The sequence below is a fragment of the Schistocerca serialis genome, chromosome 8, assembly GCF_023864345.2.
Source record: "Schistocerca serialis cubense isolate TAMUIC-IGC-003099 chromosome 8, iqSchSeri2.2, whole genome shotgun sequence".
NCBI classification, from domain to species: Eukaryota; Metazoa; Arthropoda; class Insecta; order Orthoptera; family Acrididae; genus Schistocerca; species Schistocerca serialis.
Genome location: NC_064645.1, coordinates 615,971,346 through 616,259,703, shown reverse-complemented (window position 1 = coordinate 616,259,703; position 288,358 = coordinate 615,971,346). Strand labels below are relative to the sequence as shown.

Below are 288,358 nucleotides of genomic sequence, written 5' to 3'. Positions count from 1 at the left end.
ATTATTTGAGATATTTTCACAATGCTTTGCACACACATACAAAAACTCAAAAAGTTTTTTTAGGCATTCAAAAATGTTCGATATGTGCCCCTTTAGTGATTCGGCAGACATCAAGCCGATAATCAAGTTCCTCCCACACTCGGCGCAGCATGTCCCCATCAATGAGTTCGAAAGCATCGTTGATGCGAGCTCGCAATTCTGGCACGTTTCTTGGTAGAGGAGGTTTAAACACTGAATCTTTCACATAACTCCACAGAAAGAAATCGCATGGGGTTAAGTCGGGAGAGCGTGGAGGCCATGACATGAATTGCTGATCATGATCTCCACCACGACCGAGCCATCGGTTTTCCAATCTCCTGTTTAAGAAATCCCGAACATCATGATGGAAGTGCGGTGGAGCACCATCCTGTTGAAAGATGAAGTCGGCGCTGTCGGTCTCCAGTTGTGGCATGAGCCAATTTTCCAGCATGTCCAGATACACGGGTCCTGTAACGTTTTTTTCGCAGAAGAAAAAGGGGCCGTAAACTTTAAACCGTGAGATTGCACAAAACACGTTAACTTTTGGTGAATTGCAAATTTGCTGCACGAATGCGTAAGGATTCTCTACCGCCCAGATTCGCACACAGTGTCTGTTCACTTCACCATTAAGAAAAAATGTTCCTTCATCACTGAAAACAAGTTTCGCACTGAACACATCCTCTTCCATGAGCTGTTGCAACCGCGCCAAAAGTTCAAAGCGTTTGACTTTGTCATCGGGTGTCAGGGCTTGTAGCAATTGTAAACGGTAAGGCTTCTGCTTTAGCCTTTTCCGTAAGATTTTCCAAACCGTCGGCTGTGGTACGTTTAGCTCCCTGCTTGCTTTATTCGTCGACTTCCGCGGGCTACGCGTGAAACTTGCCCGCACGCGTTCAACCGTTTCTTCGCTCACTGCAGGCCGACCCGTTGATTTCTCCTTACAGAGGCATCCAGAAGCTTTAAACTGCGCATACCATCGCCAAATGGAGTTAGCAGTTGGTGGATCTTTGTTGAACTTCGTCCTGAAGTGTCGTTGCACTGTTATGACTGACTGATGTGAGTGCATTTCAAGCACAACATACGCTTTCTCGGCTCCTGTCGCCATTTTGTCTCACTGCGCTCTCGATCGCTCTGGCGGCAGAAACCTGAAGTGCGGCTTCAGCCGAACAAAACTTTATGAGTTTTTCTACGTATCTGTAGTGTGCCGCGACCATATGTCAATGAATGGAGCTACAGTGAATTTGTGAAATCGCTTCAATCATTTGTAATAGCCCTGTACTACTTCTAATTAGCATGTCGCTCGGTCCGCAGCTCGTGGTCGTGCGGTAGCGTTCTCGCTTCCCACGCCCGGGTTCCCGGGTTCGATTCCCGGCGGGGTCAGGAATTTTCTCTACCTCGTGATGACTGGGTGTTGTGTGATGTCCTTAGGTTAGTTAGGTTTAAGTAGTTCTAAGTTCTAGGGGACTGATGACCATAGATGTTAAGTCCCGTAGTGTTCAGAGCCATTTGAACTATGTCGCTCGTTCGGGAAACGTTCTTTGTAAATACGGGCACTACACCCGGCCGAACTATACGCGGAGATAAAAAGTCTTGGGATAACGATATGCACATATAGAGATGGCGGTAGTATCTCTTACACAATGTATAAAGGGGCAGTGAATTGGGGGAGCTGTCATTTGTACCCAGGCGATTCATGTGAGAAGGTTTCCGACGTGATTATGGTCGAAGAACGGGAAGTAACATATTTTGAAGGCGGAATGGTGGCTGCGGAGTTAGATGCATGGGACATTCCATTTCGGGAGTCGTTAGGAAATTTAGTATTCCGAGATCCACAGTGTCAAGTGTGTGCCGAGAATACCAAAGTTCAGCCACTACCCCTCACCACGGGCAGCGCAGTGACCGACGACCTTCACTTAACGACCGAGAGCAGCGGCGTTTGCTTAGAGTTGCCAGTGCCAACAGACGAGAAACACTGCGTGAAGTAATCATAGAAAACGAACGCATCCGATAGGACAGTGCGGCGAAATTTGGCGTTAATGGGTTATGGCAGCAGACGACTGATGCGAGTGCCTTTGCTGACAGCACGACATCGCCTGCAGCTTCTATACTGGGGTCCTGACCATATCGGTTGGACGCTAGACGACGGGGAAACTGTGGCCTCGTCAGATGAGTGCCGACATCAGTTGGTAAGAGCTGATGGTAGGGTTCGAGTGTGGCGCAGACCCCACACAGCCACGGACCGGAGTTGCAAACAGGGCACTGTGCAAACTGATGGTGGGTCGAAACTTCCTCGCAGATTAAAACTGTGTGCCCGACCGAGACTCGAACTCGGGACCTTTGCCTTTCGCGGGCAAGTGCTCTACCATCTGAGCTACCGAAGCACGACTCACGCCCGGTATTCACAGCTTTACTTCTGCCAGTATCTCGTCTCCTACCTTCCAAACTTTACAGAAGCTCTCCTGCGAACCTTGCAGAACTAGCACTCCTGAAAGAAAGGATATTGCGGAGACATGGCTTAGCCACAGCCTGGGGGATGTTTCCAGAATGAGATTTTCACTCTGCAGCGGAGTGTGCGCTGATATGAAACTTCCTGGCAGATTAAAACTGTGTGCCCGACCGAGACTCGAACTCGGGACCTTTGCCTTTCGCGGGCAAGTGCTCTACCATCTGAGCAACCGAAGCACGACTCACGCCCGATACTCACAGCTTTACTTCTGCCAGTACCTCGTCTCCTACCTTCCAAACTTTAACAGAAGCTCTCCTGCGAACCTTGCAGAACTAGCACTCCTGAAAGAAAGGATATTGCGGAGACATGGCTTAGCCACAGCCTGGGGGATGTTTCCAGAATGAGATTTTCACTCTGCAGCGGAGTGTGCGCTGATATGAAACTTCCTGGCAGATTAAAACTGTGTGCCCGACCGAGACTCGAACTCGGGACCTTTGCCTTTCGCGGGCAAGTGCTCTGCCATCTGAGCTACCGAAGCACGACTCACGCCCGGTATTCACAGCTTTACTTTTGCCAGTATCTCGTCTCCTACCTTCCAAACTTTACAGAAGCTCTCCTGCGAACCTTGCAGAACTAGCACTCCTGAAAGAAAGGATATTGCGGAGACATGGCTTAGCCACAGCCTGGGGGATGTTTCCAGAATGAGATTTTCACTCTGCAGCGGAGTGTGCGCTGATATGAAACTTCCTGGCAGATTAAAACTGTGTGCCCGACCGAGACTCGAACTCGGGACCTTTGCCTTTCGCGGGCAAGTGCTCTAACATCTGAGCTACCGAAGCACGACTCACGCCCGGTCGTCACAGCTTTACTTCTGCCAGTATCTCGTCTCCTACCTTCCAAACTTTACAGAAGCTCTCCTGCGAACCTTGCAGAACTAGCACTCCTGAAAGAAAGGATATAGCGGAGACATGGCTTAGCCACAGCCTGGGGGATGTTTCCAGAATGAGATTTTCATATCAGCGCACACTCCGCTGCAGAGTGAAAATCTCATTCTGATGGTGGGTCCATAATGTTGTATGCTGTGGTCACCTGGAATTGACTGAGTCTTCTGGTCCAGCTGAACCGATCATTTACTGGAAAAGGTGATGTACCGCTACATGGAGACCACTTGCAGCCATTCATGGACTTCACGTACTTAAATAACAATGGAGTTGTCATGGATGAGAATGCCCCATGTCACCGGAGCAAAATTGTTTTCGATTCGTTTGAAGAACAGGTTGGAAAATTCGAGTGAATGATTTGGCCAGCCAGATCGCCCGACATAAATCCCATCGAACATTTATGAGACATAATCGAGAGGTCAGTTCGTGCAAAAAATCCTGCACCGGCAACACTTCCACAATTACAGACGGCTATAGAGGCAATTTTATCTCTGATAAGATTCGCTGATGACATTGCTTTTCTGACTGAAAGTGAAGAGGAATTACTGGATTTGCTGAATGGAATGAACGCTCTAATGAGTACAGAATATGGACTGACAGTAAATCGATCACGATGTAGATGAACTTAAGGGGGGACGTTGATAAAATTGACCTAAAATGTCAACTGTCGATTTATTTTTTATATGTTTGTACAACTCATGGACAATAAGTTCCCAAAGTTTCAATGTTAAAATAGCATCCGAAGTGCCTGAATATTAATTAAAAGTGTGACGCGGCCTCCCTGCCACGCGAAGTTCAGAGGGATAACAACCCCTACAATCACAAGGAGCGGGGATAACAACCCCTACATTCACAAGGAGCGGGGATAACAACCCCTACATTCACAAGGAGAAGTTTCCAACTTGTATCCTGCAGCTTGCCTAGCGCACTTGCAGGTTTCTGGACCATCCTGCACTTTTCAAAAAGTGTGTTCACGGCAAAGCCCAAAATCTAAATGAGTCTCTAAATTCACTCATATGGAAACGATGCCCTAAAAACACATTTGCATCTGCTACAGTTGTCACAATTGCAACTTATGATGCAGTTATTGTATTTAATGGTGGGAACGTCAGGAGGATGAAGGTATTACAAAGAATGGCCTTCAAGATAGGAAATTTTACTCAAGACGTCCTGAGAAAAAAAGATTTACAGCGCGTCTCTGCAGCTTAAAAGTCTGGTAAAGGAAAGAAGACAGACAACAAGAAACCAGAAGAGAGGCCTTGAAGGGAAAGACGACCCAGAGTACAAATGTGGTGACTTCTGAAGAAGTGACATAAGGAAAAAAGTCAGGTTGAACTTTAAACTGCGTTTCCCGAAAAGTATGTATCTTAAAGTTTATGTACCTTTTCCTCAGATTCTATGAATGATAGAATTATGAAATTTTGTACACACATTTCTGTAAACCTAATAATCGTTGTCTTAGCAGCACATTTTGAAATTCTGATTGCAAGCTGAGATATGGGGCAAAGTGCTTGGAATTTTCCATTAATTTAAAACTGTAGTTGTGGAATTATAATTTAAAAAATATGAAAATTCTCCTATTTGACCTATTCCAAAAACCTCATGAGAGAAGCTTGCAACATATAAATAGATGAAACAGAGAAAGTTTTGTAGAAATCTCTTGAATACTTTCTGAGAAGAAGAAACATACGCTACGTTTTTAAAATAAAACATCAAATTTCATTAAAAAAAGTTGAATATATATAATCAAAGGATTTTATATGTAAATATGTTACTTTCATGTAAAGCGTGGTACAAAAATCATTGCCATATCTCCAAAACTGTAGATTTGGTGCATTTTTGAAATAGTGTGTGTTTTTCATCAACGTCCGCCCTTAAGGAATTCTGCTACCCAGGCAACAAAATAACCAATGACGGACGGTGCAAGGTGGACATGAAAAGCAGACCAAGCACTGGCAAAAAAGGCATTCCTGGCCAAGCGAAGTATCAAACATAGGACTTAATTTGAGGAAGAAATTTCTGAGAACGTACGTTTGGAGCACAGCACTATATGGTAGTGTAATAGGGACTGTGGGAAAACCGGAACAGAAGAGAATCAAAGCACTTGAGATGTGGTGCCACAGAAGAATGTTGGAAATTAGGTGGACTGATAGGTTATGGAACGAAAGGGTTCTCCGTAGAATCGGAGAGGGAATAAATATACGGAAAACGCTGACAAGAAGAAGGGACAGGATGGTACGGCATCTGCTAAAGTATCGGGGAATAATTTCTAGCCGGCCCGGGTGGCCGAGCGGTTCTAGGCGCTACAGTCTGGAACCGCGCGACCGCAGCGGTCGCAGGTTCGAATCCTGCCTCGGGCATGGGTGTGTGTGATGTCCTTAGGTTAGTTAGGTTTAAGTAGTCCTAAGCTCTAGGGGATTGATGACCTCAAAAGTTAAATCCCATAGGGCTCAGAGGCATTTGAACCATTTGAATATTTTCTAAGAGTACTAGAGGGAGCTGTAGAGGGCAAAAACTGTAGAGGAAGACAGAGATTGGAATAGATCCAGCAAATGATTGAGGACGGAGGTTGCAAGTGCTTACTCTGAGATGAAGAGGTTGGCACAGGAGAGGAATTCGTGGCGGGCCGCATCAAACCAGGCGGAAGACTGATGAGTCAAAACAAAAAAGAGGCAGGCCGGCTCATTATTTCTGCGGGCGACTTCAAACGACTTGTTGAGTCCATGCCACATCCAGCTGCTGCACGATGCAGGGCAAAGGGAGGTCCGACAAGATATGACATGCTATCCCACGACCTCTGTCACGACGGTGAATATTAAATCCATGTCTGCCAATTCTCGCCACGAACATCTCACCATGAACGCGTCAAGAGCTGTCTGATGCAAAGGACAGCTGACATCAGTGATGATGGTGTGCTTGCGGCACAGGTTAATGCGCCGGTGTGATGCATGCGGTCGTCGCGTAACACACGTGCTGTGAGGTACGCTGTACGTACACTACTGGCCATTAAAATTGCTACACCTCGAAGATGACGTGCTACAGACGCGAAATTTAATCGACAGGAAGAAGATGCTGTGATATGCAAATGATTAGCTTTTCAGAGCATTCACACAAGGTTGGCGCCGGTGGCGACACCTACAACGTGCTGACATGAGGAAAGTTTCCAATCGATTTCTCATACACAAACAGCAGTTGACCGGCGTTGCCTGGTCAAACATTGTTGTGATGCCTCGTGTAAAGAGGAGGAATCCGTACCATCACGTTTTCGACTTTGATAAAGGGTGTATTGTAGCCTATCGCGATTGCGGTTCATCGTATCGCGACATCGCTGCTCGCGTTCGTCGACATCCAAAGACTGCCAGCAGAATATGGAATCGGTGGATTCAGTACGGTAATACGGAACGCCGTGCTGGATCCCAACGGCCTCGTATCACTAGCAGTCGAGATGACAGGCATCTTATCTGCATGGCCGTAACGGATCGTGCAGCCACGTCTCGATCCCTGAGTCAACACATGGGGACGTTTGCAGGACAACAATCATCTGCGCGAACAGCTCGACGACGTGTGCAGCAGCATGCAAAAATGGCTCTGAGCACTATGCGACTTAACTTCTGAGGTCATCAGTCCCCTAGAACTTAGAACTACTTAAACCTAACTAACCTAAGGACACCACACACATCCATGCCCGAGGCAGGATGCGAACCTGCGACCGCAGCGGTCGCGCGGTTCCAGACTGTAGTGCCTAGAACCGCTCGGCCACTCCAGCCGGCAAGCGGCATTGTAATACAGGCATTGAGACTAGCGGCCGTTGCTTCTAAGAGTTACTATGAGCTACTTTATTGTCATGCAGTGTACACTGGACATGTTTATAACGGAAAAAGTATGCATTTCCGACCATTGGTTCCCTATCTCAATAAAATAGGTTGTGGACCCACTATCACCTGTTTGAATTTGACCGAAAACGTTTGAGACACCCAGTGGAGACGGCTACGGTCTTCGGAAGACCAGCCAGCGGCCGGGCAGCGCCGGCGTGTTAGTGGTCAGTCCCGCGCCGCCTTGACCTGCAGCCGCTCTTTATTAATTGCGAGCGCCGCCACCGACCGCCGCACGTCAGCTGGTGCGGCGCGGCCCAGTTTCGCGTCCGCCGGCAGGTGGCAGCAGCGGCGCCGCGGCGGCTGAAGTCAGCGCTATTCCGGGAGCCGGCGGGCCGCGCGTGGGAGTTCGCACTGCTGCCACGTCGCGCCGCGGCGCCCGCTCCGCCCTCCGCATACTAAGTGCGAGCTAGCCGGCGGCACCGCTCGCAGCACGCACCCTATAATTTCTCCTGCCTGTCTGCACTCCAATGTACGGCGTCGCTCGATGCTCAGCTTTCGTATTGGCAGTTCGATCCAAACCAGTGTCGCTTGTTTCCGACAATGGTCGAACACAGGGCTTCCCAACCTGTGGTCCGCGGACCCCTTAGGGGTTCGCCGGCTCTTTCTAGGGGGTCCGCAGCCACCTTTCACCAAGTCGTGTAAAATAATGAGTAAAATTATTGAACAAAAATGTGAAAATCAAATTCATCACTTTTTTTTCGTGTGAAAAACATATGTACTATTACTTCAGGCATCTGATGAGCAAGATGTACGAGACAGGCGAAATACCCTCAGACTTCAAGAAGAATATAATAATTCCAATCCCAAAGAAAGCAGGTGTTGACAGATGTAAAAATTATCGAACTATCAGTTTAATAAGTCACAGCTGCAAAATACTAACGCGAATTATTTGCAGACGAATGGAAAAACTGGTAGAAGCCGACCTCGGGGAAGATCAGTTTGGATTCCGTAGAAATATTGGAACACGTGAGGCAATACTGACCTTACGACTTATCTTAGAAGAAAGATTAAGGAAAGGCAAAGCTACGTTTCTAGCATTTGTAGACTTAGAGAAAGCTTTTGACAATGTTGACTGGAATACTCTCTTTCAAATTCTAAAGGTGGCAGGGGTAAAACACAGGGAGCGAAAGGCTATTTACAATTTGTACAGAAACCAGATGGCAGTTATAAGAGTCGAGGGACATGAAAGGGGAAGCAGTGGTTGGGAAGGGAGTGAGACAGGGTTGTAGCCTCTCCCCAATGTTATTCAATCTGTATATTGAGCAAGCAGTAAAGGAAACTAAAGAACAGTTGGGAGTAGGTATTATAATCCATGGAGAAGAAATAAAAACTTTGAGGTTCGCCAATGACATTACGGAGACAACGAGTGAGAAAGGTCACAAGTTGATGATTTTCTTGCATCATCACTTTCGGATGGTATAAATTTTTCATCGAGAAGCAATCACAAATTTAAGGGTCCAGTTCTTATCCCAAGTTTATAGCGTGTCAATAAAATTATCTACATCTATGCTCTGCGATTCACAATGAGCTGCATGGCAGAGCGTATGTATGTACCATTGTACCAGTCATTAGGATTTCTTCCTGTTACATTCATGTATGGAACACGGGAAGAATAATTGTTTGTTCAAATGTGTGTGAAATCTTATGGGACTTAACTGCTAAGGTCGTCATTCCCTAAGCTTACACACTACTTAACCTGAGTTATCCTAAGGACAAACACACACACCTATGCCCGAGGGAAGACTCGAACCTCCGCCGGGACCAGCCGCACAGTCCATGACTGCAGCGCCTGAGACCGCTCCGCTAATCCCGCGCGGCTAATAATTGTTTGAACGCCTCTGTGCGTGCAGTAATTATTCTAATCTTATCCTCACGATCCCTGTATGAACGTTACGTAGGGGGTTGTAGTACATCCCTGGAGTTCATTTAATGCCGGTTCTTGAAATTTCGTTGATAGACTTTCTCGAGATAGACGTAAACTATCATGTCAAGAGTCTTCCTCTTCAATTCCTTTAGCATCAGTGATACTCTCCCACGGATTAAGCAAACCTGTGACTATCGTGCTGCTCTTCTCTATATACGTTCAAACTCCACGATAGTCCTGCCTGGTAGCCGGCCGGGGTGGCCGAGTGGTTCTAGGCGCTACAGTCTGGAACCGCGCGAACGCTACGGTCGCAGGTTCGAATCCTGCCTCGGGCATGGATGTTTGTGATGTCCTTAGGTTAGTTAGGTTTAAGTAGTTCTAAGTTCTAGGGGACTGATGACCTCAGCTGTTTAGTCCCATAGTGCTCAGAGCCATTTGAACAATTTTGAACCTACCTGGTACGGGTCCCACACACTTGAGCAATATTTTAGGATGGGTCGCACGAGTGATTTGTAAGCAGTCTCCTTTGTAGACTGATTGCACTTTCCTAATATTCTACCAAAAAACCGGAGACTACCACCTGCTTTACCCACAACTGAACCTATGTGCTCATTCCATTTCATATTTCTATTTCACACCCAGGTATTGGCCGATTCCAACAGCGACTCATTGATATTATAGACATAGTATACTACAATTTTTTTGTTTCCTGGAATGGACAGCTTTACATTTCTGAACATTTAAAGCAAGTTGCCAATCTTTGTAGCACTTAGAAATCTTACCAAGATCTGACTAAATAGTTATGCAGCTTCTTTCAAAGAGTACTGCATTACAGATAAATGCATCATCTGCAAAAAGTCCGATTTTACTATTAATATTGTCTGCAAGGTCATTAATATTCAACATGAACAGCAAGGGTCCCAACACACTTCCCTGGGCATACCCGAAGTTATTTCTACAACTGACGATGTCTCTCCATAAAAGACAATATGCTGTCCTTTCTACCAAAAAAGTTCTCGTTCCTGTCACAAATTTCACTTGATACCCCATATGAACGTAATTTTGACGAGTTTAGGTGCGGTACCCCACAAATGCTTTCCGGAAATCAAGAAATACGAGTACTGCATCTACATGGTTGCCTTGATACAAAGCTTTCAGTATATCATTTGAGAAAAGTGCGAGTTGGATTCCACGTGATTGATGTTTTCGAAATCCATGCTGGGTGGCACTGAGGTCATTCTTGCCTATTGAAGTTTGTGCTCAGAGTATGTTCAAAGGTTCTAGATATATGAAATTCATCTTCTCATGCAAGTAATATTACGAATGTTTTCTTCTTATATGATATTGCAAATTTTTAAAGCAAATGGAGCATTGTACTTAATAACTATCACACGTAGTAATATACTCCCAGACTTGGAATGGTACCTTCGTGCAATATAACCAGTCTTCGAGGATGACAACGAGAAACTATCGTACAAACTAGGTGTGGTTAAATCTTGCACACCGCACGTGTAATCATTCCGTTTAATAGATCACAACACATAGCAACAGGTACATTATTGTTTAGCGATGCTGTACCGATTCTTATGTCACGTGTTCGCTGCTAAGTTGAACATGTCGGTGTTCTTATAAAAACTGCGCTGATCGCTTTCCCCATTGTCTAAATTAATCCGATATTTCAAAGCAAACGAAACTTTACGAACAAACATTGTCCGCTTATAAAAAAAAGTTTTATTTAAAAATTTAAAAAAATTAACCAATGTTGCAACAGCATATTGATATGGCACACTTTTTAATCAGTTGTTAGTAAAAATGAAAAAAAAAGATACCTATTACAACCGAGACTAAACGAATGCCGAAAAATACAGTCCATTCAGATCTAAAACAGCGGTATTGGTTTCTACTGGTCGATTGTTGCAGCCTTTACCATGTTGACGTTAGGGCTACGTTCACATGAGAGAAATTTGAGGAGAGTTTTCGAACCCTACGTTTAGACATTCAACTTACAACCAATCAAATGAGAGAGCGTAAACGCGGCGTTTACGCACAAAGTCTCTAGACCCAGACAAACGCGCATTGACTTGCTGTTAATAAGACAAATGGCGCTAGTGTGACCGCGCGTTTTCGTCGTGACCAGATGCATTTTCTGGGTATTTATATTATTTTTCCTTTGTTGGACGTTGCGAAAAATGAGTGAAACCGAAAGCTAGGATTTTGGAATAATGCGTCCGAACTGTATAAAACCAAAATTTTGAGCCTGGCGATCTTGGCAAGAATTGGTTCCCGTGTTCTACCAGGGAAATGACTAAGAAACAGGAAAACTATACATAGGAAAAACTTTATCACTAAAATGACATTTTCCTTCGTGTCACATCATTTGCATGTCAAAGTACACTCTCATTAACAAAATAGTTGTCCGCTAATGAACTGAGTTGTCTATTTATACTTGAAAGATATCTTCGTGTTTAAACCCCTCCCTCATTCGAACATAGTTGTAAAGTACTGTAATCGGTTTTACACTGTGTTCGGCTCAATCCACAACTAATGGGCAATGTACACTGAAGTGGCAATAGTAATGGCATACCTTCTAATATCGCGTCGTGCCTGCTATTGTCCGGCATACTGCAACAACTGGACGTGGCATGCACTCAACAAGTCGTTGAAGCACCTGCACAAGTACTGGGCCATACTACCACGATGTACTTGAGGACAATATTATGGAAATGGAGGAGGATGTAGATGAAGATGAAATGGGAGATACGATACTGCGTCAAGAGTTTGACAGAGCACTGAAAGACCTGAGTCGAAACAAGGCCCCGGGAGTAGACAACATTCCATTAGAGCTACTGATGGCCTTGGGAGAGCCAGTCATGACAAAACTCTACCATCTGGTGAGCAAGATGTATGAGACAGGCGAAATACCCACAGACTTCAAGAAGAATATAATAATTCCAATCCCAAAGAAAGCAGGTGTTGACAGATGTGAAAATTACCGAACTATCAGTTTAATAAGTCACAGCTGCAAAATACTAGCGCGAATTCTTTACAGACGAATGGAAAAACTGGTAGAAGCGGACCTCGGGGAACATCAGTTTGGATTCCGTAGAAATGTTGGAACACGTGAGGCAATACTAACCTTACGACTTATCTTAGAAGAAAGATTAAGGAAAGGCAAACCTACGTTTCTAGCATTTGTAGACTTAGAGAAAGCTTTTGACAATGTTAACTGGAATACTCTCTTTCAAATTCTCAAGGTGGCAGGGGTAAAATACAGGGGGCCAAAGGCTATTTACAATTTGTACAGAAAACAGATGGCAGTTATAAGAGTCGAGGGGCATGAAAGGGAAGCAGTGGTTGGGAAAGGAGTGAGACAGGGTTGTAGCCTCTCCCCGATGTTATTCAATCTGTATATTGAGCAAGCAGTAAAGGAAACAAAAGAAAAATTGGGAGTAGGTATTAAAATTCATGGAGAAGAAGTAAAAACTTTGAGGTTTGCCGATGACATTGTAATTCTGTCGGAGACAGCAAAGGACTTGGAAGAGCAGTTGAACGGAATGGACAGTGCCTTGAAAGGAGGATATAAGATGAACATCAACAAAAGCAAAACGAGGATAATGGAATGTAGTCAAATTAAATCGGGTGATGCTGAGGGTATTAGATTAGGAAATGAGACACTTAAAGTAGTAAAGGAGTTTTGCTATTTAGGGAGCAAAATAACTGATGATGGTCGAAGTAGAGAGGATATAAAATGTAGACTGGCAATGGCAAGGAAAGCGTTTCTGAAGAAGAGAAATTTGTTAACATCGAGTATAGATTTAAGTGTCAGGAAGTCGTTTCTGAAAGTATTTGTATGGAGTGTAGCCATGTATGGAAGTGAAACATGGACGATAACCAGTTTGGACAAGAAGAGAATAGAAGCTTTCGAAATGTGGTGCTACAGAAGAATGCTGAAGATAAGGTGGGTAGATCACGTAACTAATGAGGAGGTATTGAATAGGATTGGGGAGAAGAGAAGTTTGTGGCACAACTTGACTAGAAGAAGGGATCGGTTGGTAGGACATGTTTTGAGGCATCAAGGGATCACAAATTTAGCATTGGAGGGCAGCGTGGAGGGTAAAAATCGTAGAGGGAGACCAAGAGATCAATACACTAAGCAGATTCAGAAGGATGTAGGTTGCAGTAGATACTGGGAGATGAAGAAGCTTGCACGGGATAGAGTAGCATGGAGAGCTGCATCAAACCAGTCTCAGGACTGAAGAGCACAACAACAACAACAACTACCACTACACCCGTCCATAACTGCGAAAGTGTTGTGGGTGTAGGGTCTTTTGCACGAACTGACCTCTGGATTCTATCCCATAAATGTTCGAAGGGATTCATGTCGGCCGATCTGGGTGGCTAAATGATTCGCTCGAATTGCTCAGAGTGTTCTTCAAACCAATCGCGAACAATTGTCTCCCAGTCACGTGGCACATTGTCATCCATAAAAATTCGTCGTTGTTTGGGAACAAGTAGGCGAACATTTCCAGTCAGTGATCGATTCAGTTGGACCAGTCGACCTAATCCATTCCATGTAAACACAGCCCACAACATTATGAAGCTACAACCAGTTTGCACATGCCTTGTTGACAACTTGTGCCTATGGCTTCATTGGGTCTTCCCCACACTCGAACCCTACCATCTGCTCTTGCTAACTAAACTCGGGACTCGTCTGCCCAGGCCACGGTTTCCCATTCGTCTAGGATCCAACCGATATTGTCACGAACGCAGCAGATGCGCTACAGGCGATGGCGCCCTGTTAACAAAGGCACTCGCGTCGGTCGCCTGCTGCCATAGCCCATTAACGCCAGATATCGCCGCTGCGACCTGTCGGATACTTTCTTCATACGGCCCACACTGATTTCTGCTATTATTTCATCCGGTGTTGCTTATGTGTTACCACTGACATCTCTACGCAAACGTTGCTGTCTCGGTCGCCCGTGGTGAAAAGTAGTGCCTGAAATTTGGGATTCTCGGCACACTCTTGACTCTCTGGATCTCGGAATACTGAATTCGCTAACAATTTCCGAAATGGAATGTCCCATGCGTCTAATCCAACTACCATTCAAAGTCTGTTCATTTCCGTCACCTGACCACAATCACGGCAGAAACCTTGAAACGTCCCCTTTTTAAAAATTGATATACAACTGTGCTTAAACTGACACAATATTTTTAGCGCAACGCAACCTGACTTTCAAAAATCCCTACAAAAAAATGGCCCTGACTAACATTAACCTATGCGTTCACAAACCGCTTACCTCACAAAAATCTTGGTTACTCGAACTACTGCAATACAGCAAGCGCCACTACTGCCAGCTAAATAAAAGATTCAAACTACGGAAGGTACTAACTACTGATGGGGATAGTTAGCAAATGAAAAATCTTGATAGAGAACAAACAATGTATTTACCTTAATAGTCATCAAAAGTCATAATATATATAGGAGTTCATAACATCCATTCTTACAAATATCAAAACTCCGCCATTTCTCTCTCCACATCCACCGCTGCTGGCGGCTCACCTCCAACTGCGCTGTTAACATCCAGCTGCCCAACACTACAATGGCAGACAACAATGCAAACTAGCCGCAGACCGCACACAGCACAGCCAGTGATTTTCATACAGAGCGCTACGTAACGTTGCCAATAAGAAAACATAAACAGCCTACCTACAACCTTTTCACGTAAATCAAAAAAATGGTTCAAATGGCTCTGAGCACTATGCGACTTAACTTCTGAGGTCATTAGTCGCCTAGAACTTAGAACTAATTAAACCTAACTAACCTAAGGACATCACACGTAAATCATCTCAGTACATATGACAACTCCGCCGAAGTACTATCCTTTTACTACGCGAGACACCATCGCCTCTTGTATACGTGCATATTTCTATCCCATGATTTGTCACGTATTACACGCTGTACCAAAAGTACACTCAACATACCTCTACGTGTTGAAGTTAGCTGACAGTTAAACATCTTTCTTCCGTAAATAAGTAGTATTCCACTGTAGGTTCTCATTAAATTTTTCATTAGCCTAAATGCGTCATCAAGTACGCTCATGTGAGGAAATGTCATCTCGCGGTTTTCTTTTAAAGGTTGTTTTTTCGCGCATCCGAAGATTTTGTAGTGATTTTTTCACGTGGAACGAAATCTCTAAAAATTCCGTAAGCGCGAATGTCCACTCAGAGAAAGCGAAGAGTCGCATAGTGCCGACAGCACTAGAAAACAAGATGTCTATAAGCATAATTAATGTTCTGGATTTTCTATTCTCACATGTTTACCTTTGAGAGCTTCGGTGCAAAGAGAAGACATTGCGCTCTGTTCAAATGTGTGTGAAATCTTAACCTAAATTAGCCTAAGCAGAAACACACACTCCCATGCCCAAGGGAGGACTCGAACCTCCGCCGGGGCCAGCCGCACAGTCTATGACTGTAGCGCCTTTAGACCGCTCGGCTAATCCCGCGCGGCCATTGCGCTCTGCCCAGTCATTAAGATACCGGTATTTCAATCCATTTTTATTCATCTGGTGTTAGCACGACAGTGTCCCAATTTCACCCAGCAAAATTTGTCTAATTATCATAGTCCAGTTGCCAGTTTCATATGAATAGTGTAGCTCCGCCACTTAACATCCGCTTACAAGATTTCTAAAACCGGAAAAGGCTACGCACAAAAGCGGCAATGATTTAACGAGCTTTAGTACTGATCTGAACCTTTCTAAATTTCGACCGCGTGCTTGCACGCGTCAGCTCGCGTTGCTTTGGAGCTTAGCCTAAGCCAGAGGAAATATACCGAAGCATCAGTGCATCAGTCTTACATTTTGCCTTTATATTGTACCATCAAAAGCACACCGCACAAAAGGACTGATCACCACACGCCTCAATTCAGCGCGGAAGAGAGTCGGCAATTTCTTCAAATGTATCCTAAGCTACTTCTTAACGATTGAGTTCCCTGGAGCTACCAAATTGCGGGGATGTTAATGGTTACGTTTCACGCGATGTTACAAGTAGTCGCAGACACGGGCGTCTGCACAAAGTTATTTAAGAGGAGGCATAGTTCTAAAATTGCCATTTTTTTTAACGTAAGTGATCCGTTGAGTTCGAGAACGGCACGAACGTAAATAATTTATAATTATTAGTGGTGAAACAAATTTATTAAAATGGGACCAGAACGACTGTTAGCCATTAAAAATATATATTTACGTTCTTCTATATCCTGACAGAGCACTGCTTACGGCAGCGGGACGAAAAGACTCTCCGTTATCTGTATGCTCTACCTTCTCACTTGCACTTCGTTATACTCACTTTGTTATCTTGACATGCTTTGGGAAATATCTTTTTGGCTATTTGGTACGTTTACCTTGAAACCATACGTTCTGTATTTTTGATGTACCCCTAATAACTCTGTAACACCTTGTATAGATTGTAATTTTGATTTACTGTCCTGTATGATGATATGAAAATGGGTTCCGACCCGAAACCGGTCATCAAGTGAATAAAAGTAAAATTTGCATCTTTGGCTATTTTTCCGTTGTGCTGAACGACAGATTGTTATGACTGGCGCCCAAAAACTCACGTCTCGGAAAACGTCGAAAACTGGTCAGCTGTGGTTGGTTGGTTGGTTGGTTTGGGGAAGACCAGACAGCTTGGTCATCGGTCTCATCGGATTAGGGAAGGATGGGGAAGGAAGTCGGCCGTGCCCTTTCAGAGGAACCATCCCGGCATTTGCCTGGAGTGATTTTAGGGAAATCACGGAAAACCTAAATCAGGATGGCCGGACGCGGGATTGAACCGTCGTCCTTCCGAATGCGAGTCCAGTGGTCAGCTGTGGTCGAACTGCTGTACTGAGGGCCTAGGAAAGTGGTTGAAGGAAGGCGAAAGCACGGAGTTTGAAGGACCTCGGGAGGCCTGTCATGCATGAACGGCATAGACTTAAGCGGTAGCGCCTCTACCACATTGTGCACAGCAAGCCGAGGACGATAGAAAACGTGTCACAGTGCGTGGGGAGGAGCAACAGGGTAGTCAGTATTGCTCAGCAGCAGATTTTTTATTTCACAGGTGTGCAAAAATGTGCAGACTATCCCCATTATTATTATTTTATGTCCATTCGACAGATTTTTTTTGTTTTTAAGTTCCATAATATAAGTATAGACCGAGAATCCGTTTTTGAAGTGCTAGCAGAATTCTGACTAGACCAAAAGACAACAAATATCATAAAAGAAACACTCACGGAGACCAAATCCAAAGTAAAACTTATGGGAGAATTGAACACAGAATTTGAAATAGACACAGGAGTACGACAAGGGGATGGACTGTCCCCAGTGCTCTTCAATTGTGCTCTTGAAAAAATTGTTCGAGAATGGAGAAAAACACGTGCACCAGCACACAGACAGGGGGCAAAACGTAAGGCCAAAGAATTAGACTGTTTAGCATTTTCTGACGACAAGGCACTGATCACCCAAGACATTACCGATGCACAGAAACAGCTAGAATTATTACAAGAGCAGGCAGCAAAAGTAGCATTAGAAATTTCGTTTGAAAACACAAAATATATGACTGACATCAAAGATGCATCTTCTGATCTCCAAATTGGTAATAACTACATCTCTCGAGTAAAAGAATTTAAATATTTAGGAGAATGGACTGCAGAAAATTGTAATGAAAAGAAATCTGTCAGATCAAAAGTCCAGAAAATGGAGACGGCATTTCAGTTACCAAAAAACGTTTACTACAAAATGAGTCTCTCGCGGAACTGCAAAATACGACACTACACAACAGTAAGTAAACCCGAAGCTCTCTACGCATCTGAGACACTATATCTTCAACACAGAATACTAAAAGGAGACTTAGAAGTGAAATAACTTAAATAATGAGGAAAATCATAGGACCAAGAACTAAAGATGGTATGCATTATCCAAAACCAAATGCAGAAATATATAAAAATATCTCCAAAATCACAGACACAATGCGCATGAGAAGAATCCAATTCATGGGGCATTTAGAAAGAATGGACTCAAACAGGTTAACGCACAAAATCCATACATTTTTAAACAACAAAACTAAAAGACCGAATTGGTACAAACAGACGGAAAAAGACCGGAGAGAATTAGGGTCATCAAATCTACATGACAGAAATGAAAGCAGAAAAACCACAAACACACAGGGCTTTGAGGAAGAAGAGAGAAAAACTAACGAACATACGTGGTTCGCGCAACGAAAACCAGACCATTCGTTGCGTATGAAGGAATACTGGGTGAAAAGGAAGGCCAACAAATGTTGATTACGCGTGGTCCTAAGTGATCCATCCGCGAAGAAGAAGAAGAAGAATATAAGTTTTGAAACTAAGTCTTTAATTATATTTTTTATTAAACACTGACCTACAGAATTTTCCCTGACAAAGACAACTCTAACTTAACCTATTCATTTATTACCCACAATATACTAGCACAACGCAATCTGACTGCAATAAATTGACAACATGACTTCGAATAATTAACACACTAGAATGTCCGTGAATTGCAAGAATTCCTAACAATAATACTAATCCAAAAAATAAGAGACTACCTCCAGCTCTGTTAATTGCCTGAACTCATTTCAGTCACGAATCCCGATAGTGGAAACCACATTCATTTTATAAGTCACTTACCTCTCAGAAACTCTTCATAACACGAACTACAGCAATTACAGCAAACACCAACTACAGTCAGTTAAATAAAAAGATTCTTACTACTATAGAGTAACTACTAGGTGGCATATGCTTAGCAAAAGAAAGATTTTGTTGAAGAGCAAACAAAGTATTTAGAAACTTTTACCTTATTCATGTGACATCCAGTTCCAAAAATTATATACGGGGGTAATCCCAAAAATAAGGTCTCCTATTTTTTTATAAGTACAGTACGTAGACCTGTTTATTTCTACAATGGTTTACATCAGTTTACAGCTTGAACATTTAGCTATTTTTCAACATAATCACCATTTCTGTCGATGCGTTTTTGAAGACGCTGTGGCAGTTTTTGTATGCCCATGTCATACCAGCTCGCCGCCATGCTGTTCAGAAAGTTATGAACCTCTTCTTTCACCTCGTCGTCGGAGCTGAATCGCTGGGACCACAATTAACACTGACAGGTACTGTGAGGCTCTTAAAAAACGTAAACCGGCAATTCAGAACCGGAGAAGAGGAATGTGGGGCAAGGGCGTACACATTCTCCATGACAATGCGCACCCACACACCGCTCGGCAAACCGTTGCTCTCCTCCAACAGTTTCAGTGGAAAATAATTACCCATGCACCCTATAGTCCTGACTTGGCGCCCAGTTACTATCACCTGTTCCCTAAGTTAAAAGAACATTTGGGCGGAAAGCGATTTAGCTCCGATGACGAGGTGAAAGAAGGGGTTCATAACTTTCTGAACAGCATGGCGGCGAGCTGGTATGACATGGCCATACAAATACTGCCACAGCGTCTACAAAAATGCATCGACTGAAATGGTGATTATGTCGGAAAATAGCTAAATGTTTAAGCTGTAAACTGATGTAAACCATTGTAGAAATAAACAGGTAAAAATAGGAGACCTTACTTTTGGGATTATCCTCGTAGTTGTCAATAATTCCACTACCCAAACATTATCAACCATACTTTCATTATTATACATTTCCTTGCGTCTCACTTTACAATGCATGTCCTACCAACACAGAGTCTCCACTAAGAAAATGATGTCCATACACTTCCCTACCCTCTCGCTAACTGCTAGTCCGTCCAACCACAGAATCTCTTGCCGAGGACGCAGAGCGCTGTCAGCGAAATTAACACAATCCCTAGCGCTGCCAACATATAAACAGGGCTACTTACAGTTCGTAGACTTCCATGGGCAGTGTCATTTCGAATAAAATTATTTTGGCTCTTAGGCCACATCATTGTAAAACCCCTAAGCAAATAAATCTCCGACGTTTCGACCGATTTGCTGCGGTCCTCTTCGGGACCCGTACAAAGAGAACCGGAGCAAGTCTGCTGAAACGTCAGCAGTACAGTTGCTTTAGTGTTTTACAATGACGCAGGCTAATAGCCAAAACCATTTTATTCAGACGTTCTGGAATGTTTGTTCATTCATTCGCTGCTCCCCTTGGATCTACGTTCACGCTAGTTCCCAGATATGGTGATAAACAAAACTTGAAAAAAGTAGTTTATATTTTAGAGACCATTTCCGACGGAAGCGCCTATTTTCACGTATTCCTTTTGCTAATTTTGAGAAGAGTTCAGCAGTTAGGTTGACCGTCCTCGTATCAAATGGTTCAAATGGCTCTGAGCACTATGCGACTGAACTTCTGATGTCATCAGTCGCCTAGAACTTAGAACTAATTAAACCTAACTAAGCTAAAGACATCACACACATCCATGCCCGAGGCAGGATTCGAACCTGCGACCTAGCGGTCGCTCGGTTCCAGACTGTAGCGCCCAGAACCGCACGGCCACTCCGGCCGTCGTCCTCGTATCCTTACACAACAAATATGGAAGATAATTTCCCTTCAAAACAGTCAAACGTTTTGTTATTTTACAATCATCGTTCTGTCAACACAAATGCATTAACATCTAAAAACCATACAAAGTTATGTCAAATAAACGAGATAAAGGGTTAATTGAAACAACATTCATGAGACCGAATAACGGACGCAGCCAGATATATGAGAGGAACTGATTCAGGCAGGTGCTGGCTGTTCTAATCTTAATGAGATCGTCCCGTCTGCTCTGCAGCTGTTGACCATTGTTCTCTCCTTATATCGTCTGTTCTTCGTTTCATTGTTTTGAAGTAACGATCCTGCAGGCGAAATCTCTGGCAATATCGATGTTTGCAGCATCGTAACACAGAAACACGTTGCAATATATCACGTGAGCAACAAAGTTCGTCTGTTATGGAAATGTGCTCCCTTCGTCTTATTTAATGAAAGTGAAATTGAGGAAGCAAGTCTTCGAATTAACGTACATAAAGCTGTGTCGACTAGCACTGAAACTTCTCGCCGATCGAACAGCAGAAAGCAAGAGTACCTCATCTCAAAGGTTTACACAACTCAGATACTGCCTTTATGCACGCAGAAATTAAAATCTAGCACAATAAATCCTTCAAATCAAAGGTTGCCTTGAACAACGCAATATGTAACTAGGCACCGTGCTGTTGTAGGTGTGTTCTTGGCACCTTTTACCTAAAGAAAGTCTCGGCCATCCAGTTGCGGTGACATTATAGATTAATGTGGTATCCAAGCCATGGGGCAACTGGAAGATTATTGCATCGAGTCCAGGCATTCAGAGCCAAACTTTAGAACATATTTTTCCAAGACGAAAGTTTTACCCTGTCAGATGAAAAATGGCTAATAATTTAAGATTCATATGCTGGTTTCGTGGTTTATTTTATTTATTCGTATAGCTCACTTGCAGTGTACAAATAGAGGTGTATAACATTAGTATATGTATGTAACAAGAATACAGAAAAACAAAAATACATATAAAACTAACTACATGTCAATATCTAAGTTCCTAATCTATAGCCGGCCAGGGTGGCCATGCGGTTCTAGGCGCTACAGTCTGGAACCGCGTAACCGCTACGGTCACAGGTTCGAATCGTGCCTCGGGCATGTATGTGTGTGATGTCCTTAGGTTGGTTAGGTTTAAGTAGTTCTAAGTTCTAGGGGACTGATGACCTTAGAAGTTAACTCCCATAGTGCTCAGAGCCATTTGAACCATTTGAGCCTAATCCATATAAAAACTGTTATCGCTCCAACTCCACTGATAGGAACGCAAGAGGCATTCATCTCGAATGTGCTTGATGGTTTCATGGTAACGCATAAGTAGGCTGATTTCCTGGGTATTGTGCATCAAAAACTAATTGGAGACAATTATGGTTGGTGATGCCGTATATTATTGTATTTTTTGAGTTGTTTTTGAATGTCAATTAAATGAAACATATATCTGTCACCAGCACACGACCTGCTCCCATCTACTTCTGCACCTATAGGCTACAAATCGTCATAAAATGTATGGCAGAGAGCATATATGCCGTAGTAGAGGGTGGTTATGATTAAATCTTCGCTACTTGAGAGGGCCACCGTGAAAAACGAGTGTTGCAGAAAAATGAAACTTTGTGGAAACATTTGTGAGAACAAGCGGAAGTTACATTTTAATTTTCCCATGAGAGGGTAACATTTGCTAATTGCGTGCCATGTTTTCGTTCCAGCTTACAAACTTTGCTCAGTGTGACAACCAACTGCATCCACGACAATCTGGAACCGCGCTAGAGATTGATCTATTGCTGCACGAAACATCTCAGATGGAAGGCTGGCTACGTCCTTCGCTTCACTCATCTTCAACCTCCGGTGTTTGATAATCACTCATTGATAAACCCCGTCCTACAGGTAATCCCACAGCCAGAAATCACGCGGATTCAAATCTGGTGATTTTGGTGGCCACGCCGATTGGAACAATCGGCCAGTGGTTCGGTTTCCTCCAGATATGTTTCGAGCAGTGCGAAGTGGGAATCCATCGTGCATGAAATCTGTTGAGTCCAAAGCATCGCTCGCCTGTAGAGCAGGAGTCACACGTTGTAAGTGGTCTGCTTCTGTGTAGGCAGCGCTGTGTAGCGCTTTGCATTGGAACTCTTGACTGCGCTTTCTTTGTAAAAGACTCTGTGGTTGGTTGGACTCGTTGTTGGAAGTTGATTGCCAGTAGTGTTGGGCAGTTGGAAGTTAGTCGCCAGCAGTGATGGAAGTACTGTTGGGAGAGAATAGCCAGAGGTGATGGAGGTTAGAGGTTTGAAGTGTCAGCTCGAGCGGACGTTCCGGACGTGTGTCCGTCATGGAAATGTAAATTGTCGATGATTATACAATCTTTTGGAACTGGATGTCACGGACGTTTATATGTTATATGATTAATCTTTCCTTTGCTAACCATATCCCCATTAGAAGTTAATGCCTTCAGTAGTTAGAATCGTATATTTAGCTAGCAGTATTGGCGCTCGCTGTATTGCATTAGTTCATGTAATGAAGATTTTTGTAGGGTAGGTGCTTAATGAAATGTATAGCTTATTGTTAAGATTTCTTTTTAGTCAGGGCCATTCCTTTGAATTAATTATTTGAAGTCAGGTTGTAATTTTTTTGAGCAGTCAGATTGCGTTGCGCTAGAATATTGTGGGTCAGTGTTGACATGATAAGAATAAGTAAAGATAAAATAGGCTCAGTACGTTCAGTTTTACTCATCTGTTCCAGAATTAAATAAACTTCCCATTTCAAAAAAATGTGTGTGAAATCTTATGGGACTTAACTGCTAGGGTCATCAGTCCCTAAGCTTACACACTACTTAACCTAAACTATCCTAAGAACAAACACACACACCCAAGCCCGAGGGAGGACTCGAACCTTCCCATTACATTCAGCAATAGAAGCAGAAAAGAATTTTAATACAGAAGTTTCAACGTTGGCGAAGCAGACCACAGCAACGTGGCCCGTTCACGCTGCATGTCCTTGGTTCTCGGGCTCTCAGTTCCTCCTACGTCGCCGTAGCAGTACCGGCGCCTAACCTCAAGTCATGACACTTAACACCACTAACAACCCTGATCTTTCAGCGCACAGTCTGAACAACATTCGTATAAAGTTGTGTACTCCTACGGTGAGTAGTTCTCCTACTGCACTGGCCCAGGTAGCAAAAATTTAATCATAACCACCCTGTACATAATATCAAGCTCTCTTCCTGTCCCATGCAGCAGGAGAAGAATGATTGCTCGTATGCCTCCGTGCGAATTATTATTCCGATAATTTCACCATCATGGTAACAGCTAATAGAAACGAAGAGAGAGTGTAGAACACTCGTTTTTTCCGCCTTGAAAGACGCCTCTTGCAATATCCTGAGCATACTTTCGCGAGGTTAAGTGCCATTTTCCTTCGTACGCCAGCCAATGAACTGTTTCCTGTACTCTTGAACTTTTGTGTCAGTCGAAGGAGTTTGTCAACATTAGGCCCGTGCTCGACGTCTTACGCTAGTGTCTGACGCATATGTATGCCGCACGTTCAAGGAATAGTCACTGAATCCGCCGTAGGAGTGCTTTTTAAAGCCATCTCTTTTTACAGTGTGCTACTATTCCATTGAGCCCTACCATTCGCTTTTGGTACTAATCCACTCGCTTAATAGTTGCGCTTTTGTCTCTACGCAGTGTTATTCGAAAGATTTTTTATTGAATAACTAACTATATCTACGTACTGCTCAGTCTTTACCTTATGGAACGCGCCGTATGACCAGGGAATTATGTCGCAATATCACTTCAGCACAAATTAAGTTTATTTGTATTATTCTTTATTTTCTTTCCCTCTATAGTAAAAAGCGTCGTATGATGTATTTCGATCTATTATCGGCTGCCAAGTGCACTGTACATCCCTACACTTTTTAAGCATTACATAGACTGCGTTTGCGATAAGGTTTTGGCTACATTCTATGTCATCACTTGCCAGTTTTAAAAATCATGCTGTCAGAGCCTGTTGCTTTTTATTTTTCTTAAAATACGTAATTAGTAGTTCTCCTAGAGTAAGAACTAGAATATTACAAATATTTCGAGAGGATGACGTTTCAAAGCCGCGTCCGGCCATCCTGATTTAGGGTTTCCGTGATTTCTCTAAATCACTCCAAGCAAATGTCGGGATGGTTCCTTCGAACCCCTATCCTTCCCTAATCCGATGGGAACGATGACCTCGCTGTTTGGTCCCTCCCTCAAATCAACCAACCATTACCAAATTTACACAGACTCGTATTTTGTCACATTGTAGCTAAGAAAGCAAGGGAGCCGAGCTAAATGCACTATCTAATGAAGTGACCACTGTTAACATAGTTTTGGGCACTATGTTCGACGTGTTTGGGGGAGAGAGAGAGAGAGAGAGAGAGAGAGAGAGAGAGAGAGAGAGAGAGAGAGAGTAGGGGAGGATGAGGAGGTAAATCGGCTGTGGCCTTTCAAAGGAACCATTCCGGCATTTGCCCGAAGCGATTTACGGAAATGACGGAAAATCTGAATCAGGATGGCCGGGCCGGCCGTTGCGGCCGAGCGGTTCTAGGCGCTTCAGTCCGGAACCGCGCTGCTGCTACGGTCGCAGGTTCAAATCCTGCCTCGGGCATGGATGAGTGTGATGTCCTTAGGTTAGTTAGGTTTAAGTAGTTCTAAGTCTAGGGGACTGATGACCTTAGATGTTAAGTCCCATAGTGCTTAGAGCCATTTGAACCAGGATGGCAGGACGCGGGTTTGAACCGTCGTCCTCACGAATACGAGACTAGTGTGCTAACCACAGCTCGGTAAGTGTTTGGACTGTCCATTGGGGCACGAACAGATGGTTAGGGGCTGTTCTCCACCAACTCTCCGACGCATCCTTTCACATTAATTCCACTATGAGGATTCAGACACGTGACTTCTTCGGTAGTACGACACCGCTTTATATCCTTTCAGCGACTCAAAATAATGAATTCCTTTAGTACAAAGTATACAAATGCAAATTACTGCAACTTCAGAAAAAATACAGCACAATCGTCTCGATAATACGGGAAAGTGTTTTGTGAGTGATTGTGTTTGAGCGATTTTGTGTGTGTGTGTGATTGTGTATGTGTGTGTGTGTGTGTACGAGAGGGAGGGAGGGAGAGAGAGAGAGAGAGAGAGAGAGATATGGAGATTGTGGGGGAAGCAGTGGAGAGGGGATGAATTGAAAGGCCAACCTGCTGACAAAAAAAAGTATTCATTTACGACTCCTTGCCTGCCGAGATAGTTCCTAAACACTGTGTACGAATGACGTCACGGAATAATTCAAACGAACTGATTTCACGTGATCATTCTCTCCCGTTGGTATGCGCCTTCTCTTTCTACGCCGTGGGACAATGAACGAGATCTCCAGCCCCCTGTTGCTCTGATATAATATTCGGCATGTCCGTTTGTATCAACTAAATGAGAAATATACTGAAGTTGAAAATGTTGGTATTTCTGTTGAAACCTTCCCGTCTCCTCTATATCTCTTTTGTTAACACAACCTTCCCTTTTACAATAACCTATGAAACCTTCCCTTAGGATTTCTATTTCTTGCTTAATAACAACAAATGAAATCTTCCATTTGAAATTTATTCTCTTTCTCAATCTTCGCATACAAATTTAAATGCTGCTCTTTAAAAGTGATCTTTTGATTATTTCGACGAAACATAGAATGTGTCGTCGTCGTGGCCCTCAGTCGTTATCTGCAACAACCCAAAACTGTTCCTTGCCTTTTTTACTTTACTGGATCGCAATCTGACTGCTACATCGAACTACGACATGAAGATGCTTACTCTGTTTTACTATACTTTATTAGCTACTGGTGGGCTGTCATAATAAGTGGCTGTATTTATTACGTTTTGCAAAGTTTTACGTCGATGGTTTTTGGGTGGAATATAATCAGTAATGCAATATTGCTGGCAAAAATTAATTATATTCTGAAAGAAATGATTTTACAAACGTTCAAATGGGACTTATTTCTACAATAATGTTACAACTAGCATTGCGCAAACATACCTTCAGTAGTCTTGAGTTTCTCAACAACAACAAAAAATTCAATAATATTAGCTCCTCTTATTATAATAGTTGGCTGATGTCTCTGTACATCCGTTTATAATCTCTTGTAAATCATAGCTGGTGGCTGGCAGGCACACCGCTCCTCTCAACCTCTCGCTTCAGACCTGCTACCGACTCGCTTCACATCTCGCTTACTACTGACTTCCTACGAACGCTAAAGTGCGGTCTCTCCCGTCAACAATGCTTTCTGGTGCAGACAATCCCTGCTACCATTACAAAATGTATCAATGCGCCGTCTTTCCCGCTCTTTTCTTAAAATGTATCCATACGCTGTATCTACCGCCCTTTTTAAAATTATATCAATGTGCGGTCTCTCTTGCCAACAATACTTTGGTGCAGATATTCTCTGCTACCACAGTTATTTCCAACATGACAAATATTAATTATTCCTACTTAAACCTATTAATAAAATATAAACATCTTTCGTAAGTTGTGGTTTGACTATAAACAATAGAAATATACACGTCTTACACAAAGAAGCTGACTAAAAAAGAAGCGCGAAAGACGAGTGCAACCGAAGGAGGTCGGCGGCGCAGCACCGCCGCTCCTGCTTTGAGGTCACGGTGGGGTTCTGCGGCGGCGTTGCCGCGTCGGTCCTGAGTTCGAGCACGTAGGCACCCAGACCCGTTACCTTCACAGCTCCTTGGAATTTGCGGCGATGGAACGTCTCGGAAACAGTGACTCTTCCATTCCTCTAAGCTACGCGAAATTCTCTCTTATTGAGGCGAGAAACATGATACGAAATTGGTAGCCAGTTTTAAATTTATTGTATCACAGATGTGTTTTCTGTTTTCCAGGGAGCAAGAAATGGGTCGCGTGGCCGGGGTTGGACCGCCGCGGTCTGCCGTGTTGTTTACGCTATGCGTTCCGCTGCCGTCATCTGGGTCAAACGCGCCGTCCGCGATGGTAATCTGACACTGGATCGACCGCGGCCTTCGTGACCAACTTCTCCAGAATACGTAATACTGCTTGTAAACCTGTCGTGTGTATTTGTGTACTTCCCCTTTAGTGCTATATCATTCGACTACCTTTCCAGGGAGTGTTTGTTCTGCTGCAGACAACTAGTGAAGAAGTACTGAGTCGAAGTGAGAAAATACGTTCGTGACACGACTGAAAGAAGGAGTTGGTATATAGGACACGTCCTGGGGCTTCGACGAATAGTCAGTTTATTGGCGCAAATGGCTCTGAGCACTATGGGACTTAATTTCAGAGGTCATCAGTCCCCTAGAACTTAGAACTACTTAAACCTAACTAACCTAAGGACATCACACACATCCATGCCCGAGGCAGTATTCGAACCTGAGACCGTAGCGGTCGATCGGATCCAGACTGTAGCGCCTAGAACCAGTCGGCCACCTCGGCAGGCAGTTTATTAATGGAATGAACTGTGAAAGGGGGAGCGGGGGCGCCGTAGATGTAGACCAAAGCTTGATTATATAAAGGATCATATGGATATTGTTAGCAGTAACATATGCAGAGAAGAAGAGGCTTATATGAAATAGATTATCCTGATCCACCACACCAGATTTGGCCGCAGCAGTACATAAAAGCGGAAGCCGCTAAACACTGACCAAGCACTCATAACATCATTAGGATGCCAGTTCGTCACGCCCTTTGCAAGAAAATGACTCCTGCATTGTAGCCGCACTGGAAAAACATTGGCTCCCACCACTCCTTCAAACTGAGTGTAAGGCTTGCGTGTAGCAGTGTTAGAGCATACTGTGTTAGCTTACCAGCATATCACCGGTCAGTACTGGGGAGGTCATGGATCCTTCCCCGCCTCTCCCCACAGGACATTTCAGTAAAAATTTAAATTTTTGCATACACGGTGTTTCAAACACTTTGCATCAATCGTCTAGGGGTGATGGACCATGTCACCAAAACACAGTCTAGTGTAACAACCACCATTGAGAAATCGGGTCACTAAAAAAATAAATAAATAAAAACAAAAAACTTCTCCAACAATTTATGATCCAACATGTATTTTGTTGCGATATTAAGCTATAAATAAAACTAAAGGTAACTTTGTTCCTAATTTTCCGTGTGTCCTCAAGATGAGAGTGGGATAGAAATAACCTATCATTCTCTCTGTACAGGAGTAATTTTGGGCCAGGTTAATTTTATTGCAACGCCTTTCAAATTGTAATTACTGGCCGTCACAAATTTGGCGTGACCGTTAGAGAGGCTCCTTAATTTGAAATAGGACGCCAGGAGCATAAGGATACGTTCCTGGGAGATAGCTGGCGGTTAAGACCAGCGAGGTAATGGCATCCTAAAAGATCTGGAGAGCTGCTATAGAACTCGCTCGTCGCACAGCATAGTTCTTTTTAGGAACGGCCGTCTATGGTAGCAGTACAAAACAGTGCCTAATCTGTGTGCTATTTTATTGCTGGATCCGGGCTTTTAAATAAGACTCAGCAGGGTTACTGAGCCTCAGCTCTGAAGGTGTCCTGCAGCAGGCAACACGTAGCGTCCGTGTACATCACCGAGGATCTCATGGTGGGCGCCATGCTGGTGGAAGTGTGACTCTAAAGGCGCACCGCCATAGTGCTGATGAGAGTCCTTGAAAATCGACTATGACGATTGCTATTCACGACAAATAAATGATCTACACGAGTCATGACACTGGAAGACAAACACCAGCGCCGTCTGCATTGATACGGCGAGTTGCTACGGCGTACAGTCTAGACAACACACCAACGTGCCACACCGCAGCTCTACGTTGGTACGATTCCTGTCTCTCGCTTGCCTCAATCCAATAGCGGCTTTCTTAACATATTTTGTAGATTTTACTTTTAATAAGTTATTGACCACCTAGAAAACTGACAATGAAGTGTACTCTTTCCACCCGATTTTAGTTCTTAATATTCATTTTCGTGTATGTTTATCAGTCTTAAATGAAGAATAAATTTCACTCAACGGAAATGTGGACGTCTCTCATCGTTACCACTGTGGTTCTGTCCCTCTTGTGCCTCTATACCTCCAAAAGAAGCTTTGATTAACCGATCTTCAAAGTGCCTGAAAGTAGAGGGGCATTCAGTAAGTAGTGCAGCGCATTTTGGTTGGTGTTATTCAGGATTACAATACATCATATCATTCCCCACTCTTTTGGCTACAGCCGGCCCCTGTGGCCGAGCAGTTCTAGGCGCTTCAGTCCGGAACCGCGCTGCTGCTACGGTCGCAGGTTCGCATCCTGCCTCGGGCATAGATGTGTGTGATGTCCTTAGGTTAGTTAGGTTTAAGTAGTTCTAAGTTCAAGGGGACTGATCATCTCAGAGGTTAAGTCCCATAGCCATCTATAACATCCACAGAAACGAAGCGGAAGGTCAAGAACGACAGATTCGGATTAACAAGAATATAAGGTAGGGTGGCACCTTCTTACTCAATTTGTACGTCAAAGAAGCAATGAAGGATGTGTAAGAAAGTTGTTCAGTGTTTCCGACGTGCCCAGCTGTGAGAAAGATATAGATGACATGTTGAAAGTAATGGCCACATGTGAACAGGACAAAGGTGACCTGTTGAAAGTAATGAACGGCATAATTATCACAGAACGTGGCTGAAGTGTTAATAAAGCAAAGACGAAACCGATGAAGAGTAGCAGAACGGAAAATAAACATTTGCTTAGATCTCCGGATGCAAGATTACACATGATTACCGAAGCTAGGGAGATATCAGGTAGATTGGTACAGGCTTGGAACGCTCTGTTTGTCCGAGACATTAATAAGAAAGTTCCTCAAAGTGGACGTCTGGAGCATAACATTGTACCGGAGTGAAACGCGGACCATGGGAAATCTTGACAAGTTAGAGTTCTTTCCTTACATATTCCTTTCCATAGTTCTTAGTGTCGTATTTTATCTATCAGCTTAATTTGCAACTATTTGATAGCAACATATTTCGAATTTTTCAGTTAGCTATTATTTAAAAACTCGATCCCAGCACGGAAACGGTAGACTGTCGCAGTAGGCACTATTTACTTATCGAGGCCCTAATCGGCCGTTCAAGTTAAAGCAAGTGAAAAGTGGCGCTATCATGAATGTTAAAAACTGAATGGATAGGTATGATATGAAATGAAGTAATACAGGAAAGAATATGCGAGAAACGAAGTCTACGAAATGTTTTATCAGAAAGTGAATGGGGCAATTGCCACGGCCTGCAGGAACAGTTGAAGGAGGACTAGAGGGGAAAGGTGGCAGGAGAAGACAAATAATATAATATGCAAAACAAATTGTAGAGTATGCTGGGTCAAAATGTTACGTAGAAATGAAAGGTTAGTGCAGGACAGGAAAAGATGTAGAGCAGCATAGAAATGGTCGATTGACTGCTGACAAGAAAGCTCTTAAACAGTTTTAGATCACCAAATTGCACCAACGACAGTCTTTCCTCCTGTACCATAAAACGAGGCCGTGAAAGAATGGTAGGTGTTTTTATTTCAGTTGTTGATCTGTTTGGATAAGTAAACTCTCACACATAAATAAACTGTGATACCTCTCGGAAGATGTCTCGTACAATGATATAATTTTGCAGATCAATTCAGTGGTAGTGCATAGACACTGTCTGAAAAGTGTATTGCTAATAAAGTTAGTAACAAAGGAGTAATACATTAAAATGTCATGACTGATACTGAAGTTTTACTACACGAACACTGTAACAAGCAACAAATGTTTTTTTCTTTCATTATTTTGTGTCGATATCGCACCTCCCCGTAATCACACCACACGAGGGCAGCTGAAAAACCATGAACACCATTTGTTGCTTCGGATCACGTTCAAAGTTCGTCGAATGGTTTTGAGCGGTCCCTGGTGGCTCCAATTCTACATCTACATCTACATTTATACTCCGCAAGCCACCCAACGGTGTGTGGCGGAGGGCACTTTACGTGCCACTGTCATTACCTCCCTTTCCTGTTCCAGTCGCGTATGGTTCGCGGGAAGAACGACTGTCTGAAAGCCTCCGTGCGCGCTCTAATATCTCTAATTTTAAATTCTTGATCTCCTCGGGAAGTATAAGTAGGAGGAAGCAATATATTCGATACCTCATCCAGAAACGCACCCTCTCGAAACCTGGCGAGCAAGCTACACCGCGATGCAGAGCGCCTCTCTTGCAGAGTCTGCCACTTGAGTTTGTTAAACATCTCCGTAACGCTATCACGGTTACCAAATAACCCTGTGACGAAGCGCGCCGCTCTTCTTTGGATCTTCTCTATCTCCTCCGTCAACCCGACCTGGTACGGATCCCACACTGATGAGCAATACTCAAGTATAGGTCGAACGAGTGTTTTGTAAGCCACCTCCTTTGATGATGGACTACATTTTCTAAGGACTCTCCCAATGAATCTCAACCTGGTACCCGCCTTACCAACAATTAATTTTATATGATCATTCCACTTCAAATCGTTCCGCACGCATACTCCCAGATATTTTACAGAAGTAACTGCTACCAGTGTTTGTCCCACTATCATATAATCATACAATAAAGGATCCTTCGTACACCACAGGAAAAATTGCCGTCACGCTATGCTCTAAAGGACTGCAATCACATTCAACGTCATTGTAGGCCCAAGATGTTCATATAGAATTGTAAGAAAATGAAACACCTAAAGCCGTCCTTATGACGTCATTTATTGTGTAGCTACCACTTCTGGCGCTTCAGTGCACCATCTTCAGGCCTTATCACAATCCATATATACGGTGCATCAGTGGCCAACATAACTGGTTTACGCACACTACCTGTAACTGTGATGTCTCTCCAAACATTGACTGTCAACTTACAGAATGGTTGAATCGTCCGTCTCGTTGCTCACAACATTGCTAGCTGTCGTTTTTGACCACGAAAAGTGTAGGAATCAACGCACGAATAAAAAGCGATGTTTTCACTGACATCCTTACGCCAACCGCCTGAGGCCTCTTCGTGTCGATTCTGACTGACGGTATGTCTGAAATATTTTCCTCGGCCACCAAAAAGAAAACCGCCTGATTTCACGCTGGGCGTCGTGCGATTCTACCTCCATCGCAGAGGCGTCAAACGGAGGAGTGAAATGTGGGTAAGAGGGGTGAGGTTGTGACGACATGTCCATCGAATGACACTTCCACGGTGGCTTTGGGAACAATTGCGGAGAAATTAGGTGCCAACCTTAGACCTGATATGAATTTCCGAGCTCTGGTCTTCTTCTTGCATGTGTCGGTACCTTGCTGTTTGAACCGTCGCCGAACCAGAGTATAATGTCGCAGGATGCCTCGCTTTTTCGCCGTTACAGAGCAAGGTTGTAGGCGCCTTTGAGCCTAATTTCAAACTTGTGCATCGCAATGGGATACAATTACGGGGTTTCGGAAAAGTGATTGTGTTGCGCAGTTTAGATTGCGAACTGCAGACAGAAACAATAATCAGAAATTCAACACGGCAGTAATTCAGAAGATGGTAGAGATCAATTTGCTGGTAGAAGAAGGAATTACAGAGCCTTCCGTCCGGCCTTATGTTTTCGTCCTTGAACGTAATGGGTTACCCACGCGGAGAGCTGTGATGGTGCGCGAGAATCGCCGCGCCTGCCCCAATGGCTGGCAATTGTGCGTTACACGGGCAGACCAAGTTCCGCCGGCCGACCTTGCCAGTAATAACTGACGCCGGCCACATGCGAACAGGGGCCCGCGGGCCAGACCGAACCAAGTTTCCTTCGTGTCCTCGAAACACGCCGTTCCCTCCAGGGTTGTCGGAAGTGCACCAAGGTACATTTCTTTCCTACCTCCAGCCGTACCTGCGACTAATGCCGTGTTGCTTAACAGGCTGTCCTCAGATTTTCTGCTGTGCAATTTGTGGCCATAATATTTGGTTACCCTAATTTACTTACGTCGCAATATCTCAATGATTACAAAATGGCGGTGTTTACCAATATCGGGGAACACCTCTAGAGAAAGAAATCTTCCAGAAGTTGCTAATAACCATTATCGTTCCATAGTAAATACCATATCGAATCCCTTGTTTCCCACGGTTTATTGCTAACGATTCAGAAGACTGTGATTCAGAAAGATCTCTTATTACCGAAATGAGTATGAAGTCTTATATAAGAACTTCGCGTAAAACAGTAGTGAAAATTGAGACTTCGCTTCAAAAAGCGTAAGAAAGTGCTGCAGATGTCGACAGATGCTCGACCACCGCACCAGTCAGAGGACGCACACGCAGTAAGCCTAAGATATGAAGCTAACGAGGATAAAGAACGATAGCCTAGTTAATAATTTTAGTTACTTAAGTATTAGTTATTTTGTATTCCTTTATGCCTGAAGATGGGCACTTGTAGCTCGAAAGGCGTCCAAAATCAACTGATGTTCATTGGATTCTGCTCGAGTCTTCTGCCTCTGCAAGCACTTTCTTTTTACGTACCTTCTAGCAGAATTCGATAGTATACTAAACAGCCAAAACATTATGGCCACGGCACACCGCGAGCCGGCCGCTGTGGCCGAGCGGTTCTAGGCGCTTCAGTCCGGAACAGCGCGACTGCTACGGTCGCAGGTTCGAATCCTGCCTCGGGCTTGGATGTGTGTGATGTCCTTAGCTTAGTTAGGTTTAAGTAGTTCTGTTATAGATTTGTCAGGAAGTCGTTTCTGAAAGTATTTGTATGGAGTGTAGCCATGTATGGAAGTGAAACATGGACGATAACTAGTTTGGACAAGAAGAGAATAAAAGCTTTCGAAATGTGGTGCTACAGGAGAATGCTGAAGATTAGATGGGTAGATTACATAACTAATGTGGAGGTATTGAATCGAATTGGGGAGAAGAGAAGTTTGTGGCACAACTTGACTAGAAGAAGGGATCGGTTGGTAGCACATGTTCAAGGGATCACCAATTTAGTACTGGGGGGGGGCAGCGTGGAGGATAAAAATCGTAGAGTGAGACCAAGAGATGAATACACTCAGCAGATTCAGAAGGATGTAGGTTGCAGAAGTTGCTGGGAGATGAAGTTTGCACAGGATAGAGTAGCATGGAGAGCTGCATCAAAGCAGTCTCTGGACTCAAGACCACAGCAACAAGAACAACAACAACAACAACAACAACAACAACAACAACTTCTAGGGGACTGATGACCTCAGATGTTAAGTCCAACAGTGCTCAGAGCCAATTGCACTATGTTTTGCTCGCCACGAGGTTGGATGCCGCCTAGTAGCGTTGTGGGCACTTAACGCAGTGGAGGAAGTGTGTAAGCGGAGCAGAGACGGATGAGGGACCATCTTACAAAATACACTCCTGGAAATTGAAATAAGAACACCGTGAATTCATTGTCCCAGGAAGGGGAAACTTTATTGACACATTCCTGGGGTCAGATACATCACATGATCACACTGACAGAACCACAGGCACATAGACACAGGCAACAGAGCATGCACAATGTCGGCACTAGTACAGTGTATATCCACCTTTCGCAGCAATGCAGGCTGCTATTCTCCCATGGAGACGATCGTGGAGATGCTGGATGTAGTCCTGTGGAACGGCTTGCCATGCCATTTCCACCTGGCGCCTCAGTTGGACCAGCGTTCGTGCTGGACGTGCAGACCGCGCGAGACGACGCTTCATCCAGTCCCAAACATGCTCAATGGGGGACAGATCCGGAGATCTTGCTGGCCAGGGTAGTTGACTTACACCTTCTAGAGCACGTTGGGTGGCACGGGATACATGCGGACGTGCATTGTCCTGTTGGAACAGCAAGTTCCCTTGCCGGTCTAGGAATGGTAGAACGATGGGTTCGATGACGGTTTGGATGTACCGTGCACTATTCAGTGTCCCCTCGACGATCACCAGTGGTGTACGGCCAGTGTAGGAGATCGCTCCCCACACCATGATGCCGGGTGTTGGCCCTGTGTGCCTAGGTCGTATGCAGTCCTGATTGTGGCGCTCACCTGCACGGCGCCAAACACGCATACGACCATCATTGGCACCAAGGCAGAAGCGACTCTCATCGCTGAAGACGAGACGTCTCCATTCGTCCCTCCATTCACGCCTGTCGCGACACCACTGGAGGCGGGCTGCACGATGTTGGGGCGTGAGCGGAAGACGGCCTAACGGTGTGCGGGACCGTAGCCCAGCTTCATGGAGACGGTTGCGAATGGTCCTCGCCGATACCCCAGGAGCAACAGTGTCCCTAATTTGCTGGGAAGTGGCGGTGCGGTCCCCTACGGCACTGCGTAGGATCCTACGGTCTTGGCGTGCATCCGTGCGTCGCTGCGGTCCGGTCCCAGGTCGACGTGCACGTGCACCTTCCGCCGACCACTGGCGACAACATCGATGTACTGTGGAGACCTCACGCCCCACGTGTTGAGCAATTCGGCGGTACGTCCACCCGGCCTGCCGCATGCCCACTATACGCCCTCGCTCAAAGTCCGTCAACTGCACATACGGTTCACGTCCACGCTGTCGCGGCATGCTACCAGTGTTAAAGACTGCGATGGAGCTCCGTATGCCACGGCAAACTGGCTGACACTGACGGCGGCGGTGCACAAATGCTGCGCAGCTAGCGCCATTCGACGGCCAACACCGCGGTTCCTGGTGTGTCCGCTGTGCCGTGCGTGTGATCATTGCTTGTACAGCCCTCTCGCAGTGTCCGGAGCAAGTATGGTGGGTCTGACACTCCGGTGTCAATGTGTTCTTTTTTCCATTTCCAGGAGTGTATATGGGCTGCAAATAGGGAAATCCATTGAAATAAATGACTCTGACAAAGGGCGAATTATTATTACGCAGAACGTGTGAACGAGTATCTCGACAACGGCAAAGCTCGTCGCATGTTCACATGCTACTGTCGTGAGCGTCTACGGAAAGTGGTAGAAGAACAGTGGAACTAACACTAGGCGCTAAGTGGTTACACGTCCCGCGCTCTTCGCAAAATGTGCTTCTCTGCTCCGTAAAGTAGGATAGGTGGTGACTTGTGGCACCTTTGCTGAAAGAACAAAATTCTGGGGCACTCACAAATGTTTCGGAGCACACTGTTCACCATACATTGTTGAACTTGGAACTACTCAGCTGACAATCCCTACGTCGACCCAGCGACACACACAGTTGCGAATGCAGCGGGCACGGCACCATCGGGATTCGACCGTGGATCAATGGAAACGTCTCTGCTCTTTGGATGAATCATGTTTCTTGCTACACCAGGTCGATGGTCGTCTCCAGAGAAGCCGTCATCGAGCCAAACGGCGGCTCCAAACATGCACCGCGCAAAGAGCCCCGGCTGGTGGGAGCAGTATTATGCTATGGGAAACATTCTCCGACGCTTGTACGGGACCTGTTTTAGTAATCGAAAACATCGTTTCAGATGTGGACCACCTGCATCCCTTCATGCCTGATGTCTTCCCTGACGGCGATGTCATCTCTCAGCACTATAACTGTCCGTGTCTCGAAGCCAGAGTCATGCTTCAGTAGCTCAAAGCATGATAGTGAAATGACGTTGACGTCTTGGCGACCAAACTCGCCTCATGTGAATCCGATGGAACCCTTCTGGGTCGCTATCGCCACTACACGTCAGCAGCCCGTAATTTTACGACAATTACTTGAGTTGTTGGTTGGGTTGTTTTGGGGAAGGAGACCAGACAGCGAGGTCATCGGTCTGATCAGATTAGGAAAGGGCGGGTAAGGAAGTCGGCCATTCCCTTTCTAAGGAACCACCCCGGCATTTGCCTGGAACGATTTAGGGAAATCGCGGAAAACCCAAATCAGGATGGCCGGACACGGGATTGAACCTTTGTCCTTCCGAATGCTAGTCCAGTGTGGTAGCCACTGCGCCACCTCGCTCGGTACTTGACTTGTGTGTAGACATCTGATGCCACATATCTCCACAAACCTACCAGCAAATTGTAGTATCGGTGGTATGCACAACCAGTGCTGTATTGCCTTCCGTAAATGAACGGACAAGCTATTAAGCAGATGGTCATAAAGTCCTGGCGCGTCAGTGTATTATTCATACCATGTTAACGTTTTCGGTCTTACTGTTTCGTCGACTATTGTCAGTTGGTGTTTGTCTTCTTTCATAATTTCAGACACGTCTCGCTACGTGACAGCATTGATATCTTGTCATTAGGCAACTTACGAACGCTGGCAATTATAAGGAGACGAAAATTTGTTTTCTAAATAGCCTGTTAGTGTAGCCAGTTACTTTGCCTAAAATTCGTAATGATTCTGTAGTCATTATTAGGGAGGATGCATTATCTGATCCCAAGTATCAGGACATCCGTATGCCATGCGGAACTGACCACTAGATGTGACAAGACGCGGACGTGCCAGTATAAAAGGAGGGGTATTGTGTTGTCAATGGAAGGAAGGGAGGAAGAAAGGAAGGAAGGGCGATTAGGGTCTAACGTCCTGTGACAAGCTCGGAATGTTTCCATGGGACCATCCTGCGATTTGCCTGGCGATTAAAGGAAATCACGGAAAACCTAAATCTGGATGGCTGGACGCGGATTTGAACCACCGTCCTTCCGAATACGAGTCCAGTGTGCTAATCACTGCGCCCGTGTTCCCGGGTTCGATTCCCGGCGGGGTCAGGGATTTTCTCTGCCTCGTGATGACTGGGTGTTGTGTGCTGTCCTTAGGTTAGTTAGGTTTAAGTAGTTCTAAGTTCTAGGGGACTGATGACCATAGATGTTAAGTCCCATAGTGGTCAGAGCCATTTGAGCCATTTGCTGATCACTTGTCAGCACAATGGATACGTCAGGAGAGCTGAGTGACTTCGAACGTGGACGAGTCGTTGGGTGTCGCTTGAGAGACATATCCGTCAGGGACACTTCAACTGTTCTAAATGTTATATTGCTAGAGAAGGCCGAAATGCACGCTATAAGCTCACGCAGGATGGCGTGAGGTCTGAAACAGGATACGTAATGAATGCTATAAAGAAAAGTACGTAGCTGCTGGAATACTTAACTTTAATCCATCATTTGTATACATCGTTCTTGATGAGACATGCTTCATACGATAACTATGAATTGCTATGGCACCTTGCTAGGTCGTAGCCATTGACTTAGCTGAAGGCTATTCTAACTATCTTCTCTACAAATAAACGAGGCTTCGTCAGTGTTGCATCGCTAGCTAAGTCGTCCGTACAACTGGGGCGAGTGCTAGTAAGTCTCTCGAGACCTTCCGTGTGGTAGCGCTCGGTCTACAATCACTGACAGTGGCGACACGCGGGTCCGACATGTACTAATGGACCGCGGCCGATTTAAAGCTACCACCTAGCAAGTGTGGTGTCTGGCGGTGACACACACTAAACCTGCCCAAGTCGAATGTTGGTGATGTGATCGTGAACTGGAAACGCGAAAGAAGAACCACAGCTAAATGAAGAACAGGCAGACCTCATGTTACTGATGAACAGAGCCTGTGGATCATTGTGGAGGTGGTTGTAAAAAATCGCACGAAATCAATGCAAGTAGTCAAACGTAACTTCCAGAGTGCTATTAACAGTTCAGTGCTAAGCGACGCTTCAGTTGATGTAATAGCGACGCCACGCGGCTGTGGGTGACTGAAAACGAGCGATTTGGAGTGATGAATCACGCTATACCTTGTGTTAATCCGATAGAAAGGTTTGAGTTTGCGAATGTCTGGAGTGCGTTACCTGATTATGTGCGGTCTAAGAATGGAGGAGGTGGTGTTACGATGCAGGGGTGTTTTCCGTTGTTACGGTGTGCCCCTGTTTGCGCTTAAGCAAACGCAAAATGAAGCAAATGAACATATTTTACAGCGTATTGTACTGCGCACAGTGGAAGACAGTTCGGAGATGACGACTGTATCAGCGTGACAATGCACTTTTTTATAAAGCAGCAATTGTGAGCAAGGGTTTGTGGACGACAACATTCCTGAAATGGACTGGACAGCTCGGGGTCCCGATCTGAATCCACTGGAGCATCTTTGCGATGAGCTAGGACGTCGACTTTGCTCCAGACCTCAGCGTCTGACATCACTATCTTCTCTGTCCGCAGCTCGTGGTCTAGTCGCTAGCTTGCTGCCTCTGGATCACAGGTCCCGGGTTCGATTCCCGGATGGGTTGGATATTTCTCTGCCCAGGGAATGTGTGTTTGTGTTGTCATCATTTCATCATCATCATCATCATCATCATCATCATCATCATCATCATTCGTGTCAGTGGCTCGATTGGATTGCGTGAAAAATTGGACTGTGTAAAAATTGGGACTTTGTACGGGCGCTGATGACCGAGCAGTTGAGCACCCCACAAACCAAACATCATCGTCATCATCATCACTATCCTCTCTGGTATCGGCTCTTGAGGAAATATGGGCTGCCATTCCTCCACATGCACTCAGATAGCTCCAGAATGAATTTTCACTCTGCATCATCCTGACAGATTAAAATTGTGTGCCGGACGAAGACGCGAGACCTTTGCCTTCCATGGGCAAGTGCTCTACCGACTAAGCTACCTCACAGCTTCAGATCTGGCAGCACCTCATCTCCTTTCACAGAAGCTATCCTGCGAACCTTGCAAGACTAGCACTTCTGGAACAAAGGACATTGCGGCGATATGGCTTAGCCACAGCATGGAGGATCGTTTCCAGAATGAATTTTCACTCTGCGGCGGAGTGTTCGCTTATATGAAACGTCCTGGCAGTTTAAAACTGTGTGCCGGACCGAGACTCGAACTCGGACCCGTTGCCTTTCGCACTGGCAGAATTGAAGCTGTGAGGACGGGTCGTGAGTCGTGCTGGGATAGCTCAGTCTGTAGAGCACTTGCCGGCGAAAGGCAAAGGTCCCGAGTTCGGTTCTCGGTCCAGCACACAGTTTTAATCTGCCAGGAAGTTTTACTCAGATACCTCTTTGAAAGTGTACTGAGCATTCAAGCCGTCATGAAGGTGAAGGATGGATACATCCCACGTTAATGTCCGGCACTTTTGATGAGATAGTGTCCTTCAGAGATGGTTTTGATGTACCCTATTGTCAATTTTTCTGAGAACCCATTCGAAAAGATAAATGCTTTCTTAAAATAGTGACCGAAAGCACATCTTCAACGGAGCTTTCCTTGAAATTATCATCAACGAGATTGCTTACAAAATGACATATTCGTTTTTGGTGTTAACATAGATTTAAAAGAACGATAAGGAGGCCATAGAATCTTTTGGCGATTTTTATAAAAACCTGCTGGCAGTTCAGCAATTTTGGCATTCCGTGAGAGCTATACTCTTACACGGGGTAGTGATGCAGACCACGCAGCGCAAATGGTCGACAAGACAACCATCGAAGGTGAAGACCTCAGCTGTCGCCCCGAATCCAACTTTGCGCAACAATATTGTACTTGCAGAATGAGATTTTCACTCTGCAGCGGAGTGTGCGCTGATATGAAACTTCCTGGCAGATTAAAACTGTGTGCCCGACCGAGACTCGAATTCGGGATCTTTGCCTTTCACGGGCTCCGCCATCTGAGGTACCGAAGCACGACTCACGTCCAGTACTCACAGCTTCACTTCTGCCAGTACCTCGTCTCCTACCTTCCAAACTTTACAGAAGCTCTCCTGCGAACCTTGCAGAAATAGCACTCCTGAAAGAAAGGATATTGCGGAGACATGGCTTAGCCACAGCCTGGGGGATGTTTCCAGAATGAGATTTTCACTCGCAGGAGAGCTTCTGTAAAGTTTGGAAGGTAGGAGACGAGGTACTGGCAGAAGTGAAGCTGTGAGTACTGGACGTGAGTCGTGCTTCGGTAGCTCAGATGGTGGAGCACTTGCCCGCGAAAGGCATGGTCCCGAGTTCGAGTCTCGGTCGGGCACACAGTTTTAATCTGCCAGGAAGTTTCAATATTGTACTTCATTCTCAACTTGTTCCGCAGTACATGTACTGAGAGAATCTCTTGGGTCGCAGACAGGCAATATCGATGGCTGCTAAGGCAGCTGCAGACACGCAATACGTCACCTCAGATGCGCGCCAATTGAACTCCACGTCCTATTCCTATCCGCTCGATCGAATAAGCGTATTATTGCTCTGAAACGTCAAGGCGTCCATCTATCACTGTGATGAATGACTTCACGGCGAGCCTGTTCCGTGCATAGAAAGCTGATATGGGTCTGACTGGTGAAGAGGATGGTTCGAAGTAGCTGAAAGAACTGTGGGGGAAAATAGTAAAAATAAATCTTAGATATTTCTTCGCCTTACGAACCTGAAAGAGGACTGACAGCTAAGAATTACACTGACACTTTCTGGCAGAGTATAAATCTTTGCTAGCCTGGGACTCGAACGCGGAATGTCTTCTTATGCCGAAAATTGTCTTACCTACTGAATTACATTTTTAAAATTTTTATTGTGGTGAAATACGAAGAACTACAATGTTGCACAAATGTTGATCTAAATCCTAGATATTATCAACATTTTCTTCGTATATTTACATTAAGCAAGGGTTTCTTTTAAAGGAAGTGACAGTGCGAATGTATACGTTTTTTATCCACATGAATACATAGTTTTTTAACAACATAAATTGACTTTGACTCCCTGGACATTTTATCTGTATTATATTGACGTTTGAACTGATTAACCAACAGACCTGCAACAACTACGACAGAACATATGTTACCCTGAAATCTTAAATTTACATCTACTACAAACAAGTGAGCTAGTGATGTTTGTATTGATTATGCGACTGTTTTGGCCGGTTTGTTACGGATGAAAGCGTTCTCTCCAAATTTGTGTTAACTAAGCTTTGTACAGTACAAAATTAAGACATGAAGGCCATTATTTCGTTCACTTTAATGACAAAAATAAAGAAGCCCGGTTCAGTATTGCATAAAATAATACTTTTGTTTCTGTTGCGTTCTCATAAGCAGTCTCAAAACATTCTGCATTTTTGTCTGTTTTCTTCCTCGTTTTACAATGGGATTTTCTAAAGTGTCTGATGGCGTTATTGGCTTGAATACAAATTGTTTATCATCATTTCAGTTTTCAAACATTCTCAACATGTTTGATAATTGTGCACTAACGGTTTATGTTTGGCTCCACGCATTTTTGTTCTTTGTCTTGTCTTGCTTTGCATACCAAACTAGATATTAAATGGTTTTATCAACAACAAAATAATAATATTTGAATTATCTCATAAACACATACCCAAGGCCATAAGAGAGACTGAAGAACTTATGTCTTCACAACAACTGAACAGTACATGCTACAACATTAAATTTAATTTCAGCGCAGCTGCCTGGGTACGCGATTACTTACACCTTTTATTAATTTTAAACAACTCTTACACTTTTGAAAGGTCGTTCAATAGATAAGAGAATCACTCGTTATACTGGTATTTAAGTACTGCGGCTATAAGGAGGTGCGTATAGTGTGGATGGTTTTGAGGTGTGACGCCGCAGTAACTCACGCGTCTAAGTTCGCACTTACACAGTCTCTCGCTACGATTACGACTGTAGCAGACTAAATTGACTAATAGATTAACTCTCCTTTGAACAGCGTGATACTTACCCCTTCTTTGTTGCAGAAAAGGATGCACCGTCGATCTCCGTGATAAAGAAATCAGAATAATACGATCAAATAATGTTGCGGTGCGTTCCGAAGTTTGCAGGCTACGGTGTACCCAGGTATCATTTTCAGGATGAACCAATTTAGAAACGAAAGAAACTGCCTCCCTTCCCAGAAATATTGTAAAACGTTTACACAAATATGCATTGTTGTCTGCCATACACGCAATACGTCCACCCGGAATCACAGACAGGATGAGGCATATAGTTGAGGTATGAAAAATTTGATATAGATTTCAGGTAACATTAGAATACAGATATATGTTCATTGTTCTTTTCGTACATATCTCATTTCGGAGCGGGAAAATTTATGTTGTATTTTTATCCCACATAGTGTTCCGGTACTTATTTAAGTGACATATACTTTATGGCTCAACCACAATAAAATTTATTACACCGTGAAAGAATAGGTTCTGAGTTCGAGTACTAGTCTGGCACACAATTTTTAACCGCAAGGAAGTTCAAAACAGAGCTCATTTCGCTGAAGAGTTGAAGATTCATTTTGTAAGAATATGAGCAGTCGTAAACATCCAGCGCCCCGTGGTTCTTGGGGGGGGAATTCATCTACAGTAATCATGAAATACAATATGGTTTCTTGATTTTAAACATCTCCAGCTGTTTGAGTTTCAGGCCTGAGTTACCGGGTGGTACATCAGCAGAAATGGAAAAATGATCATACTCGGAAGAAAAGTAGATCACATCTCGTTCCAGTCACTCTAGTTTCAATAAAACTTGTCACAGAAATGCCAGAACGGGTTTGTCGTGAATACCAATGCGATTTTTGTCTGTCATTTCTCTATCTCACTGTCGCATGTTCTAAAAACAAACAAAAAAAATTAAAAGTGGAGGGAGAGAAAGAGGATTACATTACTTACAAACGGAAGAAATCTGATCACGTTCGAGCTACGTGTGCGGTACATTTTCCTTAAGTCGATAGTAGCCTAGCTAAATCCTCCTGAGAAAAATAATTTCCGTTGTCGAATCTAATTGGCATTGAGGGCAAATTCGAGATAAATTTCTGATCACCTGATTGTGCGCCCACGTCCTGATATGAAACACATTGGGTTCGTAAATATTTAAGCTAAGAAAGTAGTAATAGATGAGAAAATTTTCTGAAGGGGAATAACTTACATATACTCTTGTAAATGCATGGCAGAACCAATTCGTACTAAATGATGCAGATACATCAATGCATCTCAAGAACTTACTTTCCTCTCACACTCGAGAAAACATTATCTTTTTCGTTACCGTCTACCTTCTACAGGGTGGGCAGAAAGTACTTCATGCACCTTAGGATAGGCAACCCAACTTACATCATCCTCGTTGGGTGTAGGTGATGTAAACTGGGTTGCCTATCGTAAAGATGCATGTATTTACCGGGCCTGTATTATTCTGGCCGCCATATACATAGCTACCCCTTTGAGCGTCATCATACAGTTCAACAATTTATTCACACTGGACAACCGTTCTGTATACTATCTAAGTACCACCGCCAAACACTCCCAAAACTACGGTAGTTTCCTTTTCTTTTGGTCTCGTCAACCCTTGTAGAAGACATGCTGGTCGACAGACGTATTAAGACTGCCTCCAGTCAATCGACAGCAACAGCAAAAATCTACTTCAACAACAGTGTCACGTCGACACAAGAACGATCAGTTTTGAAGTCATTATCAATACATAAAACTAACACAATTTTACAATCTTTCATTTCTCTTATTATCCATTTTTATATTTGCAAAATAAATTTAGCGGAAGTGCAGACGATTTCCTACTTCCAAACGGAATGACATGTAATAGAGAAAAGGAATCATTAAGACACGTCAGAGTTCCTCTGACAGAAAGTAAGGCCCATAAGAATTTATGGACTGGCACGATTAGCTTACTTGGTACCCAGTTTGGATTAAAGGATGAACAAAGTTGAAACGAAAGTGTCTAAGAATAATAGCAGGAGAATAGCAATCTGTTAAACACCAAAATTTGCGAAAACGCGATAAAAGAAATGAAAGCGTTCTATAAACGAAAAAAAAAATACCACACAGGCTGCCACTGGATGGGCGCCGGCCGGGATGGCCGAGCGGTTCTAGGCGCTACAGTCTGGAACCGCGAGACCGCTACGGTCGCAGGTTCGAATCTTGCCTCGGGCATGGATGTGTGTGATGTCCTTAGGTTAGTTAAGTTTAAGTAGTTCTAAGTCCTAGAGGACTGATTACCTCAGAAGTTAAGACCCATAGTGCTCAGAGCCTTTTGTACTGGATGGGCTGGTAGCGAAATATTGCTGTGTGTATCCCAGAACTTCCGTACAGGCGTAAGTGGTGCGTTGGATCACTACTGTCCTAGATTAGTGCCACGCCTCAAAATATGAAACCTTAAATTACGGACAGTTCCCAACGTTTACAGCGTTGAATGATTCGAGGAGTTCTTTGATTATATTGTAATCCATTTTTATGGATTTTGGTCATGTAAACATTTGAAAATGGTTTCACACCCAAAACTGTAGAGTACTGGAAATAAAATTAAAGATGTTGTAACGTATACAGTGTGGTGAAATGCTAAAATATTATCTTTCAATGTGCATTGGCTGCGGACACTGATGCAGCCAAAATACGGAACAATTCCGATATTTACCACAAAACTTTACAAAGGATGGCGAAGAAAGACTCATCAGAAGCTGGTAAGTCTTTATCGCGAGAAATGTACTGGTATATAATGATACTGGAGTACAGTACTAAGTGAAGCATCGACTATAGGAGTACAGAAGAAGAAACTACGCGCGCTTCAAACGTGTTGTCATAGAATATGTTTGACAGTTAAGGAGGTAGAAGTAATAGAAACAAACAGGCGAGGAAAGCACTTACCACTAGAGGAAGCACTTGACGTGGTACTGCAAGAAGCAGCTATCAGGAAAAACTGTAGGCGCAAAAAAAACACTAATATGCAAACCAGAATACAGAGACGTTGCTTGTATTAGTTATCTAGAGGTGAAAACTGGGGTGCAAGACAGTAAGCGATGGAGGACAGTGTTGAAGCTGTCGACACAGTGACGACTTCAGAAACTTCACCACAGAATAATAGTTTGGGAACAACTACGGTACAAAGCAAGGGGATAGAGGACTCCTTCATTCCACACGATTCGCAGGATTCGATTATATGAGAAAAGTTTGCCTTTGAAAAATGACCGACTCAGAATCTTGATCTGAATCTGAAAGAACATTTGAGGAACGCTTTGAAGCGTCAGCTTTTCGCAGCACTACAAAGAAAAATATTGATTGCTGCCGCCGTGGCAGCTCACTACGAAGAATGGGCTCCCTTCTGCCAGGAAGCCTTTCGCCATCTGACCGTTAGTATGCCTGCCAGACATGCGGCTATATCAATAGGAAAGCAGGAGCCAAACTACTAACAGAGGATTGTCCTGGGGAGAAAGATGAAGCGGTTAGGACACTCGACCAGTATTTGAGAAGAACGAAGTTTTAATTCCATCCTAATAGGATGGGTTAGGTGTTCCGAGAGTGTTCTAAATAACTTGAGACCATTGGTAATTCCCGCTCTTGACTAAAATGAACTTATGTTCTGTCACAAACAACCTTTTGTCGATGAGAGATGGGATATTAAACACTAAATTGTCTACAGTGAACTTTACAGGAGATGAATTCAAGACCGAAATTAGACTGTGGTGTATTCGTTATGGCCGGCTAGCTGGGTTCACACAGTACTCGCGAAAAGAATATGAACCAAAATGCAGGTGCTTCTGCAACTGTTTTCACTAGTATAAATAAAATATAATGGGTAGCATAGACAGATCTCCTATCGCTCAGGTTTTTACGTATTTCTCCAAGTAATTCTAATGCTCGCAATAAATCAGTTTTTCTTGCCTTTCATACAGAAGAACCATCACATATCCACTTCACTTTTAACGACTGTGGGTCTGATCCATGCTAAGGCTTCCATTTATAGGGACATACTTTATGTTTTCGAGGATCCTCCATATGCAAGTGACCCCTTTAATATGATATAAACACTCAGCGCCAGAAATAAATTACAGTCAGCATTGCGGAAAGTAGCTGTAAATATTTGGCTCTACTTACCACTCCCACTCAAATGTGGTGAACTGGAATCTTACCTGAAACAAAAAGAAAAGAAAAGTTAGATTTTCAGACTGGTTATTTCAGCTATGACAATAACATAGTTTTCGCTACAAAACATGCAGGAGCTATTTCCCAGACCCTTTACAACGTTCCGTTACACAGTTCGTCATTAGATGGAACCATCTGCTCAGATTCCCTGCCAATATGAAAAGGTGTCGCCGTACCTTATTTCGAATTAGTTCTCAGATTGTCATTGGTTTGCGACCAAACACTGACACTCCCGCTTAACAGGAATCGAGATACTGAAGCCGCATTCTAATAAAATCGGTTAAATATCTGTCACTCTAGGAAAGAAGCTGTTTACAGTGACAAAGACGAACACAAACTAATAGCATCAGGAGACTCTAAACACAAGATGATAAAGCATCTCCCGAGAAAAGAGTGGGATGAAGAGTGAAAAGCAGTGCAAGCAACAAGGGGAACACACCGACGATACCAGCCAGACGTTGCCAGAGTCGTATCAGCTGCGGAATGGTATTCTTAGCCGTTACATCCTGCATGATGTTTAATAACGGTCGACTCAAGCAAGATCTTCCCCACATCCACATCATACCATCTCCTCTGTACCCATACAGTGAAGGGCAAGACCAAAACCAAATTTCATTTGGCTTCGAACAGGGTTTACCGTAACTCCACCGACAATATTTCAGAGATTGTTCAACGACATTTTCTAGGTATTTTAGTAAAATAGACCTGTGTGCTGGATCGATACAGAGTAATAATGTAATTATGATTTATTCGGTTTGCTGCTCTAATTACTTTTATCTATGTGAAAGTACATCAAGAACAGTGAAAAAGTTTGTAATACCCAATCGTCAAAACATACAACACAAAACTCAGGGTAAAGGTACTGTGACGTGGTTGCCGACGGTGCTGGAATAGCTCAACATATAGTCACAATATCGCTCTTGCAATGCACTGCATTCAGCAAACCCAACTGGCCAATTCTACATCAGTAAACCTATCCACGCTTGTATGTATCACTGTTAACGTACAACTCACACTACTGCAAAAACAAATGCGAAACGGAACAGAACAGTATTGAATGCAATTTTGAGCATGAAAAGTGGGCATTACCATTGTCAACAGCAAGTACCATCAATGAATTGAAGATGGCAAGAACTATGCCCCTTACATGAAGTCATTAACTATCACCTAACTCACGTTGAGCGAACAGTAGGGCTGAACAAAAATGACTGACAAGGCACAATGCATCTTGTAGAGGGTATAGTATGGACCTATTGGAATAATTATGGTTTTAAAGTAATTCACACGACATGAAAACTTTGTGGAAACGCGTCGATTTACTGGAGGCTAGTTTATCCCAGGGAAGTATTCGAGTTGACCGTGGCTGGCTGGGGAGCGGTGAAGGGAAGCGACAATAGGCAGCTTAGGGCGGCTTAAGCTCTGAGAAAGCAGTAATGGGGCGCGGCCTCCAGCTGCCTTAAGATGAGTGACAGTGAGTGAGTGGTTGACCCCACGCTGGTGTACTGGGAAGCAGACGGAGAACTTTTACGCCTGTTGATAAATGTTCGTCGTCCCGTTTTCAGTGAAACATGCGAGAAAGTCGCGCAAAGCTATGGTGGAGCGGTCAACAGAGGCCAAAATATGCATGTTTGTGACTATAGCAACTTCATGCTGAATTCACGGTCTGCAGAGTCTGAAGTAAATCAGGTGAAGAGCGACAGAATGAAATACACCGGCCTCCGATGGGAACGGAGGACCGAGGAATTTGAAGTACTCTCCTGGGAGTCAGAATTCCGGAAAAATTGGTGTTTTGTGCAGATGCTAACCTTGATGGATGGCCTGGGAGGAGCTAAATAGCAGAAGTTGAGAGGAAGGGAAATTTTGTGGGAATTTGTTCACTTCCCAGAGCACGCATTGGTCGGCGCTGGGAAGCGACGCATAATTAACGCGACTTGTACTGCAATTGGCATAAGTGATTTTGGTGGAGGGAAAACCGAGGCGAAGAGCAGACTGGGAGAAGTCTCCGTGGTGGTCTTTCGTTCCCAGCTTGCCTAGAGTGCGGACGTGGCGTTCTTTACTCAGCTTGCCTGAGAAAGAGTGAGCATCTCTGCAGTTTAGGACTTAGCAAATGGAACGATTGAGCTTGGAGATAGGAAGTTTTGGTTCAGCTATGTACTGAGCAAGATAGCTAGGAGTGAATAGACGAGCGCAGCCTTGCAGCACCACGAGGTCGGCCGACGTCCGCACAACGACGCCGTTCCGCCACGCTGTATTCGGTGATATTGCGCCCGCTCTGGCCACTGATTAATTTTTTGGATCCCATCGGCAAAGTTTCCACGAGGGTTTCATGTGCTGTGTATTGTAGAATTCTTCTCGCACTTCGCATTACGCCTGGGTCAGTCGATAGGAATTACTTTTGAGGTATCGCGCTTTACTCCACGCAAACGCAATTTATTACCGCTGCCTGGTAGGAGAATCATGTAACGTGATGATTGAAGGTCGTGAGTTAAAGTAAATCTGTGCTAATCGAGTGCATCTGTTTTCAATCAAGTAGTTGAAATCCCAAGTCACTTTCTTAATTAATTTTATGTTCAACATTTGCATCTGGTGTTCAATAGCTAAATATAACATCAATGTGCACCCCTTTTTAATTAAAAGTGGTCAATTCTGGTTCAATTAATGTCAACGCTGCCACCGCAGTTCAATCAGGAGTCACAGGGCCTTATCACTTTTTTTGCGTTATCCGATATTGCGGCAGTTTTGCACACTCTGTTGATCTGTTAGTCAATTAGCTGGAGCGAACACACGCCAAAACCAGATAAGTGACGGGTGGGGGTTACAATTTTGCTTCCAAATAAGACACACAGAGTTTTCCATCGATATTTCTATTTAAAAAAAAATATTTATTTTAATAATGTGTCAGCTGCAAATTGACACCAATGACTGCTGGAAGATGTTTAAGAATATACTGACACCAATGACTGCTGGAAGATGTTTAAGAATATAACTTATACCGCGAGCCGTGAAAGTCAATAATTTTTTTAAAGAAATCAGCCGTAAGCTGTAAAAAATGGAAATAACTCCATACCAGAATCAATTCGAGGACACACAGTTAAAATTAAATGTGTAGATTACATGCATTCAATAGGAATTATTAGTGCAAATCGTACTGATCAGAAAAAAAACTAGCTGAAACTCCATCAGGTATTATGCCCATTCGACTTCAGACTGGTATGGATGAGTGGAAAATGAGGGGATGAAACTGCGTTGAGTTTTATTGTTTGCATAGAATGTAAATGTGTGCTAGTTCCTCAAGTATAGTGTGAAGGTTAGCTTTGGAAGTTTACGAAAAGATTTGAGGCTTCTTGGGCTTGCGGACTGATGAAGCTGTGGCGCGAAGTAGTACACGGTCTAGTCACATTAATGTAACCACAGCGTATGTTCGATGTGAACGTTCAATAACCACTAACAATCGGTAGGTGCCATCACTAATAGTAGAGGGTATATAACGCGTTTAAGGAGGGGGGGGGGGGATAGTGCAGTCATCTTAATGCGGAAATGAAGCAATTTACCTGACGTCCAAAAGAGTGTGATCATTGGCTTTCGGGCATAGGCTGGAAGCATTTCCGAAACGGGTAAGTTTGTAAACGGTTCGCGTGCCGCCGTCGTTAAAGTATATACCGTCATGGTAAAAGGGCTCTATCCAAAACTTGACAGGAATGAAGGACGGTTGTAGAGATGGGTACTGGGGAAGAGACGTCAACTGTTGAGCAACTGAGCGCCTTTGATGATTCAAGGGGATCCCAGTTATGTTTTCTCAACGGCCGTTCAGCAAATGTTGCTGCTTATGGTACTCCGCAGTAGGCGCCTGGTTCATGCGTCCATGTTGATTGCTGTTCATTGGTGACGAAGGTTGGAATCCACACTCCAGTACGGCAACTTGAAGCCAACTAAGCGGCGACAGGTAGCCTTTTCAGATGTATAATATTCCATCGGAGAGGCGGCGTGAAACGACTGAAAGCACACACAGAGCAACCAGGAGGGAGTGTTATTGTCTGGGGAATGTTTTCGTGGCATTCCCCGTGTCATCTTGTCAGGGAAGGCACAATGGACCAAGAGACGTATGCATCTATCATTGGGGAATGTCCACCCCTACACGCAATTTGTTTGTCCTCGGCTCGATGGCATCTACCAGCAGGACAATGCAACGTGTGACACAGCTCACATTGTACGTGCGTGGTTCGAAGAGCTCCAGGATGACTTTACCGTACTCCCCTGGCTACCAAACTCCCCAGATTTAATCACAATCGATAATCTCTGTTGATTCAATGTGGGCGTGGGACAGCGGCTGGTCAAATATTTAACAAAGAAATTGCCAGACAGCCGTGCAAATTGGGAAGGTATTTTATTTTCGCTACCAGTTTTTGGCAATTCAATATGCCTCACATGCAGCTCTATAAAATTATCGATATTGGCATACTGGAGCCATCTGTTACTGGATGTCTGATTCTGAAGTGCTTCCTTCGAAGACTTTACTACAAAGCATAGGACCTACCCGTCAACATCTACACCCATTCTCTGCAACACGCTGCGAAATATGTGGGACTCAGTGACAAGAAGCCAGACGATTCAAATCAGAAATACGTACACTTTCCGTGGCAAGACATAGTAAAGCTGAATACCAATACAGTCAAAACCTGCTAACAAGCAATTCTCCAATGTAAGAAAGAATGGAAAACAGATGCAAATAAAAATGACAGAGTACGAGCAATATATTTACAATGCATTCAAACTGAGCAGTTCACACTCACTTTCATAACCAATAACAGACAGACATAAGTCCGCATTAACACCATGCAACGAAAGTAGCTTCTGTTTTATATGAAAACAAAAACAAATTTCGAATCATTTACGCTATGCAATATTACGGATGAGAAAATGTTCAAATGTGTGTGAAATCTTATGGGACTTAACTGCTAAGGTCATCAGTGCCTAAGCTTACACACTACTTAACCTAAATTATTCTAAGGACAAACACACACACCCATGCCCGAGGGAGGACTCGAACCTCCGCCGGGACCAGCCGCACAGTCCATGACTGCAGCGCCTCAGACCGCTCGGCTAATCCCGCGCGGCTACGCATGAGAGAAGTACGTAATCAGAATACGAGTAATATATTCGCAAAGCTATTCATAGAATGCAATACACACAAGAAGTCGTGATCAGAAGCAAGCTGTAACGAAACCAACTTCTGTCAATTACGAAACCAAACATGGAAGAATAAAAATCAGCCAATACAAAAGCGATATGGTGGACTGATAAACCTGCAGCGCTCCAAGTGGCGTGGCAGCGAACCAAGAGCATGTTACAACAAGTTAGTGTAAGAGTTTCACTCCCCTGCATTTGCAGCCGCGAGTGGCGCTCCGAAGCGACGCCTATCGGAGGCGCGCAAGTGGCGCGCTGTTGTTCTAATTCTCGGGGGAAATGCGGTGCTGCAGGGTTTCACGGATAAAGATGCGTGACTTAGTGGAAGCTATCGCTTGAGAGAGTTTTGAGATTCAGAACTAGCTGCAATCATACAACAGGTTTATCTGATAAAATCTATTCTTGTCAGAAAAGATTTACTTCAGCGCCTTTAGACAAGTGAGGCATCTAAATCATCCGGAACACACGGCAAATAAAATATTATTCACGTGACTGTTTATTGAATGCAATATCTATTCTGAAATGAAATGAGAGGGTTTTAGGGAGTACGCGGAAAGGCTTTCTTAAACAAAACTTGAAGGTAGTGGCTGTAATTGTAATTAACTGTTTGTTTGATATTATGGCATTGCCACATTGAAGTTTTCAGTATGTCCCGACACAAACCGTACTAACGTTGTGTCACATGTAAATACCTTGAACTATGACATCGGCTTGTTAATAATTCCTGATTCTTTTATGTTAACATGCCAACTGCCCACTGTACTTCTATTGAGTATTTTTCGTTCGTTTGTAACCAGATTCCATGAAACTGATTTCATTACTTTTGTGCGAAGGGGGCAACCCCATATCTGCCACGCAACAGAAAGGAAGCTTCCTCGTTAGGACTGGTAATGCAACTTATTATGGTAAAGTCTTTCAATGCGAATGCACACCAAGCATAATCTCTTGCGGGAATCCGAAACGGCGAGTGAGGGGTTAATGAGTAGGTGACGCTGCGCTAGTAGAATGTGGCAGGCTGGGAATTTGGGGCGGATGGGAAGCTTGCTCAGAGGGCCGAGGCTGTTAAGGCGACCGCTCGCTTAAGCGAGAGGTCCGGGTTCGAGCCGCGGGCGTCACAAGTATTCACCGGTTGCTACTAGTTATTTCAAAGCCCAAATGCGGCTAAGGTCACTGAAAATCTATCAGTAGTATATTAGGTGTTATCGTTGCAAAGCTCTTCCGCAGTTACTGCTATAGAATGCTCGTCTATCGATGATTAACCCTTATTAGCCTCACTGTTAAAGATGTACGATCTTCATCTACGAATGCTAATACCTCAAAAGGTCAGATGTATTTCCGTAAGGCATTCCAGACGTACAGGTGTCATTATGTTTTGTGTGTGTGTGTGTGTCGTCCAATCCACCGCCACAGCTGGACATCTTCCACAATGCGTAGAAACGGCTAAATATTTTATCTCATTGGGCCGCGGTTCGTTGCTTTTATCTGAATGATGTAATTCACTTTGTCTCACACAATATAGAAACCCTTTTCAGACAACCTGTAAATATTTTGGAAACAGATGATTTATTCGTTCACCTTTTTCGGTAACAGTGGAACCATGCAACATATTCGCTTACTCAGGTTTGAAGCTCCTCTTGACTTTTTTCCATTTTTGCGATTTAAAAGTTAGGTTGATTTGTAAGTCCACCTTATTCAATCACTATTTATTTTTGTGTTCGCTCGAACATATTTCAAAACCTGTATGTCATCTTCTGGGGCCACAACTTAAAACTCTCTCTGTCACACACACACACACACACACACACACACACACACAATAGTTCTCACTAAACATCCAAAATTAGCGAAACATTAAACACGAGGCAACAACTACAACAAACCAGCTCTCAATGAATGTGAAGACATAAGTGTCTGCTCAAATGACGTTTTGTGGAAAATACAAGTGGAGTTGCGTGCGAAACTTTACCAACGCGTGTGAAAATAATGTACCCAGTAGCAGTAGAAAGACATATCCACCAGAGGTACACAACAGGACGGAAAATGTAAGTACAGTAACATATATAAACACTACCCACGAAATAGTACTACGGAGATGCACAAAAATTTTCTTCACGACTGCTCTGCAGATGACATTCTACCAAAAACGAAGAAGAAAGGGAACAAAAGCCAAACTATAACAACACAGTTTCGCTAGCAATGTAATTTTCAGGTGAACAGTCAAACAGACGAAACAAAATGCACATCTTATAACTTTTAGGCCTAAAATAGATAAACGATTATAAACTTTACTTTATACTTTACAGAAACAAGATTTGATTCACAGAAGATGAGAGACAGGTGTCGAAACATGCCTGTGTGAAAATTGGAAATTTGTGGTAAGTTCCTCTGGGACCAAACTGCTGGCTTACACACTACTTAATCTAAGTTAAACTAACTTACGCTTAGGACAACACACGCACACACGCACACACACACACACACACACACACACACACACACACACAGACACGTACCCGAGGGAGGACTCGAACCTCCGACGGAGGGAGCCGCGCGAACCATGGCAAGGCGCCGGCCGCTGTGGCCGAGTGGTTCTCGGCGCTTCAAAAAAAAATGGTTCAAATGGCTCTGAGCACTATGGGACTCAACTGCTGTGGTTATCAGTCCCCTAGAACTTAGAACTACTTAAACCTAACTAACCTAAGGACATCACACACATCCATGCCCGAGGCAGGATTCGAACCTGCGGCCGTAGCAGTCGCACGGCTCCGGACTGCGCGCCTAGAACCGCGAGACCACCGCGGCCGGCTCTAGGCGCTTCAGTCCGGAACCGCGCTGCTGCTACGGTCGCAGGTTCGAATCCTGCCTCGGGCATGGATGGGTGTGTGTCCTTCGGTTAGTTAGGTTCAAGTAGTTCTAAGTTTAGAGGACTGATAACCACAGCAGTTGAGTCCCATAGTGCTCAGAGCCATTTGAACCATGGCAAAGCGCGTCGCACTGCAGGGTTGCGCAGCTGTCTGGGTGAATAAAAAGAAATAAATAGTGACTGCACAAGGGGAACTTTCAAAACAACCCAAATTATCTTCGGTGCTGAACTTATACGAGTTGCAGAACACCGAAAGCATCAAATGGTTCAAACGGCTCTGAGCACTATGGGACTTAAATTCTGAGGTCATCAGTCCCCTAGAACGTAGAACTACTTGAACCTAACTAACCTAAGGACAACACACACATCCATGCCCGAGGCAGGATTCGAACCTGCGACCGTATCGGTCGCGCGGTCCCAGACTGTAGCGCCTAGAAACGCTCGGCAACTCTGGCCGGCCCCGAAGGCATCACTCTCTTCGTTTGACTAAATGGGATATTTGGCACTATTCTGTCAGCACGTCAATCTCGCGCGTCCAGCCAGTGCAACTCTAATGTTCTTTGACAAGTTTCCGCCACTCCGCCGTATGACTTAGATGCCACGGATTTTCTGCGTGCACTGCACCTAGGAGTGCCGCGAATTCTTGTTGACAGAATCGTGTTTACATTCTCGGCTGTCTCCCGAGATCTGTTTTACGAAAAATACATGGAGAACTTGAGTGTCTAGAGCAGTGATCGTTAAAAGTGTTTGCTCAGGGGTTGATACTGTGGTGGCACCTCGGATCGCGTTTGTACCGATCCTATTTTTAATTGGTAAGCTACATAAATTTGTACTGTATGTTATGATCTCCCAACAGACTATATGTATAGTAAGGGCGGGGAAAGTTGATCGCCGGCCTCGAAGTACCAATCGTTAACAGTCGGCACCCATCGGAACACTTCGTGCCGTGTCGACTGTTCATTGTTCACATTGCTGCCAACCTCAGAGGCGCCAAACTTGTGACATGGTAATTGCCTGACGAACTGCTGTAACGTTGTCTGTGTTTACAGATGATTGATTAATAACAGTAATTGTACTTATACGGGGTGTTTGGGGAGGAAAGGTCAATATTTTAAACAGTAATAGTATAAGTAATTCTGAACAAAAAATGTATGAACATAGGTCCGCAAATGCTTCGTTAGGGAGGTATGGGTACTGAAAGGAGCTTTAATTCTGAAAAATTGGTGTGCACAACGTGTGCGAATGCGCAGTACAACTGGACTGTAACGTAATTTTCTTGCAAACAATGCACGGATACATGCCATGTTCACGCTATGCAACCTACCACGTATTAAGGTCATGTGACGTACGTAGTACAATCACCCGTTGTTTGCGTAGTTGTGGCGTGTAAGTCGCATTGTGTAGTGTACGGCGACGGATCGGTTAGCTGTGTAGTGTATGGTGTTAACTGTGTTCGTACAAGCGCTGCTAACAATGCCACACGTCTACTGTGGTGTCACCGCCAGACACGACACTTGCTAGGTGGTAGCCTTTAAATCGGCCGCGGTCCGTTAGTATACGTCGGACCCGCGTGTCGCCACTATCAGTGATTGCAGACCGAGCGCCGCCACACGGCAGGTCTGGTCTAGAGAGACTCCCTAGCACTCGCCCCAGTCGTACAGCCGACTTTGCTAGCGATGGTTCACTGACAAATTACGCTCTCATTTGCCGAGACGATAGTTTAACATAGCCTTCAGCTACGTCATTTGCTACGACCTAGCAAGGCGCCATTATCAGTTACTATTGATCTTGTGAATCATGTACCGCCAGACCGACGTTCACCATTAATGGATTAAAGTTAAGTATTCCACCAGCTACGTCCGTTTTTCTAAATTCTAAATTCCTTGTCCTGTTCCAGACCTCACGCCAGCCTGCGTGAGCTAAAACGCGTGCCTTTCGGCCTCCTCCTAGTAACACGGTGTTGGCTCTCCTGCCAACCAAAACATCTACAGCAATGAGGAATACGCAGACAGTGCCCAAAGACTTCAATTCTGTCACTTGTTAAATGAGAATAGTCATTTCCTTCCATGCATACTGTTCACTGACGAAGCCCAGCTTTCACGACGTGGAATAAACAACACACGCAATAATCATCGATGGTCACGGTAAAATACACACGCTTCAGTGGATAGCAATTTCCAAGCTCGTTTTGTAAATGTTTGGTGCGCCATGATCGGTCCATTGACGGGAGAGAGGTATCTGCATTTTTTGGAAAATTCATTTGTGGCCCTATTGGAAGACGATCCTTTAGCCAAGCGAACTGGGATGTACTTTCAACATGACGGTGCCCCTCCACGCGGTACCTTACGTGTGAGGGACCATCTCAGCCACATCAACCCTAATCGTTCGATTGGCCGTAGCGGAGCTATTAACTGGCCTCCGAGATCACCTGACCTTACACCTTTAGATTTCTGTTTATGGTGTTGGATGAAACCAGAGGTGCACAAAGTGAAGGTAAACACACGAGATGAACTGCTTCGTCGCATCATGGATGCTGCTAAATTGATTGGGAACAGGCAACTGAACAAGCAACACAACATGTTATCGCTAGAGCACAGCCGGCCGGTGTGGCCGTGCGGTTTAGGCGCTTCAGTCTGGAACCGCGTGACCGCTACGGTCGCAGGTTCGAATCCTGCCTCGGGCATGGATGTGTGTGATGTCCTTAGGTTAGTTAGGTTTAAGTAGTTCTAAGTTCTAGGCGACTGATGACCACAGATGTTAAGTCCCATAGTGCTCAGAGCCATTTTCAGCTAGAGCACAAAAGTGCATTGACGTTTATGGTAGGATATTCGAACTTGTTCTGTGAACTGTACAACAGCTGTACGGTAAGTGTTAAAGCCGTTTGTAACAGACGTGGTACGTATTTTTCAACTGAATACATGTAACATGCATGTTGTAGTGCATTATGTACTAAATGCAAAGTAAATTAACATTATGTAAAAAAAAAAAGGAACATAACTGTACTTCTCTGTAACATTGTTTTCAAGAAAATCACGTTACGGTCCAGTTGTATTCCGTATACGTGCATCACGTTGTGCACATCAATTTTGCAGAATTGAAGTTCCTTTCAGTACCCATACCACCCTAACGAAGCATTTACGGACCTACGTTAGTATAACATTTTTTGTTCAGAATTACTTATACTATCACTGTGTAAAATACAGATCTTTCCTCCCCAAACATCCTGTATTTAAATGCAATTTGACACACGATCACAAATGTTAACTGAATGTTGTTAATGGAATTCTTTTTCTACTCATGGTGTTATATTAAAAGAGCCTTAAATTAATTTCATATTTCTTGCAACAAATATACCACATTTTAAGATGATCATTTCTATCAAGCATATTCACGAATCCATGTTGCTTCCGCGTCAAAATCTATAAAATAGCAGCTTATCGGTGCAAGTCCCCTCTAACATAATCTAACAAGCAGTGGCCTTGCTCGTTATCCATCTTGCCCTTGTGATAATAGACCAAATCTATTTAGCTCACAGTCGAATCCACCAACGGCATCTAAAATTAAGCACATCTTAAAGTTTCTTGCTGAGTAGGAAAAACAACACTCTTAAGAATCTCTTTACGTTACTTGACATTATTGAATTCTGCTGTTAGTTGCTACGTGTATATTATTATACAGGGTGTTTCAAAAATGACCGGTATATTTGAAACGGCAATAAAAACTAAACGAGCAGCGACAGAAATACACCGTTTGTTGCAATATGCTTGGGACAACAGTACATTTTCAGGCGGACAAACTTTCGAAATTACAGTAGTTACAATTTTCAACAACAGATGGCGCTGCCGTCTGGGAAACTCTATAGTACGATATTTTCCACATATCCACCATGCGTAGCAATAATATGGCGTAGTCTCTGAATGAAATTGCCCGAAACCTTTGACAACGTGTCTGGCGGAATGGCTTCACATGCAGATGAGATGTACTGCTTCAGCTGTTCAATTGTTTCTGGATTCTGGCGGTACACCTGGTCTTTCAAGTGTCCCCACAGAAAGAAGTCACAGGGGTTCATGTCTGGCGAATAGGGAGGCCAATCCACGCCGCCTCCTGTATGTTTCGGATAGCCCAAAGCAATCACATGATCATCGAAATATTCATTCAGGAAATTAAAGACGTCGGCCGTGCGATGTGGCCGGGCACCATCTTGCATAAACCACGAGGTGTTCGCAGTGTCGTCTAAGGCAGTTTGTACCGCCACAAATTCACGAAGAATGTCCAGATAGCGTGATGCAGTAATCGTTTCGGATCTGAAAAATGGGCCAATGATTCCTTTGGAAGAAATGGCGGCCCAGACCAGTACTTTTTGAGGATGCAGGGACGATGGGACTGCAACATGGGGCTTTTCGGTTCCCCATATGCGCCAGTTCTGTTTATTGACGAAGCCGTCCAGGTAAAAATAAGCTTCGTCAGTAAACCAAATGCTGCCCACATGCGTATCGCCGTCATCAATCCTGTGCACTATATCGTTAGCGAATGTCTCTCGTGCAGCAATGGTAGCGGCGCTGAGGGGTTGCCGCGTTTAAATTTTGTACGGATAGAGGTGTAAACTCTGGCGCATGAGGCGATACGTGGACGTTGGCGTCATTTGGACCGCAGCTGCAACACGGCGAACGGAAACCCGAGGCCGCTGTCGGATCACCTGCTGCACTAGCTGCGCGTTGCCCTCTGTGGTTGCCGTACGCGGTCGCCCTACCTTTCCAGCACGTTCATCCGTCACGTTTCCAGTCCGTTGAAATTTTTCAAACAGATCCTTTATTGTATCGCTTTTCGGTCATTTGGTTACATTAAACCTCCGTTAAAACTTCGTCTTGTTGCAACAACACTGTGTTCTAGGCGGTGGAATTCCAACACCAGAAAAATCCTCTGTTCTAAGGAATAAACCATGTTGTCTACATCACACTTGCACGTTGTGAACAGCACACACTTACAGCAGAAAGACGACGTACAGAATGGCGCACCCACAGACTGCGTTGTCTTCTATATCTTTCACATCACTTGCAGCGCCATCTGTTGTTGAAAATTGTAACTACTGTAATTTCGAAAGTTTGTCCGCCGGAAAATGTACTGTTGTCCCAAGCATATTGCAACAAACGGTGTATTTCTATCGCTGCTCGTTTAGTTTTTATTGCCGTTTCAAATATACCGGTCATTTTTTAAACACCCTGTACTTGTAAAATACCGCTGAGGACCACGGACTGCACGAATAATTGATTCGAGCAGCAGTTTGACGACCACTGAAAGACACTTGTTCTCATTTCCACTCCCTAGTATGTCGCCACATAGCTTTTTTTTTTTTTTTTTTTTTTTTGGTACTGCGCATGCGCCACCACAATTTCACAGCCCAATGTAAATTCAGTATTGAGTACGGCCTAGGACGGACTTAGTGAGGCATCCTTGTTTAACTGATTTGACAGAAATAATTTTTGAAGTATCGCTGCGACCCTGAAGTACACATTATGTTGCTGTTCTGCTACTGAGTGTGAAGTGCATTTATGTGAAAGTAGCACGTAGAAATGACATTTTACCAACGAACGATGCTATTAGGGAGGCATCGTTAGAATAATACAGTCGTGAAAGTGATGTAAGTGACTTTCCTGACGAAAAGTGCTGTTAAAGCTGGTGCTCCTTCAGCAGTTATGGACAATGGCGAAACTGAACAGTGTGGCGACTCTTCTGCAAGCGATGAAGAGAATATAGTCGTTCAATATCATTGTTGGTGTGGTGTCAGCGTTAGGCACCACGCTAGAGGTTGCGATAATCGAGGGCGGTCCAGCACTTGCAACTTCTCTGGACTCGGTGCGCTTGCAGCGCCGCCGTACGGCACGGACAGAGACTAGCATATCGCAGCGGCCGAGTCAGCTACACGTCGTGAGCGAAATCAGATTAGAATAGCCTTCACCTCGCTAGGTTCGCAGCCCCTAGTTCGCGCATGTATTACGCACTTAATACCAGAATTGTGTTATCTTGCTTGTTGTATAATCCAGTTAATGTATGTTAATGAGTCATTTGTATTCAAGAAAGATAGTTGTTATTAGTTGTGTTGCTGGCCGGTGTGGCCAAGCGGTTAAAGGCGCTACAGTCTGGAACCGCGTGGCCGCTACGGTCGCAGGTTCGAATCCTGCCTCGGGCATGGATGTGTGTGCTGTCCTTAGGTTAGTTAGGTTTAAGTAGTTCTAAGTTCTCGGGGACTGATGACCTTAGAAGTTAAGTCCCATAGTGCTCAGAGCCATTTGAACCATTAGTTGTGTTCCTGGAGTGCAGTAGCAGGAGAAAGCTAAGTAAAAGTTATTTACTGAAGTATTCCAGTACTAATTATTATACAATGTTCCAGATTCCTACAACTACCCCAGTCGTGCTAGCCTCTATCATCCCACTGCAAATCCCAGGGGTACCGATCGAAAAGCATCCTGCATTTGTGTGATGAGGTCATGACATGCTGCCATCGACCTTCACATCAGTTGGAACACAGCTGACCGCAGTAGATGATGTCAGCCAGTTGTCGATAACATTTTAGTCCATATTCAAAGAGTGTGGAAATGATGAATGAAAGGATTTGTGAATGACTGAGAACATCTCAAAATATTTGTTTAAAATGTGCATTTCAGTAAATGAATAGTATCTTCACGTATTCAAACTGCAAATAAAATCTTTACTCCCAGATCACTTTAAAGTTTCATCTTTGTAAAGCACCCTTGACAGTCTTTTCTTTGTCTAGAATTTTGGATGCACTAATATTACACTACTGGCCATTAAAATTGCTACACCAAGAAGAAATGCAGATGATAAAGGGGTATTCATTGGACAAATATATTATACTAGAACTGACATGTGATTACATTTTCACGCAATTTGGGTGCTTAGATCCTCAGAAATCAGTACCCAGAACAGTACCTCTGGCCGTAATAACGGTCTTGATACGCCTGGACATTGAGTGAAACAGAGGATGGATGGCGTGTACAGGTACAGCTGCCCATGCAGCTTCAACACGATACCACAGTTCATCAAGAGTAGTAGTGACTGGCATATTGTGACTAGCCAGTTGCTCGGCCACCATTGACCAGACGTTTTCAGTTGGTGAGAGATCTGGAGAATGTGCTGGCCAGGGCAGCAGTCGAACATTTTCTGTATCCAGAAAGGCCCGTACAGGACCTGCAAATAGCGGTCGTGCATTATCCTGCTGAAATGTAGGGTTTCGCAGGGATCGAATGAAGAGTAGAGCCACGGGTCGTAACACATCTGAAATGTAACGTCCACTGTTCAAAGTGCCGTCAATGCGAACAAGAGGTGACCGAGAAGTGTAACCAATGGCACCCCATACCATCACGCCGGGTGATACGCCAGTATGGCGATGACAAATACACGCTTCCAATGTGCGTTCACCGCGATGTCGGCGGACACGGATGCGACCATCATGATGCTGTAAACAGAACCTGGACACATCCGAAAAAATGACGTTTTGCGATTCGTGCACCCAGGTTCGTCGTTGAGTACACCATCGCAGGCGTTCCTGTCTGTGAAGCAGCGTCAAGGGTAACCGCACCCACGGTCTCCGAGCTGATAGTCCATGCTGCTGCAAACGTCGTCGAACTGTTCGTGCAGATGGTTGTTGTCTTGCAGACGTCCCCATCTGTTGACTCAGGGATCGAGATGTGGCGGCATGATCCTTTACAGCCATGCGGATAAGATGCCTGTCATCTCGACTGCTAGTGATACGAGGCCGTTGGGATCCAGCAGGGCGTTCCGTATTACCTTCCTGAACCCACCGATTCCATATTTTGCTAACAGTCTTTGGATCTCGACCAACGCGAGCAGCAATGTCGCGATACGATAAACCGTAATCGCGATAGGCTACAATCCGACCTTTATCAAAGTCGGAAACGTGATGGTACGCATTTTTCCTCCTTACACGAGGCATCACAACAACGTTTCACCAGGCAGCGCCGGTCAACTGCTGTTTGTGTATGAGAAATCGGTTGGAAACTTTCTTCGTGTCAGCACGTTGTAGGTGTCGCCACCGGCGCCACCCTTGTGTTAATGCTCTGAAAAGCTAATCATTTGCATACCACAGCATCTTCTTCCTGTCGGTTAAATTTCGCATCTGTATCACGTCATCTTCGTGGTGTAGCAATTTTAATGGCCAGTAGTGTATGTAGGCGTGTGTATCGGATCATCACTCAAACTACAACGTAAGTCGAAGAGACGTTGGGCTTTTCCGGAAATTGAGAAAGTACGTGACAGAGGTGAAGTAAAACGAGTTTAGTATGTGAGAGACAAATTTCATCACAAAATGTTTGTATTCAGGCAGTTTCTTCCGTAAATAATTGAGGGTCACTGTGGCCCTGACGTATGCAGTTCTCGTGACAATTACAGGGGTGTACACTGCCAGGATTAAAACGAAACAACCGAGCGGTAGGTAGGAGAAGGAAGAGGTAGTGGTATCTGAAGTTTCCTGTCGGGCAGCAAGACGCCGTGTCTGGTGCAGTCTCGGCTGCCTCGGCGCGGTGCAGCGCCGCCGCCTCAGTTTGTGTTGCCTTTTCTGCGTTGCCGATGCGGCGGCGGGCACACACACACCGTTTGTATGCAGCCAGGCATGCGCCAGCCACGTTGCCAAGCCCTGGCCTGCGAAAGGCGAATCCGTGGCCGGCAGCTGGCGCGCCCGAAACACCTGTTCACCTCGCTTCTCTTCCTGCTTTCACACCAACTGCGCCATCCTCAGTATCACATTAAAGATACTACTTGCACACGTAAAAAATACGTACTTCTTTTCTTTAAGAGCTACCAACAAAGCTTCCAAATTTTTAACTTTCATCTAAAAAAGTGAACAGGTCTTCTTTCACATAGTAGCACTGGATGGTGTAACACCCCAAGAAGCTCGAAAATCAACATAAAAATGTCATGATAATTTAAAGGGGGGGAACAGTGTTATCCTGACAGGTACGACATCTTTGACAATAATATAACACCTTAAAGTTTTGATGAACGACAATTTCAATAATTACTGCGTATGTTATGATATAAAGCTAGAAAGAAAGTTTATTTTAATTATCTATCAAACATCTGTATTGTAATTCTGTCAGAGACAGCAAAGGACTTGGAAGAGCAGTCGAGCGGAATGGACAGTGTCTTGAAAGCAGGTTATGGAATGTAGTCGAATAAAGTCGGGTGCTGCTGAGGGAATTAGATTAGGAAATGAGACACTTAAAGTAATAAAGGAGTTTTGCTATTTGGGGAGCAAAATAACTGATGATGGTCGAAGTAGAGAGGATATAAAATGTAGACTGGCAATGGCAAGGAAAGCGTTTCTGAAGAAGAGAAATTTGTTAACATCGAGTATAGATTTAAATGTCAGGAAGTCGTTTCTGAAAGTATTTGTATGGAGTGTAGCCATGTATGGAAGTGAAACATGGACAATAAATAGTTTAGACAAGAAGAGAATAGAAGCTTTCGAAATGTGGTGCTACAGAAGAATGCTGAAGATTAGATGGGTGGATCACATAACTAATGAGGAGGTATTGAATAGAATTGGGGAGAAGAGGAGTTTGTGGCACAACTTGACTAGAAGAAGGGATCGGTTGGTAGGACATGTTCTGAGGCATCAAGGGATCACCAATTTAGTACTGAAGGGCAGCGTGGAGGGTAAAAATCGTAGAGGGAGACCAAGAGATGAATACACTAAGCAGATTCAGAAGGATGTAGGTTGCAGTAGGTACTGGGAGATGAAGAGGCTTGCACATGATAGAGTAGCATGGAGAGCTGCATCAAACCAGTCTCAGGACTGAAGACCACAACAACAACATCATCAAACATCTTAGTAATAACTACCAATCAGTACGACGAAAGTTAAGTCCAAAGTAATATGTCGGTCGGAGATAACATTTATTGTGAAAGAGAGCTGTAAACGTGGCGAGAAGGAAATTCAACGCGTCTACAATGCTCGATCATGGAAAAATTAGTCGCTTGCTAGCAAGTCGAGAGAGAGCACTGTTTGTTATAGTACTACAAATGGAACGCTAGGAGATTGTTTCTATTTAAATAAAAAAAAGTAAAGTACTATTGTGTGATAGAGATGCGCGGACTTTGTTCTCAGATATTCTGACTTGAGAACTTGAACTGAAGTGATATTCTGATAGTGTACGACGAGTTAATGAACTTTAATTATTGCAGATAATATTGTTGGACTCAACCTTTATCAAAGTGAACAGTTACAACGAAGAATGGACATAGTATCGAAGACTGCAATACCTGATCAGCCTGGAGTAGGAAAAAGTATTACGACCGCACGAAGATAATACAAATACGCCGATTGTAAAAGTTGTCGTAATTGTCACGATCACCGAACTCAAAAGAAACGTAATTAATCTGATCCATCGGTGTGCGTGTGGTGTGATGATTATAAACTAATTGCTAAGAAGGAACAATAAAATTGTTCGTCAGTAATGGAAATCTCACGTGTTGGCTCCATCATTATTTGAACTGTGTGACAGTTGATGATCAAAATTAATTAACTGTGAACATTTTAATTGAAAGAGTGACTTGATGAACATTGGGCATTGAAAGGAGTGTTTTGCCGAAATAATATCACGACGCACGAAAGCGATATAGCATTATAGATTACCTCTGGATTTGCGTCGTGCCATAGCGAACAATTCTGCCTAGCAACGTAACAACAACGTACTGAACCGCAAATGAATTTTTCCTCGCTTCAGTGGTGTGAAACGACGCCGGTGATGAATGATTCACTCAATACTGCAAGAACTAACTAACCTGGCATAGCAAATCATCATAAAACCATAACAGACAATTAAAATCGGCAGTTCGCATAGCTGAGAAGACTGCGCGGACTCGCAAACGGACTTTCATACATTACGCGAGGAATAATTTTCTTTACAGATTTTCAGGTGCTGTTCCACGTTATCCGACGGGGACAACCATCACTGCGCGTGGCGTCTCCATTCCACCGACCGATCTGTAGCAGTAGCGGCTCAACATCAACAGCGACAACGAAAGGGGAGAGGGGACGCCACAATGGTGAATTTGCAACAGACCACTAGAAAGGCGCAGTCTCCTTCATTGACACGTAACGCTGGTGTTTCGATATAAATGATTGAAGCTGGAGCAAAAGTTATGCAAAAGGAACCTGAAAAATTAAATGTTCAGAACTGTATTTCAAGTGCATTCAGTACGCCACAACCGGGTTCACTGTGAAGCAACATACGTAAGTGAACCGCAGTATCAAGACGATTAGGTTAATTGCTAATATACGACTTAACTTAAGCCGGCCGAAGTGGCCGTGCGGTTAAAGGCGCTGCAGTCTGGAACCGCAAGACCGCTACGGTCGCAGGTTCGAATCCTGCCTCGGGCATGGATGTTTGTGATGTCTTTAGGTTAGTTAGGTTTAACTAGTTCTAGGTTCTAGGGGACTAATGACCTCAACAGTTGAGTCCCATAGTGCTCAGAGCCATTTGAACCATTTTTGACTTAACTTAATGGATGTTATATGTCAGTAACTGTATAATAAATTTATGAAATTATTTTTGTTCCTTCAGTCACTTTTCACTAATATTTATCAGGATGACGCATTTCGGCAGCATGCTGCAATTATCAGATGCATTACAGTTAGATGTACAGTAACGTGAAATGTGATCAGGTTCATTTGCTGGGTGTGCTAGTGAGGTTACGTACCGAACTTCTAACTATTTTTGTTGGCAATTTGTCTGGAACACAGAGCACAGAATAACACATCACCATCACGTAGTTAAAATTTTGCCATTGTTAAATAGGAGGACAGGTGATCTGTGTGGGATCAGTATGAACACTGGATACACAGAGTGATCCAGCTGTAGCTAGCTATGCGTTTTATGCAACCCGCAACGCCTTCAGAAACCACACACGAGATTTTCATTTTCTTTTGCTCGCTGTACGCAATTTTAGTCCTGAATAGAAAATTAATATGACCATTTTGTAGGAAATTTAATGTAGTTAAATTTTTGACTTGGGTTCTTCTTGGGAGGGGGGGGGCAAAAGGCGGGGGAAGTGGGGCTACAGTTTTCTAGTTATTCAAAAGGCCTTTTAATGTCACTTTCGTACGTTTTTCTTGAATAATTCGAAAATGGCCTTTAGCGAAAACGCATCTCAGTACAAAATTTAACTGATTAAATTTCCTACAAAAATGTCCTGTTTGCAGTAGAGGGCGAAAGCGTACGTGCGTGTGTGTGTGTGTTTGATACATTGCTACCGTTGTAAATTACGCAACCATGTTCACCTGCTGTAGCGTGTACAACAAGAGTAAATCGGCTCAACAGATTATGACGATGTGTAATGCCTAGCGCCTGATACAGAAATAACTAATAATTTTTATTGATCTGAAGATAGCTCATCAATGTGCCGAAACTAGTAATGAATGAAGGAATTTTAGCTATCTTGAGCTTGGATGTTTTTTTTCCATTTCAGCACCACCATCACGTAACACTGTCACAGTAATGCATCTGATGATGGCAGAATGCTGCCAAAACGCATCGTGCTAATTAATGTGACTGGAACAGTAAAAATTATTTCATTATACACTACGGTGACAAAAGTCATAGGGTAGTTATATATATGCACGGACACAGATAATGGTAGTAACGCGTCCAAAGGTATAAAAGGCAGGGGCACTGGCGGAGTTGTCATTTGTACTCAGGTGATTAGCGTGGAAAGGTTTCGGACTTGATAATGACCTCACGTCACGTCGGGAATGAGCAGACTTTGAACACGGAATGATAGTTTGAACTAGACGCACGGAACATTCCACTAGAAAGACAAATCATAACATTATAACTCTATCAGCCTCCTACCCGTACCATACAAGATATTAGCAAACATCCTCACCAACTGCACAGGGAAAGAAGAACATATTTTCGTCAACCAAAGGAACAAGATGGTTTCACTGGCATAGATTCTGAGAAACTTTTTGTCTCAGTTCCAACAAGAATTGTACTGCCTGCTATTTGGTAAGATTTCAGACTACTCTCTACATTGATGGAGTGTGATGAAAGTTGTAGCACCGTCGAACGTCCTTCAGCATACTAACGCTAGAAACAGTGAAATGTCATCTGAATGCAGTTAGTTAAGATATAATCCATTATCACATACTCTTTCATTTTCCCATTTAAATGACCGTAAGCTCGCTCTGGTATTACTGAGAACAGTTTTCGTAATGTAGACTTTTTTTCTTTTTACGAGGGTAATCCCAAAAGTAAGGTCTCCTATTTTTTTTATAAGTACATAGACCTGTTTATTTCTACAATGGTTTACATCAGTTTACAGCTTGAACATTTAGCTATTTTTCGACATAATCTCCATTTCTGTCAATGCATTTTTGTAGACGCTGTGGCAGCTTTTGTATGGCCATGTCATACCAGCTCGCCACCATGCTGTTCAGAAAGTTATGAACCTCTTCTTTCACCTCGTCGTCGGAGATGAATCACTTTCCGGCCAAATGTTCTTTTAACCTAGGGAACAAGTGATAGTCACTGGGCGCCAAGTCAGGACTATAGGGAGGGTGGGTGATTATGCTCCACTGAAACTGTTGCAGGAGAGCAACGGTTTGCCGAGCGATGTGTGGGGGAGCTTTGTCATGGAGAATGTGTACGCCCTTGCTCAACATTCGTCTTCTCTGGTTCTGAATTACCGGTTTACGTTTTTTCAGAGTCTCACAGTACCTGTCAGCGTTAATTGTGGTCCCAGCGATTCAGCTCCGACGTCGAGGTGAAAGAAGAGGTTCATAACTTTCTGAACAGCATGGCGGCGAGCTGGTATGACATGGGCAAACAAAAACTGCCACAGCGTCTACAAAAATGCATTGACAGAAATGGTGATTATGTCGAAAAACAGCTAAATGTTCAAGCTGTAAACTGATGTAAACCATTGTAGAAATAAACAGGTGTATGTACTTATAAAAAAAATAGGGGACCTTACTTTTGGGTTGGGATTACCCTCGTAATTTCAAAGTCAGACGAGGACATTCCACACCACCATACTTATTCTCAGTAGTTCTAGATGAAGCTTTGCTATCATTTAAAGAAGAAGAACGAGTTTGTGATAATGGAACATATCTGAACCACCTGCGTTCTACTAATGACACTGCACTGTTTGTCGCTGGTATGGATAAACGATGAATGGAAAAACTTACTGAAACCAGTCTGATAGTGGGGTTGAAAACCGATTACAAGGGCACTAAAATGATGTGTGACCAATATCTACTCGAAAGAAAGAAATTCTGTGAATTTTGTTAGTCATTTGTTGCTCCCGCTAAAAGCACTCCTGAGCAAAGTGGTGTTACATTGCAGGACTTCACAGAAGTTTATTTTCGACAGGTGCTCGAAAACCGCTGCCGTCATGGGAAGCTGCCAACCTTTGCGCCAGCGTAGTAGATCCTGACTGCGATCTTTTTACTGTGGCTGAGCGGTTCTAGGCGCTTCAGTCTGGAACCGCGCCGCTGCTACGGTCGCAGGTTCGAATCCTGCCTCGGGCATGGATGTGTGTGATGTCCTTGGTTAGTTAGGTTTAAGTAGTTCTAAGTCTAGGGGACTGATGACCTCAGATGTCAAGTCCCATAGTGCTTAGAGGCATTTGAACATTTTGCAGTCCATTTATAAAGATTACTGAGAGCAACCCATCACCACCAGGCCGGACACAAACCCTCTGATTGGCTATAACGTCCACAACAGCTCGCTTGCGCAGCCAGGGATCATACAAGTTATGTGCCAAAATGCTGGAGTATTGACTCCAAAATATCTTGTTCTTCTTCAAGATTTCGGCAATAGGTCTGTTGCGACTTCGCATTTTTAAGTCTATCTTTTTCTCGATCTTACAACGTTTCGTTTTCTCGAGGGCTTTCAGTTGTTTACAATGACTGCAATTATGTCTTCTCCCTTACAATTAAAATGACGACTCCATTCCTCCCTATTTTCCTCCACGCTGTCGCTTAAGTTAAATATTTATAAGGTACCTTTTTTAGCAACCTTTGACACATCTTAAACTCTCATTTCAGCCAATGGTATGACGCTTCTGTCTTTCGTTTTTTCAATCCAAGAATCACTGCCGTAGAACAAGATATGTGCAGTCATTATTTTGTAAAACTTTGATCTGTGTGTTTCCTCGTCTTGTTCTTTAAGGTCTTATTGATAGTTTCGTGTATGCCCTGAAATTTATTGATTATTCTCTGCACATATTATCGTCAAATGTTTTTTATTCCAGTCTTTGATCACAATATCATTTCTTTTGACGATGACCGGTTTCAGTCAGAAATGACCATCATCAGATCTTTTCTTCACCATGTCCTAAAGATATCATAACCTAAATACCTTAACGGCGGGCTTTTTCCAGTAACTTGTGTTCAGTAAATATTTGTGATGAGCTGGGTGTTTTCCGTCGTGAGCCATAACTTTAGTTTTGGTGGTGGATATTTTCAAGTCGTAGCATTCTCTAGCTACTCCTAGTTCATACAAAGAAAAATGAAAACCTCAGTGACTGAACGTAGCTTCTACTTCATTCTTACCTAGAGTGCTTGATGAGGCCTTTTGTAGGGCTCTGTGTCTCAATCTGCAAAAGCAGGAGCTTTTAGAATCGCATTGTTGTCCGTTTGCCTGTCTGTCTGTCGGACTGTTAAGAACCTTTTTTCGCAGTAACGGGTGGACGTATCCAGGTCAAATTTATGCCACATATTAAAGTTTACAGTCCCTTGGCTGTGTAAAATTTTAAGCTTTTATGTCAATGTAATCAAAAGTTACGGCCATTTAAGTCCGTTATTTTAATATACGAAACTCATTCATCAAAACTTATAAGGCACTTCCCGTTGACCAAGAATTATGAAATTCAGCAAGAAGCAATGTTTCACTGTCCGAGTAAAGTAAAAAAATCTGAAACTTGTTAAATTGTAATTGTAACAATACCAGAGAAGGAAAGTTGCTACTCACCATATAGTGGAGATGCTGAGTCGCGATAGGCACAACAAAAAGATTCACACACTGATAGCTTTCGGCCATTAAGCCTTTGTCAGCAGGAGACACACATACACACACGCACACACATACTCACGCAAACGCAACTTGCACACACGTCTGCAGTCTCAGAGAGCTGAAACTACATAGTTGCGCAAAAAGATTCACACACTCAAAGCTTTCGGCCATTAAGCCTTTGTCAGCACTAGATACACACACACACACACACACACACACACACACACACACACACTCTCTCTGAGACTGCAGACGTGTGTGCAAGTTGCGTTTGCGTGAGTATGTGTGTGCGTGTGTGTATGTGTGTCTCCTGCTGACAACGCTTAATGGCCGAAAGCTATGAGTGTGTGAATCTTTTTACTGTGCCTATCGCGACTCAGCATCTCCGCTATATGGTGAGTAGCAACTTTCCTTCTCTGGTATTGTTACATTCCATCCTGGATTTTCCATAAATTGTAATTATGTCACATAAAATATATATTTTTGCCATTTGAACATACGTCGCGTTCAGCATCCGTCAAAAGTATGATAGACGAACATTGCCGCATGCAAGTATAGAGTGTGAGGTGTAGTCATGTTTTAGTAAGGAAATGAAAAATATTCCTGGATTTTCCATAAATTGTAATTATGTCACATAAAATATATATTTTTGCGATTTGAACATACGTCGCGTTCAGCATCCGTCAAAAGTATGATAGACGAACATTGCTGCACGCAAGTATAGTGTGTGAGGTGTAGTCATGTTTTAGTAAGGAAATGAAAAATATTTTCTTAAATCTTACCTCTCTACATGTATAAACTGAAGTCACCTGCTCACTTCTTTTTATAGGTTGGGGGGGGGGGGGGGGGCCTAGTCTTGCCATTTGAAGGGCCGCCCCCGGTAGCTGAGTGGTCAGCGCGACAGAATGTCAATCCCAATGGCCCGGGTTCGATTCCCGGCTCGGTCGGAGATTTTCTCCGCTCAGGGACTGGGTGTTGTCCTAATAATCATCATTTAATCCCCGTCGACGCGCAAGTCGCCGAAGTGACGTCAAATCGAAAGACTTGCACCCGGCGAACGGTCTACCCGACAGGAGGCCCTAGTTATACATTTCCATTTCCAGGACTTTGTTCGATATCGGTAACAGGCAAAAATAGTTGAGATTCTAGATTCCCAAGATGGATGCATACACGTAATTAAGTTTGCTCGGAGCCCTCCGTGCGCGAGACCTACTCGCACTTGTCCAGTTTTATTTATCTTAAATTACATCGTTCGATTTCTTGTGGTTATGTCCAGTGTGAAATAAGGGCCTTCTCCGCGCCTCCCCTTCCCTACCTTGCAATCCATCCACGCTCATCTCAACCGCCACCGCCCCCCTCCACCACTACCGCTGCCTGGGGCAATAGCACCATCAACTCCTTCGTTGTGGGAGAAGCACTAGAGACGGCTTGAACACGAGGGATCAGAGTACTCGTGGTCTGTATTTACGCTTCTCCAGAGAGTAGCAGTTTGGTCGCGCAGCAACAGTGTGTTACACGAGAGGGGCAGAGATAGAGAGAGAGAGAGAGAGAGAGAGAGAGAGAGTAGGTGTGTGAAGTGCGGCTAGTGCCCCCGGGCCGAGATGACGTCGCATGAAGGCGCCGCCGTCTCAAAATAGCGGCACCTAGGCAAGCGGCCGACAGGCAGAAAGGCGCGCAGGCTATAATTACGCGAGCGACGCCTCGCGGCCACCAGTTCAAGGCCGGCGGGGCCCATGTGGGGAGGCAGCTTTCTCCCTGCCAACGTGACGATCCGCGTACACTCGGCGCGTCCCTATGGCGCCACCTCTGCTCTAGCTAGAGCGGAATCGAGCACCTATCCTAATGGACTTACGAGGTCTGCATGGATGTGGACTTGTGCAGTTGGTCTGTTTGTTTGCTTTGGGGTGCAAAAACAATTCGCCCAAGTCAAAACTATATAACACGAAGACAGAGAGGAATTAGAAAACGGCTACACTTCAGTCCCAATCGACGTAAGAGAAGGCAGCTAGAGACAGCGACGTGGAGAAAGGGCTATAAGATACACCGTAGAGAAACGGAGGAGACAAAAATGGCTCTGAGCACTACGGGACTTAACATCTATGGTCATCAGTCCCCTAGAACTTAGAACTACTTAAACCTAACTAACCTAAGGACAGCACACAACACCCAGCCATCACGAGGCAGAGAAAATCCCTGACCCCGCCGGGAATCGAACCCGGGAACCCGGGCGTGGGAAGCGAGAACGCTACCGCACGACCACGAGATGCGGGCAGAGGTCCAGAGACATGTGCAGTGTTGGATATCCGAGGATACACTCTCTGACCAAAAGTATCCTGACACCCCAATATAGTGCGGAATTGATCGCCAGAAGCCGCGAGAGATGGACCCGCCAGTATAAAAGGAGGCGGGGAAGTATTGCGAGAAGCAGCCACAGTAGAATGGGTCAGCCTGGAGGGATCAGTGGTTTTGAAAGAGGCCTTGTCACTGGATGTTGCCTGAGTAACGAATCCACCACGGACGCTTCAGTCCTTTACACGCACTCCAGTCGACTGTTGGTGATGTGACTGACTGTAGAGGAAACGCGGGGGAACAACCACAGCTAAAATACAGTCTGTATACGGTCGCGACACGCACTGATGTGAAAATTGTTATCGTTTGAGAGTTGGAACGACACTATCGGCGACAATGCCAACTGTAAGACTGATATTGGTTTTTAATAATTTTTCATATTAAAAAAGGCAAAACCAGGGGCGTTCAATAAGTAAATGAACACAATTTGTGGTGTCACCGCCAGACACCACACTTGCTAGGTGGTAGTCTTTAAATCGGCCGCGGTCCGGTAGTATACGTCGGACCCGCGTGTCGCCACTGTCAGTGATTGCAGACCGAGCGCCACCACACGGCAGGTCTGGAGAGACGTCCTAGCACTCGCCCCAGTTGTACAGCCGACTTTGCTAGCGATGGTTCACTGACAAATTACGCTCTCATTTGCCGAGACGATAGTTAGCATAGCTTTCAGCTACGTCATTTGCTACGACCTAGCAAGGCGCCATTATCATTTGCTATTTATCTTGTGATGCATGTACCGTCAGACCGATGTTTACCAATTATGGATTAAAGTTAAGTATTCCAGCAGCTACGTACTTTTCTAACTAGACTCAACTCCTTTAACTGTTCCAGACATCACGCCAGCCTGCGTGAGCTTGAACGCGTGCCTTTCGGCTATCTCATAGTGGCTTGGCCTTCTTGCCAAGTCACAACACAATTTTTTCCTGCTGGCAGGTTGGTTTTATTCAGGATTCCAATACACCGTATTGTTGCCGTCTCTATCGGCTACAGAGCCGCATTTTTCAACATAATCTCCGTTCAATGCGACGGCCTTACACCACCTTACTGGAAGGGCCAGTACGCCCTCATTGTACCCTTCTACTCGCCGACGTCGGAGCCAACGTCTTGCTGCATGAGTAAGCTCCCCATCATCCACGTATTGCTTCAGGCGGAGTGCATCCTTCTTTCGGAAGGTGCGAGCTGCGAGCTGTACGGTAGATGAGGAAGGACAGTCCAGCGCAGTTCTGTAAACTGTCTCAGGTGTGCAGCTTTGTGTAGGGCTTTGCGTGGTCATGGAGAAGCTCGTTTTCATTTTTGTGGCTACGACACCTCGAATGAGAGTGTCCACACGTTCCAGCATTCCAGGAATCACAGCTGTGTGCGGCCGGCCGGCACGCCGGAGATCGGACGGGTTTGCGAGACCTTGTTGCGATGATGACAGACGCCTCGGCCAACGACTCACCGCGATTTTGTTCACTGCCCGGTCTCCGCAGATAATCTGCAAGCCCCTCTGAATATCTGCGATGCTATGGTATTCCACAAAAAAAAAAACTTCAATGACAGCTCTCTGCTTGGAAAGCACCTCCGTTACAGACACCACTTTGAAGGCTACCTACAGCGCCGCCACCTGTCGAAACTTCATAAAATTATAGGGACTGAAGGCGAATATTCCACGATGTCCCAAAACAAATTCTGTATTTTTTTAATCGAAATTGGCCGAGAAAAAGGTACCTGCTGCACCTACTTACTGAACGCTCCTTGTAATTATTTTTTGCGACCTAAGCATTAGTAAACTATCAAGAGACATCGACGATTGTCAGATAAATGTGAAAAAAGCTTAATCTCACTGATTCAGTGATATAACCTACAACTTATTCATTGTTTCGAATATGTGCTTTACTGCAGCTGATTCCGCTGGAATCAAAGGACTCCAAACACCCGGACGCGCGATATCCGTGTATTTCTGTTGCTTGCCTGTTCTGGTTACGCCAGGCACTTACCTTAATGTGTAACGCTTTTTTGTGCGGTCTAATGATTTGCACGCTCTTACACTTCACTCGTCTTCCTAATAAATGAATCGTTTTGAAGTGAATCTAAGGTTCTTACCGTTTGTAACTCATATGTAGCAACAATCGTGGAATTCATTTCTTCTGTGTTGGGAAACAGTTTTAGTGCCTGTGACGTTTTATTATCACGTCTTCAACTACAGATGTTCTGGCTTATTTGGTACCACGTCCACAGCGAAAGTTCAGATCTTCCACTGTTTACTAGCCACTTTTTGTTCTTAAATGAAAACGACATTCCTCAATAAGGTCTGTAGGTTCCGAAAATCGTAGAGAAGCTGTCCTGTGACGTATTCATACCTCACAGCGTCTATAGAAAGCTAAAGAAAGTCAAATGTTGTGTCAATTTTTAGTTAGTGCCAATTTTAATGCACTACATATGCTCCCTGTTGTGAAACCTGTGTTACAAATAAATATAATCGAGATACTTCATTTTTAGGTGACAAATAGCTGTTTATTTTTATGCTCAATGTTACCTGTTTTGACCAGTAGACCACTATCAAGCCGAAGACAGACAAAAACTTTGAAGTACACAGCTCACAATATGCTGACAAAATAAAAATTATGGAGTTAAATAAAGTAGATTATCACTAAAACATTTGACGTAAACAACTTCCACGTAGGTAGAAAAACATGGCATCTGTTACAATGAATTATCTCCAAAAGACATATGTAGGTGACCCACACAAGACGATCATGCATTTCAAACTGAAGAAAATTGTAGCGATCTTGCGTAAAAAATTAAGCACAAAGATTAAAGGTAAGTAAATTACTATGAATCTTGGGCAAAGATCTTTAGAGAGTATGTGTAACACAGACTTACACTGCTAGACTGGCAATACCGTATATAATATCATTGGTGTCACTAAAGAGTAGCAGTACGGCGGCGAGTGCAAAGCCCGTGTAAACAGCTGTTTAAGCACTGTAAACTGTCGTAAGGAACGGGGACGAACTCGCATAACTAAGTTACCTTTAGAGTTTTGACAAAATAGATGAGTAGTGCTTAGCTGTAATTTCTCGTACAGCGGACGGAAGATACAAGGAAAGAAACATGTCATAATGCAAGAGTAACTAGAAACATCTTACATATTTTTGCTTTGTGCTGAATTTGATACTAAATAATTACATTACAGTTTGTCTTATCTGAAATACCGTCAGTGATTAAATAGTTTATGTACATTTTGAGGTATTTATAAATCTAGTATTAACAGACGTAGCTCAATTATGTGTTGATCAACTTGGCCCTTTCTTCGTATTGTATGCTCGTTACCTAAGTTATGCTATAGGTAGCACGTGCTACTTGTCATTGCTAACATGTGTCTTTATTCATTTGAGTGATCTCACGAAAACTACGGTCTGCTTTAAAGGTGTGTATGTAACTTGATGTTCTTCCCATAATACGATTCTGCAGTGTATGTGTTAACCTCAACTAGTATGCAAATTCTATATTCCGACATAATTGAAGTAAATAAGTGTGACTATAACAGAATTTAAATGTTTATTTGACACTACAATACTGAACGGCTGGGCAAGCATGGGCAAAACTTGTAGTGACTTGGTTGTGCCACCATTGCCTCGGTTGCCTCGTCTCATTATTTTTCGGAATTGTTGTCAGATGTATGGTCACAATTCCCATTACATATTCTCCAACTGATGTTTCACATTTATGACGTAGTTTGTTGAAACCAGTAATGTAACCCCTTTTCTTTTTTTAAAAAAAAAAAAAAAAGAGAAATTTTATGTACTGTACTATGGCTCCACTACTGTAGTGTCAAATAAACATAGTACACAAATATTTGTTGAACTGCAGAACTTGATTACACTACCTCGTAAAGTTTACAACGTCATTTAGTTTCAGAAAATTGTAGTAGTATCACACACAAACTCGCTGACACCACCAACTTACATCATCAAATGTCACGCTTCAGTAAAAGATGTGTCATTCATGAGTGAATATGAGGAAACTAGTGATTTTTAATCATATCAATCAAATGAGCATGTAAATTCCCTGCAAGTAAAAGAACCAATGCAAATGGAGAAAGACTTATTAGTTTATGCAGAGAACATGACATAGTTCTAAAAATCTACATTTTTCAAAAAACTCCCTAGGAAGCAAACTACGTGAGTACCCCCGAATCCAGTCTGCTGGGAGAAACAACTTGACCACGTTGCTATAAGCAGGCAATCTACATCAGAAATACTCAATGTAAAAATTGCTAAGAGTGCAGGTTTAGATTCAGATCACTATCGATCAATCGTTAAATTGAATATTAGGCCAATATATAAAAGAAAGAGCCAATATCAACCTAAAAAGTTTGACACTCAGAAATTAACTAAGGAAGATAATTTCAGGACACTTTTGGAAAAGGAAACACCTAAAACATGGGAAAAACTTCAAAAAGACGTAGTACGGACAGTAGAAGAAACCATTCTCCTTACCAAAAAATGGAAACATGCCTGGTGGAATGATGAATGTGACGAACTAATCCTAACAAGACAACGAGCTTGGAACATATGGAATGCAAATAAAAATGATGAAAATAGGAGCTCCCTAAAAGAAGCCCAGAAGCAAGCATTAAAAGGCCTTAAAAAGATCAAAGTACAATACATGAAAAACCAACTAGCATCAACAGTCTCTAACTTCAAACAGAACAATGCTAGGGATTTTTACAAAACTTTCAAAAGTAGCTTAAAGAAATACACTCCACCTAGTCTATTTTTCACGGACCCAAAAACGCAGAAAACTGCGTACAATAGCACAAAGAACTGTAGAATACTTGCCGAATACTTTGAACAACTACATAACTGTGATCCACCGAAATAAAAATTTAATTTCCATATTGTAAACCCACCACCACCGGACTCAAATCCGCCAACCACAGAAGAAATAAAAGAAATCATAAAAGACCATAAAAATAATAAAGCACCTGGAGAGGATAATATAGTTGCTGAACTATGGAAGTACTCTAGTGACAACATGATACAATGTCTATCAGAAATACTCAAAGAACTCTGGACAACACACAGCTTACCACCAGAATAGACGTCTGAACTAATACATCCACTACATAAAAAAGGGAAGAAAACATACCCTACCAATTATAAGGGAATCTCCCTCTTACCAGTGATCTATAAGATCCTGTCTAAGGCGCTTTTAAAAAGAGCAGAAGAAATACTTGACAAACAACTAGGAGAGTATCAGGCTGGATTTAGGAAGGGTAGGTCATGCGCAGGACAAATACTAAACTTAAAGAACACAATAGTAATGAGGAAAATCATGAACTTAAAATATGTAATTACTTTTGTGGATTTTAAAAAAGCTTATGATTCAACTGACAGAAATACATTGCTTGATGTCTTGAAAGAATTGCAACTCGAGACTAAAACAACTGAAATAATTAAAGCAACTTTGACAAATACAAAATCGAAAGTAAAATTTATGGGAGGCTCTCAGGATCGTTTGAAATAATGTCAGGTGTCCGACAGGGAGATGGTTTGTCTCCTCGGCTTTTAAATTGTGTGTTAGAGAAGGTAGTTCGAGAATGGAGGAAGGCCATCAACTAGGAAGAAAAACCAAACAAGATCACTGTCGACTGTTTCGCCTTCGCAGATGACATGGCATTGATTACAGATTTGCTAGATTTGCTGCTGGTAAACCTTTCGGGATGTGAGGTCGTGGTCCAAGAAACTCTTCCGCTTCTGACGTTTCGTCCAGGACTGCGCTGGACATCTTCAGAGTCGGCAAGACTCAGCGGAAGAGTGCCTCTGAAGATGTCCGGCGCAGTCCTGGACAAAACGTCAGAAACAGAAGAGTTCCGTGGACCACGACCTCACATCACGACAGGTTTACCAGCAGCTATGTCATCCGGTCGTGGAAGCCTTCATTCTATGATCGCCAGATAATGCCCAAGAACAAAGAAGAAAACTGCAAAAACAAGCAGCCAAAGTTGGACAACAAATATCCTTTGAAAAAACAAAGTTCGTGACAAACATCTATGACGCTCCTCAAAACATCGCAGTAGACAGCAATACAACACACAAAACAGATTCTTTTAAATACCTAGGAGAGTGGATTACATACAATGTAAAAGAAAAGACAGCTATAGAAACTAGAGCGCGCAAAATCGAAAGAGTGTTTCAGATGACCAAAAACGCTTATAGCAAAAAACCATTGCCCTGGAACAAGACACTACCAAACAGTGGCCAGACCTGAAGCTGTCCTAACAAGAAATGGAGATCTTGAGAAACTAGAGATGGCCGAAAGAAGAATTTTAAGGATAATACTGGGAGCTAAAAGAAACGATAATGCTGAATATAGGTTAACACCAAACCAAGATTAGCTACATACTGTGTTTATTCGTGTACATAACGTAATAATGCATGTTACAAGAAACAATCTGATATGAATACCACAAGGCAGTGCACTCAACACCAGCACTGCATCTAGCTACACTTGGTCCACCTCCATCTGAAGATGAGCCTACAGGGGCTCGAAAACATGTTCAAGGTTGAATAAATAGTAAAAAAGCGACTGGTTGCATATTCATTACCAGATAAACGCCAGACTAGTTTGTAACTGCTCAAAGGAATGTGCAGATAAAATTCCGCGCTAATGATAATTGGTTTGCAATGGGGAAACAAACCGCATGAAAGACTGTTTGTTTGGGCTGACTCAGCTAGACAATACAAAAAGGAAAGAAAAACTGCGCCTGGCGACTCTTAGGAGAGACACCATAGAATTATATAAAGTGTGTGTGTGTGTGTGTGTGTGTGTGTGTGTGTGTGTGTGTGTGTGCGCGCGCGTGCGGGCAGTCGTGTGTGGAGACATTCGTGTACTGGTCCTGCAAGTTTGATTACGTTTGTCTGTAGTCAGCTAAAGCCTTCAGCAAGGCGATGGTCGGTTTTTACCTATTCTCATGATCATCTCTTATTGATACGTGTGTGACAGACGCCGGAAGCGGTGTCAGAAGTGAAGTGCCGTAATTGATAGAAGCTACGCAAATCTACTTGCCCCTCCTCCCCTCTCCCCTTCACCATCCCCTCACTAGCACCAAATTTTCTGGCTGGGCTGTCACTGCCCGAACCTGTCTTGGCGAAAGGAATTCCTTTCCCGGCCTTGGCCCGCTGCTGCGCTGTGGCCAAGCCAACACAATGGGCTGGCGAGGAAACCCGCAAACCATTGTCCGCCGCCAAGCGTAGTCCACCTCTCATGCGTCAGCCACACAAAAGAATTTTTAATCGTTACTCTCTTCACGACACGCCATGGTGCAACTACAGATGGGACGTGGTGGCTCCGTGAAAAATCGCCTCTGTCTGTCAGCAGAGACACCGAGGCCTGGACTTACCGTTTCTGAAAGCTCTTCGCCAGAATGCCTCTGAGATGCGGTCACGCGAGTTACCCCAAGCAAGACTTCCTCGACTGTCACTTTTGCAATACCTTACCATCGTGGCAGTAGAAGTCACAGCGACACAAATAATGCTACCACAGACTGGTTTTAATACACAAATTTTTTGTTATGGTATACAGTCCGAAAACTGGTCTGATACAGCTCTCCGCGCTACTCTGTACTGTCCAAGCCGCCTCATCTCACCGTAACTACCGCAGTTTGCATCTTCTCGCACTGTAATCAAAACTTGGTCTTCCGCGACAATTCTTACCACCTCGTATCCCTATGTAATCAGGTACACTGTTCCTTGATGTCTCGGGAAGTGTCCTTCAAAGCAATCTCTCTCTTTAGTGTTGTGTCAATAACGTCTTTTCTCCCCTGTCAGATTCTCTACCTTTTCATTTGTTTACCACACATCTAATGTATAGGAACTAACGCAATTAGTCAAAAATGTTGAAATCTTTTTGCCACCCGACAGTTCTGTATCATTTAGAAATAATGTCTCCAATTTTCAGAGTTTAATTAGTGCTACAAATGATGTAGAAGCCATCTTGTTTCATAAAACGCGCAGTGCCACGCCAACGTTTCTACATGAAGCTCTCCTTGTTCGCGATATTTTATTATTTCCTGCTATCAGAGAAGACATCTGTAAAGTATTTTAACGTTCTGATCCATTTGCGATGCGATTAAATACGATTTATTAAAGAAACGCACAAATGGTGGAATCTAATATCCAAACGAAAGCTTTAATAACTTCATCTAGAAGAGATGCCCCGAGACAACATTTTGCTCATCTACTACTGTTAAAGTTTCCTCCTATGATGGTTATCTGGTGTTCAGTCGTGGTGACACGGGAAGAATCAGGACCAACTGAAGCACGCTGCTTCACTGAAAACCTACTGAAGAACAACGATGATGGTGGGCATTGCTAGTCCTGAAGTTTCAGTAAAGGATATTGGCAAAAGGGCGCGTCAGAAGGACAAGACTGGAAGAAAAAAGCTACATGAAAATCAAAAAAGGCAAAATGTATGGTTATGGCCAACATCATGATACTTGTTTTTGGCATAAATGCTAATAAGATCTTATTTCTGTGTTCCCCACAAATTTCATTTTTCAGTGTATAAAGAAAATTTTCTGTTGAATCATTACAGACAAAAAGACAAAATTTGGTACTGACTTTGAATACGCAGCTTCATTTAGTACAAAATTTTTCAGAGTGCATTACTGACAACTTTCTTTAAATTTATGTGAAATAAAAATTGTTATGTATCATACAAATAAAGTTAAAAAACTGTTGCGACAATTTATATGACATTAAAAAACTGGTTCACAGATTTTTTTATCTAATACCTAAGAATAATCTCGAATGAAAAACAGCCCACAGTTGCACTAAAGTATGTTGATTTTAAGCCTTGACCATGGTTTCTGCTGTAATAATATACCCTTCTTCGGAAGTCATACACACTAATAAATGAAAAATTTCTTAGCCCAGCGGCTGCGTCAAGACCAATAAAATAACTTCAACAGACGTAAGCCTGTTTCGAACATTAAGTAAAATTACATTTTGGTCTTGACGCAGCCACTGGGCTAAGACATTTTTCATTTATTAGTGTGTATGACTTCCGAAGAAGGGTATATTATTATAGCAGAAACCATGGTCAAGGCTTAAAATAAACATAATTTAGTGAAACTGTGGGCTGTTTTTCATTCAAGACAATTTGGTAACGGTTTCTGTTGTCGCTGCCATGATGAAAATAATGTACTAAGAATAATCTACAACTTTTTGAAAGTGACAAGTTAAGTAAAGCTTGAGAAAGTATTCGTCAGGTGATAGTATGTGTTCTAAATATATACAGCAACGTCTTCATCAAATCATTTGACAGAGTAAATTGAAAAATAAATAAATAAAGGTCCGGATAACATAATGCTAACATGTACAAAATTTGGTTCAGTTATATTTCAAACATTAAAAGTTACATTAGGCATTTTCTCATATGTCTCCCCTTAAATAAAGAACAACAATTAAAACTCTTAGCAATGCGTCGTAAAGCATTAATAAAACCACTTGTGACTGGTGGGGAATGCCAATTAGTTTTTACACTTACTCTCGCTCTATGCAGCCACAGCAAGTCTTTTAATTTAGATGGTAAGCTGTATCACATGTAAATCAAATTTTGTTACTGTCTGCAGTGTCTGTGTTTAACGGTGTACTATGCAATGCTCATCAGATACGGATGAATATCTGAAGGAACAGTCGCAGCTGCGATATACAGCTGTGTGAAATTTAAGAAATGTGTTTGCAGTTGGAGTCTGGAAGCGTGCTCGGACAGCCAAGTCATTGATGCGACCGCTCGCATAAAACGGGAAATTCAGGTTCGACTCCCGGTCGGGCAAAAATTTTTGTATGACGCCAATAAGTTGTACTGCTGGAATCTTAACGTATTCTTGTTAATTTTATTCTCTGTTTTGCGTTTTCTATTGATATAAAATGACTGTGCTTCGTAATTGAAGCAACTTAGATTAAAATATCCATGTACAAAATCGGTAAAACCACAGTATTACGTACAAGTACACTTCTGGAAATGGAAAAAAGAACACATTGACACCGGTGTGTCAGACCCACCATACTTGCTCCGGACACTGCGAGAGGGCTGTACAAGCAATGATCACACGCACGGCACAGCGGACACACCAGGAACCGCGGTGTTGGCAGTCGAATGGCGCTAGCTGCGCAGCATTTGTGCACCGCCGCCGTCAGTGTCAGCCAGTTTGCCGTGGCATACGGAGCTCCATCGCAGTCTTTAACACTGGTAGCATGCCGCGACAGCGTGGACGTGAACCGTATGTGCAGTTGACGGACTTTGAGCGAGGGCGTATAGTGGGCATGCGGGAGGCCGGGTGGACGTACCGCCGAATTGCTCAACACGTGGGGCGTGAGGTCTCCACAGTACATCGATGTTGTCGCCAGTGGTCGGCGGAAGGTGCACGTGCCCGTCGACCTGGGACCGGACCGCAGCGACGCACGGATGCACGCCAAGACCGTAGGATCCTACGCAGTGCCGTAGGGGACCGCACCGCCACTTCCCAGTAAATTAGGGACACTGTTGCTCCTGGGGTATCGGCGAGGACCATTCGCAACCGTCTCCATGAAGCTGGGCTACGGTCCCGCACACCGTTAGGCCGTCTTCCGCTCACGCCCCAACATCGTGCAGCCCGCCTCCAGTGGTGTCGCGACAGGCGTGAATGGAGGGACGAATGGAGACGTGTCGTCTTCAGCGATGAGAGTCGCTTCTGTCTTGGTGCCAATGATGGTCGTATGCGTGTTTGGCGCCGTGCAGGTGAGCGCCACAATCAGGACTGCATACGACCGAGGCACACAGGGCCAACACCCGGCATCATGGTGTGGGGAGCGATCTCCTACACTGGCCGTACACCACTGGTGATCGTCGAGGGGACACTGAATAGTGCACGGTACATCCAAACCGTCATCGAACCCATCGTTCTACCATTCCTAGACCGGCAAGGGAACTTGCTGTTCCAACAGGACAATGCACCTCCGCATGTATCCCGTGCCACCCAACGTGCTCTAGAAGGTGTAAGTCAACTACCCTGGCCAGCAAGATCTCCGGATCTGTCCCCCATTGAGCATGTTTGGGACTGGATGAAGCGCCGTCTCACGCGGTCTGCACGTCCAGCACGAACGCTGGTCCAACTGAGGCGCCAGGTGGAAATGGCATGGCAAGCCGTTCCACAGGACTACATCCAGCATCTCTACGATCGTCTCCATGGGAGAATAGCAGCCTGCATTGCTGCGAAAGGTGGATATACACTGTACTAGTGCCGACATTGTGCATGCTCTGTTGCCTGTGTCTATGTGCCTGTGGTTCTGTCAGTGTGATCATGTGATGTATCTGACCCCAGGAATGTGTCAATAAAGTTTCCCCTTCCTGGGACAATGAATTCACGGTGTTCTTATTTCAATTTCCAGGAGTGTATTTTGGTGCCTCTGACGAAATTGTGGAATTCTGTGATTTAGGTTAATTAATGTGTCATCTCGATAAACTTCCAGAAAACTGCTAAAACCAGCGGTTAATGTGTACTGATCGTACTCGGGATTGGCCAAGTACAGTGAACGTACAATAGTTATGTTTAAGCGTGCAGCATGTGCAGTGTACGAAGTTCGCCGACGAATTTTGCTTGGCATGTGCAAGACTATGTTAGACAAGAGGGATCTTTGTTATATGCCAAAGTCAAATATATGCCAGAGTCAAATGTTGAGCAACGTTATTAGATACCCAAGTGTAAAGTGGTGACTTCATTGAGATTCTTTTCATGTGAATAAATTAGCGGTGCCGCGAGGCCGCATTCGATATTGTGAAACGTGTCTGAAAGTGTCTTATGTAAAACCTTCCTAGTATATTCTTTCTAAATATAAATGGGGTGCCAAGTTTGAAGATCTTTCATCAACGCAGTAGCTGGTGTAGCCAGCGTGAAAGACAACCAGTGATATCCGATGACAGCGAGAAATTATAGTTAGCTTACAGCGCTACACCCATGCTGTAACGACACAGAACAATTGTTAATCATGACTCTGCACAACACGCCACGGCACAACTGCAGGTGGAACACGAGAGTTGCATAAAATATATTTTCTGTCAGCAACGGCTTTAAGATTTTCGTCAGGACGTTTTAATATTAACATCCTTAAACTAGCGGAGTGTCAACTTGATTAAAATCGAAAAGTTTTGTAATACTAACTTCAGTTGACAGGTAGAACGTAGGTAATTGGTAAGGTGTTAGGAATAATTTTGATCAGCTATTATTAGCTAATTAGCGTAATACTCGACCTAAATTAATAATCATACAATTTCTCAAACAAAAAGTATGCTCAGTTAATCGTATTCAAATTGAACAATATCTGTAAGATAAATAAACAATAAAAGGCTTTTACTAACTGGTTTAATTAAGCAACTTTTACTTCCAAAAATTAATGATACTTTTGATTCACTGGCATTTATATAACCAGACCACTGGAGCCTTGGAACAGCAATAAAAAGTAATCAGGAAAACAGTTAATGCAGAATTTCAGCAGAGAGGAACAAACATAATTAAGAATGAGCATCTAGAAAGTTAAAAGACCAGTTTAGACAACTGGACGGGAGGTGCCAGTTATATACTTTGAAGCATTTAAAGATTACAGCAAATATACACAAAAGAGTTACGGTTCGACGCCGCGGAAACTACGTTATGCATTGGCACTCCCGAAGTCATCGTTTATACTAAGAAAAATAAAGTGTTTATAAAAGGTATGCAGCTGAGAGAATAATTTAAAAGATTTAATTCAGTACTCACCTGTTACCATTTGACCCAGATGGAGACAACGAAAATGTCATCACGATAAATGAAATTGATAAACAAACACACGAAATATTAATCATGGCAAGCAGCATCAAGTGAATGCTGAATGTCAGTTTTCTGGGGAGATCCGCAGAGACAATTTTAGTATAAAATTCCCTCCAAATATTCCCCCCCCCCCCCCCCCCCCCCTCTGTGATCGCCCTGCAGCACCTGTTTCATAGCCCGCGATGTCGTGTGTCCGAAAATTATCCGCTTAGGTTAACATCCTTAAGGCGCTTCTCGAAATTCAGGCCTGCCCTGCCGGAATTGCACCGGAAGTAAAAGCCATGAAGTGGAACTTTCCCACTCGGTCACAATATGGAATCATATAAGAGAGTAAAGCCGCTAGCCCCACCATCGGTGTTATGTCCCTACTCCAGTAAAGTGTATTTAAAGCGTAGACGATAGTTCTGTCAGTTGGGATTACACAACAGTACACGTGCTGAAAATTATTCCCGCAGTCGTTCCATATAATGAGTGCTTTATATAACACAAATAAATTTAAGTATGTTAAATATTCTGATAATTAAGCTAGAAAATGATACTCCAGTTGCTCACCATATACTCGCAACATTACAACTGCATGTTCAACAGCCTGGTGTTCTTATTTTCAAACACAGTAAAACCGGCACAGATCATGTACGTTATCCGGCCAAGACGTCAATGTGAATTCACTATGACGCCCCTCAAACCACTGCAGCACGATTCTGACCCTGCAACACGCACTACATCTCGCTGGAAGATGTCATCGCCGCAGGGGGAGAGTTCAAGCATTAGGCGATGCAAGTGGTTCGCAGTAATGTTCACGTAGTTCAGTGCTGTTATGATGTCTTCGATTACCACCACAGATCCCATGAAGGCCCAACTCAAAGCATCTTATAGCATAATTCTGCCCTCGCCGGCCTGGATCTGTGTCGCTGTGCATGTTTCGTGCAGCCACTCGTCTGGATGACGGCGTGTAAGGACCCAACCATTCGACAGGCGACATGTTTATATTGATGCAGTCACAACTGACGACGTCGTAGGGTCAAACTCGGGAACACCTAGGGGTCGTGTGACGTATAGCTCCAGATTCAACAATGACCTTGTGCCTGTACAAGCGCTGTACTCTGTCGTCGTATCTGCCACAGATCGCTGCCTATCCTGGGTTATGCAGTGGGAGATCCTCCGACCGCTATGTTTTGTGATCAGGCATGGTCATCCAATATATTACGGGCCACTCTTTATTTCACCATCCTTCAGCCACTTTCCATGGGCGCTCACGACGGTAGTGCACCAACAAGCGACCAGCTTTGCCGTTTTAAAGATTCACGTTTCAAGCCGCAGCGCCACAACAATGTACTCTTTGTCAAAACAGCTTATATCAGTGGATTTCCGCATTTGCGGCCCGTATCTTCGCTATAATGAGTGCCCATTCGTCTCTCTTCTGCTTACATTCTTTCTTTACTGCGTCACGTGCTCGCAACATCACCAGAAGGAATTCAGCCTCGCTATGGGCAGAGGGCGTAACGTTTTGGCTAATAAGTGTTGTTGCAGCTGTTGGTAGTTCGGAAACTAGTGTGATGCAACATTCCATGCTACTCATTCCCTATCAAACTTTTCATCTCTGCGTAACTATTAGATCCCATATTAATTTGAACCTGTTTACTGTAATCATACCTTGGTCTTGCTCCACAATAATTTTTACTCCTCCAGTACTAAACTGGTATTGGCCTGGCAAAATGTCTCGCCACCTTGATGACCAGACCAAACTGAATATTCCATCCATGCCCCAAGACGTGTCTTATCAGTTGATCCCTTCTTCCAATCAAGTTGTGCCATAAATTTCTATTTTAGCCAATTCCATATCGAGGAAGAAAGGAGGAGGACCGAACTACAGACGTGGACCATGAGGCAACAGAAGAAACATGCTCACTCGTAACGTGTGAAAGGCAATGAGTTAAAATTTCAATTTGAATCTCCCTAACCGTTCCTGAGAAAAAGCATCCTGAACAGACTGACCAATAATACACTACTGGCCATTAAAATTGCTACACCAAGAAGAAATGCAGATGATAAACGGGTATTCATTGGACAAATATATTATACTAGAACTGACATGTGATTACATTTTCACGCAGTTTGGTTGCATAGATCCTGAGAAATCAGTGCCCAGGACAACCACCTCTGGCCGTAATAACGGCCTTCATACGCCTGGGCATTGAGTCGGAGAGCTTTGATGGCGTATACAGGTACAGCTGCCCATGCAGCTTCAACACCATAGTTCATCAAGTGTAGTGACTGGCGTATTGTGACGAGCCAGTTGCTCGGCCACGATTGAGCAGACGTTTCCAATTGGAGACAGCTGGAGAATGTGCTGGCCAGGGCATCAGCTGAACATTTTCTGTATTCATAAAGGCCCGTACACGACCTGCAACATGCGGTCGTGTATTATCCTGCTGAAATGTAGGGTTTCGCAGGGATCGAATGAAGGGTAGAAAATGGCTCAAATGGCTCTGAGCACTATGGGACTCAACTGCTGTGGTCATCAGTCCCCTAGAACTTAGAACTACTTAAACCTAACTAACCTAAGGACATCACACACATCCATGCCCGAGGCAGGATTCGAACCTGCGACCGTAGCAGTCGCACGGTTCCGGACTGCGCGCCTAGAACCGCGAGACCACCGCGGCCGGCATGAAGGGTAGAGCCACGGGACGTAACACATCTGAAATGTAACGTCCACTGTTCAAAGAGCCTTCAATGCGAACAAGAGGTGACCGAGACGTGGTAACCAATGGTACCCCATACCATCCCACCGGGTGATACGCCAGTATGTCGATGACGAATACACGCTTCCAATGTGCGTTCACCGCGATGTCGTCAAACATGGATGCGACCATCATGATGCTGTAAACAGAACCTGGATTCATCCGAAAAAATGTTTTGCCATTCGTGCACCCAGGTTCGTCGTTGAGTACACCATCGCAGGCGTTCCTGTCTGTGATGCAGCGTCTAGGGCAACCGCAGCCATGGTCTCCGAGCTGATAGTCCATGCTGCTGCAAACGTCGTCGAACTGTTCGTGCCGATGGTTGTTTTCTTGTAAATGTCCCCATCGGTTGACTCAGGGATCGAGACGTGGCTGCACGATCCGTTACAGCCATGCCGATAAGATGCCTGTCATCTCGACTGCTAGTGATACGAGGCCGTTGGGATCCAACGCGGCGTTCCGTATTATCGTCCTGAACCCACCGATTCCATATTCTGCTAACAGTCATTGGATCTCGACCAACGCGAGCAGCAAAGTCGCGATACGATAAACCGCAATCGCGATAGGCTACAATCCGACCTTTATCAAAGTCGGAAACGTGATGGTACGCATTTCTCCTCCTTACAACTTAAAAGCTTATATTTATCACGCCGTAAAGTGACCATAGACCTTAGTATGTGACACAAATTTTAACTTGATACTTCTACCAGTTCCTGAGGAAAAGGGGTTCCAACAGTGCGACACAAAGACTGCCAGACACGTTTAGGCTGTTGCATTAAGATCGTTGCGTTTTTGTTTTGCATTTTGGTATTCCGGTTGCTATAGGTTTATTTACCGACTGTCCTTTTTTATTTGTAGTTCAGTGTTGTTATTTGAGTTTACATATTGTCGTTTGGAGATAGTCAGTGGAGCTATTAACGCCAGAAGTGGAGAAACCTGAACATTTTCTACATATTCTTCTGACTGAGTTCAACAGAGCGACGACAACAGCCAGAACCACTTGCACGGTGTACGGGGGTAATACTACTGGACAGACCACAGCAAGAAAATGGTTCTCCCGTTTTAAGGAGTTCGTTTTGACATTAATGACCCTCCACGTTCTGGTAGACCTTCGGGCTTTGGTGAAGATCGTTTAAATGCATTAGTTCACAAGATCCGTGTCAGTGTACTCGAGAACTGGCAAATGTGATGAACTCTGATTATTCCACCACCGTGCGACATTTTCATGCAATGGGGAAGGTTCAAAAATCGGGCATATGGGTACCGCATGCTCTAAGTCAAAATCACATAAATCAGCGGGTGACCGTAAGTACATCTGAGCTTGCTCGTCATCAGTTGGCTCGCGAACAACACCGACCATTCCTATCCTGTATCGTTTCTGGTGACTTTATGCCTGAGCCGAAACAAAGCAGCAGCTCTCCGTACAAAGAGTTACGCGCGTCCACAAACGACAGTGCTAGGCATCTGGTGGAACAGTGACTGTGTGATGTACTAAAGGGGCTGAGACCACGACTGCTGACATTTATTGTCAACAAGTTAGACGTCTTTCAGACGCATTCTCTGCTGTTGTTGATGTGGTCTTCAGTCCTGAGACTGGTTTGATGCAGCTCTCCATGCTACTCTATCCTGTGCAAGCTTCTTCATCTCCCAGTACCTACTGCAACCTACTTCCTTCTGAATCTGCTTAGTGTATTCATCTCTTGGTCTCCCTCTACGATTTTTACCCTCCACGCTGCCCTCCGATGCTAAATTTGTGATCCCCTGATGCCTCTTGCTCTGCTAGGCTGACAAAAATCACTATAAAGGTGTCTGCTTGGGAAACCGTTCCCCACCCACGTTATTCACCTGAGCTTGGGCCTTAGATTTTTACCTTTACCGCTGTTTATTGAACTACCTTCAAGGAACTTCCTTTGCGGATTCAAATGTGCTCCGACATGGTCGACGAGTTCTTCGCCTCAAAATCACTTGATATCTACAGTCACGGAACCGGAATCTTACCCCAGCGTCGACAGACTGTTGTATAAGTATTGAAGAAGAATATATTATTGTCGACTAAAGTGTCTGTTATGCGTATCTTGCGTTTATTAAACTTATGGGAAAACGCTATGAACTTTGGCACCAACCCAGTGCGTAGATACCAGGTGTACCGGTATGAAATGAGCGTTTTTTTGTGAAAATGAAACACTAATTTTGAATAGAAAAGTAAAAAAATATTTATTCGAAGTACTGACCATTGCTTTCTATACATTTTGACGACCTTTCTGGCAATTTGTGGACACCACACCAATAGAAATGTTCGTCTTTTGAAGCAAACCAATCGGACACCCAATTTCCGACTTCTTCGTAGGAATCGAAGTGTTCCTCAGCCAATGCGTGTCCCATTGACGAAAACAAATGGTAGTCGGAAGGGGCCAAGTCTGGTGAATACGGCGGGTGGGGTAGCAGCTCCCAGCCAAGTGTTTTGATTGCATACTGAACCAATTTTGCTTTGTGTGCAGGTGCATTATCGTGTAAAAAAATTACTGTGCCATGTATTCTGGCCCATTCTGGTCTTTTTTCGATCAATGCATAATTCAAATTGATCATTTGTTGTCTGTAGCGATTAGTAAACTTGACTAGAAGAAGGGATCGGTTGGTAGGACATGTTTTGAGGCATCAAGGGATCACAAATTTAGCATTGGAGGGCAGCGTGGAGGGTAAAAATCGTAGAGGGAGACCAAGAGATGAATACACTAAGCAGATTCAGAAGGGTGTAGGTTGCAGTAGGTGCTGGGAGATGAAGAAGCTTGCACAGGATAGAGTAGCATGGAGAGCTGCATCAAACCAGTCTCAGGACTGAAGACCACAACAACAACAACAACAATAACAACAAGCGATTAGTATTCACAGTTTCACCGGGTTATAGATGCTCTTGATACACCACACCTTTATGATCCCACCAAACACAGAGCACTGTCTTCTTGCCGAATCGATCTGGTTTTGCAGTCGATGTTGATGGTTGTCTCTCAGATTAACCCATGATTTTTCCCGTTTAGGATTCTTAAAATAAATCCATTTTTCATCGCCAGTACCAATGCGATGCAAAATTGATTTTCTTTCATGTCTTTGAAGCAAAATTTGACAAATGGTTTTTCGGTTTTCCATCTGTCTTTCATTCAATACATGTGGTACCAATTTTCCACACTTTTGGATCTTTCTCATAGCTTTCAAATGGTCAGAAATTGTTTGTTGTGCAACATTTAGCATTGCTGCCATTTGGTTCTGACTCAAAGTATCATCTTCATCCAATTCGGCGTCTTCGAACTTTTTTGGTGGTCTTCCACGTTTTTCATTTCGTACATCAAAATCATTATTTGTTGTGCAACATTTAGCATTGCTGCCATTTGGTTCTGACTCAAAGTATCATCTTCATCCAATTCGGCGTCTTCGAACTTTTTTGGTGGTCTTCCACGTTTTTCATTTCGTACATCAAAATCATTATTTCTGAACCGTTGAAACCATCTTTTGCATGTTGCTTCTGATAGAGCATGTTCACCATATGCCTCGACAAGCATTCGATGCGACTCTACAGTACTTTTTTCAAATGAAAAACAAAAAATTAATCCTTTCCGCAAATCATCACTTTCTGGTAGAAAATTCGACATTGTTAACACGATGAAACATATGATGTTTGCTCCATGACTTGATGTATACTAAATATCTTTGACAGATATCATACCAACCAAACAAAATAAAAGTAAGGCTCGTTCACAACAAATGTTCCCTATCGACACATTTGTATCTTAACTCTCATTTCATACCGGTACACCTGGTACATGCATGCATACATACATTCATACATACATATAACAAAGTGATCCCATAAGGGTTCCGTTTTTACCGACTGAGGTACAGAACACTAAAAAGGAGAGAAGGATGAAAAGTAGTTTTCCTGCACCAGAATTCCTAATTTGAACGTTTATCGCCTCGGCTGGTCGATTTACGAGACGAGGCGTGAGAAGAAGCAAATAAAAATTAATTCTGTTGGCAGTGCGATGTCCCTGAGGCGACCCCGGAGCGCTACCAAAACAAAGCAGGGAACCGGTCGTTTTCTCTCGCAGCCGCTGCTGGCTAGGTGCAACGTAGTGCAGCGGCGCCGAAAAGCCCTCCGCAGTTTCAGAGCCAGTCTGCGCGTGACGAACGCGCTCGCACACACAGGCTCAGTCACGCGTGTGGTTTGGGATGGCGCGTGCAAACCTGTGAGGGAGTGGCGGTGAAGGTGGGAGACGGCATAGCAGGGTCGCGAGCTGCACAGCCGTCACGCAAACCACTGACGTAACGCACTTACCACCTCTGGCAGGAAAAAGACGGTTTGGTCGTGCACGGACTGATAAACGTAACGCAGTATCGTGATCCTACAAGGAGATAGCAGTTCTAGCAGACTAACAAGGGAACTCCCAAGTGTCAGTAAAACGATCTTGATCAAACTTGACCGGTGTGTAGAGGGGTCAAAAAAAGTGCAATCCTCTTGTGAATTGTTTTGTTTGTACCCAGTTTTACTTTTAAGGGATAAAACATAATCCGAAAGGTAAATTAGTATTTTAGATTTAGAGACAATTTCTTCGAATCGATAATATACACTGAAGAGCCAAGGAAACTGGTAAACCTACCTAATATCGCATAGGGGCCCCGCGAACACGCAGAAGTCCCTCAACGCGAGGTGGCATGGACTCGACTGATGTCTGGAGTAGTGCTGGAGGGAACTGACACAATGAATCCTGCAGGGCTGTCCATAAATCCGTAAGACGGGGGAGGGGGGGGGGGAGAGGGTTTGGAGATCTCTTCTGAACAGCACGTTGCAAGGCATCCCAGATATTCTCAATAATGTTCATGTATGGGGATTTCGGTGGCCAGCGGAAGTGTTTAAATTCAGAAGAGTTTTCCTGTAGCTACTCTGTAGCAATTCTGGACGTATGGGGAGTCACACCCTAATGCTGGAATTGCCCAAGTCCGTCAGAGTGCACAACTGACGTGAAGGGATGCAGCTGATCAGATTGCTTACTTACGTGCCACCCGTCAGAGTCGTATCTAGACGTATCAGGCAACCCACACCACTGCAAATGCACACGTCCTAAACCATTACAGATCCTCCACAAGCTTGGAAAAAAAAAAAAAAAGATTCAAATGGCTCTGAGCACTATGGGACTTAACTTCTAAGGTCATCAGTCCCCGAGAACTTAGAACTACTTAAACCTATGAAACTTTCTGGTAGATTAAAACTGTGTGCCCGACCGAGACTCGAACTCGGGACCTTTGCCTTTCGCGGGCAAGTGCTCTACCATCTGAGCTACCGAAGCACGACTCACGCCCGGTTCGCAGGAGAGCTTCTGTAAAGTTTGGAAGGTAGGAGACGAGATACTGGCAGAAGTAAAGCTGTGAGTACCGGGCGTGAGTCGTGCTTCGGTAGCTCAGATGGTAGAGCACTTGCCCGCGAGAGGCAAAGGTCCCGAGTTCGAGTCTCGGTCGGGCACACAGTTTTAATCTGCCAGGAAGTTTCGTATCAGCGCACACTCCGCTGCAGAGTGAAAATCTCATTCTGGAAACATCCCCCAGACTGCGGCTAAGCCATGTCTCCGATATATCCTTTCTTTCAGGAGTGCTAGTTCTGCAAGGTTCGCAGGAGAGCTTCTGTAAAGTTTGGAAGGTAGAGACGAGATACTGGCAGAAGTAAAGCTGTGAGTACCGGGCGGGAGTCGTGCTTTGGTAGCTCAGATGGTACACCACTTGCCCGCGAAAGGCAAAGGTCCCGAGTTCGAGTCTCGGTTGGGCACACAGTTTTAATCTGCCAGAAAGTTTCATATCAGCGCACACTCCGCTGCAGAGTGAAAATCTCATTCTGGAAACATCCCCCAGACTGCGGCTAAGCCATGTCTCCGCTATATCCTTTCTTTCAGGAGTGCTAGTTCTGCAAGTTTCGCAGGAGAGCTTCTGTAAAGTTTGGAAGGTAGCAGACGAGATACTGGCAGAAGTAAAGCTGTGAGTACCGGGCGTGAGTCGTGCTTCGGTAGCTCAGATTGTAGAGCACTTGCCCGCGAAAGGCAAAGGTCCCGAGTTCCTGTCTCGGTTGGGCACACAGTTTTAATCTGCCAGAAAGTTTTATATCAGCGCACACTCCGCTGCAGAGTGAAAATCTCATTCTACTTAAACCTAACTAACCTAAGGACATCACAAACATCCACGCCCGAGGCAGGATTCGAACCTGCGACCGTAGCGGTTGCGCGGTTCCAGACTGTTGCGCCTAGAACCGCTCGGCCACCCCGGCCGGCACAAGCTTGAACAATCGTCTGCTGACATGCAGGGTCCATGGATTTACGTGGTTGTCTCCATACCCGTGCGGGTCCATTCCGCTCGATACAATTTGTAACGGGACTTGTCCAAACGGGCAACGTGTTTCCAGTCATCAATAGTCCAGTGTCGGTGTTGACGGGACGAGGCGAGGTATAAAGCTTTGTGTTGTACAGACATCAAGGGCATACGAGTGGTCCTCCGGCTCCGAAAACCTGCATCGATGATGTTTCGTTGAGAGGTTCGCACGCTGACACTTGTTGATGGCTCAGAATTTAAATCTGGAGCAATTTGCGGAAAGGTTGCACATCCGTCACGTTGAACGTTTCTCTTCACTTGTCGTTGGTCCCGTTCTTGCAGGTTCTTTTTCGGCCGCAGCGATATGGGTGATATGATGTTTTACCTGGTTTCTAAGATTCACGGTACCCTCATGAAATGGTCGTACGGGAAAATCCCCACTTCATCGATACCTGTTTCCCATCGCTCGTGCGCCAACTATAACACTAAGTTTAAAGTCACTTAAATCTTGATAACCTGCCGTTGTAGCAGCAGTAACAGATCTAACAACTGCGCCACACGCGTGTTGTCATATAGGTGTTGCCGACCGCAGCGCCGTATTCTGCCTGCTTACATGTCTCTGTCTTTGATTACTCATGCCTATACCAGTTTCTTTGGCGCTTCAGTCTATAAAAATATTTTTCAGTAAATATTGAAATAATTGATGTTATTGAAATCTATGTAATCAGCTTTTTTAATAATTCGAAATTTTCAGAATACCGCACCACCATTAATTAATTTTGAAAAATGAAAAATGTTGCAACATAAATTAAAGAAGCTTTGAAGCCACGTACATCCCTGTGTATAAAGATTTTTTCTGAAATACCATTTTCGAAAAATTTGCTGTGCACAACGCGCTGACAGAGTATTTCAGCATACCTGATTAAAATGTCTATACATTCATTACAGTTCTAATCATTTATTTTACTTGTACTTGTGTTACGTTTTAAATGTTTTACATTCATGTTTTTTAATTTATCGTTTCACATACGAGTGTTTTGCTAACCGAAAATAATGAGTAACTCATTATTATGATAGAAAATAATTACAGTGATGATAATCTGTGGACAAGTGCTTAAAACGTGACTTTTTTTTACGCCATGCACATAAAATGAACGAAATTTGTTCACGTAATATACACGACGGAGAAGACAACATAAAATAACATTCAGCAGGATTGCAAACTGTCAGGGGTGATCCTCTAAATATACAGATTAGTATCAAGCATATTTCAGTACATAGGCAAACCATGGCGAAGGGAATCGGTTATGTACTAATGATTGCAACTTGATCATACTTTTTCTCAAGTAGAGATTGACATCATAATCATTCAACAGAACTAGATTTGAAGGGCTTCTCACAAAGTTCTTCCAACACCGAAAGGCGTCCTATGAATGTATTGGGTGACAGAATAACAGGAATGTTTGAAATGAGCAGTGGCAGCCATGAGCAGGTGGCAGCACTGCGGGTTCGTGACAATCAGCGAGTAAACAGTCCGCCATTTCAGTAATCATGGATCAGTGGAATGGACAACAGCGTGCCATAGCCACAAAAATGTTTTATAAAAACCATGAAACTTTGGTAGCGGTGCAGAGGGAGTTTCGACGTTTTTACAATTTAGGACGTCATGATGCCGTTCCGTCGAAAAGACTGGATCTGCAAGGTCCTGGAATCTATCCTCACCCGACGCATCCACCAGCATCTCCGCCAGCACCGCCTCCTTCCCGTTACCCAGTGTGGCTTTCGGCCGTCCTTCTCTTCCAATGACCTTCTCCTTCACCTCACTCATCTCCTTTCCGAACAGCTTAATTCCCGTCGCTCCGCAATCTTCCTCTCCCTGGACCTCGAACGAGCTTATGACCGCTTATGGCATTCCGGTCTCCTCTTCAAGCTCCAAACCTTCGCCCTTCCCATTAACTACGTCCCGTCTGTTCGACTCCTTTCTCTCCCACCGTCCTTCCTATGTCACCATCCATAACACTGATTCCTACACCTTTTTCCCTCCGCCGGTGTGCCCCAAGGCTTCGTCCTCTCCCCCCTTCTGTACATTTTGTATACGGCGGACATGCCGCCGCCGCCACCCCCCGACCACCTTCTCCAGTTTGCCGATGACACCGCCTTCCTTGCCCTTGCCCTTGCCCCCACCCTGCAACGCTCCCAACACCTTCTCCAGTCCCATCTTGACCGGTTGACCGCTTGGTGCAACCAGTGCTTGCCCCAGGCGATCATTGTAGGCAAAACCACCCCTTCCTTCCGTCTCCTTGATTTCTATCTCACCATTTATGGCCGTCCTATCGCCCTCACCCCCACCCTTAAGTACCTTGGCGTCACCCTCGACCGTCGCCTCTCCTGGACCCCCATCTCCGGACAATCCAAGCAGAGGCACACTCCCAGCTCCCTCAAGCTCCTTTCCGGCCGTACGTGGGGTCTGAACCCCTCCACCATCCTCCACACCCATAAATCCCTCATCTGCCCTATCCTTTGTTACGCCCATCTGGCCTGGATTTCCGCCCCCCTACCTTTTATAAATCCCTTCAAATCCTTGAACGCCATGCTCTCTGCCTTGCCTATCGCATCCGTCTCCCCTCCCCCACGCGGATCCTGTATGATCTCATTCCATTCCCCCACCTCCTCCTTTTCCTTGAAAGGATACGGATCCTGTACACCTCCCGTAAACTCGATCCTCCTTACCCGCTTGTCTCGCCCTTCCTCTCCCATCCCCCGCCCGCTGCCGCGCCTGTATTCCCACGTCCCATCCGGTCTCCATCTCTCCACCCTCCTTACCCTCTCCCAAGGTGGCTTCCGCCAGCTCCCCCTCCCTGATGATGTCCTCCTCCCCTCCATCTACCCCTCCTATCAACTTTGATCCTCACCCCCACTTCCTGTGTCCTTTCCTTTAGGCACCCTCCCTCCCTTCTCTTTCCTTTTCCCCCCAACCCCCATCCTCCTTCCTCCTTCCTCCACCCCTCTTCCCCCAGGCTTCCCCTCCCCCTTCCTCCCTTCCCCCATCTCCCCTGCCCATGGCATCTCTGCTCTCCCCTCTCCCACCCCCCCCCCCCTCCTCCTCTCTTGGCAGGTCCCCGGACTCGCACACGCTCAGCGGACATTCGAGCGCCGGAGATCATCGACATCAGTGTCTCGTGTGCGTGCCTTCGTTTTGTGTTTTGGGTTCTTTCGCCCTCACGCCACCACTATTTACGTGTGCCGTCGCAGTCATCCGTGTTATGTGCGCCGTGTCAACAAGTGTTAGTGTTTTTTCTCGTCCAGCGTGAACGGCTTCATGTTTATCGTTTTCTGTATCGACATTTTTTGCCCGCCGTTTTTATTGTATTATCTGTGTCACCTATATGTCATATTATTGTACCACTTAAGGCTGAAGAGCAGCGTAATATGCTGCTGACAGCCCGCCTGTATGAGTTGATTAAAATTGCAATAAAGAAAAAACTGGATCTGCCCGAGCCCACGGCGTTCAGTTCGTAAGCAAGCAGCAGTGGTAGGAATGTCCCGGGAGAGTGTTTGTAGAATTCGTCATCTTGATTTAAAATTTCATCCATACAAACTACAGATGGTGCAACAATTGAAGGACGATTAGAATTCTGTCAAGAAATGATAACAAAAATAAACAATGACGATGAATTCCTAAACAAGTTGTGGATGTCAGATGAGGCACAATTTCATCTCACAGGTTATGTGAATGAACAGAACTACCGTTACTGGGCAAACATAAATGCTGATGACATTCATGAGCGCCCTTTACGCGTTAGTAAAGTGGCAGTATAGGGTGGTGTTCCATCACATGGGATTGTCGGACCATAGTCTTTCGCAAATGAACAGGGAAACACCATAACTGTCAGTGCCGATCGTTACGTGGAGAAGTTACAAACTTTCGTTACACCTGCATTGAACAACTTTCCAAACGTTCAAGAAGCCTGGTTTCAGCAGGACGGAGCGATATCACACACTTACCTCAAGAGAAAAGTATAGGACTCCACCAAGAACTCTGGATGAGTTAAAAACTGAGAATTCGGGATGCAGTTCACAGTATCGCAGTTGAGCAGTTGCAGCGTTCAATGAGGAATCTCAACAGCAATTTCACGAATGTATTCGTACAGGAGCACGCCATCTAAAGGACGTATTTTTTTTTTAAAATTATAAATGCCATTGATGTTTCGTAAATGGCGAAGTTGTAACGTTTCAATTACTATGACTACAATTTCATTCCTTCAGCACTTCTAGTTTCATTGGATTTTGGAAATGTTCCCGTCTTCTGTGTCACCCCTCACCTGTACCGTTGAACCCCTTGGGATCACCAGGTCAGAAAGTTTCTCGGCATCAGGCTCAATGCTCTACACGGTTCTTTCACACTAAGCACCGCAAGAATCTAACAATAATACGGATATGTCTCCTTCCCTGGAAAAGAAAATATCTTTAAAACATGTTTTGGTGTGGTCAGACGTTTGTTCAGCAGATTTCGATGCTGTCAAGAACATCTACATCTACATTTATACTCCGTAAGCCACCCAACGGTGTGTGGCGGAGGGCACTTAACGTGCCACTGTCATTACCTCCCTTTCCTGTTCCAGTCGCGTATGGTTCGCGGGAAGAACGACTGTCTGAAAGCCTCCGTGCGCGCTCTAATCTCTCTAATTTTACATTCGTGATCTCCTCGGGAGGTATAAGTAGGGGGAAGCAATATATTCGATACCTCATCCAGAAACGCACCCTCTCGAAACCTGGCGAGCAAACTACACCGCGATGCAGAGCACCTCTCCGTAACGCTATCACGGTTACCAAATAACCCTGTGACGAAACGCGCCGCTCTTCTTTGGATCTTCTCTATCTCCTCCGTCAAACCGATCTGGTACGGATCCCACACTGATGAGCAATACTCAAGTATAGGTCGAACGAGTGTTCTGTAAGCCACCTCCTTTGTTGATGGACTACATTTTCTAAGGACTCTCCCAATGAATCTCAACCTGGCACCCGCCTTACCAACAATTAATTTTATATGATCATTCCACTTCAAATCGTTCCGCACGCATACTCCCAGATATTTTACAGAAGTAACTGCTACCAGTGTTTGTTCCGCTATCATATAATCATACAATAAAGGATCCTTCTTTCTATGTATTCGCAATACATTATATTTGTCTATGTTAAGGGACAGTTGCCACTCCCTGCACCAAGTGCCTATCCGCTGCAGATCTTCCTGCATTTCGCTACAATTTTCAGAAAGAAATTCTCGGAATCTCAGTCCAAATGCACCATTCGTTTCTTTTAAAACTGTAAGGGGTGCGTCTGAAAAAACCGTTTTGGGCACCGTACCCGAGGACAAGAAACATACGGTTATCCAAAAGGGCTAGATGACGTAGGTACGGCCGTGGAACGTATACAGCTTTCGATGTTGGAAGAACTTTGTGAGAAGATTTTCAGATATAGTTCTGTTGAATGATTATGATGCCAGTCTCCACTTGAGGAACAATACATTCAAGCTGCAGTCACTAGTATTTAAGAAATTCTCTTCGCCAAGCTTTACCAATGTACCGAATTATGCCTGATACAAATCAGGATATTTAGAGGATCATCCGTCACCATTTGAAATCCTGCTGAATTATGTTTTATATTGTCTTCTCCGTCGCGTATATTACGTGAAGAAATTTCATCCATTTTATGTGCGTAGTGTAAAACTAGAAAGTTATGTTTTAACCGCTTCCTTACAGAGTATCATTATTGTAATTATATTCTATCATAATAATGTGTTACTTGATATTTGGGAACGTTCCCTTTTAAGTAAAGAACTAGCTCGTTATGTCTTCATTGATCGTTATGTCTTTCACTGCAATTTAGGAAGCTATTGCTGCCGTTCCTTACTTTGCAAGTGAGAACCTGCAAACTTCAAAAAATGATTGGGAAATGGATTTGGAAATGATAAGGGAAATATTATTTAAAGGATTACATGATATTTCATGATTATTCTGGAGTACATTATCTGATAAAGAAGGGGTTTCGGCTATCCGAACAGTCACCGTAGCTGCTGAAGAAAAAACTGAACAATAAGATTTCATTATGAATACATTGACACAAAAATTAAGAACGTTCTTATGTCCCTTCTTGAAATGATTTCTAATACCTCTTCAACGCTGCGATGACACGTTGGCGTTTCCCTCTTATTATTACTGGTGTCCTTGCAGGCCCTCACTATGACCAAACATTTAAGACGAGGCACTTCCATGGAATAAGAAGTAAATATTCAAACAACTTTTTACAACTGTCCCGAATATATTTGCACATACAACATTTACGTAAAACATTCGCAAGTTTAACAATACTTGGCGTGCGGCCATTTTTCACACAAATTATCATATGCGTCTGGTCTCTCTCGGGTATTAACACAGACAAACTGCTACTAACTAATTAGTGCCCGCTGTATTGGTCACTAATCAATGGACAGAGACCGAGTATTTTCAACAGCTTAAAAATTACCGCCACAACTAATTGCCGCCACCCACGCGAGTTGTATAGAAAGAAATAGGATCGTCCACTAATAAAATACTGTACGTCCTGTGTGTCCGCCTCGGTAGCTGGGTGGTTAGTGCAGAGGACTTGTACGATATGCACAGCACCTGGGTTTCAAATGGTTCAAATGGCTCTGAGCACTATGGGACTTAACATCTGAGGTCATCAGTCCCCGAGAACTTAGAACTACTTAAACCTAACTAACCTAAGGACATCACACACATCCATGCCCGAGGCAGGATTCGAATCTGCGACCGTAGCGGTCGCGCGGTTCCAGACTGAAGCGCCTAGAACCGCTCGGCCATACCGGCCGGCGCACCTGGGTTGATTCCCGGTACAGCCAGGGAATTTCTCCTTTGTGGGAGGACAGGAACGGGGTGTTCTCAGCGTCCTGATGCCAGCTGAGAAGCCGGCCGCAGTGGCCGAGCAGTTCTAGGCGCTACAGTCTGGAACCGCGCGACCGCTACGGTCGCAGGTTCGAATCCTGCCTGGGGCATAGATGTGTGTGATGTCCTCAGGTTAGTTAGGTTTAAGTGGTTCTAAGTTCTAGGGGACTGATGACCTCAGCTGTTAAGTCCCACAGTGCTCAGAGCCATTTGAACCAGCTGAGGAGGTGCTTGAGCAGGGTGCTAGCGGCCCCGTGGCACGAAAGCTGACAGTGCCAGGAGAGCGGTATGCTCATCCCGTGCCCCTCCACACTTCATTCACAGGCAGAGGATGGCACGACGGTCGGTCGGTTCCGATGTGCCTATCCGGACACCTCTATGTAATGCAGAATTGGGCACTAGATGTCACCATTGGCGAGTTCGACGTATAAAAGGAGGCGGGGATCGCACCAAACAACGCTTCTGTGCCTCAAGACTGGGTGGGTGCGCTGTTTAGGCGGGGCACCGAAAGATACCGAAGTGCTTCGCCTGCCTTTTCGTGCAACTTTTTCCGTTAGTTTTGCTTATTATTATCACTTTGGGGATAAGTGGGCTATAGCCTGCTATTTAGAGATGCCTATATTTGAATGTCAAGAAAATTTAATGTATAGTTTTTATAATATTAACTAAAGAAAATCAACGTTTTGGCACACTGCCTCCGAACACAGCAGCCAATATCAGTGACGGATTATAATTCGGGCGGTCTCACGCACTAGAGGGGTACCGCTCGTACACTACGTCATCTGCTTGCTGCTGCAGTCTCAACTGCTCTGAGGAGAGAATCTTGGAGCTAGATACGATGGATGCTGAATGCAGAAACATTACAACGGAACAAGATGTTTGCACATTCTGACAGGTACCAACAAACATTACTTAGCGTGGAATATTATTGGAAATAAAAGCGCAGGAAGGAGGGTGTTAGGCGGCCGATGTGGCCGAGCGGTTCTAGGCGCTTCAGTCTGGAATTGCGCGACCGCTACGGTCACAGGTTCGAATCCTGTCTCGGGCATGGATGTGTGTGATGTCCTTAGGTTAGTTAGGTTTAAGTAGTTCTAAGTTCTAGGGGACTGATGACCTCAGATGTTAAGTCCCATAGTGCTCAGAAGGAGGGTGTTATACGACAGCAACGAAAGGTGCTAGACGAATTCGAGCAGACCTGCAGAACGCGACGAAGAGAAGATAGTGAGTGATATACCACTGTGAGAGAACAATACGTCGTGACTGATGTGAGGCACTTCGACTTGTCATGGGAGGTCACTGCAGACTGGTTACGGATGTAAGTCATTTCTGTCAGTTCCCGATGTTTGATCCCGCTTGGGCATTAGCTGCAGATACGCAACAGCTTACGCCTACCGACTGATGATCGCAGCCGCTCCAAACTGCCAACAAAGGAATCGCCATTTTGTAACGAAACGCAATTACGCACCCACTTAATAGATTGTGTGCCAATGTTCTGTTTGTCTCAAAGGCATAACTAACACCAAGAGAGGCTATCCCAAGATTATTAGCGGATGATCATATGCTTTTATGTATATAGACTGAAGCGGAGAGTGAAAATTTGTACCAAGACCGGTAATCGAAGCCGGGTCTCCTGCTTACCGGCAGGTGCGCCAGCCACTGAACCACCCTCATACAGTGTTTCACACTGGCATGGCTGCCTCCTCGATCCAAATTCTCACTGCGGCCCCAGTCTACTTTAAATTCCCCCTTACACACGAACATAATTGCTGAGGCTTGCCACTTTCTGGAATACCACCTCAGCTTCGAACGTACATGGGTTCGATTCCAGATCTTGGTATATATATACCGGGTGATCATAAAGTCAGTATAAATTTGAAAACTGACTAAATCACGGAATAATGTAGATAGAGAGGTACAAATTGACACACACGCTTGGAATGCAATGGGGTTTTATTAGAACCAAAAAAAACACAAAAGTTCAAAAAATGTCCGACAGATGGCGCTTCATCTGATCAGAATAGCAATGATTAGCATAACAAAGTAAGACAAAGCAAAGACGATGTTCTTTACAGAAAATGCTCAATATGTGCACCATCATTCCTCAACAATAGCTGTAGTCGAGGAATAATGTTGTGAACAGCACTGTAAAGCATGTCCGGAGTTATGGTGAGGCATTGGCGTCGGATGTTGCTTTTTAGCATCCCTAGAGATGTCGGTCGATCACGATACACTTGCGACTTCAGGCAACCGCAATACCAATAATCGCACGGACTGAGGTCTGGGGACCTGGGAGGCCAAGCATGATGAAAGTGGCGGCAGAGCACACGATCATCACCAAACGACGCGCGCGAGAGAGCTTTCACGCGTCTAGCAATAAGGGGTGGAGCGCCATCCTGCATACACATCGTACGTTCCAGCAGGTGTTTGTCAGCCAGGCTGGGGATGACGCGATTCTGTAACATATCGGCGTACCTCTCACCCGTCACGGTAGCAGTAACTGACGTTTTGTTGTCGGACATTTTGTGAACTTTGTTTTTTTTTTGTTCTAATAAAACCCCACGTCATTCCAAGCATGTGTGTCAATTTTTACCTCTCTATCTACATTACTCCATGGTTTATTAAGGTTTCAAATTTATACTGACTTTTTGATCACGAAAGTCTCTGGAATTGCCTCATTTCATTTGTATAAGTACCTGCACCTGGTTTTCAGGATGGATCCCCATTTACATTTGATGCTAAGGTGCTATTCCAGAACGTGGAGAACATCGGCAATTCTGTTCGTGTGTAACGGGGAATTTAAAGTAGACTCGGGCGGCAGAGAGAATTCGGATCGAGGAGGGAGGTGTGCCAGGGGTAATGCATTCAGTTGCGTGAACCGCTGCGCCAAGGTAGCTTAGTCGCGCCGGCACGGTAGCTCAGCATGTTCGGTCAGAGGGCTGCGTGCTCTCTGTAATAAAAAAACTGAGTCAAGGAATCAACGACACACTTGAATGGATGTCTTGTGACGTCCGCCCAGACCAAACGCAATGAACTATATCGGAAAAAAAGGCGCTAACACCACTGCCTAGTAAGCAGGAGACCCGGGTTCGATTCCTGGCCTTGCTACAAATTTTCGCTCTCCACTTCTGTTTATGTACGTAAAATCATATCTGTATGAACCAGTAAAGTCTCTGAAACTGTATCATTTCATGAGCATATAACTGTTTTTTAATCTTAGCACAGTGGGAAGTCGACCACTTCACGTACTAAAGGAGTCTTTGCAGTAACAAGAATAGAACGGATATATATACAGATGCCCGTCTAGCAGTAGCGAACACAACACTTTTCAGTTTTGTGAAAATCCGTTGTCTCGTAAGGGTAACGTCTTAGACCCCGAGGCAACAATCGAATATGAACTTCCAGAATGAGATTTTCACTCTGCAGCGGAGTGTGCGCTGATATGAAACTTCCTGGCAGATTAAAACTGTGTGCCGGACCGAGACTCGAACTCGGCACCTTTGCCTTTCGCGGGCAAGTGCTCTACCAACTGAGCTACCGAAGCACGACTCACGCCCAGTCCTCACAGCTCCTGCCAGAAGTAAAGCTGTGAGGACAGAGCGTGAGTCGTGCTTGGGTAGCTCAGTTGGTAGAGCACTTGCCCGCGAAAGGCAAAGGTGCCGAGTTCGAGTCTCGGTCCAGCACACAGTTTTTATCTGCCAGGAAGTTTCAGGTATGAACTTATCGAGTCAATTAACGTAGAGAGAGGTATCAGGACTGTGATAGCATCTATGACAATCTGTCTTACAATGAATGTTAAGAAAGGTAGGTTCGAATCCTCCCTCGGGCATGGGTGTGTGTATTGTCCTTAGCGTAAGTTGGTTTGAGGAGGACGATATTGGTGTTTAACGTCCCGTCGACAAGCTCGGATTAGGGAAGGATGGGGAAGGAAGTCGGCCGTGCCCTTTCAAAGGAACCATCCCGGCATTTGCCTGGAGTGATCTAGGGAAATCACAGAAAACCTAAATCAGGATGGCCGGACGCGGGATTGAACTGTCGTCCTCCCAAATGCGAGTCCAGTGTAAGTTATTTTGAGTTAGATTAATTAATGCGTAAGCTTAAGGACCGACAACCTAAGCATTTTTGTCCCATAAGACCTTACCAAAATTTAAATTTAAATTAAGAAAGGTAGGAAGAAATTTTTGCTTATCAAGAGTGACAGGATACAAATTTCAGAGCATCTGAGTAATCAGCTTCAAATATTCAGTGATGAGGACGAAGAGTATGTTCCGAGTAAGGTTTAAGGGATGAGAAAGACCCACCATAGTTTAATAGCCGTGATAGAACGTCATCTCAGAATCAAGAGAAGTAAAAGCCTAACTGACAAACCAAAGCTGTAAGAAGTGAAAATGAGCGTAAGCAGAGCAATGAGAGAAGCGTTCAATGACTTTGGAAGTAAAACTTTGTCGACCGATCTGAGTAAAAATCCTAAGATGCTTTGGTCGTATGTTAAATTGGTAAGTGGGACAAAATCTTCTACTCATTTACTTACTGACTATACTGGCACCGAAACGGAAGATAATAAAGAGAAGGCCAAATACCGAATTCAGTCTTCCGAAATTGTTGCACCACGCAAGACCGTAACACGGTCCCTCCTTTCAGTCGTCGTACCAATGGCGGATATTGGGATAGCCGATTGCGGAATAGAAAAACAACTACAATCGCTTAGTAGTGGAAAGGCGTTAGGACCAGATGAGATACCTACAAGATTCTATAAAGCTTATGCGATAGAACTTGCTCCCCTTCTAGCAGTAATTTATCGTATACCGCTTGAGTAACGAATGGTACCTACTGGAAGAAGGGCCGTAGAACAGATGCACACAATTGTGTATCGTTGAAGTCAATCTATTGTAGAATCATGGAACTTGTTTTATGCTCAAGAATCATGACGTTTTTGGAGAATGGAAATCTCCTCTATAAAAATCAACATGGATTCCGCAAACAGTGATCCTGCGAAACTCTGCTCGCTTCGTTCCTCCAAGAGATCCACAGTGCCGTAGACAACAGGGCTCAGGTTGATGCCGTCTTCACGCAGACATTTGACGCCGCGTCGCATTGCGTTTTAGTGAAGAAAAAAAGAGCTTATCGAGTATCGGAGCAGGTTTGCGACTGGATCCAAGACTTCCTCGCAGATAGAACTCATCACACAGAAATCGACAGACGTAAAGGTATTTTCCGGAGTAGCCCAAGGAAGTGTGATAAGACCGTTACTCTTCATAGTATATGTAAAGGATCTAGTAGAAAGCGTCCGATGCTCTTTGAGCCGGTTCCCAGACGATGGAATCGTCTATAACAAAGTGGCAACGCCAGTAGATAGTAAGGATTTGTGGAATGGCCTCCAGAGAATTGATGAATGGTGCAGGCTCTGGCAGTTGACCGTGAACGTAAATAAATGTAGCATATTGCGCGAACATAGGAAAAGAAATCCACTACAGTACAGCTACACTACTGATGACAAGCCACTGGAAACAGTATCTACCGTAAAATATCTAGGAGTAACTATCTAGAGCGACCTTAAGTGGGATGATCACATAAAGCAAATAGTAGGAAAAGTAGATGCCAGACTCAGATTCATCAGAAGAATCTGAAGGAAATACACAAAGTGGCTTAGGAGGCGCTTGTTCGACCGATTCTTGAGTAATGTTCATCTATCTGGGATCTCTACCATGTAGAACTGAAAGGTAGAGAGAGAGAGAGAGAGAGAGAGAGAGAGAGAGAGAGAGAGAAGATCCAACGAAGAGCGGCGCATTTCCTTACAGGATTGTTTAGTCGTCGTGATAGCGTTACGGAGGTGGCCAACAAACTCCGTAGGCAGAGAGGCGTTGTGCCTCAAGGAGAGATTTCGAGAGAGCACTTTCCGGGAAGAGTCGGACAACATATTACCTCCTCCTACATACGACTCGCGTAATGACCTCGAGGAGAAAATTCGAGAAATTAGAGCCAAAACAGAGACTCACTGACAGCAATTCCTCCCACATGTTATTCGCGAGAGGAACATGGTTGGAGGGCTCAGTTAGTAGTGCAAAAGTACCCTCCGCCACACAATTTTAAGTGGCTTGCGGGATATAAGGTAGATAGATGAAAAGATCAAAGATTAGTACAAGGTCAAAATTCGCTTGTATCAATCGACTATTAGACTGGACACATAGTACGGATGTGAAGCATTAATATAAAGTTAGTGAAAAATTATGTAAAGAAAAATGTCAGGGAAAATTTTTGGACTGGTATACGATGAAAATAACATGGAATGGGGGATAAAAATGTCAAACATTAAAACTGTACAACCACCGTGACACGGTCGAAGTGATGAAGAAGAGGAAGTCGACCTGCGCAGGCCATTTAGCAAGAATGACGGAGAATAGACTACCTAGACCATCATTCTGCGGAACAATAGAAGGAACGAGAGGAAGAAGAATACCGAGAATTAGCTGGCGAGATAGCATCCGGGAGGTCACATCTAGGGTGAACAACACCAAATGAACAAAAAGTGTGCTTCACAGAGTTCTAAATGGAAGAGATTCGTAGAACAGGCTTCAAGTCTATGAGATCGTTGCCACATGTTAAGTAAGTGCACGGAACGTTGTTAATTGTTTCAGGATAATTTTCATATAAGATAACTGTAATCAATCTAGCTGTACTCCAAACATATATTTTGTGGAAGAAAGCCTATTTCATAGGTTACGATCCTCCACCAGTTGAAGTAAGTCCTTTGAAATTGTCATACTCAAGTGGAATTGTTCCGCTTAACGAGTGTAATTTGCAAGTATTTCCTTTTCAAGCCAGATACAGTGTAAATCTATAACAAGTTAAATAACGTCACGAGTGGAGCTGACAAATTCCCTACAACGCTAACTCAACTTTTTAGCTTGGTAAGCCTACCTTCGGCCGCATTCCGGTGAGTACCTTCTACAGAATTCCCTCTTGTTACTTTTTCTTTTGATTCATCAGTCGTCTGACTGGTTTGGTGGGGCTTATCACGATTTTTTTCTTCTGTGCCAACCTTTTCATATCAGAGAGGTACTTGCAACTTACGTCCTCAGTTATTTGCTAGCTGTATTCTATCTCTGCGTTCCTCTGCAGTTTTTATCCTCTACAGCTCCCTCTAGTACCATGGATGTTATTGTTCAAATGGCTCTGAGCGCTATGGGACTTAACATCTGAGGTCATCAGTCCCCCAGAGCTTAGAACTACTTAAACCTAACTAACCTAAGGACATCACACACATCCATGGCCGAGGCAGGATTCGAACTGCGACCGTAGCATGGATGTTATTCCCTGATGTCTTAACAAATGTCCTGTCATGCTATCCCTAGTTCTTGTCAGTGTTTCCCATATATTCCATTCCTCGTCTTTCTCTGGAGTACCTCCTCAATCCTAACCTTATCAGTCCACCTAATTTTTAACATTCGTCTGTAGCATCACATCTCAAATGCTTCGCTTGTCTTCTGTTCTGGCTTCCCCACAGCCAATGCTTCACTACCGTACAATACTCTGCTTCTAACGTACATTCTTAGAAATTTCTTTCCCAAATCGATACTGGTAGCGCTCTCCTGGCGTGATGCCCTCTTTTCCAGTGCTAGTCTGCTTTCTACGTACTGCTTGCTGCGTTCATCCTGAGCTATTTTGCTGCTTAGACAGCAAAATTCCTTAACTCCGTCTACTTTGTGATCCCAAATTCTGATGTTAAGTTTCTTGCTGTTGTCATTTCCGCTGCCTCTCATTACTTTCCTCTTTCTTCGATTATTCTATACTTCTTACACTGCTCATTCCATTCAACACATTATGTAATTATTCTTCACTTTGCTGTTACTTTATTAGCTTAAATGTAATCTTGTATAATGCCAGCTCAGTTATTTTTCACTTACATACATTATCTGATCGAGATGATTATTTCCTATCCCTTCTGTTCGCTTTTGTTCAATATGCAATCGCTACCTGAGTTGTATATCCAACGTTATCTTGGAAAATGTTCTAATTAGTAACAACCTGTTTCTGTCTTGCTACGTTACTTATTTGTTGTCCACTCTACTCGCCATTAAAACTGCTACACCAAGAAGAAATGCAGATGATAAACGAGTATTCATTGGACAAATATATTAGAACTGACATGTGATTACATTTTCACGCAATTTGGGTGCATAGATCCTGAGAAATCAGTACCCAGAACAACCCGCTCTGGCCGTAATAACGGCCTTGATACGCCTGGGCATCGAGTCAAACAGATCTTGGATGGCGTGTACAGGTACAGCTGCCATTAACCAGACGTTTTCACTTGGTGAGAGATCTGGAGAATGTACTGGCCAGGGCAGCAGTCGAACATTTTCTGTAACCAGAAAGGCCCGTACAGGACCTGCAAATGCGGTCGTGCATTATCCTGCTGAAATGTAGGGTTTCGCAGGGATCGAATGAAGGGTAGAGCCACGGGTCGTAACACATCTGAAATTTTACGTCCACTGTTCAAAGTGCCGTCACCGCAAACAAGAGGTGATCGAGACGTGTAACCAATGGCACCCCATACCATCACGCGGGATGATACGCCAGTATGGCGATGACGAATACACGCTTCCAATGTGCGTTCACCGCGATGCCGCCAAACACGAATGCGACCATTATGATGCTGTAAACAGAACCTGGATTCATTGGAAAAAATGACGTTTTGCCATTCGTGCACCCAGGGTCGTCGTTGAGTACACCATCGCAGGCGCTCCTGTCTGTGATACAGCGTCAAGGGTAACCTCAACCATGGTCTCCGAGCTGATAGTCCATGCTGCTGCAAACGTCGTCGAACTGTTCGTGCAGATGGTTGTTGTCTTGCAAACGTCCCCCTCTGTTGACTCAGGGATCGAGACGTGGCTGCACGATCCGTTACGACCATGCGGATAAGATGCCTGTCATCTCGACTGCTAGTGATACGAGGCCGTTGGGATCCAGCACGGCGTTCCGTATTACCCTCCTGAACCCACCGATTCCATATTCTGCTAACAGTCAATGGATCTCGACCAACGCGAGCAGCAATGTCGCGATACGATAAACCGCAATCGCGATAGGCTACAATCCGATCTTTATCAAAGTCGGAAACGTGATGGTACGCATTTCTCCTCTTTACACGAGGCATCACAACAACGTTTCACCAGGCAGCGCCTGTCAACTGCTGTTTGTGTATGAGAAATCGGTTGGAAACGTTCCTCATGTCAGCACGTTGTAGGTGTCGCCCCGGGCGCCAACCTTCTGTGAATGCTCTGAAAAGCTGATCATTTGCATATCACAGCATCTTCTTCCTGTCGGTTTAATTTTGCGTCTGTAGCACGTCATCTTCGAGGTGAAGCAATTTTAATGGCCAGTAGCGTATATTTTTGTCTTCTCTTATTACAGCCATCCTATTTTATGTGAGGCGAACCGCGTAAATTCACGAAAATTTAGTAAACGATTCACGGTATCAAAACAAAGCTTTCCCCTGTCGTAGTACAAGAATAGCCAAGTGATTTGCTGTATTGGTAATATCTGGATCTGGATATTAGAGAGATACTGAAGCATCCAGAGATACTGAAGCAGAACACTAAAGTTGTATCATTTGAAACATTCTGTAAGATGAGTTCAGTTATATAACATATGTTAAGGTTTGTAGATAAGTTCTCGCGAAAATAGTTAGGAAATTTTGTAAATAAAAGTGCCAAGGCAGAAGGTAAGATGCTGTCTCTCCATCAACAAAGATAACATTGCTGACTAACTTTCGACCTGCCGGCCGGAGTGGCCGTGCGGTTCTAGGCGCTACGGTCTGGAGCCGAGCGACCGCTACGGTCGCAGGTTCGAATCCTGCCTCGGGCATGGATGTGTGTGATGTCCTTAGGTTAGTTAGATTTAATTAGTTCTAAGTTCTAGGCGACTGATGACCTCAGACGTTAAGTCGCATAGTGCTCAGAGCCATTTTTAACTTTCGACCAACTGCAGGAAATGGTAGTCGCTGTCGCTTGTGGCAGCAAAGGCTGGATGAAATTCTGTAAAGACAAAAACTCTTTCTTTGTTGGTACAGTTATTTGCAATAATCTGTAAAAGATTTTTGTTACTTGTTAGATCAGGAACAGACTGGTTCATATTAGCAGCGAACAACACGACTGCACATACAAGAGCAACGGGGTTGTCAGATCAAGAACCATCGAGTTGATTGATGATTGCTTTTCTCTATTTTACAGCTGTCGGCTTTGTTAAACTATTTCTGGCAAACGTCAGGTCCGTTTGCGCTCGGTGTGTGTGTGTAAAAAGCGAGACACAGAATTCCTGCGCAATTTTGCCGTTTTACTTGGCTACCTCAGCCGGCCAGAAAGTTAAATTGTGCGCTGATGTAACCCGCTCCTTGATACATTGTAATGGCACCGCGGTAGCTGTACCGCAACCGACTTCTAATTAACAGCTAAGTACCCAGTTGCGTGCTTCACAGGTAACGTGGGTGTGACGGGCATTTATGACATTCAGCGACGTGAGACGTGATTACATATCGCGAGTCTGATTACTGGTCGCAAGTGTTTCACTTGTTTTTGTAACTGAAACATCAGAGGCATTAAATGTAAATTATCAATATTTTAAACGTGAGGGCGTAGAATACTGGCAAGCGCACAATCTGTGGCGGTATGTCGCGATGCAGATGAAAGGCGATATGCAATTTTGTGTCTCCCCCCATCAAAATTCAAATATCCTCTGAAAACATTTACCGTACTGGGAACTAGTCTTTTGACTTCGGGTACAAAAATTATGTAAACCAGTCAGTATTGTGGTGTCACCGGCAGACACCACACTTGCTAGGTGGTAGCCTTTAAATCGGCCGCGGTCCGTTAGTATACGTCGGACCCGCGTGTCGCCACTGTCAGTGATTGCAGACCGAGCGCCACCACACGGCAGGTCTAGAGAGACGTCCTAGCACTCGCCCCAGTTGTACAGCAGAGTTTGTCAGAGATGGATCACTGACAATTACGCTCTCATTTTGCCGAGACGATAGTTAGCATAGCCTTCAGCTACGTCATTTGCTACGACCTAGCAAGGCGCCATTACCAGTTAATATTGAGATTGTAAAACATGTACTGTCAAGAGCGATGTACACCAATTATGGATTAAAATTAAGTATTCCAGCAGCAACGTACCTTATTGGCTACATTAATTACATTGTCCTGTTCCAGACCTCACGCCAGTTGCGTGAGCTTAAATGCGTGCATTTCGGCCTCCTCTAGCACACGGTGTTGGCTCTTCTGCCAACACATCAAATATAATGAAGGTTTTTTCTACCTCCCAATTGAGTGAGTGACATTTAACGGAACGTTTTGAGCTTGGCTTGAAAGTCAAAATGGTTCAAATGGCTCTGAGCACTATGGGACTTAACATCTATGGTCATCAGTCCCCTAGAACTTAGAACTACTTAAACCTAACTAACCTAAGGACATCACACAACACCCAGCCATCACGAGGCAGAGAAAATCCCTGACCCCGCCGGGAATCGAACCCGGGAACCCGGGCGTGGGAAGCGAGAACGCTACCGCACGACCACGAGATGCGGTCGCTTGAAAGTCAGATGCAGTTATAAGTTAACTTAATATTTTCAGCCTTCGTCGATTCACAAGGGACTCACGAGAAATGTGATGGTCACTACGAAGGGTGCACGATGGTGGGCGTAACACATCATGTTGCAGCCGATGTCAGTACTGCCGAAGTGTTGCACGCGCAGCTTGGTGTGTTCCAGGCATACACTTTAAGGAAATTTTCCGTCATGTCCATACCTGATAGATGCACCTATTTTTATTGAAATAAGCTTTCTGACATTCTTTTCTCGGCAACAAGTGTAATCTTGCCTTCTACATACAATCCTATCACTTCCTTGACTACTCTGTCGTTCCCAATCATGACGTGAAGCGAGTCATTATCCTCATCTACCCCATATCACCTTCGCCTTCCTGAAGTCATTTTGTGTACTAAAGATACTTCTTCAACAGGTTGGTCTTCTACGTCAATCTCGCATCCAACAAGAAGGCACATGTCGTCTGCGAACTTCAAAAATGATACCAGTCCCTCTTGCATCTTATTCGTTTCCTTCATTGCTTCTTCTACGTACTAGTTATTTGTGTAAAAAAGTGAAAAAAATGCGACTGCCTCTTTCGACAACATCCTGAATATTCCTTCTTTCCTCTGATATATGTAACACTCAGGTTATCAAGTACACGCCCTTCTTTTTTCCGTGGTATAACTTGTAAGTTGGCACTGAGACCAGCAGTGTTCTTGCCAACAAGTTATTTGCTGCATCGTGTATTTTATATGTGGGGGTACTACGATATAAGGTGGCAGTTGTCTATTAATATTCGAGTGTCGTCCAATCACTTGCGCACTTAGTTGCACACACACACACACACAAAACATTCCCTGCAACACCAAACATCTCGGAATAAATTAACGACTGTTTAGAGAGAGAGAGAGAGAGAGACAGAGACAGGTTTCCATTTGATCGCCTGTCCCCAATGCATGCCTGGTCTCCGAAGGAGCAGTAATTTAAGGATGATGTGTGCACTGGCGAGTCTCCACTGTAACTGAGAAGGCTAATTGCTAATTCCCTATAATAGAGGCTGCAGATGACACTCGTCGAGATGTCGACATAGAAGAGGCCGCAACAACCGCTATTTTCGTCGTTATTTGTTTTGTTTGAGCTTCTGGTTCACGCCGTATCGATAGGGATGTAGTTACAGAGAAGTTGTCGCGACCTTTCTCAAAGGAGCGAACGCTGTTACCGCCATTATTCTAGCAGCACTGCCCTTTTGGAGAACGTGTCGTGTTACGTAAGACCTTCCCTTCTTGGAGTAGTCGCTAGTGAACCAAATATATGGTGAAGGGAGTACCGAAGGGTTACAATGTGTCGATCTTCTGGTAGTTGACAGCAGACGTATATATCATGCTCGAAACTGGGACGACTCTCATCATTGATATAGTAGTTAGTTTTTGACAAAAACAGTTACCCTACATAACTCTGTTACAAAGTATCCGTTCTGCGTCATTGTCTAAATTATCTATACTGTGTGAATACAAAAGCCGAGTGGCGAGAGGATGGAAACTGCAGAATGGCCTCTAGTGGCGAAAGACTGAAATAAGGTTTCTCTTTTAAATTTTCTCGTAAGAATTTCTATAGTTAACTGGCTACAGCTGTGAGATATTTATAGAAATGCATTTTTTTTTTTGACAATCAGCTGTATGCGGTGATCTACTTGTGGACAGCAGATGTCCCATGTCATGCTCGAAACTGGGACGTGTCTCATCGCTACACAGTAATCACTTTTTGACAAAGCCACTTGCTCTACGTAACTCTGTCACAATGTATCCGTTCTGCGTATCCGTAGTGGCACAGGGCGTCGTCCGCCACGAATCGTATGGTGGCTTCCGGAGTTCCGATGTAGATGTAGAAATTATATTTATTCGACCGGTTTCGGTTATTTCAACCGTCATCAACTGGAAGAAAAAGTTATAACATCTGTTAGTGTAAAAATGCCTATTTCTTATAGGAGACACTTTCGTATACCAAATGTGGCAATGGCAAAACGTAAAATGCAATAAAACCAGATTCTGACAAACTCTTAAAAAGCATAGCTAAGTTACACATGCGCTCTGACAGGTCAGTTCTAAAACATTTGACCAGGAGCAGAGCAAGCATGTGCAGTTTTCTACAGTTTGAGTTACGTGCAAATAAAAAAAAAATTTGCTTGGAGAAACCTAGCCGGCCGGAGTGACGGAGCGGTTCTAGGCGCTACAGTCTGGAACCGCGCCACTGCTACAGTCGCAGGTTCGAATCCTGCCTCGGGCATGGATGTGTGTGATGTCCTTAGGTTAGTTAGGTTTAAGTAGTTCTGAGTTCTAGGGGACTGATGACCTCAGAAGTAAAGTCCCATAGTGCCCAGAGCCATTTGAACCATTTGGAGAAACCTATACCTCGCGCATGTAGTATGGCCGCATGAACAGGACACAAAAATGATTGTAAGTACAAAACACACACATGTAATTGTGAATGGAAATAGCTAGATCTAAACAAACTGCAAGAGAATCATTACAAATCTCACATAAAAAATATGAATAATTAAATAATTTTATATGTGTTATAGACGTTTGAAGATTCCTAACATGGATGGTGAAAGATATTGGGAACTCAAGTACAAATGTCAGTTGCAAGAGACGGAAGTTTTCTTATATTTAGGATAAAACATAATTGAATTTAACAACTTTTATTTAGGAAATATGATTGTACAAGTTTGTTTGTCTTAACTTACATAGTTTCAAGCAAATATTTTGCTTTTTGTCAAGTGATAGTTTCTTTACGAGTCTTGTGAATCTGATGATTTTAGCTGTTCCACAGTATTGTTAGTCTATAGATTCTGTAACACTGAAACACTGATGGTACGCAAGTGCAAGGTTACAGATAAATAACTGAGGTGAGTGTAACAACGATCTGCTTATTTTAAAGCCACTGTTATTCAGTTTTAGCCTTTTCGAAGCGGGGTACTTGTCTTTGCAGCGTGGTCCCTACCTTACTTTAAAGATTTGGGCTGCAACGTAATCTGATATTCTGTCAATAGGGAAACGAATTAATGTTTCTGAACTAGTCACTCTCGAAGAAGCAAACTGGCACACTTATCCAGTGAATATTAAGAACTGCAAATATCTAATAATTACAACAGATTAAGCTGATTTTGCAGCACTCTGACTGAAGGCCGAATTCACTGAGCAAATAAACGTCCGTACCAATGCTGAAATTAGAAATCTGGCAACGACAGCCAACGTCAGTATGCGATTAATGTAGCCTGTTTTCTTGCTGTTGGTTTGGTAAGAGCTGTTTTCTTAAGCTAAGGTGCGTGGGAAGTGAGTTCAGAGAGCGCGCTCTAGATAAGTGTGGACGGGATCCCGCTTCGGGGTGATAACCTCTGGCAGAGCTAAGGACACCAGTCGGCCTGCATCTTAAAGCAACCGGCACAGTTGCTGTTGTGAAACGAAGCGCATCCACTACACATGTACTCATTTTTTCTGAGAACACTTTTGTCGCCTTTAGCCACTATTATTATTGTACTCTTGACCGTACATTCATTCATCCACGTTGCTGACAAGAATAATGTACAGAAGAATAGAAAGGAAAACTTAGTATTTGTTACGTAAGTCAGTTCGACTTTAGGAAAGGTAAAAGCACCAGAGAGTCAGTGCTAACGTTGTGATTGATAATGGAAGCAAGACTAAAAAAAATCAAGACACGTTCATAGGATTTGTTGACCTGGTAAAAGCGGTCGACGATGGTGCAAGATTTCCGAAATTCTGAAAAAAAAAGGAATAATCTATAGGGAAAGACGGGTAATATGTACAAGAAGCAAGAGGGAATAAGAGCGGGAGACCAAGAACGAGGTGCTTGGATTCAAAAGGGTGTAAAACAGGAGGGTAGTCTTTCGCTCCAACTGTGCAATCTATACGTCGAGGAAGCAATGAGGACATTAAAAGAATCATGCAAGAGCAGGATTAAAATTCAGCTTGAAAGGACATCAAATGATAAGATTCACTGATGACATTGGTATCCTCAGTGAAAGAAGAATTCAGGATCTGCAGAATGGAATATACATTCTAATGAGTACAGAATGTGGACTGAGAGTAAATCAATGGAAGATGAAAGTAGCAGAAACGGGAAGAGTGAGAACCTTAATATCAGAATTGGGGATCACAAGTAAATGGAGTTAAGGAATTCTGCTACCTAGGCAGCAAAATAACCCGTGACAGAAGGTGCAAGAAGGATATCAAAAGCAGAATTGCACCGACAAAGAGGACATTCCTGGTCAAGACAGTCCTACTAGTATTAATTCGAGGAAGAAACTTCAGAGAATGTACGTTTGGAGCATAGCATTATATGGTAGTGAAACATGGGAAAAATCGGTACAGAAGAATGGTTCAAATGGCTCTAAGCACTATGGGACTTAATATCTGAGGCCATCAGTTCCCTAGACTTAGAACTACTTAAACCTAAGGACATCACACACATCCATGGCCGAGGCAGGAATCGAACCTGCGACGGTAGCAGCAGCACGGTTCCAGACTGAAGCGCCTAAAGCCGCTCGGCCACAGCGGCCGGCGGTACTGAAGAGAATCAAGATATTTGAGATGTGTTGGTACAGAAGAATAATGAAAATAAGGTGGACTGATAAGATAATAACGGGCTCGGAAAGAAGTATATGGAAAACACTAACAAGAAAAAGGAATAGAGTGATAGGACACATGTTAACATATCAGGGAATAACCTTCGTGGTACTAGACGGAGTTGTAGAGGGCAAAAACTGTAGAGGAAGACAGAGACTGTAACACTTTTAGCAAATAGCTGAGGACTTAGAGTGGGACTCTGAGATGAAGAGGTTGGAACAGGAGAGGAACTCGAGGCGGCCCGCGTCAAACCACTCAGAGGACTGATGACTCAAACAAACAAAATTGATGTAAGCTGCTAAACAAAGATCACTCTCCAGAATGAGATTTTCACTCTGCAGCGGAGTCTCGGTCGGGCACACAGTTTTAATCTACCAGGAAGTTTCAAAGATCACTCTATTTGCCGGATTAACACGGGGCGCATGCCCTCCACCAGTGGCATCTTATACCTTTTACTGTTCTCTAATTAATGCCAATGCTGATTACAGCTGTCATACGTGATTAGATAATAATATGGCTATTAAGGGCAGAAGACTTTATTATGCGCTAAGAAAGCAGTACGATTAAACACGCCGGTAATCGTGACCGTGTGCCCGGAACTAGTCCGTCAAAAAATAAATAAAATAATCTCAATTGTGTAGCATACGAAATACACACGGGGTGAATCAGAACTCCAACGATAAACTTCCAGAGATTGTTTAATAGTTTGTTTATCCTGGGTTACGCTTTCGTCTTGTTTACTATTTTCAGTATACTGTAGACGTAAAATTTGTTTTCTTTTGGAGTTCTCCGTTAACCCAAAGTAACTTCGTACTAAGATACGTCTTAAGCTAATGTATACTCATGACTGTCAAAACAAGCTGTAGCATAAAACACACATCAAAAAAAGTTTTTCATCAACCCGGTTCCCAGATCACCTGAAGGTATACGTTAACTGTGGACATTGTATTACAGACACAGACCCCTTGACTGTTCAAACTTGTCACTAAACCTGCCCAAGGATGTAAACAACTATGCATGGGCAGCGCCTATTAGTCAGAGGGGTCCGTCAGTCGATCAGTTCCAACATTCCACCAGGAAGGAGGTACACGGCTCGGGTTGTCTGTAGTTCAACCACGCCTAGACGCTCAATACAGCGGTTTGATCGGGTCCGCATTGTTACTTTGTGCCAGTAAGGACTCTCAACAAGGGAAGTGTCCAGGCGTCTCGGAGTGAACCAGAGCGATGTTGCTCGGACATGGAGGAGAGATAGGAACTGTCGATGACATGCCTCGCTCAGGCCGCTTAAGGGCTACTCCCGACGTCCATGGCGAGGTCCATCTTTGCAACCACGACACCATGCATCGCGGTAAAGATGGGCCCAACAACATGCCAAATGGACCGCTCAGGATTGGCATCACGTTCTCTTCACCGATGAGTGTCGCATATGCTTTCAACCAGACAGTCGTCGGAGACATGTTTGGAGGCAACCCGGTCAGGCCGAACGCTTTAGACACACTGTCCAGCGAGTGCAGCAAGGTGGAGGTTCCTTGCTGTTTTGGGGTGGCATTATGTGGGGCCGACGTACGCCGCTGATGGTCACGGAAGGTGCCGTAACTACTGTACGATACGTGAATGCCATCCTCCAACCGATAGTGCAACCATATCGGCAGCATATTGGCGAGGCATTCGTCTTCATGGACGACAATTCACGCCCCCATCGTGCACATCTTGTGAATGACTTCCTTCAGGATAATCGACACCGCTCAACTAGAGTGGCCAGCTTGTTCTCCAGACATGAACCCTATTGAACATGCCTCGGATAGGTTGAAAAAGGGCTGTTTATGGACGACGTGACCCACCAACCACTCTGTGGGTTCTACGCCGAATCGCCGTTGAGATGTGGGACAATCTGGACCAACAGTGCCTTTATGAACTTGTGGATAGCATGCGACGACGAATACAGGCATACATCAACGCAAGAGGACGTGATACGGGGTATTAGAGGTACCGGTGTGTACAGAAATCTGGACCATCACCTCTGAAGGTTTCGCTGTATGTTGGTACAACATGCAGTGTGTGGTTTTCATGAGCAGTAATAAGGTCGGAAATGATGTTTATGTTGATCTCTATTCCGATTTTCTGTATAGGTTCAGGAACTCTCGGAGCCAAGGTGATGCACGACTTCCTTTGATGTGTGTATTTCCAGTGCTCAGATGTCTGTGCGGGACCATTCAGAAAGCCAATAATTTCAAAAAAGTGATTGTTCAGGGATACCTTCTGACTTGTGGTAGGGTAAAGTTCCTGATCACCAGTCTCTGCGCCAATACCTTGGTTTAAATACTAAAACCCTCCTCTGATGAAGTGAGGGCATGTGACACTTGGTTCAAGTGGCTCTGAGCACTATGGGACTTAACATCTGAGGTCATCAGTCCCCTAGACTTTGAACTACTTAAACCTACCTAACCTAAGGACATCACACAGATCCATGCCCGAGGCAGGATTCGAACCTGAGACCGTAGCAGCAGCGCGGTTCTAGGCTGAAGCGCCTAGAGCCACTCGGCCACAGCGGCCGGCCATGTGACACTGTTGACGGTGATCAGTTGTTCGGATGCGGACGTTGAAGCACGGCGGCCCGCTCTGATGCTATTGGAGTGGAGTAGACCATGTGCGGACACTGGGTTTCTCCCTCTCCCTTCACTTCATCCAAGCGACACACAGCAACGTTAAGCTGTCAAAGCACTCACCGCAATCCTACACACGACTCAAATACGCACTTGACACTTCATGAGAGTCTGAGGAAGGCAACAGCAAACAACCTCCACTATGGTACTTAACAGCTCATTTTTGTTTCGATTTCGAAGCTAATTTGGATCGCATGATTAACAGTTATGTCATTATGTAGGACCTGTATAAGTAATTTCGCCTTTTGGACTATGTAATGTAAATTTCAAGATTTCCATGTCATAGTACTCACGAATCTTACTTCCATCCATTGGTAGAAGCATGTATCGTCAAATCGTTTAACTGTGATTATGGTTTTTGATTTTCGAACAATCGAGCAACAAAGAGATACCAAATATACTGTTCAATGTTTGAAACCTGTAACAACTCTGTTTGTCATGTTGTCAGCTTGCTATGCTATCGGCTGACATGAGAGATCTAATTATCTCATATTTATTTTAATTCATAAAGCCAAACCAGATTAACAATGTAAAGTGTTTATTTGAACTGCTGTAATACATACTGAAAATCAGTTCACATTAAAAAACTATGTACTCTTGTTTGAAACAGGTTGTAAGTCACCTTAGGCTCCCGGTATTTTATCCTTCCTACTTTCAGGACGTCGAAAAGTGTATTCCAGTCAACAGTGTCAGAATCTTTCTCTCAATTTACAAGTACTATAAACGTAGGTTTGCATGCCTTTGACGTATTATCTGAGGTAAATTGCTGGGTCAGTATGGCCTCGCGTGTTCTTGCATTTCTGCGGAACCCAAACTAATCCCCCCCAGTTCTTCTACTACATTTTCCATTCTCTTTGTAAATGATTCCTGCCAGTATTTTGCAACCATAACTTACTAAACTGTTGGTTCAGTAACGTTCGCAATTATTACCACGTCCCTGGTTTGGAAATGGATTTATTGTATTCTTCTTTCAGTCTCACGGTCTTTCGTCTCATATCTTGCACATCGCGTGGAAAGCTTTATCATGGCTGTCTCTTCCAATGATATTGCCGCAAACTCCGGCGCACGCAATGTCGCATAGTGGTTGACATCACTTGACTGGAGTGTTGCCGGTTACCAGTTCAAACCTCCCCGACAGGCAGTTGTTTGTTATTTAGATTCATTGTTTCTGGAGTGTTGCTGAAATATATTGTGTTTGTAAAGTCTGTATAAATACTAGCATTCTGGACTATTTGATGTCTGTATAAATAACTACACTCTCCGTCCAGGAGTTCAGTTCTGTTCTGGCTGAAAGTTGTCAGTAACGAACGTGCTTTTAGTTCTAAGTGTAGCGTGGAACACTCTACAGGCATTCAGTATTTGGATTTCCTCCCAACTGTGTGTCACCAAATAGAAATTCAAACCAGGAAAAAGAGAAGAGGCAGCTGGCGCCTATTAACCAGGCACGTCCGGTGTGATTACGTAACAAACCTGTACCGCAACAACGCAAGGACGTCAATCGATTTTATTTCTTTCTTTCTTTATTTTTAATATTGGCTTTTGGAGTACATAACACACAGCTTACACACCTTTGCGTAAGTCATACATCTGGTGGTTAATAATTATGTAAATACATCTTATTAACAGACAGTTCTCCTGGCAAAAATGTAATTTGTTTTGATTACCTGTATTGTGACGTGATTTCTTATTTATATGGTGACTTTAGTAAGAGCTTAAGAATACGTGGACATAGCAGTAGGATGGCAGAGAAGCTCTCTGAGGGAACACACTCAAATACAGCTGTAGATTACCTGCTGGCGTTTAAATATGCGTTTTGTTTTCTGAATGTGGTGTTATAGGAACAGCTGCATTCGATCCAAAAGTCGAGCAACGCCGTGTCGTTAACAGCCCTGGAGTATCAACGCATATTAACTCCTCACTGGTTCTACTCGGGCACGGTGAACTAACTATAAACTTTCTAGAATGAGAATCACTTCAGTTTGTCTAAATATACAGATGTGACGGTGCATCTTACTGAAAGTCTTGGGTTACACAGCTCCATTTCAATGCCACACTATCTCGTATCGCATAGGCTCTTGGAAAGAAACATACACTGCTTCCCGATATAATTATGCCGTGTAGTATGTCGAGACGTGCTTACACCAGTCACTGTCATAGCATATAGAACGTTTCAACAAACATACTGCAAACCAGATAGACATGCGAATAAAAACTGACCTTGCCTGTAGAAAATTTGATAATATATGATCAAAATTATTGTAAAGATTAATAATCTAGTGGAATAAGAAAAACTAATTCAGCCAAGGCCACGGCAAGGATACACCACATAGATTGCAACAAAAGTGCATGTCTGAAACTTTCAGGGCACTTTCCTTGGCCGGGGATTCGGAAAAATTATTTCTCACTTTAAACTCCTTTGGTAATAAGACTGCAGTATATCAAGACAGGACAATTACTACGCACCAGTTCAAGACAAATCCCTCTCGTCGAATCCTTTAGTCCATGAAACCGATTACAGCACAGCGAAATTTCATTAAAATACTATAAACTGAAAATTCTTCATTTGTGTGGCCATAGTGTCCGTAGTTACTTTATAATTCATGAGAGTATTTTTGATCCATCGTTGCAACTACAAAAATGCGTGATTTTTTCACCAGACGTGTTTCGCTTTATTGAGGTAAAGCATCATGAGTGGTCTGTAATAAAGTTTATTTACATTTTGATTTGCTTTTTAGATCGAAAAGCAGTTCGTCAAGAATAGGTTGGTTTGTACTTATGGTGATTTTTCGTCTGCTTTCTCGCTTACATCGGAAAATGCCGTCTGCTAGCACAACGTTTTTCTGTGTTAGACACTGGTCATTTTCGTCTACTGTTTAGATGTTCTGCAGCACTATACGTTTCTTACAAGACACATTTTTGCTCAACACTGTATTCTGTTTGTTTACGTACTTCAACTATGTGTTGATGTTTGTGTTTTGTAGTGTTGCCAACATAACCATCCCACTACTTTGTTTTTGACCTACAAATATTCTTTTTTAAATTAGATTATTGTATACGTGCAGTTCTATTTAAGTATGTTTCTGTGTGTTTATATATTGTGTAAGAGTAGAGAAGGAATAGCGATGGAGATTTTCTTCTTTTTTTGTTGGGGGGGGGGGGGGGGGCGGCAGGGGGGAGGAGAAACCGTGATGAGTTGACATAAGTTTATACAGGGTGTTTCAAAAATGACCGGTGTATTTGAAACGGCAATACAAACTAAACGAGCAGCGATAGAAATACACCGTTTGTTGCAATATGCTTGGGACAACAGTACATTTGCAGGCAGACAAACTTTCGAAATTACAGTAGTTACAATTTTCAACAACAGATGGCGCTGCGGTCTGGGAAACTCTATAGTACGATATTTTCCACATATCCACCATGCGTAGCAATAATATGGCGTAGTCTATGAATGAAATTACCCGAAACCTTTGACAACGTGTCTGGCGGAATGGCTTCACATGCAGATGAGATGTACTGCTTCAGCTGTTCAATTGTTTCTGGATTCTGGCGGTACACCTGGTCTTTCAAGTGTCCCCACAGAAAGAAGTCACAGGGGTTCATGTCTGGCGAATAGGGAGGCCAATCCACGCCGCCTCCTGTATGTTTCGGATAGCCCAAAGCAATCACACGATCATCGAAATATTCATTCAGGAAATTAAAGACGTCGGCCGTGCGATGTGGCCGGGCACCATCTTGCATAAACCACGAGGTGTTCGCAGTGTCGTCTAAGGCAGTTTGTACCGCCACAAATTCACGAAGAATGTCCAGATAGCGTGATGCAGTAATCGTTTCGGATCTGAAAAATGGGCCAATGATTCCTTTGGAAGAAATGGCGGCCCAGACCAGTACTTTTTGAGGATGCAGGGACGATGGGACTGCAACATGGGGCTTTTCGGTTCCCCATATGCGCCAGTTCTGTTTATTGACGAAGCCGTCCAGGTAAAAATAAGCTTCGTCAGTAAACCAAATGCTGCCCACATGCATATCGCCGTCATCAATCCTGTGCACTATATCGTTAGCGAATGTCTCTCGTGCAGCAATGGTAGCGGCGCTGAGGGGTTGCCGCGTTTGAATTTTGTACGGATAGAGGTGTAAACTCTGGCGCATGAGACGATACGTGGACGTTGACGTCATTTGGACCGCAGCTGCAACATGGCGAACGGAAACCCGAGGCCGCTGTTGGATCACCTGCTGCACTAGCTGCGCGTTGCCCTCTGTGGTTGCCGTATGCGGTCGCCCTACCTTTCCAGCACGTTCATCCGTCACGTTCCCAGTCCATTGAAATTTTTCAAACAGATCCTTTATTGTATCGCTTTTCGGTCCTTTGGTTACATTAAACCTCCGTTGAAAACTTCGTCTTGTTGCAACAACACTGTGTTCTAGGCGGTGGAATTCCAACACCAGAAAAATCCTCTGTTCTAAGGAATAAACCATGTTGTCTACAGCACACTTGCACGTTGTGAACAGCACACGCTTACAGCAGAAAGACGACGTACAGAATGGCGCACCCACAGACTGCGTTGTCTTCTATATCTTTCACATCACTTGCAGCGCCATCTGTTGTTGAAAATTGTAACTACTGTAATTTCGAAAGTTTGTCCGCCTAAAAATGTACTGTTGTCCCAAGCATATTGCAACAAACGGTGTATTTCTATCGCTGCTCGTTTAGTTCTTATTGCCGTTTCAAATATACCGGTCATTTTTGAAAGCAGTTCGATGGAGTGTGGGCTAGAGAGGGTGAGGAGTGAGAGGTGAAATGAAACTGCGAGGGAGGGAGGGGGGGGTTGTGGGACAGTGGGATGGGGTGAAGGATGGAAAAGGCTCTTTTCTTCCTCATGTCATTTCATAAATTCTTCTATATAGAGTCTGGTTTCCAATATTTATCTGATCTTTGAGCAACTGTTTATTTTGTGTTAATGCTTTTTGTATGTGAAAATTTTCTTGGAAAGGAAGGAGATTTTTATGATATTCATATCGTTTTCAATATTGCTTGGTCTATGGTGTTCTTCTTTTAGATGATCCGCAAACGTTGGATGACTTGTACCGTATTTGAATTCTCTGATGTGAACTTTATATCTTGTGTCAAATGTCCTGCCAGTCATTCCATTCTATTAACAACGTTAGCAGGCTATCAATTTCAGTACGATTTTGCAGCAATCTTCATTTACTACTCATTATTCCAAGCGCACATTCTATCACTTGTCAAGCCTCAGAAAGAGACTTGTTGAAAGTAGTTTGCACTGGTCCAAGTTTTGACACCACGAATGGTCCCATCAGGTCAGTCTTCAGTGCAGTTGCCGGCCGTCTGTCGGATGTCACTCGGCTGGAATGATCGACCTTCATAGGTCGGCCGTAGTCGTACAACCATACGGGCAACCTGCTAGTCGGACGAACATGGTTCCAGTGGAGGTTCAGGCTTAACTTACTCCAATAGACCTACCGGCGTAATCCGACTTACAGTTAAAGTTTGCTTTCGCAGGGGCATCGACAACAGTTGCCAGACGCCGTCGCTACAGATCGCCCGATAACACCGGATGACAGCTTGGTCACAATACGCCCGGTCACCTTCGTCAGATTGTGGCTGCTTTGAGAAGGTGAGGTTAGGTTAGGTTACAATCATAACATACAATCGTATGGAATAGGTTAGAGATTAACACACGGCGGGGCGGATACCACGACGCCTCTGTCCTCGGAGACGAGTTCTACATTGCGGCTTTTGCTCTTAAAAAGACGCCATACGTATGTGAATGTGCCGTACCTTTCTCGAAAGGAACGTGGCAAGTGCTGTGCACTCTACCCTGAGTTATCGGAATAACCAAACAAGTTTTCCTATTTGGGGAGCAAAATAACTGTTGATGGTCGAAGTAGACAGGATATAAAATGTAGACTGGCAATGGCAAGGAAAGCGTTTCTGAAGAAGAGAAATTTGTTAACATCGAGTATAGATTTAAGTGTCAGGAAGTCGTTTCTCAAAGTGTGGAGTGTAGCCTTGTATGGAAGTGAAACGTGGACGATAAATAGTTTAGACAAGAAGAGAATAGAAGCTTTCGAAATGTGGTGCTACCGAAGAATGCTGAAGATTAGATGGGTAGATCACATAACTAATGAGGACGTATTGAATAGAATTGGAGAGAAGAGAAATTTGTGGCACAACTTGACTATGAAACGGCCCCTTAGAAAAAATAATGAATTACTGTGCTGGTAAACCCCTTACGTTATTTGATTTTCAAACAGCTAAGCAAAACTGAACGTACTCAGCCATTGCTCCCTTTACTTATTCTGATCAACACTAAACTGACACACAATATTTTTAGTGCAACGCAATCTGACTTTTAAAAATCCGTACAAAAGAATGGCCCTGACAACAATAACCTATACCTTTCATGACTCAATTGCCTCACAAAAATCTTCGTTACTCGAACTACTGCAATACAGCGAGCGCCTGCCAGCTAAATAAAGGGACTAACTACTGATAGGCATAGTTAGCAAATGAAAGATTTTGATAGAGTACAAACAATGTATTTACCTTAATAGTGTTCAAAAGCCATAATATATACATCAGTTCATGATATCCAGTCTTACAAATTTACTGTCTCTGATGGACACACGTCCAGATCATCCGCTATCAAAACTCCGCCATCTCTCCCCACATGCACCACTGCTGGCGGCTCACCTCCAACTGTGCAACGCTACGCGCTGTTAACATCCAGCTGCCCAACACTACAATAGCGAATATTACAACAATGCCAACCAGCCACAGACTTCACACAGCACAGTCAGTGATTTTCATATAGAACGCAACGTATCGTTACCAACATAAAAATCTAAACAGCATACTTACAACTAGAAGAAGGGATCGGCTGGTAGGGCATATTCTGAGGCATCAAGGGATGAATACACTAAACAGATTCAGAAGTATGTAGGTTGCATTAGGTGCTGGGAGATGAAGAAGCTTGCACAGGATAGAGTAGCATGGAGAGCTGCATCAAACCAGTCTCTGGACTGAAGACCACAACAATAACAACATGAGACGAAGGGAGAAACGTTCTGTTCCTACTCTTTACGATTCGTGATGACACTGAAAACCAAGATTACAAACACTCTGCTTGCTGTATTTATTTGAAGTTGTGCAGACATACGTCAATTAACCTTAAACGACTATCATTCAGAATACGTGTGAAAGACAACCATAGAGTTTACAACAAAGTACTCTGAAGAGCTAAAGCAATGAAAAGAAACATATACACCGTATTTGCAAAACTCTTGATGTTGAAAGTTGGACGTCTATGATTCTACTGTATGCATACACAAACTCTTGAGTCTGAAATACTATTATCGCGAGTAGTAGCGAGCGGACAGTAGTCGAAGGGAATCGGAAGTGGTCGGACGCAGGGAGCGGTGGAGGGGAGCCGCGCGTCATGAGAGTTCGCAGCTTGCCGTCATCGTGCTAGTAGCGCCGGGGCAGACTTTGGTATTAATTGAGGATTTTTGGTAATTTGCCTTTTCTATGCACGTAGTTGGTGGTTGCTTGCGCAGATTTATGTATGCATACACTCAGAGTAATATTCGTACCTTTTTTGTTGCCAGAAACGTATTTATTTGCTGAATAATTAAAAGTCTGTGTAAAGTTTGTCAGCATTTAAATAAACAATTTTCTGAATACAGCAAATTAAAAGTTTTTTATTATTATTTTTTTTCGTTTCTCTTTACATCTTTTAAGTTTACTTGACCAAACCGCTCCTGTTCATTCTTCTATGTATGAAAGTTTGACAGTAGCTGTTGCAATTAGTCCATGAATTGCACTGTGCATGGTTCGCAGTATTGCACTTTGAAATATTTTAGCGAGCTGCTGATCACGCAGTTGCAGGGACAAGACGAGGTAAGTTGTCTGCTGCGTAGAGGAGCATTGCAGAACAGTTGTTTTGAGACTTTAGAGGATATTTTAAAACTCGCAGTCAGATGGTTGAGAATTGGCTTCTTTATAATTCGTGGGAAGTGAAAGTCTTTTTGTTTCTATTTCTTCACTATAAAAACGCCGTGACTGTCAGATTTATTTTTAGTAATAATACCATTATTGTCAGAATCGGAACGTCACGCGGCCGTTTCCGTACATCCTCTTAAATAAATACAAATACATTTCAATATGAAGGAATCACTACTCTATCGCCATAAAATCTCTAATTAGCAGTAATAATTTATAGGCAGCTCAAACCCACTTATTACAACCAAAAAAGATGCACTACAGTAACTATAAGCATAAATACGCCACTCATCTCACTTTAACAAACTATTTTTATGTTCATAATTTACGCCTAAAATTTCCGACAAAGATTTCGCCTACTTGTGGTTTCCCATAAACCTGAGATATCAGTCCATAGATTCCGAACTGTATCCCGATATGATATTTTTCATCCTTAGAATGTCACAAACTCACTCTCTCTTGGATTACACTTGCCAGTTTCTCACACTCCATATTCCGTCTGTGAGAACGTCGGTCAATTTGACCGAAGAAAATCTGAATTTTACCGATTGTCGTTCGAAATTTGTACTTTCGGAAGACGAGATCTGCTTCAGCGCGACCACGTACGTAATGGCGTACTGGTTTGAAAATATCGGCATCTTCGGCCGATGTCGGCAGTTGGCGGAATCCACCGATATCGGTGCCACTGTGACCACAGCCTAACGTGTACTCCGAACCACGTGTCGTTAATGGCACATCTTCACATCACTTCAAGGTGAAGGCCAGTGTAAAGGAATACTCGAAAAATTCCGATGCCTGACAACGATTCGATCTCGCCACCTTAGATCATCAGACGCGATTGCGAAGCAGAGTGAACCGCCCTACCGACTTTCTCAATTCAGAAGAAAAACCGAAGCTGCCACGGGGAACCAGAGCCAGTGACGCTAACACGAGTACCACGCCGGTCACCGGACTGACTGTTGAGCGCGGCGACTTCGAGGCGTCCTCGGTGGATCAAATTCGCGTGGGCTCTGCGATGGGGGGGGGACCGCTCAGTAGGTCCGCGGAAGTGTGTCAGGGCGGCAGACGGTGAGTCTGCGAGTGCGGACGGAAGTGAGTGTTTGGTATGAAAGAGGAGCCGACTCGCTGGCTGCCCGTCTATTCCGGGCCGTTACGTCAGCCGGTCAGCGCTGCGTGATTCACAACCGGCTCTGCGCTCCGCGCCGCCGCACAGTTCAGCTCGCCGGCTGCCATCACCGCTGCGAATACGCGCGCTTCGCACGGCCCACCGTGAAAAGCCTGCCTGTCTGCCCACAATAGGCCGCCTACACTCACACCGACACTGCTTCCTGCCGTTTCACCCTGAATCGTAACAGGCGAATACCGCGAGCGGCCTACCCACTTAGATTTTTCCGATTCCGTTGCTGAGTCTCATTCAACTGAATCGTTGCTTCTTCCCCAGTGATTTTGCTGTGAATGCAGCCTCATACAATGGAAGCAAAACATTGCATATAACTGGTGTCATTCTCGGAATGAGATAGATGAATTGATCAAAGCTTCCACTCGGATTTTACAAGTGAGGTGACGAAAGTCATGGGATACCTCCTAACTACCGCGTGACCGCTACGGTCGCAGGTTGGGATACCTCCTAACTACCGCGTGACCGCTACGGTCGCAGGTTCGAATCCTGCCTCGGGCATGGATGTGTGTGATGTCCTTAGGTTTATTTAGGTTTAAGTAGTTCTAAGTTCTAGGGGACTGATGACCACAGTAGTTAAGTCCCATAGTACTCAGAGCCATTTGAACCATTTGAGAACCTCCCAACACCCCATCATACGTCCTATTGCTCGATGTAGTAGAGCAACTCCACGTGGTATACTCAACAAGTTCTACAGGTCGTTTGCAGAAATAGTGAACCATGCTGCTTCATAACTGCGAAACTGTTGCCACTGCAGGATTTTGTGCACGAACTGACCTCTCGATTACGCCCCATAAATGCTCGATGAGATGAGCGTCGGCGATCTGGCTGGCTAAATCGTTCACTTGAATTTTTCAGAATGTTCTTCAAAGCAATCGCGAACAATTGTGGCCCGGTGACATGGCGGATTGTCATTTATAAAATTCCATCGTTGCTACGGTATATCAATAATTTTTACTTATGGACCGTCTGACAGCAACTGAATAAAACACAATTTTAGTGCCATACGCGTTTCGCCTTTATTTTCTGCAAGGCATCATCAGTGGCCTGGAATATGTAAATATGTTAGCAATTTTATTTACGTTTTTGTCATTGTGCCTATAGGTTCTGGTGGTTCGTATTTCCTATTAAGTAGTAATGTTTTGAACTGTACTTACAGGTTGCGTTGACAATTTCCTACATACTACGCTCCTGTTGCATTTTTGGTGTTGTTCTTCTTCTTCTTCTTATGAACGCCAATTTGCGTTTTTTTCCCCCATTCCACAACACTATGCACTGAACGCTTGTTTTAAAGCAATGTTTTGGTTTCTGTTACCGACAGTCAAATGTTTTTGCCAAAGATCGAATGTTATTGCCAAACTTATGAGTGTAACTATTGAAGTATCTGTGGTCTGTTCGTGTATGCATTTGTGTGTGCGTTTGTGTATGTGTGTATGTGTGTGTATGTGTGTGAGTGTGTGTTTTTTGGTGTCTCATATATATATATTTGTGCTGTGCGTGTGTGTGTGTGTGTGTGTGTGTGTGTGTGTGTGTGTGTGTGTGTGTGTGATGCGGGGAAGATTTTTTTTTTTGTTATGTTATCATTTCCTTTACTAAGTGTAGTAGGGAGCCTCTGCTGATGAGTGTTTGTTCATTTATCACATGTTTGTTTTCTGCTATGGCTTTCTGGATGTGGAAGTTTCCTTGCATTTGTATAAGATGTTTGTCATGGTTGCTTATTCTCATTATTTTCATTTCTTGTTCCATGTTTGTAGGATGATGGTTGTAGTGTTTTTAATGCTCTGCAAATGTGGAATGGTTTGTTTCTTACTTCCAACATCTGATATGTTCTTTGTATCTTGTTTGAAACTTCCTGCATGTCATGCCTATGTATACTGCATCACAACTTTGACATTCAAGTTTATATATTCCTGATTGTTGGAATTTGTCTCTCTTGGTAGCTGGCTGGCTTAGGTGTGATTGAAGGGTTTGCCCAGGCTTATATGCTATTTTGAAGCCCTGTCTCTTTAGGATGTTTGCAACTCTGTGTGTTAGTTTGTGTGTGTAGGTCATGGTGTACCATCTGGTTCTTTTCTGTGTGGTGTTGTCATTGTGTGTGTTTGTTGAGTGTGTTTGTAAGTTTTCAGCTTGTGAGTTCTTTTGTATTGTGGAACTGTTGTGTTTGTTTTTTATTTGTGTTTTTATTTTTTGATTGAGCTTGTGTACCACATGTGTGTCATACCCGTTGTTCCTAGCTATTTGTATGATTGTACTCATTTCTTGTTCATAGTTTCTCTTGCTGAGTGGGATTCTGCTTAATCTATGTAACATGTGTCTTAGTGCTGCAAGTTTCTGGCTGTGGGTGTGGTTGGATGTGGAATGTATTATTGTGTCTGTGGCTGTTGGTTTTCTAAAGATGTTAAATGTATGTTTACCATTTTCTTTTTTAATTGTAATGTCAAGAAAATTTATTCGATTTTCTTTTTCTTTTTCAAGTGTGAATTTTATGTTCTGATGAGTTTTGTTTATTTCTGAATGGAGTTCATCTATTTTTTCACTTGGCTCATCTACCAGACAAATAATGTCATCCACGTAACTGTACCAATACAGTAAGTACAGTTCAAAACATTACTACTTAATAGGAAATACGAACCACCAGAACTGTTTATAACCTATAGGCACAATGACAAAAATGTAAATAAAATAGCTAACATATGTACATATTCCAGGCCACTGATGATGCCTTGCAGAAAATAAAGACGAAACGCGTATGGCACTAAAATTGTGTTTTATTCAGTTGCTGTCAGACGGTCCATAAGTAAAAATTAATATACCGTAATATTACACGCAACTGAGGAAGACAGAACTATAAAAGTTGAAGATTCCATCGTTGTTTTGGGACACGATGTCCACGAATGGCTGCAAATGGTCACCAAGTAGACGTATATAATGATTTCCAGTCAATGTTCTACGTAAAAACAGGCCAGACCATTATGGAGCCACCACCAGCGTGCACCGTCTCTTCATGGCAATTTTGGTCCATGGCTTCTAGGGTGTGAACAACGCTGCAACCCGACCATCAGTTCTTACAAAGCCGGCCAGTGTGGCCGAGCAGGTTCTAGGCGCTTCAGTCTAGAACCGCGCGGCCGCTACGGTCGCAGGTTCGAATCCTGCCTCGGGCATGGATGTATGTGATGTCTTCACGTTTGTTAGGTTTGAGTAGTTCTAAGTTCTAGGGGACTGATGACCTCAGATGTTGAGTCCCATAACGCTCAGAGCCATTTTTTTAGTTCTTACGAGCTGAAATCGAGATTCGTCTGACCAGGCCACAATTTTCCAGTCGTCTAGGGTCCAACCGATATGATCACGAGTCCAGGAGAGACGCTACAGGCGATGTCCTGCTGTTAACAAAGGCACTCGCGTCGGCCATCTGCTGCCACAGCCCGTTAGAGCGACACTGTGTTAACGAATACGTTCGTCGTTACGTCCCACATTGATTTCTGCGGTTATTTCGGGAAGTGTTGCTTGTCTGTTATCACTGACAAAACGCCGCTCCTCTCCGTCGTTAAGCGGATTCCGTCGGCCACTGCGGTGTCCTTGGTGAGGGCTAATGCCTGGAATTTGGTATTCTCGGCGCACTCTTGACGCTGTGGGTCTCTGAATATTCAACTGCCTCCCGATTCACGAAATGAAATGTCCCACGCGTCTAGCTCCAGCTACCATTCCGCGTTCGGGGTGTGTTAATCCTCGTCGACCGGCCATAATCACGTCGGAAACCTTATCACATGAATCACCAGAGAACAAATGACAGCTCCGCCGATGCACTGCCGTTTTACACATTGTGTACCCGATGCTACCGCCGTCTGTATATGTGCATGTTGCTAACCCATGACTTTTGTAGCTTCGGTGTACAGCACTTACAGCTAAAGAGGTCTTATCTTTTCAAAATCGTACTTCCAGACTGTCGCTGCCCTGACTTCAAAGTCTGCTGCGTTTAAAACAGATATCACATACTCCTACAGGCGGTAGTATTGGTCAAAACCAGAAGACACCAATACCTGTTGCGATATGGCATAATGAGCTACAGTTCACAAATTGCAGTTTATTTAGTACTCATTTATGAGTGCGTACTTCGGGATGAAAGTTTCTCTCTACTCAGAGCAGACGAATACAGTACAGCTGTACTGCAATGATAATTTGGGGCTCCAATCGTTGGTTGTCACGAAGTAATACAATACGTTACTACTAATGTCTACATCTCACTAAAACTTACTCTATGGTTGGTTTCTGATGTACGCTGATCTGATTAAGAGAAAGGTACGCTGGTGTAGCTATCTTGTCTAATGAGCTGTTCGTAAAGAGCATTCAGGGCATTCCTATCCTTAATCCTGGTCTATGAAATATTTAAGATACTTTACAGAAAGATTCAATGCCTAACACTGACTGTCGTGTAGCAGTACCGTATCTGTTATTACATAGCTTTCACAATTTTCAGTTTTTCCTTCATTTAGCGACAACTGGAACTGCATTTTTGTACCAGACTGGACGAATAACATGTATCACTACATATATGCTGTTTGTTTTATACATGGCACAGTGTGGCAGGTTTCACAGAAGATGGCATAGCAGACTACCACAGTATCCACAGGTGGGCAAATGCAAACCCTCCCCTCACTGTATGGACAGAAATTCTCCGTGAGAGACTCACAGGACCTTATGCTTTACCAAACAGATTAGCAGGAGCTGTATATTGTATTTCCATACAATTGCTCTTGTAGAAAGACAACGACTGCAGTTTATGCACGACGGGCCATCACCCCATTTTCTACAGATCGCGCGACACTACCTCGCCACTCCGTTTCATGGGCGGCGGATTGGTCGAGGACGTCTATTTGCATGGCCTTCCCGTTCACCGGACATCAATACGTTGGATTTCTGTCTATGGAGATACTTAAAGACATTGGTTACATGCTCAACCCGTTGACAATCTGAGATGTTACAGGAGTATGTGACGAATGTATGTGGCGCAGTCTGCATGGAACCAGGTGTATTTGAAAGAGAGTGTGATTCACTGCGAAGAACGGCTGAAAGACGTGTCAAGAAGCACGGCAACGGCGCGCGGCGCTGCCTACAGTGTCTAGTTCTGCTAAACAGAGGGGTGGGAAGAAGATAACAGACTGGACCATGTCACAACAGGAAATGATTTCCGAATATATCATTGTAGCAACTTTACTTCTCCAGTAGGAGTATGTGCCACTTTTTTTTAAAAATCCCATATGTGATTCTACATGAGATCTGCAATTGTTTATTCAGTTACATTTACTAATTTAGCAGACACCGGCGACACACCAGTAACATCACGTAGGCAACATCTTAGCATTCCTGTTAGTCTCGGAGCATTTGTTCCGCAAGCCCAAGTTCCGAGCCATTTAATCAAGGTATACCCAAAGTTTCCGTATCAGTAAAGCGGTTCTTGTGCCTATACAAAAAGAGTAAACAGAAATTAGCTCGATAGCACTATTTCAAAGCGGTCCAGAGTAGTACTTTATGATCGACCAAGTTCTATGCGCTCGACATCCACCTAAGTTCGTGACACACACGAACAGTTTTTGTTCGTCCATCCTTCTGACTTATGTAATAAAGTGGAACAACACCTACTTGGCAGCTGGAGACACAACATCGCTGTTACAGTCTATGGAAACCAGTTCATAGATGTTGGCGACTGATGGAATCGTATATACGATTGGAGTTAACCCCTCAACGTCAGTTACAGCCTGAAGATGGTGTATTGAATCACCGACACTCGTAATCATATAACATCGACGGACAGCTGTAGGTGTTTCATTTTGTTATATAACTGTAATGGTTGTGATATTTCTCTTTCAGCCGCTATTTGACGCCGTTCGGTAATTAATTACTTAAAAGCGTTGCCGGTCGATTTGGAGTCCGGTACAGTGAACTCAAACATCTATTCGCAAACCTCTGACATGTCGGGGCTTTCACGTCTTTTTTGGAAAGAAACTGTGTTACCAACAGAACTTCTAATCATTCGCGTAGAAAGAGTACCAAAGAAATGTATAATGAGCATCGCTTCGCATGGTGCGTGTGGTACTTACTGCATATTGACCTGCGTTGTTTGATAAAAAGACTTGAGATTGTATAATATTGTTCAGAGAGTACGTTTCATTTCGCAGTGATCTTGCGGTCAAATAACTGTGATTTAGTAACTAAATTTTCTTTACAGACGTTGAGGACTTGTATTGGGGATCAAGTTTAGCATAGGAACTCGTGTCCGGCAAGGTACTGTTTACCCGCTACAAGCAAAATACCGCAACACACGTTCAAATTTCCGGCGCCACTGACTAGGGTATTACATACTCATTCATCGATTACGTGACAAACATGCCTGCTACAGGCTTGCGTACAGGCCATTCAGTTGAATTGTAAGCTCCTCACCATATGTTTCTGCGTGAAACTTAGCCCAAGTTTACCTCCCACGCAAAAAAAAATGTTTTTTAGCAAAACTATGTACTCACAAACTGTTATCCAACTTAAACACGTATGGTAACCTAATATGAACTGAAATGTAACCTGTCTGAATACAACTTGTCTTTATATTAAATGCGCAAATGAAGTAAAACAATTATCTGGCCCTAATCAAAATTTCCACTTACCCCAGGTCTTGGCGACATTGTTGCAGATTTCTCAGCAAACAACAAGCAGACTTGAAGGTAACAGTGTGCCGCCTACCTGCAGACGTTGGCAACGCTTGTGCGTGTATGATTAACAGCGAATGTATTATTATTTTCGACAGTTAAAACTGATCACTTATCTTCATCCATCCAACTCCCTAGCTGCGTGTTGTAATTAAAAAAAATGAATCATATGAAACATTGATTCACAATTCAGCTGTTCTGCCATCCTAGATTTCCCCGACAGTCCTTTGTAAAGTTTCACCGCTAGATTTCTATTTTTTTAAATAAAATTTCCACACAATTTTCAAACTGTTGCATACCATATGGCGCAGTGTGGTAATGCGTAATGATAACCCTTCCGTAAACAGTGGAATCGGGAGAGTAACTATTCCTTGAAAGGATATTCCGCGACAGTGATTTTAGAATTAAGTACGTACTCAAAAAAAGAATAAAGTTTTGCATGATCTTCACACACAATTTTGTGTCTGAACAGTACTATGCTTCGCAAAGTGAACAATGATTTGAAAAGGGTACAACTTTAATAGCGCATTTCTATAAAAGCCAAACAGCTTAATTAGTTGATATTTTAAAGCATGACGTAGGGAAGTGGGGTGGTGTTTCTCTCAGTTCTGAGCAAGTTAACTAGCTGACAATAATCATTCCGACAAACTAGCTGCGCATTGTTGCAGTCTTACCTCAAACTACTTCTCTTCAAAAAGAAAAAATGACATTATTCAAAATTGATATTCTCTCCCCTTTCAATATGTACATCATATTTGGCATTGCGTCCTTTACAAAAAGCTTTCTTCATCTAACAGATACAATCACGTGTCAACACAGCACTACCGAATACGTCCATCGCTTCAACTAAGAATGTATCAGACTGCGCAAAGACTGTGCCACAACAAGACCAAAGATTGTTTAACAGTAACGTAACTTGCTCTCCCTCTCTGACGTGCGCGTCGATAACTTACAAAAATCAAAGTGACGTGACCACCTTACAGTGTTTGTGTTCTGGCCAGAGAGGTTTTGTCCTTGCTATTATCCTTATGGTCTCTGTTCATGCTGTAATGCTATACCCGCCCAGAGATGTTTGTATGTAGTGCTGTGCTTGTGCTCTTTGCTCATACTTTACTTCTGGACAGTAGTAATCATTCACTGTAGTATAGAATGCAAGCCGTACATACATTTGGTATTTAGTGTGTTGTTGTTGGGCATGGTGAAATGCACGTTTGCGGAATATGCCGACGTGATGTTACCGTATGGCGAAGCTTGGTGCAATGGGAGGGCTGCTCGCAACTGGACGTGCGATGTGATTGTAGCTGGTGTTCTCTGAACAGTTTACGTGTGCACGTGTCGTAACACGTGGGCGGCCCGCATTTCCGGTGTCTGCTGCCACACTCTTCGTTATGCCACACACAGCTGCAAAGTGGCAATGCGCTTCACAAACGATTTGGGGAACTGTGATGATCGGAAATACGTGTGGCTGCAATGGAATTTCAGCCTACGTCTTCCCGCTGGAGAGTCCATTGTCTTAACACAGCGCGACCTCGTTCGGTTTCAGAAAAAAAGAGGGATCTACTACGTCTACACCTGTACTCGTTATGGTGTGTGGCGGAGGGTAATTCTACCTTTGTATTCTCCCCCTTTCCCGTTTATTTGCGAATGGTGCACTGGAAGTACGATTGTCGATAGACCCTCCGTCTATAGTAGGGATCTGTGAAGTGAAGTGGAAAGAAGACAAAGATTTCTGGTCAGATGAGTGTAGGGTAATATCAACCGCAGCAGAAAATGATATAACGGTAGTTATGAATAGGAAGGTAGGGCAGAGAGTGTGTTACTGTGTACAGTTCAGTGATTGGCAACAAACCAACACCGACAACGATAGTTCAGATATACATGCCGGCGTCGCAAGCTGAATGGTTCAAATGGCTCTGAGCACTATGGGACTCAACTGCTGAGGTCATTAGTCCCCTAGGACTCAGAACTAGTTAAACCTAACTAACATAAGGACAACACAAACATCCATGCCCGAGGCAGGATTCGAACCTGCGACCGTAGCGGTCTTGCGGTTCCAGACTGCAGCGCCTTTAACCGCACGGCCACTTCGGCCGGCGCGCAAGCTGAAGATGAAGAGATAGAGAAAGTGTATGAGGATATTGAAAGGGTAATACCGTATGTAAAGGGATATGAAAACCTAATAGTCATGGGAGACTAGAATGCAGTTATAGGGGAAGGAGTAGAAGAAAAGGTTACAGGAGAGTGTGGGCTTGGGACAAGGAATGAGAGAAGACAAAGAATAATTGAGCTCTGTAACAAGTTTCAACTAGTAATAGCGAATAATCACAAGAAAAGGAGGTATACTTGGAAAAGGCCGGGAGATACGGGAAGATTTCAGTTAGATTACATCATGGCCAGACAGAGATTCCGAAATCAGATACTGGATTGTGAGGCGTGCCCAGGAGCAGACCTATACTCACATCACAATACAGTAGTGATTAAGAGTAGGCTGAAGTTTAAGACACTAGTCAGGAAGAATGAATACGCAAAGTACTAAGGAATGACGAGATACGGTTGAAGTTCTCTAAGGCTATAGATGCAGCAATAAGGAATAGCTCAGTAGGGAGTACAGTTGAAGACGAATGGACATCTCTAAAAAGGTTATCACAGAAGTTGGGAAGGAAAATATAGGTACAAAGAAGGTACGAAGAAACTATGGATAACAGGAGAAATACTTCAACTGATCGATGAATGGAGGAAGTACAAAAATGTTCCGGTAAACTCAGGAATACGGAAATATAAGTCGCTGAGGAACGAACAAGATAGGAAGTGCAGGGAAGCTAAGACGAAATGGCTGCAGGAACAATGTCAAGATATCGAAAAAGAAATGACAGAAGAAATAGGACAGACTCTCAGCATACAGGAAAGTCGAAACACCCTTCGGTGACATTAAAAGCAAGGGTGATAAAATTAAGAGTGCAACGGGAATTCCACTGTTAAATGCAGAGGAGAGAGCGAATAGGTGGAACGAATACATTGAAAGCCTCTATAAGGGGGAAATTTGTCTTATGTGACGGAAGAAGAAACGGGAGTCGATTTAGAAGAGGTAGGGGATCCAGTATTAGAATTAGAATTTAAAATAGCTTTGGAGGACTTAAGAATAAATAAGACAGAAGGGCTAGATAACATTCCATAAGAATGTCTAAAATCATTGGGGAAGTGGCAACAAAATGACTGTTCACGTTGGTGTGTAAAATGTATGAAACTGGCGACATACCATCTCACTTTCGGAAAAGTATCATCCACACAATTCCGGAGACGGCAAGGACTGACAAGTGCGAGAATTATCGCAGAATCAGCTTAACAGCTCGTGCATCCAAGTTGCTTACAAAAGTAATATACAGAAGAATGGAAAAGAAAATTGAGGATGCGATAGATGACGATCAGTTTGGCTTTAGGAAAAGTAAAGGCACGAGAGAGGCAATTTTGACTTTGCGGTTAATAATGGAAGCAAGACTAAAGAAAAATCAAGACACATTCGTAGGATTTGTCGACCTGGAAAAAGCGTTCGAATATGTGAAATGATGCAAGATGTTCGAAATGCTGAGAAAAGTACGGGTAAGCCGCAGGGAGAGATGGGTCATATACAATATGTACAACAGCCAAGAGAGAACAATAAGAGTGGACGACGAAGAACGAAGTGCTCGTATTAAAAAGGGTGTAAGACAAGGATGTAGCCTTTCGCTCCTGCTGTTCAATCTGTACATCGAGGAAGCAATGATGGAAATAAATGAAAGGTTGAGGAGTGGAATTAAAATTCAAGGTGAAAGCATATCAGTGACACGATTCGCTGAGGACATTGCTATCCTGCGTGAAAGTGAAGAAGAATTACATGATCTGCTGAACGGTTTGAACAATCTAATGTAGAAAATGGGCTGAGAGTAAATCGAAGAAACACGAAAGTGATGAGAAGTAGCAGAAAAGAGATCAGCAAGAAACTTAACATTAGGATTGATGGTCACAAGGTAGATGAAGTTAAGGAATTATGTTACCTAGGCAGTAAAATAACCATTGACGAACGAAGCAAGGAGGAGATCAAAGGCGGACTAGCAATGGCAAAAAAGGCATTCCTGGCCAAGAGAAGTCTACCAATATCAAATATCGGCCTTAATTTGAGGAAGAATTTTTTGAGAATGTCCGTCTGGAGTACAGCATTGTATGGTAGTGAAACACGGACTTTGGGAAAACTGGAACAGAAGAGAATCGAAGCGTTTGAGATGCGATGCTATAGCCGAATGTTGAAAATTAGGTGGACTGATAAGGTAAGGAATGAGGAGGTTCTGCGCAGAATCGGAGAGGAAAGGAATATGTGGAAAACACTGATAAGGAGAAGGACAGTATGATAGGACATCTGTTAAGACATGAGGGAATGACTTCCATGGTACTAGAGAGAGCTGTAGAGGGCCTTGACTTTAGAGGAAGACAGAGATTGGAATACATCCAGCAAATAATTGAGGACGTAGGTTGCAAGTGCTACTCTGAGATTAAGAGGTTGGTACAGGAGAGGAATTCGTGGAGGGCCGCATCAAACCAGCCAGAAGACTGAGGAGCAAAAAAGCTCGAATCTCTCTTTCACGTTCTGTTAATTTTGCGAGACGCACGTGAGAGGAAGCGGTATGCTGCCTGACTCTTCCAGAAACGTGCTGTCTCGGTATTTCGACAGTAACCATCTCCGTATTGCGCAATCCGTATCTTGCAGCGTCTGCCACTGGAAGTTTGAGCATCTCCGTAAAGTCGACAGTACAAATAGTAATATTGTTCGCCTGCGCTGTATGGAGAACATCTTGTAGCTAAGCATATCTGTACACATCAGATTGTCCTAAATGGTTCAAAAGACCCTGAGCAATATGGGACTTAACATCTGAGGTCATCAGTCCCCTAGAATAAGAACTACTTAAACCTAACTAACGTAAGGACATCACACACATCCATGCCCGATGCAGGATTCGAACCTGCGCCCGTTGCGGTAGCGTGGTTCCAGACTGAAGCGCCTAGAACCGCTCGACCACTCCGGTCGGCTTGTCCTAAATAAAACATTGCGAGCAATGGTAAATGCTCCAGTGTTCATTAGGACCTCAACAATCCACAAGAACTTAAAATTTAGAACTCTTATAAAAGCGATCCGCGCCATATCTGAAAGATTTTACAACAAACTGCTTTACTCAACCAATAAATTTCGTCAGTCGGCCGCGTATGATGTCCATGAGCAGCAAAAACATAAACCTCTGAAGCTCATACTGTTAAATCGTTAGTAATACAAAGTGAGGCTGACACACAACACCATAAACATTCAATTCCCTTATTCTTGTATGTTACAAGTTAACATCACTCTAAATAGTATTTTTTCTTTTTTTACAGAAATGTTGTATTTTGTCCAATACTTGCATATAAGGATCCTTCTAAACCTACCATTATTTACAGTTTAATTATGAAGTTGTGACTGTAACAAATGTTTGAATCTTGTTTTACATATGCGTATTTACCTTGTCATGCTGTGGGTTTTTTTAAATATCTTTACGCTAAATGTTTTGCCCCAACAGTGTGACGTTATGCTACTTATACAAAATGTTGATGTAGTGGGTGTGAGAACACTACAAAATAAAATAAACTAATGCAATTACCTTTATAACTGTTTATTTTTGTGCCGTGCGTCGAAACCTTCCGCAAAGTTCGTTATTTTTCGACTTTGTGCCTGTCTGGTGGAATAGCTGGTCGTGTAAAATCTCTTTGCCAGAGAGGCTTCTGGTGCGAATTTGGTCCGCGAGGTGGTCTGATTTGCGCAGCGAAGGAGTCTTGAGTTAGCAGCGGCACGAGGAAGGGGCCGAGCGGGGCCCTGTGCTGGGAGCAGCACATGTATGTGTCGTTTTCGTCGGAAAACGACGTGGCCGCACCTGGAATGATAGCGCGGCTTAGTTATAGTTGAGGGCCTTACTTTGGGAATCTGTAATTTGGAAAGAAGCTCCCCTTTTGCACGCAAGAGCTCTTCGGTTGCAGAACACTGGTGTTGTCCGAAGGAGGTCGACGGTTGAAACAATAGCTGCAGGTCTGTACCGCCGTCACTACATTGTCGCAGCGCCCTGGTTGCATTTACACGCGAGTACTGGGTAACTCCACGTGGAGCGGAGTAACTGTATTATTGCCCGCCCGGTTGGCCGTGCGTTCCAACGCACAGCTTTCCGGGCGGGAAGGAGCGCCTGGTCCGCGGCACGAATCCGCCCGGCGGATTTGTGTCGAGGTCCGGTGAACCGGAGAGTCTGTGGATGGTTTTTAGGCGGTTTTCCATCTGCCTCGGCGAATGCGGGCTGGTTCCCCTTATTCCGCCTAAGTTACACTATGTCGGCGATTGCTGCGCAAACAAGTTCTCCACGTACGCGTACACCACCATTACTCTACCACACAAACGTAGGGGTTACACTCGTCTGGTGTGAGACGTTCCCTGGGGGGGTCCGCCGGGGGCCGAACCACACAATAACGCTGGGTTCGGTGTGGGGCGGCGGAGGGGTGAAGGTGAAGTGGACTGCGGTAGTCGTCGTGGGGTTGTGGACCACTGCGTCTGCGGCGGAGACGGAGCCTCTCCGTCATTTCTAGGCCCCCGGTTAACACACAATAGAGTACAATACAACTTTATTATTGAGTACTTGCCCATTGGTGTGTTTTAGTTGTTCGTCTTGCAAAATTGTAATTAAGTCTGCCCTCCTGGGGCGCCATTAGTTCCACTGTTTCGTGACTGGTGATTTGTTTGTTTTAGCTGTTGATATTACATGGTTGTTATTGAGTTTGCCCTGGTGGGGGCCATTGTTTTGTATGCTTATGTAGGACCAGCGGTAACAGACTTATTTTTCATGTCTTATCAAGCCAATTTAATGATGTGTTTAATGTATTGCCAGGAAGTGTGCGCAAGATAGACTTGTGAAGTTAAATAACATTGCAAGATTACGGCTATGTGAACTCCCAGAGGTAGTAGCGGATGAATTCTAATGCTGCAGATTTGTTTCTGAGTTAAGTAATTACCTTTTGTAATTTAACAGTTCACGTCTCTTAATTTGGCGTTCATTTGGAGGAGTTTTGCAGCTAAACTCGTTTTCAAATTGTTCGGTACTCCTGTGCAGTAAATGAGCAAATTTTTAAATTGTGGCACGATAGAAACTGTTGTGTACAAAACTTGTGATAATGGGGTACCACTGTAATTTGTTGTTGTATATCTCAATTGTTTTTGCTTCACTGCATTTATCTGAATACTGTTTTTAGGCTGAATTGGTGTCAGTTTGTTATTATAAACTTGTTTAAGGGTTAGTATATGCATTTTTAAGATAGCATTGGGAAATGTTTATCGCAAGTAGTTCTCGAACTTGTGTTGAAACTTTTAATTGATGTTATAATTGCTTTGGGCTCAAATCTGACACTACTGTTTCACTGGTAAAATTTTACCTTTGATATTGGATCAGTGTAAATATTATCAGTTAAGAGTAAGCCTTACAAAGGGGATCCCTTAAAGGGAAAAAGCAAAAAGGGGTAGGACAATGTTTTTAAGTAACTGTTGAGTAAGAACTGTTTGTTAATAAATTTGTTTTAAAGGATGTCTGAATTAATGTTAGCCCAGCACCTTAGCACTCTTTCATACCTCCTACCGTACCAGGTTTGTTCCATCAAGAAGGACGCATTGAGTTCTACCTCTAAGGAACGCCTGAATCCAGCAGAAGGCTGGTCCGATACTCGCTAAGCTCTGATTTAGCGCGTTTTGCCACCTGGGCATAGCAGTTTCTGTGTGAAGTGGTGCTGTTGGTTCTTACTGTTACTTCTAATACCATACGGTTCGCAGACTAGGACGAAAGAGCTGAACCCACGGCTTGTAAAGACTCTCACCACAGGAGTGACAGCCGCCTTCCGACACCCTGGGTATGTCCCCCGCACCTGCGGTGAGCAGCCATTGCCAGCTGCTACAGTCTCGCTTGCTGGCGCCAGTTACCACGTTATGTAAACACGCTGGTGCACTGGGAACTTGCCAAACGCTGGCTACCACACACAAGCCAGATTGTCTTCCACAGAAAACAGCTCAGTTTCAGAGGATGTACATAACGTCAGCTACTCATTCACTCTAAATTCTTTTTGGGACGTCCTCGGTCAGTATGAACGGAGAAGTGCCCCACATACGTAACATCTAAAGGGAACTCACGACAGCCGTTTTGCGAGAATGGTGTCGCTGCTGCTGCAAAACACACTTTAAGATGGTATCGTGGGAGGACACAACACAGGCGCAGCATGACGTTAAGTGAGTTCGGCGCAATCTCTAGTCACAGCAGACAGACACTGAGAACCCTGTAATTCTGCTGAAAAGTGGTTCAAGGCGTAGTTGTTATAACATGGCGTTAGCAACTCTAGATTTAGTAACCGATACAAGATATCGAGAAAGGATTTCCGGAGACACATACATAATATCTTGCACGTATCGAGATGGTGAAGCAGTTACGCCGATTTGATGAACGGTGCACTTTAAACGGTATCCAAGAGGTAAAGAAGAAAAGAATGTATAAAGCTAATTTGAAGCCGGCCGGTGTGGCCGAGCGGTTCTAGGCGCTTCAGTCTGGAACCGCGACCGCTACGGTCGCAGGTTCGAATCCTGCCTCGGGCATGGATGTGTGTGATGTCCGTAGGCTAGTCAGGTTTAAGTAGTTCTAAGTTCTAGGGGACTGATGACCTGAGGTGTTAAGTCCCACAGTGCTCTGTGCCATTTGAACCATTTTCTTGCTAATTTGAACATTTTGCAAAAATTACTACATACATCGATTTAAAACGACCAGTCTGGCCTTTTAAGGAGTGGCTGTCAATGAGTGTGTTGAAGGCACCTTTAACTACAGAATGGGTCGGAAAATTCAGGGTCTAATTGCAGGTGTTTTTGTTTGTGTCTGAGGACTGGGTACTGACCAAAATTACAACACTCATTTGCAGACTCATAATTATAGCTATTAACAGTCGTATATTTTTAGGCTGAGTAGTTCCACAAAGTAGATGCGATAAGAGCAAGACTTTAATGCTTATTTTCCCTGGGCAGCAGACCAAGTGTTTAAACTGGAGCACGAGGACGCAAAACGGTTAGCCTATACCGACATGAGTAGTCCACTTAGTGGTGCAGTTATGACTAAGCAGAAAATATCAGGTAGTGAAGTTTGTGATGTGTTTGTGGGAAGGAGAGAAGAGAAGAAACAACCAAAACACTGATCTTGTACAACATTTCAAAATATCTGCACTTATGTCACACTCCGTATTTCATCCATTTTAAGATAAGCGACCGAACTCATATCATACTACGCAGAAAAGAGCCCACCCGGCTAGCCGCGCGGTCTAACGCGCTATTTCCCGAGCGGTAAGGTGTGCCGGTCCCCGGCACGAATCCGCCTGGAGGATTAGTCTCGCTGTCCGGTGTGCCAGCCAGGCTATGGATGGTTTCTAGGCGGTTTACATCTACATGGTTACTCTGCAATTCATACTTAAGTGCCTGGCTGAGGGTTTATCGAACCATTTTCATACTACTTCTCCACCATTCCACTCTCGAATGGCGCAAGGGGAAAAAGGAACACCAAAATCTTTCCGTTCGAGCTCTGATTTCTGTTATTTTATTATGATGATCATTTCTCCCTACGTAGGTGTGTGTCAACAAAATATTTTTGCATTCGGAAGAGCAAGTTGGTGACTGAAATTTCGTAAATAGATCTCGCCGCAAAGAAAACCGCCTTTGTTTCAGTGACTGCCACCCCAACTCTCGTATCATATCAGTTACACTCTCACCCCTATTGCGCGATAACGCGAAACGAGCTGCCCTTCTTTGCACTTTTTCGATGTCCTCCGTCAATCCTACCTGGTAAGGATCCCACTCCGAACAGCAAAATTCCAGCAGAGGACGGACAAGTGTAATGTAGGCTGTTCTTTTGTGGGTTTGTCGCATCTTCGATTTTCCATGTGCCTCGGTGAATGCGGGCTGGTTCCGCTTATTCCGCCTCAATTACACTATGTCGGCGATTGCTGCGCAAACACTGTCTCCACGTCCGCGTACACAATAATTACTCTGCCACGCAAACATTTGGGGTTGTATGAGGCGCTGCTCGGGGGGTGGGGGAGGGGGAGGGGGTGGAGAGCGGGTGGTCCACTGCGGGCCGAACCGCACAATAACCCCGGGTTCGATGTGGAGCGGCGGTGAGGTGGATGGACTGCTATGGCCTGGCCTGTTGTGGGGTTGTGGACCGCTGAGGGCTAAGGCGGGACGAAACCTCCCCGTCGTTTCTAGGTCCCAGTTCAATACACAATACACACCCAGAACAGATGACGTAAGTTGGGTTGTTTGTCTTAATGTACATGAAACACACTTTAAAACAAAAACAAAAAGAAAGAAACGACTTATCAAGAAGTAACTATCCGAATGGGACTGAAATCGGCAGATGTGATGTACACATACAGACAAACAAATGATTACAATCTAACAAAAATTGGATGATTATTCACAAACTGAGCAATTCAGTGACGCTTTGGCCCACCTCTGGCCCTTATGCAAGCAGTTATTCGGTATCCATTGATAGAGTTGTTGGACGTTTCTGAAGTATATCCTCCAAATGCTGTTCAACTGGTGCCTTAGACAGTGAAAATCCGGAGCTGGTTGGATGGCCCTGCCCATAATTCCTCAAACGTTGTCAATCGGGGAGACATTCGTTGACCTTTCTGTCCAAGGTAGGGTTTGGAAAGCATGAAGACGAGCAGTAGAAACTCCCTACGTGTGCAGACTGGCATCATCTCTCTGAAATATAATCCCAGGATGTCTAGTCTCGAAGCGCAACAAAACGGGGCATAGAATATCGTCGACGTATTGCTGTCCTGTAAGGGTGCGGCTCATGGACAACCAAAGGGAGTCTGCCACGAAATGAAATGACACTCCAGACCATTACTCGTGGTTTTTGGGTCATATGGCGGGCGACAGTCAGGCTGGCATCCCACTGCTTCCTGGGGTGTATCCAGACACGTCTTCGTCCTGAAATTTCATGGACTGGAGTAGCATTGGCTTCAGTGAGAGTCCCTCTTCGAACTGAGTCCCGATGACCAGCGCTGTGGGCGTTACCCATCTTTCTTCTACAGACTTACATCTGTCCTATAGCCGCTCGTGCTTAGCCATTTACACTGCCTGTCAATCTCATTTTTAGGCACCTGTATTCCCTTTCGCCTGCTTTACTTACTGCACTCCTCTTTTCATCAATTAAATTCAGTATCTCCTGTCATATCCAGTGATTTTTACAAGGCCTTATCTTTTCACCTAATTGATCCTCTGTTGTCTTCAATCCTTCATCTCTCAAAGCTACCCTTTCATCTTCTACTGTATTCCTTTCCTCTGTTCTATAATACTCGCTGTTGTATAATGCTCCCTCTGAAATCCTCAACAGTCTATGGCCCTTTCAACTTATCTCCTTCATTTCCTACCTTTTTAGAGAATATTCAGTTTTAATCTACAGATCTTAATAAATTATGGTCCAGGTCGACACCTGCCCCCGAAAATATCTTACAGTTTGAAATCTGGCGCCCAAATCTCTGTTATACCATTAAACAATCAATCAGAAATTGATGGTACAAACATACCGCCGTTTAAGTCTCGTACAGATTCCCGTATGGAGGACATTCTGATAGACATCCCTGGGGTTGTGAAGCAGCTGAATGGGTTGAAAATAAATAAATCGCCAGGTCCTGATGGGATTCCAATTCGGTTTTACAGAGAATACTCTACTGCATTGGCTCCTTACTTAGCCTGCATTTATCGCGAATCTCTTGCCCAACGTAAAGTCCCGAGCGACTGAAAAAAAAAAAAACGCAGGTGCCGCCTGTATATTAGAAGGGTAGAAGGACGGATCCTCAAAATTACAGACCAATATCCTTAACATCGGTTTGTTGCAGGATTCTCGGACATATTCTGAGTTCGAATATAATGAATTTCCTTGAGACAGAGAAGTTGCTGTCCATGCTTTAAAAAGCATCGCTCCTCCGAAACGCAAATCGCCCTTTTTCCACATGATATCTTGCAAACCACGGATGAAGGGTATCAGACGGATTCCATATTCCTTGACTTCCGGAAAGCGTTTGACTCGGTGCCCCACTGCAGACTCCTAACTAAGGTACGAGCATATGGGATTGGTTCCCAAGTATGTGAGTGGCTCGAAGACTTCTTAAGTAATAGAACCCAGTACGTTGTCATCGATGGTGATTGTTCATCGGAGGTGAGGGTATCATCTGGAGTGCCCCAGGAAAGTGTGTTAGGTCCGCTGCTGTTTTCTATCTACATAAATGATCTTTTGGATTGGGTGGATAGCAATGTGCGGCTGTTTGCTGATGATGTTGTGGTGTACGGGAAGGTGTCGTCGTTGAGTGACTGTAGGAGGATACAAGATGACTTGGACAGGATTTGTGTTTAGTGTAAAGAATGGCAGCTAACTCCAAATACAGATAAATGTAAATTAATGCAGATGAATAGGAAAAAGAATCCCGAAATGTTTCAATACTCCATTAGTAGTGTAGCGCTTGACACAGTCACGTCGATTAAATATTTGGGCGTAACACTGCAGAGCGATATGAAGTGGGACAAGCATGTAATGGCAGTTGTGGGGAAGGTGGATAGTCGTCTTCGGTTCATTGGTAGAATTTTGGGAAGATGTGGTTCATCTGTAAAGGAGACCGCTTATAAAACACTAATACGACCTATTCTTGAGTACTGCTCGAGCGTTTGGGATCCGTATCAGGTCGGATTGAGGGAGGACATAAAAGCAATTCAGAGGCAGGCTGCTAGATTTGTTACTGGTAGGTTTGATCATCACGCGAGCGTTACGGAAATGCCTCAGGAACTCGGGTGGGAGTCTCTGGAGGAAAGGAGGCGTTCTTTTCGTGAATCGCTACAGATGAAATTTAGAGAACCAGGCATTTGAGGCTGACTGCAGTACTATTTTACTGCCGCCAACTTATATTTCGCGGAAAGACCACAAAGATAAGATAAGAGAGATTAGGGCTCGTACAGAGGCATACAGGCAGTCATTTTTCCCTCGTTCTGTTTGGGAGTGGAACAGGGAGAGAAGGTGCTAGTTGGGGTACGAGGTACCCTCCGCCACGCTCCGTATGGTGTGTTGCGGAGTATCTACGTAGATGTAGATGTAGAAACGTTCCATTGTCTCCAGGTCCCTTCCACGTGCACAACCTTCTTTCTTAATTCTCAAACCAAGTATTAGCGATGATTAAATTACTCTATGTCCTAAACTCTACCAGGCGGATTTCTCCTACATTCCTTCCCTCCAGACCACATTCTCCTATTATTCCAAATGCTATTGAGCATTATAACATATAATAAGCTACACTAACTCTGTATATTACCATGTTTGCCACTGCAGTTTACTAGCGTATTATTTTCTCTTATATGGAAGAATGAAAGTTGTTCTCTGAGATTAATATGGCTCATCTCTCTTCATTTCCTACAGGAACTCTATAACTGACTCTAAGGAGGGGTTCCTCTACCCTCAGGAACCCCAATGAACTGCCACACGTACTCTGCTATCCGAGTAGCCGCTTCATGGAAAGATTCTGCAAGACAGTCATCAAGAAAGGGAGGTAAATGAACTGAACAGTAATAAATTATTATTAAGCCAGTGCTGCAGCTGAATAATAAGATCGAGGAATGAGGATGCGTTATTTCCCTACATCACGAGCACATAAATCGCTTAGCAAGGCGAGGTCTGTTAGCAGGGACCCATTAAAAGGGCAAGGTCTTGTTAGAGCCACAGTTGGCTGGAGGTGGAATCGGCGTTGCATGTTTCCAGAATGGGTGCTAGGGACGAAGTTTCCCCGCCAAAGGTTAAAGGTCTACAAAGGCGAACGACTTCCTCTGCCACTCTAACCTTTGTGCCAGTTGTTTAGGCCTTGGGAAACACCTGCAGTACCTAATGAGAACTGGAGTAGTTCGTTTAAACGGTCTATCACAGATCAACAACTTGTAACATTAGAGTACGAAATGAGGGAGGAGTAATGTTTCAGGTAGGATTAATGAATGTAGGGCTGAACAGTATATTAAAGGAAACACTGCACTGAAATAACATTTATGAGAGGGAACAATGTTTTATGAACATAACTCAATCTTTCAAATGGTTACTGTACAAAGAAAATGGGTAAACCACAGTCTAAGGTTTCATGGAACTGATGGGACAGCCAACCAACGGACGTCATAACTAACCATAAGAATGCGGAAAGTTGCACTTAGTAATTCAGTCAATGTAATCAGTGAAGATTCTTCTGACGGGAGAGAAATCCCATTTGTTGTTCCACAAGGCTCAATTTTAGGTCCACTGTGACAATACCGTATACAAATTACCCAGTTAATATTTTAAAGAAACAGATTGGTGTTTGTAATAAGATAATATGAAAAGGGAGTGTCTTATTAGTGATTAGCTTCGTAAAATATGGGTATGAAGCTGGGCTCCATGATGCCGTTTTGCCTATGATACTTAAAAGTCCCTTACCTTAAAACTTACCACCAATGAAAGATCTTGTTTAGACTCTGGTCAACAGCATGTACGAAATTTACAAAATGCATTATACTGTGCTGTCTGTGATAATGTTATTTATTCTGCTACCAGTTTCGGTCTTAAACCATCATCAACGCAGAAAAATTATCGCAGATTTATCACATGTCATAAATGCTTTGACATACATTATTACTGAAAACCGTAATTTCCAATAAAAATGAAAGCTTGTATGAAGATTACAATGCGATGGCCCTTTTGTCAGTGGATAGTATACGATAACCTGGTTGATAACGTACCAACGAGGCTGTTAGCGGACGACACAGTTGTGTTTAGGGACGTGACGTCATCAGATACCTATTACAAAATTCAGAAAATCTTAACATGAGCAGCTCCTGGCAGATGACTATGAACACAAATAAAAGCAATGTGCCATAATGTTTGCAAACAGACGAAAATATCCGATACGGATGATAAAATCTTCAGAATCGTTATGCCACGTCGTATTTTCAAAATGCTTCAGCGTTCGACGTTTCGATCCCTCTAGTGGAAGCTTCGTAAGGATTCGACTGGTTTTCTGAACGGTTGAACACTTGCTCCAGTCACATCAAGTGAACTGTTGTTTAAGGGGAGAATACATGGCGCCTTAGAGAGTGTAAACAGTGGAAGTAGGTTCCAGGCAACGTTTATCCAGTGGCTTGCCCTTCATCGGTCCGCGTGGTCTGTGAAGAGAGCTCCAGTTACCGCTGAATCCCACGCAAAATAACAGTGGAGGTCGACCACTAGTAACAGCGGCCAGTCGTAAACGATACGTTCTTGTGCGTGACTTCTCGACAGGGCAGGCGTAACCCAAACCGACTGCGCGCACACGTTGTGACTGACCTGGAAACCTAAAGCGATTCGCAGACGTCTTCGCAGAGCCGGTATGTATGTCTGGAGATGACTGGTTCTGATGTTACACGTCGCTCAATGTGGCAACGTACACGGTGGGCCAAAGCTATCGTGAATCGATCTTGCGGAATCCTCTTCACAGACAATTTGAATGGAAAGTGATGGTGAGTGAGAGAAAGAATACGTGCGCGCCATTGTTAAATCATCAGAATGAAGACGCAGAAACGATTGCATGTGATTACCCAGTCTAGTGATTACAAATGACTTGCTCAATACGACAGCCCATGTTTTCACCAACAATGAATACATGCAGGTGTCACAACTAACTTTAACGTCTGCAACAATTATGTAACTCGAAAATGTTTAAGTCATGATCCCAATCCACGTCTACATAATAGTTTGTTCGGTAGTCAGTTATTTGAGTCTTAGATCTTTAATAACAAAATCTTTCTGCCTCTTCCGCGTTTTTCACGTACACCATCATCTGTTGTGATTTTTGAAGACAACTAGTCGTATGTCACAGTAAAAGCCTGCAAAATCTCAACTATCGTTCCCCTTTCTTCACCCTCATATTCTTCACCAGTAATAGCGTTTTTTCCATAGCAAATAACGTACTACAGTCTCCCAACTGTATTTCACCCTCTTTCACATATTTAATCAATTCCTCAACATCTTCATATATTTAAATCTTCAGTCTACGACACTATACAAGATGACCAACTAACTCTGGAATGGACGAGAATTACGTTCAACATAAATTTATCCATGTTATATGGAATTTGTTGAGGTCAGCGACTGTATTTACGAACTTTTTCTGTTTCACTGGAAATAAATCTTACCACACTTCAGTCCGCCCTGGTAGCTGAGTGGTCAGCGTGACAGACTGTCAATCCTAAGGGCCCGGGTTCGATTCCCGGCTGGGTCGGAAATTTTCTCTGCTCAGGGACTGGGTGTTGTGTTGTCCTAATCATCATCATTTCATCCCCATCGACGCGCAGGTCGCCGAAGTGGCGTCAAATCGAAAGACCTGCACCAGGCGAACGGTGTACCCGACGGGAGGCCCTAGCCACACGACATTTCCATTTACCACACTTCAGATTACGTATATGTAACGGTAAAGCACCTCACGATGGCATCATGTTGCCGAAACGCGTGGTGCTAATAAATATTAGTAAAAAATCATTGAAGCAGAAAAATTGTATCATAAAGACAACTATGTCAATTTTGATGTGACATGAAAAATGTTTGTAAGGTTAGTTTCAAAAGTCCTATCTGCTTAAGCTGCCGAAAATTCTTCACATACTAAAAAAAAAACTGTGATCATTAGAAATTTTTAAAAATGGAACTATGGTACTTTTTGCTCCAGACTAGCAGGTCTGTATGAGATAAGTTCACAGATATCTCTTTTGTAGATCTAACAAGAAATTACAGAATAAAACTAAATTTGATACGAGAATTTCTGTGCTGCTGTTGCGATTGTTTGAACGATGCACCGCCCGTAAGCTTCTGCCACACACTATGGAAACTAGCGCCGTAGAGGCAAGCGATATTTCATGCGTTGTTCACGCTACTTTCTACAGAGTGTCAAGTGTGGTGGAATACCCTGTGTACAGCGCAGAAGGGCTCTTGCCTTTGGAGCACCTATACTGGAATCACTTCTCGGTATTCTTTCTGTGTCTTTCACTCTGACCACTCGTACAAATTCTTGAACACAGTAAACACAATGACATCTTTTAGTTGACAGTGGGCGTTGCATGAAACACCCAGAGTGTGGTGATTACATTAAAGCATCACAAAGCAAAACCCAGAAACATCAGAGGAAAGGCACCCGCACCAGGCTGTTGTATACTGAGTAATGTCTCGGTAAATCTAGTCTTGTCTGCTTATATACTCGGTAAGTCAAGCTATTAAGGTTTTTCTCCGTTTATTTACGGTTTGAGAGTGGAAAAAATGATTACTGCTGAGACTCTTTACCCGTTCGTCATGTCGTAGCGAGGAGGCTGATTGGATTGGATAAGACACCGAATTCTCAATGGAGAGAACCGCGGTTCGTATCCGTGTTTGAAACGCAGATTTAAATTTTCATTTTTTTCTTAAATTGCTGAATATTGGGATAGTCTAGGGCGAGTACGCTATCAATAAAACACACAATGTTTACCTTTCATATGAGAGATCTGCATCTTTTATACATCCCCCCCCCCTCCATTGTCACTTCCAGCCATTAAATCCAGCTCAGCTTAATTAATTATGTCATTGACGGTAAGTATTATTTTCTTTTAGTGAAGTCAAGTACTTTACAGCCCTCTACATACATTATTCCAGCTTCTGGCTGATATTCGATATTCGATAGTTGCATAATTTTACTGCACCAGTTAAACAGTCCTGATAAACATCTCCATCAGTGTAGAACCTGCGATTGTTACTTATCAAGTTAACTTCTATTAGGAATGCGGGTGCACTCAACGACTGTGATATGACTTTCAAAATGATGGGGCACAGAAATCAGCCGTCCTTTCTTTCAGGTTTTATTAAAGCAAAGCTAGATTTCGTCTAGTGCCTAGCCATTATCAGTGCTAAAAAATTCCAGAAGTACGTAGTCAAGCGACAGTACATAAAAAGTTACATCTAATGGCATAAAATGTTCAAATGTGTGTGAAATCTTATGGGACTTAACTGCTAAGGTCATCAGTCCCTAAGCGTACACACTACTTAACCTAAAGTATCCTAAGGACAAACACACACACACCCATGCCCGAGGGAGGACTCGAACCTCCGTCAGGACCAGCCGCTCGGCTAATCCCGCGCGGCACTCATGGCAAATCTGTATCGCTTATACATACCGCTATTTCATAGTTTCAGTACATTTCCTTGTGCGTCAGTCCCCTGTTGTTCGGGCTTTTATCAAAGTTGAATCAAGACTACTGTTTAATGAAGGCAGGCTTTGCGGAGAACACACAGATTGGCTGTATGGCCCCCTTTATATGAACTGCGTAATATGTAACACTTAAAGAAACGCAGTTATTGTCTCTACTAAAAAACTTCAAATTTGCATAGGGATAACACAAAATAAAATGCAAGTAAATTATTTACGTTGCTGTCTGACTAACTGCCACATTCAGTAGTAAACGTAGAAGACTTAAAAATTCCACATTCACTCTATGTGAGCCACTTGTTTTGTTAATCTTTCAACCACATAGTTAACGTCAGATTGTTAATTTTTTTTTAAAAAATATTTACAAAACACAAGGAGGTCCATGCTGTGTGCTGCGACTATTAGAATTGATTTAAATGTTTTTGTATTATTCTTTTCTGTATCTAATCATCGTGACGAGGTGTGTGGGTCCCGTTGTTTACTGAATAGTTCATAGATGGCGCCAAATGTCAGCAAGGAGGATAGTTGGCGTGACTCGCGGTACCGTTACCAAAGTAGAGTGTGCTAATCTCTGCGCCACTTCAAAACAGATTTTAATTTTAAGTAGAATAAAACCAGTATACTGAACTGTAATGTAGCATGGAAAAAGTTCTGCATGTTGGATGTTATAACCATCGTACTCGTAACAGTATTATGTCAGGGGCCATTTCGTCCGCCCTGGGTCACATACCTCACTGCCTCCCAGCAAGCAGCTTTAATAATTACCTGATCCTCAATCAGATGACAACCAACAATTTTGTGATAGCAAAGCATCTCTGGCACCTCCAAGAGGTCGAGGAACCTGCCCCTCTCACACTAATGCAGCAACCTCACGTTAGGGGTTAAAATCGGCAATTTATGCTTTGTTGTTAATAAAAACGCAGCCATACTCGGTTTCTCTGTGGCATCTTTTCAGCACAACGCGACGTGCATCTCGTACCTAATTTCCAGCCTCTTCTCCGTTTGGCCAACATAACAGGCCCCACAGTCCAGGCAATCAATTTTATAAACACCATAAGCGTGGAATAGATTATTTGTATCTACAGTATGTTGCAAAATACATCCTAAGATGATGCTTCCTGGCAGATCAAAACTGTGTGCCGGACCGAGATTCGAACTCGGGACCTTTGCGGCATTTTCCGCGGCGTGTGTGTGTGTGTGTGTGTGTGTGTGTGTGTGTGTGTGTGTGTGTGAGTGAGTGAGAGAGAGAGAGAGAGAGAGAGAGAAAGCTCGTTTTCGTCACATACGGCCAAGAAAAGACTTTTCGGAAAACGTTGTAGCGTCCATTCTACTGAACTTTATTTTCAGCGCTGCGCGACCCCGTTTTTACGAAATGATTTATGCGTGCGTAAATTCTCGTTTACTTCGTTCGTTTCCGAGGCATCCTCTCCGCCGAAACTCATTGTGGGCAGCAACACAAAGCAAAACAACATAATGGAACTTCCCGGGGGACCACCTTTACGGCAGTTTGTGCCCTGCTGAGTGACGCAAAGAAAGCGTTGTTGTGCGAAAAGCAGTTGCTTTGTACCAGCATGAGGGTTACAAAAAGCTTAAATGAAATAGTGTGCCTTGAAAAGACACTGAAATATTATACTGGTTTGTTCCGTTATTGTCTGATAAATAGACGAATAGAAAGCGTCAGGTCATAAATGAAATACTTTTTGTTCCGGTCTTTCTCTACCTCCTCATCTTCATGTGGATACGGTCAATCTATGCAACTAAATAAACATACACACACTACACACTTGCGCAAAACCGATCAACATAGGTACTAGCAAACACCGAAATCGGACATTCCGTTCTATTGAGGATAAAGAGAGACAATTTCAGGGCGACGTGTATACGTGATATTCTAAAAGATCGCCGCTGAAGATGCTTTATAAGTGAGCGAAACGTATTATATAGTTGCATTGATGGACCATATTTTCAAGAAGATGATGCTAACAATAACAGTAATATCCGTTTTGTTCAGAATATTACTTATCGTCGGTCACGTGGTGGCGTGACAGCGAGAGGTAGGGCCTTCCATCTGACTATTTCCCCGTGCCTTTGTTGCACGTACGGTGTCCCCTCCAGTTGTCTTTTTAGCATTACTCTTCTACCGAGTAACTGTCAGTACTTTCATTTAGTCTGTAGAATTTCCAATTCTTTTCATCTTTCATACCCTGTCAGATTTTCGTTTCCTCGCACCCAGTTCTTTTATATTTATTCTTCTTAGTTATATTCTACTTTTAATGACTGCTCTTGTATGTTCCGAATCCAAATCTGCCTACGAGTACGTTCTGTAGCTAAATATTTGGGTCCTAAATGTTTAACAATTATGCAGCCCATCTGAAATTTTCCTGTCCCTCCCGTCCTTTTCCACGCACGTCCCCCCCCCTCCCCCCCCCCCCCCCCCCCCACACACACACACCTTCTCTTGCCATTTTCGAAGACTGTGTTCGCTACACCACTTCTATCACAAACTTCTGGAAACCGACCTCATCTATAGTTAATCTTCGTCCATGTTCATATTATCCAAGAATTGTGTGTTTTCATTTTGTTTTTACTTCACAGATAGAACTTTCAACTACAAGCATTTCATCTCTTTTCACATACTGAACCAGTTTCTCAATTTCCTCATATATCCTGCCTACATCGTCATCTTCAGCTTGCAACACAGTTATAGAGCATGTATTACCTAATGCTGGCATCTGCAAGTAGGCCATCTCCGTTAATTTTGATGGTGTGATACGAAAATGTATCATACAAAGGTTGTTTGGTACCAAAAACCCTGTTCTCTTACGCTACCGCAAATTACCTGAGTGACGTATTATTAAGAAATACAACGATCACTATCATTTTTATGGGTCTCATTTTTTTGCGCTACAATAGCAGGTCTACATGAAACAAATTCAGTGTGATAACTCTTTTGTAGATGTAACAAGAAATTACTGAGTGGATTACGTCAAATATGAAAACTTCAGTTCTGCTTTTGCGTCGGTTTGAAAGTCGCTGCGCCCAGAAGGTTAGACCACTCTGCATTGGAACGAGGGCTGCCGAGGCAAGCGGTACGTGATGTTTACATCATTCTTGACAGAAGAAACTTCTGGGCGGAGCAATTCAAACTGTCACAACAACAACTCAATATTTCCTATATTGCAGAAGAGCTGTTTCATTCAATTTGCCTCAAAAGAATCTGCTATTCTGACGCAAAAAATACCATCGCCCCATTTAAATAAGTGGCGTTTGTAGTTTTAAGTCTAATCATTCGATTGATTTACAGTTTTGCTAGCGTAAGCAGATAGTTCTTTTTTTTTTTTTTTTTTTTTTTTTTAATTTAACAGTCTCTGTCTGAATCATTTTCTTGCCACTTTGTTGTTCTTGCAGAGTTATGTGGGACATCCTCTATAATGTGGTTTTTGATGTTTCCCCGGCTTAATGAGTACTCCATGAGTTTCGGGATTTTTAACAGATGACAACGACCAGGCAGCCAGCTTCAGCTTTTTTGTATAAAACTCACCTGAAGATGGTTGCCTGATTGTCAGCCGAAATATCTTGGCAAGAAATTGATGTTTGCAATCCCAAAACGTTTTGGAATACCCTGCGTCATCTTTACAACAAAGGCTAATGTTGTCTATATTTGCTACCATAGTAAAGATATTTTGGACCGTTACTTCACTCTGTTTCTCGCCGTCCTGTTCCCAATTGTGCCACGGGCTAGTGCCCCATTTATTTATTCAGACGCTATGATCCTGTAATTTCCTGTGCATACTCTTATGTTTTTCGTACGCTAATCTGTTGTAATTGAGCTCCTCCGAATGCCTCTAACAATTTGCAGTTACCTCTGAACTTTTAGAGTGATAACTTCCCAATGCGATTCCTAGAATATTTCCCTAATTTGTTTTCGCCTTGATAACCTCTCTTGAGCAGTAATAACTCGGATATCTCAGCGTAGGGACTTACGAACTTTTTTCCTTAGGGAAAGTTGCTAATACGAGATAACTGAGACCACCAGTAACCCGACCTCTGCTCCCAGTTCTTTGAAGGCTAATTCCCATGTCTATAACAGCTTCAAACGTCTGATTAGTTTCATGAGTTAATGTTAAGTATATGACGTTAAGCATTTATGTCTGAAGACGCAAAACCTTATTTCTGATGGTTTTATTAGTTTCTGGTTTTCACCCAAAGAGATTTGAGATTATGTTGAAAATTTGTTGGAAGTCCCTGAGTGCTCTCTTTGTCAAACAGTGGATGAGTATCGCCTGGGTAATTTGCACTCCTTTTTAAGAAAAAAGGTGTATTTCACACATTTCAATGTTTATGACGTTGTGTGAACTATGTCTCGTGCAATGAGATAATTTTGCTGATACATTCAGTGGTATATGCGGATAATGCTTGCGAAATCTGTTGTTGATATAGTTAATAGTAAATAAGTAACAAATTAAAAAACAATGTGTGTGCTCAAGTTTTACTACACGAACAGCGAAAATGTACTGAACGATAAGCTTTTCTTCATTTTCTGGCGCGTTCCAGCGAGAAAAAGTTTCGGAAAAGTTTGAAGTTATGTGTACAGTTTTTTGCAAGCCGCGAAGTGCTCTCAATCTCAAATACAGGATGAACAAAGTGTGGATAATTTGCGCACCTTAAGTGACTGCCTCAAGGCATGTAGAGGTTCTAACTTCCATTTTATCTTTTTGTGTTTAACTTCTCTTGAATAGATTACGACTCCATTATAAATTTTTAAATTCGGCCGATAATTATATCAAACAAAACTTTTTTTTTATTCCTAGTAGTCGTTAGACAACCTGTGAAAGAAATTGTATGACAGTTTTAGGTATTTGGCTATATATTCTGTGTTTACCTTTTTTGTTTTTGATGAACTTGTCCGCCTTGGCTCCTGTATCCCTGTGTACAAACGTAGAGAAGATAGTCACAGAGGATTGTTACCGGGTTACTCAAACTTTTTCAAGCACCACCCAGCGATGTAGCGTAGTGGTGAGACAATGGGTTCATTTTCGGGAAGACGCCTATTCAAACCTATGATTATAGATGTTTGGGTTTCTCGTAATACCCCTAAATCGCTTAATGCAAATGCAAAAAAAATGGTTCAAATGGCTCTGAGCACTATGGGACTTAACATCTATGGTCATCAGTCCCCTAGAACTTAGAACTACTTAAACCTAAGTAACCTAAGGACATCACACAACACCCAGTCATCACGAGGCAGAGAAAATCTATGCAAATGCAAAGATGATTTCTGTGAAGCGGCGCGACCGAACTATTACTCCAATCCGAGCTCTTTCTCTGTCAACAATAATCTCGTCATTAATGCGAGTTGAATCCTAATCGACACGTAACCCAGTAATAAAGCTAATTTTGTATTCGATATTTTCTTTTTCCTCTCCATCATTATTACTCGTTTATCTTAAAAGAATATCATTAATTTAATTGAAAGAAAGAAATCTATTCGCAATTGCGAATATTATTAGACTTCAGCTGCACAACTGATTAGCAACAATGAAAATTTATGTCGGACCAGAATTATATGTTACTTGAATTGCAGCAGTGGTCTGTATACTCTTAAGTTTCGCGTTAATCGATAGTACCTTTTTTGTTTTTGATGCACTTGTCTACTTCTAACGATGTCTTCTTTACAACAACAATAATGGTACCTAATGGAAAGAGGCTAAATATATCCATAAAATAACGAAAATATTAAATACATAGTTGCTAAGAGCGTCTCAGCGCTATAACTGAATTCTGCTTACCCTTACAGGAACCAATGCGTCGCTGGCATTCACATTTGATAGCTCCCTCCTTCGCACTCTGCCCGATAAATAAATTGTATTCCTCATAATTAAAAAAAATTTAGTTGTTTTACGTAATGCTCAGCAAGGATAGTGTATCTAAGAGCTTAAATAAATTTCGCTGTTGCCGCCAAGAGAGCCCTAGCGCGTGACAGTAGTTGCCATCTGTTGGCGTTTGGTGGAACTACGAGCAACTGAATCTCATTTGTCAGTCGATGTTACGTATCGACCTCTCGGAAGAACACTCGTCAGCAGAATAATAAACGATTACTAACACATTCTGAACGAAGTTATGCATGTTGACTCGAGTGAATACTGATGTATGATTACAGAGCAAATTAGCCGTAGGTTTTCTGAAAGCGAATGTAACTTGTAACAAGAATGTGTGGAACAACCAACGTTGTAACTCACGCGGGGAAGTTTTTAATAATGAACCAGAAAATTGCTAACAATGTACATTCTTCCTATCTCACTCTACTTGAAAATCTCTTCTCGTTCGGTTTGCGGAGATTAACAAATATTTATAAAGATTTTTCGAAGGAATTTCAAGATTCTTCTCCGGGTTTTCTGTATGTAAATTGTTAAGACAGCGATGTTTCTTTACTAGTGGACATTCGATAGATACGTCAAATCGCCTCGGATAAACCGCACTTAAGTGCTTTTTAAACGTGCGTGGAAACTCAGTGGTAAAAGTGGTTCTAACTTGTGGCTTGTTCATCAATTTTGCAGAGTAAGGTACCTGTCAGAAATCTTGTTCGGTAGCCTGATAGCACCCTTTTAAAATATGCGACCTCTCAAGAATTAACAACTAATACGAATTTTTGTGGCAGTTTGTTATACGAGTATTGTACCTTTAAGGTGAAGTACCCAATTTTCAAATAGGTTTACAGTTGCGAATATTGTAAGAAAAGGGTATTTGTGTATGTAAGACAGCTACTGTTCTGTTTTGCAGCTGTGAGTTTTTCCACGTACTTCTATGCGCTCCCATGTTGCAATGGAGGCAAGGATCATACTAAAATATTCCTCCGTTTGAGCGCGTAAAATGTGATAAATTTTGCAATTATAATTGCGTCACCCCCTTTCGCGTGACTGACGCACGTTATATGACGCTGTTTGTGAAACATAGGAAATACCTAGCCCGAATATTCGAATTTTGGAAGCGGTACCTCTTGGCTTTACCCACGTTTTCCAGATGCGTCGCGGTGTTCGGAAGTTATGGTGTGTTGGAAATAAATAAATGAGGTTTCTGAAGGAGGTTCTAATTTATAATGTCCCTCCACACTTGAAAATCTTGCGAAACTACAATATATTGCGCTTGAGGAAAAGTAGTTCGAAGATATGGAGACCGTGAGCAGCTGTAGGTGAAAAGCTGGAAGGAGAACATATGAAATGCTATACAGTAATGGACGAGAGATTTTTTTTTGTTTACGATAGTCAGATCAGATCGCTTACTAATTAGTATTCCCACCCGTATGTGAACTGTAACAAAAAATGTGAACGTTGAAAACCGAATGTCGGAAGCCGGTTTTTGCTGACGACTTTACGTACTACGTTCTGAATTTATTTTGCTAGCCCAATCAATCAATTTTTCTGGTTGTCAGTTTCTTTTATAGGAACTGGCTTGGAAATAGTCAGTTTTGGTTTCCCATTTGACCAGCACGTTGGTTGATTCCTTCGGTTTGATGTTGGAGGAGGATAACGTTTTGCTTAATTTAGTATTTATTATTCTCCTGTACTACACAAATAGTCAGTCCGTCCAGCTCAGTCGACGTTTTTAAAGGCAGTTAGGATCCTGGCAAACCAAGCGCGTTTCAAAAAGGGTATATCGATCGTGCAGAAGAAACTCGACAGTTAAACTGCATTTCAAGAATCGATGTTAAAGTGATTACATTATTAACAAGAAGCGAAATTGGGAAATCGGCTTACGGAAATGTCATTCACGTTTACGAGAGGCTCCCAAAACTGGATTTCGTTATCCCATTTCGTAATACCGCTTCTGGTTGGTTATAATACCGTACCAGAGCGCCAGGCGTGGAGCAGCGGCTAAGGCAGCAGACTAGATGTCTGCCCGGTACTACGTTCGATTCTCGACGTATCCGAAGGTTTGGCGCTTTACCACATCTTTGACAAGTTTTTTCTGTGTATCAACTATGAACCAAGAAAAAATTACACGTGCCATAGCCTAACGGTTCTTCTACTACGGAAGCATGAAAATGGTGTGGGAAATATTTGCAGTAAGTGTTCTTGCAATGATGAAAACATCAATATCCTCAAAGAATTTCAAAAACATTATTGTAGCAAATATATTAATTGAGATATACTTTTCGTAATATACAAGGGGCTGCTCAAGAGCCGATGCAAAAGTAACTGAAATACAGGAAAATGTTTCATTCATTTTGATTTCCTTTTAATTTCTTGGGATAGATGAGTCTAAAACTCAATTTGAAGCTTCACTATGTCATTTTTACGTGTTTTAGTAACGGGTTAAGAATTATAGAGAGGTGTGTAGCTGTTACTTGCTACAGTCTAATGATATTATTCGTTTTGTATTGCATTAGGCTTCGTGAGTAGTTTTCCACCAAAATGGTGTATTGATAAGGCTCTGGCTCTCGACTCTCCCAACAAAAAGGGACATCCAGAATAAATTTCCACTCCACAGCAGAGTGTTCGCTGATACCTTCGTGGTAGATTAAAACTGTGTGCCAGCCAGTGACTCGAACCCAGGACCTTTACCTTTCGCGGGAAAGTGCTCTGCCAATTGAGCTACCCCAAAATGACACACGACCCGTCCTTGCAGCTTTACTTCTACCAGTACCTAGTCTCCTACTTCCAAACTTCTAGATAAAGTCCTCCAGGTTGTGACTAAGTCATGTCTCCGCAGTATCGTTTCTTCCAGAAGTGGTAGTACCTAAAGTTTCGCAGGAGAACTTCTGATAAGTTTGGAAGCTAGGAGATAAGGTACTGGAGGAAGTAAAATTCTGAGGTCGGGTGTGATTCGCACTCGGGTAACTCAGTTAGTGGAGCACTTGCCCGTGAAAGGCAAAAGTTCTGGGTTCGAGTCGCGGTCCGGCACACAGTTTTACTCCGTCAGGAAGTTTCAAGAAATGGTATGTCTTACTAGTTTATATTTGAATGTACCTGACCATAGAATTCACGATGACTGAAACGCAGGCAACTTACTCCATTTTGTGTCTGACGTCGGCGCTGTACACAGCCAGGTGTATTTAACACGTTCAGCGCAGAGGCGATTTTGTAGGGCTTTCCAATGAGACAGCAGTCCCGCGTGCCGGCGAGTGGAGAGTTGAGCTTGTGTGAACAGGCATGGAATGGTGCGGTGCGCCTAGTGGGGCGGCAACCCATCCAACGGCCATGTAGGACTGGCCACCTACCACACAGGCGTTATTGTGGAACAATTTCGCTCCGCAACTGCCACACAGATCGGTAAGTAAATAAAATCTAAATACACCACTAGACGGTTCTTGAGGGGTAATAAGAACGAGTGAGGTATGGTAACAACTTCCAAGGATCGACCAGTTAGAGGAAACCAAAGTTGTGTAATGAGAGAATAGTTTCACAGCGGTTATTTTCAGAAAGCTTTGTTGCCCATAGAAACAAAATCGTTGCGAGGAGAAGACAGTGATTCATCGAGTGCGTTATTTGTATCACGTAAACGTCGCCTTATAACGCGATTGATGTCGTTCGAAAGTGAGAATTCGCCTATGGTTCAGTAGGTGATCCAAGGACGTGGTCTGATCCGCGAGACAACCAGCCGAAGATTGGGCATTTTACGAATACCCGTGGTGGCAAACTGAGTGACAAAAATGTGCAAAAGTGTAAGAAAGTCGAAGATTTTTATGGAATTTTTAGCACAGGTTAAATGTTTGAACAGATAAGTGAACAAACAAATATTTATGTTATGTAAACGACAACGATTCCCAAACGTTTGAATCAATGGTTGCCAAGGAACTATGGCAATATGCTGGTCCCAGGATTTATTCAGACATTCCTGCTATGAAGAGATCGTTTAGAAAGTTTGTTGAGAATGCTGCAATACAAAAGATAATGCTTCAGAATGTCTCTGAAGAGCTCAGTCGATGAACTGAACAAACTTTCTTAAAAAATATTGTAAGCCTACCGAAATACTACGTATTGACGAGTCTCTAACACCTTTCCGAGAATGCATTGTATTCAGGCAGTTTTGAAGAGAGAAGTTTGGCATCAGTACAATATACTTCAACTCTGCTGTGATGATGGGTACTACTACAGTTTTCGAATATACGCTAGCAAAGTACTTGATAAAGAAAACACCGCATCAACAAACAGTGCGATGAATTTGTTTCAAGATGTGTTGAACAGAGGACATACCATGTACAGTTAATTGATATACCACTGTAGGTTTGGAAAGCAAATTCATAACAAAGAATACGCATTTTTTCTGAAGAAACTACAACGGCCAAATTAAAAAGCGGGGAAGTGAGTGCAAAAGAAAATAGTCGAGCGTTTACGGTCCTGAAATGGAAAGACAAAGGAGGGACGGTTTGGTTCTTTCCACCAAATATTCGAGTGAAATTGAAAACGCGACAAATAAAGGAGTGATCTATCGAAAACCAGAAATTGTTACTGGTCGGTCTGATTTGGTGAGTGTATACAGCATGTAGGGAAGCAGCCTACTCACGCCGCAGTAAACTCACATCAGTCTTTCCATTGTGTGCCAGCCAGTCTGCTGTAACTAGCTCTGACGTCATAAATGTTGCGCAATACCTTAAAAATCAAGCAAATGACCTAAAACTTTTCTAGCATGTCAGGAATAATACTAAATTAATGTGTGTTAAATATCAGTTCGATAACTTCAGCCATTTTCGAAATTTGGACGTTTTTCTGAAAAAATCATTGGTGCAACAGAAAAGAGCTAGAGACTTCAAAATTTATATTTAGATTCACCTTTCATAATGATTTAATAAAAACAGTACTTTGGATTTCACAAATTAAGATTTTAGTGGAAATTCATGATTTTCTGGTTTTCGTCTCAAAACTGAAGGAAGCAAGATAGATTAAGTAGGCTAATAAATAAGGCTAGGATGTTTAGATTTAAATAGGTTGGAGGTCCGCTATGACTATGAAGATGTGAAAAGTTTCTTTTGAATACCTATAAAATTATAGCGATAGCGGATCTCAAAAGGGCCAGTTCAGAGCTCATCTACTGTGTGCAGTGTAATTTAACTAATTCTCTCGCCCAAAATATTTAACTTAGCCACGTCAAAAATTTTATTATCAATACTTACCTGCGTGCTGAATGCACGTTTAAATTAAGAGCTTCATCGGCCATCAGCGAAAGAAGCTATAAATTATTAGTAACTTGAAGTGGTGCGTTACTAGCCCAGCGGCTAGTTGGAAGAGCTGATTTGATCAGGCGTTCCCTTAGCCGTCCGCACCGCGACTTTATATATAAGAATGCTGCGCGAGGCAGCAAGGCCCCAGTTCTCTCCAGACGCCGAATAGCACGCCATCTGTGTCGGGAGTCGCGTCGCATCGGTATCACTACTACAAACAGCCTCGGGTGCCGTATTAAGTTACTAGAGATACGCGGAACCATGAAAACATTTCAAGTGAAGTGTTAATTCTGGGATGATTTTCATTATCTAGCTTCAGTTTGCGTATTGTCGTATTTTCACGTGCCGTCGCGGGACAGACATTCTACCAAATATTTAGTGTGGCGTTTGATGAAATATTTTCATCAAATTATGGCGAGCATTCTTTTTAACATTTAATTCGGACATTTATAGTTGCATCAGCGCATTAGACTCTGAACTGCTCTGTTAGTTAGGTTGTAGGGATACTTGTGTTTTTTATCAGTGAATTTCAGAATATACTCAACTATTTTGGAAAATCGTTTTTGATTAGAAATCCCGGACAATCTCCTAATTCGTCAGAGTTATAAGCTGCAGCTATAATGGTATTCTCAGATGAAGTGGGCACTAGGATCTCTAAGTACTGGCTTCACGTTTTGTTAAATCACTTTCTGGGTGCTAAAAAGTAAATAGAGACCCAGTGTTGAGAACGGCGAAAGACAGCATTAACAACATTCTAAAAGCCAGAAACTGATTCAACATGCAAGCATTTATACAGCAATTCATCATTATTTTTACAAATTAATCGCCGCCCCACAAGCAGCCAGTGTGAAAGACAGCAAAATGGTTTCTGAAGTTAGTATTCGTTTCTTGTTTGAAAACAGGTGTTGTGAATGCATTATGTGTGTTCCAAGATATTACGTTAACGAAAATGTTAATCACAAAACAACTGGCAGAAGCGCTCGCCTGCCATTCACGCGAAGGAACTCACAATTGACAGAAGAGGTGACTACCTTTTTGTAATACGTGCAAATCTGAACTGCACGTTTGTACCTAATGTTTTAATAAACCTGATTAAAAATTACATTCGCTTTTTGCTTGATATCGCCGTTCCCATGCATTGATCTCGTCCTAACGAAGAGTGCAGTGTCAGTCACCAAGGAGTGACTCCGCCCAAATGAAAAGTGCACTGTCAGTCCCCACGGAGTGACTTCTTTGAAACGAAAAAGTACATTGTCGGTCCTCACGGACTGAGTTCATCCAAATGAAAAGCGCACTGGCAGTCCCCACAGACTGACTTTGTTCAAACGAAAACTACACTTTCAGTCCCATGGGACTGATGGTGCACTTAACCAGCCAACGTGTGGCCATCACCTAAGTTAACATGTGATAACTTGAGTCTGAGATTTTATTTCATTTTATGCTGGTGTAACACATTCTAATATCTCCCAGTTTTGAAGATGCTATCGTCTGACGAATGAAACATGAAAAATAAGGTATAGTTGTGTGCGATTTTATTAATAAAATTCGTGATTGAAGACCTTCATTATTGCTATTATAATATTGCTATAGTTACTGTTATTTTTCTTTAAGCTCAGTATTCTTGAGATAGAACCCCTCAGCTCCTTTTTCATTTTTTTTAAAACTCTTGTCACTTTGTCTTTAACTCATCTACATCCCTATTTTAAATTTATCTCCAAACTGAATGAACAGCAAGTTATTCAATTAACAAATGAAGTGGGTGTAGACATTTTTGTCAAGTTACAAGCAGTATTGTGACAGAAACCTCCTAGCAGATTAAAAGTATGCCGAACTGGGACACGAACCCAGAACAATGCCTTTCAGGACAATATTCTTACCGTGATGTTTAAAGCTTTCCCGGCGTACTGATTGTTCCATAAAAACACGGGAGAACTGCCGGTTATCAGTAACGTCCTGCCACGATATTTCGGCGCAGAGTCTTCCGGCCATCTTCAGGTGAGTACCACTGTAAGTATTGTTCCATAAAAACACGGGAGAACTGCCGGCTATCAGTAACGTCCTGCCACGATATTTCAGCGCAGAGTCTTCCGGCCATCTTCAGGTGAGTACCACTGTAAGTATTGTTCCATAAAAACACGGGAGAACTGCCGGCTATCAGTAACGTCCTGCCACGATATTTCGGCGCAGAGTCTTCCGGCCATCTTCAGGTGAGTACCACTGTAAGTATTGTTCCATAAAAACACGGGAGAACTGCCGGCTATCAGTAACGTCCTGCCACGATATTTCGGCGCAGAGTCTTCCGGCCATCTTCAGGTGAGTACCACTGTTAAGTGCTACTTACAGTGGTACTCACCTGAAGACTCTGCGCCGACATATCGTGGCAGGACGTTACTGATAACCGGCAGTTCTCCCGTGTTTTTATGGAATATTCTTACCGGCTGAGCTACTCAGGCACGACTCACCTTAACTTTGGAAAGTAGGAGAGAGGAAGTGGTGCCTGAATTGCTCGGTCGGTAAGCACAGTGTCTGGGAACACAAGGTTCTGTGGCAGACTACCCACCTGGCACAGTTTTAATCAGCCAGAAAGTTTCAAATCAGAGCACTTGAATATTGTGACTGTTGTCATATTGTATTTATCTTTTGAAATATTCTGTTTCGTCAGAGCATGAAGAAAACGACTATCAAAATCGTATCCGCCAGAGGTTTGTATTCACTCCTTGAAAATCGAGTTTTGGAATGCACTGCTTGACAAAGTAAGTGAAGCTCCCAGTGGATACTGTCCGATGCCAATGTAACTTTGCACATGTACATGCCATCGATGTGTATGTGGGACGGCTAGTCGAATCGTGTAATATGCAGATTGGTGGGGCATTCGGATGTGACCGTGGTCCGATGCTGGACTGCAAGGGAACATGACCATTGGGTGGTTTCCGGATTCCGTTTAATAGGCCAGGAGTCCACTACACACAGGAGGCAGCTACACGTGTAGCGGGGGCTGTGTGGAAGGGACTGGGCGGTTTTTTAGGTTAGAGGGTCTCAGGGAACCACGGGAAAGGCGTCCGTCTAAAAGCGGGCAGGCAAAACACATTAAGGTAGCTGTAGAAACGACCGTTATTGTAATTGTAAATTGTCGTAGCTGTGTTGGGAAAGAACCAAAGCTCCAAGCCCTAATAGAAAGCACTGAAACTCAAATAGTTATCGGTACAGAAAGCTGGCTAAAGTCGGAAACAAGTTCAGCCGAAATTTTTTCGAACGATCTAACCGTGTTCAGAAAGGATAGATTAAATACAGTTGGTGGTGGAGTATTTGTTGATGTCAGAAGTACTTTGCCTTGTAGTGAAACTGACGTAGACAGTTCCTGCGAAATAGTAGGGGTGGAGGTTATACCTGACAATAGGACTAAACTATTAACTGGATAGTTTTACCGACCTCCCGACTCAGCGTGAGTCTCATTTCAAATGGGTACCCCAATCATACAATTGTAGTAGTTGGTGACTTCAATCTACCCTCGATATTCCGGAAAAATTATACGTTGAAAGCCGGCGGCAGGCATAAAACGTCATCCGAAATTGTGCTGAATTCTTTCTCAGAAAATTATTTTGCCCTCGAAGGGCAAATGGTTGCGGAAGTATACTTGACCTCTTAGCAACAAATAATCCTAGACAAATAGTGAGTATCGTGACGAATACAGGGATTAGCGACCACAAAGTAGTTGCTGCTAGGCTGAATACCGTAACACCCACAACCATCAAAAAGAAACGCTAAGTATCTCTATTTAAAAAAATGCTCTTAACGCACTTTTAAGAGAGAGTGTTTACTCTTTCCGATCTCATCATGTAAGCGTAGAAAAGTTGTGGAATGATTTCAGAGAGATAGTATCGACAGTAACTGAGAGATATATACAACATAAATTAATAAGTGATGGTACTGATCCCCCACGATACACAAAATGGATCAGATCGCTGTTGCAAAAGCAGCGAAAAAAGCATGCCAAATTTAAAAGAAAGCAAAATCCCCAAGACCTGGAAAGTTTTGCTGAAGTTCGAAATACAGCGCGTACTTCAATGCGAGATGCTATTAATAATTTCCACAACGAAATTCTGTCTCGAAATCTGGCAGAAAACCCAAAGAGATTCTGGTCATACATAATGCACACCAGTGGCAAGACGCAATCAATACCTTAAATGTGCGATAACAACGGTGAAGTCACTGATCACAGCGCCACTAAAGCACAGTTATTAAACACCGTTTTCCGAAACTCCTTCACCAAAGAAGACGAAGTAAATATTCATGAATTTTAATTAAGAACAACTGCCAAGATGAGAAACATAGAAGTAGATGTCTCCGGTGTAACAAAGCAGCTTAAATCACTTATGAGGCCAAGGCCTCCGGTCCAGATTGTATACCAGTCGGTTTCCTCTCAGAGTATGCTGATACAATAGCTCCATATTTAGCAATTATATACAACCGCTCGCTCACAGAGAGATCCGTACCTGAAGACTGGAAAACTGCTCAAGTCACATCAGTACCCAAAAAGGGAAGTAGGAGTAATCCACTGAATTACAGGCCTATATCACTAACGTCGATTTTCAGTAGGGGTTTAGAAAATTTACTGTATTCGAACATTATGAAGTTCCTCGAAGAAAACGATTTATTGACACACAGTCAGCACGGATTCAGAAAACATCGTTCTTGTGAAACACAACTAGCTCTTTATACTCATGAAGTAATGAGAGCTATCGACAGGGGATGTCAAATTGATTCCAAATTTTTAGGTTTCCAGAAGGCTTTCGACACCGTTCCTCACAAGCGCCTTCTCGCCAAACTATGTGCCTATGGAATATCGCCTCAGTTGTGAGATTGGATTCGTGATTTCCTGTCAGAAAGGTCACAGTTCGTAGTAATAGGCGGAAAGTCATCGAGTAACACAGAAGTAATATCCGGAGTTCCCCAAGGAAGTGTAATAGGCCCTCTATTGGTCTTGATCTATATTAACGACATAGGAGACAATCTGAGTAGCCGTCTTAGATTGTTTGTAGATGATACTGTCATTTACCGTCTTGTAAAGTCATCAGATGACCAAAACGAATTGCAAAATGATTTAGATATCTGTATGGTGCGAAAAGTGGCAATTGACCCTGAATAAAGAAAAGTGTGAAGTTATTCACATGAGTACTAAAAGAAATCCGCTAAAGTTCGATTACGCGGTAAGTCACACAAATCTGAAGGCTGTAACTTCAACTAAATACTTAGGGATTACAATTACAAATAACCTACATTGGAATGATCACATCGATAATGTTGTGTGTAGAGCAAACCACAGACTGCGATTCATTGGCAGAACACTTAGAATATGCAACAGATCTATTAAAGAGACTGCTTACATGACGTTTGTCCGCCCTGTTCTGGAGTACTCCTGTGCGGTGTGGGATCCGCACCAGGTGGGACTGTCGTAGGACATCGAAAATGTTCAAAGAAGGGCAGCTCGGTTTGTATTATCGCGAAATAGGGGACATAGTGCCACAGACATGATACGTGAATTGGAGTGGCAATCATTAAAACAAAGGCGTTTTTCGTTGCGACGGGATCTTCTCATGAAATTTGAATCACCAGTTTTCTCCTCCGATTGTGAAAACATTCTGTTCGCACCCATCTACATGGAGAGAAATGATCATGACGATAAAATAAATCAGGGCTCGCACAGAAAAATTTAAGTGGTCGTTCTTCCCGCGCGCCGTTCGAGAGTGGAACGGTAGAGAGACAGCTTGAAGGTGGTTGATTGAACCCTCTGCCAGGCACTTTATTGTGAATAGCAGAGTAATCATGTAGATATAGATGTAGATGTAGATGACGGCAAGCCCAGTCCGTCAACGTTCTGGCAGACCAGCTCTCACCAGCAGAAGGTAAGATCACCGTATTGTGCACCAGGCATATAGTTATCTATTCAGAACAGCGCCCGCCATACGAGAAAAAGTAATGGCCTCCCTGCATCATTCTGTGCTATCCCGCAGCATCAATTGGAAACTAGCAGCAGCAGGACCAGTACATGACAGTTCCGTGCACAGAGTGCTGTTAACACCACAACACAAACGGCTGCGTTTGCTGTTGTGCCGCGACTGCTGAGGAATGGTATCACACTGTTCAGTGATGCGTTGTGGTTTTGCACTACCCCGGGTGTGACGGGGGAGAGGATCCATTCTTCCAAAGTTATGAAGAGACACAATGGTATTACTCCTTGCGCCATTGTGTGTGCAGCCATCACGTTTGACTTGTGATCGCGGCTTTTAGTGACTGAGGTAGCTCGACGACACGACGTTACGTCACGGACAGCCTGCGTCTTAATGAGTCATCTCTTATGCGACAATATTGTGCTGCCATTTTTCAACAGGACAACGCTGGTCCACATGTGGCACGTGTCTCTAAGAACTGAATGGCTGATGGTGAGGCATTCCTGTGGATAGTAAGATTCCTAGATCTTCGAATCTCTTCTGTTCTGGTTTCCCCCAGTCCATATCTCACCACCATACACTGCTGTGCTCCCAACGTAAATTATCACAAATTGTTGTATCAGGGAAGACATCAACTCTGTCTCAGTGTCATCTTTCGGGATACCGAGGACCATATACAATAGCTGTGGGCCAGCTTACCTCAGGATTTTTTTTTTTTAGTCATCAGTCTTCTGACTGCTTTGATGGAGCCCCCACACGAATTACTCTCCTGTGACAACCTTTTCGTCAATTTTTTTCTGAATGTGTACAAATCTCTCCCTTCCATATAGTTTTTACCCTCTACAGGTCCCTCTATAACTATGGAAGATATTCCCTGATGATTTAGCATACGTCCTATCGCGCTGTTCCTTCTTCTGGACAGTGTTTCCCATATGTTCCCTTCCTCGCCGTTTCTCCAGAGAACCTCTTCACATTCCTTACCTCATCATTTAATTTAATTTTCAACGCTCTTCTGTAGCACCACAACTCAAATGCTTCGATTCTCTTCAGTTCTGGTTTCCCCACAGTCCATATCTCACCACCACACATTTCTGTGCTCCAAACGTAAGTTCTCAGAAATTTCTTCCACAAATTAAGTCCTATGTTCGATACTGGTAGACTTGTCTTGGCTAGTAGAGGATACAACGACTTTAAGACACCCATGCTGATAAGTGGATTCAGAACTGCCAACTACTACCCACTGTCATCTGTTGCCCCCCCCCCCCTTCCCCCACATTATCACCAACTTAGCACCTAACTAAACAGTAGAACGAAAGACTTTTCGTGGGACACTTTTAGTTTTAAAATGATGAAAGGGAATGGTATTGGGGTGTGTGTGTGTGTGTGTGTGTGTGTGTGTGTGTGTGTGTGTGTGTGTGTGTGTGTGTGTGTGTGTGTCAGAATGAATGAAGATGGAATTCGTGGAGCATCACAAGTGCTACTCACAACTCCTCAAATAAGAAAGATAGCTCTCCACAGTAAGGGCACATACTTCTATAAATTTGATTCTATAGTATAATCACTGAAATAACATCCCCTCTGAAGGAGTGAAATTTCATTCCCCCCCCCCTCCCCCCCATTTTCCGGGTGCTTTACTTTTCTTGTCGGCCTGTGCACATTGCCTAGTATTTACGATCAAAGCTGGTGTTTATCACTGAACTGCCTGACACAGGCACGATAAACATTTACCTTATGGATAACACGTTAGTTAGCGCTCTCCCTATCTCGCATGCTCGCTCTTTTGTTACACGCACCTTGAGGAACTGCAGTGCCACTCTGCCGTCCTCGGGGGCCCGCATCTGCCTATTTCGCTATTTAGTGTGGTGACGAGCCTGAGGAATTGCTAAATCGGTGCAGCCCCTCCAGATAAACAGAGTGGTGGGTACTTCTCGTCGCTGGGTTGCGAAACTATTTCGAGCCACTTGTCGCGTGGCCGGCGCCTAAATTGGTGCGTTACGCTGCGCGTGTAGGATGCGGTCTGTTAGTAAATATGTTCGGGTAGGCCACCAGCGAACGGCGGAAACTTCTGGAGCGCCGCTGTATTTCTGACGCTGCCGTCAGCGGAGCCGCACTCCGCGGCTTAAGCTGTTTGCAGTCGCAAGAGCCGCGAAAGCAGGCGCCTTAAGAAGATGCTAAACGAACACATTAAGTTGTCGGCACGAGGGGATGCCAGGCATCATGTCCTCCTTTACAGGTCATGAGCTCATAAGAGCCGGCCGCTGTGGCCGAGCGGTTCTTGGCGCTTGAGTCCGGAACCGCGCTGCTGCTGCGGTCGCAGGTTCGAATCCTGCCTCGGGCATAGATGTGTGTGATGTCTTTAGGTTAGTTAGGTTTAAGTAGTTCTAATTCTGGGGGACTGATGACCTCAGATATTAAGTCCCATAATGCTCAGAGCCATTTGAAATCATAACTTGAAAGTTCCTGGTAGATTGAAACTGTGTGCCGGACTGAACTATTCAAACCAGCAAGTTTCAAAGCAGTGCACACTCCGCTGCAGAGCGAAAATTCATTCTAAAGCTCATAACCTAATGAACTAAAAACCATTTCTAACGGCATATTCAAAATAAGGATCACATTACGTAACCTACATATTTTCTTACGATTTTCGGATATGTAAATAAGGAGCAATTTACAACGAATATGACGCCTGTAACGACTGTATTTAATGTATATTGATTCATCGATAAGATTTATAGAGATATGTATGTATGTGTGTGTGTGTGTGTGTGTGTGTGTGTGTGTGAGAGAGAGAGAGAGAGAGAGAGAGAGAGAGAGAGAGAGAGAGAGAGAGAGAGAGAGAGAGAGAGACACTACACTCCACTCTATTGTCAAAGTAATAATTTTACTGTTATCGTGGCCAAAGACATTAATTAAAGAGCCACGCTTCTGGAAGTATTCAGTAGTGATACTATCAACTTTTTTGATGAATGAAACTAGCTGCCTTCAATTTTTTGTCCTGTAAATCTACGCCTTTTTTTGTCTGATGTCGAGTTGTAAGCATGTAAGTGGCAATTCCAATTGCTGGATCTACATAGATCATATTTTAATCTTAACACAGATTGTATTTATTTAACAATACTCTGCCTTCTTCGTTTCCTGAGTAATGAATACAGTTTTATATTGTTAGAAGCCAAGATGGCACAAAATACTTTTTATTCCAGACAGCGGCCTACAACATGATTTTGTTGTTGTAAGACGTCTTCATTTTATGAAGACTTCATGCAGAAGATTCCAATGTATAAAACTGAGCACATAATAAAAGTTTGTCATCGTTAAAATATTTAAAAATATGCGAGACAAGATTCTGTGGATTTTAAAATATTTTAGCCACAACAAACGTTTATAATGTGCTGATTTTATCCACTTGACATCTTGCGCATGAGGTCAGCAAAAAATGAACATGTTTTACGGCAAAAAACAATGTTAGCTCCTGAAGATGAGAGCTAAGACTGTTGAAAGCGGTTGTCTTGAAAAAAAAATATTATGTGCGATCTTGGCTTCTTGATGGTTTTTAACAAATGAAATAGATCGTCCTTCAATATTCTCATAATGACAAAATTCAATTAGTTTTTATATATATATATATATATATATATATATATATATATATATATTTTTAAGTGGCCATTTCAAAAACATTGAGGGCGGGTTGTTCGATGGTACAATGACTAGACATTGTTCTTTCGTTATTTATTCCTTATTACAAAGCAGAAGCGCTCTGAGATTTATTTACCGATCGTTTTATCACTCTCGTGTATATTTTTGCGTAAGAATTTTGTCAAACTGATCGTTCAACTACTATCGAACAATGAAGACGTCAGTCGCCTCGCTGGTCTGATGTTCACAGCTCTACAATTTAATTTTGACAGTGAATTCCTTCATAAATGCACACTGACCTATAATCATATGGTATTTTAAAGGGTTTTATCTAAAAGGAGACAAACTTTAATTCGTCGTCCCGTTGCGATGTTTTAGTACTTAGTATTCATAGTATCTCTATATTGTCACTTACTGAGAAAAAATTTCATTGAAATATCTCAGCCTTTAGAAAAAGATGAGGAGAAACGCTTCAAAACCTCATGTATTGTATTTAACAAAGAAATTCGCCAAACAGTAGTGCAAATATAGAAGTTATTTGATTTTATTTTCGCTACCAGTTTCGACAATTCAATATGCCATCTTCAGGCCCCATATACACTACTGAAAAGTTACCGATATTGACATACTGGGGCCATCGGTTTCTGGATTCGTAACTTCTCAAGTGCTTCCTTCGATCTCAGTTGCAGTCAAGTCTTGGAAGCAAGCACTTGAGAATTCACAACATCCAGAAACAGATGGCCCCAGGATGCCAATATCGATAATTTTTTTAGAGGTGCATATGGGGCTTGAAGATGGCATATTGAATTGCCGAAACTGGTAGCGAAAATAAAATAAAATAACTCCTCTATTTCCACGGCTGTTTGGCGAAATTCTTTGTTAATTATTTGACAGCCACTGTCCAACGTCCACAGAGGGTCAACAGAGACTCATATACTGTCGCGCAGGCACCATCGAGGACTGCGGAGAGTGGCTGTAAAAACTCGCGTGAATCAGCCGAGGACTTGCGAGTTCGAAAGTGTTTGCAGCAGTCCAGGCAGCGCAATGACTTTGCGTAAGGACTTACAAAGAATGGGCACAATAAGTCGCATTGTTTAGTGACGCTAGAGGTGGTGTATGAGAAGCGACACCGCTCGACGGTGTATGGCTGGAAACGCGACATCTGGAGCGACGAATCACGATGTACCCTGTGGCAATCCGATGGAAGGGTTTGGATGTGGCGAGTGCCTGGAGAATTCATTTAATCGTATGGCTAGGACCCCCCGTCGGGCAGACCGTTCGCTGGGTGCCGGTCTTTCAATGTGACGCCACTTCGGCGACCTGCAGTCGATGAGGATGATAGGATGGTGATGAGGACAGCATAACACCCAGTCCCTGGACGGAGAAAATTTCCCGACCCAGCCGGGAATCGCACCCGGGCCCGGAGGACTGACAATCCGTCAAGCTGAGCATTCAGCTACCGGGCGCGGACAGCCTGGTTAAAAATGGCTCTGAGCACTATGTGACATAACATCTGAGGCCATCAGTCCCCTAGAACTTAACTACTTAAACCTAACTAACCTGAGGGCATCACACACAACTATGCCCGAGGCAGCATTCGAACCTGCGACCGTAGTGGTCGCGCGGTTCCAGACTGAAGCGCCTAGAACCGCTCGACCACACCGGCCGGCAGACAGCCTGGAGAATGTTAACTGCCATCACGTGTAGTGTCAACAGTGAAGTACAGAGAAGATGGTTCACAGTATGGAGGTAATTTCCGCTTACTGTCCTTAAGAAAATGCAAAAAGCGGGAGACTATGAACACATTCTACAACATTTTGCACTGAGTACAGCGGAGGAACGGTTCACTGACGATGATTGTAAAGTGTACCCTGAGCTACTCTTAAAGCAACATCTTTGAAGGAATGATATGTGGACAATAACATTTCTGTAATGCGTTCCTGCCAATAGTTCCAACCTGGACCCAATGGAACACTTTTGAGACGGGTTAGAAAGTCGACTTTGCCCCAGATGCCAGGGTGCACTTTATTCCAGATTTCAGCTTCTAGTCTTCTCAGATTTCGGCTCCTACGGAACGAAGGGCTGCATCCCTTCACAGACATCAGACGCCTTAAAAAGTGTCCATAGCAGATTGCAGGCCGTCATAAATGCGAACGGTGGACGCAGTCCATACCGACGTCCACTAACAAGTGTCAGAATACTTCTGATCAGATAGTGTATATAGAGAAGAAGAAAGGTCTTGTCACACGACTGAGTGATCTTCGGCAACGGGACCCGCTGTCGCAGGTCACAGCTGTGATGCACCAGCTAACGGCAGAGTCCCACGGACAACAGACCCGAGGAGGTGCAGAGCGGTGGAACTGGGAAGCGGCTGACGGCGTCCGCTGCCGGAGCAGTCTACAACACGGCTGTGTCTGGTCTAGGGCGGGCTATGGTACGGCAGCTGTTGGCGGCTGCGGCTCCACTCGTGGTTTTGGCAGAGCGGCCGCCCCCACCGTAAATTACGCTGCTATTAATAGCGAGTCGATCGTGCTAACTAGCGCCCCACGTGGAGGTGCGCCCCCTAACCTTTAGCAACACAAGGCCAACGACCTGGCGGGACCTTGGACGGTCTGCACGCCGCCGACGCGTCCCAACACCCTCCTCCTGCACCGCCTACTGTGCTCTGCCACTTAGCTGGCAGCAGTCCTCTGTCTAGATCAATTAATGTATTACATATTTCAGCTACTGACATTAGCAGTACTCCTATAATTAGGACCAAACAATTACGAGAACGAGAGGTTGTTACCAGTGACCAAAAGTAAAAATTCACCCACCAACAATTAGAAATCGTGAAAGAGATTTAAGTGTCCGTTACAATAAAAACTAGGCCGAACCGCTGGTGAGGAGTACAGTGTCTTTAATTTTCAAACCATATGCGTATAAGATTACAAACCACACAAAACTACTGCAAGTGCAATTACGGAACATAATTTCATCATGCATGCATCCACAATCATAGAACTATCATTTATAAATACAGGGTGTAACAAAAAGAATCATCCGATCTGCCACTTCTACTTATCTGAAACTAATAAACATATACAATGAATTTTGTTTGGATGAACGGGAAACTCAAAAAGTTTTTTTTCATACCTTTTCATAGGTGTTGAACAGGCCCCCGTGAGATGCACGGCCTATGTCAATGCGGTATTCAAATCCACTGCAGCGCGCATGTCTTGAGTTACAGCTTCCAAAGTTGGTGTTATGTTTCAGTTCATTCATCGTTGTTGGTAACGGAGCCACATAAACAGAATCTTTTATAAGCCCCCACAAGAAATAATCACATACAGTCAGGTCAGGTGACCTTGGAGGCCAGTAATATAAGGCTGAATCGTTTGGTCCAGTGCGACCGATGCATTCTTCAGTAATAGTTTGATTTAAAAATTCCCCTACTTCCAGATGTCAGTGTGACGGTGCTGCATCCTACTGGTAAATGAAGTCGTTCGAACCAGTCTTCAACTGTGGGAAAAGAAAATTCTCAAGCATATGGAGATATGAGCCTCCTGTAACAGTGTTCTCGTCAAAGAAAAATGGACCATACACCTTTTCCCGTGAAACTGCACAAAACACATTAAATTCTGGATAGTCCGTCTCATGTTGTACAACTTCATGTGGTTGTTCTGTACCCCATATTCTCACATTATGACGGTTCACCTTTCCATCTAAATGTAATGTTGCCTCGTCACTTAATTCGAAGCGTGGAAGAAAACGCTTATCCTCCATATTGGTAAGAACTAAATTACAGAACTCCACACGTTGTCGCTTGTCACCTTCACAAAGAGCTTGCAGTAGCTGAATTTTTTACGGTTCCATATGTAAATGTCTACGCAACACATGCCAGACGGACATCGGGGGCATTTTGAGCTGTCGAGCTGCACGGCGAACGGATTTCTGCGGACTCCTTGTGAAACTATGGCGGATGCGTTCGACGTTTGTGTCAGACATTCAGGGACGGCCCCGCAATTTGCCTTCACACAAACAACCTGCTTCTCGAAATTGTTAATGCTATCGTCTAATGCTCTGTGCTGTAGGAGGATCCACACCATACCTCGTACGATAGTCACGCTGAACAATTATTACTGACGCGCACTGCTCAAAATGTAGAACACAAAAGGCTTTCTGTCGTCTCGACATAGAACTGAAGTGGGCGCACACTGCTGCTACCTAGCGGGACCCGTGTAAAACTCTAGAGTTTGCTTTTTTCAACACTACATTGTTCACGCACATATCTCAAATAACATAATATGATTTTTTTTAAAATCGGCTGATTATTTTTGATACACCCTGTATATTAAATTTATTGCACTAATAAATCGTGTAAGAAAGCAAAGAAGAAGGAAAATTATTTTAGCGAAACGTAACGCGATTATTACGACATATTTAAGGCAAGCGTGATGTATCTCTCAGCGTTCAGCCAAATGTTACTTCAGTTTTTAAATACTAGTCAGACTACTTCCTCACAATATTGGCTGTGTTTCTTTTTCTTCGTAACTGTTAATCGTCGCAGCTTTGAACTATTGTGGATGGTTGGCCTAGTGGGACAGTGTATTGTTATTTTTATTGTATTTTATGGTTTTATGTACGCTTGGTTTTCAAATGATGTATTGAAATGTGTGTTGAAACCAAACTCGCCTTGTGTGTGCTTAGTCGTGTGGTAATATGTCGATAAAGAGCTGTGACAGATTTCTTTTTGCGTGCTCTTGACTCCGTTGAAAGTCGCCGTATTTATTTACAGCTTCATTCGCCAATCTCGCCAACGTCTCTCCAACTCTACGTCGACGAAGTGTAGCTGAAACTTTCTGTACTATATTTAGAATGACTACAAAGAGTAATATTTACTTTCAAGTCTCACTTGATTACTCGTTTATTTCTTCCTTGAATAAAGCTTTTACTATCGAGACGTAATACGTAATATTGACAATATTATAAGTTCCCTTTGTCTTTATCAGAGCAAGAACAAAATCAGAGTCATTAACAATACGTTCCACAACAGAGATAATAAAAATCAGAGATAATGCAACGATAATGCTTGCTTTTCTTATGGAAGGAATAACGTCGTTGGTTCCTACACACAGCACGGCATGTAACACAGTTATTTCCGTAATAAAGTGTGATACTACATCAGTAACAGACGACAAATTCAACGGTACGGGTCCAATGACCAGTGAGTGTTACTTTGTTTTCGTCATTTAGCGCTCTTTTCGCCTCTGGCAATGATGAAACATTATGTTGCAGAGTGCTTCGGAGCCATGTTCAAATTATAGGTCTCCTGCATCTGGTTTTTCAAGTCAGTTCATTGTCAAATGGCTCTGAGCACTATGCGACTCAACTTCTGAGGTCATCAGTCACCTAGAACTTAGAAATAATTAAACCTAACTAACCTAAGGACATCACACATATCCACGCCCGAGGCAGGATTCGAACTTGCGACGTAGCGGTCGCTCGGTTCCAGACTTTAGCGCCTAGAACCGCACGGCCACTCCGCCCTGCAGTTCATTGTCCACAGGTAGTCAACAGCATTCAGTCTCCAATAGGACCATGCCTAGTAAATCACTGTTGTCGTCCCACCAATCGTCGGGTTGTAGTTAGCTTTATTTTGCCTACTGCTGAACTATACCAGAAGAGGAAATAGAGTAGAATAGGGTCCGAAAATGAACTTTCCACTGGTAGACAACAAACCACCTCAGCAAAGGAGCACATACATGTATACATACAAACATAAATACACTATCTGATCTAATGCATCCGGGCACGCCTATGTAACGGAGAAGTGGCCACTGCGTATTACGAGAGCCAGCATGAGGGGAGGCGGGGAATATTGTTTTATCAGTAGAGAAGGAGTAATAGCATAACGTATCCGAGAGCTCAGTGACTTCGAACGTGGGCTAGTCATTGCAGGTCACGTGAGTACCGCTTCTAAATCTGCCCGTGCGACTGTTGGTGATGTAACTGTGAAGTGGATACGCGAAGGAACAACCTCAGATAAACCAAGGCCAAAAAAATCTCAAGTACTGACGGACACGGACGTAATTGTCGAGGGTGGTTGTAAAAAGCAGCATGGAATCAGCCGAAGGCATAATTCGTGAGGGCCAAAGTGCCGCAACAAATACAGCTAGTACGACGACTGTGCGTAACGAGTTAAAGAGAATGGGGGTACAGTGATCGAGCAGCTCCTGGTAAGTCACACATTTCCGTATTCCACGCTGAGCGACGTTTGAGATGATGTAAAGAGCAACGGCACAGGACGGTTGATGTCTGAAAATGATGTCGCTGTACCCTCTGGCAATCCGATGCAAAGGTTTGAGTTTACGATATTGCAGTGCCTGTGATATTCTGAATGCATGTCCAAAGGAACGTGTGCTGCGGCGACTATAGCACTTAGGAAATACTTCAAATGTATTCGCAGTTGCGAATATGGACAACCATCAGTTGCAGAATGGAATGACGACAGTGTGCCAGACCGGGACTCGATCCCAGGTTTCTACATCTATATCTATACTCCGCAGGCCACATGATGGTGTGTGGCGGAGGGTACCTTGAGTACATCTATCGGTCCTCCATTCTATTCCAGTCTCGTTTTGTTCGTGGAAAGAAAGATTGTCGGTATGCCTCTGTGTGGGCTCTAATCTCTCTGATTTTATCCTCGTGGTCTCTTCGCGAGATATACGTAGGAGGGAGCAATATACTGCTTGACTGCTCGGTGAAGGTATGTTCTCGAAACTTCAACAAAAGCCCGTACCGAGCTACTGAGCGTCTCTCCTGCAGAGTCTTCCACTGGAGTTTATCTATCATCTCCGTAACGCTTTCGCGATTACTAAATGATCCTGTAAGGAAGCGCGCTGCTCTCCGTTGGATCTTCTCTGTCTCTTCTATCAACGCTATCTGGTACGGATCCCACACTGGTGAGCAATATTCAAGCAATGGGCGAACAAGTGTACTGTAACCTACTTCCTTTGTTTTCGGATTGCACTTCAGCAGGATCCTTCCAATGAATCTCAGTCTGGCATCTGCTTTACCGACGATTGATTTTATGTGGCCATTCCATTTTAAATCCCTCCTAATGCCTACTCCCAGATAATTTATGGAATTAACTGCTTCCAGTTATCGCGACGGTCGCCTTACCATTTGGATACCCGGGCGAGATTCACGGCCAGACTCGAAAACTTACATACAGTGTTCGTGAACCACGCGTGTGCAACGTGTACTCTTACATCCATCAGGTATTTTTTCGTTCAGGTGAGACATTTTACCTGAAAATGGCTTGCCCAGTGTCGGCCGATAAATACGATATTTGTGTTATGCTGAATTGCGATGCAAGGATCCTTTGGCCGTGCACGGGAATATACAAAATGGGTGTACGTGTAAATGTTGTAAATGCATAGTTGACGACATATGGCAGTTTGATCCTGACCGTGAGTCATGCACGCTCGCGATAAGCGAGAAATCCGGTTTCGAGCCCCGCTCCGGCACAAATTTTAACTGTTGTCATTCCATTCTACAGCTGATGGTTGTCCACATCCGCAGTTGCGAGTACATTTATGGGGCTCCGGAACGCCCTATACTTGCAATGTTAAAATAACGCTTATACATTACATCTTTCCACACAAAGTATTTGGGGTAGGAAGTTGAACTTTTTACAGATTATTTATTGGAATACGGGCTACAACTTAACACAAGGATTTTACAAAATTTTAGTTCAGTTATTAAAGATGATTTTTTTTCAATTGTAGTGAAAATTCACAACATGTTTTTGCAATTTTTTATTTATATATTCAAAAATATACAGTTTTTTGGAAAAAGGCTATGTTAAATTATGCAGAATGTACTGTGAAACATTTACTGAAAGTTTGAAACAAATATGTTTGGAAGATCCTTAGAAAACATGTAATTAGTACGAGAAAATAAAAGTTTTGGGAATCGAGCGACAAAGATTGGATTAACTTTTTAGTGCATTCCAGGTCCATAGGATGGATTATCTTCATCCTCAGCAAACTCCTCCTCTAGCTTCCTCTTGTTCCTCCTCATGTTTACTCTTGCTTGTATTTCTAGACTCTTTACAGCCCTGTCTGCAGCCCGAAGGCGTTCCTTGTCTAAAGCAAGCATCGCTCGTTGTTGTGTTCGTAGATTTTGCTACCATTCTCTTCAGTTGCAGTTACTGCAACACTGTTCCAAAATGTGGTCATGTATGAACACTTATCACATTTCAGTTGTATTTCACTAGCAAGTCCTACGTGCTTTATTTTGGAGAGTTCCAGACCAACTTCACTACAATGAATACATCTTACACAGTTTGAAAAAATTCCTTTGAGAACCGACATATCAAATATTTCATTCACATCCGATTCGCCCATAAAACATTAATAGTTTTCACTCATTGAACCAAGTTTCTTCTGTGAAGTATTTTCTCTCCCACTTTGACTGCTATGGGCAGGTGTACTTCAGAGGTAAGGTTCACTCACTTGGTTATCGTCTTTATTGTTTACAGTAATAACACATACCTTTGGCTTTCCAACATTTCTCCTTTTCTTAAAAGCCTTCAGAGGATTTCTAATAACTTTACTTTTACTCATTATTATACTTCAACAAAACAGAGACTCAAGAAACAGAATTAATTACGAATATTTTCGAGATAACGACAGAGTAAATAAACATGAAACAATCGACAATCACACCAGCGATATATACTGAACCATCACAGGTTAGCCACAACACATACTTTATCTCACATCACTAAAATGTACCTGATGAACACGGACGTTAATAATACTACCATTTGACAGCAGTTTAACAGCGCCACAGTGGGTCACGCCCATGTAGAACACATTTCAAAAAAAATTTAAAAATAGTTGTAGTCTTCGGAATTGAATAAATTATATATCTATTAAAAGGTAATAGTCTGCAGATTCAGAAAACGCAAAAAAGTAAAAATTGAACTTTTCATGATTTTGAGCCTTTCCGGAGCCCCTTAATGGGTCTGGGTTTCGCGAATGTCTGGAGAATTTTAGCTGGCATTACGTGTAGGACCAACAGTGAAGAACGGAGGTGGCGGTGTTGGAGTAGAGGGGTGTTCAGAGCGTCGTCCCCTTATTGCGCTTAAGAAAAGGCTAAATGCAGAAGGATATGAATACGTTTTACAGCATTGTGTACTCCGTGCAGCTGATGAACAGTTGCGAGACGATGGCTGTATTCGCATGACAAAAGCAGCAATGCTTTGTGGGTAATAGCATCCTGAAGTCCGCGAGCTGCCACGAGTCCCTACCTGAGCCCAATGCAACACTTTTGGGAAGAGTTAGAACGCCGATTTCGCTCCGGACGCCATCGTACAACATCACTGCTTTCTTTGGTTTTAGCTCTCGTTTAAGAATAGGCTGCCATTCCTCCTCATACGTTAGATACCCCATTGAAAGCATTCCCAGCAGAGTTAAAACTGTCGTAAAGGCGAAGATTGGGTACCATTATTAATGTTGACTAATGGTGTCCGGGTACTTTTGATCAGAGGTGTGTATGTCATGTGCCTTGTGTCTAAGAAAGTAATCAGGAGTGAAAACGATAAGACACATGTTAAGATAATGAGTGGAGAATAAAATGAATCGGTTGTACACCTGCGTCAAGTACAGCTAGGTCAGTTTCTGATGATCCCATAGGGTCTGGACTGGAGGCACTTGCTTTTTCTTTTTTGATGTAAGCACTCACATCTGTAGCACTGAGATTCAGTAGTTCGAGACACGGATTCTGCCGAATCAGGAGCAGCGCAATATGGCTGGAGATTTTTAACATTGAAACCTCCCTTTAGGAAAATTTATGAATGACTGTGCTGATAAACCCCTTACGTTATTTGATTTTCAAACAGCCGAGCAAAACTGAACGTACTCAGACATTTCGCTCTTTACTTATTCTGATCAACACTAAACTGACACACAATATTTTTAGCGCAACGCAATCTGACTTTCAATAATCCCTACAAAAGAATGGGCCTTCTAACAATAACCTACAACTTTCATGAATCACTTACCTCACAAAAATCTTCGTTTCTCGAACTACTGCAATACATCGAGCGCCAATACTGCCAGCTAAATAAGATATTCTAACTACTGAAGGCACTAACTATTCATAGGCGTAGTTAGCAAATGAAAGTTTTTGATAGAGAACAAACAATGTATTTACCTTAATAATGTTCAAAAGTAATATATATCAGTTCATGATATCCAATATTACAAATCTACTCTTTCTGACAGACACACACGTCCAGATCGTCCGCTCTCAAAATTCTGCCATCTCTCTCCCCACATCCACGACTGCTGGCGGCTCACCTCCAACTGCACAACGCTACGCGCTGTTCACATCCAACTGCCCAACACTACAACAGCGAATATTCCACAGGCTGCACACAGCACAGCCAGTGATTTTGATATAGAGCGCTACGTGGCGTTACCAACATAAAAACCTAAACAGCCTACATACATCATCTCACTTGTCCGAGGATGTTGGAGTAGGCGTTTAATCGACTGCGACAGGACTCAAGCGGCGTCGCGAGTGTTTGAAATCGGCCAGTCTGATAGCGGTGACTCGAGTCTGGGGACGTGAGTTATGGGCAGGGGCAGAGCCGGCCGTCCTATAAGAAGCGCGCATTAAAAATAGCGGCGAGCGCCGACTGCTGCCCGCCGTCCGCCGCCTCCTACAGTGTCCGGTCACTGGCCGCCGGTATACACTCGGCCACTTCCACTCCATTAACTCACCGGCGGCCGGAGCGCCCTTCAAGAAACTAGAACACAGAGCTCAGAACACGAAAGCTGGCTATCAGCTCCTCCGCGCACAGAAACTTACTCGTCATTACGCCAAGAATCGCTAAAGGGGGCAAATTTTCTTCGCCAGAAGTAATTTTTAAAGCACTCAGAATGGTGTACAATGCCTGACAAAAAAATTGAAGCACCCAGAAAGGGAGTAGGTAGCGAAATTTCACTAGTTGATACGGTATGTGATGTTATCTCATTAATTACAATATCAAGTTTATAAAGAACAGGCCAGTGTGACGTCACTTACCAGTATGACGTTGTACCTGAACGTACCTGAATGCATACATTGATTCGGTCGGGAAGGATATCATAAAGCTGTTGCCTCCTCTCCAGAGGCATGCTACCACAGAACTCTTGTAACTGGCCTGTATCTCTCACATCGATCTGTTGTAGAATTTTAGAACATGCTTTTTGCTCGCGTATCACGTCATTTCTGGAAACCCAGAATCTACTCTGTAGGAATCGACATGGATTCCGGAAACAGCGATCGTGTGAGACCCAACTCGCTTTATTTGTTCATGGGACCCAGAAAATATTAGATACAGGCTCCCAGGTAGATGCCATTTTCCTTGACTTCCGGAAGGCGCTCGATGCAGTTCCGCACTGTCGCATGATAAACAGAGTAAGAGCCTACGGAATATCAGACCAGCTGTGTGGCTGGATTGAAGAGTTTTTAGCAAACAGAACACAGCATGTTGTTCTCAATGGAGAGACGTCTACAGACAAAGTAACCTCTGGCGTGCCACAGGGGAGTGTTATGGGACCATTGCTTTTCACAATATATATAAATGACCTTGTAGATAGTGTCGGAAGTTCCATACGGCTTTTCGCGGATGATGCTGTAGTATACAGAGAAGTTGCAGCATTAGAAAATTGCAGCGAAATGCAGGAAGATCTGCAGCGGATAGGCACTTGGTGCAGGGAGTGGCAACTGACGCTCAACATAGACAAATGTAATGTATTGCGAATACATAGAAAGAAGGACCCTTTATTGTATGATTATATGATAGCGGAACAAACACTGGTAGCAGTTACTTCTGTAAAATATCTGGGAGTGTGCGTGCGGAACGATTTGAAGTGGAATGATCATATAAAATTAATTGTTGATAAGGCGAGTGCCAGGTTGAGATTGATTGGGAGAGTCCTTAGGAAATGTAGTCCATCAACAAAGGAGGTGGCTTACAAAACGCTCGTTCGACCTATACTTGAGTATTGCTCATGAGTGTGGGATACGTACCAGATCGGGTTGACGGAGGAGATAGAGAAGATCCGTAGAAGAGCGGCGCGTTTCGTCACAGGGTTATGTGGTAAGCGTGATAGCGTTACGGAGATGTTTGATAAACTCAAGTGGCAGACTCTGCAAGAGAGGCGCTCTGCATCGCGGTGTAGCTTGCTGTCCAGGTTTCGAGAGGGTGCGTTTCTGGATGAGGTATCGAATATATTGCTTCCCCCTACTTATACCTCCCGAGGAGATCACGAATGTAAAATTAGAGAGATTCGAGCGGGCACGGAGGCTTTCCGGCAGTCGTTCTTCCCGCGAACCATACGCGACTGGAACAGGAAACACCGGTGGGTGGCTTGCGGAGTATAAATGTAGATGTAGATGGTCTCAGTATCCTGGATACGGGCAGCGGGACGGAGCTCCGTCCGAGCTGGTCGCACACAGGTTCTGTCGGTGACAACTATCACTGTAGATCTTTCTGGCCAAGGGAGCAGCTCAGCATCACGCCGACACGTGCCATTTGTGGACGAGCATTGTCCTGCTGAAAAATGGCACCACGATACAGTCGCATGAGCGATAATGCATAAGGCCGCAGGAAGTCCGTGGCATACCGCTGTGCCATCGACCTCAGTGTACGTCTGCAAGGATACTCCGCGAGCCACCACACGGCGAGCGGTGCAAGGTACCCTGTACCACTAGTTATCATTCCCTTGCCTGTTCCACTCGCAAACAGAGCGACGGAGAAGCGACTGTTTGTTCGCCTCCGTAGGACAACTGATTTCTCGTACATCATCTTCGTAGCCATTACTCGAAGTGTATGTTGGCGCTAGAATCGTTCGGCAGTCAGCTCCAAATGCCGGTTCTCAACATTTTCTCAGTGGCGTTCCTCGAAGAGAATGTCGCCTTCCCTCCAGGGATTCCCACTTGAGCTCCCGAAGCATCCCCGTAACACTTACTTGTTATTCGAACCTCCTGGTAACAAGTCCAGCAGCCTGCCCCTGAATTGCTTCGTTGTCTTCCTTCATTCCGACTTGGTGCGAATGCCACACACTCGCCTGTACGACGTCTCCTCTGCAGATGAACCACACTACCCTAAAATTCTCCCAATAAAACGGAGTCGATCATTCGGCGACCTACCGGCCACGACCTCAAGTCATACGCGACAGCTCCGCACGTCACGACACCAGAGTAACACCACTGTGCCTCGCCCAGCCACTCTAAGAATGCGACCTCCCCCCAGTCGGCCGCTACACGTAGACAATGGTCATCCAGGGTAGTACAGCACCGCCATTCGTCGTGGAACACAATGGGACGCCATTCATCAGTAGTCCATGCTTCCCGGTCACGACTCCACTCCAAAAGCAGCCGTTTGTGATATGTATGGGAAGGTAATTCCCTAATCCGACCAGTGGTGCGGAATCTCTCAGAATGTTACAGCGACTCCAGGCGCAGACGTGAAGGAGTTACGACAGGGCTGGCCAAACGCTGTACAGTGTGCAGACGTGCGGAAGTGCTGCACATGTGCGCACGTGTGCGACAGCGACATCTGTTATTAGACATGTGTCCTAAATGAACGGCGGCGGCTCCACATCGCTGTTTATGTGGTACAAGCATGAGCGCAACATACCCGGTCTCGTTTACCCCTGGTAACCGTAACCTTAACAGAGACGTACTGAGAAATGGCAGGTACTGTGAAAAAGCAAAGAACGGGAGATGTATGTTCTCAGTCTTTTAAAAATGACTGGGGACTGCAACTCTTTTTGTAGCCGTTGGTAAAAACTCACAATGTTTGCTGTGCCGCCGAATAATAGGCGGCCAGCGTAAGTTTTCAATTGAAAGACGCTACAATACATATCACAAAGACGAGTGTAATGTACTCAACAGTGAAGAACGGCAAGCAAAATTAAATGTCCTTAAGAAAATGGATGAGACACATCAACTCGACTATCATTTCTCATGACCAGTGATAAAAGTGTTTGGATTTATTCCTTTCATAATTAAAAATTATTGTTTACTAACTGTGCATTATTGCCTCATTCTGCTCCATGTTACATTATTATCAGGAATGTTGGTCATTAAACCGATTGTTCCAATGTATACTTACATTTAGGTTGTTTTTTTTTTTTAATGTGTGAAGGGCTACGCTCAGTCAATAAAACATAACATTCATCTAATTGTCGGTTATTATGCAGATTTCAGACGTAGCTGATGAAAGTAACAATAATGGTATTGAAATAACAGGTGATCATCGAGAGGTATGCGGTTATCATTCTGTTCAGAGGCCAGTGAGACAGAAATTATGTGGGTGTAACTGAGGGCACCGAGAATTAGTTACAGGAAACCTTGCATTAGTTTAATGTTATTTGAAATCATGAATAAGGTTCGTTGGAAGTCGCTCAGTGCTCTCTTTCTTAAATACTAGATCAAAAACATTACGCGTATTACGTGCTGTCAGTCAAGCTGCCTTAATAAAAACCCACGGTTGTTAAGTGTATTACTTGTCTTACTGGGCTAAACTGTTAACATAAAAGTAGACGTCTCAATGAGTAGACTGCGACAGTATTTTAAATGTTTAATACGCGAAATACCTTCCCATGGTTGGCTTGCAACCTGTGGAAAGCGCACTAGAATGCGCCGGTACAGAGTATCCCAGCAATTGGATAAAGCGACATCTGTGCGTAGAAACACGCACTACATGAACGCTGACGGCTGCGGCGTGCGCGCTGTGACCCGGAAGTTGTACATGTGCAGGAGCACCGCACGCGTGCAGAATTTCTGGCCGGCCCTGGGTTACGGCGTGCCTAGTGGACAATACGGCCATCCTTCCGGTATCGTTGCCTTCATATGCATTCCAACATCAGACCGCTGTCATGTCCGAACGTGCCACAGATTTGTACACAGCACAATCTGACCAACCGCCCAAATGGAAAAGCACAACTGCACCTCTTTAAAAATGGCTCTCAGCACTATGGGACTTAACTTCTGAAGTCATCGGTCCCCTAGAACTTAGAACTACTTAAACCTAACTAACCTAACCACATCACACACATCTATGCCCGAGGCAGGATTCGAACCTTGTGACCGTAGCGGTCGCGCGGTTCCAGCGCGTAGAACCGCTCGACCACCCCTGCCGACACACCTCTTTAAAATTTCGTCAGTGGCTGATAAAGCTCACTGGAGTAGCCGACACCTGCGTGTTCTTTATAGTAATCACTCACGCTGTTGACGTGCCTTATATAACCTACCAGGCCTACTCTCATTCCTAAACACGAACAACACCAATATACTGTGGTGGCCGTACTGCCTGTCACAAAAAAACTGCAACACTTATTATTTACATACTTTCCAATGGTGTGGTCGTGCGCGAAATAACATACGACTCTGCGGTCTGGATGCTTTGACCAATCAGCAAGGAGCAGACTCAAAGATAATACAGCGATCTGATGATCAGAGAACATGCAGAAGCACCACGGGTTCTTCTAGCCGAAGCCTGAACCGAATGGAAGAATCCAGAAGGGGACATTTTCCAGTAACGGATATCAAATGGCTGATGATGATGATGTGGAGTAGTAGTAGTAGTAGTAGTAGTAGTAGTAGTAGTAGAAGTAGAAGTATGAGGAGAAGAAGAAGGAGGAGGAGGAGGAAGAGCAAGAGGATTACAGTAGGATAGCTTTCGCTTTAAGGTAAAGATATTCCCCTTGGCTTCATCCGACCTTCGAATTCATTGAGAGCCTCAAGCGGGCTCCGAACGACAGTGACACAAAAAATCTAGGAGCTTCCAGAGACTGAAGTCCGCACCTGTAGTCCGACACTATAAGGGTTTTCCTCTCACATCAAAAAAAGTTTTGCATCAGCCCGTTCCCAGAATTTCTGAAGACAGGCGTTGACTGTGAATATTGTATCACAGACGCAGTCCCTTTGACTGTTTAGCGATGTCACTAAACTCGCCAAAAGATGTAAACAACCATGCATGAGCAGCGCCTATTAGACGGAGGGAGTCCAAATGGCCCTGAGCACTATGGGACTTAACATCTGAGGTCATCAGTCCCCTAGAACTTAGAACTACTTAAACCTAACTAACCTAAGGACATCACCCACATCCATGCCCGAGGCAGGATTCCAACTTGCGACCGTAGCGGTCGCGCGGTTCCAGACTGAAGCGCCTAGAACCGCTCGGCCACACTGGCCAGTCATTCCACCAGGAAGAGGGTACACGGCTCGTGTTGTCTGTAGTTGAGCCACGTCTAGACGGTCAATACCGCGATTCGATTGCGTCCGCATTGTTACGTTGTGCCACGAAGGGCTGTCAACAAGGGAAGAGTCCAGGCGTCTCGGAGTGAACCAAAGCGATGTTGTTCGGACATGGAGGAGATACAGCTAGACAGACTTGCGAGTAGAAAACATATGAAACTTCCTGGCAGATTAAAACTGTGTGCCCGACCGAGACTCGAACTCGGGACCTTTGCCTTTCGCGGGCAAGTACTCTACCAACTGAGCTATCGAAGGACGACTCACACCCGGTACTCACAGCTTTACTTCTGCCAGTACCTCGTCTCCTACCTTCCAAACTTTACAGAAGCTCTCCTGCAAACCTTGCAGAATAGTTCTGCAAGGTTCGCAGGAGAGCTTCTGTAAAGTTTGGAAAGTAGGAACAGTTCTGCAAGGTTCGCAGGAGAGCTTCTGTAAAGTTTGGAAGGTATTAGACGAGGTACTGGCAGAAGTAAAGCTGTGAGTACCGGGCGTGAGTCGTGCTTGGGTAGCTCAGATGGTAGAGCACTTGCCCGCGAAAGGCAAAGGTCCCGAGTTCGAGTCTCGGTCGGGCACACAGTTTTAATCTGCCAGGAAGTTTCATATCAGCGCACACTCCGCTGCAGAGTGAAAATCTCATTCAGAAAACATATGCTCTGAAATGTAGAGAGTGGTAAACGAAAAAAGCAAAACTCTGATGTAAGCATGCGATAATTATTTAGGCTGGTTCACATCTGTTAACTAATGCAGATTATTCATTAGTGTTCTCAGGCGATGCCACTTTCTTGAAAAGAATCGTCATTGACATTTTAACTGATACTGCGGCTAGATGAATCAGCAGGAATGGTGAGCTCGCAGGTCGTTAGTGCTGGTCTTGCTGATGGTGCTCAAGTCCGTAGGGAGGAGCTCCGTGCTGACGACACGACACTGGGAATCTGCCGGTGACTCGTACCGCTGGCGCCTGTGCCGGTATTGTTACGCGGTGACTCAGCGTTCTCGCGGCTGTGTCACCGAGTCATGGGCCACAGACTAGCGGGAAAGCGTAAACAAGCTTACCAATAGAGGAGAGAGCTTCAAACAGCTAGTATTTTGATGTTCGTACAATAGTGCACAAATAGCAGCTTTTCTTCCACAGAAAAGATGTCTGTCGAACAAATAATTTGATTTCGTTTGCATAAAATTCGGTGTATAATTCTCTAAGTTTTTGTCGCAAAAAGGTAGGGAAACGTTTGTGTCTCTTGCTCTCCCATTTCAGTAGCTTCATATTTGTACAACAATACCATAGTATTTACACACACCTTTAAGAACCTAAATAAGTAAGGCATACTCTGGTGGATGACATGCAATCAGCAGGCCGCTGTGGTCGAGCGGTTCAACGCGCTTCAGTCTCGAACTGCGCGACCACTACGGTCGCAGGTTCAAATCCCGCCTCGGGCATGGATGTGGGTGATCGCAATCTTCAGTACAGTAAGCGATGCTATACAGGGAATGTCCATGTTGGTATTGTGAGTAACGTATGGTAGAAATCGACATATCAGTTTTAAAGTAACGGGTATGTATACACATGTTATTGTGATTACAAGTGTTCATCACCTCTTTACAACTTCAGAGCCCAGTGTGAACATTCTTAGTGATACATAAGTTCATCAGATGGCGACGTGGTAGTATGTATCGACATTATCATCTCACATCAGATTAAGGCATGCCACATAATTACATATGCCTCAATTATTATCATAACATATGACCCAAGTCGATATTCTACAGTTAAAAAATAGCTGTTTGTAAAATGATTTGCAACATCCATAAAACATAATTAATACATTAACCTTTTTATATCTTTTTAGAATTTTCTTTAAAAATGTTTTATAAAAATTCTTAAATATCCTTTGGCAAATTTTTATTCACACAAAATCACAAAAAAATGGTTCAAATGGCTCTGAGCACTATGCGACTTAACTTCTGAGGTCATCAGTCGCCTAGAACTTAGAACTAGTTAAACCTAACTAACCTAAGGACATCACAAACATCCATGCCCGAGGCAGGATTCGAACCTGCGACCGTAGCGGTCTAGCGGTTCCAGACTGCAGCGCCTTTAACCGCACGGCCACTTCGGCCGGCACAAAATCACAAACAATATGACAACCCATAACCGGTTAAAAGCTCTATATGTATATGTAATGGTGTCATATACAAGGTGAACATTAACAAAACTGCAGTTACAGATTCCTGACTGGAAATGATGCAAAAAACGTCCAACGAACATGTGTCCAAAAACGCATCGTTGCCATGGTAGATGGTGCTGACGAATTTAAGTTCCTCTGACCACGTGCCTTGGATTGCTGTTGTGTTGCAGGCTCTGTGATTGACACAGCATACCGTAAGCACCAAAATGGTCCGGTATCCATGTCTAGATGAAGTCGAAATGATATTTGTGCACGGCCAAGAACATGGAAACATCGAAAGACAGAACCAGGTCTTCCAGATCTGGTGTACACACAGCCCGCCGCCTCCCTGCATGTTCGACTGTCTGAAAGGACCAATGATCACACAAACGCCCACAAAGGTCGTCAAATGTTGTGTGGTGCAGTTGGCGTCTGTGAGGGTACTTGTTTTGGTATAGGCGTACTACCTCTAGACCGTTTTCATCTACTTGGCCGTACACAAACTCCATCTCGTCTTGTTCCCGATGTGAATACCAAGCCATTCTGTTGCTTACAGTACGCTGCGTCAATCACACAGCCCGCAACACACAAGGAACACACAGCACATGGTCACAGTAACTTTCATTCGTCAGCGCCGTCCACCGTGGCAACGATTCATTTCCGGACACATGTTTTTAGGACCTTTTTTGCCTCCGTTTCCAGTCAGTAAACAGTCCCTGCAGTTTGTCGCTTTTATTAATGTCCACTCAGTATATGATGATTTTAATACATCCAAAAATAGCTCGATGTCCACAGGCACACATATGCTTTTTCATCAGAATACATTCAAAGTATATTTACCACAATGGAGCTATTTAATGTTTGTTATCAGTTACGATATTTAAATTAGCTTATTCATTACAACACGTCGCTCGAGATCTATCTGAAATCTCTTCACTTGATGTCTATATAGTATCAGACCACCTGTTATTTAGGTGAACACTCTTCCAATGTTTAATATAACCAATGTACTATTATTATGCTATGTGATTTTGCAGTCGTTATAAAATGAGTCCATGCTCACTAACATACGAGGCTTAGAACAAAAATGTTCACGTGGTATTCACCCTAGATGACAAATGTCAAAAATGCCATCATGTAGCAGAATACGCCTAGCATCCAGGTCATCATAATTTTAAAAACATTTTTACAACAAATCCTTAAGACAAATTTTCATACAGAATTACATTGTAGGCCAATCTTTACCTAAAAAACTTTTTCCTAAAATATTTTTAAAATCTTTTAAGTATGCTTAATGTCAAATTACATAACATAACCTAAGACTTTTTAAAATCCTATGCATGTCTATCAGTCTAAATAAACAGTTCACGGGTTTAGTTATGAGCAACTGCAATTCCATGTAAAATATTAATTTTACACTGCTACATTAAATTTTGTAAGTATGTCACCTAAACATCAAGTGCGAAATTGCAAGTAGATATTTGGTAACAATTTCTCATTTCTAGACGTCGAACGACATATTCTCGTATACAAGCTCGTACAAACAGCATGTTCACCAACAACAAAAATGCAAAATATTCGTTGTAGCTCCATTGGTAAATAGACACAGTGTATATTTTCCAGAGGGAAAAATATCATAATTTATTAATTGTACCTTTGATTTCGAGTAATTATGGAGGTAATAAAATTAGCATACACATGGAATTATAAGACACACATAGGATTTTTAAAAAGTTCTAAGTTTACCTTATGTAATTTGAAGTCAAGAATTGTTTGAAAGTTTTCAAAATATTTTGGGATTTTTTTTACATGAAGGTTGGCCTATAATGTAATTCTGTATGGAAAATAGTCTTAAGGATTTGTTGTAATATGATTTTAAGATTATTATGATGTGGTCACTGGCCATATTCTGTTACATGTTGGCATTTTTGACATTTGTCATCTAGGATGAATATCATGTAAACACATTTCTTCTAGCTCAGGCATATGTAAAACTGATCTGGTAACGCTAGATCATGGACTAAACTTAATGTCGATTGCAATCTCATATGGTGTAATAAATGCACATTGATTATATTAAATATTGGAAGAGTGTTCGCCCAGATATCAGGCGATCTGATTGCATAAACGCGTCAGTTGATGAGATTTCGCGTGGATCTCGAGTGAGGCGTTGTCGTGGATAAGCTCATGTAAATATCATAATTTATAACAAAAGCAAAAACAAATAGCTCCATTGTTGTATATGTATTCTGATGGAACATCATATCTGTGCCTTTAGATATTAAGGTAGTCCTGGATGTATTAATACCAATCTACATATGATTTTAAGTGGTTATAGATTGACGTATTGCTCGTGACTTTGTATGAAGAAAACTTTGCCAAAGACTATTTAAGAATTTTTATAAAATGTTTTTAAAAAATTGAAAAAGGTTTGTGTATAAATTATGTCTTATAAACGTTGCACATGATTTTACAGACAATTTTTTAAAATTGTTGAATATTGTCTTATATGTTATGATGGTAACTGAGGCATATCTAATTATATGGAATGCCTTGATCTGATGTGAGATGATAATGTCGATTGGTACTACGAATGCACCATCTGTTATACTGATGTATCCCTAAGAATGTTTACGACGGGATCTGTCAGTAGTAGAGTATGAACAATATGTACACTTGTAGTCGGCGCAATAACATATACGTATATAGCTGTTATTTTAAAATTAAAGTGCCGACTTCTAGCATAGCTCACGATACCAACATGGACATAAAGTGTGTAGCACCACTTACTGTACTGAAGGAAATGATTGTGTAACGATGTAAACATAGGTATGTTGTTATTCCATGTATTGCAAATCTTGGATATAAGTAAGTCCGCTGTATCCTACCATTTTCTGTCCCATATTTTGAAGATCGGAAGATGGCAACAGAGAATTTCTGAAAATGTAACCTACATAAGTAAATTGTTTTAGTGATCTTGGCAGTTAAAAATTTATTCAGTGTTCACAGCATTAAAATAATGTGAGTAAAAGTATCGGCTGAAAAGTGTCGAGCAGGTACTCTATGTGATCAAAAGTATTCGGACACCTGGCTGAAAATGACTTACAAGTTCGTGGCGCGCCCCATCGGTAATGCTGGAATTCAATATGGTGTTGGTCCACCCTTAGCCTTGATGAGAGCTTCCACTCTCGCAAGCATACGTTCAATCAGGTGCTGGAAAGTTTCTTGGGGAATGGCAGCCCATTCTTCATGCAGTGCTGCACTGAGGAGAGGTATCGATGGCGGTCGGTGAGGCCTGGCACGAAGTCGGCGTTCCAAAACATCCCAAAGGTGTTCTATAGGATTCAGGTCAAGACTCTGTGCACGCCAGTCCATTACAGGGATGTTATTGTCGCGTAACCACTCCGCCACAGGCCGCGCATTATGAACAGAGGCTCGATCGTGTTGAAAGATGCAGTCGCCATCCCCGAATTGCTCTTCAACAGCGGGAAGCAAGAAGGTGCTTAAAACATCAATGTAGGCCTGTGCTGTGATAGTGCCACGAAGAAAAATAAGGGGTGGAAGCCCCTTCCATGAAAAACATGACCACACCATAACAGCATCGCCTCCGAATTTTACTGTTGGCACTACACACGCTGGCAGATGACGTTCACCGGGCATTCCCTATACCCACACCCTGCCATCGGGTGGCCACATTGTGTACCGTGATTCGTCACTCCACACAACGTTTTTCCACTGTTCAATCGTCCATTGCTTACGCTCCTTACACCAAGCGAGGCGTCGTTTGGCATTTATCGGCGTGATGTGTGGCTTATGAGTAGCCGCTCGACCATGAAATCCAATTTTTCTCACCTCGCGCGTAACTGTCATAGTACTTGCAGTGGATCCTGATGCAGTCTGGAATTCCTGAGTAATGGTCTGGATAGATTTCTGCCTATTACGCATTACGACCCTCTTCAACTGTCGGCGGTCTTCGTCAGTCAACAGACGAGGTCGACCTATACGCTTTTGTGCTGTACGTGTCCTTTCCCGTTTCCACTTCACTATCACATCAGAAACAGTGGACCTAGGGATGTTTAGGAGTGTGGAAGTCTCGCGTACAGACGTATGACGCAAGTACACCCAACCACCTGACAACGTTCGAAGTCTGCGAGTTCTGCGGAGCGCCCCATTCTGCGCTCTCACGATGTCTAACGACTACTGAAGTCGCTGATATGGAGTACCTGGCAGTAGGTGGCAGCAAAATGCTCCTAATATGAAAAACGTATGTTTTTGAGGGTGTTCGGATACTTTTGATCACATAGTGTGTGTATCGGTATCCAGAAAGTATTCGATAGGAAGAAGAATCGCTATTTGTTGTGTGTCCCTAGTTGGGAGCAAGTAGGGCACCTGCGATCGGTGTACTCGGGCGACGCAAGGCGGCGTGCCGCGAGTATAGCCGCCAAGTTCAGGGCTGGCTGTCTGCATTGTTCTCTGCCGTCCTGCCCTGGCCGGGACGGCTGCCAGGGTCCGCCACAACTGGAGCTGTGCCCGCGATCCGCTATGGCGCCACTCGCTTACATCACAGGCACACTCCGCAGACACTGCCCGAGCCGGCTCAACCGGCGCTCCCCACCTGCTACGCCCTCATTAAATCAGTGCGGAGTCCATGCAGCAAATAAGCGGCAAATCGTTATATGTATCGATAGCCCGCCATTAGCGTCGCGTTTGTTTCTTGGCGCCCAATCGGTTGTGTTGCCTAGCAGATCCATACACTTTCATGAATACCCGTTACAGAACAACGGACGTCCGGCTCGCTCATCGGGTCATGGAGGGGGACGCGAAGATGACGAAGATGAAAAGTTTGAGTGATGAAAGGTGTTCCGTGTACAGTCATGCTCAAAAGTATCCGAACGACCTGAATTGCATTTCACCTGATTCGCATACAACCCACATAACGCAGCTGTCTAGCAGGTCCTCTAATCGCTCCTTGGTACAGTCGTTTGACTATTGAAAATGGTTCCAACAAGTCACCACTAGAAAACACTGCTCTGTATCGCAATAACTCAAGATGGAAAGTAATACCACGATATTACAAATATCAGGGAACGCCTTATCACAGATAAGACTGTCCTTAAGCCTTGTAAGCTCACATTTATTGCAATAAATGGCATACCTGAAATGTTACCACTCTCACTATTACGCCAGATAGGTAATGCACGTAGCAAGTTCGTCGTATCCATGATTTCCTCTTCAAAGTAACATACCATACTTGTTATATAACACAAAATGTCATTAAAAATTTACGTTATTCACGAGCAGCTAGTTGAAAATGTATATGAACTTCAAATGACACGACGAACCGCCTCGTTCTGCATATGGATTCAAACCCAGATCATGCAGAGTAAGATTTCGTGACTGACGGAAACTGTCATTCCTGACTAGGCGTAAACAGAGAGATATACCTCGAACTTAGACAGTATCAGTTAGCAAATATCAACTTTAAATTATATAACGTAAACATTTTTAACGGTCGCGAATTCCTACTCAGCATCTATTGCCCCTGTTAACGAATTACGAGAGGTGTTAAGAATTGCTTCTTCACAAGTAACTTACTTGAAATGCCGCGAGGTAAAGCTTTGTGTTAGATTCGAACTCAGAACCTAATCGAAGCACAATCAACTGTGACATATAGCATTTTCTCGGCAGTAGCTAGATGTTTTAACTGAAATGACGAGACGAAACATTAATTTTTTCCTTCCCAGGACTCCAACCCGGCACCTATCGCTGTTTTATTCTAGAGAAAACGAACGTTAAATATGGGTTTGTAACACCAGCAGCGACATGTGAGCATGTTTGAACTAGAAATAATATGACGAAGTGTTCAGTGGTGACTGACAATAGAACCCCAAACATATCGTTGTTGACTACACACAAAGAGACGTCAGCTACCGAATTTTTCTCCACCAGCAGCTCGGAATAACATCCTTGAACATACAGTGATCTCGCAAATAGTTCTGTGTCTCACTAACCGAGGCAGCTAGTTCGTGGCGATTCGGCCAGCCAAGTAAATGAATGTACTGAACATGCTGCAAACCACTACAGGGAGCATGTGTGTCAGAATTCTCATCGAGTGTGCCGCAACGGTGTTACGATAGAGAAATGAGTTTCAGAGAAGAGGATTTGGTGATCTGTTGGACTGATGATGGCTTCATATGATGATGGTCTGGGTTCGATTGCAACTTCTGCCGATGATTTTTGATAGGGAGAGGCAGATTCTATTCTCTTCTGGCTACGCCAAGTGAAGAAGGAATAATGACATTGTGGTCTGAGAATCACATTAAACATGATATTCCTTCTCTACCAAGTAGACCTTAGGTTGAAATGTGAGCTTACAAGCCTTAAGGACAGTCTTATCTGTGATAAGGCGTTCCCTGATATTTGTAGTATCGTGGTATTACTTTCCATCTTGAGTTATTGCGATACAGAGCAGTGTTTTCTAGTGGTGTCTTGTTGGAACCATTTTCAATAGTCAAACGACTGTACCAAGGAGCGTTTAGAGGACCTGCTAGACAGCTGCGTTATGTGGGTTGCATGCGGATCAGACCAAATGCAATTCAGGTCGTTCGGATACTTTTGAGCACGACTGTACATGTTTGCCTCTTAGCATTGCAGCTGATTCGTTCAGTGAACAATTTAAGCAAATTGGTCTCCGCTGCTGTCACCTCTCTACTGAACTCAAACAGAAGAATATGTCGGAAGTGTTCCGATTTCTCCACGTGCCACTCCCTTTTCTAGCGTCCAGAGCTCCACTTACTATTTCCAAATGGCAAAATGACAATATGTAAACTCAAATAGCAACAGTGAACTACAAATGAAAAATGACAATAAATAAATAAATCCAAGCCACCGGATACCAACGTTAAAACAAAAACAAAAAGAAAAAAAGAAAGAGATACAACCTCATGTACCAACCTAATAAATCAGTCGCTGTTGAGGGAATTAGATTAGGAAATGAGACACTGAAAGTAATTGACGAGTTTTCTTATCTAAGGAGCAAAGTAAATGACAGTGGTCGGAAGAGAAGATATAAAATGCAGACTGGAAATAGCAAGAAAAAACGTTTCTGAAAGATGGAAATAGAATGTATATCTAAGTGTTGGAAGTGAAACGTGAACGATAAACAGTTCAGAGCAGATGATGATAGAAGCTTTTAAAACGCAGTGCTATAGAAGAATGCCCCAGTGGCGCAATTAGTTAGCGCACGGGATTTATAAGGCAGTAACCGTGAGCAATGCAGGGGGTTGTCAGTTCGGGCCTCAACTGGGGCATGCTTTTGTCCACCGCTCGTGGTCTCGCGGTAGCGTTCTCGCTTCCCAAGCACGGGGTCCCGGGTTCGATTCCAGGCAAGGTAGGGGATTTTCACCTGCCCCGAGATGAGCGGGTGTTGTTGTGTCGTCTTCATCATCATCATTAATCCCCATTACGGTCGGAGGAAGGCAACGACAAACTTTGCCTAGTACGCCGGTGCGGGTCTCCCGCATCGTTCCTCTACGCTATCAAGAAGCATGGGACTTCATTTCCGCAGAACACTGTTGATTATTATGCAGACGGAGATGACCAAGTAAGAGTACACTGAGAATCGTGTGAGGTTACTAACCTACTTGCCGTTACGGTTCAGACACGGAGTGAGATGCTTCCAGTCACAAAACGCCATGTCTCACGTAGTTTGATTTATTTATTTATTTTTTATTTTTTGAGTCATCAGGCTTCTGACTGGTTTGATCTGGTCCGCCAGCCTCTTCATCTGAGACGAGCAGTTGCAAACTGTGTCCTCAATTATTTGTTGAATGTGTTAAAATCTCTGACTTCCTCTACAGTTTCTACACTTTACATCTCCTTCTAGGGCCATAGAAGTTACTCCGTGATGTCTTAACAGATGCCCTATCACTCTGTCCCTTTTTTTGTCAGTGTTTATCGGAGAGGCTTCTCATTCCTTATCTTATCATCCCACCTAACTTTCAACGTTATTCTGTAACACCACGTCTCAAATGCTTCGATTCTCTTCTGGTTTTCCACAGTCCATGTTTCATTACCATGCAATGCTGTGCTCCACACGTACATTTTCCGAAATTTCTTCCTCAAATTAAGACTTATGTTTGACACTAGTGCCGCGCGGGACTAGCCGAGCGGTCTCAGGCGCTGCAGTCATGGGCTGTGCGGTTGGTCCCAGCGGAGGTTCGAGTCCTCCCGCGGGCATGGGTTTGTGTGTTTGTCCTTAGGCTAATTTAGGTTAAGTAGTGTGTCAGCTAAGGGACTGATGACCTTAGCAGTTAAGTCCCATAAGATTTCACACACATTTGATACTAGTAGATTTCTCTTGGCCAGGTATGCCCTTTCTGCCAGTACTAGGTTGCTTTTGATGTCCTCCTTGCTCTGACCGTCTTGGGTTATTTTCCTGCCTAGGTAACAGATTTCCTTAACTTCATCTACTTCGTGATCACCAATCCTGATGTTAAGTTTCTCGCTGTTCTCATTTCTGCTACTTGTTACTTTCTTCTTTCTTCGATTTACTCTCAATCCATATTGTGTACTAATCAGACTGTTCATTCCATTCAGCAGATCATGTAATTCTTCTTCACTTTCACCCAGGTTAGCAATATCATCAGCGAACCTCACCATTGATATTCTCTCACCTTGAATTTTAATTCCACTATTGAATCTTTCTTTTATTTCGATATATAGATTGAACATTAGGGGAGAAAGACTACACCCTTTTTAATCCAAGCACTGCCTTCTTCGTCTCCATTGCATATTACTCGTCTTTCCCTGCAGCTTACCCCTACTTTTATCGGATTTCGACCATTATGCACCATTTTACATTGTCGTAAGCTTTCTCCAAGTCGACAAATCCTAGTAATGTGTCTTGGTTTTTCTTTAGTCTTGATTCTATTACTAACCGCAAGGTCAGAATTGCCTCTCTCGTGCCTTTACCTTTCCTAAAGCCAAACTGATCGTCATCCAGCGCATCCTCAAATTTATTTTCCATTCTTCTGTATATTATTCTTGTCAGCAACTTGGATACATGAGCTGTTAACCTGCCTGTGCGATAATTCTCGCACTTGTCGGCTCTTTCATTCTTCGGAACTGTGTGGATGATATTTTTCCGAAAGCCAGACGGTACAATGCCAGACTTATACATTCTACACACCGATGTAAATAGTCGTTTTGTTGCTCCCTTCATATGCTTCCCGTATCTTTTCATCTCCGGCTTGCGACGTCGGCATGTATACCCGAACCATTGTTGTCAGTGTTGGTTTGCTGTCTATTCTGATGAGAACAACCCTATCACTGAACAGTTCATAGTAACTCATTCTCTGCCCTACCTTCCTTTCATAACGAATCCCAACCCCGTTATGCGATTTTCTGCTGTCGTCGATATTACCCTACACTCCTCTGACCAGAAATCCTTGTCTGCTTTCCACTTCATTTCACTGACCCAATCACTATATATAGACTGAGCCTTAGCAATTCCCTTTTCAGATTTTGTATTTTCCCTAGCGCGTTCAAACTTCTGACATTCCATCCCCGACTCGTAGAAAGTTATCGTTTCTTTGGTTACTCAATCTTTTTTTCGTGGGCACCCCTCCCTTGGCAGATCCCTCCCGGAGATCTGCATGTGGGTCAATTCCGGAATATTTTGTCAATGGAGAGATCATCATGACACTTTATCAATTACAGGCCACTTTTACAGGCCACTTGCCCCATGGATACTCAGTGTCTTTAATGCATTGGGTTCCATTGCCTCCTGCATTCTCATGCCATTGATCATTGCTGATTCTTCCGTTTTTAGGGGCAATTTCCCACCCCCAAGGGCAAGAGTGTGCCCTGAACCTCTCTCCGCTCCTCCGCCCTCTTTGAGTAGGCTGCTGGCAGAATAAGGGTGATTTCTTATCCGGAAAGTCTTCGGTCACTATTGCTGACGATTTTTATTCAAAAGTTAGGCGGTGGTGGGGTTCGCATCCGGGACGGAAGATGTTTTCTTGATCAGTAATCAAAGACTCTACCCCTAGACCACGGGTAGCTATTGATCATTAAATTACAAGTAATATCAAATATGAAGTGGCTTTGAAATCTTACAAGAGAACCTCATGGACTCGTTCTCTTCGACTTTCTTCATACTTGCAAGATTCGAACCGGCTTGCCTCCCTACCCGAGGTTGCTAACGCACACCTGCAACGGCACAGTTATACTTTTCGTACTACAGAAATGCACACTCTCCTTGCGGTGAATTTCTTTTTCTGCAATCCAGTCCACACGCCTGACCTGTTAGAAGATGAGTTATGTTCGTCGGCTAGAGAAAGCTGTTGCAGAAACCAGCCGCATTACACGCCTCTACAGGTTGCAGCAAACGCTTTCTAGTATCAGTTTAGCGGAGCTGTTATAGGATAGATAGTTTACGAGTGAAAACTTCAATATGGTGTGACTTGTTTAACACAAAAACACCGCACTCCGTGCTAGTCTGAATTTACAATTTCGAAACACACACGCGCCACAGTCACTCGTAATAACCAGCTTATGGTATTTATCCAATCCTTTTACTTGTAATATTACAAAACTGGGATTTTCTATGGCAGAATTCTTGCTCAAATATTCCGCAACTCCATCCCTTTGAACGTTCGGTTCTCGGTCCCGACTTGCACAATACGCCACGAGGATTTTGGTTATTCGTAAGTCGCAGTTTACAGGTAAAATTCGGAATTTCGCGTACTCGTGTTTCACACACGTTCGAGTTCACTTTGCAGCACTCCACAGTCGAGTTTAACTCATTATTTCGCAAAATCGTTACAGCTGCTAAGAGCTTATACATGCGTCCGAACATGATTGCTGAGTTCCGAACATGTCCTAGACATCATAAGCAGTTCTGTATCTCACAAATTACGCCCTAACTTATTGTCGTCTGATTCGCTGAGGAAAATTATAGTTAATCCTGTACCAGAATGAAACAGCGCAATACCGCATCTTTTACTAAGAACCAGCCAGATATCAAAATAACTCCCTTTTTAAATAACTGAATTACCGTAAAACGTTTCTTGCTTTAGAAGTACAATAAACTGGCTAGTTGGACTTTACACATTTCTGCTGAGATTATGGTTCGCTCTATCTATACAGCGAGAGCTCTCGCGCTCTCAGTTAACAGACATGATAATATTAATTTATTAGGTTACTTCGCACTCACACCTTCATTCGCACTAATAACAAGTTAAATTATCAGTAATTAATAGAAGACATAATATTCACAGAAGATAACATATTGTTTCGAGAATATACTGTTTTGACTAAGAATTTTGTAACCCGTAAGACGTTGACACCTATCGACCAAAACCGTAATTGCTTTGAACTAGCTACTGGATCGGATCATACACCCGTTACGAGATAGCCATGACTAATATGAAATCTAAAAAAAAGTACCCTGAAAAATCGCTTTTGAAGATTAGAAAATTTCCGAGTGCTGTTAAGTACAAAACATTTCTATTTTGTTAAACGTTTGCTAGGTGGTGAGTGAGTAGCATAAAACTCTTGTAAACAAAGTCGACGAAACGAATGTCGCTTGTAGCAACATTATTTTTTACTTTTATTTAAGTTCTCTATTTACGGCAAATGGAAATGGGTCAATTTCCTTGATGACAGTCACACGTTCTGTCGACTGACTGGTGATACCGTGTATAGAGCATGAAGCCAAAACAAAGTCTAAGTGGTCTTATAATTACGAAAGCACAGGATCTTAGCGCATATTCACCCACATGTCAACTACAATCAGACAGTAAAAGAATGGCAGTTTCCAAAAAATTTGTTTTCCAGCTGAGTGACATAGCATTCAGTTTCTAACGTCTAAATTAGAAACCTTATTCTTTTAGGTAGCGATAATAATACGTATTTATGTTCCATGCTGTCGAAGTCCATTATAACATACCACAATTTGCAATCAGACAGTCTGAGACTCGGTTTATACCTCCGTTTTTGATTGCAGATATGTACTATAGCAGTTTACATGAACAATCCTCCCTATGGCCGCATACACCTTCCGTTGCCGAAAACATAACTGACTGAGAAGCGAATTTTCCTGGTGGTGTGGTATAGAGAAGGTCTGCTCGGGGTACATTTGAAGGACCACGCTGTGAACTGTGGAACTGGCAACGAAACTTTTCGTTATTCAATATGTATCTTGCGATTGGCCTTTCCATTACTAGGGGCTGTAGACATTGCATCATCTCGAGAGATGAATACTCAGTCGTAAAATCTCAGTCGTTTCAGGAGATGCATGTGTGGATATATTGCTGTACTAGCTGGTTCTGTATTTTTCAAAACTATCCTTATTCTTTTCATTAATAATTCATTAAAACTAGAGGCATAATTTGGCTGTATTATTGTTGACGATTTGCTGTTTGTTAGCGTTCGTGAGTCCTGTACTTAAATCACAAATCACTGAACGGTCAATTACAGATTCGAAGCGTTTTTGGGACTATGTGGACACGTGGACGTTCTTATTTCTCATGATATTTGTTTATTAAAATCGTACACTAAATCTCAATATATTTTCTCAGTGCTTCTGTATCTGTGATTTGTGTATCATTGGTTTTAATTTTACATCATTTACTCATCTGTTAAATGTAGCCGCATGCTCTCTGTCTTCAGATTCTGGAGACATAAAGTGACTGAGGTGCCCCTACCTCTGGGTTTTATGCAACCTTCAACACTTTCAAATACCATGCACTAGATTTTCGTGTTCTCCAACCCGCTACATGCAAACTGTTAATCCTACAGAAAAACTGAACAGTGCCTTTCTGTTGGAAATTTAATGTAGCTTAATTTTATACTCGGATACGCTTTCGCTGGAGATCACAGTTTTTGAATGATTAAAAAAAACTCATTTGAAGGTCAGTTTGGCACGTTTTCCTTAAATAATTTGAAACTACACCCTATAGGGAAAACTACATTAAATTTACTACAAGAAGGTACTGTTTATTTTTTCTGTAGGACTAATAGTTTACATGTCCGCAGCTCGTGGTCTCGCGGTAAGGTTCTCTCTTCCCGAGCACGGGGTCCCGGGTTCGATTCCCTGCGGGATCAGGATATCTCCTGCCTCGACATGACTGGGGGTTGTTGTGTCGTCTTCATCATCATCATCATCATCATTCATCCCCATTACGATCGGAGGAAGGCAATGGCAAACCATCTCCACTAGGACCTTGCCTAGTAAGGCGGCGTGGGTCTCCCGCGTCGCTCCCCTATGCCCCGTAAAGAAGTATGGGACTCATGATCATCAATAGTTTACATATAGCGAGCGAGAGTAAGAGAATCTTGAATGTGGTATTTGAAGGCATTGCGGGTTGCATAAAGCCCAGTGTTAGGGGTAGCTGAATCACCCTGTGTGATATGTAAACTCCAACTTTCGATTCGTAACACACACTGTGACCTAGCTGCAATAGTGGCAAGCGTATCAGAATATGGAGACGAAACATCTGCTCCATATTGACACATCAATTTAGTTCACACATGCTGGTGGGCAACCATATTAACAGATTTCCAAAGCAGCTACTATTGCGCCTTCCCGAGAAATTCATGTCAGCGTTCGATGAAATGCACGCACGTATTGACGTCAGCAACTTCACAAATAGTGGCCAAATTTAGCAACTGAAATGTGAGTTAAGAACTTCATGCACCATACACTCATTTTTCTCTATTTGTCTTGAAGTTTTTGCACAGTCTTTGCTGTAATTGGGACCTCTGTTCATTTTGTTAATTTGGCTTAAATCTTAATGATTAACACAAGATTTTTGCCGGTGTTTTCAACCCAAGGCAATGATTTTTCTCATATATTCTACCACATTTATAATTACGTAAGCGGAAATGTAAATGTATACACCATGACGTGCATGACAGAGCATAGTATATCTGTTGCGCACAATCATAGGTCCAACTAGAAAGGATTCAGTATCAGGGCGTAATTCTGTCAGTAAATTAATACTAAATTTAAATGTTTTCGTCAATAGATACGGTCCGTGCCGTCAAATAATATGTAATCAAAGTCAGATTAACATCTAATTCACAAGCATTTATTTAAGTTCGTGATTGAAACACAGGAAGTCGCTTTCAGTATGGGCGTGAGTTTTCGGACTGGCTTCTGTTCTGTCAAACACCTCTGGGTGTGTGACCATGCCACGATGTAAGTTAAGTTACCATCGTTTCGGCTAATGTTGGCAAGATCTTCTGTGTTAAGCCGCGTCGTATACGTCTTCAAACTTCTTCAATCCTGGACGTTCATGTCACTTTGCTGTGATTATAATCAGTGTCGCTGGATGACTACTGTTACAGACAGCCTTCATCAAAGAGAATAGATGATGAATTCTAGCGTCATTTCGTTGCCATAGATTCACCCACTTAGTGTTGAGTTTTTCCATTAAGACACAAAGCAACAGGTAACTAAGGCAAGATTTACAATGTGTTCTTACAATTGAATGGTATTAAGGATATACCTGCTGAGTCGGCGGTGATTGTTGAAGTGATCACTACAGCAAAAGTCTACTAATACCAGTATTGCTGGCCCCTGTTTCGATCACAACGAAGGTAGATTATTTTTCCTACACGTCGATAAGGGGCCTGAAGATGGCATAGTAAAACGCAGAAACAGATTGCCAAATAAAATAAGGTTGGAAACTTGATGGCTATAAGGTGTTTAATTTGGCATCCTCTGTTGAACGGCCAAGCCCCGCAATATCTCTAAAAACATGGACATACAGAGTAAAGACTGAAATGTCGTAGTGAGATAGTAATAGTGATTAAATTTCTGCAGCCACCATTGCAAGTCACGAACAATTCTCGCCATTTTCTCATATTGACGATATAAAGTTGCGAGTTGTGCACGGAGACTGGATGCCGTCAAGCGATACCACGCGAGTTTTTTTGAATGAGCCGCTTTAAATTTTGTCTAATTAAAGTCGTAAGTAGGCCACTATGAACAAAATATAAGTAACGGTTATCATTACGGTTTTCTAATAGTTTTTCTGTGTTTTGGTAATCAGTCAAATGAAGTCCTTTTACCTTCGAAGGCGCATTTTCTGCTTTTATCTTCCTTGGTTTCGAATATGTATTATACGGTTACAGATACCAACAAAAAACTCCTAAAATTAAAAAAGTATACAGTATATTGACACTTATTTTCATGTGTATAGTTTTTAACTGCGGTTACACACTAGGCCATTTATGGAAACTGCCTGGCCCAATGAAGGGAACCAGTCTCCTTGATTGGGCCTATGACACACGTTTTTACTTTTCAAATATTTCATTAAGCGTGAATATTTATGACTTCTGTATCTACTATGGTGAAGTGCAAAAGATAATGTTCAAGTTACACTGAAAAAAAATGTTTATTACAATATCCGATGATTATATTACACATTTTCTTTACGTGCCCCAGCAATAGCTACCTCACCCCACTTCCCCTGCGCAGTGTCGTTGCAACTGTATTTGTGATAATGGGTCCCTGGTGCCCATCAGAAACCAGCAACAGATCCCACGCACCAACGGGAAATGCGAAACCAGCCCTACATAATGCAGGAAGCTATCACCGAATTACACGACGGTGCACAATAAAAATTGAGATCAAACAGTAATAAACTGTCGTGGTTAGTCTTGCCAATGCCACGTAAAAGCTACAGACCCAACGAGCAAAAAACAGAGAGAGAGAGAGAGAGAGAGAGAGAGAGAGAGAGAGGCGTCACAAGTAGTCACCCTTATGAAGGAGGCTGTTGGCAACACTAGCCGAAAAGTTATCGTCTAGTTGCACGCGGTCGCGTTAGCCAGTCCTGTTACGGTGGTAGGAAAGACGGCCGTTCCACTGTTCTGCCTTAACAGTTGGGAACTTCAGGTAGAAGACCAACGTGGAGACGTTGCTGAGAACGAAAATAAACGAAACCGAGTAGCTGGCAAGATAATGGAAAAACTAAGAATTCTTTTTAAAGCAAGAACCTTTTTAAGGATAGTATTTTCATCAAGGTTCAGCTTACCGCAAACTTGAGGGACAGGAGAACATAACTTCCAAGAAAGATCCAGTTTTAAACAGGACTGCACACTTTGCCCGCTATGGAAAAGTTCCAGCGCAGCATTACTGAACTATCGTAAAATATAGAAAAAAATTGCCTTCAGTCACGAATGGTGATTTTATTTGTATTCTGACTAAACGCAGCTTTTTTCTTTCGAGTAACACTTACCTTTTTTCCATCACCATCCATTTTTTTTTTTTTGTTTGTGGTTTTAGGGCGCAAAACTTCTATGGTCATTAGCGCCCAGCCCGTGACGTAGAAAACAGGAAAAAAACGAAATTTAAAATCAGCAGCAATGGAAACAAAGTCAGAAAATTTGAGAAACTAAAGGCGGAAGGAATGCTTAAAAGTCCACTATAGAAAGGGGTTGGTTGTCCCCCCAAAAAAAGCTTCAAATGACTGACGTCATTTCACTGTCACTAATAAACTGTAGAACGCGGTCAGCTGAGCGCGTGTCATCTGCTAAAATCGACGATAGATCAGGCGATAGCTGTAGACGGGAGCGTAACGGATTAAAATAGGGGCATTCAATTATAAGGTGTCTGACCGTCCACAGCTGAGAGCAGTGGGGACAGAGTGGGGGAGGATCACCGCTTAAAAGATGTCGATGACTAAAAAGACAGTGCCCTATCCGGAGTCGAGCTAAAATTACCTCCTCCCGACGACGCGTTCGGGAGGAAGAGGTCCAAGCGCAAGGAAGGGCTTTCACTTCCCGCAATTTATTGTGGGGAAGTGTTGACCAATGCGCATGCCATAAATGAGTAACTTGGCGACATAAACCGCTCCGTAGATCGGTAAACGGAAGAGACTGAAGAGCTGGCCGAGGAAGAGAGACTGCAGCCTTGGCCGCTATATCGGCTGCCTCATTTCCACAGATACCAGCGTGTCCCGGGAGCCAGAGGAACGCCACTGAGACGCCCCCCAGGTGGAGCAAGCGCAGACAGTCCTGAATCCGGTGGACCAGAGGGTGCACAGGGTAAAGAGCTTGGAGACTGACGAGAGAGCTGAGAGAATCTGAGCAGATTACGTACTGTATCCGCTGATGGCGGCGGATGTAGTGGACAGCCTGGAGAACAGCGTAAAGCTCCGCAGTATAAACCGAACACTGGTCGGGAAGCCGAAAGTGATTTGGGGTGTCGCCAACAATATAGGCACTCCCTACACCTAACGATGTTTTCGAGCCATCGGTGTAAATAAATGTGGCTTCCGTCATTTGTGCACATAGAGCAGCAAATGCCCGACGGTAAACAAGTGTAGGGGTACCATCCTTGGGAAATTGACATAGGTCTCTGAGCAAGTCGATCCGGGGACGGAGCCAAGGCGGTGCTGTACCCCAAGTTGTCAAGAAGGTTTTAGGAAAGCGGAAGGAAAGCGAATGGAGCAGTTGACGGAAGCGGACTCCCGGGGGTAGTAGGGAGGAGGAGCGGCCTGCATACCCGACATCAAAGGAGGCGTCGAAAAAAAGGTTATGGGTTGCATTAGCAGGCATGGAAGACAGATGGCTAGCATAACGACTCAGAAGGACTGCCCGCCGATTGGACAGCGGAGGTTCAGCAGTCTCAGCATAAAGGCTTTCCACAGGGCTGGTGTAAAAAGCTCCAGACACTAAACGTAATCCACGGTGGTGGATAGAGTCGAGACGCCGAAGAATAGACGGCCGAGCAGAGGAGTAGACTATGCTTCCATAATCCAATTTCGAGCGCACTAAGGCGCGATAGAGGCGGAGAAGGACCACTCGGTCCGCTCCCCAAGAGGTACCATTCAGGACACGGAGGGTGTTAAGGGAACGCAGACAGCGAGCCGAAAGATAGGAAACGTGGGAGGACCAGCACAGTTTTCTGTCAAACATAAGACCCAAGAATTTAGCGACGTCGGAAAACGGAAGGTTGACAGGACCTAGATGTAAGGAGGGCGGAAGAAACTCCTTACGTCGCCAAAAATTAACACAAACGGTCTTACTGGGTGAGAAACGGAAGCCGGTTTCGATGCTCCAAGAGTGGAGGCGATCGAGACATCCTTGAAGACGTCTTTCAAGAAGGCTGGTCCGTTGAGAGCTGTAGTAGATCGCAAAATCGTCCACAAAGAGGGAGCCCGAGACATCAGGAAGGAGACAATCCATAATTGGATTAATGGCGATGGCAAACAGTACAACACTCAGCACGGAGCCCTGGAGTACCCCGTTTTCTTGGGAGAAAGTACGGGAGAGAGTAGTGTTCACCCGCACCCTAAATGTGCGCTCTGCCATAAATTCGCGAAGAAAAAGGGGCAGCCGGCCTCTAAAGCCCCAACAGAACAGTGTGCGGAGGATGCCTGTCCTCCAACAGGTATCGTACGCTCTCTCCAGATCAAAAAATATTGCTACCGTTTGGCGTTTCCGGAGAAAATTGTTCATGATATAAGTGGAGAGAGCAACAAGATGGTCAACAGCAGAACGATGCTTTCGGAATCCGCATTGGGCTGGTGTTAAAAGACTGCGGGACTCCAGCCACCAAGCTAAACGGTAATTCACCATACGCTCCAAAACCTTACAGACACTACTCGTGAGAGAAATGGGGCGATAGCTAGAGGGGAGATGTTTGTCCTTTCCAGGTTTCGGAACGGGAACGACAATAGCTTCCCGCCATCGCCTGGGAAAGGTACTGTCGGTCCAAATTCGATTATAAAGGCGAAGGAGGTAACGCAGGCTATGGGTTGATAAATGCAGCAACATTTGGACATGGATACCATCCGGTCCTGGGGCGGAGGAGCGAGAAGAAGAGAGTGCATGTTGGAGTTCGCGCATGGAGAAAACAGTATTGTAGCTTTCGCGATTTTGAGAGGAGAAAGCAAGATGTCGCACTTCCGCTGCACGTTTCTTTGGGAGAAACGCTGGCGGGTAATTTGAAGAGCTCGAAATCTTAGCAAAGTGCTGACCCAATGAGTTAGAAATTGCGACGGGGTCCACGAAGGTATCATGCGCGACAGTGAGCCCAGAGACCGGGGAGAAACTAGGCGCGCCTGAGAACCGTCGAAGCCGACTCCAAACTTCCGCGGAGGGAGTGAAGTTGTTAAATGAGCTAGTAAAGAATTTCCAGCTTGCCTTCTTGCTATCGCGGATGACGCGACGGCATCGCGCACGGAGCTGCTTATATCGGATACAGTTGGACAAAGTTGGATGGTGACGGAAAATGCGAAGAGCACGTCGCCGCTCACGTATTGCGTCACGGCATGCCTCGTTCCACCAAGGAACTGGAGGGCGCCGGGGCAATTCGGAGGTGCGTGGTATGGAACGTTCCGCAGCTGTGAGAATAACGTCGGTAAAATGTGTGACCTCATCGTCGACGCTGGGAAAGCGACGGTCATCGAATGTCGCCAGAGACGAAAAAAGTGTCCAATCGGCTTGGGCAAACTTCCAGAGTCGCGAGCGCATATATGGCAGTTGAGGCTGCAGTCGAAGAACACATGGAAAGTGGTCACTCGAGTGTGTATCATCAAGAGCGAACCATTCGAAGCGCCGAGCTAGCGGAACAGTACCGACCGCAAGGTCCAAATGGGATAAATTTGCCGTGGAGGCAGACAAAAATGTGGGGACCCCAGTGTTGAGGCAGACTAGATCCGCTTGGTGGAAGACGTCTAGCAATAGTGAGCCACGTGGACAAGGACGTGGAGATCCCCAAAGCGGGTGGTGGGCATTGAAGTCCCCAACCAGCAAATAGGGTGGTGGAAGCTGATCAAGAAGATGAAGGAGATCAGCTCGTGCCATTGGTGTAGACGATGGAATGTATACCGTACAAAGAGAGAACGTGTATCCAGAAAGGGAAAGACGGACGGCGACAGCTTGGAAGGAAGTGTTTAAGGGGATTGGGTGACAATGGAGAGTATCATGGAGCAGAATCATGAGTCCTCCATGGGCTGGAGTGCCTTCAACAGAGGGGAGGTCATATCGGACGGACTGAAAATGAGGGAGAACAAAGCGCTCATGGGGACGCAGCTTTGTTTCCTGAAGACAGAAGATGACCGGCGAGTAGGATCGTAAGAGGATCGACAATTCATCCCGATTGGCGCGAATGCCGCGGATATTCCAGTGGATAATGGACATAGGGTGAACAGAAAATGGAGAAACGTGACCAAGGGTGCTGTCAACTCAACGACTGCTCAGAGCTTGCGACCGACAGCGTGGACTGGCATTCAGTCGAAGGCAGAAGATCCTGATCCATAGGGTGGTCAGGAGCAGCTCCTGCCACCAACGATCGGCCAGTTGACCGGCCACCAGCAGTGCGCCTCGGCGACACAGAAGATGGCCGAGGGCGATTTCCGCCAGGTGGTGCTGTAGATGGGACACGCCTTGGCGGAGAAGGAGAGGAACTGTGTTTCTTCGTAGCCTTCTTGGAGGTATGATGTTTAGATGAAGGAGGAACTGATGGTTGTGAAGTTGCAGTACGTAAAAACTCTTCACGAGAATGCTCTTTTTTCGAAGACTTGGCGTCTGACTTTTGGGCTCGAGATTTAACAGAACCCGACGAAGGGTGAGCCATAGAGGGGGCAGGCGAAAGTGGTGAGGTTGAACGGGCGATCTTTGCGCTGGCCGATCTGACGACCGTGGTACTAAATGTGAGGTCGCAAGTCTGCGTGGCCGCCTCCTTTGTTGGCCGAGGAGAAGCAAGGACAGTGCTGTATTTTCCTTTCTGAGGCACGGTGGGCTGTCGACTGGCGAGTAACTTTCGAGCAGCAAAGGTCGACACCTTTTCCTTCACCCTTATTTCCTGGATCAGCTTTTCGTCCTTAAAAACGGGGCAATCTCGAGAGGAAGCAGCGTGGTCACCCATACAGTTGATGCAGTGAGGGGATGGAGGTGGACAAGCACCCTCATGGGCATCCTTGCCACACGTAACACATTTGGCCGGATTGGAACAGGACTGGCTGGTGTGATTGAACCGCTGACATCGATAGCAACGCGTAGGGTTTGGGACATAAGGGCGAACGGAAATGATCTCATAGCCTGCTTTGATTTTTGATGGGAGTTGAACTTTGTCAAATGTCAAGAAGACAGTGCGGGTCGGAATGATGTTCGAGTCAACCCTTTTCATAACCCGGTGAACAGCGGTGACGCCCTGGTCAGATAGGTAGTGCTGAATTTCTTCGTCAGACAATCCATCGAGGGAGCGTGTATAAACGACTCCACGCGAGGAATTTAAGGTACGGTGCGGTTCCACCCGGACAGGGAAGGTGTGGAGCAGAGAAGTACGCAGCAATTTTTGAGCCTGGAGGGCACTGTGTGTTTCTAACAACAGGGTACCATTCCGTAATCTGGAACAAGACTTTACAGGACCCGCAATTGCGTCGACACCTTTCTGAATAATGAAAGGGTTGACCGTGGAAAAGTCGTGACCTTCGTCAGACCGAGAAACAACAAGGAACTGTGGCAACGATGGAAGAACCGTCTGTGGCTGAGACTCAGTGAACTTACGTTTGTGAGCAGACATAGTGGAAGGTGAGGAAACCATTGCGGAAGAATCCCCCATGATTACCGGTGTCTCCGATGGCGCGCTCCTCCCTTGTGGGGGCCCTCACCGAGGGCACACCCGCCTTAGGTGATTGTTCACACCTCAGGTCACACCTCCCGACAAACGGACGGAGGGACCAATCGGCACTTTCGGAAGGTATCAGCTCGGGTAATCACCCCTCCCTGGGCCTGGCCGTTACCAGGGGGTACGTACGTGTCCTACCTGTCTACCCGGGGCGGGGAATTACGCGTTACCCCGTCACCGGCTACGCATGGAAGTGCGTGGGTCGGCCTTCAGACACGCACAGGGAGGAAAAAAGAGAAAGGGAAAGGAAAGAAGAGGGGGTCTCAAACGCCGCAGCGGAGAAAAGGGCAAGGAGAAGAGGGAAGGAAAAGAGAAGGACAGAGGAAGGACGAGGACTTGCAAGTGTAGAAGGCAAGGAATTTGGAACAGTTTCGAGCGTCCGTCTCCGGACGTAGGCACAAACCATACTCCCAGAGGGGGAGAAAGGGAAGGAAAGAGCCAGAGGTGAGGGGGGGGGGGCGAAGATGGGGGACGGGGAGGGATGCGGAAAGGGAAGGGAAGGTATGCAGCCCGGAAAGGAAGGAGGGCCACATTAGCTCGGGGTCCCGTGCTCGCTACACACATGTCCACAAAAGAGTTGTGGACCCCCTGGGGGGCATCACCATCCATAATGGATAAAACTGAGTTACTGTAATTCGTGTAGACCCGACCCTTTAACAGCAGTGCATTTTATTTAACATATTAGGTCTCTTCTCCTACAGTTTCTTTTAACACGGGGAGATTTTATTTTATTTTTCATTTCCTACTCATGTGATAAAGGCGGACAGTTGATGAATTCTGATTTGACTCTTGGCAATTTCCAACGAGCTGGTAAAATGGGAATAAGGGATTTTCACTTCCAGAATTCGCCTGATAACCACGAGACGTTTCCGAATACCTTGGTAATTACCACGAAACGGCAGCTACTTTTAGGTTTCTGTTCAGGGACTACATTGTTCCATATGAAGTTAATGAGGGCTGTGTATATGTGAACGTTTGTTTCTATCATTTTATGACACATGTGATGACATGCTGAATATTAAGCCAGTGGATGTCCAAGTTGTGCTCCCCTGCAGAGAGAACTACTTTTATCTACACTCCTGGAAATGGAAAAAAGAACACATTGACACCGGTGTGTCAGACCCACCATACTTGCTCCGGACACTGCGAGAGGGCTGTACAAGCAATGATCACACGCACGGCACAGCGGACACACCAGGAACCGCGGTGTTGGCCGTCGAATGGCGCTATGCTGCGCAGCATTTGTGCACCGCCGCCGTCAGTGTCAGCCAGTTTGCCGTGGCATACGGAGCTCCATCGCAGTCTTTAACACTGGTAGCATGCCGCGACAGCGTGGACGTGAACCGTATGTGCAGTTGACGGACTTTGAGCGAGGGCGTATAGTGGGCATGCGGGAGGCCTGGTGGACGTACCGCCGAATTGCTCAACACGTGGGGCGTGAGGTCTCCACAGTACATCGATGTTGTCGCCAGTGGTCGGCGGAAGGTGCACGTGCCCGTCGACCTGGGACCGGACCGCAACGACGCACGGATGCACGCCAAGACCGTAGGATCCTACGCAGTGCCGTAGGGGACCGCACCGCCACTTCCCAGCAAATTAGGGACACTGTTGCTCCTGGGGTATCGGCGAGGACCATTCGCAACCGTCTCCATGAAGCTGGGCTACGGTCCCGCACACCGTTAGGCCGTCTTCCGCTCACGCCCCAACATCGTGCAGCCCGCCTCCAGTGGTGTCGCGACAGGCGTGAATGGAGGGACGAATGGAGACGTGTCGTCTTCAGCGATGAGAGTCGCTTCTGCCTTGGTGCCAATGATGGACGTATGCGTGTTTGGCGCCGTGCAGGTGAGCGCCACAATCAGGACTGCATACGACCGAGGCACACAGGGCCAACACCCGGCATCATGGTGTGGGGAGCGATCTCCTACACTGGCCGTACACCACTGGTGATCGTCGAGGGGACACTGAATAGTGCACGGTACATCCAAACCGTCATCGAACCCATCGTTCTACCATTCCTAGACCGGCAAGGGAACTTGCTGTTCCAACAGGACAATGCACGTCCGCATGTATCCCGTGCCACCCAACGTGCTCTAGAAGGTGTAAGTCAACTACCCTGGCCAGCAAGATCTCCGGATCTGTCCCGCATTGAGCATGTTTGGGACTGGATGAAGCGTCGTCTCACGCGGTCTGCACGTCCAGCACGAACGCTGGTCCAACTGAGGCGCCAGGTGGAAATGGCATCGCAAGCCGTTCCACAGGAGTACATCCAGCATCTCTACGATCGTCTCCATGGGAGAATAGCAGCCTGCATTGCTGCGAAAGGTGGATATACACTGTACTAGTGCCGACATTGTGCATGCTCTGTTGCCTGTGTCTATGTGCCTGTGGTTCTGTCAGTGTGATCATGTGATGTATCTGACCCCAGGAATGTGTCAATAAAGTTTCCCCTTCCTGGGACAATGAATTCACGGTGTTCTTATTTCAATTTCCAGGAGTGTACTTTTACCGTGGGCTTTAAGGTATGTGGGACTAACAGGTTATATCGAACTTATGCGAAGATACAGCGCGGATGCTCATTGGTTTGTTTTCCCTACTGGAAAGAGTGTAATGTAGGTGCTGAAAAACATGGGCTGGCAGACATTTGAAGAGAGACACGAACTGTCCAGCGAATAGCTTTTTATAAACTATCAGGAACCAGTATTATGTGAAAAATATGTCAGTTCTCTATGTACCGCTCTCGTAGGGACCATGAACTTAAGACTGGACTAATTGCAGTGCACACAGAGTCATTCAAGTTATGGTTCTTCCCTAATCCTAGTTTAGTGGGAAGTAGCCTCTTTCGTGCACTTCGATGATTTGCAGAGTGAAGTTGAACGGGGACGACAAATGAGAACGAGATAGATGGAAAAATAAATTAACGTTTTATTATTTCAGAAGTATTTACCATAATTGTTAATAAAATTATTCTTCGATGGAAAATGTTTGCGGTTGTCTACGGAACAACGATTGTACCCAGGTGTGCACCACTTCGTCGCGAAACATGTGCAGTGGAGTCGACGCAATACTGCAACAAGTGTCTGAATGTCCATCTTTTTACAGATGGTTGAGGGACTCGGCTGTTCACTGTAGCAAATATCTACTTATGCCAGTATTACTGACTCCTGTTTTGATCACAACCGAGGTAGATTCTGCCTACACGTCGGTCAGGGGCCTGAAGATGGCGTACTAAAACCCTGAAACTGGTTGCCAGATAAAATAAGGTTGAAAATTGACATCCAATATTGCAACAAGTGGGTTGGCATTATTCCGCAGCAGGCGCCCCAACTCCGAGAAAATCCTGACGACTTTTCCTTTGACTCCAAGAACCGCTGTTCATTGACTTTCTGGAACACTGCACCACAATTAACGCGTAGCGGTAAACGGAAATTTTGGACAGATTGAAGTGTTTCATCAAGTCTAGATGCTCAGGAATTTTGACGGATGGTATCATTTTCTCGCACGATAATGCCAAGGCCGTTTCGACTGCGCTGTAGAAGTTTCGCTGAAGAGACCTAACACATCCTTCATACAGCCTCGAACTCTACCAATGGGATTTTTATACGACGGCTGTTCGGAGAGTAAGGTCCGATCGGTCGCGAAATGGAAACCACTCCGAAAATCATAAACCTTTTATTCGCAACAGTTAGCTGCTTCTCTAGAGAGTCGGTGCTCCTACTGAAACGTTTGTCGTAACATTGTGCCAACTTCCCAATATCCTTGTCCCAGAAGGCAGTCGCCTGTACTTACTGCCAATTGTCTACGCTGATTTGTGCTAAAATGTTGTGTTCATAGCCAGCGGTTCATGTAGGCAGAGATCAAAATCTGAGAGAGCTAAGTCCGGGCTGTAAGGTGGGTAATCGAATACGTCCTTTGGAAAACTGCCATGTCCTCATTGCCCCTTCAGTATGAGGCCGAGAATTGTTATGAAGAAGACAATGCATGAAAAGAGTGACTTGACGCTATAGACGGGCGTAGTAGAGACACTGTCACACACAACTATGCAAAGTTTCGTCGGATTTTCACCGTGGTTTCCATTTCACGACCGATAGGACCTTACTTTCGGAATATCCCTCAAATTTTTGGAGCCCTGGAGATAGACATTTGTGGCCATCAATTTGCTTCAGACGAAGGGATGCACGCCTTGGTATAATTATTGTTCCATAGGCAACCACAACCACTTTTCCTTGAAGTCATTGACTGTCTTGTCACACAATATTAACACTGACGGCGACTGCATTTGAAACAATAAACAGTTTATTTGCTTTTCTTCCATCTGTCTCGTTTCCGTTTATCTGCTCATTATAAATGTGGTGGTGGCCGTGTACTGCATGATTTTTGCATGCACGGATATGCAGTCGTCTCGTGCAAAATCTCAAAAATAAAAAAAAAAAAAATAAATAAATAAAAAAAATTCAAATGCGTGTGAAATCTTATGGGACTTAAGTGCTAAGGTCATCAGTCCCTAAGCTTACACACTACTTAACCTAAATTATCCTAAGGATAAGCACGCACACCCATGCCCGAGGGAGGACTTAAACCTCCGCCAGGACCAGCCGCACAGTCCATGACTGCAGCGCCTGAGACCGCTCGGCTAATACCAACAGATGAATGGAGCAGTTGGGAAACTAAACAGACTGAACTGATGGCCGTGTGAAGATTTTCAAAGAAAAACGTACATTGCATATAATAAAGTGACCTACTAGTTTTCAGAGAACAACTTTTTTCGTTTATTACTCGTCATTAGACAGTGTATGTAACACATTAAAAATGGTTGTCACCAGTACGGTCGTATAAAACTGCTTATTCGGCATGGACTTAGTGAACTCCGAAATATTCGTGCTTGGAATGGTGTGTAATTTCGGAAAATGGCGTTGGAAACGGCTTTAAACGAAACGCTAGTTCCTCGTGACTGCCGGCGAAATGGGAGAAGCTGTGGGGAATGGCTGCAGTCCTATTTTTACGAGCTGACCTCTGATCTTTCGTTTTCGACTTGTTAACAACCGGCGCCTTCCGCCAGAAGTCGCGGCTGCACGGAAGACAGTGGCGCTGTAATGACTGCCTACCTGCAGGAGCCGCTGCTGAGCTAGGGGTAAGAGCGCTGAGTCGTTTACAGTGGCACGAAGTACTAGAGGGCAGGCGACGCAGGGATGTGCTGCAAGAGTACGGGTTTCCGTACTAATAACGCCATACAGTGCTTAGGAAGAATATTTTGAACATACACTGACACACGGCATTTATGTTCGTTTGTTGATTAACAACAGAAAGGGTAAAACTTATAGACAAAAGTAACTTTCGTATGACGTGTCATTGCCAAGTAACATTTTTCGATGGAACTTGGGGCATACACAGAACTAGTACAATGTAGAAACTTCCCCCTTCCCCCACACACATACGCATACTCACTCTCACTCTCTCTCTCTCTCTCTCTCTCTCTCTCTCTCTCTCTCTCTCTCTCTCTTTCTCTCTCTCTCTCTCTCTCTCACACACACACACACACACACACACACACACACACACACACACAAAGACAACTGACACTTTTATTCAAAGACATACTGAAGTAACCGCTATTTCTGAAGGTCCATTGGCATTAAAAAAGGCGGGGCATGTTTCTCAATATAGTGTGTGTGTGTGTGTGTGTGTGTGTGTGTGTGTTTTCAGAGCGGACACAGTTGTACATATTTGCCTGCATAGTTGATTGTTATCGACGGAATATTGGCTTTTGTGGGCAGCTGGTTAGTGGCTAAAGGCGATGGTTTCTGCAGCGTTCTTATCTGTGGTGTGAGGCGGCTCTGATTTATTTGCTGCTTGTGTGATTTTCTTGCTGTCTGATAGTTTCTCCGTGGGTTGTTTCCGTTTGCTGTTGCTTTTCGTGTAGCGAGCAGTTTAAAATGCCTGCTCGTTAGCTGGTTGGTCCTCTTGGACATCGATAGGTTGTGATTGGTATTCGTTTGGCGTTCGTCTCCGTCCGAAGAGAATTCCGGAACTGATGTTGGGTCTTTCTTGAAGTCCCTTTTCACGATAGCAGATTCGTGTGCTTTGATCTCCCTTTCATGTTAGAGTTACATGATTTTTTTCTTGAATCAATGAGGGGCACAAATCTTCCGTCTCATTTGTACCGTCAGCAGCACTGAATTGTTAGGCTGTCTCCTTTGTAACCTATAACCGCTCTTTTAATTGCGAACAATATTATCAGGTTTATTTTCATATAGGTGAAAGATGATCGATAATATCGTTAATAGCACTGAAAAGATTTCAATTAAAATTATCGATATATAATCAGAATAACGCCCGCAGCAAAGTAGCGCTTCAGGTAAATCAAAGAGAAACTTCCTGGCAGATTTCATATCAGCGCACACTCCGCTGCAGAGTGAAAATCTCATTCTGAAATCAAAGAGAGTTAAATTCTAAATTCTACTATATAAACCATGCGCGGGTATTGTTAGCGCTCTTGTCTTGTTTTCTGCGCTCTGAATAAGTCTACATAGCTGCGGTGTGCAATATGGCGGGCATTTCCGTGTGATATGATACGGAAGGGATCAGGGCACTTTAGTTAAACTGCAAGAAAATCGACTATAGTTCATACGGGACAGACGTTCGCTGTAAGGTCAAGGACTAAGAATATCTGAGGAATTCTGTGCGCGAGGAAAAGTAGCGCTCAGTATTAAATTCTATTACATGCCGAATAACTGACAATAGGATCTGTGGACTATACGAAACTGAATATTAGAATGGAATTGGACACTTAGCTTTGTGAAAATAAAACCGTACGAAGTTTGAATTACTGTAGCGAGGTGTAGTAATGGAGCTTAGTCCTTGCTATGCTGTCTTTGAATGACGAACTATAAAAATCACCGACATTTTCGTTGCCGTAACTTCTGAGAGTAATTGTAGGAACAACTCCCTTTTCCCTCTGTACAAAACGCTATCATTCATGATCATTTAATTATTATCGAATTTTGTTAACGAAAAAACTAAATTGATTTCCATAGTTACGTATTTTTAGTAAAAATAAATGACATACAAAGACGTTATTAACTATCGTGTCTTCGGTAACGCAGCAACAAATGAGGGGTGATCGACTAAGCAAAAAGTTAACATTAATTATCATGAAAACCCGAAATTTAGTCGACGTACAGTGAAGATGTCTGCGGGTCCTCCACCTGAGGTACGGATATAACGAACAGTGAGGCGTATACAGTAGGTAACCACATAAACATCGTACTTCAGAGAAGTCGACGACAGCAGATCGACGGAGGGCGGCTACAAGCCCAGATCGCGTTTTATGGCTCTGCGCTGGTGTTCTGGCGTGGTCTAGAAGAACGACGACCACCCACGGGTCAGTTCCAGGCTCCTCATCGTTCCCTGAGCTCTCTGTGCGCCTAACCCACACATTCTCGCCTGTCGTTTGAGAGCCCTATCAGACGCGACGATTTTGCTTTTTCTGGGGCTAAAAAACACAACTGAATTGCGCAGAACGTAAACCTCACTCGAAAAGACGTACCGATCCGTGTAAGACACCTCTCATACGCTTCTAAGTGGACACACCGATCAGCTCGGAGATCGATAATTCTCTGTCTATATCTGCACATATTATAATTTAAAGTCCTCCGTCGTCGTTTCTATCTGTGTGTTCAGGATAATCTCGGGAACAACTGTAACTATTACCGCTAAGTAATTATGAATGTCCATTATAAGTAAGGTTGGATGTTACATTTTCATTTGTCGCTTACAATGACGTCTCTTGACAGTAATGGAAGCTCCGAATTGGTCAGCTACAGAGGAGACGGTATCTGACAGGAAAAGCAGTAAACAGCCGACACAGCTCCAGAGATCAGCGAAGCTTGGTGATCTAGCGTCTGCGAACTGAAAGGTTGGGACTTGAATCCAGCTCTAACCACGGATTTTTCAGCGCTCCTTTTAACCTAGCATTCACCTCTCAGTAATGTGGAGGTTGGCTAGAAACGACACGTATTTCGGATTCCACGTTGAACTGTAGTAGGTCCCCTTTCCCCAGATCGATAACTGGCGCAGGTTAGGGACACGCAAGTTGCCGAAGTGGTATCCAACTGAAAGACTTGCAAGAGGTCAGTGAACCGCACGGAATTATTATTACCACAATCTATAGATATGTTTTTTATCCATACATATTTTAGATTAAAGTCTCCTGCCACATTTTTGTGTCCGTTTCTTCAAGCTAATTTCTAGAACTACTGTTGGGATTCTGGTATGGTATCGCCTGGTATGGTGGTGAAAATGCATTTGTGGACCTGATGATGGTCCGTGGACGCAAACTGATTGTTCAATAAAGAAATTTTATCTCTAAGACTTCGAGGTAAATCATAAAAATATTTGTATGTATATTACTGCTGCTCTAGATAAGTTAAAGCTATCCCTGTGACGTCGTGTCGCTAGATCATTACAGTTTTACCCATCTAGTAATACTGTTTAGACTTCTACGTGGTTGCGCGGGTAGCCGCGCGGTCTAGGGAGCCTTGTCACGGCCCGCGTAGCTCCTCCCGTCGGAGGTTCGAGTCCTCCCTCGGGCATGTGTGTGTGTGTTGTCCTTGGACAAGTTGGATTAAGTAGTGCGTAAGCTTAGGGACCGATGACCTCAGCAGTTTGATCCCATAAGACCTTACCACAAATTTGCAATTTTGTACTCCTATGTGTCAACCAATTTCAAGAACGAGGGAGTGATTTCCCTATTTAAATCATGGCTTGGGCGATTATGACCCGAGTTGCTTTGCGAGATAAATCCCCAAGAAAGGGAAACCATAAAAAGTATTGGATTTGTGATAGAATGGATGGCAGGTGGACCAAAAACGTTTTTAATAGATTCCAAAAGATAAGGAAAGACTGGAAATATTGTTTGATGTCAGTATTAGAAAACATTCAGAAGCAACGTGGATGCATACAGATGAAAACCGCAACGCATGGGAGAAGTCCGGAAGATGAGAATAATAATGTATCATTACCGTCTCTGATAGCCAAAGATAGGAATTATGTTCAGAAGCGTCGTCCCTCTCAACATAGTGCCCAGCTGTCTTTGCGGATGTAAATGGGTGCACGTATCGAAGTTGAATGACTGTTACTTAACCGCGTAAACGACAAAATGATTTTTCCAGTATAATAATGACATACATGTCAGCATGTACTCTTTGGTAATAGTAACTGAAGCAGGTCAACTTATTCTTTATTTGTAAATTCACCATGGGACATGGATTGTGAAATATATGAATCAGGACAAAAAAATAGACATGGAAGACACATGATAGTCATAGCGGTATATACAGATTGCTTTAAAAAAGTGTCACGTATTCTTACAGGAGGTGGTGTTGGTCAAAACTAGAAGAAGAAAATTTCCTTTAACGAAAAGTCCGGAAACCAATATCTATTGATACATATACCGTTTAAACACGCAGATTGTGGCGTGCCCCCAATCGTTGGGCTTAAATTTATCCTAAGTGGTTAGATTTTAGTTCACCAACAACCTATACGAACCTGGAAGCATACAGTTATCAATTCAAGTGGACGCTGTACAAAGTCGGCTAAAAATATAAATCCCCCAGCAATTTGTTAACTTTTTCCATTAACGAACACTGAATATTCTTTCCAGTTATCCGCTCTGTACCGAATGAGAGGAGAAATCTGAACTATCGCGGCTGCTAAAATGGTGCCTCTTCCACGGGAGACTTTCTACGGAGATCTGGCACTGAACAAAAGCACAGTGAGCCGTTGGGCGAGGTATCTGCCATCGTCGTAACAAACCTGTCCCATCTCCCGCGTGCCAGCAGACCGCACACAGCTGACTCCTGCATTGTTGAGAGGTGCGGACGTTCTCATTCGAAGTGATCGAGAGATATAAATACACTTCTACTTCCAATGGCAACGCCTGGCCTCACAGAAGTCTGCGCACCCGAGAGGAGCTCACAGATCTTCGTTGGTTCAAATGGCTCTGAGCACTATGGGACTTAACATCTATGGCCATCAGTCCCCTAGAACTTAGAACTACTTAAACCTAACTAACCTAAGGACATCACACACACCTATGTCCGAGGTAGGATTCACATTGCCAAAAACTACGTCAACGACCAGGGCAGGTCACCGGAAAGTCAACGGCCACAAGGCAGAAGATACTTTTGGTACACTTCATTAATGAAGGAATGAATTAAATTAAGGTAAACACCACATAGGAAGACGGCTGCAATTCTAGCTGACTTCAATGCACACACGTTGTTGCTAGTGAGAATCTCCCAGACAGCGACAACGAGGATCAAACGAAGAGATGTGATAGCAGTTGAAGCTTGATAGTAGGTTAAGTGAGCACTCAACTTTAGTGTCCAGGATCGGCTGGCGAAGAACTTCGTATCCCTCGCAAGAAGCGCCCCACAACTCCAACCGCGCGTGCACACCGCCAGCGGCTGCGGCCTGAGTACACGCCAAGGAGACTTCCTCGGTGCTCTGCCCCAACCGACCGACTACCTCACACACGGAAATGGTCAAAAGACCAAATACACGTCGGCCGATGAGACGACCGACCGTACGACCCACCGACGGTCGTTTCCGCTCCAGTATCCTTCCGTCGGACAGTGCACGTGTGTCCCCAGCGGTCGGCAAGTACTGGCTGCCCTCACCGCACTGGCGCTCCGTCCCCGACACTGCTCCGTGCCCGACTGCACTCCTCGTCCGTCTCCAACTGACTTCCAGACACACGATGACCTGGAAATACTATCGGTCCCTCCAGAGTTGGTGCGACAGTGCACTTATTGATAAGCGCTGCTGCTGCCACTCACGGGCAAGTAAGGCAGAAGTTGGTGATGCCAGTAAATGGAGTAAGAAAACGAGGCGGCAGTACCGTAAAAGAAGATGACCAACAATAAGTGGCATGAATACGGGCCGCGCACGGCTCAAATGTGTTACATTATTTATTGAACAGCCGGCCGGGATGGCCGAGCGGTGCTAGGCGCTACAGTCCGGAACCGCGCGACCGCTACGGTCGCAGGTTCGAATCCTGCCACGGGCATGGATGTGTGTGATGTCCTTAGGTTAGTTAGGTTTAAGTAGTTCTAAGTTCTAGGGGACTGATGACCTCAGAAATTAAGTCCCATAGTGCTCAGAGCCATTTGAACCACCTGAACTTATTAAGCGCCCCCTCGTAAATTACCACAATACGAACATATAGGCGGATGCAAATCCTCGAGTAATAGTGGAGGGAAACCATCAGGATCGCTTCAGAATAAATGTATGGGCAGCAGTCGTCGATGACAATGAGACGATACTCTTTACCAAACAGATTAACGGTTCTGTGTATCACCGGTTTCTATGCGATGAATTAGTAGCGATGTTTGAGAACCTCACCTTTGCAGAAAGTCAACGACTGTGGTTTATACTGGATGAGGCACTACTCCATTTCCTACGGATCGTACGAGGGCACCTCACAGCAACGTTTCATGGAGCATGGATTGATCGCAGAGGTCCTAGCATCGTGGCCTTTCTGTTCATAGGATCTGAATCAGTTGAGTTTCTGGCACTGGCGTATGCCCAATCGATCGACAACGCACAGGCACATAGGTCCGTGTGACCAATGCATTTCACATGATCCGACTTAAACTTGTTGTATTTGAATGATTGCATAATTCAATGCAAAGGAGAGCTGAAGGATGTGTTAGGAGATGCGCGGTAAACGAATCAAAGACTGGGTATAACTTCTGCTTCTATGTAATAGACAAAGCTGTAACCTGCCTTCACTGTTGTTCATATTATTTATGGAGAATATGTTGAAAACAATAGACTGGTTGGGTGAGATTAAGGTATGTGAAAAAATATGCAGTCTCTCATATGCGGATGACTTAGTTGTGATGGCAGATTCAATTGAAAGTTTGCAGAGTAATATTTCAGAGCTAGATCAGAAATGTAAGGACTATGGTATGAAGATTAGCATCTCCAAAACGAAAGTAATGTCAGTGGGAAAGAGATATAACGGATTGAGTGCCAAATAGGGGGAACAAAGTTAGAACAGGTGAACGGTTTCAAGAACTTAGGGAAGCATATTCTCACAGGATGGCAAAATAGTGAAGGAACTGGAAGCGAGGTGTAGCAAAGCTAATGCAGTGAGCGCTCAGCTACGATCTACTCTCTTCTGCAAGAAAGAAGTCAGTACCAAGACTAAGCTATCTATGCACCGTTCAATCTTTCGACCAACTTTGTTGTATGGGAGCGAAAGCTGGGTGGATTCCGATTACCTTATCAATAAGGTTGAGGTTACGGATATGAAAGTAGCTACGATGATTGCAGGTACTAGTAGATGGGAACAATGGCAGGAGGGTGTCCACAACGAGGAAATCAAAGAAAAACTGGGAATGATCTCTATAGATGTAGCAGTCAGGGCGAACAGGCTTAGATGGTGGGGTCATGTTACACGCATGGGAGAAGCAAGGTTACCCAAGAGACTCATGGGTTCAGCAGTAGAGGGTAGGAGGAGTCGGGGCAGACCAAGGAGAAGGTACCTGGATTCGGTTAAGAATGATTTTGAAGTAATAGGCTTAACATCAGAGGCGGCACCAATGTTAGCACTGAATAGGGGATCATGGAGGAATTTTATAAGGGGGACTATGCTCCAGACTGAACGCTAATAGGCTTAATTAGTCTTAAATGATGATGATGATGATGATGATGTAATAGATGGAAATGACTGGACAGACCCGTTCCTATCCCAACAGGTACTGTTTTCCGGACAGTATCTTTATTTCTAGTTTTGAGCAATACTGTCTCCTGTTAGAATATCTGACGCTTTTTCCAGTGTCATTTAAAGGGCTAACAGCTGTGATGGTTCTGCAACAGGTCACACGCACATCAATCACGGCCTGACAACGTGGGGCGCCTTAGCCATTGACAAATAATTGGATTCCTGCGCTAATTTTGTCTGCTTGCTTCATTGCGAAGCGCGAGCGTTACGAATCTTGGCTGCGTCTCAAACCTTCTATGACGAAAGGTGACCTATATTCCGACCTGCACGACGGAAGCGTTATAAACGACAGAGCGGCAGCTCTCCGCTATTCCCGGTACCGGAATCTCTCGGTAATTGGGCCGATTGCGAGCAACGCATAAATCCCGCCAACGGGGACAATAAAGCTGTTCAGATGACGTTGTATTTTCGTCGCTCACGCTCTAAACTTGGTGTGCGCACCAAATGTGTCACTCCGGAGGAAGATCCCTTCGTTACGCAACAGATCACCGACCCACAGTGGTTTCTCGTGGTGTCTTAACACACTGCACTTACAGAGAATTTGAAGGAAAGCAGCAACTTTCGGGGGTGCTGAAAATTTTAAGTGGAAAAATGTGCAGATAGCATATTTACTTCCATTAGCCTTCGTTGTTTGAAGGTTAGACATTGAAGCAGCTTTACGTGACTAATCTAGAGTACACGTTTGTTTTTTTAAAAGTGCATAACTTGAAACATTTTCCAAGTAATTTTCAGAAATCGAATTCCCCTCTTGTACGTACTTTTGTTTCGAAAAATATTTTATTGTCAACCATCTATGAGCTTTCTCCTTGCTCACTTTCTTTATAATTACTCCCCTCCTTCTCGATTACTGATTGTTTCTTTGTTACCATAGTATGGTTATCGGCTGGATGAAGTTCATTAAGCACATTTCACTATAATATCACCGATTATTGAATTAGAGTAACAAAATCATGCTCCGAGATTCGATTAAAACTACACCTAATGCTTCAATCTAGGACGACGTTCCCTACTTGCGAATTACTGTCTAGCGCTGTTATTATTATTGTTACACTTAGCCTGACACGTCACAGTAAAATTCAATTCAATTCTTTACTCAGCTACCACTCGACTGCTTCCTCGGATCGACTGGGACCGAATATCCGCGACCGTCGCATCTGTGGACTCCGTTTTAAGTCTTCCGCCGCTGGTGCGCCCTCAAAACATGCAACCGCGAAACTCACTGATTCGAGATGCTTAACCACACGTTGTCCCACCTCGTACACTGCAACATATGTGAAAATAGTGGAGTAAAATCAGAGGTTTAAATAAGCAATTTCATGGTGGAGAACCAGCGACTGTTAGTCATTATATATGAAAAAAAGCTTATGTAACGTAAAGGTACAATAGTTGTCTTTTCCTTCATATATTGTAATTGTAGTTTCATGTAAATTATAGCTTGTATAGAGAAATTCTGTAAAATAGTGTGTGTGTGTAATGTCTGTTAATTGTCAAACTTATTTTTTAAATGTGGAAAATTTGCTTGCAGTCGTCTTACAACTTTCTCCATTCTTAGGTGAGTTTCCTTTGGTAATAAGCTGTTCAAGACATGGAATTCGACATTTAATACGTCGCTTTTAACTAAATATTATGTCACCATTACTGTAAAGGTGCAAACAAAAATGCGTCGTCTTTGTCAACATAACAAAACATAATTTCTTTAACATCAACTCCATTTCTCAACTCGAAAATATTCCACCTTTTCGTTGAGGTTGCTATCGATCCAGAGGAAGCACCAAGTTCTACGTGCGAAAAGCAGCGGAAATACTGAAACAATATTTCGTAAGTGCTGGAGTAATATGTATAGACCATAGCGAGACTGCCGTAATTTCTTGCTTCTGCAGTACCATTTTTCACGCCTTGGCCGACCCCCTGTCTCCGACGTATCCCCCCCCCCCCTCCAAACACGCACTATTAGGTACTTCATAAAGTTAAACATTATCGAATTAGGAAGTCCAGTGATTAAGTATGATCGGGAAGCTAGATTTTGAATATATTAATAGAAAGAAGCCACCGGCATGAATCGCGTAAATATATACAGGATGTCCCATTTATCCTGACCACCCTAAATAACTGTTTGTCCAGATGAAAATTGCAAAATGTTTGATGCAAACGTTCTTTACCCGTCGGGGGGACATCAATCAGCATGATAGCCTTCGTTGAAGCTTTGTTTTTCACAAAGATATGAACAGCGATATGACTTTTTTAAATGACACCCTGTATTTTTTATTTAGTAATTCATTTCCTCTCCTCAAGACCTATTCGAAAACGAATGAGAGAAATATGGTTTCAGCAGGATAGTGCTACAGCTCACACGGTGAGAGCACCCATGGAAGTGGTTTGACAATTGTTCCCAGGACATGTTATTTCGAGATATGGTGATGTTTACTGGCCCCCCTCGTTCATCCGATTTGTCGATATGCGACTTCTTTTTGTAGGGATATTTAAATTCAAAAGTCTACATGAACAAACCTCGCACAATCGATGACCTGAAGAATTCGTCAGGAAATTGAAGCCGTGCCGAATGAAACGTTGGAGAGAGCCATACTTAACTTTCGGGAGAGGATCCAAATTTGTATCCAGCAAGAAGGACCTCATCTCCAAGACATTATTTTTCGAACCTAATTAAAGTATGAATATTTCAAAACTGCATTAAAAAATCCACCACTTAATGCTTATTTTTATCAAACCGTGTCCCAGTCATTCAATAGTGAAAAACGTGCTTTTCCTCTGCTCCACCCTGTATAATTAGAAATAAGAAGAAATGCATTTGTCATAAAAATCGATGTGAGTTAATATAATATATTTGCTGAAATTTTTACTTTAATGACGTATCTTGCGATTAGCAGCCTCAAGCGCCATCGATTTTCTTTCATCTTTATATGTTTTACGGTTCACAGACACACTCTTAGAACATGCATTTTAGTTTATAAAGTTACATCGCTCGGGAAATGAACCCAGGCCGTCCTCGAGGAAGGTGAACATTCCAACACAGAACAATCTGTCCCACCAGCAACAAGTCGTCCTAACTCTAGTGAGTTAAAGGCACACGCAAAACTATATTTTGTCGAGATTTTTTGAGAGTTACATCGAACTACTACAAGCGATTGATATTTGGGAATTGAAATTCATCTACACGATAAAGGATGACAGCCAAAAACAGTTGCAGGATAAAAATTTATTAAAATTCTTGACCAAGGTTTCGGTACATATAAATATACCTTCATCAGAAGTAAAAAATCTAAAATTACATCACGACGCCTTTGGCACAATTGTTTTATTAATCTCCATTGCATGATGTAATTTTAGATTTTTTACTTCTGATGAAGGTATATTTATATGTACCGAAACCTTGGTCAAGAATTTTAATAAATTTTTATCCTGCAACTGTTTTTGACTGTCATCCTTTATCGTGAAGAATTTCAACAGTTGCTGTTGCAGCCATGTTTAAAATCTTGAAATTCATCTACACTACTGGCCATTAAAATTGCTACATCACGAAGATGACGTGCTACAGACACGAAATTTAACCGACAAGAAGACGATGCTGTGATATGCAAATGATTAGCTTTCGAGAGCATTCACCCGAGGTTGGCGCCGGTAGCGACACCCACAACGTGCTGACATGAGGAAAGTTTTCAACCGATTACTCATACACAAACAGCAGTTGACCGGCGTTGGCTGGTGGAACGTTGTTGTGATGCCTCGTGTAAGGAGGAGAAATGCGTACCATCACGTTTCTGACTTTGATAAAGGCCGGATTCTAGCCTATCGCGATCGCGATTTATCGTGTCGCGACATTGCTGCTTGTTTTGGTTGAGATCCAATGACTGTTAGCAGAATATGGAATCGGTGGGTTCAGGAGGTTAATAGGGGACGCCGTGCTGGATGCCAACGGCCTCGTATCAGTAGCAGTCGAGATGACAGGCATCTTATCCGCATGGCTGTAACGGATCGTGCAGCCACGTCTCGATCCCTGGGTCAACAGAGGGGGACATTTGCAAGACAACAACCATCTGCACGAACAGTTGGACGACGTTTGCAGCACCATGGACTATCAGCTCGGAGACCATGGCTGCTGTTACCCTTGACGCTTCATCACAGACAGGAGCGCCTGCGATGGTGAACTCAACGACGAACCTGGGTGTGCGAATGGCAAAACTGTCATTTTTTCGGATGAATCCAGGTTCTGTTTACAGCATCGTGATGGTCGCACTCGTGTTTAGTGACACAGCGGTGAACGCACATTGGAAGCGTGTATTCGTCATCGCTATACTGGCGTATCACCCGGCGTGATGGTATGGGAAGCCACGTCTCTGTCACCTCTTGTTCGCACTGACGGCACTTTGAGCAGTGGGCGTTACATTTCAGATGTGTTACGATCCGTGGCTCTACCTTTCATTCGATCCCTGCGAAACCCTACATTTCAGCAGGATAATGCACGACCGCATGTTGCAGGTCCTGTACGGGTCTTTCTGGATACAGAAAATGTTGGACTGCTGCCCTGGCCAGCACATTCTCCAGATCTCTCACCAATTGAAAACGTCTGGTCAATGGTGGCCGAGCAACTGGCTCGTCACAATACGCCAGTCACTACTCTTGATGAACTGTGGTATCGTGTTGAAGCTGCATGGGCAGCTGTACCTGTACACGCCATCCAAGCCCTGTTTGACTGAACGCCCAGGCGAATCAAGGCCGTTATTACGGCCAGAGGTGGTTGTCCTGGGCACTGATTTGTCAGGATCTATGCACCGAAGTTACGTGAAAATGTAATCACATGTCAGTTCTAGTATAATATATTTGTCCAATGAATACCCGTTTATCATCTGCATTTCTTCTTGGTGCAGCAATTTTAATGGCCAGTGGTGTACAAAAAAAGAAAGGTTAGTAAAATCGCACGGTCGTGCGGTCTCCTTGAGAGTCGTACTGGTGGGAGAGCCTGCGTTCGTACAAATACTGTGTAGGATAACAGCGCAGAGACCGACCTTGCAGCTGCTGTATGGTGGCCTGGTACTCTGCGAGCTTCTCGTCGACGTAGTCCTGCGACTGACTGGCGATGATGGCGGCGGTCTGCGCCGCCGGGTCCTCCGGGGGCCCCGGGGGCTCCAGCGGCACGTAGCCCATCATGTCGTAGCCCGGAGGCGGCGGCGGCGGGAACGCGTACAGGTACTCCGGCGACGCACACATCACTGGCGAGGGGCTCTGCAACACAAGACGCCTTCATTAGCGCGCCGGCTGGCTGATACACTGTTAGCTACTAAAACCACAACACCACAAAGAACAACAAGTAAAAAAAATGTTCTTACATTGCGTATAACAGCATAGGAGAAAGCCACACGATAAGGTTTCCTTTCCTTTTTTTATTTTCGGATTTAATAGTGCTAATATAAGAAATGATCTTGTTGTAGAATATATCAACGCAGGGGTAATTTTCTGTTTCCTAAATTAATTCTGTAGATTCCGGTCTCCCTGTTAGGAATCATTCGATACCACTTTTGTTCAATATTTGCGAGAATCTCGGATTTTGCCGGAAAGCCTGGCTTTTGTTGTACTTATTCATTATTTCTACTTCTTTATCCTATCGGATAGTTATGAAAATATTCGGTATGCTTGTTATGCAAAAATATCGGGTGATCAAAAAGTCCGTATAAATTTGAAAACTTAATAAACCACGGAATAATGTAGATAGAGAGGTAAAAATTGACACACGTGCTTGGATTGACATAGGGCTTTCTTAAGACCAAAAAAAAAAGTTCACGAAATGTCCAACAGATGTTCGTCGTTTGGTGATGGGCGAGTGCTCAGCCGCCACTTTCGTCATGCTTGGCCTCCCAGGTCCCCAGACCTCAGTCCGTGCGATTATTGGCTTTGGGGTTACCTGAAGTAGCAAGTGTATCGTGATCGACCGACATCTCTAGGGATGCTGAAAGGCAACATCCGACGCCAATGCCTCACCATACCTCCGGACATGCTTTACAGTGCTGTTCACAACACTATTCCTCGACTACAGCTATTGTTGAGGAATGATGCTGGACATATTGAGCATTTCCTGTAAAGAACATCATCTTTGCTTTGTCTTACTTTGTTATGCTAATTATTGCTTTTCTGATCAGATGCAGCGCCATCTGTCGGACTACTTTGAACTATTGTATTTTTTTGGTTCTAATAAAACCCCATGTCATTCCTAGCATGTGTGTCAATTTGTACCTCTCTATCTACATTATTCCGTGATTTATTCAGTTTTCTGATTTATACTGACTTTTTGATCATCCTGTGTGTGCACCCCAGATAGCTAGTCATCCAGACATTTTTACGAGGAGCATTTTTCTCGGCCACTTTCGGTTAAAACATGCACAATTTGTTGTTGAAAATTGTGGGCCGCGCTGGATTAGCCGAGCGGTCTTGGCGCTGCAGCCATGGACTGTGAGGCTGGTCCCGGCGGAGGTTCGAGTCCTCCCTCGGGCATGGGTGTGTGTGTGTGTGTGTGTGTGTGTTTTTGTCCTTAGGATTATTTAGGTTACGTAGTGTGTAAGCTTAGGGACTGATGACCTCAGCAGTTGAGTCCCATAAGATTTCACACACATTTGAACATTTTTTTTTTAAATTGATGAATATTCCCGCTTCAGCCACAATTGCTTCATGAAGTTATCGTAGGTAGCAGCGCCCTACGTCGCCTTCAGATTGGCGTCTGTAATGCAGGTGTGTTACAAGCAGGCAGCTGTCATTGAGTTTCTTTTCGCAGAAAACAGAGTGAGCCGTGTACGGCTCGCGTTTATCCCATTTATTGTTCGTCACCTTCTATTACGGTACTGCCGCCTCGTTTTCTTATTCCATTTACTGGCGTCACTAACTTCTGCCTTACTTGCCCATGAGTAGCAGCAGCAGCACGTATCGATAAGTGCACTGTCGTACCATCTCTGGAGCGACCGATAGTATTTCTGGGTCTTCGTGTGTCTGGCAGTCAGTTCTGGACGGACCAGCAGTGCAGTCGGGACGCAGCAGCAGTGAAGTCGGCGACGAAGCGCCGGTGAGGCGCCGACAGCCAGTGCTCGCCGACCGCTGGCGACTAACACGAACTGTCCTACGGAGGGACATTGGAGCGGGACGACCGTTGGTTGGTCGTTAGGTTGGTCGTCTCATCGGCCTTGACCCTTTCACCGTTTCCGGGCCTGGGCAGTTGATCGGTTGGCGTGGAGCTGCGAGGAAGTCTCCGTGGCGCGTCTGGCCGGCGCCGCCGGCGGGGTCCTCGCGCGGTCGTGGTGAGGGGGGTGTTCCGCTTGCTACGAGGCCCGTGGCTCACCGGTCCCGGACACGAAAGTTAAGTCTTTACTTAATCTACCAGCCAGCCCCAACTGTCCACATCTTGTCGTTTGAATTTCGTTGTGGGTTGTTAAAACATCCTGTCGCTTGGTCCGGGTTGTCGTCGGATCGACAATGGTTGGGCCTGTCTCACCTAAGCGAGCGTTGGTATTTGAATTCCAAGCCGACATTCGGAACTTCTGAGCGCCCTTGGGTGTACTGCCTTTTCTTGTTTGTTCTTGTTGTTTGTACTTGTATGGCTTCTAGCCGATTTTTAGATTAAGGTTGTTTTGCCCTTAAGGCGTCAGATGGTTTGAGCCTTCAGCCTAATTTAAGAACTGTTTTACGTAAAGCCTTTGGCATTTTTAAAATTAATGTTATTGAGTCTTAAGTGTTGGGCCCTTAGCTGATTTTGAATTTAAGTTGTTTGCTCTTAAAGTGTAAGATCCTTTGGGCCTTCAGCCTAATCAAGAAACTGTTTTAAGATAAGGCTTTGCCTTTCAAATTTCTGATTTTGGTTGAGTTTTAAGTTATTGGCTTTCAGCCGTTTTTATGGTTCAAATGGCTCTGAGCACTATGGGACTCAACTGCTGTGGTCATAAGTCCCCTAGAACTTAGAACTACTTAAACCTAACTAACCTAAGGACAGCACACAACACCCAGCCATCACGAGGCAGAGAAAATCCCTGACCCCGCCGGGAATCGAACCCGGGAACCCGGGCGTGGGAAGCGAGAACGCTACCGCACGACCACGAGATGCGGGCAGCCGTTTTTAAATTAAAGCAGTCTTGCCCTTAAGGCATGAGATTGTAAGGCGCATTCAGCCGCTACTGAAGTTCCAAAACTAAAGCTGTGTTTTTTTGTTTTAATTTTTTGGCTCTTTTAACGTTTGATCAAATAAAAGGTTGTATGTTCGAGTATGACTGACAGCCGCTTATTTTGGCCCCTTTCCACAACTTGAACTACCTGTCCTGTCCTGCGGGTTTAGCAGGGCGTCTCACAGAGCATCGTAGATATTCATAGGAGCTTGGAGAATGTCTACGGAGACCTGGCAGAGAACAGAAGCATGGTGAGTGTTGGGCGAGGTGTCTCATGATCGCAACAAGGTCGCGCAAACTGTCCGATCTTCCGCGTCCCGGCCGGCCGCAATGTTGGAACGTGCGGACACTCATTCGAAGTGATCGACGGATCACGACCAAACACCTCGCTGCTCAAGTTCTCTGTTGGCACTGCTGATACACTCTTCCACTACTTGGGGTACTGAAAGGTGAGTGCCTGCTCGGTCCTCACCGCCTAATACAATACCATAAAAAGCAACGATGGACCACCTGTGCAGAATTGCTTGCGCATTACGAGACTGATGGTGACAATTTATTGTCGTACGCCGTCAAAGACAATGAAACATGGGTTTATCACTTCGAGGAGGAGGAGATTAGTGTTCAACATCCCGTCAACAGCGACGTCACTGGAGACGGAAGACATGATCGGATTAGGGAAGGACGGAGAAGGAAAGCGACGGTGTCCTTGCAAACCGAACCTTCCTGGCATTTGCCTTAAGCGACTTAGGGAGATCACGGAAAATCTTAATCAGGATGGCCGGACGCGGATTTGTACTGTCGTACTGAGTGTAAGTCCCGTGTGCTAACCACTGCCCTACGACGAACCGGAAACATAACAGCAATCCATGGAGTGTCTCCACACGAGCTGTCCTCCGAAGAAAAAGTTCAAAGCCGGTAAATTCATGGCGACATTGTTCTGAAACTCTGATGGGGTTATTTGGTTTGATGTCCTCCCTCATGGCGTACCCTCGGGAAACTTAACCGTCGCTCCAGCGTTTTCTTGGTCACAAAAATTCAAACGAATTTCTCCTTCTCCTTGATAAACCCAAGGGCTCGCACAAGTCTGCACAACCAAAAGGCGCTCGCAAAACTTTATTGGACTGTTCTTTCTCATCCATCCTACAGCCCGCATCTCGCAAATTCCGAATTCCATCTGTGTGGCCCAATGCAGGATGCGCTCCACGGAAAGCAGTTCGTCGATGATTATTGACGCGGCAAGGATAGCGAGACGTTGGCTGCGACGTCGACCAGTAGAGTGGTACGGTGCAGGCACCCAGGCCCTCCCAGTAAGGTGGGGTCAGGCCGTCGCACTGAACGGAAATTATATTGAAAATAGGGTTTTCAGCCAAAAGAGTGGAAAATAACGAGTTGTATTGGAACCCCGAATAAAACCAACCTGCTTTCAGAAAACAAATCTGTTCCATCACCTATTGAACGCCCCCTCCCCCTTACATTTAAGTTGAATCGGATGTAAATAATTATTAATATTAATACAAATTATACTTTACGGTAATGCATGAATCTCTGTTTTCCTAAATTACAAAACTGATGTCATAGCGTAGATCGCTCTAACTTCTTTGAAAATTATTGTTGAGTCCACGTGTAGCAGTCTGTGTTGAAATGTGGTTGTGGTTAAGGCTTAAGGCTCTGCGCAGTTGAGTCTTGTTTCGAATGTGTTACCAGATGTTATGACTTATGTATGTGGTGCGACAATAAAGTAATGAGACTGATTTTCTTTGCAAGATGTGGCAACCCTGCAGGTTTGCGTAGGCACAATATCTTTGACCTTGGTCTATAAGCTGCTTCTAGTCCAAGTGGCACATCGATGCAACCGCTCAGTCGTGAGTTGTTCTGTAATAAGTTAACACGTCTCTGTGTCTCTCGTCACGGAAATGGAACCGCATAATATTGCGCAACGGTATGCCATTTCTTTTTGCGTGAAATTGGGTGAAAACGCGACGACAACTTACGGGAAGTTTCAGAAGGCTTTTGAAGAGGAGGTTTTGTCAAGAGCTCAAGTTTTTCGTTGGCAGAAAATGTTTACTGAAACCAGAACGAATGTTGAAGATGAAGACCGCAGTGGACGACCATGCATGCTTGTGTCCTCTTTTGATTTTAAGGGAATTGTTCATATAGAGTGGGTGCCTCCTGAACAAACAGTTAACCAATATTACTACAAAGAAATTCTAGAAATATTTCGTAAAAGAGGTCTTTGTGTCCGTGCCAACATTACTGATAATTGGATTCTGCATCACGATAATGCGCCATCCCATACTGCTCTGTCAGTACAGCAGTTTTTAACCTAAAAACAAATATCAGTACTACCACGGCCAACTTATTCACCAGATATCGCTCTGTGCGACTTTTTTCTATTTCCAAGAGTCAAAACGGCGGTCAACGGACACCATTTTCAAACAACACAAGATGTCCAAAAAGCTGTGACGAGCGTCTTGGAGGATATTACAGAAGATGAGTTCCAGAAATGTTACCATCAATGGCAGAAGCGCTGGAAAGAGTGTGTTCAATCAGAAGGGAAGTACTTTAAAGGAAACAACACCAAACTTGACAAAACCGGTAAGCAACATTTTTTTCGCATCAGTCTCAGTACTTTATTGTCGCACCTCGTACATTGCCTCTTCTGTCTGGTAAAGATACGAATCTAATTCGAAGAACTACGCGAATGAAAGAATTACTGTTCAAAAATGGCTCTGAGCACTATGGGACTTAACTACTGTGGTCATCAGTCCCCTAGAACTTAGAACTACTTAAACCTAACTAACCTAAGGACATCACACACATCCATGCCCGAGGCAGGATTCGAACCTGCGACCATAGCAGTCGCGCGGTTCCGGACTGCGCGCCTATAACCGCTAGACCACCGCGGCCGGCAGAGAATTACTGTGTCATAAAAAGTAACGTGGAATGTTTCCAGTAGAGAAAAGAGGCAAAATAAATCAGTGTGCTACCAGCGCACCACCTAGCTCGGAGTAATTCAAATCCTCGACCTTTTATTTATTTTCATCATTGTTTCTTCGATGTATAGATTGACTGGCCAAAGACTACATCCCTGTGTTACACCCTTTTCAATCCGAGTACTTTGTTCTTGGTCTTGTAACACTTAAATGCAGATGTACGTATTTAAAAATTTTTTGCTTCATATGCTATAAATATTGTGTTTCGATTTATTTGCAAACATCGAAAGATATTTGTATGTGTAAAGAATGTTTAATGATCTGTGTAAGGATAATGTAAATAACTGTAATTTACTCTGGGTTAATACTGATTAGGGAAATGTTACGGATATGCATTGTTCAGCGGCGTGCCTCGACGTGAGTGGAATGACGTCAGAACGTGCGAGCTGCACAGGCCCTTGGCTGTGGTCTCACGTGATCGGACACGCGAGTCGCGTGCCAAGTCATTGTGAGAAATAGTCTCTGGCGGCACGATAACAACTGATGAGCGTGGGCGGTTCCATTCACATCCAGGTGCAGAGGAACTCATGGCGTGTTCCACCAGACCAGTCAGAAGTAAAAAAAATGGTTCAAATGGCTCTGAACACTATGGGACTTAACATCTATGGTCATCAGTCCCCTAGACTTAGAACTACTTAAACCTAACTAACCTAAGGACATCACACAACACTCAGTCATCACGAGGCAGTGAAAATCCCTGACCCCGCCGGGAATCGAACCCGGGAACCCACCAGTCAGAAGGCTGATGAATCAAGCGTGTAGTAAATTTTGCCCAAGAGTTTAATTTTCACGCAGCACAATGTTCATGACATTGTACCTCCTGAACTATGTGCTATGCAATGATACAATTTTGGTCCGCCAGTGGTCATTGCTAAGTAAATATGTGCTCGCAAATTTTGTCTAGAGCTACTGCTTCATCGTCGACGGCCACTACAGCTTCATCTATTCAACATCGAACGACAGGAAGACTGTTCCACTTAATTCACGTTTTTTTTGGTATTGTAACGGCAGTAACCAGTTATATTGGTAAACTTTTCGTTTTAATAATAATGTGTGCAAAAGTTAGAAACATTAACCTAATAATTATCCCAAGTCATTATTATCAAGAGGGCCATGTCCATACCTGTTACTGGAACACTCGGAGTGTTGTTTATTTCAAAAGCAAAAATAATTTTGAAAGCAGAAGTAAAGTTATTTTTAACGCAGTTCAGTAACTTCATTGTTGGGATAAATGTTGTTTAGAGGAACAGTTATTCTTGAAGATCGAAAGTAAATTCAGTTATCCCAAAGTAAATTAATTCCTGGCACTTCAAACTACAGATTTTATTTAAAAGATAACTAATCCTAAAGACGATTTAAGTTTTCTTTCGTGTTTCATTGCCAGTTCCCAAGTTAGCAAAAATAACTAAACGCTACCGTGAGATGTCGCAACTATTTAGCATAAAGCATAAAAGTAGGCAGTTTCCAGTCAGTGTGAGATTTATTTATTCCAAATTGATTTCATTGCGTTTAGTAACGAGTGTAGTAATGACTGAACTTTTTTCTCATTATCATTTCGTGCGTGTTTTGTTACTACAAACATGTGTGTGGCCATCTGTTGCCAGGCGTCTTCAAATTATTACTTGTTTTGCTCTCAGTTTTAATTACTTAGTGAATAGACAGTGCCCAAATTGGCTGCCGAGCGTTTTTTCATTTATTCCAAAAGTATTAGTAAAGTTAATTGTTTTGTATCTACAATTCTGTGCTAATCCTATTCGTTGGAACTATACGTGAATGATGATACAGTTCTTGATCATTGAACTACTTTTAACTGAAAGTAGAGTAAACAGAATAACTTGTCCTCAGAGATACGAGTAACTTGTTATAAACCTATCCCTCACTAACTGGTGTTACGTTTTCCTTCGGAAACGACAGACTTGTCAGAACACGGTCAAACATATTTTCACGAAAGCCGGTAATGTAAACTCCTCCCGAACAGGCCATACAGGCCCAACGGTACTGACCGGCTGCCGTGTCATCCTCAATTCATAGGCGTCACTGGATGCGGATATGGAGGGGCATGTGGTCAGCACACCGCTTTCCCGGCCGTATGCCAGTTTCCGAGACCGAAGCCGCTACTTCTCAATCAAGTATCTCCACAGTTTGCCTCACAAGGGCTGAGTGCACCATGCTTGCCAAAAGGCTCGGCAGAACGGATGGTCACCCATCCAAGTGCTAGCCCAGCCCGGCAGCGCTTAACGTCGGTGATCTGCCGGGAACCGGTGTTACCACGGCGGCAAGGCCGTTGGACGGCCGGTAATGTAAAGGGCGGCGTTATTGCTCCCTCGTAACTCTTGTACATACTGTTTATTACCCAACTTCCCCAATATCTTGCGCGTATTTTTTCAGAATTTCGTACATCTTGCACCATTTTACACTGTCTAACGCTTTTCTCAGCTCGATAAATCCTATTAATGTGTCTTGATTTATATTTAGTCTTGCTTCCATTATCAACTGCAACGTCAAAACTGCGTCTCTGGTGCCTTTACCTTTCTTAAAGCCAAACTGATCGTCGTGTAACACATCATCAATTTTTCCCCAATCTTCTATATATTTCTCGTTTCAGCATCTTAACAAGCTGACTGCGCGATAATTCTCGCACTTGCCTGCCCTGAAGTCTTCGGAATTGTGTGGATGATATGGTATACCGCCAGACTCAGATTCTACACACTAACGTCAACAGTCGTTTTGTTGCCACTTCTTCCAATGGTTTTAGAAATTCTGATGGAATGTTATTGGACCCTTCTGCCTTATTTGATTTCAAGTCTGCCAAAGCTCTTTTAAATTCCGATTTTAATACTGAACCCCCTATCTCTTCTATATCGACTCCCGTTTCTTCTTTTATCATGCCATCAGGCAAGTCTTCCTCCTCACAGAGGCCTTCGATGTACAGTTTCGATTTAACAGTGGAATTCCAATCACACTCTTAATGTTACCGCTCTTGCTTTTAATTTCACCGAAGGTTGTTTTGACTTTTCTGTGTGTTGAGTCAGTCCTTGCAACAACAGTTTCTTTTTCAGTTTCATCACATTTTCCATGTAACCATTTCGTCTTAGCTTCACTGCACTTTCTATTTCTTTCATTCCTATGCAACTTGTATTATTACATTCCAAAATTTCCCTCATCATTTTTGTGCTTCCTTCTTTCATCAGTCAACTGATTTCTTCTATTACCCATGGTTTCTATGTAGTTACCTACTTTGTTATATGAAAGTCCGAAAGAACAGACATCACGCGGAAGCCACAGCTGTGGAACATATAATTTAAATTGAGGGAGGATGGGGGAGAAAGGAAAGGGATTATTGAATCAGCTGCATCAGGAATTTGTGGGGCATCAGCAGCGACGAGTGAAAATGATTGCTGAACGGGGACTCTAAGCAGGAGATCCCGGGTTCGAATCCCGGTCCGGCCTGGCACTCATTTTCACTCGTCGCTACTGATGCCGCACAAAGTACTGATGCAGCTGATTCAATAATCCCTTCCTTTTCCTTTCTCCCCCCTCCTCCCTCAATTTATATAATACCTTCTTTGTGCCTACGTTATTCTTCCAAACTTCTGTGATTTCCCTTTTTCCAACATAGGATTAAACAGCCAACCGTTTGCAGATGATCGGTAGGTTTGGGTGTTGCTGCCTCTGGATCATGGGGTCCTGGGTTCGATTCCCGGCCGGGTTGAGGATTTTCTCCGCTCGGAGACTGGGTGTTTGTATTGTCCTCACATTTCATCATTATTCATGAAAGTGGCGAGATTGGACTGAGTAAAGATTGGAAATTTAAACGGGCGCTGATAAACGCGCAATTGAGCTCCTCACAAACCAAACATTATCATCAAGGTTTCGGCAGCCCCAGTAGGTGTCGAAACCTACCTATCGCTTATGAGCAACCGGTTGGCTGTTTAATCCTATGTTGGAAATAGTATACGGTTGCTGAATAACAGCCACGTTCAAAAATTGTAATTTTTTTTTTTTTTTAAATGTCAATTCCTCTTCAACTGAACTGCATACTGAGCTATTCCTTGTCGCAGTATCTATACTCTTAGAGAACTTAAAGTGTATCTCTTCATTCCTCAGTACTTCCGTATCGCAATTCTTTGTGTATTGATTCTTGCTGATTCGCCTCTTAAACTTCAGCGTAGATAGACGCCGGTCGAAGTGGCCGAGCGCCTCTAGGCGCTGCAGTCTGGAACCGCGCGCCCGCTACGGTCACGGGTTCGAATCCTGCCTCGGGCCATGGATGTGTGCGATTTCATTAGGTTAGTTAGGTTTAAGTACATGGCTATTACAAATGATTGAAGCGATTTCATAAATTCACTGTAGCGCCATTCATTGACATATGGTCACGACACACTAGAGATACGTAGAAAAACTCAAAGTTTTGTTCGGCTCAAGCCGCACTTCAGGTTTCTGCCGCCAGAGCGCTCGAGAGCGCAGTGAGACAAAATGGCGACAGGAGCCGAGAAAGCGTATGTCGTGCTTGAAATGCACTCACATCAGTCAGTCGTAACAGTGCAACGACACTTCAGGACGAAGTTCAACAAAGATCCACCAACTGCTAACTCCATTCGGCGATGGTATGCGCACTTTAAAGCTTCTGGATGCCTCTGTAAGGGGAAATCAAAGGGTCGGCCTGCAGTGAGCGAAGAAACGGTTGAACGCGTGCGGGCAAGTTTCACGCGTAGCCCGCGGAAGTCGACGAATAAAGCAAGCAGGGAGCTAAACGTACCACAGCCGACGGTTTGGAAAATCTTACGGAAAAGGCTAAAGCAGAAGCCTTACCGTTTACAATTGCTACAAGCCCTGACACCCGATGACAAAATCAAACGCTTTGAATTTTCGGCGCGGTTGCAACAGCTCATGGAAGTGGACGCGATCAGTGCGAAACTTGTTTTCAGTGATGAAGCAACATTTTTTCTTAATGGTGAAGTGAACAGACACAATGTGCCAGAACTGCGAGCTCGCATCAACGATGCTTTCGAACTCATTGATGGGGACATGCTGCGCCGAGTGTGGGAGGAACTTGATTATCAGCTTGATGTCTGCCGAATCACTAAAGGGGCACATATCGAACATTTGTGAATGCCTAAACAAACTTTTTGAGTTTTTGTATGTGTGTGCAAAGCATTGTGAAAATATCTCAAATAATAAAGTTATTGTAGAGCTGTGAAATCGCTTCAATCATTTGTAATAACCCTGTAGTTCTAGGGGACTGATGACCTCAGATGTTAAGTCCCGTAGTCCTCAGAGCCATTTTCATAGATAGAGAAACAGGTGGCATATGTCTACGTATGAAATATGTTTTATATCTGACATGTGCATATGCGGGCAAAGTCACAGCTAAAAAGCTCATCCCAAGCCCTTGGAACTACTTCAATCATATTTGATCACATACAGTGGTCAAAATAAATGTTGCATATTGCCGTAAGTGTAATGCTGAATGCATTGTGATCCAGAAACTAAGTTGTCAAACATTGGTTTGTTTGCAGTATAATTCTAGCGGAAACAGGCCATTTTTCTAACGTGAGAGGGTGGTATGTGACGTCTAAGGCCATCGTGTAGCCTGTAAACATTGCTGTACTTGTGTATCATTAGGAGTGTTGTATTGCTTCAGGATGGTTCGGACAACAAAAACATCCAATCAGAGGCTCTAATGGAGCGGGGAATGAGAAAGGTGCACGTTGCACCGAATGTAGCTGTGCGGCAAAGAGATGTCTCTAGAATATGAAAACATTTCTAGTGAAGAGATTAGCACAGGATCTTCACAGAAGTGGCCGCAGAAGAAAAACGCAGGACCGGTATTTGCGAATAACGGAAGCAGAAACCCTCAAGACAAAGCCACTAGTCTACGGCAGCAGTTCTAAACAGACAGAAGAGCGCAGACATCAACACAAACGATACGCAGCTGGCTTCCTGAGCGTCGGGCTCGTGTCGCAAGGATCAAGAAAGCATTCTGTGGACCGGGAAGCAGAGGGGCACAACACACTTTTCTGATGGGGCCAGAAATAGCCTCCACACTGATCAGGAAGATTCTTGTATGGAGGCAACGAGACAGCGTTGACACTGCACCTGTGTTGCAGGCCGCCACACTTATCAAGCTCGTCATATTTTGGCGTGTAATCATGTACAGTCGCAGTCACAGTGGCCAATACATAGGAAGATGACGGGAGTGAAGTACTGGGACGACATCGTCGCATGCATTGTGACTCCATTTGGTGAAAGTACTGTAGTGGGATTCAATTTGATGTACGAAAATGCCCATCCCCTTCATCACAATCTTGTGAGCAACTTTCTAGTGGAGCATAGAATCAGCTGCATGGAATAGCCTCCATATGCTCCCGACCTCTACTGCGTTGAGACTGCATGGGTCATACTGAAACGATCGATTAGCAATCTTCCTGTCCAGCCTGAGACCTTACATGGCATCATAGAGGACGCTGTGGGAGAATGGGACAACATCCCACTGGCTTATATGAACAATTTGTTAAGGAGTATGCCTAAATGCATTCCAAAGTGTCATCAACTAGGAAGAGGGCCAGTTGGTTGGTTCAAATGGCTCTGAGCACAATGGGACGTAACTTCTGAGGCCATCAGTCCCCTAGAACGTAGAACTACTTAAACCTAACCAACCTAAGGACATCACACACATCCATGCCCGAGGCAGGATTCGAACCTGCGACCGTAGCGGTCGCGCGGTTCCAGACTGCAGCGCCTAGAACCGCTCGGCCACCCTGGCCGGCTGGGCCAGTTGGTTCATACGAAAATGTGTTAGGCAAGATGACAAAGAGTAAACTGTAGTGTTTGCACTATAATCTTCTGTAAGGTTCCGTTTTTGTTGTTTGTTTGTATTTATCAATTGGAATGTGTTTATCTTCTTTATTTTTGTTTTCTTATGACTAACTGAACGAAAAAAATGAATTTTTTTCCCTATTGCATCCAGTATTGACAAGAAAGCAATAAGCAACATTTATTTTGACCACAGTGTCAGTTACAACCTGGAAAGAGATACTATAGGGGTAAGAACCACCAACCTCCTATTGAGATGAGCGAGATAACGTGAAGAGAGAAGGGGGAGGTTGGAGACGAACGGACAGTGAGTGGGAAGGAGGAGATAGGCAGAGGTGGGGGAGGCAGAAATGGGAGGAAGGGGGAGATGGAGGACATTAAAAGAGAGACAGAGAAGGAGGAGATGGATTAATAGAAGATTGGTATAAACACATACCCAGGCAACATGAGGTACCCAGGTAGTATCTATATATACTTTTATTCATAATTTAAATATCTTAAAAACACCTTTCTTCATGGCCATCCCCATATTTTCTTAGCAACAAATTCTTAGCATCCCACAATGCCACCAGTGATTTACGCATTTCGATGCACTCTAATAACAATGTTCTTTCGTCTTATTTTGAACTCATTTTAAGCACAACAACAAACCTAACCTGACATCCTTGTTCTATGTAGCTCGTGACAGGACTGTCTAGTGTCAAGGATATTGTCAATACTGCCCACAGACGGCACATTGTTTCCGGGCAGCACAATGTATTTCCAAAGCTTTTGATGTTCTCAATATTCTTGCGCAACCTCTCAGTCTCACTGCTAGGTGGTCAATATTATTGCACCTAAGGAAATATTGCGCAATATTATTACCGTGTAGGGCACGTTTATAAATTTTAGAAGGAGACCAAGGCTTTAATACAGTAAACTGGTTCTAATAAAGGTAGGTTGCTGTAGTTATGCGGAGATGAGGTTTACACAGAACAGGCTAGCGTGGGGAGCTACAATTAAGCCCGTCTTCTAACTGAAGGCCACAACAATAATCTAAAGCTTTCTTCGTCAAGATATCATGAACAACAGCGCACAGATGGTAACAAAACTTTTATTTTTGCTTCGCATTGTCGAAGGTCAAACATTACAGCAACGTGAAGACACGTAATCAGAAGACATGCAATAAGTGTAGGTCAGAAATTCGGCGCCTGCACAAACAAGCGTTCGCGACAGACGACGTCCTATTATTCAGAAAAATACACCGTGGATGGAACACGTGATAAATGTGAGCACAGATAATCGACGGAAATGGGGCTATACTTTTGACATGCAATGTTATTATTATTATTATTATTATTATTACTTTTTTTATATTTCACTCTTCGCGATTCGGCCCATTTACATCATAATAGTGACAAAGCAAAATAAATGTCATCCTTAAGAAATAATTTTGAACAACCCCTAAAAATACCATGTTCGATACAAGTGGTGGACAAAGAAAATAGCACAATACAGATGAAACGCAATGCGGGTAGAAAACTCATGTAGACGATTCATTGAAATTTCAGACCATTATCTGCCAATTATATTCACCAACAACCGTCACTGGAGCCTGATAGACATCCATTTCTTACAAGCGACCTTGAAGCAGCATCTACGAATATGGGACGGAGCGTGGCAATCTTAATCCAAACCACAGGCGTACATTACTAGGTTGGCGATATTATACACAATATCACTGGTGTCACTAAACCCAGCAGTTTAAAATAAACGTATGGCGGGGAGCGCAAAGCTCACTCTAAGAAATAAGAATAAACTGATACAACTAAACTGATACTCTACGTTACCTTTAGAATTTTGAAATAATTGTCAATGCATGCGTCGTGTTTAGCTGTAAGTTTTCGTACAGCAGACGGAGGATGCAAGGAAAGGAACATATCTCAATGCAAGCATAAGTAGAAGCATCTTACTTGTTTTTGTACTGTACGTAAGCCTAAATTATTCGAAGTACTGGCAGTATTTAGGTACTTCATGTATATGTGTTGGGGAGTTTAATAATCTAGTGTTAGCGGGTGCAGCTTTGTTATTCGTTAGTGCCCGGTTTTGTGAGGGTGCTCGTACGGGTAAGGCGTGCAAGCCTAACATGTCGCCGGCCGGAGTGACCAAGTGGTTCTAGGCGCTTCAGTCTGGAACCGCGCGACCGCAATGGTCGCAGGTTCGAATCGTGCCTCGGGCATGGATGTGTGTGATGTCCTTAGTTAGGTTTAAGTAGTTCTAAGTTCTAGGGGACTTATGACCACAGCAATTGAGTCCCATAGAGCTCAGAGCCATTTGAATCATTTTGAACCTAACACGCCATTTAATTTCGCAATAACCGTCCTGACACCGGCATGTAAAGTATACCTATTTGAGCGACTGCGAGAATAATTACCAATACACGTACTGGTTGGTTGGTTGGTTGTTTGGGGAAGGAGACCAGACAGCGTGGTCATCGGTCTCATCGGTTTAGGGAAGCAAGTCGACCGTGCCCTTTCAGAGGAACCATCCCGGCATTTGCCTGGAGTGATTTAGGAAAATCACGGAAAACCTAAATCAAGATGGCCGGACGCGGGATTGAACCGTCGTCCTCCCGAATGCGAGTCCAGTGTCCAACCACTGCGCCACCTCGCTCGGTGCCTACACGTACTGTTTACGTATTTCAAATTGAGCGAACTTTGATGTGTGCCTAGATTTAAATATGGGAAGTGCGATTTTAAGTTGATACTACAAAAGATTCTGTCTGTGATTGTGCTGAGGATCTGCTTGAGTTGAATAGCTGAGAAAGGATGGATGTATAACAACTTTTCCTTAAAACAAAAGCTGGCCATAGTGGCCGAGCGGTTCTAGGCGCTACAGTCTGGAACCGCACGACCGCTACGGTCGCAGGTTCGAATCCTGCCTCGGGCATGGATGTGCGTGATGTCCTTAGGTTAGTTATGTTTAAGTACTTCTAAGTTCTAGGGGACTGATGGCCTCAGAAGTTAAGTCCCATAGAGCTCAGAGCCATTTGAACAATTTGAACCTTAAAAAAATGTACCTGTCGAGTTTTGCTAACTTGACAGCTATTTATGTTTTAAATGAATAGGTTACGAACGAACGTTGATACTCTGTTCAGAAATGAGCCATAGTATATGGCAAGGAGACTCTACACCGATAATTTATCGTCACGCGGAAATCACAAAGACATCATTTTACACTTCGGTCATATACTAAAGTTGCACACCGTTTTAATTTGGCGAAGATCACGCATCCTTCTTGTGTAACGAAGTCTTGCGCATGACAAGCAGCCTTCGTCGGCGAACTTCGTGAAATGCAGTTGCCACATGCGTAAACAAAAATAACTGCTTTGCGTTCCCGGTATTATTTTGACCGTATCTGTGCTATGATCATTAAATATTCGGCTGTGATTTAATAGTTTCTTTGAAAGTCTATGAATATGGGCATTCCTTCATTTTATTCGTACGAGAGTTCCGACACCACTTCCTTCAGTGTCTTGAGGATCATAGCATTCCACTATTTTATCACGCTAAAAAGGTGCTCTTTCTTAGATCACGTTACTTTACGCGACCAGGCCGAGAGGCCCGCTCTGTATCATCATCTTCTTCTGTCTTCTGCTGCCTGTCTTCGTCCTCCAAATGCAGCAAGTCTTAATCCACCCATCCATCTATTCCCATAACAACTTAAAGATAAATATTTGCATATTATGAAGTGCAAATAAACAGTTCCAGTGCTTACAGTTACCGGTACGTACTTTAATGTTCATTTGCACTTCGCAATACGTATATGTTTTATCTTGACGTGGTTCTTGTATTTTTTGGGAACACCATTTTGACTAACTGGAAGCTGCTGACGCGCAATTATTGCAGCATGCTGGAAGTTCTTGAAGAACAAAATCTACCCACAGAAGCTCATTTATAGACTGCAACGTCTTGTTTTTCAATTAGCAGTGTTCAGAAAGTGTACCAGACACTGATGCTTTACTGTAAAGTAAAATTAATAAATAAAAATGGTTCAAATGGCTCTAAGCACTATGGGACTTAACATCTGAGGTCATCAGTCCCCTAGACTTAGAAACTACTTAAACCTAACTAACCTAAGGACATCACACACATCCATGCCCGAGGAAGGATTCGAACCTGCGAACGAAGCAGCAGCATAGTTCCGGACTGAAGCGCCCAGAACCACTCGGCCACAACGTCCGGCCTAAAATTAATAGGTTTCATTGACGTCCAGTATTTTAATGTTTAAAATGGGAATAAAATAGTCACGAAGTACACACTGATGTCAATTTAAACTTCGTCCAGAAACGACATTATTCGTAATGCTGGACCATTCTCAAAAATTACCAGGTTTCGTAATTAGCTGGCGCGTGTCCTTCGCCTTATCAATTGAGTCGATAAAATCAGAAACCAGTCATGTCAACATTTTTCGCAAAATAAGATAATTGAGGATTGTGTATCTTAGAAGGTAGCTACATTGATTGTGACAGAAGCACTTCATGTCTACTTAGTGGTTTCAATGTTATGATATGGTAAATTTTACTATTTTGTTCAGAAATGCCTCATGTCCAGTGACATGAGGTGTTTCTACACTAAATGAGTGGAAATATCATTCTCTTTGGTTTCTCGTTGGTTTCATTGGTAGTTTCCGTTGTTTCTTAAGGTTGTTGTACCTAACTAATGAACAGTTGACAGTCAATAATAGACATAAACGTTGCATGACTGTAGTACAACTAATATTATACTCAGTTTTCATTACAATATTAAATTGTTTAACTATTACTTCTGTATTTTTAAGACTTTTTAATATGATTTAGAACCACCAAGAAAGAGATGGAAAGGCATTCGCAGCACACGTAAATGTGATATTATAAATAATACAATAATATAAACAGAAAATACACAAAAGGGGAAGGACGTGTTGACCAAAGCCCAAGGTTTACATTATAGCACGTATTGTAATCTGTTTTGTTATTGATACATTAATAAATTACACTAAAACGCCATTTGTTGCAAATTATTTGATGTAGAAATCCTAATGTCCACAGTTCTGAGCAGAAACCCCTCATGTCCAATACATATTAATATTTCGGTTCCTATAATAGGCATGTGCTATGTTTTTGGGTGTAGAACAACATACCAAGTAGCAGGAAATGTGAGATACCTCTCAACAAGTTTTAGTTATTGGTTCTTCTGACAATCACGTTCTTGCTCCTCCTGAAAAATTTGTGGTACTGGATATAAGGGGTTTCTGATTTTATCAGTTCAATTAATAGAAATGTTAAATTTCGTTTCACTGTCGTATCTCATCAATGCGCCTATCTTAGGAAATAAATCTGTCACGAAAGTCATCAACTGGTCACTGCGAAACGATGAAACCCCGTAGAACAAACATTAATGACCGTAGAATAGTCTTGTTGACAACAGTATCTTGTTCCAAGATGCCTTCTTCCGATTCCTCCTCCCCTCCCCTCCCTCCCGTTTCCGCACCTTTACTCGCTGTGGTTCAAATGGCTCTGAGCACTATGGGACTTAACATCTGAGGTCATCAGTCCCCTAGACTGAGAACTACTTAAACCTAACTAACCTAAGGACATCACACACATCCAAGCCCGAGGCAGGATTCGATCCTGCGACTGTAGCGGTCGCGCGGTTCCAGACTGTAGCGCCTAGAACCGCTCGGCCACACTGGCCGGCTTACTCGCCAGTTGTTTATTGTTGAGGCGTGAGCACGAGGCAGCTCACACAAGCAGATTGGTGAGTAAGCCTATGCTAGATCATCTCAAAGAATTTATATTCCCGCATCAAATTTGTCAACTATAGTCGCCAGAGTGCAGCACGATCGCATGAAGTGCAAATGGCGACTCCACAGCAGAGCGCGTAAGCAGTAATGTGGTTTCCAGAAACAAAACCGCTGACAACTGCTCAAAGAAATTATCGCAGGTTATATGGATGTGAATCACCTGGTGTGAAAACAGTTCAAGAATCATATCACAAGTTTCTAGCAACTGAAAGTATTCTGAATCATTCTGCCAATGCACGCCTTAGCGTTCCTGAAGAGGCTGTGGAGGACATCAAACAAGCGTTTGTCAGCAGCCCACGTAAGTCAGTTCGACAGCCATCTAGATCAGTCACATCAAATAAGTTCGTAATTGCGACAGAGGACTACCATCAGCTGTAGAATGGAATGACGACAGTGAAATTTTTTGCCGGACCGGGATTCGAACCCGGATTTCCTTCTTATTGCGAGCGGTCACCTTACCATTTGTCTATCCGTGCACGACTGACGGTCACATCCAAACTTCCATATACATCGTCAACCATACGTTCAGTAAGCAATGCCTTTTTTCTCGGCCAGTTTCGCTTAAAAAATGTGGAATTTGTTGTGGGACATCATGGAATATTCCAGCTTCAGGTGGTATAGTTTCATGAAGTTCCGACAGGTGGTGACGCTATACGTAATCTTCAACATGGCGTCTGCAACGGAGGTGCGTTCCAAAAAGAGAGCAGTTATTGAGTTTCCTTTGGCAGAAAACGAGAGCATCGAGATATTCATAGGTGCTTGCCGAATGACTGCTGAGACGAGGCAGTGAACAAAAGCGCGCCGAGTCGTTGGGCAATGCGTCTGTCATCATCGCAACAAGATCGCGCAAACCTGTTCGATCTGCCGCGTGACGACCGGCCGCGCAAAGCAGTGACTCCATCATGTCGCAGCATGTGGACACACTCATACGGTGATCGACTGATCACAATCAAACAACTCGCTGCAGGACTAGATGTTCAACCGCGCAAGGCCTCATACGAGTCTGTACACGGGAGAGAAGCTCGCAAAACTTCATTGGGCCGTTCTTCCTCTTGTACCCTACTGCCCTGATCTCGCACCTTCCGACTACCGTCTGTTTGGTCCAATGAAGGCTTCACTCTGCGGGAAGCAATACGTGGATGATGGGGCGATTATAGATGCAGCAAGAGGTGGGTTCAGACGTCGACCAGTTGAGGGGTACCATGCGGGTTGCAGACCCTTCCAGTAAGGTGGCGTAAGGCCATCGCGTTGATCGGAGATTACGTTCAAAAATAGGGTTTCGTAGCCCTACGACTGGGGAATAATATGGTACATTGGAATCCTGAATAAAACAAACCTTCTTTCAGAAAAAGTGTCGCGTTACTTATTGAACGGCCCTCGACGTTTATGCCAGATATCTAGCTAGATTGTCAGGCTACTACACAAAAGAAATAAGCATTTGACATATATACATGTAACATACTTTCTTCTTCGAATGTAACGAATGTGTCCTGTTTGGCCGATATACCGTTTGTATCAAAAACTAATATAAAGGCCTTTCTGTTTAGCAAGAACGACAAGAGACAGATTTTAGATCACCTGACAGGTCAACAAGAAATCATCTGAAGCACCGACAATCCTGAGCATCAATGAAGAACCTTCAGAAGCATTGTGCAACACTATTTGAACAAGTATGTACCGAGCATAATTGTGAGGAATGGGGAAGACTCATCGTGGTTTGACAGCCGTTTCAAGAAGCTGCTACGAAAGCAAAGAGAGCTTCACTTCAAACTTGAACTTAGTCAAAGCCTCAAAGACAACAAAAACTTAACGTAAGGAGGGGTTTGCATTCAACGAATACGGAAGTAAAAGTTTATCTACAAATACGACAGAAAATGCTAAGAAGAACTGGTCTTATGTTAAATCAGTAAACGGTCAGAAGTCAGCTGTTCACATAATGGCAATGAATAAGAGAATGGCACAGAAAAGTAGAGAAGGCCGAAATACTGAACGTCTTTTTCCAAAACTGTTTCACAGAGGAAGACTGCACCATGGTCCCTCCCTTAAATCGTCTCACCAGCGATGAATTGACAGATTCAGAAATAAGAGACCAAGGGACAGAAAAGCAACAAATCGCTCAGAGAAGTATGCGAAAGAACTTGCCCTCCTCCAGAAGGAGTGTTCCGAGCGAAGCATTGCTACTGATTACAAAAATCACGGTTCATTCCAGTTTTCAAGGAGGGTCGTCGAATAGACGAACAGGACTACAGGCCCATATCCCTGAGGTCAGTCAGTTGAAGAATTTTGGAACATGTTTAATGGTCGCGTATGATGATATTTCTGGAAACCGAAAATCTGTAGAGACCACCATAGGTTTCCAAAACAATGATCACCCACGGGACCCAGAAAGCAGCAGGTACAGGCATCCAGGTAGATTTCATGTTCCTTGGACTTTCGGAAGGCATTCTATACAGCTCCGCACTGCCGTTTAACGAACAAAATACGACCGTACGGAATATCAGCTCAAGTGTGTGACTGGATTGAAGAGATTCTAGCACACAGCATTTCAGTCTGAATGGAGAAAAGACTTCAAACATAAAAGTAACTTCGAGCGTGCCCCAGCGGAGTATTATAGGACCATTACTTTTCACAATACAGATAAATGACCTTGTAGATGACGTAGGAAGTTCCTTGGAGCTTTCCGCTGATGATGCTGTTCTGTACAGTGACGTCGCGACGCTGTAAAATTGCAGCGAAATGCAGGAAGACCTGCAGTGGATCGGCACTAGGTGCAGGGAGACGCAACTGATCCTCTTCATTAGCAAATCTAACGTATTGCTAATACATAGACAGAAAGATCCTTTATTGAATTATTACAAAATTACAGAGTAATCACCGGTAGCATCACTTTCATAAAATATTGAAGAGTGTGCATACGGACCGATTTGAAGCGGAAAGGTCACATTAAATTAATCACGAGTAAGGCAGTTACCAGACATATTCATTGGTAGAACTTCAGGAAATGTAGTCCATCAACAAAGGAAGTTGCTTACAAAACACTTGTTCAACCAATAGTTGAATATTGCTCGTCACTCCGGATTCGCACCAGATAGGACTTATAATGGAAATAGAAAAGTTCCAAAGAAGGGCAGCACGTTTCGTCACAGGTTAATTTAGTGAGCGCGAAAGTGTCATGGATGTGCGGAGCTAACTTCAGTGTCAGACTTTGCAAAAGAGGCGTTCTGCATCACGCTATGATCTACTGTTACAGTGCCGATAGCGCAAGCTCCAGGAAGAGTCACCGAATATATTGCTTTCTCCTGGATACATCCCACCTAAACGATCATTAAGATAAAATTGCAGAGATTCGATCCGACACTGAGGCTTACCAGCAATCATTCTTCCCGCGAACCATATGCGTCTGGAACAGGAAAATGGGGGAAGTGACAGTGGTACACAAGGTACCCTCCGCCATACACCGTAAGGTAGAAGCAGATAACCTTTTATCTTAGCCAAAGTCCGGTTAGTTACACCCGTTTCTTCGCAGTTTCACATTCCTTTTCCTAAGGTACATGTGATTTAAACTTTGAATTCTCTTTACATTCATAATTTAAAGCGACAATATAATCTCTTGACATAGCGTTAGGCTTTGCGTACAGAGTATCTATGACGAATACGTAAGTGTCACGTATGGTGCAAGGGAGGCTCCGTGTGACTTTGCTCGCTGCTGTAAATAGGCGGTATAAACAAAAGAAAAATAAATCAGTATACGACAAAGATTGGTAGAAGGCGCCTCGGGGAAGATCAGTTTTGATTCCGCAGAAATGTAGAAACAGGCGAGGCAATACTGACTATGATTTATCCTGAAAGACCGAAGAAAGCCAATCCTTCATTTATAGTATTTGTAGATTTAGAGAAAGCTTTTGAGACTGCTGGGTAAAATGCATTTTTCGTAATTCTTCAAGTAGTGGGGCTAAAATACAGGGTGCGAAAACTTTTACAGAAACCGGACTGCAGTTCTAACAGTCCAAGGGTATGAAACGGATGCCGTAGTTGGTAATGGACTGAGATAGGATTGCAGTTTGTCCCTGAATTTGTCTAATCTGAAGTTTGAGCCAGCTGTATAGGAAACGAAGCAATTTGGAAAAGCAATTAAACGTGAGGGAGAAGAAATGAAACCTTTGAAGGTTGTCGAAGACACTGTTATTCTGTCAGACGGCGAAGATCTTACGAAATTAATTGAACGGAATGCATAAGCTATAATATGAATATCAACAAAGGTTAAAAAATGGTAATTGGATGCAGTGGAGTTAAATCAGGTGTTACTGAAGGTATTAGATTAGGAAATCATACGCTAAAAATGTGAAGACAGGAATGGCATCCGGTCACCTCTTCAAACTAACCATGGTAAAACCGTAAATAACCATGTTGAGCCTGCTGGACAAAGGCTTAAGGAAAAGAAGTGAGACAGCGCACAATATATATATATATATATATATATTATATTCGTGAGTTGGGTAATTTGAGCAGGAAAATAACTAAAGATGGCCGAAGTAAAAATTATATAAAATGTAGACTGCCAACTGGGAGAGAAGTGTTTCTGAAAAATACAAATTTGTTAACATCGAGTATGGCTCTGAGCACTATGGGACTCAACTGTTGAGGTCATTAGTCCCCTAGAACTTAGAACTAGTTAAACCTAACTAACCTAAGGACATCACAAACATCCATGCCCGAGGCAGGATTCGAACCTGCGACCGTAGCGGTCTTGCGGTTCCAGACTGCAGCGCCTTTAACCGCACGGCCAAACATCGAGTATGAATTTAAGTGTTGGAAAGTATTTTTGGAAGCTATTTGTCCAGAGTGTAGCTTTTTGTGGAAGTGAAATGTGGACGATAAGCAGTTTAGACAAGCTGAGAATAGAAGCTTTTGAACTATGGTGCTACTGGAGGATAATGAATATTTGGTGAGTAGATCATATAATATAAATTCGGGAGAAATAAATTTGTCACAACTCACGTAAAAGAAGGACGTCAAGAAATCGTCATTTTCGTAAAAGAGATGGTGATGGTGGTGGTGGTGGTGGTGGTGGTGGTGGTGGTGGTGGTGGTGGTGGGGGAGACGGGATAGAAGTTGTAGAGCGATACGAAGGCTCGAAAAAATTAAGTAAATGAAAATGGATGTAGAATACAGTTGTTATGGAAGAGACTAAGAGGATTGCACAGGATAGACTGGCTTCAGGCGATACATCAAACGCATCTTCGGACTGAAGACAACAACAACAACAACAACGAGGCAAGCTATGTCATCAAAAGGAGTGCACGAGGGAAACGACATGTACTAATATGATTGTTCAAAGTTGGTGGGTGTGCATAGTGACGAGAACTTCGACTGAGAATCACGTATCTTCTCAGACGTTAATTGCTGATCATGGTGATGAAAGTATTTCGAAATTAATTTATTATGCAATATTAAACAGCGTGTGTTAGATAATCCGTTCAAGAAATTCTGACAACGCGGAAACAACCACTACTACCACCAAAATTGCGGATGATGAAGTGTGTTAAATTATCGGGTGTGATGCAGAAGATAGCAACATGAAATACCAAATGTGCTGTTAGGTAGAATTAAGGAAAACTCACCGATTATGAAGCATCAGAGAAACACGTGAGGGGTGAAGTGAGGAAAGAGAGAAACTGTATACTGCTCAGAGCGCAATCCTCGATATGTATTGATTTTTCTGCAGTAGAACGACGCAAACAGTGTGCTTTCATAAGGATAAATCACCTCAAGACGAACCCTGTGAATAGTTTGTCTGACGAATCGTTACTGGTGTGCCATACGAGACCGTGACTGAAGGAAGAGGAAGGACGCAAGGTGGTTGGGAAAGGAGTGGATAAGTCACGTAGCGAGTGGAGTTCGTGTAGTCTGAGTACTTTGACACTCAACATTGTACGAGATAATTTGGAAGTTTTACGTAAGATACCTAAAAAGCCACTCCTTAAATATACTAGAAGAAATGGAAATATTAGTTGACGGCAAAATAGAGCGTGCTTTACGAACAAACTGATTTCATATTAAACTGTTATTTTGACCTCTGCCAAGTCTTACTAGTGTAGCAGTGCGGCGAATGGGGATGGCTGGCTCCAGAGTTGCACGCGTGACGTCCATAGTGTGTGTCGGCCGCGGGCAACGACGGATATGGCTACACTTCCAGCGTCAGCACCACAGGTAAACACAGCAGCCGCGAGATGGTGCTCATAACAGCGTCTACAGTTATAATTTCGATTTTTCATGTTAGTATTTTAACGTACTTGCTAATTTTTTTTAGTACGTTAGTACTCGGCCTACTTAGAACCATACTTCCCTTCTCTTTCCTTTTGCCAGAAATTTTCATGTGCTGGCGTATCGGCTGTATTTGTTATTCGTAGAATTTCTTCTTCATTCCTGTCACTCATTTCTCAATATTGTTTCTGTGTGTAGTCCTGTGCATTGCCATACTGGGCTAGGTACTCTCTGAATTTGCCGACGTATCTGGTAAACGCATAGTGTGAATGGAGTTTCTCATCTGCAGCTGCTTTCATGAGTATAAGTCACCTCAAGACGAACCCTGTCAATAGTTTGTCTGACGAATCGTTACTGGTGTGCCATATGTGGCCGTGACTGAAGGAAGAGGAAGGACAGGAGGTGGTTGGAAAAAAAAAAGAAAAAGAAAAGAGCCTGTGGCATCGTTGGGCGGGAGGCCCCTATTCGGGGAAGTTCGGCCGCCATGTGCAACTCTTCTTATTTCATTCGACGCCACATTGGACGACTTGCGCGCCGGTGACGAGGATGAAATGATGATGAAGACAGCACAGCAGCCAGTCCCCAAGGAGAAAAACCTCCAACCCGGCCGGGAATCGAACGCGGGCCCGTTTTCATGGGAGGCGAGCACGTTACCACCCAGCTAAGCAGGTGGAACATATACTGCAAATAACTGTGGAGCGCCTGGCTGAGGGTACTTTCAACTGCATCAGTTGTTAGGGCTTCTTCCCTTTCCATTCACGTTTGGAGCACAGAAAGAGTGGTTGCTTCAATTCCTCTGCGCTCTCTGTTGTTAATCTACCCTTGTCCTCACGATACCTACGGGAGCAATACGTAGAGTGTTGAAGTACCGGGTCATCAAAAAGTCAGTATAAATTTGGAAACCGAATAAGTCACGGAATAATGTAGATAGAGAGGTACAAATTGACACACATGCTTGGAATGACATGGCGTTTTATTAGAACCAAAAAAATACAAACGGTCAAAAAATGTCCGACAGATGGCGCTTCATCTGATCAGAATAGCAATAATTAGCATAAGAAAGTAAGACAAAGCAAAGATGATGTTCATTACAGGAAATGCTTAATATGTCCACCATCATTCCTCAACAATAGCTGTAGTCGAGGAACAATGTTGTGAACAGCACTGTAAAGCATGTCCGGAGTAATGGTGAGGCATTGGCGTCGGATATTGTCTTTCAGCCACGATATACTTGCGACTTTAAGTAACCCCAAAGCCAATAATCGCACGGACTGAGGTCTGGGGACTTGGGAGGCCAAGCATGACGAAAGTGGCAGCTGAGCACACAAGCATCACCAAACGACGCGCGCATGAGATCTTTCACGCGTCTAGCAGTATGGGGTGTTTTTTTTTTTTTTTTGTTCTAGTAAACGCCATGTCATTCCAAGCATGTGTGTCAATTTTTAACTCTCTACCTACATTATTCGGTGGTTTATTAAGTTTTGAAATTTATACTGACTTTTTGATCACCCGGTATACTCCTAGATTCATCTCTTAAAACTGGTTTTTTAAGACCTTATAAGTGAGTTGGCTTTTTTTAGACTTCTTTTCCACAGCCGCAGTTATACAAATGACACAGGCTATACTTTCAATTTTTACATCAGTATGCTCTTTGTCAGTCTGTTTGATTGCATGCTTTTTACGTGGCTGTAGAACTTGGCGTCGTTTCCGTATGATATCACAATTGATGCAGTTCCATATTGTTCCATTAAGTTTCAGGTGGGCAGCCGCAAGAATTCACATTCTTCCTCTAATATTTCGGCTGTATTACGTTCAGCCATCTTCAGAGTCAGCCGCAAGACTGTCGCTTAATTTCAAGATGGCTGAACGTTATAGAGCCGGAATATTAGAAGAAGAATGAGAATTCTTGCGGCTGCACACCCGAAACTTAATGGAACAGTCTTTGCGCCGCCAAAACCTGAAGATCCACTTCCATATTGCTTCTGATGTTCCACTAGGTCCTAATATCTTTCTGATGAAATCGGCGTCGTCTGAGCTCCAGTGTGTTGAGTAGGACTTTCTGATCTAGTGTGAGTGTCTCTGTAGCATAATACACCAGTGGCCCAATAAAGGTAATGTAAACGGATTTGGCATCTATGCTATTTTATCCCTTGTAGACTTCAGTGGTAGTCCTGTATGATGTTTCTAATAATGTGAGCCTTGGTTATCTCTTCTCTCTGATGTTCTCCGAAATGAATTCACTAACATAAATTTTGGAACAAGGTTTGATGCAACCAAATCCTGAAACAAAGGAAGGAAGATTGGTTATAACGGCCCTTTCGACATCGAGGTCATTTTAGGCGGAGTACAAGCTCAGATTGTGTCAAGAATGGTGGGGAAGGAAATCGGCAGTGCCCTTTCAAAGGAACCATTCCGGCGTTTTCCTGGAGTGATTTAGGGATATCACCGAAAACCTAAACCTGAATGGCCAGGCGCGGGTCTGAACCGTCGTCCTCCCGAATGCGAGCCCAGTGTGCCAATCACTGCGCTACGTCGCCTGGTATCCATTTCTATGACAACGATGGTAGCACTTACGCTGGTCATGAACTCTGTCTTTTCGAACGAGATGTGCAATCTAGTTTTTTTCTGCACATTGTAATAATATCGTCATTTTACGAAAAATTTACTGTACAGTAGAGGGAAAAGCTATGTTAAGCTCAATTTTGTATAACTGTTAGCCTATGTTGAATATACTTCCTACTTCTGATTTGTTCTGTTTCTAATATGACAGCTTCTGAAGATGACTGTGGCTGAAACGCATTCTTGTGTAAATATGTATAACTAAAAAAAAAAAAAAATAGCGATTAAGATCGACAGTTATTTTGACTAATTACAATGATCGCTAACTCGAGTAATGATTTTATGTCATTTATTGACAAAATTGTACAAGTGGTAGAGGATTATGAACTGAATATTTATCTAAATTAAGAAATACTCCTTATGTGAAACTCCTTATAGCAACATAGCAACTAATAAAAGTGAAGATCGTCACTAGTCTTAGTGCTTTGTGAAGATAGATTGGGGTTCAAAATCGTCGAACTCAGTTAATTTCACAATGTTTATGGTACGATTGTAATCGTTGCTTCACCATTGCTCTTCCAGATTTCTTCTCTTGTCGCATAGTGCTTTCCATTCGTAACTAGACGCGTGTTTTTCAATGAATATTTTCCTATACAAACCAACACCATCTCAAGTTTTCCCGTGCCAACGAATCATTGTCGAGGACCTCTCTGTGCCTTGCAGTATTCTGTCCATTGTTCCTATAAATTGATAAATGTAAGGTAATGGTTATAACAAAAAACGAAAAGTGTAGTGTCTGATTACTTCATAAGCAAGACACATCGAATAGCTATTTTGGAGCGATATGGAATGGGACGGTGACGTAACGTCAGTATTAGGGAAGACTGATCGAAGACTTATGTTTGTTGGAAGGGTTCTGCGAAAATGCGGAGTATATATGTTCTAAGACAAAAAAGAAAGACACACCATGAAGGAATTATCCGAATGGGACGGAAATCGGAAGACGTGATGTACGTGTATAGACAAACAAACGACTACAAATTCAGAAAAAGTCGATGATTTATTCAAGAGCAACTGGCCTCAGAAGGCCCATGGGTACAGTCCGACCGCCGAGTCATCCTCAGCCTATAGGCGTAACTGGATGCGAATATGGAGGGGCATGTGGTCAGCACACTGCTCTCCCAGCCATTGTCAGTTTAGACGACCGGAGTCGCTACTTCTCAATGCACCTCACAAGGGCCGAATGCACCCTGATTGCCAACAGCGCTCGGTAGACCGGACAGCCACCCATCCAAGTGCTATCCATCCACGACAGAGCTGAACTTCGGTGTTCTGAGGGAAACCGTTGTTACCACAAATGGAAAGGCCATTGGCCGTTATGTTCCAAACGCCCCTCAATTGGGAAGAGGTCCTGTGACCGTGCTGGTCAAGGTATCGTTTGGCAAGCAACAAGACAAGCAGTATGCAGGCGGGCAATGTAAGCCCAAAATGGCGACAGAACGGAACGCAGAATACTGTCGTGATACCTCCGTGCTGTAAGGGCGCCACATACGACAGCCAAAGCCGTCTCGCCATGAGCTGAAATGGTAGCTCTAACCCCCAGACCATCCCTGCTGGTTGCTGGGCCATTTGGCTGGCGACAATCAGGTTGGTTCAAATGGCTCTGAGCACTATGGGACTTAACTTCTAAGGTCATCAGTCCCCTAGAACTTAGAACTACTTAAACCTAACTAACCTAAGGACATCACACACATCCATGCCCGAGGCAGGATTCGAACCTGCGACCGTAGCGGTCGCGCGGTTCCAGACTGTAGCGCCTTTAACCGCTTGGCCACCACGGCCGGCATCAGGTTAGTATCCCGGCGCTATCTAGAGCGCCTTCACACACGTCTACGGCCTGGAATCTCATCGACTAGAGTGGAATCGTGTTTAGTGATGACTCCCGTTTCGACCTGAGCCCCGACGACCAGCGAATATGTGGGGATACCGCCTGATTGTCGCCCACCAGTGACGGTGTGGGAGCCATTTCATTTCATAGCAGGATAGCTTTGGTTGTCATCTGCGGTAGTCTCACAGCACAGCTGTACGCCGACGACATTCTACGGCTCGCTTTCTTGCCCATCTTGGCAAGCCACCCTGAGTTCACATTTGACCAAGATAATGCTCGCCCGCACACGGCGATAATTTCCAATGCATGTCTTCGTGCCTGCCAAACACTACCATTGTCAAACCCTACCATGGACAGCAAGGTCGCCGGACGCCTCTCCAAATGAGAACGTTTGAAGCATTATGAAATGGTTCAAATGGCTCTGAGCACTATGGGACTTAACTTCTGAGATCATCAGTCGCCTAGAATTTAGGACTACTTAAACCTAACTAAGGACATCACACACATCCATGCCCGAGGCAGGATTCGAACCTGCGACTGCAGCGGTCGCGCGGTTCCAGACTGTAGCGCCTAGAACTGCTCGGCCACCACGGCGGAGCATTATGAGCAGGGTCCTGTAACGAGTTCGGTATTCTGACGATCTGAAGCGCCAATTAGAGGTAATTTGGGCTGATATCCCACAAAATGACATCAAACATGTCTATCAATCAATGCCAAACCGAATAACTTTTTGCGTAAGGGCCAGAGGTGGACCAACGCGTTACTGAGTCGATCTTATTTGTGAAGTTCTTTTTCTTTAAATCATCCAATTTTTCTGAAATCATGAAAATATTTTGTCTGTACATGTACATGACATCTGCCTACGTCCGTCCCATTCGGATAATTCCTTCGTGGTGCGTCGTTTTTTCTGTCTTGGAGCGTATAAAGAAAATCGAATACAAGACGATACTGTGGCCAATTCTAGAATATTGTTCCAGTGTTTGGAGTCCATATCGATTAGACATGACAACAGACTTCAGTCGAATTCAGACATGCGCTCTTCAGGATCGTAATGGGTCGGTTTAACACATACGAAAGTGTAACAGAAATCCTGAGGGAACTTAAATGAGAATCCTTCCAAGAAATTCGACGTAGTCCTCGCGAAACATTGTTGCTTAGGTGAATTTAAAGAACCCGTATTTCAAGAAGACTGTGTGACCATTATGCTGCCACAAACTCGCGATGGATTGTGGGGATAAGGTAACAGAGATTAGGGCACACACTGATGGTTGTATTTTTATTTATCTAGTTATTTATCCCGGATAGATTGGGGCCGTTAAGCCTTCTGTTACGTCTAACCAGGTGGTGTTCATTTTTTTTTGCATTATGATGCAGATATTTTAAAAAGACATTTAATAGTGGTTTAAACACTTACAAATAACTAGAAACGGTGGAAGAAGAAGGTAGTTATAGTTCAAAGAAGCAGTTTATAGTCACGAAATGTAGAACAACTAAAACACTGCAATCAGGTAGATTTAAACTGAGGTAATAACAGCAAGGGGTGTGAGATAAGTCTTCTTTTTATGCTCTCGCAGTGAATTGTTGGGAACGCCGATGTGCGGTAGGCATTTGTTTGTCATAGAAAAACACTAATTTACAATAATTTACCTCAAACGCATTGCCCATTCGAGATGTCATACATGGCCCTATCTCACTAATATCTTTATAATTTTGAACTTTTACGTCGTGATACCTGTACAGCTATAATGCAACGGCGTTATTTAAAAAATCACTGTTTAGTGGAGAATTCCTGGACAATTACGTACCTCACCAAGAGAAGTATGTTGTTATATCTTTCATTCCTTTACCCATGGGAGATGAGTGGATTGTCGTAGAACTCTCTTCTTTCTGGAAAACATATCGGAAGATGACGATAGTTTAGCTTTAGGAAAGTTGAAGGCATCAAAGAGGCAGCTTTTTTTTATTTTATTTACTGGCTTTCGACTCGTGCCCATGCAATCATCTCAGTAGTGGAAAAACTATACGACAGCGTGTCTGAGGCGACTTTCGTGTCAGTAGTCGCCTTTTGTGGTAGTCAGTATCTTTCCCATCGTAAAGATTCATTTTTCTTTTCGAATATACAATGACGTGACAAAAGTCATGGTGTAGCGATCTGCAGATACACAGACGTCCGTAGCATCGCGCATGTAAGGTATGAAAGGGTAGTGCATTGGTGGAGTTGTCATTTGTAATCAAGTGATTCATGTGAACAGGTGTCTGACGTGATTATGGCCACACGAATGGAATTAACGAACTTTGAACGAGGGAGTGATAGTTGAGCTAGACGCTTGGGAGATTCCATTTCGGAAATTATTAGGAAATTTAACATTCCCACAGCGTCAGGAGTGTGTTGAGAATACCAAATTTCAGGCATTACGTTTCACCACGGACAACGCGGTGACCGAGTGCTTTCACTTAACGACCGAGAGCAGCAGCGTTTGCGGAGAGTTGTCAGCATTGACAGACAACCTACACTGCGTGAAATAACCGCAGAAATCAATGTGGGGCGCACGACTACCTTAATTGGACAGTGCGGCAAAATCTGGCGTTAATGGGCTATGGCAGCAGTGTCTTTGCTAACAGCACATCGCCTGCAGCGGCTCTCCTGGGCTCGTCACCATACTGTTTGGATACTAGACGATTGGAAAATCGTGTCTTTCTCAGATGAAACCCGATTTCTTGGTCAGACCTGATGGCAAGATCCGAATGCGACGCAGACCCCACGAAGCGGTGGACCAACTTGTCAACAAGGCACTGTGGAATCTGGTGGTGGCTTCACAATGGTATGGCCTGTGTTTACGTGGAAGAGACTGGGTCCTCTGGTCCAGCTGAACCGATCATTAACTAGAAATGGTTACGTTTGGCTACTTGGAGACTTATACAACAATTCATAGACTTCATCTTGCCGAGCAACGATGGTATTTTTATGGATGACAATGCGCTATTTTACCGGGTGCTAATTTATACTGGTCTGAAGAACCTTCTGGACAATTCGAGCGAGCGATTCGTTCAGCCAGACCACCCGACATGAATCGCATCGAAGATTTATTTGACATAGTCAAGAGGTCAGTTCACAAAATCCTGCACCGGCCACACTTCCGCAATTACGGTCGGCTATGGACGCAGCATGGTTCAATATGTCTGTTCAGTATGTTGGCTGACATCGAAATAAGTGTCCAAGGAATAGAAAATCAACTGAAATCACTCAACAGAGGAAAGTCCACTGGACCTGACGGGATACCAGTTCGATTCTACACAGAGTACCCGAAAAAACTTGCTCCCCTTCGAACAGCCGTGTACAGCAAGTCTTCAGAGGAACGGAAGGTTCCAAATGATTGGAAAAGAGCACAGGTAGTTCCAGTTTTCACGAAGGGCCGTCGAACAGATGCGCAAAACTATAGACCCATATCTCTGACGTCGATCTGTTGTAGAATTTTAGAAAATGTTTTTTGCTCGCGTATCATGTCGTTTCTGGAAACCCAGAATGTACGCTGTAAGAATCAACATGGATTCCGGAAACAGCGATCGTGTCAGAACCAACTCGCTTTATTTGTTCATGAGACCCAGAAAATATTAGATACAAGCTCCCAGGTGGACGCCATTTTCCTTGACTTCCGGAAGGCGTTCGATACAGTTCCGCACTGTCGCCTGATAAACAAAGTAAGAGCCTACGGAATATCAGACCAGCTGTGTGGCTGGATTGAAGAGTTTTTAGCAAACAGAACACATCATGTTGTTCTCAATATAGAGACGTCTACAGACGTTAAAGTAACCTCTGGCGTGCCACAGGGGAGTGTTATGGGATCGTTGCTTTTTACAATATATACAAATGACCTAGTAGATAGTGTCGGAAGTTCCATGTGGCTTTTCGCGGATTATGCTGTAGTATAAAGAGAAGTTGCAGCATTAGAAAATTGCAGCGAAATGCAGGAAGATCTGCAGCGGATAGGCACTTGGTGCCGGGAGTGGCAACTGACCTTCTAGGCGCTACAGTCTCGAACCGCGAGACGGCTACGGTCGGAGGTTCGAATCCTGCCTCGAGCATGGATGTGTGTTATGTCCTTAGGTTAGTTAGGTTCAAGTAGTTCTAAGTTCTAGGGGACTGATGACCTCAGAAGTTGAGTCCCATAGTGCTCAGAGCCATTTGAACCATTTTTTTGGTAACTGACCCTTAACATAGACAAATGTAATGTATTGCGAATACACAGAAAGAAGGATGCTTTATTGTATGAATATATGATAGCGGAACAAACACTGGTAGCAGTTACTTCTGTATAATATCTGGGAGTATGCGTGCGGAACAATTTGAAGTGGAATGATCATATAAAATTAATTGTTCGTGAGGCGGGTGCCAGGTTGAGATTCATTGGGAGAGTCCTTAGAAAATGTAGTCCATCAACAAAGGAGGTGGCTTACAAAACACTCGTTCGACCTATACTTGAGTATTGCTCATCAGTGAGGGATCCGTACCTGGTTGGTTTGACGGAGGAGATAGAGAAGATCCAAAGAAGAGCGGCGCGTTTCGTCACAGGGTTATTTGGCAAGCGTGACGGCGTTACGGAAATGTTTAGCAAACTCAAGTGGCAGACTCTGCAAGAGAGGCGCTCTGCATCGCGGTGTAGCTTGCTGTCCAGGTTTCGAGAGGGTGCGTTTCTGGATGAGGTATCGAATATATTGCTTCCCCCTATTTACAGCTCCGGCGGAGATCAGGAATGTAAAATTAGAGAGATTGGAACGCTCACGGAGGCTTTCCGGCAGTCGTCCTTCCCGCGAACCATACGCGAATGGAACAGGAAAGGGAGGTAATGACAGTGGCACGTAAAGTGCCCTCCGCCACACACCATTGGGTGGCTTGCGGAGTGTAAATGTAGATGTAGATGTATGTCTGCAGGGGATTTCCAACGACTTGTTGAGTCCGTGCCACTTCGAGATGCGGCACTACGCCAAAGGAGGGCCGACACGATACTAGTAGGTATCCCACGACTTCGTGTCAGCTTAATCTAGAAGAAGCAATAGCGTCAACGAAGCAAAGTTTCAGCAGTGGGATAAAAATTCAGGGTGAAAAGATAGGAATGATAAGGTTCAGTGGTGCCGTATTGCACAGTGGCTGAGCTGTCAGCGTACTGACCTGCGGCGGCATCCTGTAGGGCAGGGGCCCCGGGCTGGCCCAGCGCGGCCGCGGCCTCGGACAGGGCAGGTAGGGCCCCGGGCTGGGAGGCAGCCGCGCGGGCGACATGGGCCGGCGCACCAGCAGCCCCGGCGGCGGCGGCGGCGACGGCCCGTACGGCGAGGGCGACGGCGCGAACGGCGGGCTGGGGCCGTACGGCGACGCCGGCCGGAAGGGCGACGCCGGGTGCGGCGGGCGCGCCCACCCGCGGCCCGGGCCCGGACCCGGCGGCTGGCCCGCCATGCTCCTGCGGGCACACGCACGGGCAGCGCGTCAGCACACCACACCTGAAAGCTCCCATCTCTGATATATTTATTATATTATTTAATCTTTCTTTATTGTTAGAGAAAAGGAAGCTTAAATAGAAAATGTAAAACATTTATTGGTATATGGTTCCCATATTTATCTTTAATTATATATAATAGAGAATTTCTTGTCGCCATGAATGGGGGCATGGTTCATTTTTTAAAATTATTTGTTTTTTGCTTTTATTTTCTTGAAATATTTGTAATTATTCCTATGTGTTACGATATTTAAATTTTCAAATGTTATTATTTTTTCCCAAAAGGTCTATTCTCGCTTGTTTATTCACTTTTTCTTTGTATCATATGCAAGTTTTGTTAAACTAAATGTTCTTTTTGTAGTAATTTGATTTAATTATCAAGTGATCTTGAACATAGCAATTGATTTAGTATTGGCATAATTCATGTCAGCAGCCGTGATTATACGATTGATACAAGTGAATATTATTGGTTAAAACAGTTATTTATATTATTTGGTTTAGAGGAACCTACCCCATGATTGATAATACTCAATTTATTCTACTTAATTTACTTGTTTGTATATCTCTCTTATCACAGAATCATTTTAGAGTTATAATTCTCAGGATCTATGATTACAATACATTTCAGGTCAAGATGCAGCTTATAATTAAGAGGAGGTGGCTTACAATAGATTTTTGTTTATAACAGTTTTGATAATGAAATATTGTTGAAGAGGGTGGATTTGATAGAAATTTTACTTACTTAATTTAACTGATATTGGCTCTGGGGTGTGTACATATCACCCAGCGCTCTCATTATTGATTATTCGATTGAAATTATTTTTAGGTAGCTTCAAATTAGATGAGATAAGTTGTAACATACTAGATGTACTGGAAAGTGTATCTAGGAAGAAGTTCAAGATATAACTTATTAATAAAGTATTTCATTTACACTGAAAATATTTCTATGCAAATCAGGGTATCTTGATTATTAATTTATTATATTAATTTTTTGTTTATTTAATTACTTCATATAAATAATTTTATTGTTTTTTGCCTTAGTATATTTTGTAGAATTGATTGTTTAAATTATAGTATATTGGTAATGTAAGTGTTTTATGAAATATTATTTTAAATTTTTTTAAAGTAATTTTTATTTGTTGTAGCCTTTGTATCAGTGTTTGTCAAAATTTTAGTATTTATATTACTTGTCTTGATTTATAAATAGTTTTTTAGTTAATATGTAATAATTATTGTTAAGTTATTTATAGAAAAGAAATGTTAATCTTTTCATAACATATCTAGTTTCTTGAGAAAAAAAATCAATTTTTTAAGTTGATTGTTTTATCTAATTTTTTAAATATAAATATGAAATATTTATTCTCTAAGGGATAAGCTTTATAGTTATTAACTTATAATTTGCTCTTTTAAAATATAATAGTAGGATTTAAACCAGGTATCTTTAAGATTACAATTTAGTTCATTTTTTTATATTTTGATTTTATATTTATTTTAGGTTTTGTATTAAGATCTTTGATTTTATTTAATAATCGTTGTAATAATGATAGAATTAGTATATTTATTTGTATAGAAGTTTTTCCTTCATTGTTTATTATAAGGAACTAGGCAAAATTGATTTCCACCTGTTTATCAAAACCATGTCCTCTTGAAAACATTTTGATGTCTGGCCTGATGACTGTGCAAATTTTTAAAAAGCTGCAGTATTTTGACCATGCAAAGCTAACATAATCATTAGTCTCTTAATTAGGGGCTGGAATGAATGTCTTGACAATAAATCAACTGTCTCTTAATACATATTTGAATTTAACTTTTAAGCCAAAAGACTTAAATTTATCTTTAGGATGAGAAGACCCTATAGAGCTTTACTTTTATATAGTTTTTTGTTGTTCTTTATTTAATGAGAATGTCTTGTTGGGGTGATATGAAGAATAAATAAACTCTTCATTGTTATATCATTGATTTATGTTCATTGTTTTGATCTATATTTTATGATTATAAGATTAAGTTACTTTAGGGGTAACAGCATAATTATTTTCAAGAGCTCATATTGAATAAGCAGATTGTGATGTCTGTGTTGGATTAAGAAAAATTTTGGATGCAGGAGCCCAATAATTAGGTCTGTTCAACCTTTAAATTCTTACAGTATCTGAGTTCAGACCAGTGTGAGCCAGGTCAGATTCTATCCTAAGATTATTTAAACATATTAGTATCAACAGTACCATATGGTTCAAATATTTTTGTTATTAATTAATATTAATTAATTACTATTTTGACAGATTAATGTGTTAAATTTAGAAATCATTTATGTAGATATTTTCTAAAAATAGTATTGGTACTTTATGATTTATTTATGTTTGTTTTGAATTTTCTTTTGTTGGGAATTTGTGTTTTAATTAGTGGGGCTTTTTTAACTGTATCAGAGCAGAAGGTTTTTGGTTATATTCAACCTCATAAAGGTCCAAATAAAGTAGGGTTTGTAGGGTTTCCTCAACCTTTTAGTGATGCTATGAAATTGATTTGTAAGAAGCAGCCTATTCCTATTATATCTAATTATTTACTTTATTATTTTTCTCCTGTTTTTAATTTATAATTTCTTTGGCTGTTTGAGTGATCTTTCCTTATTTAACTTACATATGTTCTTTTTCTTATAGTTTTTTGTTTTTTTATGCTGTACTAAATTAGGTGTTTATACTGTAATAATTGCTGATTGATCTTCTAATTCATATTATTCTTTGTTAGGTTCTTTACTTTCTGTTGCTCAAACATTACATATGAAGTTGACTGGCTTTAATTTTATTGTCTTTAATTATTCTAATGTGTAGTTTCAATATATTAATTTTATAAATTATCAACTTTATTGTTGGTTTATCATTATTACTTTTCCTTTAGCTTTAGCTTGTTTTGCTTCATGTTTGGCTGAAACTAAATGAGCTCCTTTTGATTTTACTGAAGATGAGTCTGATTTGGTTTCAGGGTTTAATATTGAATATGGTGCAGGAGGTTTTACTTTTTTTGGCTGAACATACTAGAATTGGAAAGACAGTAACTGTTCTCAAAAGAACAGATACTGTTGATGACAGTGCAGCTTTTTCCTGGAACAAATGATGACGAACTGAAACCCACAGCTGCCGACAGGTGTTTTTGATATACCTCAATGTGGACAGCTGAAAATGTGTGCCCCGGCCGGGACTCGAACCCGGGATCTCCTGCTTACATGGCAGATGTTCTACCCATCTGAGCAACCGAGGACACAGATGAATAACGCGACTGCAGGGACTTATCACTTCCACGCTTCCCGTGAGACTCACATTCCCAACTGTCCACAATTCTACATATGTAATGTACCTTATAGACATCCACTCATTACTCGCGCACGCTTTGGCGATTCCTGTAAGAGTTTGGGCAACCTGTGCGCATTCGCACAGACGAAGGTCAATGGCTGGGTAGCCTTTAACTATATGTGTAAAGACAGTAACTGTTCTCGAAAGAACAGATACTGTTGATGACCGTGCAGCTTTTCCCTGGAATAAGTGATGACTAACTGAGGTATATCAACAACACCTGTGGGCAGCTCAGGGTTTCAGTTAGTCATCATTTATTCCAGGGAAAAGCTGCACAGTCATCAACAGTATCTGTCTTTACACATCTAGTTAAAGGCTACCCAGCCATTGACCTTTGTCTGTGCGAATGCGCAGAGGCTGGCCAAACTCTTACAGGAATCGCCAAAGCGTGCGTGAGTAATAAGTGGATGGGCAAATGTCTGTAAGGTACATTACATATGTAGAATTTTGGACAGTTGGGAATGTGAATCTCACGGGAAGCGTGCAAGGGATAAGTCCCTGCACTCGCGCTATTCATCTGCGTCCTCGGTGGCTCAGATGGATAGAGCATCTGCCATGTAAGCAGGAGATCCCGGGTTCGAGTCCCGGCCGGGGCACACATTTTCAGCTGTCCACATCGAGGTATATCAACAACACCTGTCGGCAGCTGAGGGTTTCAGTTAGTCATAATTCATACTAGAATTGTTTTTATGAGATTGTTGTCAGCTCTAATTTTTGGGTGTGATTTTTATTCTTTTATATTTTCTATTAAGCTTGCTATTATATCTTTTAGGTTTATTTGAGTTCGGGTAACTTTACCCTGATTTCGTTATGATAAATTAATATATTTAGCTTGAAAGAGTTTTTTACCCTTGTCTTTGAATTTTTTAGTTTCTTTATTGGTTTAAGGATTTTATGTATTTCATTTATTTAGTGAAATTTTTTGAGAAAAGTTAAGAAAGTAGCTAAACTTCTAGTTTTATGTTTTCAAAATGTATGCTTTTCCTAAGCTAATTAACTTACTTATTTTATTCCTTAATTAGCTTGTCACATGCATTTGCAACATGTATGTTAATTAATAAATTGTAAAGTAGATAATTCTTAGGATTTGTCCTGTTATAATATATGGTTCTTAAAGAGGTCGTTTACCAATTCATGTTAGCAAACATACAACAACTACTATGATTCAAAATAGGATTTGGTTAATAGGATAGAATTGAATACATCGGAATGGTGTTTTGTTAAAATGGTATAACTATTAAGATTCTAATTGACAGAAATAGTGCAATAACACCTCCTAATTTTTGAGGAATTGACCATAGAATTGCATAAGCAAATAGGAAACATCATTCTGGTTGAATGTGAACTGGTGTTACTAGTGGATTGGCAGGTACAAAATTACCCAGGTCTCCTAGAAGATAGGGGATAATTAGACATAATATAATCAATAATAACATCCTGGATGTGGTTTTTACGCGCTTTCATACATCCCACTACGTGAATACCTGGATGGTACCTAAGTCTGGTCTCAGTTTCACGTGTTAATGATGCCAAATCTGTTTCTCACCATGCCAATCCTGCATCGAAGCGGCACAAAGGCATAAGAAAAAAAAAGAGGAAAAGTTGTTTCGGCTACATTATTTATAAGTTCATTTTTTCTGCCATATTTTGGTGGTAGGAGTAGCAGCAGTGTCATATTATATGCGCAACAGAGCATATGTATTTAACAGGAAAATCAATACGAATGTGTCTGAAACGCTGGCGCACATTTTATTTATTACATTTTCCCCTGTGCCGTAAGACGACAAACCGCAAGATGACAAACGACCGTCATGTTATTTAGCATCTTTGTCCATAATGGAACGGTTTTAGTATTTGTGCGATGTTCAGCGCATCGATAGGAGGCCGACGTGACGGCAGCTGACTAGTGTACGAGATCTGGCTGGTTGACAGTTCTATTTCGGCGCCTGACAGCTACGCTACCGAAACAGCGCCAGTGACGACTCCCGTCAGATACACCTGTGATGGAGCGGCGTCCTCCGACAGCTCGCCTATCACATAAGGCGCCATTCTCACGTCTCGCCACGTTTTTAGGTCGTCGGCATTGCACGTGCGAGGTATGTGACGATATCAGAACTTTTGGCAAGAAACTTATTTTAGCTGTGTCATAGAAAATGAAACTGATACGTCATATAGCATGGCGTAAGCCCATCTATCAGTTTTAGCATTTTTCGTTGTTGAGAGGAACAATTGCCTAAAAAGTGATCGCAGTGTCCCATGTGTTGCATAGATGTTAATTAATTTTTGTTTATTATTGTTAAAGGTGCTGAGTTACATATAAATTATGGCTGACACCATGGTGGAACGGATCGTAACGAGCACGTGGGCTCACGAACTACCCCATACAGATTTAACTGTAACGTAACAGCTTCGCCAGCAAGACAACAGTTTAATGGTGGGAGAAAACGCTCTTTGCAACTGCTTGCATAAAAGATAACTCCGCTCGGACAACCACAACGTATGTCTGTCGAACGTTGGCCAAAAAATGACCATTCGTAAGTGGTCACATGTATTGGGAGCTCCTTACTCGACTTTAAAAAGCATATGAAGAATGATTTAAAGTTAAAAGCACTTCAACCTTCGTTTGTCGCGAAATGAGTGATAGTGACATACAAAAAGTCATCAGGTTTGTGGGCGAGTTCTCGATACCGTTATAACTCTTCCATCAAGGAAGGAAGTGTCTTTTTCGGACGAGTATGCAATACATCGCAGTGCAAAGCGAGAAACATTTATTTCTTAAGTAAATAAAACACACATTTTTATGAAGAACTTAACACAACCAATCGTATGCCATTATCTGGTCTTAAACGTCAGCTACCCACTTGGAAGTCCTATATTTCTTTAACTGTGGTGTGAATCACACTACGTATCTCTATACGTTACGTGATTGGTTTATTCCGTACATGCAAGGCCGGGGCTGCTCGGCAGTGTGTGGTTCCAGCAGGATGGAGCACCAGCCCATTTTGCTGTTGTAGTTATAGAATATCTCAGTGAGGTATTTCCTGATAAATGGAATTTGTCTCCGTCTTTGGAGTGGTCACCCCGAAGTCCTGATCTATCACCTTGCCAATGAAATGATACAATTCAGAGACTTTACTGATCTTATATAGATATGATTTTATGTGTATAGACTGAAGTGGTGAAAATTTTTACCAAGCCCAGATACCGAACCTGGGTCTCCTGGTTACTAGGCAGATGCAGCCATCACTAAGAAACCTTGGGACAGTGGTTCACCCAACTGCACAGAATACCCTGGCATGCCTCCCTCCTCGATCCAGTATCTCGCGTCCGATGCTGAGGTGCTATTCCAGAACATGGAGAGCTTCAGCAATTCTGTTCGTGTGTAAGGGGGAATTTAAAGTAGTCTGGAGGGGGGCATTGAGAATTTGGATCAAGGAGCGAGGCACGCCAGGGTTACCCGTGCAGTTGTGTGAACCACTGAGCAATTGTGGCTTAGTGGCTAAAGCAACTGCCTAATAAGCAAGAGGCCCAGGTTCGATTCCCTGCCTTGGCACGATTTTCACTCTTCGCTACAGTCTATATACATTCTATCATCTTGCAACAATGCATTATGGGGTTCGTTCAACAGAAGGTTGGTGCCACACATTACGAGACAGATGACGACTTAAAGATGCTGTTTCTCTGTTTATTTCTAAGCCACTAGCCCAGAAAGCGAAAGGAGATACGAGTTGCAGGTTGCCTATCCAACGGCTTCCAGGGGAAACAAATTTTATTTTCAGTATTTCGCGTTATTATTGACATAATTTAAAAAAATTAAAATGCTCTCATACTCTACTCATTACGAGGTATTATATTCGTGCATGTTCGTATTCCGGCTGCTGTGGGTTTATACATCGATTTTAATTTTTTATTTATAGCTGACTGGAGATAGTGGAACTATTGACGCTAGACAGTGGAGTGCCAAGTGGAGAAATAGGGACATTTCAGACACAGTCTCCTGTCTGAGTTCGATAGAATGGTAACAGCAGTGGAGACAGCCAGAAACACTTGCACTGTGTATGTGGATAATGCCATTGGACAGAACACGGCAAAAAAATGGTTTTCTCTTCTTAAGAAGGATAGTTTTTTAAATTAGTGACTCATCACGTTCAGGAGGATCTTCGAGGTTTGATGATCATCGTTTAAACGATTAACACACAACGATCCATGTCAGTATACTCGAGAACTGGCAAATGTGATGATCTGTGGTCATTCCATCATAGAGCGACATTTGCATGCAATGGGGAATTCGGGTTATGGGTACCACATACTCCAAGCCAAAATCACATAAATCAGCGGGTGGGCCGGCCGCTGTGGCCGAGTGGTTCTAGGCGCTTCAGTCCGGAACCGTGTTGCTTCTACGGTCGCAGGTTCGAATCCTGCCTCGGGCATGGATGTGTGTGATGTCCTTAGTAAGATTTAAGTAGTTCTAAATCTAGGGGACTGATGACCTCACATGTTAAGTCCCATAGTGCTTAGAGCCAATATATTGATGACCAAAGTCTCTCTCATGTGTATTTGATGTGTTTATTAAACGCATGGAAAAATGCTACGAACTTATGTATCTATCTAATATAACGTTACGTTACAATTTTAATGTAGTAAGACAAGTATTAGAGTTAGAAACTGTTGTTTGATTCGAGGCAGCGTAACTGACGCGCGCAAATACGTGGAATTTATTCATCCAGTATTTGAGAACGACAGCAGTTACCGATTTCCAACAAACTTATGAACCCTTTTCTCGCTGACACCCCACCCCATAAAAAGATGAAAGCAAAAAGGTTTATCACGTACTAACTTTCACTGTTCATGAACTAAAGCTTTAGCATCAGATATGAAGTTTTAATTTATTACATCTCTACTACTGATTTTATTCACAACCCAGTTTGCAGGTTTCACCCACATATGCCACTGCTTGTAGCTGCAAAATAACATTGTTGTGATAATCGTGCGACACATAGTTGAGAAGATATGACGACAAACGCATTGAGACGCGTGAAAAACTTGCTTTTGCCGTAAAGGAAGGGTGAATTACTCAGACTATATTGATCTGGTAGCGACTTCCAACAAACTTTACGTATAATTTCAAAGTTTTTCTAATCTCTGTCTATCTGGCATGCTTGGTGTCATATACGAGGGTTGGAACTTAAATAGTGGCAACTATTTATTCACAACTGATACGAAAGAGTTACATGTTTGCACCGATTACTGTCCTTCAGAGTAGTCACCAGCGTTGTGTAGAACCCGTTGCCAGCGATGTGGAAGGCGTAGTATATCGTCAACAGAGCCTGTTCTGTTGATGGTGCGAATGGAGCGGTCTGCTGCCTGTCGAATCTCTGGAATAGTTCCGAAGCGAATCCCACGAAGTGGTGCCTTCATCTTCGGAATCAAATCAAAGTCACAAGGACTTAATTCCGGGGAGTATGGTGGGTGGTACAGTACTTCCCAGTCCCATCGACCGAACAGAGCAGCCACAGCTTGCGCTGTATGCGCCCGCACTTTGTCGTGCAAAATGATGGGTGAGTTGCGTAGAAAGTGTCGCCTCTTCTTTCGCAAAGCTAGTCGCAGACGATGCTCAAAAAACGAACAGTAATACTGTGCATTGACGCTTTGCCGTGGAGGAACGTAATACGTTAGGATAACACCTAGGATAACACCATCACAGTCGTACACGAGAACCACCATAACTTTAGACCACTCCATTCGCAGCATCAACAGAACAGGCTATGCTAACTGTATAACACGCCTTCCACATCACTGGCAACGAGTTCTGCACAACGATGGTGACTACTTTGAAGGACGGTAACAGGTGCAAACATGTATCGGTTGTGAATAAATGCCGACCGTATTGGTCGAGCCGTTCTAGGCGCTACAGTCTGGAACCGCGCGACCGCTACGGTCGCAGGTTCGAATCCTGCCTGGGGCGTGGATGTGTGTGATATCCTTAGGTTGGTTAGGTTTAAGTAGTTCTAAGTTCTAGGGGACTGATGACCTCAGATGTTAAGTCCCATAGTGCTCAAAACCATTTTTTTTTTTGTGAATAAATAGTTGCCACTATTTTAGTTCCAACCCTCGTATTTAACAGATTTAGTCATTTCCAATTAGGCATTTCAAACTGCTTCATTCAAGGGTCTTTGATTCTTTAAACAACCGGGGTTACTGGTTTGAATCAAATTCTGATAAAATGTTTCCCTGTAGTTCACTAGGTTAATGGTTGGATATGGTCTTGTAAAACCCGAAAGTGACAGTACAGCTGTTAAGATACTGCACTAGACGTGAGGAGCTAGAAATAACGTCAAGTCTACAAGATTTAAATTTTCTCTGGTTTCCGTAATTCACTCTAGTGATTCATCTCTCTTAATCTCGACACCGACAATATACGGGTACTAAATTCTAGCCTCCCACCGTTCTGTTATGCTAGTCGAAACATGCTGTTATTCTTATCCACCGCAATGCTCTCAAAGACATTTCGATACCGGGAGGAAGCTCTCTGCAGATATTTCACTCAAGAAAATTCAACGTGCGCTTAATTCCAGTTATTCCTTCTATCGACCTGAGGAAAGACTTTCGCGGTCATTATCGGTTTAAGCAGAGTATGACGCGACTGAATATGTATGTGCTATCCCTCATTAAAGGTCCCAGATACCAGAATTGACTCACATTAGTGCGATAAACGTATTACCAGTAAACATTCTTACTGTTAACATAACAGTAGATTTTAGTAAGTTACTCCTGTTTCGCTCATCTCCACGCAAAAAACTACATGCTGTAATTGATTGCTTCTATGTTTCATTGGAAGAGAATGAGTTGTCAGGGCACCTAACTAACGCACGCATTGCCAACACGGAATGCAGCGACCAGATAAACCGTGAGAACTCATACATTTATTTCTTTCGCTAATTTCTCCAAACAGAAATCTGCGAAAATTAGAGTTTGTAACATCAGTATGAGATAAACTTAATCACTTAAACAAAACTTGTACTAAACATCAACCACTGGCCCGCGGCAACATGTTAGAGCTTTAAAGCACCGTGCGATGCTATCGTCAGAGTAGAGTGAGTTGGATCTGTACTGTTTATTGTAAGCTCATTGCCCGAGTGTGGGATCCAAAGCACAACCGAGAAACCTAAAACATTTCGCTAGGGAAGTAAGAAGGAAGGAAGATTAAAGTTAATGTCCCGTCGACAGCGAGATCATCAGAGACAGAGGTGAAGCTCGGATCACGAAAGAAAGTGGACGGAAATTGACTGTGTTCCTTTCAAAGGAACCATCCCTGCGTTTACCTGGAGCAATTTAGGGAGCTCAATGAAGACCTAAGTCCGCAGGGCCGGACTGGAATTTGAACCGTCGAACTCCCGAATGCGAATTTAATATGCTAACTACTTCAGCACCTCGGTCGATGGTGGGAAAGTCAAAGCCACATCGATATATGCAAAGACGGAAGTTATTCTGTGACATCAATGACCTTCATACCAGACAAAAAAATGTAAATATACGGGCTCGTGCAGTTAGCAGAACACATCTTAACTTTTGACCAATGCCAGATCATATGCCTTCCCCCCTCCCCCCTTCTTTTGCTAGAGTGCTTGGTCAGTCAATTTTATTCCATTTACGTAGTTGTTTATTTGGAAAAAGAGACTAATTAAAGTGGACTACAGAATTTGATAATCGAATAGTATTGAGTTTTCATCTCTAGTAGAACTGCAATAGAAATATTATCAGTGTTCGGTAAGTAGGAATTAACAGAATATTTGTATTTCTTTCAAAGTTTGATGAGAATGAAGTACAGAAAGTACATGAAACACAATGAAAGAGATCTAAGCTACAGATGTTCGCTGTATCAGTAATACTTTCAAATATGCTCGTACCAACACAAAAAACGCCGTGTTCCGTGCAAAACAGACCAAAACTATTTTTCACAAGAAACTTCGTGTTCCGTGCATAACAGAGCAATACTTTTTTTCATTTCGTCACAGTATAATTGAGTTGCAATACTTCTCAAAAGTCGCCATTGTCAAGTAATACCATCTGTCAACGGCTGGGAAGTGACTGGCCGAAAGTTCGTGACATTTAACCAGTTGACGCGGCTGAAAGCCAGAGAACATTCTGTCCGATCTCACCCACACATTCCCATAAAGCTCAACATCGCGCCTCTGTCACATCCTAATGCTCCAAAATCTGGGTACTGCGCGATTCGACCACCTGGCCAAACGGAGACCCACAATGGGGTCCCTTTCAAACTCTCTCAGCTGCTGATAACGCTGTCTCATTGGAGTTTGCGGCATCCTCGTCTCTTTCACAGTGATTATTCAATACCTGATGCTTTCACGTCCCTTATATGCCCTTACAGGCCTGGTAACAAAACTAAACACTAGTACACGCTGATGGCCATTCTACCTGTCACAGAGAGTTGTAACTATACTCAAGTTCATAAATTAAGGATAATTGCAGAATGTGGTGCCACACAACGTGGCACTACACAAAACTGGCGCTAATAGCATAGGCACATAGGGAACACACACGTCACAGATCTGTAAGTCCACGGTATTGGTGATAAGTTGAGAAAACCGTCCCGAAACACATGTGCTACAAAATGCCACTGTTTGCTGCGCGTGTACCCCGATATCAATATGGGATATGATCACCATGCACACGTATACAGGCCGCATAATGGGTTGGCATACTCTGGATCAGGTGGTCGAGCAACTGCTGGGGAAAAGCCTCCCATTTTCCACCAGTGCCTTTCGGAGCTGCTGAAGTGTCGTAGGGGTTTGAAGACGTGCAGCGATACGTCGACCGAGAGTATCCCAAATGTGCTCGATGAGGTTTAGGTCTGGAGAACAGGCGGGCCACTCCATTTGCCAGATATCTTCTGTTTCAAGGTACTCCTCCACGATGGCAGCTCGGTGGGGCCGTGCGTTATCATCCATCAGGAGGAAGGTCGGGCCAACTGCACCCTTGAAAGGCGGACATACTGGTGCAAAATGACGTCCCGATACACCTGACCTCTTTCAAAGACATGCAGGGGTGTACGTGCACCAATCATAATCCCACCCCAAACCATCAAACCACGACCTCCATATAGGTCCCTTTCAAGGACATTATGGGGTTGGTATCTAGTTCCTGGTCCACGCCGATGAAAACCAGGCGAAAATCACTGTTCAGACTATACCTGGACTCGTCCGTGAACATAACATGGGACCACTGTTCCAATAACCATGTACTGTGTTGTTGACACCAGGCTTTACGGGCTCTCCTGTTACCAAGGTGAGTGGAATGCACTTTGTGTGTGTGAAGACAACTGTTCCAGTGGCTGCGGTAAGGTCCCGAGCAAGGCTACTTGGAGTACTCCGTGGCAGTGTGCGGGGACTGATGGTGAGATATTGGTCTTCATGTGGTGTTGTACACAGTGGACGTCCCGTACTGTAGCGCCTGGACACGTTTCCTGTCTGCTGGAATCGTTCCCATAATCGTGAGATCACACTTTGTGGCACACGGAGGGCCCGTGCTACGACCTACTGTGTTTGACCAGCCTCCAGTCGCCCTAGTATTGTACCCCTCGTACCTCTGAGTATATGGACTGCTGCCAGCGCCACCGTGCGACGACCGCAGGTTAAAAGCACCGCATGGTCATAACCCGAGGTGATTTAAACCCGCAAACCGCCCACCAGAGCGTTGTTTCACCATGTATCACCATTATCCTTAATTTATGAGCATGAGTGTGTAATCAATGACATACCTGCGGATTGTGTATACGAATGCATGTATTGAGACCCGGACTTGTTTTCTGAGTGATTCACTTGTTTTACCAGACAGTGTATAGGGTCGCATATGTATTATTTATGTTGATTAGTACTGTGTTTTTAGCACCTCAACCACTTAAAAGTGAGTTAAAATTCCAAATTTTAATGGCGGGAATTATAACAAACAGTGCAATGGATGGCGAAATTATTATTATTTAAAGAATTCAGAGTCGCTCATCTCGGATCGTAATAGGTCGATACAGAGCATACGAAGCTGTAACAGAGATGCCTGGGTAACTCAAATGGAAACTTTTGAAGAACAGATGACATTGTTCTCAAGTTAGCCTGTTGGGTACATTTAGAGAACGTCTTTGAGGAAGGCGGTGCGACTGTTTACTGCCAACACGGCATATTTCGCAAAACGGTTTTGAGAGTAAGAGGAATTGCCTGAACGTGATAAAAATTTGCTAATATTGGTACGAAGTGCTCTCCGCATTCCACTCTACAGCAACTTGCGCAGTATTTATGTGGATATAGAGGGATGTAAATCTGAAGCCATGGGTGTGTAGCTCCCACAGAAGCTCCCTCTGAACGATGGTATCGTCCGGGAAAAATACCTATCTTACTGGCAGACTGGGAGACTGGCGATTCGTTGAAAACTGTGTGCCAGATTGCGACACCGACAGTTACCAATTCAACCGAGTAAGAAATTCCTTCTTTCACATTCTGTATTTCAAACCAGCCCACTACGAATAGCGAGGCACAGTGTAGTAGCTGTCTGTCTATTACATAAACTCTCTCTAGTTTCGCTCAGCACCTGACCGTTCCGGTTTAGCTGCCAAAGAGTTGCGCCAGCAGAACGACGTGTTTGTGTTTCAAGGGTGCGCATAAAGTTTCTACACGCGAGAGGTGCAGAAGTTACAAAGAATGGGGAACGAGTTTGACTGGAGCCATTCGCTTCTACGGAATACTCTGTAAGCTTCAAATTTCGTACAATAAAAAATATATTTGTTAAAATTGCGACACGTGTCAAAACATTAAGAATATATCACGTTAGGGATGTATGTGTCCTAACACACTGATTTCGCACAGAGAGAAAAGCTCAAGTACAGTGGTATGAATGGGACAGTGCTCAAATGGTTTAAATCATACCTAACTGGAAGAGTGCAGAAAGTTGAAAGAAATAGTTCACATAATATGCAAAAAACTGGTGATTTCTCAAACTGGGGAACAATCAAAAATGGGGTGCCGCAAGGTTCGGTCCTGGGTCCTCTGCTGTTCTTATTATATATTAATGACGACATTCTAAATTCACGAAGATGCAAAGCTGGTACTTTTTGCCGATGATACAAGTATAGCTATCACACCCAACAGACAAGAATTAACTGGTGAAATTGTAAACGATGTTTATCAGAAAATCATTAAGTGGTTCTCTGCAAATGGGCTCTCATTAAATTTTGACAAAACACGGTATGTACAGTTCCACACAGTAAATGGAATGACACCATTAATAAATATAGACTTCGATCAGAAATCGGTAGCTAAGGTAGAATATTCAAAATTTCTAGGTGTATGCATTGATGAGGGGTTGAACTGGAAAAAACACATTGAGGATCTGCTGGAACGTTTGTGTTCAGCTACTTATGCTATTAGGGTCATTTCAAATTTTGGCGATATACATCTGAGTAAATTAGCTTACCACGCCTATTTTCATTCTCTGCTTTCGTATGGCATCATATTCTGGGGTAACTCATCATTGAGTAAAAGAGTGCTCATTGCACAAAAGCGTGTAATCGGAATAATTGCTAGAGCTCATCCAAGATCATTCTGCAGACACTAATTTAAAGAGTTAGAGATCTTCACTGTATCCTCACAATATATATTTACGAAATTTATTATTAACAATCCGAGCGAATTCAAAAGTAATAGCAGTGTACATGGCTACAACACTAGGAGAAAGGATGATCTTCACTATTCAAGGTTAAATCTAACTTTGGCTCAGAAGGGGATAAATTATGCTGCCACAAAAGTGTTTGGTCACTTACCTAATAGCATCAGAAGTCTGACAGATAGTCACGTAGCATTTAAAAGGAAATTAAAAGAATTTCGTAATGGCAACTCCTTCTACTCATTAGATGAATTTTTGGATATAGTAAGTGGGTAATTTCCCCAACCCCCACAAAAAAAAAATTGTAAATATTAAGTGTCATGTAATATTTTGTGTAATGTAATATCTTGTATAGACACCTTTTATTAACCTGACACGTTCCACGTCATTACGAAGAGTCGTATTCATGATATATGGAACAAGTACTAATCTAATCTAATCTAATCTAATCTAATCTAGACGCTCTTGTGGCGATACTTCAGTGACCTATTGTTTTGCAACTCTACTTGTCGCATGCAACGCGATATGTACGTCACGAAGAGTTTATACCTGCTGTTCTACCGGTAGATGCTAGCCATGACCCGCAGCCGGATGGAATTAGCTGTAGACAGTACATATTTTGCTGCTGAGGACATATGTTAGCACTTTTCCGTTTCTTCTCGTCCACCTTCCTCTCCCTTACCTTTGTTTCTTCTTTTTCTCTCTCTCTCTTTTCTCCATGTGATCCGTGCCAGCTCTCATCGATCAAAGGATCGCTAGATCGCGGTAACTGGGCACGATCTTTTGTGTTTTCCCGCATGAGGAGCTTTCGTTGGCAAGAAGGTGGAAAAGTTAGAATTTGCGCGGCGCGAGGCCGGTTTACCTCCGCTGTCTGGGGCCTATAGTAAACGGCTTTTGTAAACCTCATCCAGCAAAGACGGTGTTTTGGGTTGGTTGTGTTGGCGGTGGGACTCTGGAAATTTGCCTGTGCGGAGCATATGGAGATTCTGAGTGCCACTTCCTACCGATTCACCGAAATATTTGATGAAACTTTTTCTGTGGCTCCGGCTCCTTGCTTTTGTTAGAGCCGTAGTGCTGCGACTTGTTTCTCCTTACGGGAAACTCTGCTGTGGTTGCTGTTTATTGGTGTTCTCTCCGAAAGAACTGAAGTTTACCTTGCGAGAAGCAATTCTGTTTCATTACAGACGTCAGTCGCAACTGTTTGTGAACTGTGTGCAAATTGCGTAGTCTATGTCACAGAGCTAGTGGAGTTACGATACTCAGAACAGCCTGTTTAAATTGGTCATATTTCTAGTGGCTTACCGTGGGCCATGTTGAGGACTGAACTGTGTGTTGCTCTTCCTTTTAAATACAGTGAAGTCTAATTTAATCTGGTTGCCTTTTCACTGTAATAATTTCTGTTAAATATTAGCAAGACATTTCAGTGGAGTTAATCTAATGTAATCATAGTGTCTTCTCATTGTAATCATTTCGGTTAAACATCTGAAAAAGATTTTGGTGGGGTTGTTAGTTGACCCTCACTGAGACTTTCGATGGTAAATTCTGCCGAAATAAGAATGTACTTTTCCACAGTGGTTGTTACGGGCAATCTGGTAAACCAAGTTTGACATCTGAGATTCGGTTGCTTTGGTGTTTGAAATAGTGGAGTTTACGTTGGCAACAGCTGCCCGATTCATTACTTACCGTTACTGTCTTATTGGAAAAAATGTTATAAAGCAGCAAATTTGATATTTCTTCCATTTCAAAATTGTGTAGTAACTGTTCCTGCTGCATAATTAGTACAAGTGACTGTTTGCCTTACTGCATTTCTCATTCTTATTATCAGAGTTCTATCGACCTGTTGAGTACTTCGTAGCTTATAATCTTATTCGCTGATTGGGCGGACTGCCTGTTTTGTATTTATTTATGTTTGGCTCTTAAATGGTAATATAATGAAATATGTGACGCCCTTTGTAAAGCAGTGAACTGTTACTAGATTTCTAATGTTAGTTCCTAGTCTGTTGTAGTTCACGTTGTACGGGACCTGACCGATCCACCAGCACACCCTGCGAGTCGGGCTATACCGCCAAATACGGGGCAGAATTGTATCTGTATCACTATGCTGATTCTGAACTTATGCCATCAACGAATATGACGCATCGCTCGTGTTACTACTGTTGTTACCAGATTTGCTGCAGTCATTTAAGATATAATGTTTAATATCCAATTGAAAAATTTTGTAAATGTTAATGTTTTGATTGTTAATATGCAGCTTGGCTAACTACAGATACCTGTTAATGTTTGACAAATTGCTTAGTTTCTTAATTTTTTTGAAGGTATTTTTCTGACGACAATTACAAATCTCATTTGCTCGTTAATATTAGGCAAGTTGTTTAATTTCTTACTTGTTTTTTAAAAGCTATTTTACTGACGTCATAAGGTTGTTGACTTTTATTTAAATAAAATATTATGCATGTTTTCAACTGTGAACGCTGCTTTCTTACGTTCTGGCCCAGCCCTACCGCTCAACAGCGTATTAAGCTGCTTTACGGTACCTGCACTCAGTTCACCCTGTCCTCCGTTTCTCATCACTGTCTTTTCTTCCTTTCCCTTCTCTTCCTCTTTCTTTATAGTCTACCTCCTTCCCCAATTTCACTTTTCTCCCTCTTTCTGTGTATGATTTTTGTCTTCACTCTCTCCATACACGTCGTACCTCCCTCTCTCAATTGCTCCACTCTGTCCTATAATCCCCTATTTTCTTTCTCTTTCTCTCTCTCTCTCTCTCTCTCTCTCTCTCTCTCTCTCTCTCTCTCTCCCCTGTCATTGCATATCCGTTATACCCAGTGTTCACAAGAATCTGCATCATGCATCAATTCTTGTTGTTTCCTGCTAAGTTCTCATTCATACTGATTCCAAAATTTGCTAGTTGTAAATACCACCAACTTTCTGGTAGTGACTTAGTGTGCATGACTTAGTGTGCACTTCATTCCCCAACAGTTCTGTAACTCGATTCTCTTGCGTAACGTTCTTTGTTTTATTACGCCATCAATCTTTAGAGTGATTTGTACCTGTCCTCCATTTTTTCCTATCTTGTGCTCATCTTTTCATCCATATGTAACTACTACCTCCAGATTCCTTGTAATCTGTTTGGCATATTGCATTTTTCGTCTGCACCTACTACTATTTTTCCTTCTACTGCTCCTTCCAGCGTGAAGTAGACTCTACCCGGATGCCATAGCTGATGTTCCACTAACCTCCTCCTTCCCCTGGTAAAGCTCCTCCATAGATTTCTTGTCTCCCTTATTGTTTTCCGAACATTATTTCGTATGTTATCAGTCCCATTAATTTTTAATTTTCTTCGGTACAGTTACACTTCAAACGCTTCCAGTTTCTTTTTCTCGTCAGTTCTGATTTTCGCTTTTCACTTGGTACAATTTAGTAATCCAGACGTACATTTTTCTTAACTTCTTCCTCATTTCAGTTTCAATATCGGATACCATTAGAGCTCTCTTAGAGGATAAAGTTTTGTTCGCCTGTGCCATTAAATGGTTCAAATGGCTCTGAGCACTATGGGACTTAACTTCTGAGGTCATCAGTCCCCTACAACTTAGAACTACTTAAACCTAACTAACTTAAGGACATCACACACATCCATGCCCGAGGTAGGATTCGAACCTGCGACCGTAGCGATCGCGCGGTTCCAGACTGTAGCGCCTAGAACCGTTCGGCCCCCGGGCCGGCGGTTGTGCCATTAAACTTCGTAAGGTATATGCCAACTGAACTTTGAGCATCCTTCTGTGTTTCCAGTGCTTCGTTCTCTGTTTTCCCCGCTATTTGTGCCCCATTTTCGTACAGTCTTCCAAACTTGGTAGCGCCGTGGTAAGCCATTGCACTAGCATTTTAGACAGTGAAGT

The 288,358-nt window shown here is 43.5% G+C and overlaps 1 protein-coding gene and 1 non-coding gene across 2 annotated transcripts; one reads left to right on the top strand and one right to left on the bottom strand.

Annotated features, from left to right (window-relative positions):
* Positions 1 to 47,288: 47,288 nt before the first annotated feature.
* LOC126416037 (nematocyst expressed protein 4-like) lies at positions 47,289 to 269,254 on the bottom strand. The gene is made up of 3 exons (XM_050083500.1): positions 269,133 to 269,254; positions 234,491 to 234,707; positions 47,289 to 47,389 (listed from the first exon to the last, which is right to left on the bottom strand). Exons 1-3 carry the CDS (start codon positions 269,238 to 269,240, stop codon positions 47,364 to 47,366), a joined length of 351 nt encoding a protein of 116 aa, XP_049939457.1. The 5' UTR covers positions 269,241 to 269,254; the 3' UTR covers positions 47,289 to 47,363.
* A 4,063-nt stretch (positions 269,255 to 273,317) lies between these two features.
* On the top strand, positions 273,318 to 273,391 carry Trnat-ugu (transfer RNA threonine (anticodon UGU)). The gene has a single exon. It is a non-coding gene; the product is annotated as a tRNA-Thr (tRNA).
* The last annotated feature ends 14,967 nt before the right edge of the window (positions 273,392 to 288,358 follow it).

What these genes read in the sequence shown, in the direction of transcription:
- LOC126416037 (XM_050083500.1), bottom strand. Translation starts at nt 269,240, where the DNA reads ATGTCGCCCGCGCGGCTGCCTCCCAGCCCGGGGCCCTACCTGCCCTGT. An exon ending in CCTACAGGATGCCGCCGCAG is followed by an intron (nt 234,708 to 269,132) that starts GTCAGTACGCTG and finishes CTTGTGTTGCAG; the next exon opens with AGCCCCTCGCCAGTGATGTG. An exon ending in CACCATACAGCAGCTGCAAG is followed by an intron (nt 47,390 to 234,490) that starts GTCGGTCTCTGC and finishes TTTTTGTTTCAG; the next exon opens with GTAAGATTCCAGTTCACCAC.